This window comes from Dendropsophus ebraccatus, chromosome 10, assembly GCF_027789765.1.
Source record: "Dendropsophus ebraccatus isolate aDenEbr1 chromosome 10, aDenEbr1.pat, whole genome shotgun sequence".
NCBI classification, from domain to species: Eukaryota; Metazoa; Chordata; class Amphibia; order Anura; family Hylidae; genus Dendropsophus; species Dendropsophus ebraccatus.
In genome coordinates, this window is record NC_091463.1 from 7,281,204 (window position 1) to 7,543,679 (window position 262,476).

At 46.3% G+C, this 262,476-nt stretch overlaps 7 protein-coding genes and 1 long non-coding RNA gene across 19 annotated transcripts; 7 read left to right on the top strand and 1 right to left on the bottom strand.

Moving 5' to 3' along the window:
• Positions 1 to 17,105: 17,105 nt before the first annotated feature.
• Positions 17,106 to 30,626, top strand: GTF3C5 (general transcription factor IIIC subunit 5). The gene is made up of 11 exons (XM_069985997.1): positions 17,106 to 17,408; positions 20,110 to 20,335; positions 21,501 to 21,699; positions 23,330 to 23,525; positions 25,710 to 25,814; positions 26,180 to 26,294; positions 26,503 to 26,583; positions 27,729 to 27,826; positions 28,182 to 28,264; positions 29,980 to 30,122; positions 30,424 to 30,626. Exons 1-11 carry the CDS (start codon positions 17,121 to 17,123, stop codon positions 30,570 to 30,572), a joined length of 1,683 nt encoding a protein of 560 aa, XP_069842098.1. The 5' UTR covers positions 17,106 to 17,120; the 3' UTR covers positions 30,573 to 30,626.
• Positions 30,627 to 33,355: 2,729 nt separating this feature from the next.
• LOC138802794 (bile salt-activated lipase-like) lies at positions 33,356 to 72,364 on the top strand. Its single transcript, XM_069986460.1, has 11 exons — positions 33,356 to 33,439; positions 34,173 to 34,326; positions 35,612 to 35,734; positions 36,555 to 36,752; positions 37,076 to 37,206; positions 43,201 to 43,308; positions 43,393 to 43,510; positions 68,947 to 69,133; positions 69,277 to 69,480; positions 70,976 to 71,173; positions 72,070 to 72,364. Exons 1-11 carry the CDS (start codon positions 33,377 to 33,379, stop codon positions 72,242 to 72,244), a joined length of 1,659 nt encoding a protein of 552 aa, XP_069842561.1. The 5' UTR covers positions 33,356 to 33,376; the 3' UTR covers positions 72,245 to 72,364.
• Positions 72,365 to 73,731: 1,367 nt separating this feature from the next.
• Positions 73,732 to 83,579, top strand: LOC138802485 (bile salt-activated lipase-like). The gene is made up of 11 exons (XM_069985859.1): positions 73,732 to 73,808; positions 75,042 to 75,195; positions 75,452 to 75,574; positions 75,649 to 75,846; positions 76,154 to 76,284; positions 77,097 to 77,204; positions 77,667 to 77,784; positions 77,868 to 78,054; positions 79,456 to 79,659; positions 79,853 to 80,050; positions 83,396 to 83,579. The coding sequence occupies exons 1-11, from the start codon at positions 73,743 to 73,745 to the stop codon at positions 83,568 to 83,570; spliced, it is 1,662 nt and encodes a 553-aa protein (XP_069841960.1). The 5' UTR covers positions 73,732 to 73,742; the 3' UTR covers positions 83,571 to 83,579.
• Positions 83,580 to 83,657: 78 nt separating this feature from the next.
• RALGDS (ral guanine nucleotide dissociation stimulator) lies at positions 83,658 to 195,630 on the bottom strand. Of its 11 annotated transcripts, XM_069986027.1 has the most exons (23): positions 195,545 to 195,630; positions 193,634 to 193,741; positions 192,024 to 192,195; positions 176,979 to 177,141; positions 175,758 to 175,856; positions 173,032 to 173,558; positions 97,931 to 98,107; positions 95,873 to 96,066; positions 95,431 to 95,505; positions 94,542 to 94,735; positions 94,325 to 94,446; positions 93,746 to 93,961; positions 93,533 to 93,636; positions 93,122 to 93,206; positions 92,251 to 92,328; positions 91,894 to 91,980; positions 91,754 to 91,786; positions 91,528 to 91,649; positions 90,994 to 91,089; positions 90,518 to 90,782; positions 89,752 to 89,997; positions 89,237 to 89,351; positions 83,658 to 87,763 (listed from the first exon to the last, which is right to left on the bottom strand). In XM_069986027.1, exons 6-23 carry the CDS (start codon positions 173,050 to 173,052, stop codon positions 87,588 to 87,590), a joined length of 2,406 nt encoding a protein of 801 aa, XP_069842128.1. In that variant the 5' UTR covers positions 173,053 to 173,558; positions 175,758 to 175,856; positions 176,979 to 177,141; positions 192,024 to 192,195; positions 193,634 to 193,741; positions 195,545 to 195,630; the 3' UTR covers positions 83,658 to 87,587. The 11 variants fall into 11 exon arrangements, with proteins under 11 accessions (XP_069842128.1, XP_069842134.1, XP_069842130.1 ...); XM_069986033.1 differs by lacking the exon at positions 173,032 to 173,558; XM_069986029.1 differs by lacking the exons at positions 175,758 to 175,856; positions 176,979 to 177,141.
• On the top strand, positions 131,409 to 142,150 carry LOC138802575 (uncharacterized). Its single transcript, XR_011364781.1, has 3 exons — positions 131,409 to 131,485; positions 139,726 to 139,898; positions 142,097 to 142,150. It is a non-coding gene; the product is annotated as an uncharacterized lncRNA (long non-coding RNA).
• LOC138802573 (ficolin-2-like) lies at positions 189,741 to 195,234 on the top strand. The gene is made up of 6 exons (XM_069986035.1): positions 189,741 to 189,879; positions 191,850 to 191,885; positions 193,215 to 193,342; positions 193,652 to 193,778; positions 194,094 to 194,228; positions 194,753 to 195,234. Exons 1-6 carry the CDS (start codon positions 189,822 to 189,824, stop codon positions 195,004 to 195,006), a joined length of 738 nt encoding a protein of 245 aa, XP_069842136.1. The 5' UTR covers positions 189,741 to 189,821; the 3' UTR covers positions 195,007 to 195,234.
• Positions 195,631 to 199,822: 4,192 nt separating the features above from the next.
• RABL6 (RAB, member RAS oncogene family like 6) lies at positions 199,823 to 226,965 on the top strand. Its single transcript, XM_069986036.1, has 16 exons — positions 199,823 to 199,931; positions 202,563 to 202,931; positions 210,464 to 210,598; positions 212,419 to 212,466; positions 213,762 to 213,817; positions 214,416 to 214,507; positions 214,837 to 214,977; positions 215,881 to 215,986; positions 217,060 to 217,163; positions 220,171 to 220,511; positions 220,826 to 220,976; positions 221,935 to 222,132; positions 222,213 to 222,424; positions 222,890 to 223,054; positions 223,854 to 223,909; positions 225,412 to 226,965. The coding sequence occupies exons 2-16, from the start codon at positions 202,802 to 202,804 to the stop codon at positions 225,601 to 225,603; spliced, it is 2,127 nt and encodes a 708-aa protein (XP_069842137.1). The 5' UTR covers positions 199,823 to 199,931; positions 202,563 to 202,801; the 3' UTR covers positions 225,604 to 226,965.
• A 20,204-nt stretch (positions 226,966 to 247,169) lies between these two features.
• On the top strand, positions 247,170 to 257,927 carry AJM1 (apical junction component 1 homolog). 2 transcript variants are annotated; one of them, XM_069986529.1, is made up of 2 exons: positions 247,170 to 247,232; positions 253,986 to 257,927. In XM_069986529.1, the coding sequence occupies exon 2, from the start codon at positions 254,042 to 254,044 to the stop codon at positions 257,321 to 257,323; it is 3,282 nt and encodes a 1,093-aa protein (XP_069842630.1). In that variant the 5' UTR covers positions 247,170 to 247,232; positions 253,986 to 254,041; the 3' UTR covers positions 257,324 to 257,927. The 2 variants fall into 2 exon arrangements, with proteins under 2 accessions (XP_069842630.1, XP_069842631.1); XM_069986530.1 differs by lacking the exon at positions 247,170 to 247,232 and adding an exon at positions 249,169 to 249,220.
• Positions 257,928 to 262,476: the final 4,549 nt, after the last annotated feature.

Genomic DNA, 262,476 nt, shown 5'->3' on the forward strand with positions numbered 1-262,476 from the left:
TATGGTGGCAGAACAATAACCAATCAATTCTGCTAGCAGCATAATAGGAGAAATGTGATTGGTTGCTATGGGCTTTCCAGAGGTGGAACATCCAATCAGATCACTGCTTGCATAATGAAAGGAGAAATATGATTGGTTGCTATGGAAGACCATCCAATCAGATCACTGCTTGCATAATGAAAGGAGAAATATGATTGGTTGCTATGGAAGACCATCCAATCAGATGACTACTAGTAAAATAAAATGAGGAATTAGATTGGTGGCTTTTCTCAAAGAGAGTAACCAATCGAATGAAAGCAATCATTTCTGTAATTAAATTAGAAGGTTCCAGACCTACAATGCTCTGTGTATAATTATGGTCAATCAGAGGAGGCCGCAGCTTCTCCCCCTCCCCCTGTATTTGTGTATATGGCGTCCTCAGCATAATAAAAGTCAGATTAGTTTTTACCGTCCCTCAGATTTGCATTGTTCAGGCCTGGAGGATGAATGGGGCCATTTTACCCGGTCGCTCCAGTCTCGCTTACATTTGTTTAGCAGATCAGATTCTTCCTCTTACAAGACGGTCCTTACAATCACTCGTTCCTGTTAACTCCTGGTGAATCAGGGCGTAGTGCGAGATGGGAACTCTATGTCAGTGTATCAGTGTATGACTCCCATCACTGGTCAGAGGTCAGAGGGAAGCAATGTCCGCACACAAGGTACTGTCATAGGGAGCAGCCTGTCTGATGGAGTCACAGATTATAAATCATTGCAGGGATTAGTCCTTAGTCACATCAGGTTTCTGGACCATCTCACTGGTGGTATACATTCATATACATAGTCACTGGTGGTATACATTCATATACATAGTCACTGGTGGTATACATTCATATACATAGTCACTGGTGGTATACATTCATATACATAGTCACTGGTGGTATATATTCATATACATAGTCACTGGTGGTATACATTCATATACATAGTCACTGGTGGTATATATTCATATACATAGTCACTGGTATACAATGATATACATAGTCACTGGTGGTATACATTCATATACATAGTCACTGGTATACAATGATATACATAGTCACTGGTATACATTTATATACATAGTCCCTGGTATACCTCTGTATACATAGTCCCTGGTATATGTTTATATACATAGTCACTGGTATACATTTATATATACATAGTCACTGGTATACATTTATATATACATAGTCCCTGGTAAATGTTTATATACATAGTCAATGGTATACAATTATATACATAGTCACTGGTATACAATTATATACATAGTCAATGGTATACAATTATATACATAGTCACTGGTATACATTTATATATACATATTCACTGTTATACAATTATATACATAGTCACTGTTATACAATTATATACATAGTCACTGGTATACAATTATATACATAGTCACTGGTATACAATTATATACATAGTCACTGGTATACACTCACATACATAGTCACTGGTGGTATACATTGATATACATAGTCACTGGTATATGTTTTGTATCCATAGTCACCAGTAGACTACATTTGATGGTGGCACAGCAGGTACACTGCGGTATACGTAAAAAAAAGGTTTTGTCTGAGACCTAAAACCTCTCTTTAGCAGAGCTCTATGTCTGAAGCCTGTGTGACAGAGCACAGTCCCTATGGTCCTATGTTACATTAGACACCAATGGGGAGATTTATCATGCCTGTGCCTGGCGAATACTTGAAAGTACTGTAATCACAAGTTTTTGAACAGAGCGGCCTTTCTGCGCAAAAATCTGTGAAAAGTATTTGAAAGTATTCCCCAGGCATGGCCCCATGCGGCTAAGGGCGGACGGTCGGGTGTGTGTGTCTGTTAAGGTCGGAAGGAGGAGCGGACTCCTCCTCCGCCAAATTTACTACAATTTACACCTGCTTACGTAGATCCAGCGCAGCGCATGTGATCCCATACAATGCCTATGTGGCACCATAATATGAGCACATCCTTCCTTATAGCTTTGTAATATGGCACCACCTATTGGAACAAATAGAGTAAACATCCACAGTGCAGGGAGAAAAAAGATGTGAACCCTTTGGAATAACCTGGATGTTGGCATTGATTAGTAATATAATGTATTCTGATTGTTGTCCAATTAGTAATGAGTGGAGCAATGAGTGGAGTCATCACTGCTCCTCCCAAACCTCTAGATTTCTGAGACAACTCACCAGACGTCCAGTATATCCTTACACTGCACCAAGACAGTATATAGATCTGTGAAAGCTGGGTGACCACCAATATGACCGTATGTGGCTTGCTCAAGATAGAACGTACTTGTATGTATGTGGCCTCCTCCAGTGATTCCTTATAGAATTTGATCTGATTGTTCTCACAACATAACTAAACTAATAATAGGTAGATGGTTGTAATGTTTGTGTATAATACTGAGCACATGGAGTAAACATCCACAGTGCAGGGGGAAAAGGAAGTGAACCCTTTGGAATGACCTGAATCTCGGCATTGATTACTAATATAATGTATTCTGATTGTTGTCCAAGTCACAAGTATAGACAAACACAATGTAACTAAACTAATAACCCATAGGAAGCAGTACAGTTCGTGTATATAACTGAGCATGTTAAAGTGGATGTACCTCATTTACTAAGTGATTTTTTTTCAGCGCCGGCACGGAGATCGTGGTGACGCCGTCCATTTTTCATAAGGCCGCTAGATTTTCACGCATTGTGTTTGTCTATACTTGTGACTTGGACAACAATCAGAATACATTATATTAGTAATCAATGCCGAGATCCAGGTAATTCCAAAGGGTTCACTTCCTTTTCCCCCTGCACTGTGGATGTTTACTCCATGTGCTCAGTATTATACACGAACATTACAACCATCTACCTATTATTAGTTTAGTTATGTTGTGAGAACAATCAGATCACATTCTATAAGGAATCACTGGAGGAGGCCACATACATACAAGTACGTTCTATCTTGAGCAAGCCACATACGGCCATATTGGCTGTCACCCAGCTTTGACAGATCTATATATATTGTCTTGGTGCAGTGTAAGGATATACTGGACGTCTGGTGAGTTGTCTCAGAAATCTGGAGGTTTGGGAGGAGCAGTGATGACTCCACTCATTGCTGCTCTGTGATATCCTTATCTGTTCTCACCGCCTGCTAACTGCCAGCGGGTAAAGAAGGGGGATGTGCCATGACCGGAGGAGGCATCAACACATCGAGAAAGTCAAACCGACTGACTCCTCCGCATCAAATATAGAGATTTGGGATTGTAATGAAGAAAAAAAGCAGCACTGACATTATCACCCAGCTTTTCTGGGGTCCAGAATGACAAATCTCCCTATACATGACAGAAACCTTTATATATGTTACAGGAGGAAGAAGGGAAAGGGAGGACATGATAGAAATCTTTATATATGTTACAGGAGGAAGAAGGAAAAGGGGGGGAGGACATGATGGAAACCTTTATATATGTTACAGGAGGAAGAAGGGAAAGGGGGGACATGTTGGAAACCTTTATATATGTTACAGGAGGAAGAAGGGAAAGGGGGGACATGTTGGAAACCTTTATATATGTTACAGGAGGAAGAAGGGAAAGGGAGGACATGATGGAAACCTTTATATATGTTACAGGAGGAAGAAGGGAAATGGAGGACATGATGGAAACCTTTATATATGTTACAGGAGGAAGAAGGAAAAGGGGGGGAGGACATGATGGAAACCTTTATATATGTTACAGGAGGAAGAAGGGAAAGGGAGGACATGATGGAAACCTTTATATATGTTACAGGAGGAAGAAGGGAAAGGGAGGACATGATGGAAACCTTTATATATGTTACAGGAGGAAGAAGGAAAAGGGGGGGGGCATGATATAAACCTTTTTATATGTTACAGGAGGAAGAAGGAAAAGGGAGGACATGATGGAAACCTTTATATATGTTACAGGAGGAAGAAGGGAAAGGGAGGACATGATGGAAACCTTTATATATGTTACAGGAGGAAGAAGGGAAAGGGAGGACATGATGGAAACCTTTATATATGTTACAGGAGGAAGAAGGGAAAGGGGGGACATGATGGAAACCTTTATATATGTTACAGGAGGAAGAAGGGAAAGGGAGGACAAGATGGAAACCTTTATTTATGTTATAGGAGGAAGAAGGGAAAGAGAGGACATGATGGAAACCTTTATATATGTTACAGGAGGAAGAAGGGAAAGGTAGGACAGAATGGAAACCTTTATATATGTTACAGGAGGAAGAAGGGAAAGTGGGGACATGATGGAAACCTTTATAGATGTTACAGGAGGGAAGAAGGGAAAGGAAGGACATGATGGAAACCTTTATATATGTTACAGGAGGAAGAAGGGAAAGGGAGGACATGATGGAAACCTTTATACATTTTACAGGAGGAAGAAGGGAAAGGGAGGACATGATGGAAACCTTTATTTATGTTATAGGAGGAAGAAGGAAAAGGAGGACATGATGGAAACCTTTATATATGTTACAGGAGGAAGAAGGGAAAGGGGGACATGATGGAAACCTTTATATATGTTATAGGAGGAAGAAGGGAAAGTGGGGACATGATGGAAACCTTTATATATGTTACAGGAGGGAAGAAGGGAAAGGGAGGACATGATGGAAACCTTTATATATGTTACAGGAGGAAGAAGGGAAAGGGAGGACAAGATGAAAACCTTTATAGATGTTACAGGAGGAAGAAGGGAAAGAGAGGACATGATGGAAACCTTTATATATGTTACAGGAGGAAGAAGGGAAAGGTAGGACAGAATGGAAACCTTTATATATGTTACAGGAGGAAGAAGGGAAAGTGGGGACATGATGGAAACCTTTATATATGTTACAGGGGGAAGAAGGGAAAGGGAGGACATGATGGAAACCTTTATAGATGTTACAGGAAGAAGAAGGGAAAGGGAGGACATGATGGAAACCTTTATATATGTTACAGGAGGAAGGGAAAGGGGGGACATGATGGAAACCTTTATATATGTTACAGGAGGAAGAAGGGAAAGGGGGACATGATGGAAACCTTTATATATGTTACAGGAGGAAGAAGGGAAAGGGGGACATGATGGAAACCTTTATATATGTTACTGGAGGAAGAAGGGAAAGTGGGGACATGATGGAAACCTTTATTTATGTTACAGGAGGAAGAAGGAAAAGGAGGACATGATGGAAACCTTTATATATGTTACAGGAAGAAGAAGGGAAAGGGAGGACATGATGGAAACCTTTATATATGTTACAGGAGGGAAGAAGGGAAAGGGAGGACATGATGGAAACCTTTATATATGTTACAGGAGGAAGAAGGGAAAAGGAGGACAGGATGGAAACCTTTATATATGTTATAAGAGGAAGAAGGGAAAGGGAGGACATGATAGGAAACCTTTATATATGTTACAGGAGGAAGAAGGGAAAGGGAGGACATGATGGAAACCTTTATATATGTTACAGGAGGAAGAAGGGAAAGGGAGGACATGATGGAAACCTTTATTTATGTTATAGGAGGAAGAAGGAAAAGGAGGACATGATGGAAACCTTTATATATGTTACAGGAAGAAGAAGGGAAAGGGAGGACATGATGGAAACCTTTATATATGTTACAGGAGGGAAGAAGGGAAAGGGAGGACATGATGGAAACCTTTATATATGTTACAGGAGGAAGAAGGGAAAAGGAGGACAGGATGGAAACCTTTATATATGTTATAAGTGGAAGAAGGGAAAGGGAGGACATGATAGGAAACCTTTATATATGTTACAGGAGGAAGAAGGGAAAGGGAGGACATGATGGAAACCTTTATATATGTTACAGGAGGAAGAAGGGAAAGGGAGGACATGATGGAAACCTTTATATATGTTACAGGAGGAAGAAGGGAAAGGTAGGACAGAATGGAAACCTTTATATATGTTACAGGAGGAAGAAGGGAAAGTGGGGACATGATGGAAACCTTTATATATGTTACAGGGGGAAGAAGGGAAAGGGAGGACATGATGGAAACCTTTATAGATGTTACAGGAGGGAAGAAGGGAAAGGAAGGACATGATGGAAACCTTTATATATGTTACAGGAGGAAGAAGGGAAAGGGAGGACATGATGGAAACCTTTATATATTTTACAGGAGGAAGAAGGGAAAGGGAGGACATGATGGAAACCTTTATTTATGTTATAGGAGGAAGAAGGAAAAGGAGGACATGATGGAAACCTTTATATATGTTACAGGAAGAAGAAGGGAAAGGGAGGACATGATGGAAACCTTTATATATGTTACAGGAGGGAAGAAGGGAAAGGGAGGACATGATGGAAACCTTTATATATGTTACAGGAGGAAGAAGGGAAAAGGAGGACAGGATGGAAACCTTTATATATGTTATAAGAGGAAGAAGGGAAAGGGAGGACATGATAGGAAACCTTTATATATGTTACAGGAGGAAGAAGGGAAAGGGAGGACATGATGGAAACCTTTATATATGTTACAGGGGGAAGAAGGGAAAGGGGGGACATGATGGAAACCTTTATATATGTTACAGGAGGAAGAAGGGAAAGTGGGGACATGATGGAAACCTTTATTTATGTTACAGGAGGAAGAAGGGAAAGGGAGGACATGATGGAAACCTTTATATATGTTACAGGAGGGAAGAAGGGAAAGGGAGGACATGATGGAAACCTTTATATATGTTACAGGAGGAAGAAGGGAAAGTGGGGACATGATGGAAACCTTTATATATGTTACAGGAGGAAGAAGGGAAAGTGGGGACATGATGGAAACCTTTATATATGTTACAGGAGGAAGAAGGGAAAGGTAGGAAAGAATGGAAACCTTTATATATGTTACAGGAGGGAAGAAGGGAAAGGGGGGACATGATGGAAACCTTTATATATGTTACAGGAAGAAGAAGGGAAAGGGAGGACATGATGGAAACCTTTATATATGTTACAGGGGGAAGAAGGGAAAGGGAGGACATGATGGAAACCTTTATATATGTTACAGGAGGAAGAAGGGAAAGGGAGGACATGATGGAAACCTTTATATATGTTACAGGAGGAAGAAGGGAAAGTGGGGACATGATGGAAACCTTTATATATGTTACAGGAGGAAGAAGGGAAAGTGGGGACATGATGGAAACCTTTATATATGTTACAGGAGGAAGAAGGGAAAGTGGGGACATGATGGAAACCTTTATATATGTTTACAGGAGGAAGAAGGGAAAGTGGGGACATGATGGAAACCTTTATATATGTTACAGGAGGAAGAAGGGAAAGGGAGGACATGATGGAAACCTTTATATATGTTACAGGAGGAAGAAGGGAAAGTGGGGACATGATGGAAACCTTTATATATGTTTACAGGAGGAAGAAGGGAAAGTGGGGACATGATGAAAACCTTTATATATGTTACAGGAGGAAGAAGGGAAAGTGGGGACATGATGGAAACCTTTATATATGTTACAGGAGGAAGAAGGGAAAGTGGGGACATGATGGAAACCTTTATTTATGTTACAGGAGGAAGAAGGGAAAGGGAGGACATGATGGAAACCTTTATATATGTTACAGGAGGGAAGAAGGGAAAGGGAGGACATGATGGAAACCTTTATATATGTTACAGGAGGAAGAAGGGAAAGTGGGGACATGATGGAAACCTTTATTTATGTTACAGGAGGAAGAAGGGAAAGGGAGGACATGATGGAAACCTTTATATATGTTACAGGAGGGAAGAAGGGAAAGGGAGGACATGATGGAAACCTTTATATATGTTACAGGAGGAAGAAGGGAAAGTGGGGACATGATGGAAACCTTTATATATGTTACAGGAGGAAGAAGGGAAAGTGGGGACATGATGGAAACCTTTATATATGTTACAGGAGGAAGAAGGGAAAGGTAGGAAAGAATGGAAACCTTTATATATGTTACAGGAGGGAAGAAGGGAAAGGGGGGACATGATGGAAACCTTTATATATGTTACAGGAAGAAGAAGGGAAAGGGAGGACATGATGGAAACCTTTATATATGTTACAGGGGGAAGAAGGGAAAGGGAGGACATGATGGAAACCTTTATATATGTTACAGGAGGAAGAAGGGAAAGGGAGGACATGATGGAAACCTTTATATATGTTACAGGAGGAAGAAGGGAAAGTGGGGACATGATGGAAACCTTTATATATGTTACAGGAGGAAGAAGGGAAAGTGGGGACATGATGGAAACCTTTATATATGTTACAGGAGGAAGAAGGGAAAGTGGGGACATGATGGAAACCTTTATATATGTTTACAGGAGGAAGAAGGGAAAGTGGGGACATGATGGAAACCTTTATATATGTTACAGGAGGAAGAAGGGAAAGGGAGGACATGATGGAAACCTTTATATATGTTACAGGAGGAAGAAGGGAAAGTGGGGACATGATGGAAACCTTTATATATGTTTACAGGAGGAAGAAGGGAAAGTGGGGACATGATGAAAACCTTTATATATGTTACAGGAGGAAGAAGGGAAAGTGGGGACATGATGGAAACCTTTATATATGTTACAGGAGGAAGAAGGGAAAGTGGGGACATGATGGAAACCTTTATTTATGTTACAGGAGGAAGAAGGGAAAGGGAGGACATGATGGAAACCTTTATATATGTTACAGGAGGGAAGAAGGGAAAGGGAGGACATGATGGAAACCTTTATATATGTTACAGGAGGAAGAAGGGAAAGTGGGGACATGATGGAAACCTTTATATATGTTACAGGAGGAAGAAGGGAAAGTGGGGACATGATGGAAACCTTTATATATGTTACAGGAGGAAGAAGGGAAAGGTAGGAAAGAATGGAAACCTTTATATATGTTACAGGAGGGAAGAAGGGAAAGGGGGGACATGATGGAAACCTTTATATATGTTACAGGAAGAAGAAGGGAAAGGGAGGACATGATGGAAACCTTTATATATGTTACAGGAGGAAGAAGGGAAAGGGAGGACATGATGGAAACCTTTATATATGTTACAGGAGGAAGAAGGGAAAGTGGGGACATGATGGAAACCTTTATATATGTTACAGGAGGAAGAAGAGAAAGTGGGGACATGATGGAAACCTTTATATATGTTACAGGAGGAAGAAGGGAAAGTGGGGACATGATGGAAACCTTTATATATGTTTACAGGAGGAAGAAGGGAAAGTGGGGACATGATGGAAACCTTTATATATGTTACAGGAGGAAGAAGGGAAAGGGAGGACATGATGGAAACCTTTATATATGTTACAGGAGGAAGAAGGGAAAGTGGGGACATGATGGAAACCTTTATATATGTTACAGGAGGAAGAAGGGAAAGTGGGGACATGATGAAAACCTTTATATATGTTACAGGAGGAAGAAGGGAAAGTGGGGACATGATGGAAACCTTTATATATGTTTACAGGAGGAAGAAGGGAAAGTGGGGACATGATGGAAACCTTTATATATGTTACAGGAGGAAGAAGGGAAAAGGAGGACAGGATGGAAACCTTTATATATGTTATAAGAGGAAGAAGGGAAAGTGGGGACATGATGGAAACCTTTATATATGTTTACAGGAGGAAGAAGGGAAAGGGAGGACATGATGGAAACCTTTATATATGTTACAGGAGGAAGAAGGGAAAGGGAGGACATTATGGAAACCTTTATATATGTTAAAGGCTTAAATTAGGTTTAGGAGCGAAGAAACTAAACTCAAGAACATTGGGACAAAATCTGAGGTTATTAGGGAAAGATCAGAAGCACCGTGAGAAAATATTATTTTACTGAAAGAGTAGTAGAAGCTTGGAGGAAATGTCCAGCAGATGTGGTTGACAAATCTATAGTAAGTGCCTGGGATAAACATATATCTATAACATAGGAAATAATATAAGGATGACTAGATGGAGCAGGGGGTCTGCTGGTATGTACATATACGTACAGCTCGTATCTCCTGTATATAATTATATATGTACAGCTGGTATAACCTGGGTATATACTGTATATTATATATGTACAGCTGGTATAACCTGGGTATCTCCTGTATATAATTATATATGTACAGCTGGTATAACCTGTGCACATACTGTATATAATTATATATGTACAGCTGGTATAACCTGGGCATATACTGTATATAATTATATATGTACAGCTGGTATAACCTGGGCATATACTGTATATAATTATATATGTACAGCTGGTATAACCTAGGGATCTCCTGTATATAATGATATATGTACAGCTGGTATAACCTGGATATATACTGTATATAATTATAGATGTATAGCTGATATAACCTGGGTATATATACTGTATATAGTGATATACGTACAGCTGGTATAACCTGTGCATATACTGTATATAATTATATATGTACAGCTGGTATAACCTGGGCATATACTGTATATAATTATATATGTACAGCTGGTATAACCTGGGCATATACTGTATATAATTATATATGTACAGCTGGTATAACCTGGGCATATACTGTATATAATTATATATGTACAGCTGGTATAACCTGGGGATCTCCTGTATATAATTATATATGTACAGCTGGTATAACCTAGGGATCTCCTGTATATAATTATATATGTACAGCTGGTATAACCTGTGCATATACTGTATATAATTATATATGTACAGCTGGTATAACCTGGGCATATACTGTATATAATTATATATGTACAGCTGGTATAACCTGGGCATATACTGTATATAATTATACATGTACAGCCGGTATAACCTGGGCATCTCCTGTATATAAGCTGGTATAAGCTAGGGATGTGGCAGTAGGGATTGAGGCTGTGGTCTCAGCATTTATCAGTCAGTAACATGTGAGGAGTCTTGGAGGAGTCGGGGTATATGATGAATCGAGGGAAATAAAGAATCGCTGGACGCTGCAGATATTAACCATTTCCTGACTGCAAAAATAGGAAAGCTTAAAATATAAAACCACAGGGATGTGTGGAAATACGCAGTCAATCACTAGGTGTGTGTGGGGGGGGGGGGGACACAACATAGTATAGAGCAAAGCGGGAGATTCTGTATGTAGTGTATGTAGTTCTGTATGTAGTGTATGTAGCTATGTATGTATTGTATGTAGCTATGTATGTAGTGTATGTAGCTATGTATGTATTGTATGTATGTAGCTATGTATGTAGTGTATTGTAGTTCTGTATGTATTGTATGTAGTTCTGTCTAAGCCTACAGCAGTAAGCTGGATGCATCTTCACACAATTCATATAAATCTGGGTGACTAGTCCAGTGGCAGCCATATTGGTTGTCATCCATCTTTGAAGGTGGTCGCTATAACCATGAAAAGGTGAGCGGAGCAGAGCCTGAGCTGCTCTTACAGACCTAACTGATAGATGAAGAATACTGAATAGGGTCCTCCTCCGCCATGATGTCCTAATAGGAAACCCCTCTGCCATGATGTCCTAATAGGAGACCCCTTTGCCATGATGTCCTAATAGGAGACCCCTCTGCCATGATGTCCTAATAGGAGACCCCTCCGCCATGATGTCCTAATAGGAGACCCCTCCGCCATGATGTCCTAATAGGAGACCCCTCCGCCATGATGTCCTAATAGGAAACCCCTCCGCCATGATGTCCTAATAGGAAACCCCTCCATCATGGCGTCCTAATAGGAGACCCCTCTGCCATGATGTCCTAATAGGAGACCCCTCCGCCATGATGTCCTAATAGGAAACCCCTCCATCATGGCGTCCTAATAGGAAACCCCTCCGCCATGATGTCCTAATAGGAAACCCCTCCATCATGGCGTCCTAATAGGAAACCCCTCCATCATGGCGTCCTAATAGGAAACCCCTCCATCATGGCGTCCTAATAGGAAACCCCTCCATCACGGCGTCCTAATAGGAAACCCCTCCATCATGGCATCCTAATAGGAGACCCCTCCGCCATGATGTCCTAATAGGAGACCCCTCCGCCATGATGTCCTAATAGGAAACCCCTCCACCATGATGTCCTAATAGGAAACCCTTCCACCATGATGTCCTAATAGGAAACCCCTCCATCATGGCGTCCTAATAGGAAACCCCTCCATCATGGCGTCCTAATAGGAAACCCCTCCATCATGGCGTCCTAATAGGAAACCCCTCCATCATGGCGTCCTAATAGGAGACCCCTCCGCCATGATGTCCTAATAGGAAACCCCTCCATCATGATGTCCTAATAGGAAACCCCTCCACCATGATGTCCTAATAGGAAACCCCTCCACCATGATGTCCCAATAGGAGACTCCTCCACCATGATGTCCTAATAGGAGACCCCTCCATCATGGCGTCCTAATAGGAAACCCCTCCACCATGATGTCCTAATAGGAGACCCCTACACCATGATGTCCTAATAGGAGACCCCTCCATCATGGCGTCCTAATAGGAGACCCCTCCGCCATGATGTCCTAATAGGAGACCCCTCCGCCATGATGTCCTAATAGGAGACCCCTCCGCCATGATGTCCTAATAGGAGACCCCTCCGCCATGATGTCCTAATAGGAAACCCCTCCATCATGGCGTCCTAATAGGAGACCCCTCCGCCATGATGTCCTAATAGGAGACCCCTCCGCCATGATGTCCTAATAAGGGACATAGACATGAACCTATTTACAGAATAAGCCCCTCAGAGGTCTCGGTCCATAGGACATCCATTTTGGGGGTGCAGATACTAATCCCTTATGGCCATAGATTTTGCAGATGTCACTCCTGGCTGTGAGATTTCTCCAACCTTGTTTTTGCACTGAGAGCTGAGGCGGAGAAGTGCTGAGTAAGTGGGTGAGGGTGGGGTGTAGTCTCCTTATGGGATACTGTTAGGCATTGATAAAGAAAGCCGCTCGCCACCATCCAACACACGCTGAGCGCTTCTTCCTCCCCAGTACTTTGACATGTGTCAACAATTCTAAATGGTTCCTCAGCTTTTTTTAAGGGATTCCATCTTTACAGTCACTGTATTTCCAATCCTAGTATCAGAACAGAGTAAACACGCCGGTGACTAGTAAAGGCTTTCTTGCCTCCTTCTGACATTGTGTCATCATATAGCATAAGATGGCCAAAGTCACAGGCTATATATATGTTTTCCAGACGGGACTCAGGCTGTCTTCACCTTCCCCATGGATCAGAAAGACAGCGGGATCCAAATGCTGATGGTTGGGTTTGTATCGACCCAAGCCTCGCCCAGCGCGCTCATTACTACTGACCATCTCCTGCTGCCTCCATCTCTTTTCCGAATCTGCTCTTTTTTCACCCAACTCCACAAAACTGCTGGAACATGCTCTCATTATCTCCCGCTTGGACTACTGTAACATCCTCCTCTCTGGCCTCCATCTAACATCCTCGCTCCCCTTCTGTCTATCATTAACTCTGCTGCCCGACTGACTCACCTCTCCCCTCGCTCTGCCTCTCCCCTCTGCCGATCCCTTCACTGGCTTCCATTGCCCAATGAATTTACTTAACTGTTGACTATGACGTACAAGGCCATCCACAACCTGTCCCCTCCGTACATCTCTCACCTGAAATCAGGCTGCCGATATAACGCAACCTCTGATCCCCCAATGATCTCCACCTGTCCTCCCCCCTTGTTCGCACCTCACAAAACCACCTCCAATTGTTTCCCCATACTCTAAAACTCACTACCCTGACACAGCCGGCTCTCATCCACCATCAAGACCTTCAAAAGTAACCTGAAAACCCATCTCTTTATACTAGGCTATAACCCTAGGATAGTGACATAGGAGAAGGATTGGTAGGTAAGGATAGTGACATAGGAGAAGGTTTGGTGGGTAAGGATAGTGACACAGGAGAAGGGTTGGTAGGTAAGGATAGTGACATAGGAGAAGGGTTGGTAGGTAAGGATAGTGACATAGGAGAAGGTTTGGTAGGTAAGGATAGTGACATAGGAGAAGGGTTGGCAGGTAAGGATAGTGACACAGGAGAAGGGTTGGTAGGTAAGGATAGTGACACAGGAGAAGGGTTGGCAGGTAAGGATAGTGACACAGGAGAAGGGTTGGTAGGTAAGGATAGTGACACAGGAGAAGGGTTGGTAGGTAAGGATAGTGACATAGGAGTAGGGTTGGTAGGTAAGGATAGTGACATAGGAGAAGGTTTGGTAGGTAAGGATAGTGATATAGGAGAAGGTTTGGTAGGTAAGGATAGTGACATAGGAGAAGGGTTGGTAGGTAAGGATAGTGACATAGGAGAAGGGTTGGTAGGTAAGGATAGTGATATAGGAGAAGGTTTGGTAGGTAAGGATAGTGACATAGGAGAAGGTTTGGTAGGTAAGGATAGTGACATAGGAGAAGGTTTGGTAGGTAAGGATAGTGACATAGGAGAAGGTTTGTTAGGTAAGGATAGTGACATAGGAGAAGGTTTGGTAGGTAAGGATAGTGACATAGGAGAAGGGTTGGCAGGTAAGGATAGTGACATAGGAGAAGGTTTGGTAGGTAAGGATAGTGATATAGGAGAAGATTTGGTGGGTAAGGATAGTGATATAGGAGAAGGCTTGTTAGGTAAGGATAGTGACATAGGAGAAGGTTTGGTAGGTAAGGATAGTGACATAGGAGAAGATTTGGTAGGTAAGGATAGTGACATAGGAGAAGGTTTGGTAGGTAAGGATAGTGATATAGGAGAAGGGTTGGTAGGTATGGATAGTGACATAGGAGAAGGTTTGGTAGGTAAGGATAGTGATATAGGAGAAGGTTTGGTGGGAAAGGATAGTGATATAGGAGAAGGCTTGGTGGGTAAGGATAGTGATATAGGAGAAGGGTTGGTGGATAAGAATAGTTTTTTATACTCCATTTATACTCTGCTGCCTCAATCCCATGGTACGTCTGCCCCTAACCTTTAGTAGTCTCTAAGCTAGCAAAAATCTGCAATACACTGCAAAGTTAAGTTCATGAAGTGGAGGCAGCTGCAGAACTTCTTGTGGTGTACAGAGTATTCATGGCTTAGGCAATGGCGCCACCTCCTGGCTTTCTGCAGAAGTCATCAATAGCTGGAGAACAGAACTCTGGATTTGGATTGGCCCCTTCATTCTGATGATCATCACGGGTCCCAGAAGTCAGATTCCCTCTGATCAATCATCGGTGGTCTACACTAAGGGTGGGTCACCAAAGGTGTAGCCTCAGAGAGAGACATTTTAGAGAGGAGTGATTGCCTCTCAGCCAGGAATAGCCCTTAGTGTTAGTGGGAGTACTGATCGCTGGCACTTCGATCCTTGCCATTTAACCCTTTAAATGCAGTGGTAAATAGTGGGTTTAGTTATGTAATGCAATGTGACCGCAGGGTGCTGATTGATTAAAGGGGTAGTTCAGCAAAAATATTCTTTCAAATCAACTGGTGCCAGAAAGTGCCAGAGATTTGTAATTTACTTTTATTAGAAAATCTTCTGTCTTCTAGTACTTATCAGCTGCTGCAGATTTGTAATTTACTTCTATTAAAAAATTTCCAGTACTTATCAGCTGCTGTATGTCCTGCAGGAAGTGGTGTATTCTCTCTAGTCTGACACAGTGCGGCTCTCGGCTGCCACCTCTGTCCATGTCAGGAACTGTCCAGAGCAGCAGCAAATCCCCATAGAAAACCTCTCCTGCTCTGGCCAGTTCCTGACATGGACAGAGGTGGCGGCAGAGAGCAATCAGACTGGAGAGAATACACTGTTTCCTGCAGGACATACAGCTAATTTGGTGAACAACCCCTTTCACAAGGCAGCTAAAGCCCTGGTAAAGGCTCCTACACCATCTGTCTGCCATCTTAGTTCTCCTGATACATCCTGCTGAGGCCGGCGACTGGTTTCAGAGCAATACACTGCAATACAGAAGTAATCTAGATTATTGTAGGAGTGATCAAACAATTACTTGCTCAGTTCCCATGGGGGGGGGGGGGGGGGGAGGATGGACGAATCGGTCGGATATCTTAGCTATAACGCCCATATTGGCGGCTTCTGAGGCACATAGAATTTCCCAACTGTCCCTGGTTCCTGCATAGAATAGGGGTCCGTGCAGATTCTAAATGCCCACGGTGTCCTATGGATGACGTCCATCTTATCCATTTAATGTGGAACTGTGTGGAACTGGAAGGGTATTGGGCCTGATAAGGAGAGTCTATGGGATGGAAATTCCAGTGGAACCCTTGTGGTGTATTCTGGGGTTAGTGTGTGAGGCTGAACCCACCAGTATAGAATGGGCCATCTGCAGAATCCTACTCTATATCAAGGCCGCAAACTAATAGCCAGATATTGGCTTCAACCTACTGCGCCTACTATAGCAGAATTAATAGAATAAATGCTATTGTTTGCCTGGAAAAGGAGGGATACAAAAAGAGAAAAGCTATGAAAAAACTGGAGACCATTTGGGGCCCGTGGATTGACACTCCTGGGATACCCTTTAGATTTCTTCGGAGGACTCCTATGGAGGTTCTTCTCCCGCTGGTGAATCAACGTGCGAGCTCCGTACGGAGACAGAAGAGCGGAAACTTACTGGGGGATTGTACTCTGTAACTCTCTAGAGATGTCTGCTGCTGACCCACACACATGGACCTGGGCTCTCCGTCCGGGGAGCCCATAGTGGCAGTCGGCTGCCTCCTATTACACGTAACAACGGATCGTTGCTATTGTTGTCTCTGTTAAAAGAAAACGATCAGCCAACAATTGCACAAAGTGAATCGGCCGAATGCGGCCTTGTGTAACACATTTTGCGGACCTACGGACGTGAATGCCTGTCATGGATTGTTTCCCTGTCCGGCACGATGTAGCAACATCATGCGGGCAGTGGGGAAACGGTTTGAGTCTCCGCGGCACTGTAGTGACACAGCCTGATGCATAGGGAAAAACATGGCACAGGGATGGACATATATATATATATATATATATATATATATATATATATATATATATATCCATCCATCCCTGTGCCATGTTTTTCCCTATGCATCAGGCAGTATATGGTATACATCTGATTACACCCCCTTTAAATTGATGATCTAACTGGTTGCTATGGGTAACGCTTTATCAACCCACAGGCACAGTGGAGCAGTCACCCCTAGCAACCAGTCAGATTTTAGCTTTTTAAAAATAAAAATGTAAGCTGAAAACTGATAAGTTGCCATGGGCAACCTCCGAAGTGTATTATATATTGGTCTCTATGTCTCCTCTCATATTGGCCGGATGTATAGTAACGGGGAGGAACCATTGTGCTGCGGAACCTTATTGTGGCGTCGCCGAGCAGGGCGGCGGATAGAGAGTGACGGACCTGGCGGCGCAGACATGGAGGGCTCCGGTGTGGTGTCTCTTCCCCGGCAGCAGAAGCCCATGGTGTGCGTGGAGTACCCGGGACTTGTGCAGGACGTGGGGCGGATGCTGCGGACCCTGGGCGGGGAGGAAGGGGTGTCCCGGGTAAGAGCTCCGCCGCCGGTGTAACACACTATATGCTCCCCCAGTGGTTATATATACAGACAGGTGCAGCCATGCTTGTCCCACATCTCCCAGAATGCTCAGTCTAACGCACAAGGCATGCTGGCACTTGTGGTCCCACAACAAGAGCAGCATAGGCTAAGGAGCTGTTCACATTACACTTCTCTGTCTGGTGCCTGTATATAGGAGAATGGAGGCAGAGAGGGATTCCAGCCTATACTGTGGTGCACCCATAGGGCTCTATAGGCCAGGGGGCTGCGTGTAGTCTACTCACTCCTGTGTACAACTTATTGGTGGGATGTGTCATATATATATGTGTGTGTGTGTGTATATATATATATATATATATATGTGTATGTTACACTGGGGGGACACAGACCACATAGTAGACAATGTTTGGTCTAATACTTTAGGTACGCTACAGTCTATGCTGGAATACCTTGATGACTATACACCAGCACTGGTCAGCCAACATGTAATGTGAACAGACGCTTAGCCGTACAGTCCTGCCCGTCAGGAGCCCCAGATAGATCTCCTTACCTTACATTTATTAAAGGGGAACTCTGGAGACAAAAGTTGAATTTTTAATACATTGCTTTAGTAACGTTTTATAACTTTTTGTAAATAAATGTATTGTTTTTTTTCTATTTCCATATATACTAACGTAGAGTGTTATGCGGTTCCCTACACAAACCTTGGTGGCAGCAGAGGGGGCCGTGTCACTACTTACTGCCACCAGTCAGTGGAAGTGTGTATGAAAACAAAAAAAAACAATACTTTTTTCTATTAAAGCTTTATTACAAAGTAATGTAACTTTATTAAAGGAGAAGTCTGGCAAAATTTTTTCTTAAAGGGGTGCTCCAGCGTGGGGGCACTTTTTGGGGGGGACCGGGGAGGAGGTGGCTGAAATAAAAGACGTCCACTTACCTCCCCGGTTCCAGTGGCGGGTCCCACGTCACGGTGCCCGGTTCCCAGCCGCTTCCGGGTGTCTGACGCCGCTCGAGATGCTACGTCTCAGGGCTGCTCAGTCTCTCAGTGAAGGAGGAGGGATCCGTTTGAAGTTCACTCGGATTCCACCTCCTTCACTGAGTGGCTGAGCGGCCCTGAGACGTAGCGTCTTCGGCGGCGTCAGACACCCGGAAGCGGCTGGGAACCGGAGCGCCGTGATACGGGACCCGCCGCTGGAACCGGGGAGGTAAGTGGACGTCTTTTATTTCAGCCACCTCCTCCCCGGTCCCCCCAAAAAAGTGCCCCCACGCTGGAGCACCCCTTTAAAGTATTGTACCGCCCCCCAAAAGTTATACAAATCACCAATATACACTTATTACGGGAAATGCACATGACGTGCTTTTTTTTTTTCCTGCACTTATTACTGCATCAAGGTTTCACTTCCTGGATAACATGGTGATGTCACTTCCTGGATAACATGGTGATGTCACGACCCAACTCCCAGAGCTGTGCGGGCTTTGGCTCCTGGAGAGGATGATGGCAGGGGGACACTGAGGGACACTGGAGGGACACTGAACATCTGCCTCATCCTCTCCAGCAGTCACAGCCTGCACAGCTCTGGGAGTCGGGTCGTGACATCACCATGTTATCCAGGAAGTGACATCACCATGTTATCCAGGAAGTGAAACCTTAATGCAGTTGTAAGTGCAAGGAAAAAAGCACTTCATAAGCATTTCCCATAATAAGTGTATATTGGTGATTTGTATAACTTTTGGGGGGGCAATACAATACTTTAATAAAAAATTTTGCCGGACTTCTCCTTTAAACAATTTATTAGCAAACAAAAAAAAATTACTGGTCACTAAAGTGCCACGGCTTTTATCAGACTGCAGCTTTAGATATAAAGTGATGGACGCCATATGGAACCACATGTTAGTAAGGTACCAGTATACAGCATGTGAGGCTCAAGGAAAGCACGTCTGGTTAGCGATAAGAAGTGTGATGCTTAAAGGAAGGCAGATGAACTAGTAACTGAAATGCTGGACACAGCGGTGTATTACTTCCATCATTCTGTTTAGTTGTTCTCCTGATGTGCAGGGGGACGGGCTTTGTGCTGCACCTCTGACAGCTGATTGACAGCTGTCTGCATAGTCACTGTATGTACACACAGTATAGATCAGGAGCCATTGAGTAGAGGGAGCTGGTGCTCATGAATATCGATGACTGCTGAGCTTACACACATAATGGAGAGGACTATTGTGCAGTGCTCACTCAGACTCCTCATTATTCAGGAGGAGATCTCCAGATAAGCTGCACAGAACAATGTAAGTGATCCATCCGTCTGTTCAGCTTCTTGGTCAATAGTTTATGCCACCCATATATAGGGCAGAATAAACCTACTGACAAACACCAAGCGGATCAGAGTAATCGGTCATATAGGCTGTATCATTACAGGGAGACCTTATTATATATTCTATCCATAACAATACACTAGGGTGTCAGTGAACCCCAAAATCTCTCCTCCCCACATAAGGGCACGACACTGCACACTACAATACGTTTCTGGGTACATATACATACATACACGTGCCCACCAGGGCTACTCAATGTACAGACACCAAACCATGGAATATCATATAACCCTCTAGGCCTCTGATGCAATGGTCCAGGCATACAGCGCTTCACCTCCTATAAATGTTATAGGTTATAACGTCTTATGTTTGTCATCTGACAGGTGTACGCCGACCCCGCAAAGAGGCTCGAGCTGTATTTCCGGCCTAAGGATCCATACTGCCACCCGCTGTGTGCCAACCGCTTCCCCACCACCACCATGATCCTGCGGATAAAGAAGAAAACTCGCAAGAAAAAAACAACTGACCCTAGTACAGGAGAGCCGCCTCCAGAGGGGACAATTAGCATGGAGATCCTGGGAATAGTCGGCACAGTCTATAAGTTTCAAGGTTTGCAGGTTTTTATTTTGTATCTGTAGCGAGAACCAGGATCTGATAGTTCAGGCCATATGGGTCTCCAAACTGCGGCCCTCCAGCTGTTGCAATACTGCATTTCCCATCATGTCTGGACAGCCAAATCCAAAGCGGTCTTGCAACAGCTAGAGGGCTGCAGTTTGTAGTTCAGATAAGTGCTTTAAAGTGTCCTTAATATATCTGTGTGTGTGTGTGTGTGTGTGTGTATATATATATATATATATATATATATATATATTAGTGTGTGTATTTATATTTTTCATTGGTCAGTGTCTGAGTGGTCTGGCTCCCACCAATCACTAGATAAAGAATATGCACCTTACTCCCCATATCTCTGCTATTTTGTATTGCTGCACAAGATGAACTACATGTTTTATTTACTTTTATTATACTCCAGAGCTGCACTCACTATTCTGCTGGTGGGGTCACTGTGTACATACATTTCTGATCCTGAGTTACATCCTGTATTATACTCCAGAGCTGCACTCACTATTCTGCTGGTGAGGTCACTGTGTACATATATTTCTGATCCTGAGTTACATCCTGTATTATACTCCAGAGCTGCACTCACTATTCTGCTGGTGGGGTCACTGTGTACATACATTACTGATCCTGAGTGCCATCCTGTATTATACTCCAGAGCTGCACTCACTATTCTGCTGGTGGGGTCACTGTGTACATACATAACATTACTGATCCTGAGTTACATCCTGTATTATCCTCCAGAGCTGCACTTACTATTCTGCTGGTGAGGTCACTTTGTACATACATTTCTGATCCTGAGTTACATCCTGTATTATACTCCAGAGCTGCACTCACTATTCTGCTGGAGGGGTCACTGTGTACATAAATTACTGATCCTGAGTTACAACCTTTATTATACCTCAGAGCTGCACTCACTATTCTGCTGGTGGGGTCACTGTGTACATAAATTAATGATCCTGAGATAAATCCCTGTATTATACCCCAGAGCTGCACTCACTATTCTGCTTGTGTATTATTAAATATAGCACTTCCTAGTGTAACCTCTCTGCAGATACTGAACAAGCAGGGGATCCTGGGATACATCACATCTGCAGCTTCAGGATAGACTAAACAAATAATGACATCACTGATCCCTCGGATTTTTGGTTTCTTTCAGGAATGTCTGACTTCCAGTATTTGGCGTTCACCAAGGGCTCGGACGGGACTCAGACTTCTCTCTATGACAGAGTTTTACTGCAGAAACCAGAAAAGGAAGATTACTTCCACCAGGACATCAACCTGTACATCCCTCCACCCATCTTCTCCCGCCTGGACAACCCGGTGGACTATTATTATCGTCCTAACATCAATCACAGGTAGAACGTGGGACTCCTGAGGAGGGGAATGGGGCGCATTGGTTTTAATAATTTTGTGTAGCTTGTAGTCTGCAACCTGTTATCATACTACAACTCCTGTCATGCACTGAGGGAGTTTTATGGATGACACATTGGAGACTACTTATTTTCCGTGCTCCTTAAAGTGAACCAGTCTCTGTAATATCATAAAGGTACCTATACACTATAGCCTAAAGCTGATGGGACCCACCGACTGCCTAAAGTTTATGGGGGCCTCCTGCTTTCTCACGATGATGTCACAGAAAAGAAGGGTCATCAGTATTGTATTTGAGTCATGAACCATATGTTCTCAGAGAGATAAGCTGCCACCAGAGCTTCTTGACAGTGGCTTTCCCATCCTCCCTCCACTGATGAACATTTGTATTTGCTCATCTTTCATATGTATGGAGAGACTGGGAATGATGGCTGTCAGCCACCAGCTATTGAAAGTGTATGCCAGCACCCGAGTGGCCCTACAGTGATGTGATTGTATGATCCCTCTCACATGGTCAGTAACTCCTGGCTATGGGTTCTAGAGTGCAGGTCACATGGGTTTTTCAGAGCTGTTGACTGGCTGAGACAGATCACATGACGACATCACAGAACCAAACAGTGCCTTCTCTTCACCCTTGTTTCAGCTCCTTACTAGCCAGAGATTTGTAATTTACCTCTATTAAAAAAAATCTTCCAATGCTTATCAGCTGCTGTATGTCCTGCAGGAAGTGGCGTATTCTCTCCCATCTGACACAGTGTTGTCTGCTGCCACCTCTGTCCATGTCAGGAACTGTCCATAGAAGCAGCAAATCTCCATAGAAAACCTCTCCTGCTCTGGACAGTTCCTGACATGGACAGAGGTGGCAGCAGAGGGCACTAGTGTTAGAGTGGAGAGAATACACCACTTCCTGCAGGAGATACAGCAGCTGATGAGTACTGGAAGACTTAAGATTTTTTATTAGAAGGAATTTACAAATCTCTGGCACTTTGTGACACCAGTTGAATTGAAAGGATTTTTTTTTTGTGAACTACCCCTTTAAGAAAGCTGTAGTCGCCCGAATCAAGTGAATATGATCATGGTGTCCCTGTGCATAGAAACGCAGGGAACGGGATGCAGCAGTAAGTCATTCTCCAGCTCTGTGTCCATAGAGGCCAGGACTGTAAGTGATCGGATATAATCATCACAAGACTTATCAGTCATTCACCGGGGAGATTCTCCTTACAGATCATTGAAGGAATTTATGGGAAATAATGATTTCTCTGCTTCCTGTTTGCTATATAACGTTCAAGGTTATGTCCAGCAGGCGGATTGATTTGGCTCCGCTATTAATGGGATATATCAGTCAGCACAGCTGAGTCTTTCTCACCCATCTCAGCACGGCATTAATATGCCGCCTTATGCAAGCATTCTGTATTATTGCATGATCACAGCAGTGCCCTTCCCTGCAATACCCTCACTGCTCCCCAGGGGCAGGGTCATAGTTTACTTTACCTCTTGTGTATGGGGCACTTATAGAACCCCATTGCTTTCTCCCATATAAATTCCTGCATCTGCACAGCGCCATCTAGTGTTTCTATTCATCACTGCAGCATGTGATTTTTCTCTTTGTTTCTTCAGGGACGGTTATCAGCCTCCACATCTGTCCAGTGAGAATCTGATCGGGTTGAGCCGGGCCCGCAGGCCCCACAATGCCATATTCGTTTACTTTGAGGATGGAGAAGTGCCCAGTGAGCCTCACCCAGCTGCCATCAAGAAATGGAAGAAGCTGTGCACCAATTCTGTGGACAAGAAAGTAGAGCAGGATATGAAGAAGGTATGTGCCACACTGCTAATATATGCTTCTCTAGAATCGCCTTTGTAGAGTCCAGCAGCCTGCATGTATTACAGGCCACGGCACTCCTGATAAGGTCTGTCCTGTATAGACATTAGACCCATGACCACAGTCTAAAATTTATTGGTTAGTTTCAGTATAAATCCCTGTTAGATAGATTGTGATTGAAGTGACTTGGGTCATAGGGGTGAGACTAGCCAGGATAAGGATCTCAATGCCAACCATGTAGCAGTGTGGAGAGTATATGGAGAATAGTGTGATTGAGGAAAAATACCCAACGAGAGGGGATTCAGGTGGAAACTGCAGCTGAATAGAACACTGGTGTCTGACTAACATGTCTGAACCCACAACTCCCTGCTCTTGAGAACAGATGTGCCAGCAGATGACCAGCTCCATTGTGTGTAAGGAGAGGGGAGAGACTCCAGGGGCTAAAAAGCAGAAACCATCACTGAGCGAAGAGGAATCATGACCGGATCAGATGCATCCAGATCTCTGTGGACAAACATGGTCGGTCAGATGGATCCAGATCTCTGTGGACAAACATGGCCGGATCAGATGCATCCAGATCTCTGTGGAGAAACATGGCCGGTCAGATGGATCCAGATCTCTAAAGAGAAACGTGGCCGGTCAGATGGATCCAGATCTCTATAGAGAAACATGGTCGGTCAGATGGATCCAGATCTCTAAAGAGAAACATGGCCGGTCAGATGGATACAGATCTCTAAAGAGAAACGTGGCTGGTCAGATGGATACAGATCTCTATAGAGAAACATGGCCGGTCAGATGGATCCAGATATCTGTGGAGAAACATGGCCGGTCAGATGGATCCAGATCTCTAAAGAGAAACATGGCCGGTCAGATGGATCCAGATCTCTAAAGAGAAACATGGCCGGTCAGATGGATCCAGATCTCTATAGAGAAACATGGCCGGTCAGATGGATCCAGATCTCTATAGAGAAACATGGCCGGTCAGATGGATACAGATCTCTGTGGAGAAACATGGCCGGTCAGATGGATCCAGATCTCTGTGGAGAAACATGGTCGGTCAGATGGATCCAGATCTCTGTGGAGAAACATGGCCGGTCAGATGGATCCAGATCTCTGTGGAGAAACATGGTCGGTCAGATGGATCCAGATCTCTGTGGAGAAACATGGCCGGTCAGATGGATCCAGATCTCTGTGGAGAAACGTGGCTGGTCAGATGGATACAGATCTCTAAAGAGAAACGTGGCTGGTCAGATGGATACAGATCTCTATAGAGAAACATGGCCGGTCAGATGGATACAGATCTCTGTGATGAAACATGGCCGGTCAGATGGATCCAGATCCCTAGGGAGAAACGTGGCTGGTCAGATGGATACAGATCTCTAAAGAGAAACGTGGCTGGTCAGATGGATACAGATCTCTATAGAGAAACATGGCCGGTCAGATGGATACAGATCTCTGTGATGAAACATGACCTGTCAGATGGATACAGATCTCTGTGATGAAACATGGCCGGTCAGATGGATCCAGATCTCTGTAGGGAAACATGGCCGCTCAGATGGATCCAGAATTGTGTAGCGCCATGCTGATAAGGGTCACATGCTAATGAGTATGGCACAAGCAGCATGGATTGAGGTTCCCTTCTGAACAGGTGCGAACAGTTCCAGCTGATAGAGGAGATGTAATGGTGGGGGGAATGTTTTCTAATACCTGTGGATGGATGTGACAGTAGAGCTGATCTAAGCAATGCGGGAATCAAGATAATTTCTTCTTGGCAGCAGATAGACAGTCAGCAGGACAATGCCCCATCCACAAGGGTCATATAGTCATGGAGTGGCTCTAGGTACAGGACAGGAAGTTCTCTTCCTTCCCCAGCCTCACAGTCTCTAGATAAGGTAGAACGGGCTGTACAAAGCATGTCAGGACCTTCATCTAATGTGCATGGAGACCTGTAAGAAGTGATCCTGTCTAGATATTCCTGAAGTATGTCACCACTAGCTGGGATCTATGCTGCAGTGAATTGCTGCAATTCTTAATGCCAAAGGAGTGCCCAATGCACTACCAGATAGGGGCTGCGGGCATACTGCGTGTGTGAATTACCCAGATTGCTATAGCAGAACACTTGTCACCACCTATCTATCTGTATCTGAGTTTTCCAATATTATTATGTTCTTTCTTCAGCTTTTTAACCATCGCCCCATTTGGTCCCGGAATGCAATCAAAGCCAATATAAGCCTCCATCCTGACAAGCTCAAGCTGCTTCTGCCTTATTTTGCCTATTACATGGTGAGTGGTGGAAATATATCTGTATATAAGCTTTTTGCATAATGGTTTACAGGAAGGCGGTCAAACTTGTGGTCCTCCAGCTGCTGCAAAACTACAATTCCCATCATGCCTGGACAGCCAAAGCTTTAGCTCTCCAGATATAATGGGATTTGTAGCTTTGCAGCAGCTGGACGGCCGCCGTTTGAAATCCTTGGTTTGCAGAGATCTGGCAGCAGCTCTGGATGTGAGTTAAAATATACAAAATATATGCAAATCTGCTGATACACTCTCTGACCTGTCAGTATATAGCAGTCCTGGTCCTTGGGAACACAAATAATGGTTTGCACCTGCACCTGCCTTGTTTTTGTGTTTGTTCCTCATTGTAGTTGACTGGGCCGTGGAGAAGTCTTTGGGTGCGGTTTGGCTACGACCCCAGGAAAAATCCAGAAGCTAAAGTTTATCAAGTCCTTGATTTCCGGATCCGGTGCGGGATGAAGTACGGTAAGCGGCGGGGAAGGAGCACATTTTCTTATACACTCCAGTGAAGAAGTATTTACATTTCTCTCGTATCTGGAATATGAATTTACATTGTATATCCGGCTTGTTACATCAGTCTTAGATGTATTACTATTGACGGGACATAGGGCTGTATACGAGTGCATGGTGTCATACAGTGATAGCCTCTAACCACCTGATCTCTCTCGTACAGGGTACGCCCCTAATGAAATGCCAGTCAAAGCCAAGCGCAGCACTTACAACTACAGCTTGCCCATCACTTTGAAAAAGCCTGGTGAGTCATCTAGGTTAGTGCAATCATGGCCATTGGCGCAGTCAGACAAGTTGTCAAGCCACAACCCCAGTGCTTCTCAAGCTGTGGCTCCATATGTGTTACTCAGATTCCAGTATGGCCTATGGAGGACACATGACACTCTTAACTTTCTGTTTAGCTCATCTCATCCACCACCCATTATCTACAACGGCCTCTGTTTAACAGGTTCAACATATTGTAAAGATCATGATGTATCTGCTTAGTGGATGCATATGACATCAGTCACCAAAAGGTTAAAGGGGGTCCCGGTCTTCACCTATTTAATTTTTTTCTTTCAAATTAACTGGTGCCAGAAAGGTATATAGATATGTAATTTACTTATATTAAAAAAATCTCCTGTCTTTCAGTACTTAGCAACTGCTGTATGTCCTGCAGGAAGTGGTGTATTCTCTCCAGTCTGACACAGTGCTCTCTGCTGCCACCTCTGTCCATGTCAGGAACTGTCCAGAACAGCAACAAATCCCGATAGAAAACCTCTCCTGCTCTTGACAGTTCCTGACATGGACAGAGGTGGCAGCAGAGAGCACTGTGTCAGACTGGATAGAATACACCACTTCCTGCAGGACATACAGCAGCTGATAAGTACTGTAAGACTGGAGATTTTTTAATAAAAGTAAAATCTCCGGCACCAGTTAATTTAAAAGATTTTTTTTGTAAACTACTCCTTTTAATGTGATGTCTAGTGGATCCTTTTTTCCCCTCAGTATCTTATGTAGTCTGCTATGCTATTCCATCATTTATTTTTTGTGGTATACTAATGTATTGTGGTCAGGCGGAGGCCAGTAGGGCACTCTTGGTTTCCATCAGTCATACAGCTCTATGGAGCTCTTTTAGCATTTATGTCAGCATTGAGGGAACCAGGCATTGTCTATGCATTAGCTATTTGAGTCTGATCTGAAATCCTCCTGATATGTGATCAGACTCTCCAGCATACTGCTCTGTTTCCTTTACCATGCTTTACCCTGCAGCTTTGTCTGTACAGCAGGAGACCAGTCCACTGCTTGTCATACACAGGCATAACATGATATTCCCAGCATCAGTTCTTGTCTTGTCTTCCTTCTGATACTGCACAGATTGAATATGTGTCCACACCTATGGTTTTTCAGTGCCCCAGGCAATCAGTATGCAGGACCTGACCCATGGACTGGGAGCTCCCGGCTCTAAAGACGGTAAAAAGCTTCCATCTAACAAGTATCGGCTGAAGGTGAGCGCTGTCACCCGGGGTAATGCTGTGACTAGCTGGTCAGATTCTCTATTGACCATGTTTTCAAATCCTTTGTCTGGAAATGGTCAACAAATCATAGAAGATATGAAAATATTGTGACTTGTTAAATGCTGTGAACTAAAAATCTGTACATCTATGGGCTATCGCGTATCTCCTTCCATTGGTCCTATGAGAGAAGTCATCTCCAACCTGGGACTCTCCAACTGTTGGAAAAAGTACAACTCCCAGCATGCCCTGACAGCTACAGGTTGGGGATCACTGTATGACCCCTATAGTGCTATAATCTTTATAGTTATTAATATGAATCTAATTTTTCTATTCTGTCCCGTCACAGGAATCGGTTTACATTTTTCGGGAAGAGAACTTACCGCCATACCGCCAGATGTTTTACCAGTTGTGTGATTTGCACGTGGACAGGTATGTTTAAATGGATTGTCCAGGACTACAAAAACATGGCCGCCTCCTTTCTGTCTGCCCATAAGCATTAAAAATACGCATAGTGCAGCGCTGCAATCCAAACAATACACAGAGTAAAGTGACCTTCTTATGGTGGAAACTGCAGAGGATTTAACTCTTTACACAACCCCACATACATGTATGTCTGGGATTGCTGCACCTACCGCCGCCCCACATACATGTATGTCTGGGATCGCTGCACCTACCGCCGCCCCACATACATGTATGTCTGGGATCGCTGCACCTACCGCCGCCCCACATACATGTATGTCTGGGATCGCTGCACCTACCGCCGCCCCACATACATGTATATCTGGGATCGCTGCACCTAACGCCGCCCCACATACATGTATGTCTGGGATCGCTGCACCTACCGCCGCCCCACATACATGTATATCTGGGATCGCTGCACCTAACGCCGCCCCACATACATGTATGTCTGGGATCGCTGCACCTAACGCCGCCCCACATACATGTATATCTGGGATCGCTGCACCTAACGCCGCCCCACATACATGTATATCTGGGATCGCTGCACCTAACGCCGCCCCACATACATGTATGTCTGGGATCGCTGCACCTACCGCCGCCCCACATACATTTAAGAGAATGTGTCAAACTGTCAATGCTAGAAATATCTTAGTAGCAGTTTAACTACAGCCGGCAACTGGTGACAGGTCATGGAAACCAGCCAGGGACCTCTCACCACTAGCCTTGACCAAGGATTCGTCATTACAGACGGACAAGTCAGAGTGCTGGTTTTGAGCTCTGATCTCCTCTGTTGTGTGCGAGAGGAGCTGGGAGTAAAGATCAGCCCTGCAGGACAGCAAAGTAAAAAACACTATTAGAACACAAATTAACCTAATTCTACCCTGATCTTTACCCTATCCTGTCTTCTATTGTTGTACCTGATTGTCACTTCATCCCCTGTATCTGTACCTTATGCTCTGTCCTGTTACTGTACCTAATAGTCACCCCAGTTAGTGTACCTGATCTTCGCCCCGGTTGGATTTACTGATCATGGCCCCTGTTGCTGGACCCGGCCCGGCCCTCCTGTTGCTGGACCCGGCCCGGCCCTCCTGTTGCTGGACCCGGCCCGGCCCTCCTGTTGCTGGACCCGGCCCGGCCCTCCTGTTGCTGGACCCGGCCCGGCCCTCCTGTTGCTGGACCCGGCCCGGCCCTCCTGTTGCTGGACCCGGCCCGGCCCTCCTGTTGCTGGACCCGGCCCGGCCCTCCTGTTGCTGGACCCGGCCCGGCCCTCCTGTTGCTGGACCCGGCCCGGCCCTCCTGTTGCTGGACCCGCCCCGACCGTCGCCCGCTGTCTCTGCACCCGACCCTCGCCCGCTGTTGCTGTATGTGAAATTTGAAAATAATTGCTGCTACACTGCTGTAAATGTAAGCTGTTATCTCGCTTGTGCTGCATGGCTATCTGTTCTATAAGCAGAGAATTTCACACAAAAAATGCTAATCTTTCCATTTTTTTATGAAATTGTTAACCAACATTTACTACTAACATATATAAAATGTATTTGTTTTGTAAAGCTTAAGTTATATTGTTATAGTTATATTATATCAGTAGTTATTTGCGGGCGTCTACCCATGTCTAGCAGCACAGCAGTAACAGCTACAACCCATCATGGGCTCACAGGTACAGTGTTCTGAATATTATGCTGTAGTCTGCAGGAGATCATCAAGCGGAATGACGACGTCGAGAATGAATGTACGGAACGGGATGGCTGGTGTCTACCCAAAACCAGTGACCTACTGCGAGACTCCATGTCCCTTATGATCAAGCAGATTATCCGCTCCAAGAGACCAGGTGAGAGAACCAGTGTCCATTGTGCACCTGTGGGCTTCCAGTTGTTGCTGCACTCAGATGGATGACATCACCACATATCCTTATACTCAGATGGATGACATCACCACATATCCTTAAACTCAGATGGATGACATCACCACATATCCTTATACTCAGATGGATGACATCACCACATATCCTTATACTCAGATGGATGACATCACCACATATCCTTATACTCAGATGGATGACATCACCACATATCCTTATACTCAGATGGATGACATCACCACATATCCTTATACTCTTCTTTTTCTCTTAGCTCTGTTCACCGGCCCCTCCCTCCCCAGCGATAGCAAAGAGCCGATCACATATGAGTCCGGGGAGGAGGAGGAGGAAGATGAAGAGGAGTTTCATCCTTCTGAAGGAAGTGAGAATGAGATGGAGACAGAACTCCTGGACTATGTTTGAGACATCTTGTAGACTGAAGTAGCCCCTGCTGTAGACTTATGTATCTCAGGTATCATGGGGGGGGGGGGGGGGGGGGTATGAGCTGGTCTCCTATGGATGAGTGATGTGCGGACTGCAGGGAATGGACCTCACATCGCTTATATATTGTATCACTGGGTTATTACAGCAGCGTCTGCTCCTACCATAGAGGAGAGGCTGGATATCAGCTCCTCCCCATTATTGCCATGTGTATGTGTATATATACTGTATATATATTTGTACTATTTCTAAATCTTCTAGTAGAATAAATAAATTGTGTAAGAAAATGTCTGGCTTCAATTATTAAACCTGTGAAATGTATTCCTGACGCTGATTCTCCGGTCTCTTGTGCCTTCATCTCAGTAACATGGGATCTGGGTTCTGTTTGGTCTCCTCTAGTTTAGGCTGGGTCCTCAGTGTACTTCAGCAGCATGTTATTAGGTGCACAGTGCACCATAGAGCAAGACCCAGTATACACAGTAGTGTATATACTGGACCTCCTTCAGTTGTGGAGGACTGGATGTGGCATCTGGAATGACTTCCTGCACAACATACAGCAGCTGATAAGTACTGGAAAACTGGAGATTTTTAAATAGAAGTAAATTACAAATCTATATAATTTTCTAAAAACCAGTTGATCTAAAAGGAAAAGAATTTCACCGGAGTACTCCTTTTACATGCGTCGATTTGGCGTATCTAGCACAGCATTTTATCCCATTGGGATTATCATGGACGCCTATTGCTGCCCCAGACCCAGCGCCTGGACGGGAGCCGATCTGTGTCTGACGTTGTGCACGGATCACCCCCCGGCCTCAGGTATATGACTAGTAGTATTAGGTGCTGCAGTTCCTCAGGCTGGCAGCAGGTGGCGCCTGTCTGTTTTCAGTTATTCCCATTGATTGTGAACATGATCGCTCCCGGCTGTTCCTATAAATAAATGCCTATTTTTTCCCCCCATTGTAACTTGTCACTCGTCTGCTTTCAGGTTGTTTGTTAACAAGCGCTGGAAACGTCCCCGGGGAAGGTTTCTATTTCTGGATTTATTTCCATCTCATAAATTGTTTCCCAACATCCAGAAAAAGAAACGTTCCGGCTTAAAATAGAAGAACAATCGATCATCATCGTCTATTCAACACAGGATGGCGAGAGAACGGGAGACCTGGAGGGAGCGCACTAGAAGAAACGGCCATGTATAAACGTTCATAGTCCTGTGCCTTATAGGTGTAAAGCGGTATCACACATAATGGGCTTAGATACTCTGACTCCAAAAATAACACACGAGAGTTAGTTAGAACAGCTCAAAAATAGTGTTTTACATGATAGGCTGAGATACAGCAGCTTGGCAGTATCACACATGATAGGGTTGGATACAGCAGCTTGGCAGTATCACACATGATACAGCAGCTTGGCAGCATCACACATGACAGGATTAGATACAACAGCTTGGCAGTATCACACATGACAGGATTAGATACAACAGCTTGGCAGTATCACACATGACAGGATTAGATACAGCAGCTTGTCAGTATCACACATGACAGGATTAGATATAGCAGCTTGTCAGTATCACACATGATGGGATTAGATATAGCAGCTTGGCAGTATCACACATGACAGGATTAGATACAACAGCTTGGCAGTATCACACATGATAGGGTTGGATACAGCAGCTTGGTAGTATCACACATGACAGGATTAGATACAGCAGCTTGGCAGTATCACACATGATAGGGTTAGATATAGCAGCCTGGCAGTATCACACATGATAGGATTAGATACAGCAGCCCAGCAGTATCACACATGATAGGATTAAATACAGCAGCTCAACAAACAGTATTGCACACAATGGTAATGGCTTAGATACAGCAGCTCATCACACGTGGCAGGATTAGATACAGCAGCTCATCATACAGTATCAGACATAATGGGATCAGATACTGCAGCTCAGCAGACATTGTAGACAGTAGTACACATGATAGGGTTAGATACACCAGTTCAGTAGACAGTATCACACATGATGGGATTAGATACACCAGCCAGCAGACAGTATAACACATTAATAGACTTAGATACATCAGCTCAGCAGACAGTATCACAGATGATGGGATTAGATGCATCAGCTCAGCAGACTGTATCATGTCCTTCAGGTATAGATACACCAACTCAGCAGATTTTATCACATGACAGACTTAGATACTTTCTAAACTGCTAGTATAATACATGATAGGCTTAGATATGACAGCAGACCAGATGGTATCACTCGATAGGCTTAGATACACTGCTAGTCTACATGATAGGCTTAGATATGACAGCAGACCAGATGGTATCACCCGATAGGCTTAGATACACTGCTAGTCTACATGATAGGCTTAGATATGACAGCACAGCAGACGGTATCACCCGATAGGCTTAGATACACTGCTAGTCTACATGATAGGCTTAAATATGACAGCACAGCAGACGGTATCACCTGATAGGCTTAGATACCTCTGGGTGTATTATATAATTGTTTAGGACCTCTCTCTATATACCTGCCGTGTTGGGCGGAGTTCCTCTCTATCACTGTAATAACCTTACTGTTATCAGTGGAAAATGTAATGTCCCTGTAAGAAGTGATGTGGTGGAGCGGAGCGCCGTGCCCATCCAGATACCCGGGCACACATGCTTAGAGTCTCACACCTGCTTGGCAGCGGTACCAATGTCAGGGGGCAGGTGGGGTGAGGGGGCTTATATAAGGGTGCTCAGTGCTGGATGGGACCCGCTGCTGGGGAGATCCAGGACACAGGATGGCACGCTATATCGCTCTCTTGGCTTTTTCCAGCCTGTTAGTGGCTGCTCACGCCGCAACGGTAAGTCAGCTGTGCCACGCCACCTTCTATATACTTATATATACTTTGTGTTTTGTTTCCTTAAAGGGGTTTGTTAATCAAAAAATGTTTTTCTCTTAAATCAACTGGTCTTCCAGTACTTATCAGCTGCTGTATGTCCTGCAGGAAGTGGTGTATTCTCTCCAGTCTGATACAGTGCTCTCTGCTGCCACCTCTGTCCATGTAAGGAACTGTCCAGAGCAGCAGCAAATTCCCATAGAAAACCTCTCCGGCTCTGGACAGTTCCTGACATGGACAGAGGTGGCAGCAGAGAGCACTGTGTCAGACTAGAAAGAATACACCACTTCCTGTAGGACATACAGCAGCTGATAAGTACTGGAAGACTAGAGATTTTTAAAATATGTAAATTAAAATGCTCTGGAACCAGTTGATTTAAAAGAATTTTTTTGGCGAACAATCCCTTTAAGATCTAATTGTATGTCAGTGATTGGCCGAGAACCCTGACACAGCTGCAGAACTTGTTACAGTGTGTCAGAATTCTCTCATATCCGGATGTGTAAGAGAGATGTTCCGGGTCACTGGCAGCAAGCAGAGACCTGGAAAATGATGAGAAATGGCTGTTTCCATAGGGTAATACAGGATACCTGACCACTTGCTGCTCATTTTATTGGGAATAAGCTGCAGTACCAGACATGGCCATGAATAAGAGTGGCGCCTCAGATCCTCACCAGTCGTCTTTCTCTTCCTATTACAGCTGGGTGTGGTATACACAGAAGGGGGGTTTGTCGAAGGAACCAGTAAGAAAATTGGCATCATCTCTCCGGATTATATCGATATATTCAAGGGGATTCCATTCGGTGCCACCACTAAGGTTCTGGAAAAGCCTGAGAAGCATCCCGGCTGGTCTGGTAAGGAGGAGTCAGTGCAGAGACGGGGAACCTTCAGCCCTCCAGGTGTTACAAAACTACAACTCCCATCATGCACGGACAACTCTTAGCTCTCCAGGCATGATGGGAGTTGTAGTTTTGCAACAGCTTTAGAGCCAAGGTTCCCTACCCCTGAGTTAGTGTGTTAACATAATTGGGGGGATTTATAAAGACCCCCGCCATTGTACAGGCTTATACCTGCTTGAACCTGCACACAGGCATAAATTGTAGTAAATCTGGCGCAGGTGAAGACACGCCCCCTTTACACTATGCCCCGCCCACCTGGCAAACCGTTACAAAATATGGCGTATCTGTGCTCGGCCCTGGTTTTCATAGGTAAAGCATCAGTTTAGATTTACCCTGTTAGGGTATAAACCCACACACCGTATAAGCAGCGTATTTACTGCTGCGATACGCAGCAAACACGCAGCAAATACGCAGCAAATATGCAGCAGATTGGGTCTAAATAACTGAACACAGCATCAAATCTGTACCAACAAATCTGCTGCGTATTTGCTGCGTATTTGTTGCGTATCTGCTGTGTATACGGTGTGTGGGTTTGTACCCTTAGGGTGTAGATTTATACATACACTCCAGTCTCCTCCAGAGCTGCGCTCACAATTCTGCTGCTTGAAACTTTAAATCTTTCAAATCAACTGGTTTCAGAGAGTTATACAGATTTGTAATTTACTTCTAATAAAAAAAAAAATCTCCAGTCTTCCAGAAGGTACCAGCTGCTGTTTGTCCTGCAGGAAGTGGTGTATTCTCTCCAGTCTGACACAGGGCTCTCTGCTGCCACCTCTGTCCATGTCAGGAACTGTCCAGAGCAGCAGCAAATCCTCATAGAAAACCTCTCCTGCTCTGGACAGTTCCTGACATGGACAGAGGTGGCAGCAGAGAGCACTGTGTCAGACTGGAGAGAATACACAACTTCCTGCAGGACATACAGCAGCTGATAAGTACTGGAAGACCGGATATTTTTTTAAATAGAAGTAAATTAGAAGTCTTTATAACTTTCTGACACCAGATGATTTGAAAGAAAAAGATTTTCACTGGAGTGCCCCTTTAAGCCCCAGTGGTCGGGTCCCTACTGATCACACACTATGTTATTGGTGGGAAAGCAGCAGCTCTGGATGTGACTGGAGACCTGATATATGTAGCGCACCCTATCTATAGGATATAAATAAAATATGGAATACTATACTGTAATAAACATAATGCAATGTCACAGCCCTGGTGAGTTTTGCTTCTTTGTCTCCTTCCTCAGGAACCTTGAAGGCCACCGAGTACAAACCGCGCTGCATGCAGTCCAACCTGGTCCAGAACGATGTACGAGGGGAAATGGACTGTCTGTACCTCAATATATGGGTCCCTCAGTCCAAGAAAGCAGGTCAGTGCTATGGGATGGTCCCCCAGAGCAGCGCTCCACAACCTGACACTCTCCAGCTCTTGAAAAACTACAACTCCCAGCATACATTTTCTGCTACTGATTAGAGTCAGATACTAAAACTTAAACTTTTATTCTAATATTTTTCTATTTTCTGACTGTAATTTTTATTTTATTTCACTGTTTGTACATTGTTATGGGGGCAGCCATCTTTCCTGAGCTGCTGTTAACAGCATTTAGTGACATGCTTTACAGCAAGACTCATGGTCATAGAGGACAATAGACGGACTCTGTCCCCTTGAGATGAATGTGAGACATTACTGAGCGCACTCTGTGACCTGTGAAGAGGTCATTCCACAGGGAGCTGCTATTGTCTTCTCTACCCACAGGTGTCACATGACGCTGAAATGCTGTACAGATCACTTTACTGCAGCCTCCTCTTATCACCACAGACACAACAGCAAGTCTCAGTTTAATTTTAGCCCCAGTGGTGTGAATGAAAACTGCAAGATATCAGGATTATTTTATATAATAGAGAGAAAAATGGAAAATTAGGAAAAATGTCACCAAAAATTCTTTAAAAATATGTTTAACATAAAAACTTTATACAATAAATAATTTTCTGAAGACTTTGTCCCTTAAAGAGCCTATTACACAGACTGATTTATCTGACAGATTTCTAAAGCCAGGAACAGACAGGCTTTGGCTTCAAGAATCTGTCAGATATATCTGTCTGTGTTATAGGGCCTTTGGAGTCTGATCAGATTTATGAGTTCAGCTCTGGAGACCCCATCGTTGTCTCTTGTATTTCTTTTACATGTAGTGTCCACTAACTTACCCGTCATGGTCTGGATTTATGGCGGAGGGTTTTTACTTGGAGGAGGACAAGGAGCCAACTTCCTTGACAACTACCTGTATGATGGGGAGGAGCTGGCCCTGCGAGGCGGCGTCATCGTGGTGACCTTCAACTACCGTGTGGGACCCCTGGGATTCCTCAGCACGGGAGACGCCAACGCCCCCGGTAAGGACTCATATGAGGGGGCTCTCTGCTGTACACACAGTTCATACAGGACCCTTAACTATAAACTGATGAGACATTGTCCCTTAGTGATTGGCTGTAATCTGTAGGGAAACCGGCTACTAGGTGTTCTGTTTCCCTGCAGCGCCACCACAGGAGGAAAGAAGCATTACAGGGCATCTATTCACATCAATGGCTTGTCTGTACAGTACAGGACATGGCGGGTCCTCCAGAACCAGAGACGCTCTTTGTAGCTGATCTCCAGTGATTTTTCACACTTTTGTCAGTTTCATCTTCACATTTCTTTATATTTTCCCTGTAATCAGGAAACTACGGTCTGTGGGATCAGCATATGGCCATCGCATGGGTGAAGAGGAACATCGCTGCCTTTGGAGGAGACCCCAAAAACATCACCATCTTCGGAGAGTCGGCTGGAGCCGCCAGTGTCTCCCTGCAGGTATAGAGCTCATGCTTTCAGTAACTATGTACACTGTATATACTATATACCCAGGTTCCGTTACAGGTGGGAGTCCTGTGTGCGGCTATGACCTTCCTTCCTTCGGATATTGGATTGCTAGCTCAGGGACTTCCTCCACATTGGGCAGATCTAATATTCCCAATAAACACTTCTTGGGGTCAGTCGTTATAGATGCAGAGTATATAGTATATACTTTATGAATAATGTCCAATAGCTCTTTCCAAGACTCGTCCAGTTCCCTACACTCCCACATCATATGCATTATGTGTGCCTCTGGTTCTCTACATCATATGCATTATGTGTGCCTCTGGTTCTCTACATCATATGCAGTATGTGTGCCTCTGGTTCTCTACATCATATGCAGTATGTGTGCCTCTGGTTCTGTACATCATATGCAGTATGTGTGCCTCTGGTTCTGTACATCATATGCAGTATGTGTGCCTCTGGTTCTCTACATTATATGCATTATGTGTGCCTCTGGTTCTCTACATCATATGCAGTATGTGTGCCTCTGGTTCTCTACATTATATGCAGTATGTGTGCCTCTGGTTCTCTACATTATATGCAGTATGTGTGCCTCTGGTTCTCTACACCATATGCAGTATATGTGCCTCTGGTTATCTACACCATATGCAGTATATGTGCCTCTGGTTCTCCACACCATATGCATTATGTGTGCCTCTGGTTCTCTACATCATATGCAGTATATGTGACTCTGGTTATCTACACCATATGCAGTATGTGTGCCTCTGGTTCTCTACATTATATGCAGTATGTGTGCCTCTGGTTCTCTACATCATATGCAGTATGTGTGCCTCTGGTTCTCCACACCATATGCATTATGTGTGCCTCTGGTTCTCCACACCATATGCAGTATGTGTGCCTCTGGTTCTCCACACCATATGCATTATGTGTGCCTCTGGTTCTCTACACCATATGCAGTATATGTGCCTCTGGTTCTCTACATTATATGCAGTATGTGTGCCTCTGGTTCTCTACATTATATGCAGTATGTGTGCCTCTGGTTCTCTACACCATATGCAGTATATGTGCCTCTGGTTCTCTACATTATATGCAGTATGTGTGCCTCTGGTTCTCTACATTATATGCAGTATGTGTGCCTCTGGTTCTCTACACCATATGCAGTATATGTGCCTCTGGTTCTCTACATTATATGCAGTATGTGTGCCTCTGGTTCTCTACATTATATGCAGTATGTGTGCCTCTGGTTCTCTACATCATATGCAGTATGTGTGCCTCTGGTTCTCTACACCATATGCAGTATATGTGCCTCTGGTTCTCCACACCATATGCAGTATATGTGCCTCTGGTTCTCTACATTATATGCAGTATGTGTGCCTCTGGTTCTCTACATTATATGCAGTATGTGTGCCTCTGGTTCTCTACACCATATGCAGTATGTGTGCCTCTGGTTCTCTACATCATATGCAGTATGTGTGCCTCTGGGTCTCTACATTATATGCAGTATGTGTGCCTCTGGTTCTCTACATTATATGCATTATGTGTGCCTCTGGTTCTCTACATCATATGCAGTATGTGTGCCTCTGGTTCTCTACATCATATGCAGTATGTGTGCCTCTGGTTCTCTACATTATATGCATTATGTGTGCCTCTGGTTCTCTACACCATATGCAGTATATGTGCCTCTGGTTATCTACATTATATGCAGTATGTGTGCCTCTGGTTCTCTACATTATATGCAGTATGTGTGCCTCTGGTTCTCTACACCATATGCATTATATGTGCCTCTGGTTCTCTACATCATATGCAGTATGTGTGCCTCTGGTTCTCTACATCATATGCAGTATGTGTGCCTCTGGTTCTCTACATCATATGCATTATGTGTGCCTCTGGGTCTCTACATCATATGCAGTATGTGTGCCTCTGGTTCTCTACATCATATGCAGTATGTGTGCCTCTGGTTCTCTACACCATATGCAGTATGTGTGCCTCTGGTTCTCTACACCATATGCAGTATATGTGCCTCTGGTTCTCTACATTATATGCATTATGTGTGCCTCTGGTTCACTACACCATATGCATTATGTGTGCCTCTGGTTCTCCACACCATATGCAGTATGTGTGCCTCTGGTTCTCTACATCATATGCAGTATGTGTGCCTCTGGTTCTCTACATCATATGCAGTATGTGTGCCTCTGGTTCTGTACACCATATGCAGTATGTGTGCCTCTGGTTCTCTACATTATATGCAGTATGTGTGCCTCTGGTTCTCTACATCATATGCAGTATATGTGACTCTGGTTCTCTACATCATATGCAGTATGTGTGCCTCTGGTTCTCTACATCATATGCATTATGCGTGCCTCTGGTTCTCTACATCATATGCAGTATATGTGACTCTGGTTCTCTACATCATATGCAGTATGTGTGCCTCTGGTTCTCTACATCATATGCATTATGCGTGCCTCTGGTTCTCTACATCATATGCAGTATATGTGCCTCTGGTTCTCTACATCATATGCAGTATGTGTGCCTCTGGTTCTCTACATCATATGCAGTATGTGTGCCTCTGGTTCTCTACATCATATGCAGTATATGTGCCTCTGGTTCTCTACATCATATGCAGTATATGTGCCTCTGGTTCTCTACATCATATGCAGTATGTGTGCCTCTGGTTCTCTACATCATATGCAGTATGTGTGCCTCTGGTTCTCTACATCATATGCAGTATATGTGCCTCTGGTTCTGTACATCATATGCAGTATGCGTGCTTCTGGTTCTCTACATCATATGCAGTATATGTGACTCTGGTTCTCTACATCATATGCAGTATGTGTGCCTCTGGTTCTCTACATCATATGCAATATGTGTGCCTCTGGTTCTCTACATCATATACAGTATGTGTGCCTCTGGTTCTGTACATCATATGCAGTATGTGTGCCTCTGGTTCTCTACATCATATGCAGTATGTGTGCCTCTGGTTCTCTACATCATATGCAATATGTGTGCCTCTGGTTCTCTACATCATATGCAGTATATGTGCCTCTGGTTCTCTACATCATATGCATTATGTGTGCCTCTGGTTCTCTACATCATATGCAGTATGTGTGCCTCTGGTTCTCTACATCATATGCAGTATGTGTGCCTCTGGTTCTCTACATCATATGCAGTATGTGTGCCTCTGGTTCTCTACATCATATGCATTATGTGTGACTCTGGTTCTCTACACCATATGCAGTAAATATCGCTGAGATATCCATCCTTTAGTGGAAGCTAAATATATATATTTGATATAATCCTGCACTGAGTGGGACGGTATAACCACAGGTGTCGGCTTTATCTGTGACTGGTAAGCGAGGTGTGGCTGCAAAAGAAGCGCTGCAGCAACTCAGACTCAGTCTGGAGAGTCTAGAAAGTTTTGAACCCATTAAGATCAGTCAGTTCTAAGAGGTGTTTTTTCTATCCCAACCGAAAACCCCTATTAGGGATCTAGAGGGCAATTTATCATACCCAGCCTTCTAAGCAGCACCAGGAGCCTTCTGCCCCATCGCCCATGCCACCCCGTATCCTGACTGCCCCATCGCCCATGCCACCCCGTATCCTGACTGCCCCATCGTCCATGCCACCCCGTATCCTGACTGCCCCATCGCCCATGCCACCCCGTATCCTGACTGCCCCATCGCCCAATGCACCCCGTATCCTGACTGCCCCATCGCCCATGCCACCCCGTATCCTGACTGCCCCATCGCCCATGCCACCCCGTATCCTGACTGCCCCATCGCCCATGCCACCCCGTATCCTGACTGCCCCATCGCCCATGCCACCCCGTATCCTGACTGCCCCATTGCCCATGCCACCCCGTATCCTGACTGCCCCATCGCCCATGCCACTCCGTATCCTTACTGCCCCATCGCCCATGCCACCCCATATCGAGTGCCCCATCGCCCATGCCACCCCGTATCCTGACTGCCCCATCGCCCATGCCACCCCGTATCCTGACTGCCCCATCGCCCATGCCACCCCGTATCCTGACTGCCCCATTGCCCATGCCACCCCGTATCCTGACTGCCCCATTGCCCATGCCACCCCGTATCCTGACTGCCCCATCGCCCATGCCACCCCGTATCCTGACTGCCCCATCGCCCATGCTACCCCGTATCCTGACTGCCCCATCGCCCATGCCACCCCGTATCCTGACTGCCCCATCGCCCATGCCACCCCGTATCCTGACTGCCCCATCGCCCATGCCACCCCTTATCATGAGTGCCCCATCGCCCATGTCACCCCGTATCCTGACTGCCCCATTGCCCATGCCACCCCATATCCTGACTGCCCCATTGCCCATGCCACCCCATATCCTGACTCTCCCATCGCCCATGCCACCCCGTATCCTGAGTTCCCCATCGCCCATGCCACCCCATATCCTGACTGCCCCATCGCCCATGCCACCCCATATCCTGACTGCCCCATTGCCCATGCCACCCCATATCCTGACTCTCCCATCGCCCATGCCACCCCATATCCTGACTCTCCCATCGCCCATGCCACCCCATATCCTGACTGCCCCATCGCCCATGCCACCCCATATCCTGACTCTCCCATCGCCCATGCCACCCCATATCCTGACTCTCCCATCGCCCATGCCACCCCATATCCTGACTGCCCCATCGCCCATGCCACCCCATATCCTGACTGCCCCATTGCCCATGCCACCCCATATCCTGACTCTCCCATCGCCCATGCCACCCCGTATCCTGACTGCCCCATCGCCCATGCCACCCCGTATCCTGACTGCCCCATCGCCCATGCCACCCCGTATCCTGACTGCCCCATCGCCCATGCCACCCCGTATCCTGACTGCCCCATCGCCCATGCCACCCTGTATCCTGACTGCCCCATCGCCCATGCCACCCCGTATCCTGACTGCCCCATCGCCCATGCCACCCCGTATCCTGACTGCCCCATTGCCCATGCCACCCCGTATCCTGACTGCCCCATCACCCATGCCACCCCGTATCCTGACTGCCCCATCGCCCATGCCACCCCGTATCCTGACTGCCCCATCGCCCATGCCACCCCGTATCCTGACTGCCCCATCGCCCATGCCACCCCGTATTCTGACTGCCCCATCGCCCATGCCACCCCGTATCCTGACTGCCCCATTTCCCATGCCACCCCGTATCCTGACTGCCCCATTGCCCATGCCACCCCGTATCCTGACTGCCCCATCGCCCATGCCACCTCGTATCCTGACTGCCCCATTTCCCATGCCACCCCGTATCCTGACTGCCCCATTGCCCATGCCACCCCGTATCCTGACTGCCCCATCGCCCATGCCACCTCGTATCCTGACTGCCCCATTGCCCATGCCACCCCATATCCTGACTGCCCCATTGCCCATGCCACCCCATATCCTGACTCTCCCATCGCCCATGCCACCCCGTATCCTGAGTTCCCCATCACCCATGCCACCCCATATCCTGACTGCCCCATCGCCCATGCCACCCCATATCCTGACTGCCCCATTGCCCATGCCACCCCATATCCTGACTCTCCCATCGCCCATGCCACCCCATATCCTGACTCTCCCATCGCCCATGCCACCCTATATCCTGACTCTCCCATCGCCCATGCCACCCCATATCCTGACTCTCCCATCGCCCATGCCACCCCATATCCTGACTCTCCCATCGCCCATGCCACCCCATATCCTGACTGCCCCATTGCCCATGCCACCCCATATCCTGACTCTCCCATCGCCCATGCCACCCCATATCCTGACTCTTCCATCGCCCATGCCACCCCATATCCTGACTGCCCCATTGCCCATGCCACCCCATATCCTGACTCTCCCATCGCCCATGCCACCCCATATCCTGACTCTCCCATCACCACCTGAGATGAGACAGAAAGTAACGGCCACCTGTGTAGAAGTTATAAGAAGTCTGTGTAGTGGTCTCTAACGTCTCTCCTTCTCCCGCCTGTATACAGACACTGACTCCGTACAATGTTGGACTGATCAAGCGGGCGATCAGCCAGAGCGGGGTAGGACTCTGCCCCTGGGCTATACAGCGGGATCCTCTCATGTGGGCCAAGCAGGTAATGGAAACCAGGTGACTTCTCTGTACAATCCTCCGTATATTGTGGAGCCTGATCCATCCACTGATCCGTCCCCTGTTACAGCTGGCTGCCAGAGTGGGATGCCCTGTGGATGACACCGCGGCCCTGGCGGAGTGCCTGAAGCAGACCGATCCCAAGGCCATCACCGTGGCGTATACCCTGGAGCTGACCAACCTAGACTGTAAGAATAGAGACCGTTAGAGTATAGGGGGATTCATATCTGCAAGGTACACCATAAATATCTGTTATATCAGGGTCCCACCTCAAGATCCAGTGCCCCCCAGTGCATAGGGAGGTCAGAGGTCGCTGGGAAGTGGCCTGTTCTGTGCAGTAGTGTATATACAGCGCTCTGTTCTGTGCAGTAGTGTATATACAGCGGCCTGTTCTGTGCAGTAGTGTATATACAGCGGTCTGTTCTGTGCAGTAGTGTATATACAGCGCTCTGGTCTGTGCAGTAGTGTATATACAGTGTCCTGTTCTGTGCAGTAGTGTATATACAGCGCTCTGTTCTGTGCAGTAGTGTATATACAGTGTCCTGTTCTGTGCAGTAGTGTATATACAGTGTCCTGTTCTGTGCAGTAGTGTATATACAGTGTCCTGTTCTGTGCAGTAGTGTATATACAGCGCTCTGTTCTGTGCAGTGGTGTATATACAGCGTCCTGTTCTGTGCAGTAGTGTATATACAGCGCTCTGTTCTGTGCAGTAGTGTATATACAGTGTCCTGTTCTGTGCAGTAGTGTATATACAGCGCTCTGTTCTGTGCAGTAGTGTATATACAGAGTCCTGTTCTGTGCAGTAGTGTATATACAGCGGCCTGTTCTGTGCAGTAATGTATATACAGTGTCCTGTTCTGTGCAGTAGTGTATATACAGTGTCCTGTTCTGTGCAGTAGTGTATATACAGCGCTCTGTTCTGTGCAGTGGTGTATATACAGCGTCCTGTTCTTTGCAGTAGTGTATATACAGCGCTCTGTTCTGTGCAGTAGTGTATATACAGTGTCCTGTTCTGTGCAGTAGTGTATATACAGCGCTCTGTTCTGTGCAGTAGTGTATATACAGAGTCCTGTTCTGTGCAGTAGTGTATATACAGCGGCCTGTTCTGTGCAGTAATGTATATACAGCGCTCTGTTCTGTGCAGTAGTGTATATACAGCGCTCTGGTCTGTGCAGTAGTGTATATACAGTGTCCTGTTCTGTGCAGTAGTGTATATACAGCGCTCTGTTCTGTGCAGTAGTGTATATACAGTGTCCTGTTCTGTGCAGTAGTGTATATACAGCGCTCTGGTCTGTGCAGTAGTGTATATACAGTGTCCTGTTCTGTGCAGTAGTGTATATACAGCGCTCTGGTCTGTGCAGTAGTGTATATACAGTGTCCTGTTCTGTGCAGTAGTGTATATACAGCGCTCTTTTCTGTGCAGTAGTGTATATACAGCGCTCTGTTCTGTGCAGTAGTGTATATACAGCAGTCTGTTCTGTGCAGTAGTGTATATACAGCGCTCTGTTCTGTGCAGTAGTGTATATACAGCGCTCTGTTCTGTGCAGTAGTGTATATACAGCAGTCTGTTCTGTGCAGTAGTGTATATACAGTGTCCTGTTCTGTGCAGTAGTGTATATACAGCGCTCTGTTCTGTGCAGTAGTGTATATACAGCACTCTGTTCTGTGCAGTAGTGTATATACAGTGTCCTGTTCTGTGCAGTAGTGTATATACAGTGTCCTGTTCTGTGCAGTAGTGTATATACAGCGCTCTGTTCTGTGCAGTAGTGTATATACAGCGCTCTGTTCTGTGCAGTAGTGTATATACAGCGCTCTGTTCTGTGCAGTAGTGTATATACAGAGTCCTGTTCTGTGCAGTAGTGTATATACAGCGCTCTGTTCTGTGCAGTAGTGTATATACAGCGCTCTGTTCTGTGCAGTAGTGTATATACAGAGTCCTGTTCTGTGCAGTAGTGTATATACAGAGTCCTGTTCTGTGCAGTAGTGTATATACAGTGTCCTGTTCTGTGCAGTAGTGTATATACAGTGTCCTGTTCTGTGCAGTAGTGTATATACAGCGCTCTGTTCTGTGCAGTAGTGTATATACAGCGCTCTGTTCTGTGCAGTAGTGTATATACAGCGCTCTGTTCTGTGCAGTAGTGTATATACAGCGCTCTGGTCTGTGCAGTAGTGTATATACAGTGTCCTGTTTCTGTGCAGTAGTGTATATACAGCGCTCTGTTCTGTGCAGTAGTGTATATACAGCGCTCCTGTTCTGTGCAGTAGTGTATATACAGCGCTCTGTTCTGTGCAGTAGTGTATATACAGCGCTCTGTTCTGTGCAGTAGTGTATATACAGTGTGCTGTTCTGTGCAGTAGTGTATATACAGCGCTCTGTTCTGTGCAGTAGTGTATATACAGCGTCCTGTTCTGTGCAGTAGTGTATATACAGCGGCCTGTTCTGTGCAGTAGTGTATATACAGCGCTCTGTTCTGTGCAGTAGTGTATATACAGCGGCCTGTTCTGTGCAGTAGTGTATATACAGCGCTCTGTTCTGTGCAGTAGTGTATATACAGCGTCTCTGTTCTGTGCAGTAGTGTATATACAGGCTCTGTTCTGTGCAGTAGTGTATATACAGCGCTCTGTTCTGTGCAGTAGTGTATATACAGTGTCCTGTTCTGTGCAGTAGTGTATATACAGCGGCCTGTTCTGTGCAGTAGTGTATATACAGCGCTCTGTTCTGTGCAGTAGTGTATATACAGCGTCCTGTTCTGTGCAGTAGTGTATATACAGTGTCCTGTTCTGTGCAGTAGTGTATATACAGTGTCCTGTTCTGTGCAGTAGTGTATATACAGCGTCCTGTTCTGTGCAGTAATGTATATACAGTGTCCTGTTCTGTGCAGTAGTGTATATACAGTGTCCTGTTCTGTGCAGTAGTGTATATACAGTGTCCTGTTCTGTGCAGTAGTGTATATACAGTGTCCTGGTCTGTGCAGTAGTGTATATACAGTATCCTGTTCTGTGCAGTAGTGTATATACAGCGGCCTGTTCTGTGCAGTAGTGTATATACAGCGCTCTGTTCTGTGCAGTAGTGTATATACAGCGCTCTGTTCTGTGCAGTAGTGTATATACAGCGGTCTGTTCTGAGCAGTAGTGTATATACAGTGTCCTGTTCTGTGCAGTAGTGTATATACAGCGCTCTGTTCTGTGCAGTAGTGTATATACAGTGTCCTGTTCTGTGCAGTAGTGTATATACAGCGGCCTGTTCTGTGCAGTAGTGTATATACAGCGGCCTGTTCTGTGCAGTAGTGTATATACAGTGTCCTGTTCTGTGCAGTAATGTATATACAGCGCTCTGTTCTGTGCAGTAGTGTATATACAGTGTCCTGTTCTGTGCAGTAGTGTATATACAGCGCTCTGTTCTGTGCAGTAGTGTATATACAGTGTCCTGTTCTGTGCAGTAGTGTATATACAGTGTCCTGTTCTGTGCAGTAGTGTATATACAGCGCTCTGTTCTGTGCAGTAGTGTATATACAGCGCTCTGTTCTGTGCAGTAGTGTATATAAAGTGTCCTGTTCTGTGCAGTAGTGTATATACAGCGCTCTGTTCTGTGCAGTAGTGTATATACAGCGCTCTGTTCTGTGCAGTAGTGTATATACAGAGTCCTGTTCTGTGCAGTAGTGTATATACAGTGTCCTGTTCTGTGCAGTAGTGTATATACAGCGCTCTGTTCTGTGCAGTAGTGTATATACAGAGTCCTGTTCTGTGCAGTAGTGTATATACAGCTGCCTGTTCTGTGCAGTAGTGTATATACAGTGTCCTGTTCTGTGCAGTAGTGTATATACAGCGGCCTGTTCTGTGCAGTAGTGTATATACAGTGTCCTGTTCTGTGCAGTAGTGTATATACAGCGGCCTGTTCTGTGCAGTAGTGTATATACAGTGTCCTGTTCTGTGCAGTAGTGTATATACAGTGTCCTGTTCTGTGCAGTAGTGTATATACAGCGCTCTGTTCTGTGCAGTAGTGTATATACAGTGTCCTGTGCAGTAGTGTATATACAGCGCTCTGTTCTGTGCAGTAGTGTATATACAGCGCTCTGTTCTGTGCAGTAGTGTATATACAGCGCTCTGTTCTGTGCAGTAGTGTATATACAGCGCTCTGTTCTGTGCAGTAGTGTATATACAGTGTCCTGTTCTGTGCAGTAGTGTATATACAGTGTCCTGTTCTGTGCAGTAGTGTATATACAGCGCTCTGTTCTGTGCAGTAGTGTATATACAGCGCTCTGTTCTGTGCAGCAGTGTATATACAGTGGCCTGTTCTGTGCAGTAGTGTATATACAGCGCTCTGTTCTGTGCAGTAGTGTATATACAGCGCTCTGTTCTGTGCAGTAGTGTATATACAGCGCTCTGTTCTGTGCAGTAGTGTATATACAGCGGCCTGTTCTGTGCAGTAGTGTATATACAGTGTCCTGTCCTGTGCAGTAGTGTATATACAGCGCTCTGGTCTGTGCAGTAGTGTATATACAGTGCTCTGTTCTGTGCAGTAGTGTATATACAGTGCTCTGTTCTGTGCAGTAGTGTATATACAGTGTCCTGTTCTGTGCAGTAGTGTATATACAGTGTCCTGTTCTGTGCAGTAGTGTATATACAGTGTCCTGTCCTGTGCAGTAGTGTATATACAGCGCCCTGGTCTGTGCAGTAGTGTATATACAGCGCTCTGTTCTGTGCAGTAGTGTATATACAGCGGCCTGTTCTGTGCAGTAGTGTATATACAGTGTCCTGTCCTGTGCAGTAGTGTATATACAGCGCTCTGGTCTGTGCAGTAGTGTATATACAGAGTCCTGTTCTGTGCAGTAGTGTATATACAGTGTCCTGTCCTGTGCAGTAGTGTATATACAGCGCTCTGGTCTGTGCAGTAGTGTATATACAGCGCTCTGTTCTGTGCAGTAGTGTATATACAGTGTCCTGTCCTGTGCAGTAGTGTATATACAGCGCTCTGGTCTGTGCAGTAGTGTATATACAGAGTCCTGTTCTGTGCAGTAGTGTATATACAGTGTCCTGTTCTGTGCAGTAGTGTATATACAGCGCTCTGGTCTGTGCAGTAGTGTATATACAGCGCTCTGTTCTGTGCAGTAGTGTATATACAGCGCTCTGGTCTGTGCAGTAGTGTATATACAGCGCTCTGGTCTGTGCAGTAGTGTATATACAGCGCTCTGTTCTGTGCAGTAGTGTATATACAGCGCTCTGTTCTGTGCAGTAGTGTATATACAGCGGCCTGTTCTGTGCAGTAGTGTATATACAGCGGCCTGTTCTGTGCAGTAGTGTATATACAGCGCTCTGTTCTGTGCAGTAGTGTATATACAGCGCTTTGTTCTGTGCAGTAGTGTATATACAGCGCTCTGTTCTGTGCAGTAGTGTATATACAGTGTCCTGTTCTGTGCAGTAGTGTATATACAGCGCTCTGTTCTGTGCAGTAGTGTATATACAGCGCTCTGTTCTGTGCAGTAGTGTATATACAGCGCTCTGTTCTGTGCAGTAGTGTATATACAGCGGCCTGTTCTGTGCAGTAGTGTATATACAGCGGCCTGTTCTGTGCAGTAGTGTATATACAGCGGCCTGTTCTGTGCAGTAGTGTATATACAGCGGCCTGTTCTGTGCAGTAGTGTATATACAGCGGCCTGTTCTGTGCAGTAGTGTATATACAGCGCTCTGTTCTGTGCAGTAGTGTATATACAGCGCTCTGTTCTGTGCAGTAGTGTATATACAGCGCTCTGTTCTGTGCAGTAGTGTATATACAGCGCTCTGTTCTGTGCAGTAGTGTATATACAGTGTCCTGTTCTGTGCAGTAGTGTATATACAGCGCTCTGTTCTGTGCAGTAGTGTATATACAGTGTCCTGTTCTGTGCAGTAGTGTATATACAGCGGCCTGTTCTGTGCAGTAGTGTATATACAGCGCTCTGTTCTGTGCAGTAGTGTATATACAGCGCTCTGTTCTGTGCAGTAGTGTATATACAGCGCTCTGTTCTGTGCAGTAGTGTATATACAGCGCTCTGTTCTGTGCAGTAGTGTATATACAGTGTCCTGTTCTGTGCAGTAGTGTATATACAGCGCTCTGTTCTGTGCAGTAGTGTATATACAGCGCTCTGTTCTGTGCAGTAGTATATATACAGCGTCCTGTTCTGTGCAGTAGTGTATATACAGTGTCCTGTTCTGTGCAGTAGTGTATATACAGCGCTCTGTTCTGTGCAGTAGTGTATATACAGCGCTCTGGTCTGTGCAGTAGTGTATATACAGCGCTCTGTTCTGTGCAGTAGTGTATATACAGCGCTCTGTTCTGTGCAGTAGTGTATATACAGCGCTCTGTTCTGTGCAGTAGTATATATACAGCGCTCTGTTCTGTGCAGTAGTATATATACAGCGTCCTGTTCTGTGCAGTAGTGTATATACAGCGCTCTGTTCTGTGCAGTAGTGTATATACAGCGGCCTGTTCTGTGCAGTAGTGTATATACAGCGCTCTGTTCTGTGCAGTAGTGTATATACAGCGCTCTGTTCTGTGCAGTAGTGTATATACAGCGCTCTGTTCTGTGCAGTAGTGTATATACAGCGGCCTGTTCTGTGCAGTAGTGTATATACAGCGCTCTGTTCTGTGCAGTAGTGTATATACAGTGTCCTGTTCTGTGCAGTAGTGTATATACAGCGGCCTGTTCTGTGCAGTAGTGTATATACAGCGCTCTCTTCTGTGCAGTAGTGTATATACAGCGCTCTGTTCTGTGCAGTAGTGTATATACAGCGCTCTGTTCTGTGCAGTAGTGTATATACAGTGTCCTGTTCTGTGCAGTAGTGTATATACAGCGCTCTGTTCTGTGCAGTAGTGTATATACAGCGCTCTCTTCTGTGCAGTAGTGTATATACAGCGCTCTCTTCTGTGCAGTAGTGTATATACAGTGTCCTGTTCTGTGCAGTAGTGTATATACAGCGGCCTGTTCTGTGCAGTAGTGTATATACAGTGTCCTGTTCTGTGCAGTAGTGTATAAACAGTGTCCTGTTCTGTGCAGTAGTGTATATACAGCGGCCTGTTCTGTGCAGTAGTGTATATACAGCGCTCTGTTCTGTGCAGTAGTGTATATACAGCGCTCTGTTCTGTGCAGTAGTGTATATACAGCGCTCTGTTCTGTGCAGTAATGTATATACAGCGCTCTGTTCTGTGCAGTAGTGTATATACAGTGTCCTGTTCTGTGCAGTAGTGTATATACAGCGGCCTGTTCTGTGCAGTAGTGTATATACAGCGCTCTGTTCTGTGCAGTAGTGTATATACAGTGTCCTGTTCTGTGCAGTAGTGTATATACAGTGCTCTGTTCTGTGCAGTAATGTATATACAGCGCTCTGTTCTGTGCAGTAGTGTATATACAGTGTCCTGTTCTGTGCAGTAGTGTATATACAGTGTCCTGTTCTGTGCAGTAGTGTATATACAGTGTCCTGTTCTGTGCAGTAGTGTATATACAGCGGCCTGTTCTGTGCAGTAGTGTATATACAGCGCTCTGTTCTGTGCAGTAGTGTATATACAGTGTCCTGTTCTGTGCAGTAGTGTATATATAGTGTCCTGTTCTGTGCAGTAGTGTATATACAGCGGCCTGTTCTGTGCAGTAGTGTATATACAGCGCTCTGTTCTGTGCAGTAGTATATATACAGTGTCCTGTTCTGTGCAGTAGTGTATATACAGCGCTCTGTTCTGTGCAGTAGTGTATATACAGCGCTCTGTTCTGTGCAGTAGTGTATATACAGCGGCCTGTTCTGTGCAGTAGTGTATATACAGCGCTCTGTTCTGTGCAGTAGTGTATATACAGCGTCCTGTTCTGTGCAGTAGTGTATATACAGTGTCCTGTTCTGTGCAGTAATGTATATACAGTGTCCTGTTCTGTGCAGTAGTGTATATACAGCGTCCTGTTCTGTGCAGTAATGTATATACAGTGTCCTGTTCTGTGCAGTAGTGTATATACAGTGTCCTGTTCTGTGCAGTAGTGTATATACAGTGTCCTGTTCTGTGCAGTAGTGTATATACAGCGCTCTGTTCTGTGCAGTAGTGTATATACAGTGTCCTGTTCTGTGCAGTAGTGTATATACAGCGCTCTGTTCTGTGCAGTAGTGTATATACAGTGTCCTGTTCTGTGCAGTAGTGTATATACAGCGCTCTGTTCTGTGCAGTAGTGTATATACAGTGTCCTGTTCTGTGCAGTAGTGTATATACAGCGGCCTGTTCTGTGCAGTAGTGTATATACAGCGGCCTGTTCTGTGCAGTAGTGTATATACAGCTCTCTGTTCTGTGCAGTAGTGTATATACAGTGTCCTGTTCTGTGCAGTAGTGTATATACAGCGGCCTGTTCTGTGCAGTAGTGTATATACAGTGTCCTGTTCTGTGCAGTAGTGTATATACAGCGCTCTGTTCTGTGCAGTAGTGTATATACAGCGCTCTGTTCTGTGCAGTAGTGTATATACAGCGGCCTGTTCTGTGCAGTAGTGTATATACAGCGCTCTGTTCTGTGCAGTAGTGTATATACAGCGCTCTGTTCTGTGCAGTAGTGTATATACAGTGTCCTGTTCTGTGCAGTAGTGTATATACAGCGCTCTGTTCTGTGCAGTAGTGTATATACAGTGTCCTGTTCTGTGCAGTAGTGTATATACAGTGTCCTGTTCTGTGCAGTAGTGTATATACAGCGCTCTGTTCTGTGCAGTAGTGTATATACAGCGCTCTGTTCTGTGCAGTAGTGTATATACAGTGTCCTGTTCTGTGCAGTAGTGTATATACAGTGTCCTGTTCTGTGCAGTAGTGTATATAAAGTGTCCTGTTCTGTGCAGTAGTGTATATACAGCGCTCTGTTCTGTGCAGTAGTGTATATACAGCGCTCTGTTCTGTGCAGTAGTGTATATACAGTGTCCTGTTCTGTGCAGTAGTGTATATACAGCGCTCTGTTCTGTGCAGTAGTGTATATACAGCGGCCTGTCCTGTGCAGTAGTGTATATACAGTGTCCTGTTCTGTGCAGTAGTGTATATACAGAGTCCTGTTCTGTGCAGTAGTGTATATACAGCTGCCTGTTCTGTGCAGTAGTGTATATACAGTGTCCTGTTCTGTGCAGTAGTGTATATACAGTGTCCTGTTCTGTGCAGTAGTGTATATACAGCGGCCTGTTCTGTGCAGTAGTGTATATACAGTGTCCTGTTCTGTGCAGTAGTGTATATACAGCGGCCTGTTCTGTGCAGTAGTGTATATACAGTGTCCTTTTCTGTGCAGTAGTGTATATACAGTGTCCTGTTCTGTGCAGTAGTGTATATACAGCGCTCTGTTCTGTGCAGTAGTGTATATACAGTGTCCTGTGCAGTAGTGTATATACAGCGCTCTGTTCTGTGCAGTAGTGTATATACAGCGGTCTGTTCTGTGCAGTAGTGTATATACAGTGTCCTGTTCTGTGCAGTAGTGTATATACAGCGCTCTGTTCTGTGCAGTAGTGTATATACAGTGTCCTGTTCTGTGCAGTAGTGTATATACAGAGTCCTGTTCTGTGCAGTAGTGTATATACAGTGTCCTGTTCTGTGCAGTAGTGTATATACAGTGTCCTGTTCTGTGCAGTAGTGTATATACAGCGCTCTGTTCTGTGCAGTAGTGTATATACAGCGCTCTGTTCTGTGCAGTAGTGTATATACAGCGCTCTGTTCTGTGCAGTAGTGTATATACAGTGTCCTGTTCTGTGCAGTAGTGTATATACAGTGTCCTGTTCTGTGCAGTAGTGTATATACAGCGGCCTGTTCTGTGCAGTAGTGTATATACAGCGCTCTGTTCTGTGCAGTAGTGTATATACAGTGTCCTGTTCTGTGCAGTAGTGTATATACAGCGCTCTGTTCTGTGCAGTAGTGTATATACAGCGCTCTGTTCTGTGCAGTAGTGTATATACAGTGGCCTGTTCTGTGCAGTAGTGTATATACAGCGCTCTGTTCTGTGCAGTAGTGTATATACAGCGCTCTGTTCTGTGCAGTAGTGTATATACAGCGCTCTGTTCTGTGCAGTAGTGTATATACAGCGGCCTGTTCTGTGCAGTAGTGTATATACAGTGTCCTGTCCTGTGCAGTAGTGTATATACAGCGCTCTGGTCTGTGCAGTAGTGTATATACAGTGCTCTGTTCTGTGCAGTAGTGTATATACAGTGCTCTGTTCTGTGCAGTAGTGTATATACAGTGTCCTGTTCTGTGCAGTAGTGTATATACAGCGCTCTGTTCTGTGCAGTAGTGTATATACAGCGCTCTGTTCTGTGCAGTAGTGTATATACAGAGTCCTGTTCTGTGCAGTAGTGTATATACAGTGTCCTGTTCTGTGCAGTAGTGTATATACAGCGCTCTGTTCTGTGCAGTAGTGTATATACAGAGTCCTGTTCTGTGCAGTAGTGTATATACAGCTGCCTGTTCTGTGCAGTAGTGTATATACAGTGTCCTGTTCTGTGCAGTAGTGTATATACAGCGGCCTGTTCTGTGCAGTAGTGTATATACAGTGTCCTGTTCTGTGCAGTAGTGTATATACAGCGGCCTGTTCTGTGCAGTAGTGTATATACAGTGTCCTGTTCTGTGCAGTAGTGTATATACAGTGTCCTGTTCTGTGCAGTAGTGTATATACAGCGCTCTGTTCTGTGCAGTAGTGTATATACAGTGTCCTGTGCAGTAGTGTATATACAGCGCTCTGTTCTGTGCAGTAGTGTATATACAGCGCTCTGTTCTGTGCAGTAGTGTATATACAGCGGCCTGTTCTGTGCAGTAGTGTATATACAGCGCTCTGGTCTGTGCAGTAGTGTATATACAGTGTCCTGTTCTGTGCAGTAGTGTATATACAGCGCTCTGTTCTGTGCAGTAGTGTATATACAGCGCTCTGTTCTGTGCAGTAGTGTATATACAGCGCTCTGTTCTGTGCAGTAGTGTATATACAGCGGCCTGTTCTGTGCAGTAGTGTATATACAGCGCTCTGTTCTGTGCAGTAGTGTATATACAGTGTCCTGTTCTGTGCAGTAGTGTATATACAGTGTCCTGTTCTGTGCAGTAGTGTATATACAGCGCTCTGTTCTGTGCAGTAGTGTATATACAGCGCTCTGTTCTGTGCAGCAGTGTATATACAGTGGCCTGTTCTGTGCAGTAGTGTATATACAGCGCTCTGTTCTGTGCAGTAGTGTATATACAGCGCTCTGTTCTGTGCAGTAGTGTATATACAGCGCTCTGTTCTGTGCAGTAGTGTATATACAGCGGCCTGTTCTGTGCAGTAGTGTATATACAGTGTCCTGTCCTGTGCAGTAGTGTATATACAGCGCTCTGGTCTGTGCAGTAGTGTATATACAGTGCTCTGTTCTGTGCAGTAGTGTATATACAGTGCTCTGTTCTGTGCAGTAGTGTATATACAGTGTCCTGTTCTGTGCAGTAGTGTATATACAGTGTCCTGTTCTGTGCAGTAGTGTATATACAGTGTCCTGTCCTGTGCAGTAGTGTATATACAGCGCTCTGGTCTGTGCAGTAGTGTATATACAGCGCTCTGTTCTGTGCAGTAGTGTATATACAGCGGCCTGTTCTGTGCAGTAGTGTATATACAGTGTCCTGTCCTGTGCAGTAGTGTATATACAGCGCTCTGGTCTGTGCAGTAGTGTATATACAGAGTCCTGTTCTGTGCAGTAGTGTATATACAGTGTCCTGTCCTGTGCAGTAGTGTATATACAGCGCTCTGGTCTGTGCAGTAGTGTATATACAGTGTCCTGTTCTGTGCAGTAGTGTATATACAGCGGCCTGTTCTGTGCAGTAGTGTATATACAGTGTCCTGTTCTGTGCAGTAGTGTATATACAGTGTCCTGTTCTGTGCAGTAGTGTATATACAGCGCTCTGGTCTGTGCAGTAGTGTATATACAGCGCTCTGTTCTGTGCAGTAGTGTATATACAGCGGCCTGTTCTGTGCAGTAGTGTATATACAGTGTCCTGTCCTGTGCAGTAGTGTATATACAGCGCTCTGGTCTGTGCAGTAGTGTATATACAGAGTCCTGTTCTGTGCAGTAGTGTATATACAGTGTCCTGTCCTGTGCAGTAGTGTATATACAGCGCTCTGGTCTGTGCAGTAGTGTATATACAGCGCTCTGTTCTGTGCAGTAGTGTATATACAGTGTCCTGTCCTGTGCAGTAGTGTATATACAGCGCTCTGGTCTGTGCAGTAGTGTATATACAGAGTCCTGTTCTGTGCAGTAGTGTATATACAGTGTCCTGTTCTGTGCAGTAGTGTATATACAGCGCTCTGGTCTGTGCAGTAGTGTATATACAGTGTCCTGTTCTGTGCAGTAGTGTATATACAGTGTCCTGTTCTGTGCAGTAGTGTATATACAGTGTCCTGTTCTGTGCAGTAGTGTATATACAGCGCTCTGGTCTGTGCAGTAGTGTATATACAGCGCTCTGTTCTGTGCAGTAGTGTATATACAGCGCTCTGGTCTGTGCAGTAGTGTATATACAGCGCTCTGGTCTGTGCAGTAGTGTATATACAGCGCTCTGTTCTGTGCAGTAGTGTATATACAGCGCTCTGTTCTGTGCAGTAGTGTATATACAGCGGCCTGTTCTGTGCAGTAGTGTATATACAGCGGCCTGTTCTGTGCAGTAGTGTATATACAGCGCTCTGTTCTGTGCAGTAGTGTATATACAGCGCTCTGTTCTGTGCAGTAGTGTATATACAGCGCTCTGTTCTGTGCAGTAGTGTATATACAGTGTCCTGTTCTGTGCAGTAGTGTATATACAGCGCTCTGTTCTGTGCAGTAGTGTATATACAGTGTCCTGTTCTGTGCAGTAGTGTATATACAGTGTCCTGTTCTGTGCAGTAGTGTATATACAGCGCTCTGTTCTGTGCAGTAGTGTATATACAGCGCTCTGTTCTGTGCAGTAGTGTATATACAGCGCTCTGTTCTGTGCAGTAATGTATATACAGCGCTCTGTTCTGTGCAGTAGTGTATATACAGTGTCCTGTTCTGTGCAGTAGTGTATATACAGCTGTCTGTTCTGTGCAGTAGTGTATATATAGTGTCCTGTTCTGTGCAGTAGTGTATATACAGCGCTCTGTTCTGTGCAGTAGTGTATATACAGCGGCCTGTTCTGTGCAGTAGTGTATATGCAGCGCTCTGTTCTGTGCAGTAGTGTATATACAGTGCTCTGTTCTGTGCAGTAGTGTATATACAGCGGCCTGTTCTGTGCAGTAGTGTATATACAGCGCTCTGTTCTGTGCAGTAGTGTATATACAGTGTCCTGTTCTGTGCAGTAGTGTATATACAGTGTCCTGTTCTGTGCAGTAGTGTATATACAGTGTCCTGTTCTGTGCAGTAGTGTATATACAGTGTCCTGTTCTGTGCAGTAGTGTATATACAGCGCTCTGTTCTGTGCAGTAGTGTATATACAGTGTCCTGTTCTGTGCAGTAGTGTATATACAGCGCTCTGTTCTGTGCAGTAGTGTATATACAGCGCTCTGGTCTGTGCAGTAGTGTATATACAGCGGCCTGTTCTGTGCAGTAGTGTATATACAGCGGCCTGTTCTGTGCAGTAGTGTATATACAGCGGCCTGTTCTGTGCAGTAGTGTATATACAGCGCTCTGTTCTGTGCAGTAGTGTATATACAGCGCTCTGTTCTGTGCAGTAGTGTATATACAGCGCTCTGTTCTGTGCAGTAGTGTATATACAGTGTCCTGTTCTGTGCAGTAGTGTATATACAGTGTCCTGTTCTGTGCAGTAGTGTATATACAGTGTCCTGTTCTGTGCAGTAGTGTATATACAGTGTCCTGTTCTGTGCAGTAGTGTATATACAGCGCTCTGTTCTGTGCAGTAGTGTATATACAGCGCTCTGTTCTGTGCAGTAGTGTATATACAGCTGCCTGTTCTGTGCAGTAGTGTATATACAGCTGCCTGTTCTGTGCAGTAGTGTATATACAGTGTCCTGTTCTGTGCAGTAGTGTATATACAGCGGCCTGTTCTGTGCAGTAGTGTATATACAGCGCTCTGTTCTGTGCAGTAGTGTATATACAGCGCTCTGTTCTGTGCAGTAGTGTATATACAGCGCTCTGGTCTGTGCAGTAGTGTATATACAGTGTCCTGGTCTGTGCAGTAGTGTATATACAGCGCTCTTTTCTGTGCAGTAGTGTATATACAGCGCTCTGTTCTGTGCAGTAGTGTATATACAGCGCTCTGTTCTGTGCAGTAGTGTATATACAGCGCTCTGTTCTGTGCAGTAGTGTATATACAGTGTCCTGTTCTGTGCAGTAGTGTATATACAGTGTCCTGTTCTGTGCAGTAGTGTATATACAGCGCTCTGTTCTGTGCAGTAGTGTATATACAGTGTCCTGTCCTGTGCAGTAGTGTATATACAGCGCTCTGTTCTGTGCAGTAGTGTATATACAGTGTCCTGTTCTGTGCAGTAGTGTATATACAGCGCTCTGGTCTGTGCAGTAGTGTATATACAGTGTCCTGTTCTGTGCAGTAGTGTATATACAGCGCTCTGTTCTGTGCAGTAGTGTATATACAGCGCTCTGTTCTGTGCAGTAGTGTATATACAGCGGCCTGTTCTGTGCAGTAGTGTATATACAGCGGCCTGTTCTGTGCAGTAGTGTATATACAGCGGCCTGTTCTGTGCAGTAGTGTATATACAGCGGCCTGTTCTGTGCAGTAGTGTATATACAGCGGCCTGTTCTGTGCAGTAGTGTATATACAGCGCTCTGTTCTGTGCAGTAGTGTATATACAGCGCTCTGTTCTGTGCAGTAGTGTATATACAGCGCTCTGTTCTGTGCAGTAGTGTATATACAGCGCTCTGTTCTGTGCAGTAGTATATATACAGCGCTCTGTTCTGTGCAGTAGTATATATACAGCGTCCTGTTCTGTGCAGTAGTGTATATACAGTGTCCTGTTCTGTGCAGTAGTGTATATACAGCGCTCTGTTCTGTGCAGTAGTGTATATACAGCGCTCTGTTCTGTGCAGTAGTGTATATACAGCGCTCTGTTCTGTGCAGTAGTGTATATACAGCGCTCTGTTCTGTGCAGTAGTGTATATACAGCGCTCTGTTCTGTGCAGTAGTATATATACAGCGCTCTGTTCTGTGCAGTAGTATATATACAGCGTCCTGTTCTGTGCAGTAGTGTATATACAGCGCTCTGTTCTGTGCAGTAGTGTATATACAGCGGCCTGTTCTGTGCAGTAGTGTATATACAGCGCTCTGTTCTGTGCAGTAGTGTATATACAGCGCTCTGTTCTGTGCAGTAGTGTATATACAGCGCTCTGTTCTGTGCAGTAGTGTATATACAGCGGCCTGTTCTGTGCAGTAGTGTATATACAGCGCTCTGTTCTGTGCAGTAGTGTATATACAGTGTCCTGTTCTGTGCAGTAGTGTATATACAGCGGCCTGTTCTGTGCAGTAGTGTATATACAGCGCTCTCTTCTGTGCAGTAGTGTATATACAGCGCTCTGTTCTGTGCAGTAGTGTATATACAGCGCTCTGTTCTGTGCAGTAGTGTATATACAGTGTCCTGTTCTGTGCAGTAGTGTATATACAGCGCTCTGTTCTGTGCAGTAGTGTATATACAGCGCTCTCTTCTGTGCAGTAGTGTATATACAGCGCTCTCTTCTGTGCAGTAGTGTATATACAGTGTCCTGTTCTGTGCAGTAGTGTATATACAGCGGCCTGTTCTGTGCAGTAGTGTATATACAGTGTCCTGTTCTGTGCAGTAGTGTATAAACAGTGTCCTGTTCTGTGCAGTAGTGTATATACAGCGGCCTGTTCTGTGCAGTAGTGTATATACAGCGCTCTGTTCTGTGCAGTAGTGTATATACAGCGCTCTGTTCTGTGCAGTAGTGTATATACAGTGTCCTGTTCTGTGCAGTAGTGTATATACAGCGGCCTGTTCTGTGCAGTAGTGTATATACAGCGCTCTGTTCTGTGCAGTAGTGTATATACAGTGTCCTGTTCTGTGCAGTAGTGTATATACAGTGCTCTGTTCTGTGCAGTAATGTATATACAGCGCTCTGTTCTGTGCAGTAGTGTATATACAGTGTCCTGTTCTGTGCAGTAGTGTATATACAGCGGCCTGTTCTGTGCAGTAGTGTATATACAGCGCTCTGTTCTGTGCAGTAGTGTATATACAGCGCTCTGTTCTGTGCAGTAGTGTATATACAGTGTCCTGTTCTGTGCAGTAGTGTATATATAGTGTCCTGTTCTGTGCAGTAGTGTATATACAGTGCTCTGTTCTGTGCAGTAGTGTATATACAGCGCTCTGTTCTGTGCAGTAGTATATATACAGTGTCCTGTTCTGTGCAGTAGTGTATATACAGCGCTCTGTTCTGTGCAGTAGTGTATATACAGCGCTCTGTTCTGTGCAGTAGTGTATATACAGCGGCCTGTTCTGTGCAGTAGTGTATATACAGCGCTCTGTTCTGTGCAGTAGTGTATATACAGCGTCCTGTTCTGTGCAGTAGTGTATATACAGTGTCCTGTTCTGTGCAGTAGTGTATATACAGTGTCCTGTTCTGTGCAGTAGTGTATATACAGCGCTCTGTTCTGTGCAGTAGTGTATATACAGTGTCCTGTTCTGTGCAGTAGTGTATATACAGCGCTCTGTTCTGTGCAGTAGTGTATATACAGTGTCCTGTTCTGTGCAGTAGTGTATATACAGCGCTCTGTTCTGTGCAGTAGTGTATATACAGTGTCCTGTTCTGTGCAGTAGTGTATATACAGCGGCCTGTTCTGTGCAGTAGTGTATATACAGCGGCCTGTTCTGTGCAGTAGTGTATATACAGCGCTCTGTTCTGTGCAGTAGTGTATATACAGTGTCCTGTTCTGTGCAGTAGTGTATATACAGCGGCCTGTTCTGTGCAGTAGTGTATATACAGTGTCCTGTTCTGTGCAGTAGTGTATATACAGCGCTCTGTTCTGTGCAGTAGTGTATATACAGTGTCCTGTTCTGTGCAGTAGTGTATATACAGCGCTCTGTTCTGTGCAGTAGTGTATATACAGCGCTCTGTTCTGTGCAGTAGTGTATATACAGTGTCCTGTTCTGTGCAGTAGTGTATATACAGTGTCCTGTTCTGTGCAGTAGTGTATATACAGCGCTCTGTTCTGTGCAGTAGTGTATATACAGCGCTCTGTTCTGTGCAGTAGTGTATATACAGCGTCCTGTTCTGTGCAGTAGTGTATATACAGTGTCCTGTTCTGTGCAGTAGTGTATATAAAGTGTCCTGTTCTGTGCAGTAGTGTATATACAGCGCTCTGTTCTGTGCAGTAGTGTATATACAGCGCTCTGTTCTGTGCAGTAGTGTATATACAGTGTCCTGTTCTGTGCAGTAGTGTATATACAGCGCTCTGTTCTGTGCAGTAGTGTATATACAGCGGCCTGTCCTGTGCAGTAGTGTATATACAGTGTCCTGTTCTGTGCAGTAGTGTATATACAGAGTCCTGTTCTGTGCAGTAGTGTATATACAGCTGCCTGTTCTGTGCAGTAGTGTATATACAGTGTCCTGTTCTGTGCAGTAGTGTATATACAGTGTCCTGTTCTGTGCAGTAGTGTATATACAGCGGCCTGTTCTGTGCAGTAGTGTATATACAGTGTCCTGTTCTGTGCAGTAGTGTATATACAGCGGCCTGTTCTGTGCAGTAGTGTATATACAGTGTCCTGTTCTGTGCAGTAGTGTATATACAGTGTCCTGTTCTGTGCAGTAGTGTATATACAGCGCTCTGTTCTGTGCAGTAGTGTATATACAGTGTCCTGTGCAGTAGTGTATATACAGCGCTCTGTTCTGTGCAGTAGTGTATATACAGCGGTCTGTTCTGTGCAGTAGTGTATATACAGTGTCCTGTTCTGTGCAGTAGTGTATATACAGAGTCCTGTTCTGTGCAGTAGTGTATATACAGTGTCCTGTTCTGTGCAGTAGTGTATATACAGTGTCCTGTTCTGTGCAGTAGTGTATATACAGCGCTCTGTTCTGTGCAGTAGTGTATATACAGCGCTCTGTTCTGTGCAGTAGTGTATATACAGCGCTCTGTTCTGTGCAGTAGTGTATATACAGTGTCCTGTTCTGTGCAGTAGTGTATATACAGTGTCCTGTTCTGTGCAGTAGTGTATATACAGCGGCCTGTTCTGTGCAGTAGTGTATATACAGCGCTCTGGTCTGTGCAGTAGTGTATATACAGCGCTCTGTTCTGTGCAGTAGTGTATATACAGTGTCCTGTTCTGTGCAGTAGTGTATATACAGCGCTCTGTTCTGTGCAGTAGTGTATATACAGCGCTCTGTTCTGTGCAGTAGTGTATATACAGTGGCCTGTTCTGTGCAGTAGTGTATATACAGCGCTCTGTTCTGTGCAGTAGTGTATATACAGCGCTCTGTTCTGTGCAGTAGTGTATATACAGCGCTCTGTTCTGTGCAGTAGTGTATATACAGCGGCCTGTTCTGTGCAGTAGTGTATATACAGTGTCCTGTCCTGTGCAGTAGTGTATATACAGCGCTCTGGTCTGTGCAGTAGTGTATATACAGTGCTCTGTTCTGTGCAGTAGTGTATATACAGTGTCCTGTTCTGTGCAGTAGTGTATATACAGCGCTCTGTTCTGTGCAGTAGTGTATATACAGCGCTCTGTTCTGTGCAGTAGTGTATATACAGTGTCCTGTTCTGTGCAGTAGTGTATATACAGTGTCCTGTCCTGTGCAGTAGTGTATATACAGCGCTCTGTTCTGTGCAGTAGTGTATATACAGCGGCCTGTTCTGTGCAGTAGTGTATATACAGTGTCCTGTCCTGTGCAGTAGTGTATATACAGCGCTCTGGTCTGTGCAGTAGTGTATATACAGTGTCCTGTCCTGTGCAGTAGTGTATATACAGCGCTCTGGTCTGTGCAGTAGTGTATATACAGCGCTCTGTTCTGTGCAGTAGTGTATATACAGCGGCCTGTTCTGTGCAGTAGTGTATATACAGCGGCCTGTTCTGTGCAGTAGTGTATATACAGTGTCCTGTCCTGTGCAGTAGTGTATATACAGCGCTCTGGTCTGTGCAGTAGTGTATATACAGAGTCCTGTTCTGTGCAGTAGTGTATATACAGTGTCCTGTTCTGTGCAGTAGTGTATATACAGTGTCCTGTTCTGTGCAGTAGTGTATATACAGCGCTCTGGTCTGTGCAGTAGTGTATATACAGTGTCCTGTTCTGTGCAGTAGTGTATATACAGTGTCCTGTTCTGTGCATGTAGTGTATATACGTGTCCTGTTCTGTGCAGTAGTGTATATACAGCGCTCTGGTCTGTGGCAGTAGTGTAATACAGCGCTCTGTTCTTGCAGTAGTGTATATACAGTGTCCTGTTCTGTGCAGTAGTGTATTATACAGTGTCCTGTTCTGTGCAGTAGTGTATATACAGCGCTCTGTTCTGTGCAGTAGTGTATATACAGCGCTCTGTTCTGTGCAGTAGTATATATACAGCGTCCTGTTCTGTGCAGTAGTGTATATACAGCGGCCTGTTCTGTGCAGTAGTGTATATACAGTGTCCTGTTCTGTGCAGTAGTGTATATACAGTGTCCTGTTCTGTGCAGTAGTGTATATACAGTGTCCTGTTCTGTGCAGTAGTGTATATACAGCGCTCTGGTCTGTGCAGTAGTGTATATACAGCGCTCTGGTCTGTGCAGTAGTGTATATACAGTGTCCTGTTCTGTGCAGTAGTGTATATACAGCGCTCTGTTCTGTGCAGTAGTGTATATACAGTGTCCTGTTCTGTGCAGTAGTGTATATACAGCGGCCTGTTCTGTGCAGTAGTGTATATACAGCGCTCTGTTCTGTGCAGTAGTGTATATACAGTGTCCTGTTCTGTGCAGTAGTGTATATACAGTGTCCTGTTCTGTGCAGTAGTGTATATACAGTGTCCTGTTCTGTGCAGTAGTGTATATACAGCGCTCTGGTCTGTGCAGTAGTGTATATACAGCGCTCTGGTCTGTGCAGTAGTGTATATACAGCGGTCTGTTCTGTGCAGTAGTGTATATACAGCGGCCTGTTCTGTGCAGTAGTGTATATACAGCGGCCTGTTCTGTGCAGTAGTGTATATACAGCGCTCTGTTCTGTGCAGTAGTGTATATACAGCGCTCTGTTCTGTGCAGTAGTGTATATACAGCGCTCTGTTCTGTGCAGTAGTGTATATACAGTGTCCTGTTCTGTGCAGTAGTGTATATACAGCGCTCTGTTCTGTGCAGTAGTGTATATACAGTGTCCTGTTCTGTGCAGTAGTGTATATACAGTGTCCTGTTCTGTGCAGTAGTGTATATACAGCGCTCTGTTCTGTGCAGTAGTGTATATACAGCGCTCTGTTCTGTGCAGTAGTGTATATACAGCGCTCTGTTCTGTGCAGTAATGTATATACAGCGCTCTGTTCTGTGCAGTAGTGTATATACAGCGCTCTGTTCTGTGCAGTAGTGTATATACAGTGTCCTGTTCTGTGCAGTAGTGTATATACAGTGTCCTGTTCTGTGCAGTAGTGTATATACAGTGTCCTGTTCTGTGCAGTAGTGTATATACAGCGCTCTGTTCTGTGCAGTAGTGTATATACAGTGTCCTGTTCTGTGCAGTAGTGTATATACAGTGTCCTGTTCTGTGCAGTAGTGTATATACAGCGCTCTGTTCTGTGCAGTAGTGTATATACAGCGCTCTGTTCTGTGCAGTAATGTATATACAGCGCTCTGTTCTGTGCAGTAGTGTATATACAGTGTCCTGTTCTGTGCAGTAGTGTATATACAGCTGCCTGTTCTGTGCAGTAGTGTATATACAGCTGTCTGTTCTGTGCAGTAGTGTATATATAGTGTCCTGTTCTGTGCAGTAGTGTATATACAGCGCTCTGTTCTGTGCAGTAGTGTATATACAGTGTCCTGTTCTGTGCAGTAGTGTATATACAGCAGTCTGTTCTGTGCAGTAGTGTATATACAGTGTCCTGTTCTGTGCAGTAGTGTATATACAGCGTCCTGTTCTGTGCAGTAGTGTATATACAGCGCTCTGTTCTGTGCAGTAGTGTATATACAGCGGCCTGTTCTGTGCAGTAGTGTATATGCAGCGCTCTGTTCTGTGCAGTAGTGTATATACAGTGCTCTGTTCTGTGCAGTAGTGTATATACAGCGGCCTGTTCTGTGCAGTAGTGTATATACAGCGCTCTGTTCTGTGCAGTAGTGTATATACAGTGTCCTGTTCTGTGCAGTAGTGTATATACAGTGTCCTGTTCTGTGCAGTAGTGTATATACAGTGTCCTGTTCTGTGCAGTAGTGTATATACAGCGGCCTGTTCTGTGCAGTAGTGTATATACAGCGCTCTGTTCTGTGCAGTAGTGTATATACAGTGTCCTGTTCTGTGCAGTAGTGTATATACAGCGCTCTGTTCTGTGCAGTAGTGTATATACAGCGCTCTGGTCTGTGCAGTAGTGTATATACAGCGGCCTGTTCTGTGCAGTAGTGTATATACAGCGGCCTGTTCTGTGCAGTAGTGTATATACAGCGGCCTGTTCTGTGCAGTAGTGTATATACAGCGCTCTGTTCTGTGCAGTAGTGTATATACAGCGCTCTGTTCTGTGCAGTAGTGTATATACAGCGCTCTGTTCTGTGCAGTAGTGTATATACAGTGTCCTGTTCTGTGCAGTAGTGTATATACAGCGCTCTGTTCTGTGCAGTAGTGTATATACAGCGCTCTGTTCTGTGCAGTAGTGTATATACAGCGCTCTGTTCTGTGCAGTAGTGTATATACAGCGCTCTGTTCTGTGCAGTAGTATATATACAGCGCTCTGGTCTGTGCAGTAGTGTATATACAGCGCTCTGTTCTGTGCAGTAGTGTATATACAGCTGCCTGTTCTGTGCAGTAGTGTATATACAGCTGCCTGTTCTGTGCAGTAGTGTATATACAGTGTCCTGTTCTGTGCAGTAGTGTATATACAGCGGCCTGTTCTGTGCAGTAGTGTATATACAGCGCTCTGTTCTGTGCAGTAGTGTATATACAGCGCTCTGTTCTGTGCAGTAGTGTATATACAGTGTCCTGTTCTGTGCAGTAGTGTATATACAGTGTCCTGTTCTGTGCAGTAGTGTATATACAGCGCTCTGGTCTGTGCAGTAGTGTATATACAGTGTCCTGTCCTGTGCAGTAGTGTATATACAGCGCTCTGTTCTGTGCAGTAGTGTATATACAGTGTCCTGTTCTGTGCAGTAGTGTATATACAGTGTCCTGTTCTGTGCAGTAGTGTATATACAGCGCTCTGTTCTGTGCAGTAGTGTATATACAGTGTCCTGTCCTGTGCAGTAGTGTATATACAGCGCTCTGTTCTGTGCAGTAGTGTATATACAGTGTCCTGTTCTGTGCAGTAGTGTATATACAGCGCTCTGTTCTGTGCAGTAGTGTATATACAGCGCTCTGTTCTGTGCAGTAGTGTATATACAGCGCTCTGTTCTGTGCAGTAGTGTATATACAGCGCTCTGTTCTGTGCAGTAGTATATATACAGCGCTCTGTTCTGTGCAGTAGTATATATACAGCGTCCTGTTCTGTGCAGTAGTGTATATACAGCGCTCTGTTCTGTGCAGTAGTATATATACAGCGCTCTGTTCTGTGCAGTAGTATATATACAGCGCTCTGTTCTGTGCAGTAGTATATATACAGCGTCCTGTTCTGTGCAGTAGTGTATATACAGTGTCCTGTTCTGTGCAGTAGTGTATATACAGCGCTCTGTTCTGTGCAGTAGTGTATATACAGCGCTCTGTTCTGTGCAGAAGTGTATATACAGCGCTCTGTTCTGTGCAGTAGTGTATATACAGCGCTCTGTTCTGTGCAGTAGTGTATATACAGCGCTCTGTTCTGTGCAGTAGTATATATACAGCGCTCTGTTCTGTGCAGTAGTATATATACAGCGTCCTGTTCTGTGCAGTAGTGTATATACAGTGTCCTGTTCTGTGCAGTAGTGTATATACAGTGTCCTGTTCTGTGCAGTAGTGTATATACAGCGGCCTGTTCTGTGCAGTAGTGTATATACAGCTGCCTGTTCTGTGCAGTAGTGTATATACAGCGGCCTGTCCTGTGCAGTAGTGTATATACAGAGTCCTGTTCTGTGCAGTAGTGTATATACAGCGCTCTGGTCTGTGCAGTAGTGTATATACAGTGTCCTGTTCTGTGCAGTAGTGTATATACAGCGCTCTGTTCTGTGCAGTAGTGTATATACAGCGCTCTGTTCTGTGCAGTAGTGTATATACAGCGGCCTGTTCTGTGCAGTAGTGTATATACAGCGCTCTGTTCTGTGCAGTAGTGTATATACAGTGTCCTGTTCTGTGCAGTAGTGTATATACAGCGGCCTGTTCTGTGCAGTAGTGTATATACAGCGCTCTCTTCTGTGCAGTAGTGTATATACAGCGCTCTGTTCTGTGCAGTAGTGTATATACAGCGCTCTGTTCTGTGCAGTAGTGTATATACAGCGCTCTGTTCTGTGCAGTAGTGTATATACAGCGCTCTCTTCTGTGCAGTAGTGTATATACAGCGCTCTCTTCTGTGCAGTAGTGTATATACAGTGTCCTGTTCTGTGCAGTAGTGTATATACAGCGCTCTGTTCTGTGCAGTAGTGTATATACAGCGCTCTGTTCTGTGCAGTAGTGTATATACAGTGTCCTGTTCTGTGCAGTAGTGTATATACAGTGTCCTGTCCTGTGCAGTAGTGTATATACAGCGCTCTGTTCTGTGCAGTAGTGTATATACAGCGCTCTGTTCTGTGCAGTAGTGTATATACAGCGCTCTGTTCTGTGCAGTAGTGTATATACAGTGTCCTGTTCTGTGCAGTAGTGTATATACAGCGGCCTGTTCTGTGCAGTAGTGTATATACAGCGCTCTGTTCTGTGCAGTAGTGTATATACAGTGTCCTGTTCTGTGCAGTAGTGTATATACAGTGCTCTGTTCTGTGCAGTAGTGTATATACAGCGCTCTGTTCTGTGCAGTAGTGTATATACAGTGTCCTGTTCTGTGCAGTAGTGTATATACAGCGCTCTGTTCTGTGCAGTAGTGTATATACAGTGTCCTGTTCTGTGCAGTAGTGTATATTCAGCTGCCTGTTCTGTGCAGTAGTGTATATACAGTGTCCTGTTCTGTGCAGTAGTGTATATACAGTGTCCTGTCCTGTGCAGTAGTGTATATACAGCGCTCTGTTCTGTGCAGTAGTGTATATACAGCGCTCTGTTCTGTGCAGTAGTGTATATACAGCGCTCTGTTCTGTGCAGTAGTGTATATACAGTGTCCTGTTCTGTGCAGTAGTGTATATACAGCGGCCTGTTCTGTGCAGTAGTGTATATACAGCGCTCTGTTCTGTGCAGTAGTGTATATACAGTGTCCTGTTCTGTGCAGTAGTGTATATACAGTGCTCTGTTCTGTGCAGTAATGTATATACAGCGGCCTGTTCTGTGCAGTAGTGTATATACAGCGCTCTGTTCTGTGCAGTAGTGTATATACAGTGTCCTGTTCTGTGCAGTAGTGTATATACAGTGTCCTGTTCTGTGCAGTAGTGTATATACAGCGCTCTGTTCTGTGCAGTAGTGTATATACAGTGTCCTGTTCTGTGCAGTAGTGTATATACAGCGCTCTGTTCTGTGCAGTAGTGTATATACAGCGGCCTGTTCTGTGCAGTAGTGTATATACAGTGTCCTGTTCTGTGCAGTAGTATATATACAGCGCTCTGTTCTGTGCAGTAGTGTATATACAGCGCTCTGTTCTGTGCAGTAGTGTATATACAGTGTCCTGTTCTGTGCAGTAGTGTATATACAGTGTCCTGTTCTGTGCAGTAGTGTATATACAGCGCTCTGTTCTGTGCAGTAGTGTATATACAGCGGCCTGTTCTGTGCAGTAGTGTATATACAGTGTCCTGTTCTGTGCAGTAGTGTATATACAGCGCTCTGTTCTGTGCAGTAGTGTATATACAGCGGCCTGTTCTGTGCAGTAGTGTATATACAGTGTCCTGTTCTGTGCAGTAGTGTATATACATCCTGCAGATATACTGTACATGTTGTTGGCAGCTGTGGCTGTAGTGTCATGTTCTCTATATTAGACAGTGAGAAGATGCTGATACTCGGGGTACAGGATAGTGACACTTGGGGTGCAGGATAGTGACACTCGGGGTACAGAATAGTGACACTTGGGGTACAGGATAGTGACACTTGGGGGACAGGATAGTGACACTTGGGGTACAGGATAGTGACACTTGGGGTACAGGATAGTGACACTTGGGGTGCAGGATAGTGACACTAGGGGTACAGGATAGTGACACTTGGGGGACAGGATAGTGACACTTGGGGTGCAGGATAGTGACACTTGGGGTGCAGGATAGTGACACTTGGGGTGCAGGATAGTGACACTTGGGGGACAGGATAGTGACACTTGGGGTACAGGATAGTGACACTTGGGGTACAGGATAGTGACACTTGGGGTACAGGATAGTGACACTCTGGGTACAGGATAGTGACACTTGGGGTGCAGGATAGTGACACTTGGGGTACAGGATAGTGACACTTGGGGTGCAGGATAGTGACACTCGGGGTACAGAATAGTGACACTTGGGGTGCAGGATAGTGACCCCATGTTTCCTCTTCCTTCTTGCAGACCCCCTGGTTCACTACTTGGCCTTCTCCCCAGTCATTGATGGAGACTTCATTCCGGATGAGCCCAGGAACCTATTTGACAACGCTGCTAATGTGGACTATCTGGCCGGAATCAACAACATGGACGGACATCTATTTGCCGGCGTTGATGTACCGGATATTAACAGACCCCTCCAGAGGGTGACGGCGTGAGTGTCTGGGGGTCTGAAGGGAGAGAAATCACAGCCCCCCCTCTTTACATTAGTATAATGGATCCTTAGAAGAGCGGGTATATAGTATATACAGTGGTGTGTGAGTCAGTCATACCCAGCCGCCTCTCCTTCTCCTATAGGGATGAGGTCCACAAGCTGGTGCAGGGTATGACCGCTACTAAGGGAGCCTCTGCCCTGGACATCGCCTATAACCTGTATACAGAGAGCTGGGGGGCCGAGCCCGACCAGGAGATGGTGAAGAAGACCGTGATCGACATAGAGACTGACTACATCTTCCTGGTGCCCACCCAAGAGGCCCTGGCACTTCACTACCAGCATGCCAAGTACGTATCTACATCTATAATACTACAATATAATATATATACAGTATATACCCAGGTTATATCAGCTATACATCTATAATTATATACAGTATATACCCAGGTTATAGCAGCTGTACATATATAATTATATACAGTATATATACCCAGGTTATACCAGCTGTACATATATAATTATATACAGTATATGCCCAGGTTATACCAGCTGTACATATATAATTATATACAGTATATGCCCAGGTTATACCAGCTGTACATATATAATTATATACAGTATATACCCAGGTTATACCAGCTGCACATATATAATTATATACAGTATATACCCAGGTTATATCAGCTATACATCTATAATTGTATACAGTATATACCCAGGTTATACCAGCGGTACATATATAATTATATACAGTATATACCGAGGTTATACCAGCTGTACATATATAATTATATACAGTATATACCCAGGTTATACCAGCTGTACATATATAATTATATACAGTATATGCCCAGGTTATACCAGCTGTACATATATCATTATATACAGTATATACCCAGGTTATAGCAGCTGTACATATACAATTATATACAGTATATGCCCAGGTTATACCAGCTGTACATATATAATTATATACAGTATATACCCAGGTTATACCAGCTGTACATATATAATTATATACAGTATATGCCCAGGTTATACCAGCTGTACATATATAATTATATACAGTATATGCCCAGGTTATACCAGCTGTACATATATAATTATATACAGTATATACCCAGGTTATAGCAGCTGTACATATACAATTATATACAGTATATGCCCAGGTTATACCAGCTGTACATATATAATTATATACAGTATATACCCAGGTTATTCCAGCTGTACATATATAATTATATACAGTATATGCCTAGGTTATACCAGCTGTACATATATAATTATATACAGTATATGCCCAGGTTATAGCAGCTGTACATATACAATTATATACAGTATATGCCCAGGTTATACCAGCTGTACATATATAATTATATACAGTATATGCCCAGGTTATATCAGCTATACATCTATAATTATATACAGTATATACCCAGGTTATACCAGTTGTACATATATAATTATATACAGGAGATCCCCAGGTTATACCAGCTGTACATATATAATTATATACAGTATATACCCAGGTTATACCAGCTGTACATATATAATTATATACAGTATATACCCAGGTTATACCAGCTGTACATATATAATTATATACAGTATATACCCAGGTTATACCAGCTGTACATATATAATTATATACAGGACATCCCCAGGTTATACCAGCTGTACATATATAATTATATACAGGAGATCCCCAGGTTATACCAGCTGTACATATATAATTATATACAGTATATACCCAGGTTATACCAGAGTGATGTGTATCACTATATATAGGAATTAGTTTGGATATAATACTGTATCATACAATGTTTTTGTTTCTGTTCCTAGGAACGCCAAGACCTACAGCTACCTGTTCTCTCATCCCACCCGCATGCCTGTGTATCCCAGCTGGGTGGGCGCTGATCATGCAGATGACCTCCAGTACATGTTCGGGAAACCCTTCGTGAATAAGTTGGCCTACAGACCCAGAGACAGGGACGTCGCTGAGGCCATGATAGCATACTGGACCAACTTTGCTGCTACCGGGTAAGAGAATGAACAGTGTGTGAGACATTACATAATATGTGACTGATATCAGCCGCTCCTCTTATAACGCTCCAGTACTGATATAACCTCCTATTACATCATATGTGACTGATATCAGCCGCTCCTCTTATAACGCTCCAGTACTGATATAACCTCTTATTACATCATATGTGACTGATATCAGCCGCTCCTCTTATAACGCTCCAGCACTGGTATATCCTCCTATTACATCATATGTGACTGATATCAGCCGCTCCTCTTATAACGCTCCAGTACTGATATAACCTCCTATTCCATCATATGTGACTGATATCAGCCGCTCCTCTTATAACGCTCCAGCACTGGTATATCCTCCTATTACATCATATGTGACTGATATCAGCCGCTCCTCTTATAACGCTCCAGTACTGATATAACCTCCTATTCCATCATATGTGACTGATATCAGCCGCTCCTCTTATAACGCTCCAGTACTGATATAACCTCCTATTACATCATATGTGACTGATATCAGCCGCTCCTTATAACGCTCCAGTACTGATATAACCTCCTATTACATCATATGTGACTGATATCAGCCGCTCCTCTTATTACGCTCCAGCACTGATATAACCTCCAGACATTACATCATATGTGACTGATATCAGCCGCTTCTCTTATAATGCTCCAGTACTGATATTACCTCCTATTACATCATGTGTGACTGATATCAGCCGCTCCTTATAACGCTCCAGTACTGATATAACCTCCTATTACATCATGTGTGACTGATATCAGCCGCTCCTCTTATTACGCTCCAGCACTATTATATGCCCTATGGGATCACCTGCAGCCTTTAGGATTTCACCTTTAATCTTACAGGTTTTCACTCTTCTCTTTTGGCTTCTTCCGCACAGAGATCCAAACTCGGGGAACTCTAAGGTGCCGACCCCCTGGTTAGTCTACAACACTCATTATGGACAGTACCTGGAAATCACCCACAAGATCACATATAACTCCATGAAGCAGAGTCTGCGTTCTCCCTATGTCAACTTTTGGGTCACCACCTACCGCAATCTTCCCAGTGTATAAGCAGAGACCAGTGGTTGGGAGCATTACAGGGGCGGGGGTGTACTAGACCCCCCTCAGAGATGTCGCTGCTCCTGTGCTGTATATGGCTCCGATCCTGAATAAAATGCAGATTTCACTATCTTCCCAGGTGTTTTGTGTTTCCTCCTACATCATTGAATATTTAATATTGCAGTTCTTATATTGGCCACTGGGTGTCAGCACAACGGGTGACAGAGCTTCCCTCGCTTTTCAGCTGTGCTGCGATGTCAGTTTATATTGGATTTTTTTATATATTGTTATTACTAAGTTGGAGCTAAGACAAATCTCAGCCGATGATCGCTGCTTTGACTGATCGTTGTCTTTATTACACGGAGCGATAATCATCCCGATTCAGCAGATTATCGCTCCGTGTAATAGGACCCTAAGTGAGAAGAATTCCTCTAGGAATTCTGGGTAATTGCCTGTATAGCCAGCCTCCTGGTGCTGGTAATGAGGTGAACATTTCCAGTAATGTCCAATCAGATTTTAGCTTTCATTTACCAATTTGGAACCCTGAACTCTGATTGGTTGTTACAGAATACAATGCACTGGGGGTATCTAACTGATCATGTGATACATAGCCCCGCCCCAGGCCTTTGTTTTTATTCCATAATTACAAAACACGGAGATCAGATCAGATATATATATATATATATATATATACACACATACACACACACACACACACACACACATAACACCTATATATATATATATATATATACATATATATATATACACGTCAGTACCATGTGTTGTATCCCATGGGGGGGGGAGGGTGCAGCTGTGCAGGATATACAGCCGTGTAAAGCGACAAACAAACTGATCCAGCCAAATCTGAGGTGTCTGTGTATACGGACGCATCAATGTACCCAGTATACCACACGTCTGTCCCCTATAGGTGTGTATACAGTACGGGTCGTGTGTATACCTACATCTACACTGATAAAAGTGATGTCCAGGGCTGCCCCCCCTCATGCACAGGTCCTAAGTGGTATTGCAGCACTGTCCCTTTTACCTTAATTGAGGTGCAATACCAGATACAACCTATAGACAGATGTGGCGCTGTCACGCTCATCCGGTCCTGGATACCTGATGGCCGGTGCACAGGAACGCTGCTTTCTGCTGCAATATAGTTGGACAGCTATTAGCGGCCGCCATCTTGGCCCTATAATAGAAGGTGACGCCATATATCTGATAGCAGTGTAATAACGCAGCTGGAGCGGATCTGCCGCCTCTTATACCTGCAGATCAGGTGCGATGACCACCAGCCCCTCCTCCCATATAAAGATGTACATGAAGATGTTGGTGGTGTCACCCAGCAGGTAAGGAGTTAATGGCTGACCCTCAGCGGAGATAAGCGGTGTGTTAGCAGCTGCCCGCTCTCACGCTGTCAGGTGACCGGGGGAGCGATTACAGGTGCGCACCGCTGGGTATATATGCAGGTGGGCAGGGAATAGTCTCTGGGATTGATCCAGACATGGCTCCTTGGATAGCGGTTACCTTGGCGCTGGCCGGATTCCTGGCGGCTGCCCATGCGGCATCGGTAAGAGCAAGACTGGGGGGGTTGTACCTGCCAGTATGTAGTGGCGCCCCCTAATGCTGCCCCCCCCCTCCACACTATATAACTGGATGTGCCCCTCATTCGCATCCCTGATAGGGGAATAGGTCCCCCCACTCCTATAACATGCCCCCGACTTGCCTATAGCCTGCTCTATTCTATATCACCCACATAGGCTCCATGACAAGCCCCCCACTCTATACCTCCATAGGCTCTATGACAAGCCCCCCACTCTATACCTCCATAGGCTCTATGACAAGCCCCCCACTCTATAACTCCATAGGCTCTATGACAGGCCCCCCACTCTATAACTCCATAGGCTCTATGACAGGCCCCCCACTCTATAACTCCATAGGCTCTATGACAAGCCCCCCACTCTATACCCCCATAGGCTCTATGACAATCCCCCCACTCTATACCCCCATAGGCTCTATGACATGCTCCTCACTCTATACCCCCATAGGCTCTATGACAGGCTCCCACACTCTATACCCCCATAGGCTCTATGACATGCCCCCATTCTATACCCCCATAGATTTCATGACAGGCCCCCCACTCTATACCCCCATAGGCTCTGACATGCTCCCCAACTCTATACCTCCATAGGCTCCATGATAGGCCCCCCACTCTATATTTCCTGCTAGGCTCTATGACATACCCCCACTCTATACCTCCATAGGCTCTATGACATGCCCCCCACTCTATACCATCCCCTATAGGCTCTATGACATGCCCCCCACTCTATACCATCCCCTATAGGCTCTATGACATGCCCCCACTGTATAACCCCCATAGGCTCTATGACATACCCCCCATTCTATATCACCCCCCCATAGGCTTTATGACATACCCCCACTCTATAATTTACTATAGGCTCTATGACATGCTCCCACTCTATACCCCCATAGGCTCTATGACATACCCCCACTCTATACCCCCATAGGCTCTATGACATACCCCCACTCTATAATTCACCATAGGCTCTATGACATGGCCCCACTCTATATCACTCCCATAGGCTCTATGACATGCCTGCCACTCTATAATTTCCCATAGGCTCCATGACATGCCCCCCAACTCTATATTACCCCTATAGGCTCTATGGCATACTCCCCACTCTATAATACCCCATAGGCTCTATAACATGCCCTGGTGAATGACGGCTGGACACCCCCATGTTGCCCCCCACCGTATACATGTGACCCTTGTGTCTTACAGCTGGGGGTGGTCTACACAGAGGGAGGATTCGTAGAAGGAACCAGTAAGAAGATTGGGCTGATTTCTCCAAGTTACGTGGATATTTTTAAGGGAATTCCTTTCGCTGCTCCTCCCGGAATCCTCGAGAAGCCTGAGAGACATCTAGGATGGTCAGGTACATGGGCCGGAAAGAGCGCCGATCTGTCACTCATTGTATTGTATTAAAGGGGTTATCCAGGATTAGAAAAACAGCGCCCCCTGTCCTCAGGTTGGGTGGGGTATTACACCAGCTCCATTCACTTCAATAGATCTGAGCTGCAATACCCACATCCTACCTAAGGACAAGAGTGGCGCTGTTTCTGGAAGAAAAGCCTGAATAGCCCCTCTAAGCTTCTCCCTCTCCATGTTTCTCCCCTTCTTTCCTCCCCCAGGTACCCTGAAGGCCACCAAGTTCAAGCCCCGCTGTTTGCAGCTCACCCTGACCATGAAGGACACCCGCGGGGACCTTGACTGCTTGTACCTCAATGTCTGGGTCCCCCATCAGAGCAAATCAGGTGAGTGATGTGGGAGGGTGAGGGGTCTCTACTGCTCAGCGCCATCTCTTAACTTTCTACCCTCTTGTGTTTAGTCTCGACTAACCTGCCCGTCATGGTGTGGATCTACGGTGGCGCCTTCCTGCTTGGTGCGGCGGAAGGAGCCAACTTCTTGGACAACTACCTGTATGATGGAGAAGAGTTGGCGCTCCGCGGCAACGTCATTGTGGTGACCTTCAACTACCGTCTGGGACCCCTGGGATTCCTCAGCACTGGAGACGCCAACGCCCCTGGTAAGATATGTGAACAGCGCCCCCTAGCCCAGATATGATGTGGGGGGCCCAATAGCAGCCTAATGGTCTATTCCTAAAGGGTTCATCCAGGCTTAGAAAAACATGGCTGATTTCTTTCAGAAAAAGCGTCACTCCTGTCCTCAGCTGAATTGCAATATCACACACAACCTGAGGACAGGGTGGCGCTGTTTCTGCAAAAAAGTATCTGTGCTTTTTCTCGTCCATTAATTATGCCCATATTGATCTATAGAGAAATCCTATTCGTAGGTCAGGCTTGTAGAGATGATGTGAGTCCCCCCCTCTGCAGGTAACTACGGTCTGTGGGATCAGCATATGGCCATCGCATGGGTGAAGAGGAACATCGCTTACTTTGGAGGAAACCCCGAAAACATCACCATCTTTGGAGAGTCGGCCGGAGGTGCCAGCGTCTCCCTGCAGGTAACCAGCTCATCCCTCCATAATCCACATTTAGAGGAGTATTTCCATTTTACAAATCCATCTCTAGTAACAGAAGTTTAGGTAGCTAGTGCAAAGGAACAAAGGAAGAGGGGGTGGGGCCTAGATAGGGAGATAGAACACAGGAAGTGGGGGGGGCCTAGAAAGTGCAGCGATAGAACACAGGAAGTGGGGGTGGGGCCTAGATAGTGCAGCGATGGAACACAGGAAGTGGGGGTGGGGCCTAGATAGTGCAGCGATGGAACACAGGAAGTGGGGGTGGGGCCTAGATACTGCAGTGATAAAACACAGGAAGTGGGGGTGGGGCCTAGATAGTGCAGTGATGGAACAGGAAGTGTGGGTGGGGCCTAGATAGTGCAGTGATGGAACACAGGAAGTGGGGGTGGGGCCTAGATAGTGCAGTTATAAAGCACAGGAAGTGGGGGTGGGGCCTAGATAGTGCAGCGATGAAACAGGAAGTGGGGGTGGGGCCTAGATACTGCAGTGATAAAACACAGGAAGTGGGGGTGGGGCCTAGATAGTGCAGCGATAAAACAGGAAGTGTGGGTGGGGCCTAGATAGTGCAGTGATGGAACACAGGAAGTGGGGGTGGGGCCTAGATAGTGCAGTTATAAAACACAGGAAGTGGGGGTGGGGCCTAGATAGTGCAGCGATAGAACACAGGAAGTGTGAGACCCTGCAGGCCGTCCTTTGATCCAGGCCAGTGCCTTTCCTCCATACACGATACATGACATCTCCATAATCAGGAAGGTATCAGACTGCACTGTATTGTGGGTATTTTTCTTGTCTTGCAGACTTTGTCTCCTTACAATGTTGGTCTGATTAAGAGGGCGATCAGCCAGAGTGGTGTCGGCCTGTCCCCGTGGGCTATTCAGCGTGACCCTCTCTTCTGGACTAAAAAGGTAAAGCTATGTGATCCCATTGCACCTGTGTACGTCCTTCCTCACCTGTATCCCCATCTCATGAACTTCTAGGTATCTTCGAACTACAATAAAGCCTGAAGAGACGGGTGAGTGCCGCAATTCTATTATCTCCCGTCCCGGATTGCTAGCAGTGACTTGTGACCTTGTCATTGAGCACCGCTGGTGTCTCTGTATATTCTCCGGCTTCTATTGGGGACTTTGATATATAGCGTTCATAGTGCTGAATGTGAATAAGGTTGTGGCGGTCGCAGTCTTTTCTCCTCACTGTGAGTGCTATGTAAACCCATTGTTTGTCACAACTCTCATAGACACTCTGCAATACACTCTGGTGATATAAGTGGGTGTGGCTTAATAAAAGGGGGAGTGGCCAGTACATACAGCCTCCATTGCTGAGTGATGCCCCCACTGCAAAGGTATAGTAGCATATTCTGTGTATTACAGGTGGCTTCCAAAGTGGGCTGCCCTGTGGATGACACCGCCGCCCTCGCCAACTGCTTGAGAGTGACAGACCCTCGCGCCATCACCCTGGCCTACACGCTGGATCTGACCAACCTCCAATGTGAGATCTCATTATATGACATGATTCGACCAATCAGATGGAGCCCTGACTATAATCCCCTCCTTCCCTTCCCTGTACATTAGATCCTGTGCTGTATTACCTGGGCTTCTCTGCCGTCATTGATGGAGATTTCATCCCTGATGATCCCGTGAATCTCTACAACAATGCGGCCGATGTGGATTATCTAGCGGGTGTGAACAACATGGACGCACATATGTTTGCTGGAGTGGACCTGGCCGCCATCAACAAACCTCTGCAAAACATAGTCCCGTAGGTGTCTGAGATACATAAGGAGCAGTATTATAGTAGTTATATTCCTGTATATAGGGAGCAGTATTATAGTAGTTATATTCCTGTATATAGGGAGCAGTATTATAGTAGTTATATTCCTGTATATAGGAGCAGTATTATAGTAGTTATATTCCTGTATATAGGAGCTGTATTATAGTAGTTATATTCTTGTACATAGGGGGCAGTATTATAGTAGTTATATTCCTGTATATATGAGCAGTATTATAGTAGTTATATTCCTGTATATAGGGAGCAGTATTATAGTAGTTATATTCCTGTATATAGGGGGCAGTATTATAGTACTCTGGTGTTGATTTTTAATATAGGCCTAGCGGCATTAGTGTCAGCCATAGATGGGATGTGCAGCCGTTCCATTCTCTCCAGTTCGTGTTTCACAGTTCTCCCTCTCTGAACAGCTAGCACTCCTTTATAAGACCCACATGACCAAAATTAGCAGGATATGTCTGTGCTCACATGTCTGGACCCTATATCTTCCCCATTCTGTGAGAGCAGTAATGGTAAGTGTAATACCATATCCATACTTGTGTCGTTTGGGGGCAGCCTTCCCCGCCGGTGGTGCTGGCTGGGTTTTGGTGGGGCTTTTTGGGTCTGGTCCTGTGACATTGGGGTTGCAGGGCCGTTCCATGGCCTCCCTTCCCTGCATGTGCACGCTTTGCGGGGTTGGCGGTCGCTGACCGACACGGTGTGGAGTTAGCGTAGGGACCCGTGTGGACCAGAGGACCTGCGCGGTGGTACACGGGGCAATATGGCTTGATCAATTCATATACAGACACTCTGGTGTTGATTTTTAATATAGGCCTAGCGGCATTAGTGTCAGCCATAGATGGGATGTGCAGCGGTTCCATTCTCTCCAGTTCGTGTATTATAGTAGTTATATTCCTGTATATAGGAGCAGTATTATAGTAGTTATGTTCGGGAATAGAAACACATAGTAGCACTCACCCGTACTTCAGCTTAGCGACTTTATTGCATCCACAAGTTGCGCTGAGGGGAAGGGTTCAGGTGTGTTCCCGAAACGGCCGTCCCAGGACGCGAACACACCTGACCCCTTCCCTCCCCGCAACTTGTGGATGCAATAAAGTCGCTAAGCTGAAGTACGGGTGAGTGCTACTACGTGTTTCTATTCCCGAACTTTGGTAAATCTTGCCTCTGTAGTTTGCACCCCCACCCAGCAGCTGTATCCACATTTACTGTCTGGCTTAAGACCGTTCCACAGATCCATTCCACATAGTGTATATTTGGAGCGGTGCAGGTCTCTACATCTCACCACCCACAATTATAGTAGTTATATTCCTGTATATAGAAGCAGTATTGAACCAAGCAGTATGAAATGGTTAATAATAATTTATGTCCTGTCAGGGCTGAGGTGGAGAAGTTGTTGCAGGATCTCACTCTCCCTAAGGGCTCAGTAGGAAGCAATGTGGCTTATGAACTTTACACAGCAAACTGGGGACCCAATCCCAGCCAGGAGCTGATGAAGAGAACCGTCATTGATGTAGAAACTGATTTCATCTTCTTGGTCCCCACTCAGGAAGCTCTCGCTCTTCATTCTATGAATGCCAAGTAAGCTAACACTATTACTTTTATTGTTTAAGGCCATTATATTTTGTTGCCTGCAGTGCCATCTGGGTGACATATCATGTAAAACATTTCTATACCAGTCATAGAAAATATATATATATATATATATATATATATATATATCTTGCACTGTATACAATATTTCTATACCAGTATCTGTTTTGTGTGTTTGCAGAAGTGGGAAGACCTACAGCTACATATTCTCGCACCCATCCCGTATGCCAATCTACCCGAGCTGGGTGGGTGCTGACCATGCAGATGACCTGCAGTACGTCTTTGGGAAGCCATTCACCACTCCGTTGGCCTATAGATCCCAGGATAGAGACGTCTCATCCGCAATGATCGCTTACTGGACAAACTTTGCTGCCACTGGGTAAGTTCTTTTTTTCCCTACCTGATCTAAGTGGTCACTGACATGAGAAGCAGCTAGCACTACCCATCTGGTGTTCATGTTATAAGTCCAGCATTGACCCTGTACACTCAATTTCTATTGCTGCAGGGAGCATGACCACTATCCCCCCCCCCCCCCTCCCTATTGTAATTTGTCCAAAATAGTAGATGAGATGTAAGCTGTGGTGTCAATGGAGAAAAGTCAGGTGACTGTATACTGCACTAGTCCCCCATCCCTTGTATTGGAGTGTGGGGGTCATGCTCTGTTTAGCCTCGTCCTACAGTAATATTACCGAGATCCAATGCCTTATAACAAGTGTCAAACTCAGGCCCTCCAGCTAAAGCTTTGGCTCTCCAGGCATGATGGGAGTTGTAGTTTTGCAACAGCTGGAGGGCCTCTGTTTGATATCCCTGTATGTCTCTTATACCGTTGTTAGATGTAATTTACAGATGTGTACAATTTTCTATTTAAAAATCTGTAGTCTTTCAGTACTTTTCAGCTGTATGTCCTGCAGGAAGTGGTGTATTCTCCACAGTGTGACACAGTGCTCTCTGCTGCCACCTCTGTCCTATGTCAGGAACTGCCCAGAGTAGCAGCAAATCCCTATAGATTTACACCTCGGCCACGTCGATGTCTTCACCCACTGTACTGCGCATGCGCAGCATAGTAAAGCCGCTGCTGTACTACGCAGCGCAGTACAGCAGCGTCTTTCCCAGATGCACAGCGCGTGCGCAGCATAGTAATGTCGTCGGTGTGGCCAATGTGCAATGCCGGCCCCCCCCGGGTGATGTCAGCATGGGGCGCTTTCCAAGGGGTGTGATTACAGCGCCAGAGCCTGCCCAGGACCCTGACTAGATAACCAGCCACCCGCCCACCGTGACTACTTGGCTGGTAATTTACATAGAGCGCAGGAGGTTATTGAACTTACTTTGCGGTCTGTATGTACAGGGGATGCAGGCTACAGGGGGATCTGTATGTACAGGGGGGACGCAGGCTACAGGGGGATCTGTATGTACAGGGGGGACGCAGGCTACAGGGGGGATCTGTATGTACAGGGGACGCAGGCTACAGGGGGATCTGTATGTACAGGGGACGCAGGCTACAGGGGGGATCTGTATGTACAGGGGGGACGCAGGCTACAGGGGGATCTGTATGTACAGGGGGGACGCAGGCTACAGGGGGATCTGTATGTACAGGGGACGCAGGCTACAGGGGGATCTGTATGTACAGGGGGGACGCAGGCTACAGGGGGATCTGTATGTACAGGGGACGCAGGCTACAGGGGGATCTGTATGTACAGGGGACGCAGGCTACAGGGGGATCTGTATGTACAGGGGACGCAGGCTACAGGGGGATCTGTATGTACAGGGGACGCAGGCTACAGGGGGGATCTGTATGTACAGGGGACGCAGGCTACAGGGGGATCTGTATGTACAGGGGACGCAGGCTACAGGGGGATCTGTATGTACAGGGGGGACGCAGGCTACAGGGGGATCTGTATGTACAGGGGACGCAGGCTACAGGGGGATCTGTATGTACAGGGGGATCTGTATGTACAGGGGACGCAGGCTACAGGGGGATCTGTATGTACAGGGGACGCAGGCTACAGGGGGATCTGTATGTACAGGGGACGCAGGCTACAGGGGGATCTGTATGTACAGGGGACGCAGGCTACAGGGGGGATCTGTATGTACAGGGGACGCAGGCTACAGGGGGGATCTGTATGTACAGGGGACGCAGGCTACAGGGGGGATCTGTATGTACAGGGGACGCAGGCTACCGGGGGATCTGTATGTACAGGGGACGCAGGCTACAGGGGGATCTGTATGTACAGGGGACGCAGGCTACAGGGGGATCTGTATGTACAGGGGACGCAGGCTACAGGGGGATCTGTATGTACAGGGGGATCTGTATGTACAGGGGACGCAGGCTACAGGGGGATCTGTATGTACAGGGGACGCAGGCTACAGGGGGGATCTGTATGTACAGGGGACGCAGGCTACAGGGGGGATCTGTATGTACAGGGGACGCAGGCTACAGGGGGATCTGTATGTACAGGGGACGCAGGCTACAGGGGGATCTGTATGTACAGGGGACGCAGGCTACAGGGGGATCTGTATGTACAGGGGGATCTGTATGTACAGGGGACGCAGGCTACAGGGGGATCTGTATGTACAGGGGACGCAGGCTACAGGGGGGATCTGTATGTACAGGGGACGCAGGCTACAGGGGGGATCTGTATGTACAGGGGACGCAGGCTACAGGGGGATCTGTATGTACAGGGGACGCAGGCTACAGGGGGATCTGTATGTACAGGGGACGCAGGCTACAGGGGGATCTGTATGTACAGGGGGATCTGTATGTACAGGGGACGCAGGCTACAGGGGGATCTGTATGTACAGGGGACGCAGGCTACAGGGGGATCTGTATGTACAGGGGGATCTGTATGTACAGGGGACGCAGGCTACAGGGGGATCTGTATGTACAGGGGACGCAGGCTACAGGGGGGATCTGTATGTACAGGGGACGCAGGCTACAGGGGGATCTGTATGTACAGGGGACACAGGCTACAGGGGGATCTGTATGTACAGGGGACGCAGGCTACAGGGGGATCTGTATGTACAGGGGACACAGGCTACAGGGGGATCTGTATGTACAGGGGACGCAGGCTACAGGGGGATGTGTATGTACAGGGGACGCAGGCTACAGGGGGATGTGTATGTACAGGGGACGCAGGCTACAGGGGGGATCTGTATGTACAGGGGACACAGGCTACAGGGGGATCTGTATGTACAGGGGACGCAGGCTACAGGGGATGTGTATGTACAGGGGACGCAGGCTACAGGGGGGATCTGTATGTACAGGGGACACAGGCTACAGGGGACACAGGCTACAGGGGGATCTGTATGTACAGGGGACGCAGGCTACAGGGGGGATCTGTATGTACAGGGGACGCAGGCTACAGGGGGATCTGTATGTACAGGGGACGCAGGCTACAGGGGGATCTGTATGTACAGGGGACGCAGGCTACAGGGGGGATCTGTATGTACAGGGGACGCAGGCTACAGGGGGGATCTGTATGTACAGGGGACGCAGGCTACAGGGGGGATCTGTATGTACAGGGGACGCAGGCTACAGGGGGATCTGTATGTACAGGGGACGCAGGCTACAGGGGGATGTTTGGGAAGCGTGCTGGCTGATGTACCAGCACGTTTCCTTAGCTTTATGGCCAATTTTAGCGTGATTGGTTCCCTTTAAGCAATTTTAGGCTGTGAGCAAAATCTGGGATCCCTTTGTTTTCTTCACCTATTGTATCTGACCCCACAGGGACCCCAGCCAAGGACCATCCAAAGTGCCCACCTCCTGGCTCCCCTACAACACACAGTTCGGTCAGTACTTGGAGATAAACAATGACATCAGCTACAAGTCGGTGAAGCAGTCGCTGCGCACGCCCTACGTCCGCTTCTGGGCCGGCACCTACCGCAATATGCCCTACCTGTAAGCAGCGCACCCCACTATTAAAACCATCAATGTGAATGGTGTCCGGTGCCGGCGTTTTTATTGCAAGAGAAGACGCCACAAACAACGGTTTCTGGAGTGTCGGGAGTTTATTGCAAAGACTAGTTTACATTGCTTGTGTACACTGAGCACTTCAGAACAGTCTCCTTCATTAATCCGAGTTACAAAACACAAGACACACAGTCAGACAGGGTTACAGGTGTAAACGTTCGCACCTCGCCGGCGCACAGACACACGGACTCACACGCACACACACATAGGCCAAAAGAAAAAGAAGATTGCACTATAAAGAAGTCAAAGTTTAATGTCTCCACCGTCCCCTCAGGTTTGGCTGGAGGAGCGGTGGACGTGGAATTAGTGTGGATTTACCAGTCAATCCCAATGTGATCCCTACAGCGTTCACAGTACTGTTCTATCTACAGGAACGTATCACGAAAAATCCCTCCTGAAACTACAAGTCCCAGAATGCAAGTGGCAGGGCAGGCTTTAGGTTTAAGCTTCTAACCCCATTGACTGTACTGATTGGCACTTGTGAGAATCCTCGAAAGTCTGGCAGAGAAAAAGTAGTAGTATCCCGGACTGGAAGGGTTAAGGCGCAGTGAGAGCTGTGCATTCTGGGTATTGTAGTAGAGTCAGATAGGTGCGTCCCCCAGACCTGTTTTCCCCTCACCTTAAGGATCTGGGGATGTAGACCAAGGATGGGGAACCTTCCGCCCAAAAACTACAATTCCCATCATGCCTGGGAAGCCAAAGCTTTAGCATGATGGGATTGTAGTTTTACAACAGCTGGAGGGCCTAAGATTCCCTATCCCTGGTGTAGACAAAACGTAAGTAAAACAAACTGTCCCGTATTGTGTCTGCAGCTCCTCGGCAGAGCAATACGGCTGCTGTCAGGATTAGACAGCACAGGGGTTGCACAGTTCTGCATAGGAGCTGTATACACAATACGGGAGGTCACTTGCGGCATTGCAGATGCAGTATACAATGGTCGCAGTATATACCTAGTCATGTTCTGTGGTACAGATGATCAAAATCCGGCGGTGAAGACAACACGGTAGGAAAGTCGTCTGAGAAACAAAACAAGGGCGACTTCCTAAAATACTTTTGTTTCTGGCCACGATCCCGTACTTCTCACAGGACAATGTATCAATGTGGAGTCCAGGCGGGATACAACTGTAACAAACCCTCAGCTGTGAGAACCATTAGGACCATACAACGCTAACAATAAGTATAGTAGAAATGTTGGCTAGACAGAGATTTATTATGGTAAACCCCTTAAGGGTACAAACACACACGGCTTATACGCTGCGTATTTACTGCTGTGATATGCAGCAGATTAGATGTAAATAACTGAACACAGTATCAAATCTGCTGCATATCTGCTGTGTGTGTTTGTACCCTTAAGAAGATTCCAGTGCGATCATACACACACAGCAGAGCTGAGTTTGCCTTTTGATCAGGCCATCCAATATGGCCCCACACCTGTCTGTAAACAAGCACCGCCCTCTGATCAGTCATGTGACCTCTCACTACCATCAGCTACGCATCTACCATTATAGCAGAGGGGAAGGCTGATGATTTCCTGAGCAGCCCGATTGCTCATTCATCGGCTGACCGCCGGCCATATTACATAGAGCCCTTACATAGGACTGCAGGTAAAGGTATCAACAATGTATTGGCATAAACCAGGTCAGTGCTAAGTGACAAATTCAGCTATAACATTGACCTATAGGAATGAATAATGACAGTCGGTATGGTTCACATCTCCTCGCTGCCGGCCACAATGCAGGTTTATAAAACCCAACAACGCTGCGGCGCTCCGGCCATGTCTATAAGATCACAAACCCAGGCGGAAAATACAGAAAGGCATCGTCGTCAGTAAATCACTGCGGGGACAAGGGAGTCATAGCTCCGCCAATAGCGGGGGGCACTCGCCGCCGGCAGGACTCCATGATGGCTTTCAGTTCGGGAAGGTGATGGAATCCAATGGCAGCAAATCCCACGAGCTCCTCTCCTTGTCATTTGGTTATTTTACTACAGGCAGTAAACACGGCATTGAGCTGGTATAGAAAAAGCAGAAGCCAAACATTTTTGCCAGAAAACTGACTGCGGCCGCCATCTTGGACTCAAAGCCTCAGTCTGAAAAAAGAAAATAAACCCTAAAAAAAATGCAAAAAAATCTGACCTGACTGTGCAAATAGAGATAGCACTAAGGCGGCAGGGAATGTGTGCAGAAGAACCGGTCCGACAGGACGCTCCGGCACCAGAGCTTCAGCAAATCCTATTAGCCTAAGGTCATAAAGCAGGGCTAGGGAACCTCGGCTCTCCAGCTGTTGCTAAACTACAACCCCCATCATGCTAAAGCTTCGGCTGTCCATGCATGATGGGAGTTGTCGTTTTGCAACAGCTTGAGAGCCAAGGTTCCATATCCCAGTCAGAGACTGGAAAGAAACGGGAAGAGTCTCCCTGTAACCACCGGGGGCAGCGCTGGGTGCAAACTGAAAATCAGGTCTGATGACATCACTGCTGAAATGGCCCAATCAGCATCAGCCAAAACCTGGTTGTGATCTCTTATAAATCCTCTTAATGAAAGAACTAAAGGCCTTTACCTCTCAGTGCTGCCCAACCTGTGTCCTCACCTGCTGCAATGCCAAAGACTCATTGCATCATGGGGGTTGTAGTTTTGCAAGTTGAAAGCTGTCAGGGCATGAGGAGAGTTCTAGTTTTGCATGCCGAAAGCTGCCTAGCTTGAAAAGCTACAACCCCCCTCCCATCATGCCCTCAGGCTATTTGCCAGGGCATGATGGGAGTTGTAGTAGCAGCAATCTGAGAGTCACAGGTTGGGGATCACCGCTATACATGATATATACAAAAACGCAAAAAAACGCCAGAAGGATGAGAAGTAACGTAATATCGCTCCAGCGTCTATTTACAACCAATAAATATTCATATAGGAAAACCATAAAAAAGGATTTTTCTTTTTACACTAAAAAATAAAACTTTACACAAAGAAAAAAAAAAAAAAAAAAAAATCACCCTCCCCCGTTCTGACCAACTTCACAGCCGCTGCCGGGAACTAATAATGGGAGGAAATGGTTCATTTGGCCCCAATTTTTTTTTTCAATTTGACAGAAAAATAAAATATCAGGTGATTATTTACAGAAGGCGATGACTGTACAGGACCAGGGCGCCATCCCCGCAGGGTGGGAGGAGCCTCCGGATGAGCAGACTCCGCCCCCTGCTATAGGGGGGCAATGCTTCTGGGGGATCTTTGGTGCGGTTTGAGATGCTGGACTGGTCGATGGCGAGGAGAATGCGTTGAGCCTGGCTTTTAGTAGTGAACCCTGCAGTGGTGGCGAGGGGCCGGCACAGCCGCCTCCAGCTTTTTATGGGTTAAAAAAAGTTGTCTTTTTTTTTTCTTTTTACAAAGTGCTTTTTTTTTTTGTAGAAAACGCACAGAATCATGGTATCCACAGGAGTGTATTTACATTAAGGTCCCTTTAAGGGGAAAGATGGCTAGCGTCGGGCCGGTCTGCCGCTCATAGCCGTACGAATCTGCTCCGATTCTCATAACTGAGATACAGGTAATTCTGTCCCAACCCAAAACTGGGTCAACTCTGTGAAGTCCTAATCCTGCATTAATACTGGAACCCTGGGCATGGCACAGGCTGAGCTCACGCTCTCCTCATCTACTCAACCCCCTTCCCTTAAAGGCACCTGCGGCATGGAGGCGGATTCTGGGTCCTGATGGCGTCGGCGGGAGCTGCCCCTCAACATGTCGGTGTCCGTTCAGCCGAGACCAATCTCCTCTGAGGGATCCGCTCTTGGTTTTGCCATTGGTCACAGTTTAGTAAAGTCAGGAGAAAGGGCCGGAGAGGGGCGAAGTCGCCCAGGGTGTCATTCCATAGGACGTAATAGTCGTTTCCCCCCCCTGGAGAAAGTGCTATCCTTTCTATCCCTCCAGAGCTCTGGCCGGGGTACAGTGGGTAGACTTGGGGTATCAGAAGATGCCCTTTGCTATCTTGAGGCCTTTCTGCTTCATCCGGGGTAAGGTGGAGCTGGATCCGTGCTTTATCTTTACCCCTTTAGAAAAACCGCGTCTTTTCAGTATAAAGTCATAGTTGGCTCCTGAGTTCATAGCGTAAAAGACGTTGGCGTTATCCGGGATCTTCAGCTCTGAGGAAAGATGGGAAAACAATTGTTATTGTCACATGACCTATATACAGGACACTGGACATGGTTACTTTCCTAAGGCCAATACGGTTGGATGGAGCAGCAGCTTACAGGTACAGTGCTCGACTCTTATACAGGACGATAATGCTGAAGGTAGTGGCCGCACACACGTCCAACCACCGCTACAAACAAACTGGGGAGCCCCGTTCTCATGATTAGTGGGGTCCCAGCAACTGGACGCCCAATGATCAGACAAGACAAGAGTGGCCTTTATGGTGAAGCTCCATTAAAGGGGAACTCCAGCAAAAATCTTTTTCTTTTACGTCAACTGGTTACAGAAAGTTATATAGATTTGTAATTTACTTCTATTACAAAACTCTCCAGTCTTCCAGTACTTATCAGCTGCTGTATGCCCTACAGAAAGTGGTGTATTCTCTCCAGTCTGACACAGCGCTCTCTGCTCCAAGCAACAGGGGATGAAACAGGGGATTTAAGGTGTTCCCTTACTTAGACACACCACACCCGAGGCCAAAAATCGGTGCACACTGTGTAATTGTATTGACAGTGCTCTCTGCTGCCACCTCTGTCCATGTCAGGAACTGTCCAGAGCAGCAGCAGCAAATCCCCATGGAAAACCTCTCCTGTATGGAAAGAGGGGGCAGCAGAGAACACTGTCAGATTGGAGAGAATACAACACTTCCTGCAGGACATACAGCAGCTGATAAGTACTGGAAGACTGGAGAGTTTTAAATAGAAATAAGTTACAAATCTATATAACTTTTTGAAACCAGTTGATTTGTAAGAAAAAGATTTTCACTGGAGCACCCCCTTTAAAATAAACTCAATCTGCATCTGGTTGGGGATCACCGCTATACATCATACATATCGTATGCATATACATCTACACAAGAACGCACAAACGCCAGAAGGATGAGAAGTAACGTAATATCGCTCCAGCGTCTATTTACAACCCATAAATATTCATATAGGAAAACCATAAAATAAAGGATTTTTCTTTTTACACAAAAAAAAAAAATATAATAATAATTAATAATAATAATATTTCACCCTCCCCCGTTCTAACCAACTTCACAGCCGCTGCCGGGAACTAATAATGGGAGGAAATGGTTCATTTGGCCCCAATATCAGGTGATTACACTGACACACATATTTATATATATATATATATATACACACACACATATATAATATAATATATAATATAATATAATATAATATAATATATATATATATATATATATATATATATTATATCTCTATAAATAAACACACACATACACTTGTGTGAAATGTTACTCTATTATGCTTCTTGGGTAAAGGTGACAGGGGGATATATATATATATCTTTAAGAACCCGAAACCAGTCACGTCATTACTACATAATCCATAGAAAGCAGACAGACCGGTCTGTGACGTTTCCTGTTCTGTTAGCAAACGCTGCAGAAATTCCATTACCTCTCTCCTCTGAAATGATCTGAACCAGCTCGTAGTCCTCGGCCCGCTCCCCATCCAGGTTGTGTTTGGCCATGGCTTTGCGGATCACTACAGGAGTTTTGTCCTGACTTGTTACCTGCGGATAAATGAGAATGTGATGGTTAGAGGGCGCTGACATGATCCCAATAGAGGGAGCCTACAGATCTATACAAATGAGTTACAGATGTGTTGGCTTTTTATTCAGGAACAGCACCACATTCATCCATGGCCATGTCAGGTACTGCAGTCCCTATACAAGAGAATACTAAGAACTCAAGGGCACTGTGGTGCTGTTTCCCAGTATGCTTTGTGATTGGCCAGGTCAGATGTCTATGTGCTAGTGCATGGGTCTCCAAACTGCGGCCCTCCAGCTGTTGAAAAACTACATGTCCCATCATGGTTTCGCAACAGCTGGAGGTCCGCAGTTTGGAGACCCATGTGCTAGTGTAATGTCCCGCCCATGAGTGACCCCAGTAGGTAAAGTCATGGTAACTCACCAGGATGCTCTTGTACATGTTGCCGTTGTCCACATCTAGGCTGACCCTGATGATGCAGCAATCGTCTATCTGCTGGTTGTAGAGGGGCAGAGATAGAGATGAGTAACTGGAGATCCCGGAGACAGAGCGCTTGTGCGTCCGAGAGGCGGATACCGGTGTAGAGGAGACAGACGATGAGGAGGCACTGCTGGACCCTGATCCAATGCCCGATGTGTCCAAAGAGGAGAGCGATGTCGATTCCCAGAACTACAGACACAAAATGGGGCGTCAGGCGTTGGTGCGGAGGACAGCGGACATTTATAAATACACAGGTGATGACCGTATGTATTATAAGGGGATAACAGACGGTACATTATAGTCTTATAATGTACAGCTGGTATCATGTTATCCAGTATGGACATACAGACAAGACGCACAGAGATCTGTTATACAAACAGGAAACTAAACCCCTAAAAAGCTCATTGCATTTAAAGGAAAAGCGGGTGACAATCAATATGGCTGCCATTTTGGATGTCACCCTGCTTTTCTCATTCCTTGGAGCATGTGATATCGATGCATTACTGTTAAGGAGGCTGGGACAGCTGAATGACACTCCAATAAGTTATCAGCTCAAACTGGACCTGCCCTTTCAGTAGTCACATGTCCACTTCTTGCAGAAAGCGCCATTTCATTTTTCAGGGGTGTAGTTCCCACATTGACGGAATACAATACAATCATCTACTATAATCCTTTCCCACACAGCAAAACACAGAGAGCAGGGACTGACCCCCAGGGGAGCACAGCGTTCTGTGGCCTGTGCCGGTGGATCTTTGGGCTGTTCCTCTCGTACCTTCTTCTCCTGACAGTCCGGCGACTCAGGCACAAAGCTGATATTTATCTCCTCCACATCGGAGCTGCTGGAACCGGCTGACGTCACGCTGACGGAGTCTGTGGCGTCGTTCCCGCAGAGGTGGGGGCTGCATTTCAGCTGGTCGAAGGACTTGGAGTGGGAGCTGACACTGGGGCAGGGCTCGGAGCTGGGAGGCTGACGGCTGCGGGAGACAAACAGCCCAACATAAGTCGGTTAATGGAGACCTAGAGAGCACATCCATATCACAGGAATGGTGTAATGGCTGCCTATCATCTCTAGTGATATAACATGGGAGCTTGGCTCAGCTGGATGTGTAGCGTGGTAGAGGTCAGACACCATAGTATGGCTTATTGTCACATGACACTTGCTGACATGTCTCTTAGCTTACTTACTCGCTCCATCGTTTGATGATCCCAGTGTTTTTCTTGGCCTTTAAAGTGTTGCTCGCAGATTCAGATAAAGGTTCGATCTCACAGGACAAACTATAACTGAGGCACAAGAAACAAAACTGGTTAATATTCCTCATATGTCTGCATAGTGACATGCCACTGCATACCCAAGAGATGCCCAACATACCACTGCGTACCCAAGAGAGGCCAGCCATACCACCGTGTACCCAAGAGAGGCCAGCCATACCACCGTGTACCCAAGAGAGGCCAGCCATACCACCGTGTACCCAAGAGAGGCCAGCCATACCACCGTGTACCCAAGAGAGGCCAGCCATACCATCGTGTACCCAAGAGAGGCCAGCCATACCACAGTGTACCCAAAAGATGATGATGACATACCACCGCGTACCCAAAAGATGCTGAGATACTACTGTGTACCCAAATGGACACACGTAGTCACCAATATCAGGAGCATCAGTGTAACTTTCCTACAGTATCGCAGGTGCCAGATATTACCCCATATTCCTGTCCGCTCACCTCTCTGCCTCGGTCAGCCGCTCCACACTGTGAAACCACTCCACAAACGCCTCATCCGGGATAAAACTGTAGTTGTTGCAGGCCGACTGCAGAAGCTTTATTTGAGCGATGACCTCAAACTCCTTATAAAAGCACAAAAAAGGCACAAATGTAGCAAAGTACAATAAACCAGAGCAAATTCTAATAAAAAGGGAATCTACGCAAAAAGATCGTAAAAGCCGCTTACCTTCCGCCTCTTCTCAAAGTTGATGAGGCCTCCCTATAGGCAGATAAAATAAAGATTAACAGGGAAGCCATCATTATAGTGTGTGTATTATTACAGACTAATTACCCAATGACTGGGATATAATCGTCCAGGGCACTGACCTCTAAATAGTCCTTCATGGCCGTGTCCAGCATTACCAGGTCAGTAAGAAAAGTACCGAGGTAAGGAATGGTTCCTTGCATGACGCCCTGAAAAGTGCAATACTGCAAGTCAACACTAGAGGCCGCACATCCTTACCAACAACCCACATCAGTGATTCCCAACCTGTGGCCTTCAGCTGCTGCAAAACTACAACTCCCAGCATACCCTGACCAAGCTGGGGAGCCACAGGGCTGCCTGGGCTATATACAAATCTATCTATATCGCCTTCTATACCAGCCGCTAGACATTACCTCAATAGTATGGAATATACAGAACCTGTTCTGTGGAACATTCTGGAAGGTTGAGGGGTCACTTACCATTTCTCTTTGCTGTTGGTGCCTCTTCTGCGCCCTCTTCGGATTAATATCCAGCGTTGCAAATTTGGAAGTGCCCTCCTAAAAGAGGAAAGGTTAACGGGGGGTTATGGATGCCAGAGACGACAACAAGCCGCGCTCCTCACAAAACAAAGCCGGGTTCAATCACTCTGCATTCCTGATGGATTGGCGACATCTGGACAGGCGCCGCTAGCGGCCTAAGGCCATTGAATCATGCGGTGGGCCACACCTTCCCACGCATTGTTCATTTGACTGAACGCCAAATCGGCGAGATGCAATCTAAACTATGTGTGAACAATTGTTCTGTGGGTAAAACATAACAGGCACTCGGCAATAATGGTCAGATTCCTCGTGACAGAGTCCAGGTTTACTACGAGGCCTGGAAAAGGAGACATCATGTATAGCATTGCTGTGGCTGTAACACAGGGGTATAAGGAGCAGCTGCCTCAGAAATGATGGGCGGTCTGGGAATGTGGCAGATTTTCCGATGCCCGGTTAGCTGGCATTGATGTGGTTTCACTGTACTGTATTACTGGAAGCTGGATGGGTCTGGGCTGACGTCTGTGCTAGCGATAAGAGAAGGGAATCCCTCGACCTCCCACACATCTGTGATATTCACCAGCACACCCAGTCTGACACACTGATCTTGCACTTGGCCTGATGTGTTAGGGTGTGTACTGAGGGTTTCCCTAGATGATAACAGCAGCCTACAGACGTGCCTGGCACAGCCACATGACTCCTATCAGGGGTGCCCCACACATGTGATGTGTGCAGGAAAAAGACACCAAGTAAACAAAGGGTGGCCTGTCCCTTTAACTGAACATGTGACCAGGACCGGGCCCCGTCCTCTCACCTTAATCAGCAGCTCACGGCTTAGCGAGTGGTTGTTCTCATCTGAGAAGATTTCAGAGAGTTCTGTGAATGTCCTGAGGCTCTCCCTGAAATACACAAAATATTGTACATGAGCTGTCAGGGCATGCTGGGAGTTGTAAGTTTGCAATATCTGAACAGACACAGGTATATCCCTTGTGGCCCACTAGCTGTTGAAAAACTACAAAACTACATTTCCCATCATGCCTACAAAGCCAAAGCTTTAGCTATCCAGGCATGATGGGAATTGTAGTTTTGCAACAGCTGGAGGGCATTGAGCTTGACCATCCCCCCCCCCCCCGGTATAGAGCAGGGGTCCCGAACCTGTGTCTAACACATAACTAAGACTCCCAACCTGCAGTCTTGCATACACAGACCAGTTTAGCGTACTCACCTGGACACCTCATCCCAGGTTTTCTTTAGCCTGTGGATGGCGTTACACTGGAGAGCAGACAGAATGGCACGGAGAGATGAGAAGTTCTTCAGAATGCGACATTCCTATAAAGTAAAGGTAACAAGACTATTTAAAGGGCCCTAAGCAAAATGTCTCATAATAAGCAACTTATACGACTGGAGTGGGCTGCATACAATTCTACAGAACCCTTACCCTGGCCACGTCTATCCAGCGCTCCACCACCTTCGCCCTCTGCTGGGGCTTCAGTGACCGGTCGCTCAGGCACGTAGAGATGACGCAGTTGGTGACGCTATTGAACTGAGAGACTGTGGCCCGGATCGTAGGCGCCAGATGCTCTTTGCCTTTCTTATCCCTTTGTGACCAGATACAACCCAGGCAGTGATACGGCACTACTTTCTTAAAGAGGTCCTAGGACGGACAGAGAGAATTCAGCTATACGTATACCAGGATAGATATATACAACATCAAGGGATCAGGGAGTCCACAGTTAGTGCTCCTAATGGTGCTCCGGACCGATTATTACACTGCTAATGGTGCTCCGGACCGATTATTACACTGCTAACAGCACGGGACCAGCGCCGAGGATGAAGGTAAGAGACATCTTCCTCCTCAACGTCTCCTGTGCAATAGGGACATATGAGCAGGTAAGATTCATCTAACCTACTGATAGTTCCCCATTAAGCAGCCATACTGTACCCTATGTACAGTAGCCCTATGTATGCCCCTCAAAATGCATCAATACCCTTAAAAAGTGAACACTCAAGAACTTACAGCATCCATGACTGTAAACTGTTCTGCCACCATGTCCTGCCTGAACGACAGGAAGTCCGGCTTCCCTTCCAAGAGAGCGCCGTCCTCCACCAGGCGGAACGTGCAGCTTGTGTGGTCCACAACTATAAGACACAATAGGAAGGCGAGGTCAGCGCTGGGGCCTGCCTGCATACACCATGCCAGCCATTTCTTTTGTAGGTTCTAGATCATCGCTCACCATCCTGATCCAACTCGCTTATTTGCTGCCGCTGGAACTGGGATAACAGATTGCGAGCTCTACGCTCGAGGTCGGAGCCTGGGATGTTGTGCCGTACGTATGCGATGAGCTGCTTCAGACACATGTAATCCGGAGCTTGCCGGAAATCCTCTGAGTACTGATCCAGCCAGGCTCCCAGGATAGATGAGATGGTGCTGGAAAACAACAAACAATGGTTAACCCCTTGTTCACGCTATGCGGTTTTGCTGTACAATGTCAGCTCTGTGGGTTCAGACTCCTACACTAACATTTAGTATGGTCAGGATAGCGGGCATTGCTGGAGGTTTCATTTCACAGTGGATTGTGGCGCTATATATATCTAGAGGTCCCAGACGCGATTACGCGGTAAGCCTGTACGAGGAGGAGTTCTCAGGGCAACGTCTGCCCGGCCGCCTTCCTCTTCTACTCTTTGATCTTACAGATCAGGATTTTGTGGACTGGACAGAGAAGGGAATCGCTTTCATTTCCACTGCGGAAAGTCCCTGCACTTTGTGAAGTGATCTCCATGAAAAACACTGACATTTATTTAAAGGGACGGTAAACCAGAATAATATGGCTGATAGCAGGGGGAACAGAACATCTGCAGGTGTAATGTATATTAAAACAAGATGGAGCGCCATCCTGCAGAGCTACGGTGCAGTAAAAAGAAATTCTGTCAGCAAGTAAGGTGTGAAAGCTATCATGGCCTCCCCTGGTGCTGTAATCACAAGCGCCTGATGTTACTATGTGGTCATCTGAAGTATAAGTAAATGTGTCCAGATCTCCCCCCATGCAGAACATCTTGTGTTTCTGGGTGGAAGCCATTGGGCCTGGAGAGAATTATCAGCTGCAGATGCTCGCTCACACTTACTTCTTTAGCTCCAGCCGATCATCTATGGTGTTATGGGAGTGTTCGCCGTTGAGCTGAGGGTGAAGACGCCCAAACCTTAAAGGAGAAGAGACATTTTGGTGAGCTTATCACTATGTAGGAGGATGTCGCTGGTTTTCGATCCCTGCAGGTCTTCAGATCTGCTGCACAGTGACTATCGGGGGAAGAGGGTCCAGTGCAGTCTATAGGAGGTATACAGCCTTTGGACATAACTCCGACATCTGGACAAACCTTCCTAGCCACTGCGTATGGCAGGGGTAGGGAACCTCGGCTCTCCAGCTGTTGCAAAACTACAACTCCCATCATGCCTGGACAGCCAAAGCTGGCATGATGGGAGTTGTAGTTTTACAACAGCTGGAGAGCCAAGGTTCCCTACCCCTGGCTGGTGTATGGTGTCTGTACGAGCAGAAGACATGACACTTACTTGTTTAGCAGCAGGTCCAGGACCTGTTTGGTGGTAGCAAACGCCCGGTACGTGCACAGGAAGATGGTGACATAGGTGGAGTCGTTGCCTTTGAACGCGGAGACCAGGTATTCCACCAGCTTCTCCAGGGTCCCAGCCTTGATGGTGCGCACCTTGCATGTCTCGTACAGGCTCAGGGCCGTCTCATTCTCAAACTAGAATAGAGAGAGAGAGAGAAAAAAAAAAATCAATGTCCGCAAAAACAAAAATCGGAATCATCAGAATGGCGCAAGAACCGAACATCCCCGTTACAGGAGGTACACGAGGATGACAGGCAGGCATCAGCGGAAGAAGCGTTCATATACATAGGTGTCAGATTATCAATCCCAGTAGTGGTGCGGCCATACATTATGCAGTCACCCTTTAGCCAAAGTCTTTCTAGGTAATGGCAGATATTTTCTAGTTTTAAAGAGGTTATCCAGAGCTACAAAAATATGGCTGCTTTCTTCCAGAGACAGCAACACTCTTGTCTCAAGGTCAGGTTCAGATTTCAATTAAAGGGGTTATCCAGCGCTACAAAAATGTGGCCACTTTTCCCCCTCTCTTGTCTCCAGATTGGGTGGGGTTTGGGACTCAGTTTCATTGAAGTAAATGGAGCTTAACTGCAAACCACACCTGAACTGGAGACAAGAAGGTGGGGAAAAGTGGCCATGTTTTTGAAGCGCTGGATAAACCCTTTAAGCTCCATTCACTTCAATAGAACGGGGTTGCAAAACCTGCAACCACACCAGAGACAAGAGCCGTGCTGTCTCTAGAAGAAAGCAGACAAGTTTTTGTAGTGCTAGAGAACCCCTTTAAATGCATCATTTAAGGCACCATATTTGTACCCAATCAATCCCTAGATTGGTCATAGTTAGACATAGTATTATCCCCTATGCTGCAGCAACTCAGCCTAAAAGAGTTTCCTTACATCATCTCCACTTCTCTTACAGCAGGTATGGTGGGGCGATTGCGTTGATTTTGGGGTCCCCACCCTCCACACTATGGATGTTTGTAATTCATGTCCTTTTGTGGGTTCACTTTCCCAGCTTGCTTGTCACAGGAGCTTTATAGGGTGCTCTGCCCTTATGGGGTCCCCTCCTGGGGGTCTATGCTCACATCAGGTTCCTCACCCCCCCTGACTGACAGTGCCTGATGAAGAAACAGAGGCTGTCTCTAAGCTTCTGAATATGGAAACCATCGACCCCTGACCTTTGTGGGGCCCAGAGGGTTGGGGATAGGTTTATGGGGCCCCTCTTTTTTGCAGGGGGGGCTTGTAATCCTAGTGCACCTGGGTAAAAGAATCAGGATCTGTAGTCTTTACTATACAGAGAGCACTGCCCTTGAGTCCACCCAGCTGCCTCCTTTCTAGAATATTCTAATTTATGACAGGATACGATCAGCTATTCGCTTTCCTTCCTTAATGTCACAGTTTAAAGCGCTGAATGTGCAAATCACTGGAGTTATTCTGCTCCGATCCCCGGGGATGGAGAGGAATGTCAGGGCTGGAGATTTCGTCTATGATGAATGTTTGAGGGAACACTTACCCTTCCGTTCCTGGGTTCTATAAACTGAACTATTCCCCCCGGAGACTGGCTGGGTCACTATTCTCAATTGGCTGCATGTTACGGTACGATCTTGGCTGACCTCCACATGGCCGCCTGGCGTCCCCCGCCGCACCCAGTCCTTGACAGGGAGGCGGTCGGTCTGAAACACACAATCTGTCTAAACATGGAGGCAAGTGGCAGCCGGAGATTAAACAGCCTTGAGCTGTGCCTAGTACAAGGCATGGAGCCGAGACAGCCATATTGTTGGAGATACCTATAGGAAATGCACTGGCAGCCATATTGTGGAGTAGACTAGTCGAGGTCCAGCTGGAGGCCCCAGGCCTGGCACCTAGCCACTATATCAGTCATGTGTACATGCATGAACTGGTCTTAGACATGGGAACACATCATGCATTACCAAGTGCAGCACAGAGATGCCGGCCAACAGCATGCACGGCGTCTGTCTGTCCTAGACATCAGTTACCCTCCTCACCGTAGTATCTCGGGGTCCAACAAGTCCTCCTTCAGCAGTGCCCATAGGGGAAGGAACCCTGTTTGCCCCCAGCCATCGCTGTCCCTTGTTGGCAGTGTGATGGAGCTGCACCTTCCGCAGGGAAATGCTGTAGATAACGCCGTCATCCACCTCTTCTCCGATCTCCTGCGCGGAGCTCTGTGGAGACAAGACACGTAAGGGGTTAATGACCAGGATTCGGCATTTGGAAAAATCACACCTATCATGTACAAACATTGTATAAAGTCAAAGGTGCATCGTCCTGTATCATCTGTGGTGATCCAACGGCAAAACTACAACTCCCAGCATGCCCTAGCACCCTGTGGATTTCATAGCTTTGTAAAACTACAACTCCCAGCATGCCCTAGCACCCTGTGGATTTCATAGCTTTGTAAGACTACAACTCCCAGCATGCCCTAGCACCCTGTGGAGTCCTGCACCCATCTCCTCATACACCTTTGCATTGGACCCAGTGCTCTACGGCGCCCCCTATAGGTATGCATTATACGTATTAATATCGCCTCTTGCGCCAGAAAAGCGGCTACTTCAGCGGATTCTCTACTAATCCTCTCTGGCAATGTAATCGGATCCGGGGGCCTCGGTGACAATGACACCCACCACACAGCGTCGGCGGCAGCTGCCAACCAGCAGATGGCCAAGAAAAGGCGAATCAAATAATAAACAAAATACGATTAGTGAGTAAACCTGTTATAGGATTAGGCGTCCTTCTCTCCAACCATCGCAGCAAGGAAATTAATCATCGGCTTACATAGATACAGCCCCATCATATTCTACATCTCCCACAATGCATTTATGAAGAGGCTGCCCCCATCCCCTCCCAGAAGCCTATCGACTAGCACAGTGCTAAGTATATGACTGTATGGGAGTCTATAGGTCAATGAGAACAAAACACAGGAGTCGGCCGTATAACCGGCAGAGGTGATGTCATCACCAGGAAACAGTCGCTATATACACCTGAGTGACCTCCTGTAAACAAACAGCACTGACAGGAGGTGGACCGGCCAATCCCATCGCTTATAATCTGAGGGTTCTACAATGCTGGACAACCGCACTTCGTATATCGGGAAAGGGGAACTCCGACAGAAGGGATGTTTTCTTTCAGATCAGCTGATGTCAGAAAGTTATACAGATGTGTAATATACTATTTAAAAAATCTTAGTCTTCCAGTACTTATCAGCTGCTGTATGTCCTGCAGGAAGTGGTGTATTCTCTCCAATCTGACACAGTGCTCTCTGCTGCCACCTCTGTGCATGTCAGGAACTGTCCAGAGCAGCAGCAAATCCCCCATAGAAAACCTCTCCTGCTCTGGACAGTTCCTGACATGGACAGAGGTGGCAGCAGAGAGCACTGTGTCAGACTGAAGAGAATACACTACTTCCTGCGGGACATCCAGTACTTCAGCTGATAAGTACTGGAAGAATGGAGATTTTTTAAATAGAAGTAAATTACAAATCTGTATAACTTTCTGACACCAGTTAATTTGAAAAAAAAGGTAAAAGCCAGAGTGCCCCTTTAACCCTTTCAGCTGTGCCGAGAGTCTCGGAATGAAGTCACACGGAGCCGTCTCCTTCCTAATAAGAAAAATACCCAAAACGTCACGGTTTTCCTTCCTCATACTCAGAACCGGGAAACGAATGGCATCAGCTCCCCCGTGTGAGGTTATAGGAGGATGTATCACTGGATTGGATACAACAGCTCGGCTGTCAGCGTCACATGTGATAGGATTAGATACATTATAGCTTGGGAGACAGAATCATACGTGACTGGATTAGATACATCAGCGCAGCAGACAGTATCACATGACAGGATTAGATACATAGCTCAGGAGCTATAATCTCATAATATATACTTAGATACAGTAAAGAGTATCATGTTATAAGATTAGATACATGGATCATGATAGGATCTGACTGATTAACTCATGAGACCCTATTACACAATGTAAGCTTAGATACAACAGCTCGGCAGACCAGATCACACAGGATAGGCTTAGATACAACAGCTTGGCAGACCGCATCACACACACACACCAGGATTAGATACACAAGTACTCTTTACTGTACCTAAGCTTATATGATGTGATAAGGTCTTCTGAACTGTGTATCTAATCCAGTCATGTGCGATATGGTCTGTTGGGCTAGTGTATCTAAGCTTATAACGTGTAATACGGTCTCATGTGTGAATCCATCTGATCCTTTCAAGATCCATGTATCTAATCTTCTATCGCAATACTCTTTACTGTATCCAAGCATATATCACGTGATTATCACTTTATAAGATTAGATTCATGATAGCTCAGGAGACCGTATCACACATTATAAGCTTAGATACTCAAGCTCAGCAGACAGTAACACACCTAACAGGAATAGAAACTCAGCATAGATACACTAGCTCAGGAAACAGTATCGCACATAAAAGATTAGATACCTGTCGCCGCATACAGTATTATGCATTGTAGGATTAGATACAGCAGTTCAGCAGACCGTATCACCCAGGATAGGCTTAGATACCCCAGTGCAGCCAGTACCTCCATCATAATAAGGCGATGCTCATGGTGCAGCATACAGCAGTGTGTGTATAATTATATATATATATATATATATATATATATATATATATATATATATATACACACACACACACACATATATATATATATATATATATATATATTATATATATACACACACACACACACACACACACACATATATACACACACACAGCTGTGTACACAGGAGCTTGCACTCTAACCACACATGCACCACTGCAAAGTGTCCTGACTAATAGTGAAAGCTGGTGGGCTGACGAGTGAGCGAGAGCGGAGGCCGAGGGACCGCGTGTTATAGCACCTCAGAGAAGAGGAGCCGCAGCAGCAGAGGAGGAGGAGGTATGGAGGTGGCGCTCCTAACCACTGAGCCATTGTGACCTGTGAAGGTAAACCAGCAGCACAGTGTGGATTTACAGAGAGGGGGTCACACTGGGTCAATGTAATCCTGGAATACAGGAAGGAGCAAGCACCAACACTACAACTCCCAGCCAACAGTCGCCAGGCCATGCAGAACTACAACTCCCAGCCGAAAGCCATCAGAGCATGCAGAACTACAACTCCCAGCCGAAAGCAGTCAAGGCATGCAGAACTACAACTCCCAGCCAAAAGCCATCAGAGCATGCAGAACTACAACTCCCAGCCGAAAGCCATCAGAGCATGCAGAACTACAACTCCCAGCCGAAAGCCATCAGGGCATGCAGAACTACAACTCCCAGACGAAAGCAGTCAGGGCATGCAGAACTACAACTCCCAGCCAAAAGCTGTCAGGGCATGCTGGGAGTTGTAGTTTTGCTACAGGGTGGGATACATTGTTCTATACTAATAGCTGCCACCCAGCTTTCCCGTAGCCAGGCCGGTCACATGACTGCGGTCGCTGGTTTCGTGCGGTTCACTTATAGCACTTGCTTCCTCTTTCTTTTTCCTTCTTATTTTTAGACCAAGTTTTTAATGTGACTGGAAAATAAAAGATCTTCACAATAGAGGAAGAAACCAGAAGACGGAGGGGGATGGGGGGGGGCCATAGAAAGTGACCACAAAAGAGCGGGCGCTGACCGAGTCTATAAGGGGTGACGGGAAGCGCCCCCTACCGTCCACCATGACTCACGTCCTTGACGCAGGTAACTGGGGGGGGGGGGGGAAATGTGACTATAAATAACGTAACCCCCCTGAGGAAAAGCCATAGAAGTAACCAACAATGAAGTATCCTAGATTATTGGGTGGGAGGATGGCGACGGTATACAGAATGCTGCTCTTATAGGGGTAGTTCACAGAAAAAAATTCCATCAACAGGTCTCAAAAAGTTATTTAGATTTGTAATTTACTTCTATTTAAAACTCTACAGTCTTCCAGTACTTATCAGCTGCTGTGTGTCCTGCAGGAAGTGGCGTATTCCCTGTGCTTTCTGGCACCAGTTGATTTGAAAGAATTTGTTTTGGGGGGTGAACAATCCCTTTAAAAAGACACATGACATCCAGGACACGCGAATTATTGCCATCAGGAATCTGGGAAAGCTGTGTGGCTATAGCGGAGTCGCTCCGGTATATCAGCTGTATGGACTGTGTCAAGTCTAGTTTAGTATTGAAATGAGCTGCAATACCAGTTCTAACCTGTGTACAGTAATGGTGCTTTTTGTTTGGGGGGGGGGGGGGGGTTGGGGGCAGCCATGTTTTCCTATTTGTGGACAAGCCCTTTGAAAATTCCTCATTGGAAAAACCACAGAATTGCAGAAAACCGAAGCACCAAGTGTTCCATCTCCCTGCAGCGCCGCCACTGGGGAAATTAAGTATTGCATGCTGCCTGGGTTGTCCATATAACACTCTTTGCTCTTCATAGAGACGGCTCCTGCCCCTTTTAGTCTGATGGGGGCGCCATTGCCGGGAGCAGAAGAGCGTGCACACATCTGTTTCCGCAGTTTCGGCCAGCTATAATGAGCATTGAGGAGATTCCGCTCCTACCTACCTACTTCCTTTTCTTAGAAGAAAACAACAAAACAAAAGCAAGAAAATCACCAAGAGACAAAAAGTGAATGCCGAAAAGATCACATGACCTCCCCCTCCTCCCCAAGTGCTATTGTGGTAAAGTGACCCGGTGTTTAGTCACACAGTAACAATGGCAGGATACATAGTGACAAGACGTATCACAACACACAAGACGACGTGTAAGCCCTGCAGGAGCCCTGGATGGTAACCGGCCCCCGGGGGCCATGACGTGGAGAGAAAATAATGGAAAGAAAACAAAACTGAAAAAAAAAAAAAACTTATACAATGTTACATTTTTAACATTTTGTTCCAAGAATATAAAGTGCTGCAAATCGCTTTGTGGCCTTTGGTGGAGTGGGTAAGTCGCTGATCATTGGCGGCGGGGTCTTGTGACAGCCCCACGGAGGCGGCCAGGAGCTCATAAGCCCATAAACCTCTTAGCTCCAGCAGGAGACAGACTGTTCTGCTTTGGGAGGCAGAGAAGGCGCGGCATTGTTTCTTGGAAATTCTGTTACAGAAAAAACAAATCTTACTGCCCCCCCCGCCGAGCACAATGCAAGATGGCGGAGACCCCCCCCCCCTTTCCCGGCTCAATATAATCCAGGAGGGCTCAGCATTGACTCATACATAGGCTTATTGTTTCATAACATAATTGGGATACAATGGTTGCAAAACTACAACTCCCATCATGCCTGGACAGCCTTCGGCTGTCCAGGCATGATGAGAGTTGTAGTTTTGCAACTGGTGGGTTGGGCAGTCATAAAAGAGTCCATCAATACTGTAGTAAATCCCCAACAATGAACTATACAGCCACAATAAACCACAGTCTATAGTTACAGAACAACCTTTGAAGCGTTCACTTTCCAGCGCCGCAAAACACAAGACCATAGAAGAGGTCGCTGGTGGTGCTGTCCTCCAGCAACATGGCTGACCTCACGACCTACAGCATAATACAGGGGGGGAATCAAGCAAATGAGCCGAGATATTAGGTCTGGGAGACGACTGTAAAACCTAATGATCAGCAGATCTCTGCCCGCTAGGCTGCAATTAAACATGGCGGCCGCCACCGCCGTCGTGGCTGCGAAATATTATAAAGGTCACTAATCCAGGGCGCGAGGTTGTGCAATACATAAATCCCAGCCGATTAACATTTCCCTGCCATTTCCACACTTTATAGCCTGTAATTTACCGTTATGTAATAATGTGCAATCATCTGCGCTGCTTATAATAAACCAGAGGGGGGATAAATCTCTCCCCGGGCGCCGATTACGCCTTAAAGGGGCACTTCAGCATTTTTTTTTGTTTCAAATCAACTGGTTTCAGAAATACAGATTTGTATTTTATTTCTATTTAATAATCTCCAGTCTTCCAGTACTTATCAGCCGCTGTATGTCCTGCAGGAAGTGGTTTATTCTTTCCAATCTGACATAAAATAATAAATACTCAGACACAATACAAAAACAAAAATAGGGCTAAAAAAAAAATACAAAAAAAGTATACTGCATGTCACTAAAAACACAAACAAAAAAAGTATATGTAAAACAAAGTATATTACATAAATTAAAAATAAAAAATACATAAAACAAAAACCAAATACATAATTACACAAAACAAATAAAATATGTAAGATTGAAAAAAAATTATATATAAAAAAATATATAAAAATCACAAAAAGAACAAAAAAAAATTTAAACAATTAAAGATTTGCTAATTTTTTGCCTAAAATTCCACACAATCTATATAAAAAGGAGACATCAAGAACCAATATGGCCGCCAGTGATTCCATTTCCACCCTTGCTTTCCTAGTACTGGACTAGATTTGGGAAAGCTGGGTGACAATCCTTTCCGGGGGTGGCCATCTTGGTTGTCACCAGTCTTTCCCAATCTTAGGCTAAATCCATGGAGCGGGTATAATTTGTTTAGGAAATTTTTTTATAGGTTTTTATTCTCTGTGAGTCAATAGAGTGGGCAGGGGGGTGTAGGTGGGGGGGCCACTTCTCTCCATCTGATGGTAACAATAGCTGTGACCTCTTACGGATGCATGGCTGCCGGCTATAGGGCCAGGACCCTTCCATAACCAGCAGGAGGATATACCAGTATACGCTGTATACCCGCTCAGGATTACAGACCATTAAAATAGATGGGGCCAGAGCTGTGACTCCTCATTGATACATGGCTGCCGGCTATAGGGCCAGAACTCCTATTACCAGCAGGAGGATATAGGAGTATACGCTGTATACTTGCTCGGGATTACAGACCGTCACGATAGATGGGGCCAGAGCTGTAACTTCTCATGGATATATGGCCGCCGGCTATAGGGCCAGGACACTCTATTACCAGCAGGAGGATATAGGAGTATACGCTGTATACCCACTCAGGATTACAGGCCGTCACTGTAGATGGGGCCGGATGCGATTTGCATGGAGTCTATCCTGGATATGTAAATGAAGCGATGACCCCGGAACGTCTGCAACAATTTGCAAGTGAATTATAATCTTACTCCCTTGATAAAATCTTCGCCCTAAATCTCTCTGCCAAATCCTGGAAACGCAGCGTCCATGATGGTATGGGCGAGCTGTGTGCTCCACATGGTGGGATCATGTCAATATAGAGGATGGAGGGGGAGGGGGGAGCTGAGTGTGCAGGAATTCATCACTTCCCTATGGATCGAACACAATCCCAGGCTCCGCTGTATCCAGGTCACTTGACAATGCCCCTAAAACTGGTTACCATGACAACACTCACCCGTCAGCAGAGGAGGGGGGGTGTCCTATTTTACAGCCAGCTATATAAAAACAGACTCAACCTGAGAAGAACCCAGAACAAAATTACTAGAAAAAAAATATACAAAAGTTAAAAAAAAAGGGAATGAAATTTTTGTAATGGAATTTGCTATTTTTCCCCCTTCATTACATGAGCCGCCATCCAACTGAGCGTGACCTCAACTAAGCATGACCCCCCCCCCGATCACCGAGCCAATACAATGGGAAGTCACTGCTGAGAGACATATTGATTCTCCTGACATGATCTCTATAGACAGACGTCTACCGGGAAGGTCACGCTGGTCACTGTATAAGGCAAAAGGGTAAAGGGACAGAACTGTCCAAGCAAAGATGGCCGCCACATACAGACAAGGCGGCAGGGGGGGGCCGCCACATACAGACAAGGCCCGGGTGATGGCCGCCACATACAGACAAGGGGTAGGGGATGGCCGCCACATACAGACAAGGGGTAGGGGATGGCCGCCACATACAGACAAGGCCCGGGAGATGGCCGCCACATACAGACAAGGGGTAGGGGATGGCCGCCACATACAGACAAGGGGTAGGGGATGGCTGCCACATACAGACAAGGGGTAGGGGATGGCCGCCACATACAGACAAGGCCCGGGAGATGGCCGCCACATACAGACAAGGGGTAGGGGATGGCCGCCACATACAGACAAGGGGTAGGGGATGGCTGCCACATACAGACAAGGGGTAGGGGATGGCTGCCACATACAGACAAGGGGTAGGGGATGGCCGCCACATACAGACAAGGGGTAGGGGATGGCCGCCACATACAGACAAGGGGTAGGGGATGGCTGCCACATACAGACAAGGGGTAGGGGATGGCTGCCACATACAGACAAGGCCCGGGAGATGGCCGCCACATACAGACAAGGCCCGGGAGATGGCCGCTACATACAGTCAAGGGCCGGGAGATGGCCGCCACATACAGTCAAGAGCCGGGAGATGGCCGCCACATACAGACAAGGGGTAGGGGATGGCCGCCACATACAGACAAGGCCCGGGGGATGTCCGCCACATGCAGACAAGGCCCGGGGGGTGGCCGCCACATACAGACAAGGCCCGGGGGGTGGTCGCCACATACAGACAAGGCCCAGGGGATGTCCGCCACATACAGACAAGGCCCGGGGGATGTCCGCCACATACAGACAAGGCCCAGGGGATGTCCGCCACATGCAGACAAGGCCCGGGAGATGTCTGCCACATGCAGACAAGGCCTGGGGGATGGCCGCCACATGCAGACAAGGCCCGGGGGATGGGATGACCGCCACATACAGACAAGGCCCGGGAGATGGCCGCCACATACAGTCAAGGCCCGGGGGGTGGCCGCCACATACAGACAAGGCCCAGGGGATGTCCGCCACATGCAGACAAGGCCCGGGAGATGGCCGCCACATACAGACAAGGCCCAGGGGATGTCCACCACATGCAGACAAGGCCCGGGAGATGGCCGCCACATACAGACAAGGCCCGGGGGATGTCCGCCACATGCAGACAAGGCCCGGGGGATGGCTGCCACATACAGACAAGGCCCGGGGGATGGCTGCCACATACAGACAAGGCCCGGGGGATGGCTGCCACATACAGACAAGGCCCAGGGGATGTCCGCCACATGCAGACAAGGCCCGGGAGATGTCTGCCACATGCAGACAAGGCCTGGGGGATGGCACCACATGCAGACAAGGCCCGGGAGATGGCCGCCACATACAGACAAGGCCCGGGAGATGGCCGCCACATACAGACAAGGCCCGGGGGATGGCTGCCACATACAGACAAGGGGCGGAGAATGGCTGCCCTCTGTCACCCCCCATTCTGATAAACCTGAGAATATTCTTGCCTTTTCCCCCTCTTCTATGTTAATGACAAGAGATGAGAGGTAATAAGGGGAAGTAACATGGAGGTTGAGGGGTGGAAGAGTTTGGGGAATACCAGAGCGATCACTTCTGCAATCTGATGCTGAGATTTACCATGGAGGATAGGAAGGTGTCATGCAGCTGACCCAGTGACCTACATCCCATCCTATCAGACAGATACGGGCGTAATCCAATATGGCACCACCCTCTAACCTAAAGCCATAGCTAGACATCTGCCCATCTGGGGTCTGAAGAAGTTGGGGGACAGTCTTAAGGAGCCCTGGACATTAGGATGTAAGAATATGTCATGTATGTATTTCATTATCCTGGAAGTTTTTCATGATTATTTCAGTGCGTGGTCAGCCATTCCACATGTTTTCTGTTTGTTTTTATTCTCCCTTCACATGAAACCCTTCAGTGTGAATCAGAGGCAGATGTCTGTCTGTGGATTCTCCTGGCTTCTAGGGGGGAGGTTGGTGTAAAGCGCGCTGTCAGGACGCAGTCACAGAGGATGTAGGGTTGTTTTTCCAAAAAAATAAAAAATAAAATTACCCAATTTCCCGAAAACCTTTCATAGTGGTGAGCGGTGGGGGCTGGTGGCTGCGGCACGTCTCCTTGGCTGCAGGTGCACTAACAAGACAGAAGTGAAGTGATACTCTGGGGGAATTAAAAGGGTACTCTACCAAAAAAAATAAAAAATCCATTCATATCAACTGGTGTTATACAGTTATATAAGTTATACAGATTTATAATTTACTTCTAATAAAAAAAATCTCCAGCCTTTCAGTACTTATCAGCTGCTGTTTGTCCTGCAGGCAGTGGTGTATTCTCTCCAGTCTGACACATTGCTCTCTGCTGCCACCTCTGTCCATGTCAGGAACTGTCCAGAGCAGGAGAGGTTTTCTATGGGGATTTGCTGCTGCTCTGGACAGTTCCTGACATGGACAGAGGTGGCAGCAGAGAGCACTGTATAAGAATGGAAAGAATATGCCTCTTCCTACAGGGCATACAGCAGCTGATAAGTACAGGAAGACTGGAGATTTTTTTATAGAAACAAATTACAAATCAACACCAGTTGATTTGCTGGAGTTCCCCTTTAAATCTATAGTGTGAGGATCCTCGAAAAGAACAATCATACAGGGGGCAGAGCGTGACACAAACATTAAAAGAACACACAAGACATGGCCCGCCCCTTCAGGAGCTACATTTGACATAACTGGGATTTGCCTGGATTGTTCCTTTAAGGATCTCGCCATTCCTCGGTTATTGCCTCTCTGATTTCAGCCAAGTCATTAAATAAGCCACAAACAGTGTTAAGTGATTCTCTGCAGCGCTCGCTCTGCCACCAATTAACTGATGGTTGATGGTTTTTTCATAACTTTTTTCTGGTCCCTAAATGGCCGAGCGTGGGGGGGGGGGGGGATCTGCAGATGGCGAGAAGCTTTGCCAGGAAAAATAAACTATATTCCAGAAAGGGGGGGGGGGGGCGGGGAAAGAAGAAGAGGCGCTGATCTCGGGAATACAGGCCCCGTCCTGATTAACCCCGCGCTGCTACACTGCGCCGTCTTATAAGGGTTTAACTTTACTAAATGAAACATAGATGGCAAAGAATAGAAAGAGCTGGCAGTAAAGTAAACAGCGGAGAGATAAGAGGCCGCCATGATGGGTGAGAGGTCAATGAAGGTAAATATTAAACTACAGCAGATAGCAACCAGGGCGCTCACACGGTCCCCGAGGCCTCTCCGGCCCCAACTGCAGCACATCACCACATTCTGCTCTTATCGCTCTTTATTTTCTGTAAAATATATAGAATTATTTTTTTTTAATTATTATGTTTATGTTTTGAACACGAGTTGTGATTGCCGACTAAATAGTCTTCAAAGTGCACGTCAGGGGATGAGAGGTAGTAAGCCCCGCCCTCTGGAGTGCTCAGAGATAAGCCCCACCCCCTGGAGTACATAGGGATAAAACACGCCCATCTAGGCCTCATCTGGGGACATGGATGGAACTGTATTGATAATGACTGATAGATCTGATCGCTTACAGAGACCGCACCATAATACCATATTTGCACACCATCACAAAACATCCATCAGACATCATGTGACCTCCCCCCCCCCCCCACTATCTAACACAAATAACGTTATCACAGCCACACAAAGCAACATTGTCCCCCCCCCCCTTTCTGTGTACACACCGACAAAGGGACAGGGGGGTTTCAGGCCCTGGGGCCACAGTGAGCACAATCACATCTACAACACAATAGAAGATGACATCACCATGACCATGACATCATTGAGCTATGACTGATAAAAATGACTTTCTACATTTACTTTACTGCCTCCAGTACTATGGTATATAGAGAAATAAGAGCCCTTTAAGGAAATGTGAACTTTTGGTTGAAAAACAGTGAAATTTAATCATCAGCCATCACGGGTTCCTGCGACGTCCGAGAACATAATGTCATTTAGGAGAAAGACGTAAAAGCCTTAGAGCGGGGCAGCCTATCCCACTGGGGTAACGTGTGCGCATTGTGAGCGGGCCGGCTATGTCATGTATAGAATGTAGACTGACGTCAGCCGGCAGCACAGGTGACACCTAATACAAGCAGAGAGGTCACACCCCGTGTGCACAGAAGAACCCCACGCTACTGACAAGGGCTTAGTGCTGCGGCCATGGGCGGCGAGGAAGAGGAACGCTAAAAATAAGAGATGACATTACACTGCAGTGACTGATGTATCAGGGATCTATGATGTTATACTTGTGTATGGAGTCACCCTAACTAACCCCGGGGGGCAGAGGATTAGGCAATCCCTCACCAGGTCATTATCCAACATTGGTTCCATATGCTGCAAAAAAGAAACAGATATGGACCTCTCTGCGGTTACCATGCCGACTATAGGTTTACAGCGGGTGCAGTTTCGCAACAGCTGGAGAGGTTGGGGAACACAAGTTGTCCTCAGGCTGTGCAGGCAGACATGTTTTTTTGAAACGTTAAATAGAATCCCTTTAAATAGGGTTTAGGAATTGCTATATAAGTGATTTTCTTCTATGTATGGACCCCATTATATCCTAGAGATCCTGGCTGGTGAAGCTGATCAGATGTGCAGCAGCAACTCAGCCTCCCCTCCATCCCGGCGGCCTCCCTTCCCTCCCTGCATCCCATTGGCCTGCCCTCCATCTCCGGCGGCCATCCCCGGATCCCAGCGGCCTCCCCGCCATCCCCGGATCCCGGCGGCCTCCCCTTCATTCCCGTATCCCATTGGCCTGCCCTCCATCTCCGGCGGCCATCCCCGGATCCCGGCGGCCTCCCCGCCATCCCCGGATCCCGGCGGCCTCCCCGCCATCCCCGGATCCCGGCGGCCTCCCCGCCATCCCCGGATCCCGGCGGCCTCCCCGCCATCCCCGGATCCCGGCGGCCTCCCCGCCATCCCCGGATCCCGGCGGCCTCCCCGCCATCCCCGGATCCCGGCGGCCTCCCCGCCATTCCCGTATCCCGGAGAGAGAAGGGATGCAGAGGAATGCAGTGAGGCAGATAAAAAGGCGGCAGCATCTGCTAAGTATTAGCAGGGCCATGTGATGTGTAGGGGGTGGGGGGCGCAGGCTCTATCCCCTCCCTTTGAACTCTACCGAGTATAAACAAGAGCCCCTTCTGCTTACTCTAAAGTGTTAACCCCCTGATGTCCAGGGCCCCCACAGCCTGCAATGTACACACACAAGTATATATGTATTAGTATGTAGCTCTATACAGAATACATGCTGTATACATACACCGATATCAGACGTATCTGGATGCGTTATGGAGGCCATACCTCTCCCCCCCCCAGCAGCCGCCATGTTGTTTGCATTAGGATCACAGCTGTGTGACGCCTGTGGCTCAGGCTTTACTTGATCCCTTTAATGTGATATCGATTCGTGATGAGAGAAGCCATCATGGCTCCTCCGCTCACACATAGTAAAGCTGACAGCGCCCGCAGGTAACCCACAGACCTATAATCTCACCGGGTGCAACCTCCTTGTGTGTCTATAGACCAGAGGAGGCTGGAATCCACAATATTCTCCCAGAATGCTGTGCAGCCGGCTGAAGACTGTCACATGCTATACTGCAGGGAAGGGGAGCCCAACTACAACTCCCATCAGGCTTTGGCTGTCCAGGCATGATGGGAATTGTAGTTTTCCAACAGCTGGAGGGTCTGAATTTGACGCCCCTGATCTAGAACCATAGAGCAATAATCTAGAACATTGGATAGTGATATTCTAGAGCAAGGATGGGGAACCTTTAGTCCTCCAGCTGTTGCAAAACTACAATTGCCATCATGCCGGGACAGCCTTTGGGCCTAGAGGGTTCCCCATCCCTGTTCTGGAACACTGTAACCCAGTCTGTGGTTCTCCAACTACAACTCCCATCATGCCCTGAGCGGATTGCAGGAGTTGTAGCCATCCCGCTTCCTCATTGCCAGGATTCTCAGTGTGGCTGGTCACGTGAGCTTGGCAATTATTCACACTGACGCAGCCCTGTCAGCCCGATGGCATCTCCATCCACACAACAACAACAAGCAGCAGCAGCACAATGACAGGCGTGTAATTATACCCTGCATGTAATGGAGATGGAACAAAATCCCCTCAGGGAGCCACCTGAGGATGGTGGTGGTGGGGGGGCTGTGGCTTTCATCTCCCCCCAGGGGCCACCATCATTCTCACCTGGACATAGAATACAAGGGGGTTATCAGACACCAGCCATACAAGGGGTTAAATCCTGCTCCTCTATTGTTTTTGGGAGATCCGGAGGAAGGAACAGGGAGCGGAGGAGCACAACAACCCCCAGACTCTCGGGGGGGCTACGAGCAGTGTCAGAGGGCTGTTCTCTAGGAAAACCTGAGCCAATATGGCTGCCAAGTCCAGCTGTACAGGGGCATCTGCCCAGCTTTCCCATACTCCTGAATGGTATACCACCCTATAGCTTGTCCTGGATCCTATACTGACCAATGTCTAGCTGTATGTAAGGCTATGCTGCTCAGTATACCACCACACAGCTTTCCCATACTTCTGAATGGCTATAGCTTGTCCTGGCTCCTATAATGACCAATGTCTAGCTGTGTGTGTCACGCTATGCGGTTCAGTATATCACCACCCAGCTTTCCCATACTCCTGAATGGTATACCACCTTATAGCTTGTCCTGGATCCTATACTGACCAGTGTCTAGCTGTGTGTCAGGCTATGCTGCTCAGTATACCACCACACAGCTTTCCCATACTTCTGAATGGCTATAGCTTGTCCTGGCTCCTATAATGACCAATGTCTAGCTGTGTGTCAGGCTATGCTGCTCAGTATACCACCACCCAGCTTTCCCATACTCCTGAAGCAGGTATATCTTGTCCTTACTGCCACATAATAGAGTTACTGTTACAACATACCCAGTGACTAAGCTGTCTCTTTGAATAACCTGTATACAGACACTAAGTTTTGCCATATAGTGTCCAGGAAAGCTGGGTGACTGTCACAACAGACCTATAGGCTCCCGTATGGACCAACTAGGTAAAGGGGTATTCACTTTTCATATGTTGCTGCCCATGGTGGGACTAACAATTCCTTCCATACCCATTATCTATTCAGTCTCCTTCCCCCAGTTCTCAGCTGCTGCTTTCTGCTGAAGACACAAAAATGTGTGTGTGAGCTTTTCTCTCTGTCTCCTCCTCCCCCCTCCCTTCTGAGATGTAAACAAGTCCCTGGCTGGCTGTATCTGTAACATTGTAGCTTATTTGTAATACCTAGATGGTTACTCTGAGGTGCAGTTGCCGATGACCTCACTGGGGTTAACCCTCGTAGCATTACAAACAAGCTACAAAGTTGCAAATACAGCCTGCCAGGGACTTGCTTACATCAGCTGTCTCAGAAGTGAGGGGGGAGGAGGAGACAGAAAAAGCTCACACACAGATTTTTGTGTCTTCAGCAGAAAGCAGCAGCTGAGAACTGGGGGAAGGTGACTGAATAGATAATAACAAGTATGGAAGGAATTGTTAGTCTCACCATGGGCAGCAACATATCAAAAGTTACGTTTGAGTGGAATACTCCTTTACGTAACTCCCGTAACTCAGCAGATTTGCTGTTTAGGGGTCAGGAAAGCTGGGTGACAGTCACAATGTGCCCAGCTTTCCTAGAGACTAATATAACCCGAGATCTCATCTATCACCCATGCACCTGTACAGTGATCTCCATGATAATGCCCAGGTAAGCGGGATATATCCCATCACCCATGCACCTGTACAGCCAGTGATCTCCATGAGAATACCCAGATAACCCATCTATCACCTGTACAGTCAGTGATCTCCATGATAATGACCAGGTAACCGGGATATATCCCATCACCCATGCACCTGTACAGCCAGTGATCTCCATGATAATGACCAGGTAACCGGGATATATCCCATCACCCATGCACCTATACAGTGATCTCCATTAAATGCCCAGGTAACCGGGATATATCCCATCTATCATCCATGCACCTGTACACCTGTGTTACCTGGGGATTATCATGGAGATCAGTGTGCAGCATGATGGAGATGTAAAGGCCAGCGCCCTCCCCCCTTCCCTCCTCCTGGCAGCAGCCCCGCTCGGCTCCCTCCTCTCTTTGATCACCTAATCCTTTTCACAGTCCAAGTCCTTTGGATGCAAAAACTTTACCCAATAAACCAATGCATGTGAACTTGATGTGGTTTTTCCATCTACCGTAATCCACTGATGATTAAAATTCCATCTGCTACCGCAGGTTAACTCGCTCGCCTCTGGGCACCGGTGCCAAGACAAACCTTACCGGCTGTGGCGGGCACACACACACACCAGTTAAAGGGGTAGTTCAGAAAAAAAAAAAAAAAAATCTTTCAAATCAAATGGTGCTAGAAAGTGCCAGAGATTTGTAATTTACCTTTATTCAAAAATTTCCAGTACTTAGCTGCTGTATGTCCTGCAGGAAGTGGTGTATTCTCTCCAGTGTGACACAGTGCTCTCTGCTGCCACCTCTGTCCATGTCAGGAACTGTCCAGAGGTTTTCTATGGGGATTTGCTGCTGCTCTGGACAGTTCCTGACATGGACAGTGGTGGCAGCAGGGAGCACTCTGTCAGACTGGAGAGCATACACCATTTCCTGCAGGACATACAGCAGCTGAGAAGTACTGGAAGACTGGAGATTTTTTATAGAAATTACTAATCTCTGTCGCCAGTTGATTTGAAAGAAAAACAATTTTGGTGAACAATCCATTTAACCCTCTGCTGAACTGGTAAAGTAGTTTATGGCCTTCAGTAGTTTTTCCCCTAAAAGTACAACTCCCATCACGGCCTGACACTGTGTTTCCCCAACCTGTGACTCTTCAGTTGCTGCAAAACTACAGCCCCCAGCATGCCCGGACAGCCGCTGGCTGGGTGTTGTAGGTTGGTAAGAGCTGCTGAGCCATAGGCTGGACAACTAGTGACCATACAGAATAGACACAAAGTGAAGATAAAGCATCAAAGCCGAAACGTATAACCTCATACCACCAGGATTACATACATTAGCTGCCATTCTATACAAAAGTATATTTCCTGTCCCTGGCGCTCAATCACTGTATCATGGAAAGTTCCAGATGTTTCTATCAAACTTTTTTCTTTCATTCTTCACCTTTTTATGTCATCTCCGCTGGCAGTCAGTGAATGGAAACCATTTACCTCTGCAGGATGGAGCCCAGTCCTACTCACACAGCTGTGTTCTGCTGCAATGTATCAGGGTATGGTCAAGAAGAACCAACCATCCATGTGGACATAGTGATCGGTAATGGCACACATGGCTGGGTATGTATGGTGTTCCTCTATTGATCTATATGCACTGGGACAAGTAATAGGTCATGCACTGAGACATATACGCTTGATGTGGTGTAATGTGAATGAACCCTAAAACTGCTGTTTACCTGCAAAACCGCACAGGGGGGGTTGGGGGGGGGGGGGTCATTGACACAGAGGTCTACGGATATGAGCAATGGTTGCCAGTTACTGACAGCAAGCAGAGATCCTGACAACGATAGATGACATAATAAAGAAAAAAAAAAAAAAAAGTTTCAAAACTTTTCATTACACAGTAAAACTTTGGCCGCAGACTGGTACAATCACTGGCGATCAGTGGTGTGATAGTCGCTGTGTAAATCCTAAATAGCCTGGTCAATTCTGTTATTGAGGATCCCCCCCCCCCCCCATTGTGGGAACAGGTGTCAGAGAACAAGGGGAAGGGGCCTGGTGTTTGGCCAAGTAAACAGAATCTCTCACCTCCAAGGGGGGCAGATCAGGGTCCAGCTGGGTGAAACTGCTGAGGACTACAGGACTGCTGTCCCCGGCCACCTCCAGCTTCACCCCATCCCAGAGACTTCTCATCTTCCTGGAGCCATCGAACATCTTTTCTGGGGTGCCGGGTTTGTCATGGTGAGGCTCCAGCAACATTAGGAAAATCATAGGGACTGCTTGTCAGTTCAGCATCTCTATGGGGCAGCAGGGCAGATGAGGACCATGGCAGGGCTCAGGTGGGGGGGTCAGTGGAGTTGTGGCCCCTATCCTGGCAGCTGCTATCCCTGGGATCTCCTGTAACCTGTGCACTGTATATCCCTGGGATCTCCTGTATCTGTATACTGTATATCCCCTGGGTAGGCTCTGTAATATCCTCTGTGCTGTTACAATGATTCCCTTGGTCTGGAGGGAGTAGAGATCTGGCTGCAGTACATCTCCTCCTCCATGTACGACCCTCCAGAGTCCATGGATCCTCTGCTCATGGGGGAGATGGGATCCTGACACAGGAGCAGATCTGCTAGGGATCTTCTATGGATTACTCTGGATACAGTGGGTCCTGGAGATTGTATGAAGAACAATGTATTCCCTATAGGTCTCCCCCTGATACAGTGTCTCTTCTTTATACAGTGTCTCCTCTGCTGGTCCTGATACAATGTATCCTCTGGGTTATATGGAGGTCTCTCCTGCTGTATATGGAGGTCTCTCCTGCTGTATATGGAGGTCTCTCCTGCTGTATATGGAGGTCTCTCCTGCTGTATATGGAGGTCTCTCCTGCTGTATATGGAGGTCTCTCCTGCTGTATATGGAGGTCTCTCCTGCTGTATATGGAGGTCTCTCCTGCTGTATATGGAGGTCTCTCCTGCTGTATATGGAGGTCTCTTCTGCTGTATATGGAGGTCTCTCCTGCTGTATATGGAGGTCTCTTCTGCTGTATATGGAGGTCTCTCCTGCTGTATATGGAGGTCTCTCCTGCTGTATATGGAGGTCTCTTCTGCTGTATATGGAGGTCTCTCCTGCTGTATATGGAGGTCTCTCCTGCTGTATATGGAGGTCTCTCCTGCTGTATATGGAGGTCTCTCCTGCTGTATATGGAGGTCTCTTCTGCTGTATATGGAGGTCTCTCCTGCTGTATATGGAGGTCTCTTCTGCTGTATATAGAGGTCTCTCCTGCTGTATATGGAGGTCTCTCCTGCTGTATATGGAGGTCTCTTCTGCTGTATATAGAGGTCTCTCCTGCTGTATATGGAGGTCTCTCCTGCTGTATATGGAGGTCTCTCCTGCTGTATATGGAGGTCTCTCCTGCTGTATATGGAGGTCTCTTCTGCTGTATATGGAGGTCTCTTTATACAAGGTCTCCTCTGCGGTGTCTGGGTATGTATGGGGGTCTCCTCTCGGGGTTGTTCTCCTGTTGTTTCCGTGCCCTGTGACCCCCCGCAGAGCCGCAGCAGCCTCCGTCCTCCAGAGCTGCACTCTCTTCTCTGCTTGGGCTGCGGGATTTCCAGGGCTTTGCCTTTTGCCATTCACACTGGCAGCTCAGACCCCGCCCACACAGTGACGTAGCCGGCGTGTCGTCCCCTCCCACTATGCAAAGCAGGAGCCCGGCACAGAGAGCGAGAGAAAACCGGCGCTGGATCCGCTGGCCCCGGACCCCCGCAGAGATGGTGGAGCAGAGCCGGGACCCCCGCAGAGATGGTGGAGCAGAGCCGGGACCCCCGCAGAGATGGAGCAGAGCCGGGACCCCCGCACCGTGCAGAGATGGAGCAGAGCCGGGACCCCCGCAGAGATGGAGCAGAGCCGGGACCCCCGCAGAGATGGAGCAGAGCCGGGACCCCCGCAGAGATGGAGCAGAGCCGGGACCCCCGCACCGATGGAGCAGAGCCGGGACCCCCGCACCGATGGAGCAGAGCCGGGACCCCCGCAGAGATGGAGCAGAGCCGGGACCCCCGCAGAGATGGAGCAGAGCCGGGACCCCCGCAGAGATGGTGGAGCAGAGCCGGGACCCCCGCAGAGATGGAGCAGAGCCGGGACCCCCGCAGAGATGGTGGAGCAGAGCCGGGACCCCCGCACCGTGCAGAGATGGAGCAGAGCCGGACATCACATTATCACTTTTTTAAAGGAATTCTTCAGGCTTTCTGTCAGATACAGCACCACCCCTGTCCTCAGTTTGGGTTTTGCAGCTCAGTTCCATTGAAGTGAATGGCGCTGACTTGTAACACCACACACAAGCTGGGGAAAGGGGTGGCGCTGTTCTTCCACATTTTTACACCTCCATCGGGTACAGTGGAGACGCACAGACATGTAGTGACTTTTTAAAACTTTTACCCAAGCCACGCCCCTTTGTCAGACAAGTACAACATTTTTGCACAAAAAAAAAAAAAAAAAATGTACTGACAGCACTGCACCTCCAGCCACAAGACTCTCTCTCTCTCTCCCCCCCCCCCCGCCATACACATACTTATCTGGCCCCGGGGTCCGTTCTCCCAGCTCCCCAGTGCACAAGTAATGTCAACTGTGTGCCGGGGAGCCGGAGATTAAATGAACGGGGACTAGGCCGAGTGAGTATGTAATGGGGCTGGAGGTCCAAAGACCCTGGCAGGGCAGGAAGCCAATGTCAGAGCCCCGCAGCATTTATCTGCGCCGGGTCAGGTGAGTATGTTCATCAGAGCACTGTACAGGATGCATGGGGCCCCGTACAGTTTTTTGCTATGTGGCCCTTATCACACAGGATCCTATAGGGAGCAAGTCTACTCACCATTCAGTTTCCTTACCCCGTGACTCCAGAATGGATTCAGACAGTGGAATAAGGGAGCATCCTGACTGTAAGGGTTATAGGGTTATAGCAGTTGTCCCGGCCCCTAAGGATCCAGCAGATAAGGTGGGTACATGGAGGGGAAGCAGCCTGTCCATCAGTCTTCCAGAAGATGGAAGTAAGGGGGTCACATCAACAGGGAAGAGATGTGACAGTCCACCAGGAGGGGCGCCATAGTGATTCTATATGGAAGTACTCACTTCTACCCCAGGCCCATCAGGCCAGATATTGCAAAACTACAAATCCCAGCATGCAATGAGAGAAGAGCCCAGAACTTGGTACTCTATTTCCCCTTATCTGTAGGAGACAAGGGCAACTTTACTGTAAAAGTAGATGGCGACGGGAGCCCTGAGGAGGTAAGATGGTGCAGTCCATGTTGCCATGAAGCAGCAGTATGGGACCCCTTCTATGCTATACATTACATACAGACTGGAGAGAATACACCACTTCCTGCAGGACATACAGCAGCTGATAAGTACTGGGAGACTGGATATTACTGGATATTTTTTAAGTAGCAGTAATTTACAAATCTAAGTCTTCTAGGATGGGCGGCATCTCATTATACAGTCCCCGATTTCTTGAAGTATGGTGTGTAGAGTCGGCAGACCTCCGCACATGTTACCTATTACAGGAAGGCTTCTGCTTGCAGCAGATGTTATAGGATCTGAGCGGCGGTGGGAAGACGGATTATGAAGCGTCAACAAAAACGCTTTACTACAAAAATATTTACGGCTCAGACTGCAGAGTCACGAGCCGCAGCCAATAAAAATACGCCGGGAGATTTTGGGTTTTAAGTCCATTTCCGTGCTATTTCCGAGAAGTGCTGAGCTGTGGCCGTGCGGTGTTCTGCGGAGGAATGTGCTGCTGGACAAAACAGGAAGTTCACGGGAACCCAGCCTGGATAACAGCGGGGCCAGTGGATGGCGGCATGGCGTTCTGCTACACAGATGTACACACCGAGCACTCAGGATTCTCCATTAAGAGATCAAAAGATGTTAAGGGGCTGTTCACCCCCCCAAAAAATATGCAATTTACTTCTATATAAAAAAAAATCTCCAGTCTCCCAGTACTTATCAGCTGCTGCATGTCCTGCAGGAAGTGGTGTATTCTATCCAGTCTGACACAGTGCTCTCTGCTGCCACCTCTGTCCATGTCAGGAACTGTCCAGAGCAGCAGCAAATGCCCATAGAAAACCTCTCCTGCTCTGGACAGTTCCTGACATGGACAAAGGTGGCAGCAGAGAGCACTGTATCAGACTGGAGAGAATACACCACTTCCTGCATGACATACAGCAGCTGATAAGTACTGGAAAACTGGAGATTGTTAAATAGAAGTAAATTACAAATCTATATAATTTATGACACCAGATGGTTTGGTGGAAAAAAAAAAACACATTACTTGAGCTCCCCTTCAATACATTGCAGTCCTAGATGACCATATAGTTCTTTACTCTGCACTAGCAGATATGCCCTATGGACAAAAAGGTGGCACTAACCCCCCCCCCACATCCATCGATTTGTATAAAGAAAGCTATATGGAGCAACTAAAAGGTGTCGGCCACTTTGGACAAGAATACCTATTTGTTTAAAGTAACTCCGTACCCACAATCTGACACCCCCCCCCCCCCCCCCAAATCCCTTGTACCTTCGGATAGCTGCTTTTAATCCAAGATCTGTCCTGGGGTCCGTTCCGCAGGGGATGCAGTTATAGTGATAAAAACAACTTTTAATCCGGCAGCTCTGTGTCTAACGGCTGGGGCTTACATTTGTATATGCATTAGGCTGGCACCACCTGTCTGTACTTACTCCCCACCCTTCTCATTATTAGGAATACTCCAGGCAGATTGCTTCCTATTCCCCACCTGTGGCAGCCCGGCACATGGGCTGGATCGTTAATACACCTGTGCAAAGCTCAAACAGCAGTAAATGTTCCTGGATGATTCCTAATGATGAAGAGGGTGGGGAGGAAGGACGGAGGGGTGGTGCCAGCCTAATGCATATACAAATGTAAGCCCCAGCCGTTAGACACAGAGCTGCCGGATTAGCAGTTTTTTTATGACAATAACTGCATCCCCTGCCGAACGGACCCCAGGACAGATCTTGGATTAAAAGCAGCTATCCGAAGGTGCAAGTGGTTTGGGGGGCACAGATTGTGGGTACGGAGTCGCTTTAAAGTCTCCCTCCACAATAGCCAGATCAGAAGCAGCTGCTATTATATTATTATATTATAATATAAGTGCTTAGGTTCTCTGCAGCGCCACCTCAGGGGAAATGTAGCATTACACAGTGTTTATTCACAGACCCTTCGGGGTAGACACTCTTTATAGCCGCTCTTTACTCTGGCCATGAATAGGGTGTGACACAATGAGTTTAGTAAACTGGACATCCCCTTTAATTTGCCCAAACGATTGTTTAACGATTTTAAAGCATCGATTTGGTTTTTAAAAAGATCAGCGTTTAGAGACAGAGACAAATTGTTTCAAAAAATCGTTATTGCGATCGTTTTTAAGATTGCTTAAACCCATCTCACACATAGGGTGAATCGGAGGAAGACTGTTTACACGAAGCGATCTGAGAATTTTTAGCGCACAACCAATGAAGATTTGAGAACATGTTGAAAGATCACAATGAACGATTTCGCGCTCGTCACTTGATCGTTTGCTGTGTTTCCACGAGCAGATTATCACGCAAATGTGATCGTTACAGCAAAAATCGAGCGATAATCGATCTGTGTAAACACACCATAAGTCTGTGTGATTTGTGAAGCTGCAGGCCTGTATATAGGTCCAGCCCACCGCACAGCCCCCTATAGCTCAGGCTAATGCTCTGAAGGGAATTACAATGTGGCCCCTGATGTCTACGCTGATCGGCCATTACCTAGAAAAACTGATCAGATGTGAAGACCTCAGGCGGCTGAGAAAAAGGCGCCCTCCGTACATGGCAGCCAGTAAGGGCTATATTACACCCAAAACTTTAGAGCCGACCATAACATCATCATTAATCATTTGCTAATCTTTCGATCCCACACAGTAATTATTATTACTATATATATATATATATATATATATATATATATATATATATATATATATATATATAAATTTTAATAATACTTAATGCTGAATTTCCTCTTTCTTATAGTAATATATCTCCCCCAGTGGTGCCCATGCTGACTGTCTCCAGCAGGACGGGGTATGGGAGACTAGCAGGGTGTTTGTCAAACTTGTTCATGGCGGAGATCCCTACACTGGCCTACATACTCCACAGCACATACAGAGACCAGACACCACAACAACAACATTTACATAGGAAAGCCGGGCTCCTCTTCTTCCCGCCGGACCAGTCTTCTGTCTTATAGGCATAGAAAGAAGATGGAAGTGGCCAAACCACAGAGATCATGTAAATGGGGGCAGGAGACTGATTTCAGGAGTTTTTTTTTCTTACTCCGTCTACTCTATGTTATAGATTATGATTTACAAGGAATAGAGAATACACAGCTACTTTCTTACAAAAACAGCACCACCCCTGTCCTCAGGTTATGTGTGGCATTACAATTCATCTCAATTCTCTTCAATAGAACTGAGCTGCAATGCCACACACAACCTGAGGACAAGCGTGGCGCTGTTTCTGGAAGGCAGTTGTGTTTTTCTAAGACTTGAAAACCAGGTTATGGCTCATGATCTGGTGGCTGCATCTCACACATCACATAGGTTAGTATATTGGAATGAGAAGGACCACAAAAACACACACACACAAGGCACTCTAACAGGATCCCCAGGATGAGGCCTCTCAGCCCCTCACAATGGGAGACCCCCTACAGGGGACGCCCCGGGGCTCACACAATCAGGACCTCATTGACTCATCAGTTCACAATGTCACTTCATTAGTGCGACAGAAACCGATCACATAGAGGAGATGACTATTGTCCAGGATAACGCCATCACTTACCGCCCAGTCAGCTGGAGGCTTTGGGGAGGTCACTAATGGTGGGGAAATGACCCCATTATACAGAAAGGGATTTCTCATTGTGTAAAACCTCACTATTTACCTGAAACACTGCATTATATATTGTCATCTGTCCCTCTCCAGCTGGTGCAGAACTACAACTCCCAGCATGCCCTGACAGCCACAGACTAGAGCTGGAGGGCCAAAGGTTGGAGATTGTGGTTCTATATAATAACCCGATCTATAGATTCCTGATCATTCCGTGACACCACCATTAGGCTGTGGCCCCGGCCCCTTGAGAGTTCAGCGCAGTCATGTGATCTCTCCTGGAAGCCGCCCAGGCTTTATATAACAATGGCCGTCTATTGAACACAAGAGGAATAAGCAAATCCATTACAGTCGCTGAGGTCTTGATATCGATGACAATTGAGGCCATTATGTCACTGACAGAGAGGTGGAGAGGCAATCTGACTTCTGATGGTGTTACCATATACAGGGCCCGAGACCCCGGGAAAATGGATGTGGGGGGCTGGCATCCCATAGATCAGAAAGAGGGAAGTGGAGAGTACTACTAAACACATTATACAGCAAAAACTGTGCCTGCATGGTACCATACAGAGCTCATATAATACTGCCATATAGTGCATATATAGTACCATACAGAGCTCATTTAACACTGCCATACAGTGCATACACATCATAATACTGAGCTCATATAATACTGCCATACAGTTCATACATATAATACAGAGCTCATATTATTCTGCCATACAGTGAATAAATATCATTCAGAGCTCACATAATACTGCCATATAGTGCATATATAGTACCATACAGAGCTCATATAACACTGCCATACAGTGCATACATATAATACTGAGCTCATATTATTCTGCCATACAGTGAATAAATATCATTCAGAGCTCACATAATACTGCCATATAGTGCATATATAGTACCATACAGAGCTCATATAACACTGCCATACAGTGCATACATATCAATACTGAGCTCATATAATACTGCCACACACTGCATACATATCATAAAACTGAGCTCATATAATACTGCCATACAGAGCATACATATCATATAGAGCTCATATAATACGGTCATACAGCGCATGCAAATCATAACAGAGATCATATAGTACTGCCATACAGTTAATACATATAATACAGAGCTCATATTATTCTGCCATACAGTGCATACACATCATAATACAGAGCTCATATAGTACTGCTATACAGTGCATGCAAATCAGAATACAAAGCTCATATTATTCTGCCATACAGTGCATGCAAATCATAATACAGAGCTCATATAGTACTGCCATACAGTGCATGCAAATCATAATACAGAACTCATAGTACTGTCATACAGTTAATACATATAATACAGAGCTCATATTATTCTGCCATACAGTGCATGCAAATCATAATACAAAGCTCATATTATTCTGCCATACAGTGCATGCAAATCATAATACAGAGCTCATATAGTACTGCCATACAGTGCAGGCAAATCATAATACAGAGCTCATATTATTCTGCCATACAGTGCATGCAAATCATAATACAGAGCTCATATAGTACTGCCATACAGTGCATGCAAATCATAATACAGAGCTCATATTATTCTGCCATACAGTGCATGCAAATCATAATACAGAGCTCATATAGTACTGTCAAACAGTTAATACATATAATACAGAGCTCATATTATTCTGCCATACAGTGCACACATAATACAGAGTTAATACTGCCATACAGTGCATACACATCATAATACAGAGCTCACATAATACTGCCATACAGTTCATACATATAATACAGAGCTCATATTATTCTGCCATACAGTGAATAAATATCATTCAGAGTTCACATAATACTGCCATATAGTATTATACAGAGCTTATGATGTGTATGCACTGTATGGCACTATTATATAATACTGCCATACAGTGCACACATAATATCATACAGAGCTCATATAATACTGCCATACAGTACATAAACATAATACAGAGCTCACATAATACTTCCATACAGTGTATACATGAATAAATATGCCATACAGAGCCCAAATAATACCGCAGCTACAGTCATGGGGATTGGTCAAAAAGATGCCACCAGGGATTGATGACAACCCCCCCAGAGTTATACACCAGCCCCCCAGCCTATAAATCAGGAACCTGCCAGCTTTCCTAGAAGTAGATATATATGTCACACAGAGAGTAACGTCTCCAGGACCCCTAGCAATCATGGGAATGGGGGTCCCTTGCCCTCCTGTGTGATTGGGGTGGTGGTCGTCATGTGTTGTATGGGATTGGTGATGCCATTGTGGCCTCATGTCACACAGCTCTCCTCCTGTAAGGGCCATCAGAATGTCCCGGTACATGCAGCGTGGATTGGCACGTGTTCACACGGCTCATGTAAACATCAATGTGAATCACCACGACATGTAGTGTTAATGAGAGCGGCCGGGGGTAAAGTCACCGTCTCTCCACAGAAGCCAGGCCGACACCTGAGAGCTCGTACAGATCCTGCCAGGTGACTCATTGCATCAGAACGCAGAGAATTCACATGGATCTCCATCATCCCAATCACAATGGCTCAGTCCATGCTCCGCCACATGGTGCAACCCACAACCAACCAATCCCCTGCCTGGATGCTGATGGCCCCAGTCATGGCCTGAAGATCTGGTTGGATACTTGCATTCATGTATGATGAGCTCCTGCAGGTGTCGTGTTTCCTAGAAGGCTACAAGTCATTGTAATACAAAGAATCAGCCGCTCGTATATGGCAATAGATATAATCGGTGTATACTGTGACAGAAGGAATCCACCAGCACGGAGCTTATAGAATATGCCTGTAACCTCCAACATTGTGGTCAACTCCGCCCACCCTGAGCTGGGTCCTCCCCTTTCCCCGCCCTAGAGGAGCTGCAGGGTGGTCTGTATGCAGTAGCTGATAATAGGCCCTTTAAAAAACAAGAAAAAAATGGTACTAGATACAGCGCTGTCCCAAAAAGAATTCAAAATGTGCACCATGAGAAGCTTTACATATATAATTTATTATCACAGCACAGAGTTTATGCTTTTCAGGAGGTCAATAATTCTCCCTTCAATTGATATTGCACCGTTCTGATGAAGGGAGAATTATTGACCTCCTGAAACGCGTAAACTGATAATAAATTATATATGTAAAGTTTCTCATGGTGCACATTTAGATTCTTCTTGGGAGAGCGCTGTATCTAGTACAATTTTTTCTTATAGTTAGTGGGGTGGGGGGGCCCAGGTTTGGTGAACAGCCCGGGGCCTATGGTAAAGTTAATCTGCCCCTGTCTATATAGTGTATATAGGTATATGGGTATAGTGCCCCCCCCCCCAATATGGTCACTTGCCCTGTATGGGCTTTAAGGGGTTGTAATTTACTTCTAATAAAAAAAAATCTCCAGTCTTCTAATACTTATCAGCTGCTGTATGTCCTGCAGTATGTGCTGTATTCGCTCCAGTCTGACACAGTGCTCTCTGCTGCCACCTCTGTCCATGTCAGGAACTGTCCAGAGCAGGAGAGGTTTTCTCTGGGGATTTGCTGCTGCTCTGGACAGTTCCTGCCATGGACAGTGGTGGCAGCAGAGAGCACTGTGTCAGACTGGAGCGAATACACCACTTCCTGCAGGACATACAGCAGCTGATAAATACTAGAATACTAGAGAGTTTTTTTTTTAAAGGCGCCTATTGGAGATTAATCATTACTAGGTGAGCACCAGGTCAGATTTTTGTAATTTTTGCAAAAAAACAAAACAAAAAAAAAACAAAAAAAAACACCACCACCACCAACGACGACTGGCTGACGAGTTTGTGGGGGTCTTTGCTGACAGCCCATCTCTCAGTGTATATAGTGCCGACAGACCATCTCTCAGTGTATATAGTGTATCAATCAGTGCCCCTTCTACACTCTTGCGTATACCATACAGACGAGGCAGCAAGTTCCTATATGACTATTAATATATACACATCTGGTCCGGCCCGTATCCACAACACCATAAGATGGCATGTACCATTGGAGATGTGTTTAATATGACATTTGTGGTTGTAAGCTGCTGTAGAACTACAACTCCCATCATGCCCTGCCAGCCATGGTTTGCAGACAGCAGGGTGACATGACTCAGCATCTGTATGATCAGCGGCTGTCCATTATCTTCCAGGGGTGCCATATCTCGCCTCTTTCCTGGCAGGAGAAGCCCTCAGGCCGGGAATCTGATGCCAGAAATCTCTTCATATCAGAAAGTGTCTGAGTAATGAAAAGCTGCGCCGCTTCCAGGAACCGCCACGTATGTAATCCTCCCTGACAGGTGCCAATGAGTCATCTGCCCATCACAAAGGGTGACCGCCACGGGGGCAGAGACTGGAGGTATACTGGGGCCCCTCATGTCTGGGGGCCCGCAGCCTTCACTACAATGTGTGACAGCAGTGGGCAATGATATGGGGGGCTCCTACAAATAATGGGGGGCCCTGATGGTCACCAGATCTCCTATTCTTCCCCACTGAACTGCTGCAGATTTTGGGGAACGTGTGTTCCATTAAAAACCCCTCCCCATTTCATGGAGAACAAGAAGAACGCAAATAAGGAATATAGCCATAGCCTAGCTATAGAGTCCCAAACAGAGGGCGCTGATGGTACTTAGGATACTAATAGGCGGTGCAGAGAGGTGCCTCTCTCACCTAGGACCTGGTGCCTGCGGGGGCCCAAATGTCCCCCTGTCCCATAAGACACCAGTACTGTTAAATGGCGTACGGTGGGCTGGCAAGCTGGTGGGCAGGGGCCCCGGGAGATACTGGTCAGGGGCCACAGGCTTTATGTCACACAGTCTATATACTAGATGCTTGTCTAGCCACAACTATTGCTCCCTATGAACTCTGCAGAACTGAACATATTTCCTATAGATCTCTGCCCCCCCCCCTCCAGAAGCCATTGTTTTTGGTCCAGAAATCCCGTTTCCCCTGTTCCAGATCCCTCTGCATTTCTCTCCAGCCTCATCTGTCCCCATACAGACCCCCTGACACTCCACTTCCATACACCCCCTTTCTTCGACCTGAAGACCCCTCCTCTTCCATACAGACCCCCTGTCCCCCCTGCCATACACCAATCTGCCCCCCCCTTTCCATACATCCCCGTTCCTCCTCTTTCATACACCCCTCTGTTCCCCCTGCAGACCCCTCTGTCCCTCCCCTTCCATACACCCCTGTCCTCTTCCATACAAACCTGTTTCCCCACGCAGACCCCTTTCCCCCCCATCCATACACCCCTGTTCCCCCTGCAGACCCCTCTGTCCGCCCCCCCCCCTCCATACTCCCCTCTTCCCCCTGCAGACCCCTCTGTCCGCCCCCCCTCCATACACCCCTGTTCCCCCTGCAGACCCCTCTGTCCGCCCCCCCCCTCCATACTCCCCTCTTCCCCCTGCAGACCCCTCTGTCCGCCCCCCCCCCCTCCATACTCCCCTCTTCCCCCTGCAGACCCCTCTGTCCGCCCCCCCCCCCTCCATACTCCCCTCTTCCCCCTGCAGACCCCTCTGTCCGCCCCCCCCTCCATACACCCCTCTTCCCCCTGCAGACCCCTCTGTCCGTCCCCCCTCCATACACCCCTCTTCCCCCTGCAGACCCCTCTGTCCGTCCCCCCTCCATACACCCCTCTTCCCCCTGCAGACCCCTCTGTCCGTCCCCCCTCCATACACCCCTCTTCCACCTGCAGACCCCTCTGTCCGCCCCCCCTCCATACACCCGTTCCACCTGCAGACCCCTCTGTCCGCCCCCCCTCCATACACCCCTCTTCCCCCTGCAGACCCCTCTGTCCGTCCCCCCTCCATACACCCCTCTTCCCCCTGCAGACCCCTCTGTCCGTCCCCCCTCCATACACCCCTCTTCCCCCTGCAGACCCCTCTGTCCGCCCCCCCTCCATACACCCGTTCCACCTGCAGACCCCTCTGTCCGCCCCCCCTCCATACACCCGTTCCACCTGCAGACCCCTCTGTCCGCCCCCCCTCCATACACCCCTCTGCCCCCCCCCCCACTGTTCCCCCTGCAGACCCCTCTGTCCGCCCCCCCTCCATACACCCCTCTGTTCCCCCATCTGCCCCCCCCCATCCTCTTTTATACACCCCTCTGTTCCCCCTCCAGGACCCCAGCCAATCCTCTGTCATGGCCGCCGTCACTTCTCTATCCCCTTTAACACGATCTTTGCTATTTTTGCAGCACAAAGAGGAACTTGATCGGCAGAATTCTTCTCTTATGTAATTGTGGATTTTTACAAGAGTCTATTCCGGGAATTTAAGTGTTTGACAAGGGACCATAACTATAAAGAAGAGTGCGTACAGTCCGTACTTACCTGACCCGTGAAGAGGGAAAGTGTTCAGACTATATCAGGCGGACCCCTCACCTACATTCCTACTGGTATAAAGGAGCACTTTACCCCCAAAACAAATAGCCCCCCCCATAAACATGGCTCCACATCTGGCCGGAGAAGAATTCCGCTAATTCGTTCTCCTTCTGGGAACAACGTGACAGCTGGGAGTAGTAGTTGTGTAACCGCTGGAAAGCCATGGCTGCAATACAGCATTGCACAATGTTCCTTTCTAATGGATTCCATATGAAATAGACAAACTCTGGCTAGCTCAGTATGAGCCATACGGGGGTACAAGTGGCCCCATATTACAGATTCATGCAGTACAGGCCCATGTGTATGACTATGGAACCTCAGGGGGTCCAGGACACGATTGGGAGGAGGTCGAATCTCTGGGTTATTGTGTAGTTATTGTGTAGAGAGGGGCGGGGCCATGACGCCATTCATTCCTATAGGAGGAGTCATTAGAACAGATGATGCATTGGTGGGATTCCTGCACATTCCCGGCAGGTCAGTCATACAGGCAAGTACATAAAGGACAGCAGCCTCCAGGTGGAGGGAACACCTTGGTTTCGGCACTATGGAAGTTATTCCGACATCTATGATGACAGACAAAACATTTACCTCCATCTCTTCTATACTGAAATTACACAAGAACAAGAGCCGACGTGACTCATCCCCGCCACACACCACGGATAAAATTAGAGCCCATCAGGGCTGCCCTGGGTTTGTTATGTACCATCAGCCGCATATTGTGGTTTATTTCTGCCTAAAATAGGGAAACATCTGCAATATGATGTAAGAAAACATGTATGTTCTGTACAATGGCTATATATATATATTATACACAGCTTGAGAAAGACTCATGCTTGAGTCGAAACGTCGCATTACGTGTATGGGTGAATAAACTATTTCACATTTATTCACTATTGGAGTGCCGTCTTCCCATCGTTTGTTACTTATGAAGTGGAGTCGGGGGTCGACTGCTTGAGTGACGTGCACCCATTGGCTTGAAGCCGTTTTTTTGACTGAAAGTCTGCACAGTGCCGTTCTACTGCCGTTTTTTACTATATTATACACAGTATATACCCAGGTTATATGCTCCTCAATAGATATAGTCTAGTAGAGTGACACCTACAGGTAGCATAATGTTACTGCAGTGTTCCTTTAAGTGTTGCAGAGTGATGTATGGACTGGTTAATCACTATGGTCCTGAGTCCTGAGTGTGTATATAGATATATATTATACACACACACATTATAGCGGGGAAACGGGGGGATGGAGACCTCTGAGGGGTTTCTGGTAAGTGACTGGTACGCAGTGACCCTGAATAGATCAGAAGCTTCTGAGTAAATAAAACAATCTCGCCTATGTCTGGTGTGAGGGAATTCCCAGCAGCCCCCAGGAAGGAGACGCTTGGTAACACATCACCCACATGCCTGGGTTCTTAGCAGGGGCATCTTATAACTAGATGTGAGGGAGACCCCCAGCATATACTCAACACTGAAGAAGGAGGGGCAAGGACCAGTAGGCTCCATCCCAAAGCTTATAGTGGCAGGCCTGCACCATGACAGCTGTCTCTCAGAGAAGTGTTGCTGTGTCAGGTTGGACTGTGTCAGGAAATCTCATCCTGAAATTCCTTGCGATGAGGATATGTGAGCATACAGAATGCACAATGACCACAATACAGAGAGCAGGGGGTGGACTACGAAATATAACATTAGGGCCGTGTTCACACATTTGCTGTTTTGTTACGTTTTCTTGTTTACATAGAGACTAATGGTTGATGTGGGCTATGTGATTGTGTATATATATTGACTGCATAGGCTTCATCACCTGACCGGCATTACCACAGGTGTTTTCCTTGTCAAACAATGAATTGGAAACCTTTTGCAAAAATATAATCCCCATCATGTGTTGAAAGCCTCTGGCTGGGAATTGTAGTTTTGCCGCAGTTAAGAGATCGCAGGTTCCCCTTCCCTCGTTCATGACGAGAAAAACACCTCTGATAAAGCCTGGTAATGTCGATCACGTGATGAAGCCTGGTAATGTCGATCACGTGATGAAGCCTGGTAATGTCGACCACGTGATGAAGCCTGGTAATGTCGACCACGTGATGAAGCCTGGTAATGTCGACCACGTGATGAAGCCCGGTAATACTGATCACGTGATGAAGCCCGGTAATACTGATCACATGATGAAGCCCGGTAATACTGATCACATGATGAAGCCCGGTAATACTGATCACATGATGAAGCCCGGTAATGCTGATCACAGGATGAAGCCCGGTAATACTGATCACAGGATGAAGCCCGGTAATACTGATCACAGGATGAAGCCCGGTAATGCTGATCACAGGATGAAGCCCGGTAATACTGATCACAGGATGAAGCCCGGTAATACTGATCACATGATGAAGCCCGGTAATACTGATCACAGGATGAAGCCCGGTAATACTGATCACATGATGAAGCCCGGTAATACTGATCACATGATGAAGCCCGGTAATACTGATCACATGATGAAGCCCGGTAATACTGATCACAGGATGAAGCCCGGTAATACTGATCACAGGATGAAGCCCGGTAATACTGATCACATGATGAAGCCCGGTAATACTGATCACAGGATGAAGCCCGGTAATACTGATCACATGATGAAGCCCGGTAATACTGATCACAGGATGAAGCCCGGTAATACTGATCACAGGATGAAGCCCGGTAATACTGATCACATGATGAAGCCCGGTAATACTGATCACATGATGAAGCCCGGTAATGTCAATCACGTGATGAAGCCTGGTAATGTCAATCACGTGATGAAGCCTGGTAATGTCGATCACGTGATGAAGCCCGGTAATGCTGATCACAGGATGAAGCCTGGTAATGCTAATCACATGATGAAGCCTGGTAATGCTAATCACATGATGAAGCCTGGTAATGCTAATCACATGATGAAGCCTGGTAATGCTAATCACATGATGAAGCCTGGTAATGCTGATCACAGGATGAAGCCTGATGCTGATAACATAATAAAGCTCTGACAATTAAGGATGCCTTTAAACAGAGATTTATCTGACAGATTTTTTAAGCCAAAGCCAGGAATGGATTTGAGAAGAGGAGAAATCTCAGTCTTACCTGTATGACCGGTTCCTGTCTTTGGCTTCAAAAATCGGTCAGATAAATCTCTGTGTAAAGGCACCCCTAGACAGAACTTCAGAATTTACTTAGTCTCCACTTATATAATCAAATGCAACAAAACTGTGAATGTGTGAACACGACCTAATACGGAGATGATTGTTAGGGGGGGGGGTGGTCTTTGTGTGGAGGCCTGAACCCCTTAATCGGTCTAACCATCCACCAACCTATAATCACAACACCATAAAAGAGCCTCTTTACTGATCACTGACGATACCTCATCCCTCTAGGGAGGAATCAATACAATATTAAGGTCTCTGAGCCAGTGTCCCTATGACAACACCTCCTGTCCTGTGCTTTTTGCAGTCAAGTGTTCTCTTTAGAGGGCTGAGAGAGGCAGGAAAAACCCTTTAAATAATTTGACGGATGTCATTGGACATCTCTTTTGGCTTAGGGAGCAGCATGGTTTCCCTGCAGCCCTGAGCATCACATGTATGGGGTTGGCATGTTCTCTAGCTGGTGGGTTTCCTTCCCCCCCCCTCCAAAAAAAATTATAATCATTGGTTGGGGTATTCCACTCAAACATAACTTCAGATATGATATGCCCATGGTGAGACTAAATTCCTTGCACACTTATTACCTATTCAGTCTCCTTCCCCCAGTTCTCAGCTGCAGCTTTCTATTGAAAACACAAAAATCTGTGTGAGATTCTCTCTGTCTCCCCCTCCTTCCCCCTCCCTTTGAGACGGCTGATGTAAATAAGTCCCTGGCAGGCTGTATCTGCACCATTGTAGCTTCTTTGTAACGCTAGGAGGGTTATTCTGAGGTCAAGCTACTATGTGATAAATCCTCCCAGCATTACAGAGAAGCTACACTGTTGCAGATACAGCCAGCCGGGGAAAGGGGGATGAGACAGCAAAGTTCACACAGATTTTTGTGTTTTCAGCAGAAAGCAGCTGGGAACTGGGAGAAGGAGACTGAATAGATAACAACAAGTATGGAAGGAATTGTTAGTCTCACCATGGGCAGCAACATATCAGAAGTTATGTTTGAGTGGACTACCCCTTTAATACCAAATCCAGATTGTACACCACGACGTACAGGAATGCAGAATTAGCATTTGGAAATTGATGACTACACAGCGATCATAGAGATTATCCCAGATTTTCATCATAAAGTATATCCCCCCCACCCCATGCATGGGTCAAAAAGTGAGAAGTGGAGCGGGAAGCAGAACTTTGTCCCCCTCTCTTCCTCGGTTGTGAGGGACAGTGACAGAAGAGACAGACGCACAGGCCTTGCCTTCATGAGAAGCTGATGGTCCCCGTCCGGACCCCCGGCTTTTGCGCTCTTCTTGTCGCAGCTGCTGCTGGTCCAGAGCAGATCATCCCAGAAGCCCCTCAGATCCTGCACAGCTGCCTGTCAGTGACTGAGGCGAGGAGCTCACCCTTGGCACAGAGAGAGAGAGAGAGAGAGGTCTCCTCTCAGCTACACCCACGCAATAACAAGGAAAAAAAAACTGAGAAAGTTAACCCGCTCTTCTGGTGTTATGTGTATGGAACATTCCTTTAACATACTGACTGCTGCAACATCTATAGGTTGGTATGGGGACAGTGTCTTATATGGAGAGGCAAGCTTAGGCCTCTGCCCAGGGGAAGGGGGTCACAGATGCTTCTATAGGGTCTGTGGAGAAAGGGTTTCCTGGCTGCACGGCATGTTATACAGCACAATGGGGGGGGGGGGGGGGGGGTTGGCAAACTTGCGGCCCTCCAGATGCAGGCATGATGGGAATTGTAGTTTTGTAAATGCTAAAGGGCCACAATTTGACACCTGCGATCTACATGATCAGGACACACGTGTATGAAAGACCAGTTCCCCTTATCTAAGACCCTCCAACAAAGTCAAAACTACAACCCTCATCATGCCCCAAGGAAGCCTTTCAAGGCATGGTGGGAGTTGTAGTTTGGTAACTTTGTTCACTCCCCTGCTCACTGCACCATCATAGCCCGAGGGCGGGGGTGGTAGTACACGACTGTTCAGGTAGCGGACACCATGGTGATCAGACCAGAGTAATGCACAACACACACCTGTCACACTCTGCGTTTACCTGAGCTCTATGGCGCCACATAGTGTAAAGAATGTGAACACACGTCAGACAATCACGGCCCGAACCTTCACAAACTTGAAACGTTTTTGTCGGTTGTGAACATGGTGTCATGTTTACAGGAAAAAGTCACTAGATACATTGTAACATGCAGATCTTCAAAACCCACCATGCTTTACACTACAGGATGTATTTAATGCAAAAACAACAGTCTCTTCGTAAGCAAAATTATTTAAATGAGTACAGATTTATAAAATTACTTCTATTTAAAAATCTGCAATCTTCCAGTACTTATCAGCTGCTGTATGTCCTGCAAGAAGTGGTGTATTCTCTCCAGTGTGACACAGTGCTCCCTGCTGCCACCTCTGTCCATGTCAGGAACTGTCCAGAGCAGCAGCAAATCCCCATAGAAAACCTCTCCTGCTCTGGACAGTTCCTGACATAGACAGAGGTGGCAGCAGAGAGCACTGTGTCAGACTGCAGGATATACAGCAGCTGATAAGTATTGGAAGACTGGAGATTTTTAAATAGAAGTAAATTACAAATCTCTAGCACCAGTTGATCTGAAAGATTTCTGTGTGTTTTGCTGGAGTACCCCCTTAAATGTAGGGTTTGGGTCCCCTATGAAATAAGCGTTGCTGGGTCTAATGTTCTCGTTCTATGGAAATAGGAATGTGAGAGTTTCAATGAAGGGGAGAAAATGCGCCGGAGGGCGAGATACCAGCGCTAGATTCTGCTCCTGGGGACATTCCACCCGCGTCCTGTCGGAGCTGAACACCTGTCACAATGTGTCATTTATCACCCGCTGCACACTGTCCTCAGCCGTCAGGGCTCTAGATGTTATCCGCAATGATGACTGACAAGTGAGGCATATGTTCCTATAGAAACTAATATATATATATATATTATATATTATATATATTATCACACTGGGGGGAAAGTAGGGCAGGAGAACCTGTTGACTGGGCCGGTCAAACTAGAGGCCCTCCAGATGCTGCCAAACTACAATTCCAATCATGCCTAGTTAGGCATGATGGGAATTGTAGTTCTGCAACAGCTGGAAGGCTGCTATTTGATACCTGTGCAGTAAATGGCGTATATATCCTTATGGAACAGAACACCCGGCCATATGCACCAGTTCTATACTTAGTGACTATAAGGTCCTTGTACATAGTCACATGACCAGTAGCTATCCACCTCTCAGACCCCCAAGCAACATGACATCACAGAAGTGCTCGTGTCTTTTCTTCAATAGTTTCGGCACCTGCTCCAGTTTCATACAGACTTTATATTGTCACAGTTTTGCAAGAGCCTAAAATGACAAGTGACAGAGACTTCTCTGCCGCTCAGTGCTGAGTACACAATTGTTCACCAGGACAGTGAGTACAGGAGCTGTCATTGTGCTGGAATGGTTGTAGCGGATTCTGGCTTTTGCTGGCAGAGAGCGGGGGATGGGGGGGCACGGGACCGAACAATAGGGCCCTGTTTTGTGTTGGCCACAGGCTGGCACATGAGGAGTACACAGTCAGCTTATGACGTGACTATCACAGAGCCATGCTGCAAAACAGATAGAGAAAGAACCTAAAATCACTAACCCAGGGGAGAAGCCATGGTGGAAACAGATCAGCAAAAAGAATGCATGAAATATGGTCAAACAGAAAAAAAAAAAATTATATCTATCTATTATAATACTGCTCCTATATACAGGGATATAACTACTATAATACTGCTCCTATATACAGGAATATACTACTATAATACTGCTCCTTTATACAGGGATATAACTACTATAATACTGCTCCTTTATACAGGGATATAACTACTATAATACTGCTCCTATATACAGGGATATAACTACTATAATATTGCTCCCTATATACAGGAATATAACTACTATAATACTGCCCCCTATATACAAGAATATAACTACTATAATACTGCCTCCTATATACAGGAATATAACTACTATAATACTGCCCCTATATGCAGGAATATAACTACTATAATACTGCTCTTATATACAGGAATATAACTACTATAATACTGCTCTTATACACAGGAATATAACTACTATAATACTGCCCCTATATACAGGAATATAACTACTATAATACTGCTCCTATATACAGGAATATAACTACTATAATACTGCTCCTGTATACAGGAATATAACTACTATAATACTGCTCCTATATACAGGAATATAACTACTATAATACTGCTCCTGTATACAGGAATATAACTGCTCCTGTATACAGGAATATAACTACTATAATACTGTTCCCTATATACAAGAATATAACTACTATAATACTGCTCCTATATACAGGAATATAACTACTATAATACTGCTCCTATATACAGGAATATAACTACTATAATACTGCTCCTATATACAGGAATATACTACTATAATACTGCTCCTATATACAGGAATATACTACTATAATACTGCTCCTATATACAGGGATATAACTACTATAATACTGCTCCTATATACAGGAATATAACTGCTATAATACTGCTCCTATATACAAGGATATAACTACTATAATACTGCTCCTATATACAGGAATATAAATGCTATAATACTGCTCCTATATACAAGAATATAACTACTATAATACTGCTCCTATATACAGGAATATACTACTATAATACTGCTCCTATATACAGGGATATAACTACTATAATACTGCTCCTTTATACAGGGATATAACTACTATAATACTGCTCCCTATATACAGGAATATAACTACTATAATACTGCTCCTATATACAGGAATATAACTACTATAATACTGCTCCTATATACAGGAATATAACTACTATAATACTGCTCCTATATACAGATATATAACTACTATAATACTGCTCATATATACAGGGATATAACTACTATAATACTGCTCCTATATACAGATATATAACTACTATAATACTGCTCATATATACAAGAATATAACTACTATAATACTGCTCCTATATACAGGAATATAACTACTATAATACTGCTCCTTTATACAGGGATATAACTACTATAATACTGCCCCCTATATACACAAGAATATAACTACTTTATATACTATATACAGTTATTGTTTGCCACTTCTCCACATGTTATTCTCAGGTCATGAGTTTGGTAACATAACTGAGTTTATCCTAATAGGCTAGGTTATATGAGTGGGGACAAAGGGTCCGGCTGCCCCCACGTATAAGAGGTGGAGGCCTCGGCGGGGGCGGCACTGTCCTTGCAGGAAAATGTCAACAACAAGAGCATCAATGTCAAAACTCAGCAAATGTTTCTTGTTGTTCGGATACAATTGTAACAATGTCCCGGTCCTGAGATGTATAGGATCAGGGTGGGTGATCAGCCACTGGATGTAAACATGATGGTTTCCATTCTCACAGCAAGCAGAGATCTTAGAAAGGACAATGAAATTAATCATTTAGAAAGTCTTTTAGAAAGTTGCAGATGCTATTTTCTATTATTTAGTGGACTGGCCCTTTAAGCCAGAATCATTCACAACCATTGCCATGTGCAGATGTATGGAGTCGGATGACATCACCCCCTATAAGTAAGACCCCCGCCATGCTGCTGATAGGACTGGGTCATGCAGCCATGTGATGTGTCCTGACAAGAATGCCAATGCCTCAGTGCCGGGAAGACGGTGCCCCCGCAGCACATCGCAGATGTTTCTATGCAGAGCTGAATGGTGCAGACATGGCCTATTAATATACAGTGATGTGCTGCAGGAATCCCACACATTTAATCAGACACGTGACCATGTGCAGGAGGAGGTCTGGAGTCTGCGCCAGAAACACAGAGAACCACAGGATCAGCTATGCTGGACCAGAACCTGCCCAACCCCAAGAGATGAAGAAAATAAGTAAGACAAATGAAGTGTATTCTCTCCACTCTTCCGGTACCTATCAGCTGCTGTATGTCCTGCAGGAAGTGGTGTAATCTCTTCTGTCTGACACAGTGCGCTCTGCTGCCACCTCTGTCCATGTCAGGAACTGTCCAGAGCAGGAGAGGTTTTCTATGGGGATTTGCTGCTGCTCTGGACAGTTCCTGACATGGACAGAGGTGGCAGCAGAGAGCACTGTGTCACACTGGAGAGAATACACCACTTCCTGCAGGACATACAGCAGCTGATAGGTACTGGAAGACTGGAGATTTTTATATAGAGGCAAAATTACAAATCTATATACCTTGCCGACACCAGTTGATTTGAAAACTTTTTTTTTTACTCCTTTAAGATAATTCTTGAAAATTTTGCAATACAATATTAATGGTCTGAGGCATCCTGGGTGAGGTCTCCAGACGGCGGCTGCCCTGCCGGTGACATCTGCGACATTTCAGGAAGATCCACTGAGGCATTCCAGACCCACTCCATCACATACATAATAGATATCTGCCCTATATAGCAGAGCCTCCCCAGCTGCCGGTAACAAGAACCAGGCTGCAGGGACAAGACACGAGAGCCAGGGACATCCAGACGGAGGGGTTTCCAGTCTCCCTTACAGAACACGGGGCTGCGGGATGACACTACTCCTGGCATGGGCGGCACAGATACGTACGGCGCTGGGACACGACAGAACAAGGCCAGATATTCTGCAGAAAACCGATCTGTCAGTACAGGAGATCAGACTGCAGGTCTTTCCTGGAAAGGGATATGACGTGTGAATCCGGACTGTGAGCGGACACCTGCATTGTATATAACTCACGCCATATATACAGTCACTGCTGCAGAAGAGCTTACACTTTAAAAGGGTACTTGGCAAAAATCTCTTTCATATCAACTGCTTTCAGAAAGTTATATAGATTTGTAATTTACTTCTATTTAAAATGTCCAGTCTTCCAGTACTTATCAGCTGCTGTATGTCCTGCAGGAAGTGGTGTATTCTCTCCAGCCTGAGACAGCGCTCTCTGCCGCCACCTGTGTGCAAGTCAGGAACTGTCCAGAGCAGGAGAGGTTTTCTATGGGGATTTGCTGCTGCTCTGGACAGTTCCTGACATGGACAGCGGTGGCAGCAGAGAGCACTGTGTCAGACTGGAGAGAATACACCACTTCCTGCAGGACATACAGCAGCTGATAAGTACTTAAAAGACTGGACATTTTAAATAGATGTAAATTACAAATCTATATAAATTTTTTTGAAACTAGACTTGAAAAAGATTTTCGCCGGAGTGCCCCTTTAATTAAGCACTAGAGATGAGCGAACCTCGAGCATTTGGAACTTTCGGCATTTGATTAGCGGTGGCTGCTGAAGTTAGATAAAGCCCTAAGGCTATGTGGAAATCATGGATATAGTCATTGGCTATATCCATATTTTCCAGACAACCTTAGAGCTTTATCAATCATGGATATAGTCATTGGCTGTATCCATATTTTCCAGACAACCTTAGAGCTTTATCCAGGTTCAGCAGCCCCCGCTAATCAAATATGGAACGTTCGGGTTCGGATCGACTCGAACCCAAACCCGGTTCGCTCATCTTTATTAAGCACCTCGAGTCTGGATACCACAGAAATAGGAAGATATAGTCTAGACACATGGCTGGTTAGAGCAGATACCACTGAAGCGACGGCTGAGGCCACTCAGCCATTCTGACCGTAACAGAGGTCACATGACTGTGTTGAGCAGAGTTGGCGAACTGTTTGGGTCTGGCAACATTCCAAAACCGGATCATTTGGCATTTGACTCCCGGAGTCTGGAGAAGCCCCTTGGGACTGCATCCAACTTCTCCAGACATCGGGAGTCAAATGTTGAACGTTCGGCAACTTTGCTCAACACTAGTCATGACCAAAGATGACCAGACGACATGGAGGGATATTTACAGTGTCTTCTTATTCTCCTGTTTGGTTCTTTTATACAGGAACGAGGCACGGGACGTCGCCATAGAAAACGCTGACCCAGTATTCCTAGTAACAAAGCTGCTAGAAAGTGTCCAGAGTGATGAAAACTGCAGCGAATTTCAGCAAAACAAGGAACTGCCTGTGACCCCATGTAACCCCAGAGCGGCCCAGGATCCGGAGCTTATGCACCAAGGTTACCCGCACTCACTGCTTTCTGCTGCATTTGAGAAAATGCCGAATCCATCCCCCCCCCCCCCTCTAGAATATGCTTACTGCTAAAACAAATCTCAACCCGCTAAAGGCCCTATTCCACCAACAGATTATCTGCCAAATGCAATACAGGAGAGAAAAGAGTGCTGCACCTCACACCTATGGCTGATACTAGTGCCTCTCGGCTGCATAAAAAACATCAGAATTTTGTGTATGAATTGATCAAGCCACACTGCCCCATGTACCGCATGCAGGTATCTGATACACATGGGTCCCTACACTAAGTCCACACTGTGCCGGTCAGTGACCACCACCCCCGCAGGCGTGCACAGTGAGGGAAGGGAGGCCATGGAACGGCCCTGCGATCCCCATATCACAGGACCAGACCCAAAAACACCACACCAAAACCCGGCCAGCCCTGCCGGCAGAGAGTGTTGCCTCCAAACAGCACAAGTCTGGATAAGGTTTTGCGCTCACCATTGCTACTGCAGATAGAATGGGACAAACAGGAGGGATTAAAACCATGTGCACTCAGGTGTCTCCTGCTAATTGCGGTCATGTGGGTCTTCCAGGAGGAGTGCAAAACACGGAGAAAGAAAGGAAAATGCAATACAGGATCAGATACCGGCACGCGGTACATGGGTCAGTATGGCTTGATCAATTCATACACAAAATTCTGATGTTTTTTATGCAGCCGAGAGGCACGAGTGTCAGCCATAGGTGTGAGGTGCAGCGCTCTTTTCTCTCCTGTATTGCAGATTATCTCCCAAAGATTTGAAGCCAAACCCAGGAACAGACTATAAACAGAGATCAGGTCATAAAGGAAAGCCTGAGATTTCTCCTCTTTTCAAATCCAGTCCTGGTTTTGGCTTCAAATCTTTGGCAGATAATCTGTCGTCAGATCTGTTGGTGGAATAGGGCCTTTAGTCCTTGTTATCTGGTGTATCCAATGGTGGGCCTTTCACACATGCACTTAAGACACCTTAGGGGTCTGGTCTGCTTAATACAGTAGGTCTAGGGGGGTCTGGACCAAGGCCTAAGTTTAGGGGGGTCTGGACTAAAGTCTAAGGGTACTATTACACCAACCAACAAAACACAGTAATCACTGAAGTCAAGGAGAACAGCGAAAAAAAATTCCAATGAAGTACTCAATCAAGAGTCTCCACTGATGCCCCCAAAAATTTAAATATGCAAAACAAGAGTCCGTGGAGCCTCAGTTACGAGTCTCAAAACACGGGAATAGCCAGATATCTCGCTGTTCTCCTTGAGTTCAGTGATTACTGTGTTTTGTTGGTTGATTTGTCATTGCCCCAACTAGCCAGAATCCTACCCCACACTGACGAGGGGCAAATACCCCGAAACGGCTGTCTGTGGGTGGAGGCCTGCCTTTGCAAGCCCTTGTCATGATCGCAATACTCGCACCTTGAGTTAGACATTGACAAAAGGGGCCACCCTGTTGTTTCCCTGTTTATGTTCCAATACTCGCAATCAAGTGGGACTTAAGGGGTTATTTATCAGGCTGGTGTGGTGCTCTCCCCATCATGGAGGCACCCCGTTGGCAACAGGCTAGAGATATCTGGCTATCCCGTGTTTTGAGACTCGTAACTGAGGCTCCACGGACTCTTGTTTTACTATTACACCAAGCAATTTTTCGACGATTAACGATAAACGATCTTTAATGACCGCTAAGGCAAACGACCCGAAATCGTTCGCCCAATTACATGGAACGATGATCGTTATTTATGATCGTTCTTGTGGTCGTTTAGTCGTCGGTATTGCCTAAATTTCAGCTGCAAATTCTTATTCCACCGAACGATGTGCGAACCATCAAACGATAAAAATAGGTCCGGATCCTATTAAACGATCAATGATTTCTTGTTGGTCGTTTAATCGTTGCCTGCTATTCCATGAAACGATTATCGTTCAAATCCGAACGATTTTTCGAACGATAATTGCTCCGTGTAATACCAGCCTAAGTTTAGGGGTCCAACCTGAGGTCTGACCAAGTTTAGGGGGTCTGGTCTGAAGTCCAACAGAGTGTAGGGGTCAAATCTGAAGTCAGACAAAGTTTAGGGGGTCTGGTTTATAGGCAGTGCTGAAAGGAAAGCTGAGCTGTGATTGGTTGCTGTGGGCAGTTTGCACCAGTCTAAATTTTACACCCTTTGATAAATGTCCCCCTAGGCCTGCCAGCCTCACAAAGATCCAAGAAAAGAAAATGGTCATCTCCACAAGGCAGTAGAATAAAAAGTATGTATAATATATATCAATCATTAATCATTCAGATAACAAAGTCAAGAGTCCATTAAAAAAAAAAAAAAAAAAAAAACATTCAGTCTCATTTACCTGCAGGGGTAAAGAATATAAGAAACATGATGTTTACACGTATGCCAATGGTTAGAATACTAAACATCTAAAACACTTTCATTAGAGGTCTGGTCGGAGGACTAAGTTTAGTGGTCTCAGCTTTGAGTTAAAGGGTCTGGTCTGAGTCCCTAATAGGTTTAGGTTTTAGACTTCAATAATAAATCCTGAAAACATCACGGTATTTACAGGTAATAGACCCCTCTATCCCTGATCTATAGCCCGCCATCCTTTCCTGCCATCTCTGCACACGGACAGACACCAGCCAGCAAGGAGTTAACCAGGAATCTCATTTCTCCATTTAGAATCGCCAAGATCTGCAGAAAATGAGGTTTCACCAGTTCCGAAAACAAACTCAGAATGAAATCACGTTGTGTCCTCCGCAAAACCGCAGCCCACTGGATTACACAACAGCATGTTCACTGCTGAGCTAGTGCTGATACAACACAAGTAGCCCAGGGGCCCGGGGACCAGGCCGCGTGACTGCCAGGAACCTGAGGGCCATGAATGAACCAGCTCAGATAATTCACACGTTGCATTCACAAAAAGGACAAACAATAGTGATTTCTGGGAAGGAGAGGAGGCAGCGAGGAGGAGCAGGAGATTACCGGACTCATCACACATCACATACACAGTCCATAGGCTTCCAAAGTGGCTGCCAAAGTGGCCTGTGGAGATTTCTTAAAGGGGTAGTTCACAAAAAAAAAAAAAATCCCCATAGAAAACTTCTGCTCTGGACAGTTCCGGACATGGACAGAGGTGGCAGCAGAGAGCACTGTGTCAGACTGGAGAGAATACACCACTTTCTGCAGGACATACAGCAGCTGATAAGTAATTTTTTAAATAGAGGTAAATTACAAATCTCTGACACTTTCTGGCACCAGTTGATTTAAAAGAAAAAAAATTTTAGGTGAACAGCCCCTTTAACATCAACTTTGCTGCTACTGTAACTGCTGCAAAATAGTCACAGAAATTCCATATGGAAAATCCAGAGCAAATACGTCCCACGTGACGGTCCCCTATAGGAACTTCCTGGCGATGTCACCTGTATAAGCTTCCCCTCCGGTGACCTCCGCCCTCATCACTGTATAGTTGGAGCATGTGCTTTCCTCCAAGTCAGATCGGGGGATTTGTGGCCTAGAAATCAGAGAATTTGGTTCACGGATGTAAAACCGCTAAAGATTCCTCAGACTCCTTCACCCGAACTGTAATCACAGAGAATTAGACAATTAAGGCAGAAGCTGAAACCTCGAGGGGAACGGCAGGAATTACAGCACACAAGCCCATTGTATCAGGATCAGCGCACGCTTCTGTCCACTGCCTCCTCCATGATAGGGGCAACTGTAATGCTCCATACCGAGGAGGCCCCCCGACCGCCACACAGGCCAAGAGGAGGCCCCCCGACTGCCACACAGGCCAAGAGGAGGCCCCCCGACCGCCACACAGGCCAAGAGGAGGCCCCCCGACCGCCACACAGGCCAAGAGGAGGCCCCCGACTGCCACACAGGCCAAGAGGAGGCCCCCGACCGCCACACAGGCCAAGAGGAGGCCCCCGACTGCCACACAGGCCAAGAGGAGGCCCCCGACCGCCACACAGGGCAGAAGGTGAGAAACAAATGCCCCTTACCGAGGAGGACCCCGACCGTCACACAGGCCAAGAGGAGGCCCCTGGCCGCCACACAGGCCAAAGGGTGGTAAATGGAAATGCCCCATACCAAGGAGGACCCCAACTGCCACACAGGCCCAGAGAAGGGCCCCGATCGTCACACAGGCAAAGAGGAGGACCCAGACCACCACACAGGGCAGAAGGTGAGAAACTGAAATGCCCCATACCGAGGAGGACCCCGACCGTCACACAGGCACAGAGGGGGACCCCAATCACCACACAGGCCCAGAGGAGAGAACCTGGACAAAAATACTGGTCAGAGGGGGAGCCCGACCACCACACAGGCCAAAGAAATGCCCTACTGTAACCACCACACCAGCCCAGAGGAGAGGACCCCGACCAGAAATGAGGAAGGGGAAGCCCTTGGCTATTACTGAGGGAAAGGGAGGGCTCTAAAAGCCACACTGAGGAGGGGGGAGAACCTTAACCCCGGAGGCCTGAATGACCCCAAACACCTTTGAGGCAGGGAGTGGAAGGTGACTAACCACCACTGAACGGGGGTAACCTTCTATTAGTGGTCATAGTATGTGCATGTCTGTTGTAGCACCTCATGTAACCATGTCTGCATTAGATGTGCCATAAATCTAACAAATCATATTAATCCACAGAGTGGCAGCTTACCATGCTTGGCAGCGGGACATGGAGGCAGAAGGACTCCAAGATTTTGAGCAGGTAGTTGCGGTACAGGTTGTCTCTCCTCCAGGGCGCAGGCTTCTCATGAGGTCGCAGGTTCATACCTGGGTGCTGCTCCTAACCGGCTCTATTTCCTTCTACTACAGAATAAATACTCCGATTGTTAGGTCTGAACATTCCTCATCCTCCTGCTTCACAGCTATTTACTTACTGCTCGCACCGCCCACATAATGCCAGGTTAGCTGCTGGCACCACAAACCCAAATTGGAGCCCAAGTGACTCAGGTAACAAGGGAACGGGGTTTTCTCTGATTTAGGAAACTAAAAGGTTAATTATAAAAACCCCACAGGAGCAACATAAGTGTGAGGGATTTAGTTAAAAGGGTACTCCAGTTATTTTTTTCTTTCAGATCAACTGGTGTCAAAGTTATACAGATTTTGTATTTAAAAATCTCCAATCTTCCAGTACTTATCAGCTGCTGTATGTCCTACAGGAAGTGGTGTATTCTCTTCAGTCTGACACAGTGCTCTCTGCTGCCACCTCTGTCCATGTCAGGAACTGTCCAGAGCAGCAGCAAATCCCCTTAGAAAACATCTCCTGCTCTGGACAGTTCCTGACATGGACAGAGGTGGCAGCAAAGAGCACTGTGTCAGACTGGAGAGAATACACCACTTCCTGCAGGACATACAGCAGCTGATAAGTACAGGAAGAGAATACACCACTTCCTGCAGGACACACAGTGGCTGATCACTTACAGTTTTGTTGCAAAACTGAAATCCTCCAGACAGAATCAGGAGGAAAGTAATGGAGGAAGTGTGTGTGTATTGGGGGAGAGGGCTGCGGGTCACTGTACACTGTGGCTTCTATAACCTGTGGATGGGGTGATGGCGGCAGGTTCAGGCCTGTAACACATAGAGCTGGTCGACCACAACGCTGTGTCCTTATCAGACCCTGCACACCGCTAATAAGGAAATCCTTTCATGTAATATCCAGCATGGATGCCAAAGGGCGTCATTCACCAGCTGGGTGATAATGTGCTGATATTACATATCAGATAACCCGAGCCTCCCGACTGTACATCAACACTGGGTAAAGACCACCCAACTAGTATAATCCACAGCTGCATGACACAATATGGAAGGAGACCAAGCAGCGTCTTAATAAGACCACCAAGCCATTGTACCCAGCCATTCTCACCTGTACGGGAGATTACGGCCAACCAGTCTTCACTTATACATGTACAGTAATGCTTAAAGGGTACCTCCAGCGAAAATCCTTCAAATCAACTGGTGTCAGAAAGTTATATAGATTTGTAATTTACTTCTATTAAAAAATCTCAAGTCTTCCCATACCTGTTAGCTGCTGCATGTACTGCAGGAAAATGTAGTTTTATTTTTAGTCTGACACAGTGCTCTCTACTGACATCTCTGGCCGAGACAGGAACATTTCGCTGGAGTACCCCTTTAAAAGGTTGTGTCCAGCCAAGAATGCCATTATATATAGATATACTGTAGGACAAGTAACTGATCCAGAGTTACATCCGGTATAATACTCCAGAGCTGCACTCACTGTGTACATACATTACATTACTGATCCTGAGTTACATCCTGTATTATACCCCAGAGCTGCACTCACTATTCTGCTAATTGTCATTAGAAACATTCAGCCAGCTTGATATCAGGTACAACCCCTAATAACTTAAAGGGGTACTCCAGTGATTTTTTTTTTTCTTCTTTAAAATCAACTAGTGTCAAAAGAGTTATACAGATTTGTAATTTACTTTTATTAAATATTCTTTAGTCTTCCAGTACTTATCAGCTGCTCTATGTCCTGCAGGAAGTGGTGTATTCTCTCCAGTCTGACACAGCGCTCTCTGCTGCCACCTCTGTCCATGTCAGGAACTGTCCACAGCAGGAGAGGTTTTCTATAGGGATTTGCTGCTGCTCTGCACAGTTCCTGACATAGAGGTGGCAGCAGAGAGCACTGTGTCACACTGGAGAGAATACACCACTTCCTGCAGGACATGCAACAGATGATAAGTACTGGAAGACCTAAGATTTTGTAACAGAAGTCAATTATACATTTCTGGCATTTGATTTGAAAGTTTTTTTTGTTGGAGGACCCCTTTAAGGCCCTATTACATTAAACAGTTGTCCTTACTTGGCCGATTAACGACCGTTCAGGCTGCTAATCATTCAGTGTAATAGCGCATGTTGAAAAGCAATGATCAGCCAGCATGCACAATGTCAGCTGATTGTGGTTCTTCAAAGTGCTGAAAGACCACGATTATGTCCGTGTAATAGGAGTGATGGCAGCAGACCGCCGCTGGTCCACCTGAACCATGAAATGTTCGTCTGAGTGGTCCATCCTGCTCCTCCGCACGTGTAATAGCACAGGCAGCGAGCAGGGGACATGGGGGAAGCAAGCGCTGACCTGACAAGTATGCGCAGGCTTCCCCCAGTAAATCATACACTCCGACCTGCACATACAGAAGATGGTAGACTTCCTGAGAATCTTACTGTTTGCAAACAAAGCAAAAAGGAAAGTGTTGCTATGAGATGTTCAGCGGTGAATCATTGTGGATTTCAGGATGACACACGCCTGTCGTCTCAATGAAACTCAGCAGATGTGAAGCGTGAACGTCCTGAGAGTGCGGCTATGTGACGCTGATCCCAGGCTATGTGCACAATGCTCTGCATTCAACTGCCATGGGAAAGAGAGATGTCCTGCAGAACAGAAGGGCTCACCCTAATGAGCAATGCAAAAAATTATCTATCCTCAAAGTTTTTATGTTTATTAAGGCCCTGGTCACACTTAGCAGATTGTTCCTTGCATCTGTACCTGCAGTGGTTTCTGCAAACACATGTGGGAGCTGCACAGATATCTGCAGCACACCTGCCATGCCTGACTACATCCTTAGGGCCGTATTATACGGCCTGATGCCTTGTCTCATTAGTGAAGTCCTTGCCTTTTAGGGTAGCTTCACATGTAGCGTATTGCTGCGCGTTGGTGAGATTTTTACATGTGAGTTTTGATTTTCATGTGAAAATCAAAACTCACATGTAAAAATCGCACCAAACACGCAGCGATAAAAACGCAGCAATACGCTACGTGTGAAGCTACGCTAAAGGGATTATCCAGCGCTACAAAGACACGGCCACTTTTTTCCCAGAGACAGCCCCACTCTAGTCTCTCCAAATTGGGTGCAGGTTCTATAAGGGTGCATTTACACAGAAAGATTACCTGACAGATTATTTGCCAAAGATTTGAAGCCAAAGCCAGGAATGCATTTGAAAAGAGGAGAACTCTCAGGCTTTCCTTTATGACCTGTTCCCTGTTTATAGTCATTTTGGCTTTGGCTTCAAATCTTTGGCAGATAATCTGTGTAAACGGGCCCTAAAGGCCCTACTCCACGCAACGATTATCGGTCGTATTAGGCCGATAATTGTCCCGTGGAATAGAAGGCAATGATCAGCCGCCATCGTTCATGTCGGCTGATCGCTGCGTCGTTTGTCTTTCAAACACGTTGAAAGACAAACGACTCATACAGCAACGATCTGCTGCCGACGCTTTGTGGAACAGGAGCGGCGGCAGCAGACCGCTGCTGTATGCTTGATCACCCGGGCAGCCCCCCCCCCTCGCTGCTGCCGCTTGGAATAGCAGTGGCAGCGAATGGGGAACGAGGAGCAAACGAGCTCTGACAGCGCTTGCTTGCTCCTCAAGAGTCGGGCTGTGGAATAGTGGCTTAACACATTTCCATTGAAGTGAATGGACCTTAATTGCAAACCACACCTGACCTAGAGACAAGAGTGTTGCTGTCTCTGAAGGTGACCATGTTTTGTAGCGCTGGATAACACCTTTTCAGTAAAATAATAAATGGTCTACATACCTCTCCATGATTGGCTGAGCGGCATGTCATGGCAGAAACAGGCTCTGAAGTTCCAGCAGCGGCTGCGGCTTTGCAGCTTAGTTCTATTGAATTGAATGAAGCGAAACTGCAATACCGCAAACAACCTGGGTACAGGTGTGGCACTGTTTATGCAAGAAAGTAGCTGTGTTGATAAACCCCTTAAGGGATAAGTAATGGAGTTATAGACAAGTAATAGAGTTATAGACTGTACCACCAGGCCCAGGCCGAAGCACTGGAGGAAGGCCGACCCACCCTTAGTGGGAAGAAACTCCAGCCCCTCCATGACATGACTCCATTAGAATCAATGGAACCCTATAAAAAAGGGCGGGGGATTCCTCCCACTAAGGGTGGGTCGGCCTGCCTCCAGTGCTTCGGCCTGGTACAGTTGCTTTAAGTTTCCTGACCCTTAGGGTCCTATTCCACGGGCCGAGGAGGGCCCGATCAACGATGTCAACAAGCGCCGATCTGCTAGATCGCCGCTCGTTTACGGGGCCTATTCCACGGCCCGATGATCGTTGAGCGAGGGCTGCAGGGACATAGTTACGGCCTGTGATTGGCTGAGCGCTCCGTCAGCAGAAGCCCTGCAGGTAATGTATGATGCTGCTGCTTCTCAAATTGTCGGTCACCCGCCGCGCACCGCTATTGCACCGTAGCGATGCGCGGTGGGGGAACGATGATTTTAAGTCTGGCCCTAAATGAACGATCAGTCGATGACATGATCATCGGCTGATCGTTCTCTCTATTCCACCGAGCGGTAATAGACCGAATGGGGCCGATAATCGTTACTGTGGAATAGGGCCCTTAGGCCTTACTCTCAGGTTATCGAGCGTGAAGCTGCGCAATGGACCCGACACTCTCCTGCTGTCAAAGACAAGTTGCATGCAAGTTACAGTCGGGCACCATGTACAGTGAGGTCAATGCTGCAACGTGCAGCCAAATATTCCTCAGGTCTGGACTGATGCTTGTGGTCACATTCTCTCCCAATATGACAATTATTAGATGGGATGTTGCAACATTTATGGGACTGAAGTCACCGTGTGGCTTCATGTGTCTGCAAGGATCGTCTAGACAGCACACAACTGAAACAAACCCTCAGCTGTAAGCAAAATTAGGTCAGGAAAGGATCTGTAGTTCTGGGTGTAAATGCTGAGGTTTCTATTCACTGACAGCAGAGATCTAGAGGGAGGACTGATAGAATGACAATAGACGGTAAACACGCACACCGCTCCTCTATTCCAGGCGCTACAGTTATCTAGTAGCTTGTCTAACACCTGTCAGATCAGGTCATTAAACCTGGGGGCAGAATCTGCCCCCATTACACTCTGGGGATACACATCACCCCCAAAGGACACAATGTCAACAAACGATAAATCCAACAAATCCATCTCACAGGACGGGAGCCTGACCATTCTACATTGGGTGAATCATTGCTATTTCGCATCTGACGAGGACTACAACACCGCCGGGCATGGGGAAAGCCTCTTTCTCATATATATAGTATTGGGATTCACAACATAAAAAAGTACAAATCATACCATTATTGTATTTGTTAACAATAGTGTGACCCAGCCTAAGCTCATACACACCACCTATATGTCCTTATGCAATGTTGTTTTACAAGCATGGCTGCGATATTGAAAACCTCCAATAGTAGAGAATATGCCCCATGCTAGGTGCCCCCCAATACAAGACCTATTCCCCTTAATGGGTTGGAGATGTCTCCCCCCACCACATACATAACAGTGTTTGACCTAGTTTACCATCATCAATCACCCATAAGCAACGAGGTCAAGTCAACCCAAGAGATACGGGGGGTTTACTCACGTCGTGATCCAGCAGCAGGGGCATATCCAGCATGCACATCTTCACCGGCTGCAGCAAGGCTTTTTGGAGGGTGAATGTCGGCTTCTGCTCCATCGTCCCCTCAGGTCCCTCTTATTTTGGTCTCTTTAGGCTTCAGGCTCGGCCAAGCTCATCCGCTCAGTCATTGCCCCTTCCTCGGCCTGTATGGACGCCCCCCCTTTCCTTGTGCGTTGAGCAGTAACAGGTGACCCTCTTGTTTTGCAAGGATCATAGAGGTGTGAGTCTTCACGTAGATATTTCCCTTCTCCCTCCAAGACATGAAAAGCTGTGATTTCCCTCCACCCCACCCTGTGAGCATGCTACAACAAGCCAGGAGGATCCATCTCCAGGAGCTCATCTGTATTCTGCAGACATGGAACAGCCCCTCAGCCTGCAGCAATCACGATGCATGAGGCCATGCTGATCCCACTATATACAGAGAGCAATAATGCTGCATGCACAGCCAGCTGACTCACTCATCCCCCTATACACAGAGAACAATCCTGCTGCATGCACAGCCAGCTGACTCACTGATCCCCCTATACACAGAGAACAATCCTGCTGCATGCACAGCCAGCTGACTCACTCATCCCCCTATACACAGAGAACAATCCTGCTGCATGCACAGCCAGCTGACTCACTCATCCCCCTATACACAGAGAGCAATCCTGCTGCATGCACAGCCAGCTGACTCACTCATCCCCCTATACACTGAGAGCAATCCTGCTGCATGCACAGCCAGCTGACTCACTCATCCCCCTATACACTGAGAGCAATCCTGCTGCATGCACAGCCAGCTGACTCACTGATCCCCATGGCGGCCTGGGCTGCACTGCAGGTTTGTCTGATGGGTTGAGCTGTTTGACCAAAGGATGCCAGGTGCTGATTACTGATCCTGACCGGCGGGTGCCAGGTGCTGATAACTGGTACTGAAAGGCCGTTGTCAGGTGCTGATTACCGATCCTGAGCAGCTGGTGCCAGGGTAAAGGCCCACATGCGTGGCTGGGCCCTCATAATGGCAGATTGTGAGCACTTGTATCAGGTTTAGAAGAGATGCACTGTGGGGGGCGCTTGTCTCATCACACATGGATAGTGGCGCCCAACTCCACCCACCTGTGGTCATCATTGCTGGGGGGGATATTTTGTGTGAGTTTTGCATTATCATTTTAGTCAATGCACATTTTTGTCCCAAAAATTGTGCATACAATAACTGTGTCTCAGTGAACGGCCACACGGTAAGGCTATGTTCACACTGAAATTGTACAGGAAAGTTTTCTGCTTGAAGTTTTCCTCTTCTTCAGCTCTGGAGGGTGCGGAAAGCAGAAATTCAAGGCCCCAATGACGTCTATGGGATTTGTCTAGCGCAATCTGCCGAAAGAATAGACATGTCAATTCTTTGGACGGAAAGCTGATCCACAGCGGAATATTTTGTGCGTAAATTCCGCCTTGTGAATAACACAGTAAAAATCCCTTTGAACACAATGGGACATTGCTCTGTACATATTTTAGGCGGAATATACGTAAAATTAAGTGCAGATTTAGCTTGAAATTCCTGACTTATTCTTTAGTGTGAACATAGCCTGACATTCACAAAACACCTGCTCCAGTCCGATAAATGCACGGACCAGTGTCTCACAACCAGATAAACACTGAAGCAGAGTTGCTGGGACTCTCGGCTGTGGTCACCTCTGCCGCATCACATTATCCACACTCATTGATTCTAGAACAGGATCCAGAAAATAATAGAGCATATAGGGGGCAGCGGTGTTACTATGGCAACAAACCGGACGTCAGCTATCGCCCTGCAGGTAAAGGACAGAAGACAACACAATGACTGCAGCAAGATCACAGAAACTGGGAAAACAATTGGAGCCGTAAACTCTTTCCCTGGAGAGATTGTTATATAGTCTGATGTTTTAGCTGCCAGTAAGACTGGGGGAAGGGAAGTGACAACCGTGCTGAGCACATACTGAGCTCTTATAGGCAATTGTCAATCTAATTCAGCTGCTCACTAATTGTAAAACATGGAGGCCAGGGATCTTAATACTACAGGGCTGTGTAAGGTATAATAAGAAATGTTTCTAAGGGTACAAACACACACGGCTTATACGCTGCGTATTTACTGCTGCGATACGCAGCAGATTAGATCTAAATAACTGAACACAGCATCAAACCTGCTGCGTATCTGCTGCATATCTGCTGTGTGTGTTTGTACCCTAAGGGAGCAAAGATCAAGTACTATAATACTGTTCCTATATACAGGAATATAACTACTATAATACTGCTCCCTATATACAGGAATATACTATAATACTGCTCCTATATACAGGGATATAGCTACTATAATACTGCTCCTATATACAGGAATATAACTACTATAATACTGCCCCCTATATACAGGAATATAACTACTATAATACTGCTCCTATATACAGGAATATAACTACTATAATACAGCTCCTATATACCGGAATATACTACTATAATACTGCTCCTATATACAGGAATATAACTACTATAATACTGCTCCTATATACAGGAATATAACTACTATAATACTGCTCCTATATACAGGAATATAACTACTATAATACTGCTCCTATATACAGGGATATAACTACTATAATACTGCTCCTATATACAGGGATATAACTACTATAATACTGCTCCTATATACAGGAATATAACTACTATAATACTGCTCCTATATACAAGAATATAACTACTATAATACTGTTCCTATATACAGGAATATAACTCCTATAATACTGCTCCTATATACAGGAATATAACTCCTATAATACTGCCCCTATATACAGGAATATAACTACTATAATACTGCTCCTATATACAGGAATATAACTCCTATAATACTGCTCCTATATACAGGAATATAACCACTATAATACTGCTCCTATATACAGGAATATAACTACTATAATACTGCTCCTATATACAGGAATATAACTACTATAATACTGCTCCTATATACAGGGATATAACTACTATAATACTGCTCCTATATACAGGAATATAACTACTATAATACTGCTCCTATATACAGGAATATAACTACTATAATACTGCTCCTATATACAAGAATATAACTACTATAATACTGCCCTCTATATACAGGAATATAACTACTATAATACTGCCCCCTATATACAGGAATATAACTACTATAATACTGCTCCTATATACAGGAATATAACTACTATAATACTGCTCCTATATACAGGAATATAACTACTATAATACTGCTCCTATATACAGGAATATAACTACTATAATACTGCCCCCTATATACAGGAATATAACTACTATAATACTGCTCCTATATACAGGAATATAACTACTATAATACTGCTCCTATATACAGAGATATAACTACTATAATACTGCTCCTATATACAGAGATATAACTACTATAATACTGCTCCTATATACAGAGATATAACTACTATAATACTGCTCCTATATACAGGAATATAACTACTATAATACTGCTCCTATATACAAGAATATAACTACTATAATACTGCCCTCTATATACAGGAATATAACTACTATAATACTGCCCCCTATATACAGGAATATAACTACTATAATACTGCTCCTATATACAGGAATATAACTACTATAATACTGCTCCTATATACAGGAATATAACTACTATAATACTGCTCCTATATACAGGAATATAACTACTATAATACTGCCCCCTATATACAGGAATATAACTACTATAATACTGCTCCTATATACAGGAATATAACTACTATAATACTGCTCCTATATACAGAGATATAACTACTATAATACTGCTCCTATATACAGAGATATAACTACTATAATACTGCTCCTATATACAAGAATATAACTACTATAACACTGCTATGATGTCTCTTTGGTTGACAAGTTGTGGATTTGGGGTGTTGGTATGCCAGTATAGAGATATCTGTGAATATAGTAGAATAAGCCTCCTATAATAAGGAGGAGGCTTACGTACACATACAATGACTCCGGCTCACAATTCCCGAAATGACAGTAGCTGCTGTTCCTGTTACTCCTTATACACTGGTGTTGCCTGCTTGGTGTATAGTAGCCCTGTACCATCCCGGCAGCACATGTAATGAGGCCGGAGAACCAGCATTTTCAGGATTCCTGTGTGTCCACGTGTCCTGATGTGTCAGCCAATATCCACAGGGTGTGAGCCGCACATGGAAACACTCAGCCTGACAACAAAATAAACATCTCTAGCCATAAGAAAGTCACTGTGCTATCTATCTATCTATCTATCTATCTATCTATCTATCTATCTATCTATCTATCTATCTATCTATCTCCTATCTATCTATCTCCTATCTATCTATCTATCTATCTATCTATCTATCTCCTATCTATCTATCTATCTATCTATCTATCTATCTATCTATCTATCTATCTCCTATCTATCTCCTATCTATCTATCTATCTATCTATCTATCTATCTATCTATCTCCTATCTATCTATCTCCTATCTATCTATCTCCTATCTATCTATCTATCTATCTATCTATCTATCTATCTATCTATCTCCTATCTATCTATCTATCTCCTATCTATCTATCTCTTATCTATCTCCTATCTATCTCCTTTCTATCTCCTATATATCTCCTATCTATCTATCTCCTATCTATCTCCTATCTATCTATCTTCTATCTATCTTCTATCTATCTTCTATCTATCTCCTATCTATCTATCTATCTATCTATCTATCTATCTATCTATCTATCTATCTATCATCTGTCTGTCTGTCTATCTATCTATCTATCTATCTATCTATCTATCTATCTCCTATCTATCTATCTATCTATCTATCTATCGATCTATCTCCTATCTATCTCCTATCTATCTATCTCCTATATATCTCCTATCTGTCTGTCTGTCTGTCTGTCTGTCTGTCGGTCTGTCTGTCTGTCATCTATCTGTCTGTCTGACTGTCATCTATCTATCTATCACAGATTCTATTTCTGGAGGTATACAGAGACCACACAGATAACACATGCAGCGTACCATTTGCGGTATTGTATGTTGGTCACAGAGCTGAGTGCGTCACCCGCTCAGGCCTTGACATCAGGGGACGCGTGGAGATGGTGACAGTCTTGTTACCTTAAGGACATCTTTGGGTGGTGGATTCTCCACATACCACATAAGCCGCACGGTGTGACCTCATATATATGTATGGGATAGGCAACCACAAGGCACATAGTGATCATTGCAGAGGACACACAGATATTACAGGTGCAGTGGTCGCATGACGACTTCCCGGGCCGCATTATATGCAGGTTATGAACCACTCCTAGCCCCTTATTTAGGATTATTGACCCAGAACAGCAAGATTTCTCTCTGCATAATTCTATTTTACAGGGTTTCTATATCTTACTGTTCAAAGAATAGATTTCTAGTTTTTAGGTCTTGCTGTCTTTTTTTATATCTTACTTTTTATCTACTTAGGGTACTATTACACTGAACGATAATCGGCCGAATTGGCCCGATTCGGCCGATTATCGTTCCGTGTAATAAATGCAACGATCAGCCGATGACAACGATCATCGGCTGATCGTTGATATAGGTTAGAACCTATTTTTGTCGGGCACCAACCTATTACACGGCCCAATAATCGTTTAACAAGAGCTGCAAGGACATCGTTACCGATGTCCTTGCAGCTCTTGCTAAATTGGCATACATTACCCATCCACGTTCCAGGGCTGCTCCTGCTGTCCGCTTCACCCAGGGTCCCGCGCGCGCTCTAGCTTCACAGCGGCCTGTCAGCTGATAGGCCTCTTAGCCAATCACAGGCCGCGGCGGTCCCGGCCTGTGATTGGCTGAGCGGCCTATCAGCTGACAGGCCGCTGTGAAGCTAGAGCGATCGCGGGACCCGGGGAGAAGACCGCAGGAGCAGCCCTGGAACGTGGATGGGTAATGTATGCCAGTTTAGCAAGAGCTGCAAGGACATCGGTAACGATGTCCTTGCAGCTCTTGTTAAACGATTATTGGGCCGTGTAATAGGCCCAGTAAACGAGCAACGATCGGCGCTTGTTTACAGGTATTATCGGGCCCTGCTCGGCCCGTGTAATACCACCCTTACTGTCATCACTGTTATAAAGTAGGTAAAGAATTCTGTCCCATAAAGGTGGAGAATGATATTGTCCTTATTCAAAGAGACAAAAATATAACTACTATATGTCTAACAATAAAACCATTATACACAGCACCTTCTGAACAAGATCCTAACTACTATAAGGTTACAAACCCACTTGCCGGATCTGCAGCGAGTCTCCTTGCTGTGTTTTTGCAGGGAGACTCGCTGCAGATCCCAGCTTTATATTTTCATTAGCAGAGAAACTCGCAGCAGGGATGTACATCCCTGCTGCAATTTTGTCTGCAGCCCTCCCCATTAACCCCCTAGCCGCCGGACATTATACATTACCGGGGTCCCCGTTCCTGCTTGCTTCGGGGCTCCCAGTGTCTTCACGGGCCGCCTGGCCAATCAGTGCGCTGCGGCGGGGCAGCACACTGATAGGCCGGGCGGAACGTGCCGGGAGCCGCCGAAGCAAGCAGGAGCGGGGACCTGGTAATGTATATCCTGCCCGCCCCCCCTGCAGCCCCGATCGCCCCCGGCCGCATGATCGCCCCCCCGCACCCCCGGGTCGCATGATCGCCCCCCGCAGCCCCCGGCCGTACGTTCGCCCCCCGCAGCCCCCGGCCGCACAATCACGATCGTGCGGCCGGGGGGTGCGGGGGGCGATCGTGCGGCCGGGGGGTGCGGGGGGCGATCGGGGCTGCAGGGGGCGATCGTACGGCCGGGGGTGCGGGGGGGGGCGATCATGCGGCCGGGGGCGATCGGTGCTGCAGGGGGGGCGGGCAGGATATACATTACCAGGTCCCCGCTCCTGCTTGCTGTCCTGCCACAGCGCACTGATTGGCCGGGCGGGCCGTGAAGACACCGGGAGCCCCGAAGCAACCAGGAACGGGGACCCCGTAATGTATAATGTCCGGCGGCTAGGGGGTTAATGGGGAGGGCTGAATATACAAGAATACAAGAATATAACTACTATAATACTGCTCCCTATATACAGAAATATAACTACTATAATACTGCTCCTATATACAGGAATATAACTACTATAATACTGCTCCTATATACAGGAATATAACTACTATAATACTGCTCCTATATACAGGAATATAACTACTATAATACTGCTCCTATATACAGGAATATAACTACTATAATACTGCTCCTATATACAGGAATATAACTACTATAATACTGCTCCTATATACAGGAATATAACTACTATAATACTGCTCCTATATAGAGGAATATACCTACTATAATACTGCACCTATATACAAGAATATAACTACTATAATACTGCTCCCTATATACAGAAATATAACTACTATAATACTGCTCCTATATACAGGAATATAACTACTATAATACTGCTCCTATATACAGGAATATAACTACTATAATACTGCTCCTATATACAGAAATATAACTACTATAATACTGCTCCTATATACAGGAATATAACTACTATAATACTGCTCCTATATACAGGGATATAACTACTATAATATATGCAATGGAGAGAAAGGAATCCGCACTCACCGGTCAGCAGAGAAAGGGGTTTATTGATCCATACACTGGAGGCTGGAGCTGGGAGGGGAAAGGTGTTACGCAGGTGTGCTCTTAGCAGCTATACAGGGATATAACTACTATAATACTGCTCCTCTTATGAAGAATATAACTACTATAATACTGCTCCTATATACAAGGATATAACTACATGAGGTACATGAGGCAATATGGTTTGGCCAAATTATATACTAACTTCTGATGTTGGTTTTAAATGTAGCTGAATAAGCTTTCGTGTCAGCCATGGGTGCGATGTGCAGCCATTTCTGTCTTTTTGGCTTGTGCATATTTTATGTATTCTGTCCCTTTTCTCATTGTGGCTAGCACTCGTGCTGTGTAAGACCCATGTGATCCAAATTAGCAGGAAGCACCTGTGTACATAAGGGGAGGATCTCCTAGTATTCTCCCATTCTACCTGCAGAGGAATGGAGAGAGGTAAGAGCTTGTTCACACTTGTGTTGCTTGGCGTCCACTTTTTCCGCCGGTGGCGCCTGCGGGGTCCGGGGGGCCCTTTTGGGTCTGGTCCTGTGACAATGGGGTTGCAGGGCCATTCCGTGGCCCCCCTTCTCTGCTTGCGCACGTTTTGCGGGGATTGTGGTCGCTGACCGGCACAGTGATGTTTTTTGGTTAGGGACTCATGTGTATCAGAAGACCTGCACGTGGTACATGAGGCAATATGGTTTGGCCAAATTATATACTAACTTCTGATGTTGGTTTTAAATGTAGCTGAATAAGCTTTCGTGTCAGCCATGGGTGCGATGTGCAGCCATTTCTGTCTTTTTGGCTTGTGCTATAACTACTATAATACTGCTCTTGTGTCTCTTTATCTGGGATCTGAGCTGTAGATGTGGTGACTGCTTCTATATAATATGTTGTGTAAGAGATGATTTCCTGTACACAGTATATAGGATTCTTCTCTCTTATCACATCTGTCACAATACGTCGGATTCTGCGGTATTTTCTGAATTGTTATCAGTTTATGTTTTTCAAGGACAAAAAAGCAGGAAGAGGAGAGAAGTGATAAGTCCCGACCTGAGCACCTCTCAGGAAGCCCTGGTATCCGTTCTATAACACAAGGGAAAGAGATGGCGACAGACAGACAGCACATACACACCCCATGTCAGGACACATAGCAAATATCTCAACCACTGACATCAGCAGAACAGACGGCGACCCTGAACTTATCCCTCTGAGGATGTGAAAGTGATAGAGTGGTAGAAACAATGGCCATGGAGCAGGAAGGACCAGGGCCGGAAAATGTATTATTATTTTTTTTTCAAAACAACTAGTGTCAGAAAGTTCTATAGATTTGTTATTTACTTCTGTTAAAAAAAATCTCCAGTCTTCCAGTACTTATCAGCTGCCATATGTCCTGCAGGAAGAGATCTATTCTCTCCAGTCTGACATAATTCTCTCTGCTGCCACCGCTGTCCATGGCAGGAACTGTCCAGAGCAGCAGCAAATCCCCATAGAAAACCTCTCTTGCTCTGGACAGTTCCTGACATGGACAGAGGTGGCAGCAGAGAGCACTGTGTCAGACTGGAGAGAATACACCACTACCTGCAGGACATACAGCAGCTGATAAGTACTGCAAGACTGGAGATTATTAATCAGAACAAATTTATAAATCTGTACAACTTTTTGACACCAGTTGATTTAAAAAAACTGTTTTTCTCTGGAGTTCCCCTTTAATGTTCAATTTCTTTTTAGTTTGTTTGTACAAAAACTTACAAATCAGAAAGAGGTAAGAATCTTATCAAACATGGCGTCCAGCATAATCACCATGGTACAGCAGATTGTATCATAAATGCTATGCTTAGATACAGTGGATAGTATTACACATGATAGCCTCAGATACACAAGCTGGGAAAACAGTATTGCACTTGATAAGATTAGATACAGCAAGTCAGCAGCCTGTATCAAACATAGTAGGCCTGAATAACCCAGGGGGGGAATCAGTACTATACTTGATAAGCTTAGATACAGTATCTCAGCATATGGTATGGTAGGCCTAAATAATCCAGGGGGTGATAAGTACTATAGTTGACAAGCTTAGATACAGCATCTCAGTATACTGTAAGCTTAGATACAGCACCTCAGCATACTGTATGGTAGGCCTAAATAACGCGTGTGTATGTGTGTGTGTGTGTGTGGGGGGAGGATATCAGTATTATACTTGATAAGCTTAGATACAGCATCTCAGCATACTGTATGGTAGGCCTAAATAACGTGTGTGTGTGTGTGGGGGGGGGGGGATATCAGTATTGATAAGCTTAGATACAGCATCTCAGCATACTGTATGGTAGGCCTAAATAACACAGTGGGCAAACAGTATTGTACTTGATATGATTAGCTCCGGAAGCTCAGCAAACAGTATCACACATGAGTGGCTTAGATACACTCACTTAGCAGCACAATATAAGACTATATAAATTCACAGTAGTTTCCACAATTACCGCAGGTCACCGTAACAGAATGCAGCGGTTTCTATATGACGTGATGTTTAGATACACTGTATAACTAGACTTATCGATACACCAGCTTATTTGACAGTATCACACATGATAAGCTTAGATACACAGGCCATGTATACAGTATCACCCATAATGTGCTATGACTTGAGGTGGAGTTCCCTTTAAAATGTATATTCTACCCCTGATCTAAATGTATCCGAGCATCTCCAGGACCTCTGGTTCCTACAGCTATATGTGTGCTACGTGCCCGCACCGGGCGGCACTATAAGACGTCAGGATCAGTTATGATGGCGGAATCTGTTTTTATACTCGCTAAGGAAATGTGTGAGCGGTGATTATTCCTTTACATAAGAAAACTCTATCTGTCCATAAACTACTGTCATTGTCTGCAGAAAGAGTTCATCTCCACATCCCTCCTCCCCCCTCACACACTTGGCTCTGCCCTATTCTCTATACTTCCTGCCTGACAATAACAGGAAGGTCCCATCCAGAGGGATTATATAGGGGGTGTGTGTGTGTGTGTGTGTGTGGGGGGGGGGGGGGTGTTCCTGAACATACAACCCGGCCAAGGCGTAACGTGAGTTGGGCTGTTTTTCGCTCTCTTGCAGATGATCTAGTGACTGTGATGGAAGAGTCTATTGTTGACATCCGCAGGGAGAGGAGGAATCTCTTATCAGGGTTACATTGTGTCACACCACAGCTTGCTGGATTTATGACCTCATATATTTGTACTTATTGTTGCAGATAGTTTAACCATTTTCTCAGCAGGAGATATAAAGTTCTGCAGACTATACCAGGAGACTTCTTAGAGGGGAACTTCTTTTTTGCAGTGATTAAAGGGGTACTCGTGTGAAAAAGACAATGGGGGACATTTATGAAGTCCGGGGTTTTTCACGCTGGGCTTACAAATGTCCCCGAAGCCCGCACTGCCTCTACATAAATTCCGATCGCACAGAGCCCGTCCGTGCAAAGATTTTGAAACCTACGCCAACTCAGAGCTGGCGTAGGTTTCAGTATCATTTTTACACTGGAAAAATGATAAATGCGGCACGCGCAGATGCCACACCCCCTCTGCCTGTTACTGCACCCCCCTCTCCGCCCCACTGACGAAGGTGGCGCAGATGCGAACAAAATATTCGCAAAAATACCCTCTGCAAATATTTTGACGCCAATCTGCCCCATCTGCGCCAAAAAAAAGGCATATTTGCCTTTTCATACATGTACCCCAATGTTTTTATATCAACTGGTTTTAGAAAGTTATACAGGGTAGTAAATTACTTCTATTTAAAAATCTCCAGTCTTCCAGTACTTATTAGCTACTGTATGTCCTGCATGAAGTGGTGTACGCTCTACAGTCTGACACAGTGCTCTCTGCTGCCACCTCTGTCCATGTCAGGAACTGTCCAGAGCAGGAGAGGATTTCTATGGGGATTTGCTGCTGCTCTGGACAGTTCCAGACATGGACAGAGGTGGCAGCAGAGAGCACTGTGTCAGACTGGAGAGAATACACCACTTCCTGCAGGACATACAGCAGCTGATAAGTACAAGAAGACTGGAGAGAATGCACCACTTCATGCAGGACATATAGTAGCTGATCAGTACTGGAAGACTGGAGAGAATACACCACTTCCTGTAGGACATACAGTAGCTGATAAGTACTGGAAGACTGGAGAGAATACACCACTTCCTGCAGAACATATGTAATGTCCCAGAACCAATATGCCATTCCTGTTTAGCTTGTGTAGTCCGTCACTGCAGGAAAAGCCATAGGATATGGTCTCTGAGGACTGGGAGGTGTATTCTGCTCTCCTGCCACTAGATGTCCCACTGTATTTCTTTCTCCCACCAGGCACAGCTGTAGGAAAAACTATTAAAGGGGTACTCCGGGCCAGGGTAATTCATGATGCAGCTGGAGTCTCTTTGTCCGAGCTGTGCCGCCCCCCTCTTTAGACCCAGCAATGTGTCAGAAGAGGACGCTTACAGGAGGCATCGGGCCATCTAATACGACCCTAAGTTATGTCTATTCAAGTAATCAGAGACTCTCTCAAGATGGCCCTGAACTCAGTAAACCTGCTAAGTGCTGCGCTGTAACTGTTCTCAAGTATTCTACAGTGTCCCCGCTAAAAGCAGTGAGTCAAGGGTTCCAAAGTATTCCAAGTAGAACAAGGGATCGCAGCCTGCCAACTCTCAAGCCATCTATACTGCTCCTCGCTAACAGATGAACTGTACTTTGTTGTCACTGCACCTTTAAGAAACATTTAAAGTTCCAGCTTGTTTAAGTTATCCTGGACCCTGTGGTTCCTCTGCACTAAACCTGCACCTACACTGTTCTTTAATGGGCATGTGTTAGGATCTAGGGAGGACATAACCCACTCCGAGAACTTCCTGCAGGACATACAGCAGCTGATAAGTACTGGAAGATTGGAGATTTTTAATAGAAGTAAATAATGGTGCGTTTACACAGGCAGATTTATCTGACAGATTTTTGAAGCCAAAGACAGGAACAGACCATAAACAGGGAACGGGTCATAAAGGAAAGACTGAGCTTTCTCCTTTTTTCCAATCCATTCCTGGCTTTGGCTTCCAAAATCTGTCAGATAAATCTGCCTGTGTAAACGCACCATTACAGATCTCTGTAACTTTCTGGCACCAGTTAATTTGAAAGAATTTTTTGTGAACAACCCCTTTAAGGGGTCCTCACCACAGATGCCCACCCTATACACGCTTTGTGTTGCCAATAGGAACCGGACATCTTACAATAATAGCTGTAATAGCGGCATGCCCCATTATATTCAGCCTTGTCAGAACAGCGGCCCCCTCCCTCCCCTCAGTCAGACCCCCGCTGATGGATCCTGCAGCAGTCATGGTGACATCTGACCTAGTTTCTATGGAATGAGACAGATTCTGCAGCGCTCTGGTAATCTGAAGCCCTGAAACAAGAGAGGAGTTAAAAATTTACTCATTTTCACCCCTTATAGTGTCTGCTGTCTACATCCGCCATGATCTGCCTTCTTATTATCCTGTGCCCATAGAGCTGACAATCTAATCTCACCACCATACGCCATAGGGGTCTACCCCTTCTCCTGCCCCAGTATGGTGAATGGCATAACACCCCTGACAATGGAAGGAATTAGGGCATGTAAAGAGTCCCCTGAGGAGCCAATTCAGGCTGCAAGCTTATGCCACATGTACAGCAGTAGTGTAAGATACATATATATATATATATAGAGAGAGAGAGAGAGAGAGAGAGAGAGAGATTCCCTGACAACCACAGACTTCAGGGTTAGTAGACATGCAAGTTATTAGAATCTCGTGACTAGTAGAATCTGCACATATAGTGTAATACATATAACATAATGGGTGTCTATGGCTGAGCAGCTGCATGCCGGCCTTACATCACACAGCACATTGTCCAGCATCAGATGGAGGGGTGTAAAGCCGCCACCACTGGACTCTGGAGCGGAGAAGACATATGTTGTTATGGTTGACACTCCTATATCTGGTGTATAATAGATGGGTCTGGGTCTGTTGATGGAAGGGTCTGGGACTGGTGATGTATGGTCTCTGTTTGGTGATGGAGGGGTCTGGGTCTGGTGATGGACGGGTCTGGGTTTTATGATGGAAGGGTCTGGTGATGGAGGGGTCTGGTGATGGAGGGGTCTGGGTCTGGTGATGGACGGGTCTGGGTTTTACGATGGAAGGGTCTGATGATGGACGGGTCTGGTGATGGATGAGTCTGGGTCCGGTGACGGACGGGTCTGGGGATGGAGGGGTCTGGGTCTGGTGATGGACGGGTCTGGGTTTTATGATGGAAGGGTCTGGGTCTGGTGATGGACGGGTCTGGGTCTGGTGATGGAGGGGTCTGGGTCTGGTGATGGACGGGTCTGGGTCTGGTGATGGAGGGGTCTGGGTCTGGTGATGGACGGGTCTGGGTCTGGTGATGGAGGGGTCTGGGTCTGGTGATGGACGGGTCTGGTGATGGAGGGGTCTGGGTCTGGTGATGGACGGGTCTGGGTCTGGTGATGGAGGGGTCTGGGTCTGGTGATGGACGGGTCTGGTGATGGAGGGGTCTGGGTCTGGTGATGGAAGGGTCTGGGTCTGGTAATGGACGGGTCTGAGTTTGGTGATGGAAGGGTCTGGGTCTGGTGATGGAAGGGTCTGGGGATGGACGGGTCTGGTGATAGAAGGGTCTGGTGATGGATGAGTCTGGTGATAGAAGGGTCTGGTGATGGATGAGTCTGGGTTTGGTGATGGAAGGGTCTGGTGATGGATGGGTCTGGTGATGGATGAGTCTGGGTTTGGTGATGGAAGGGTCTGGTGATGGATGGGTCTGGTTTTGGTGATGGAGGGGTCTGGGTCTAGTGATGGAGGGGTCTGGGTTTGGTGTTGCCAGGAGAATGTTCCCTGCCTGACTGCACTGTGCCCGCTGTAATGTATGGTGGAGGAGGGTAATACTATGGGGGGCTCCTCAGGGGTCAGCCTCTGCCTCTTAGCTCCAGTGAAGGAAAAACTTAATGCTTCAGCACCAGGACACTGTGGACAATTGTGGCCTCCATCTTTGTGGGACCAGTTTGGGTTCGGCCTTTTCTGTTCCCCATGACTACTACAAAGTGAGATTCATAAAGACATGGTGGAACGGGACCAGACCCCAACCCCATTCATGTAAACTGTGAGTCCGGCCTCTCCCCAACATTACTATCTGACCTCACTAATGTTTTCTGAATAATACAAACTTCCCCAAAATCCTGCAGAAAATCTCCCCAGAAGATGGAAGGGGGAGCGACGCCATATTGATGTCTATGAGTGTACTAAAAATCCTGGAAGTACAATGCAGAGGGGCTGATACTTCTGTCTATTACCTGCACGTGCCGCCCAACTCCCAGTGCTCCTGACTGACAGCCGGCGCTGCTATCCTGTTTTTTTTACAAGATGCAATTGCACTAATGTTACATTTCTATCCCTTTAAAGGGGTTATCCAGCGCTACGAAAACACGGCCACTTTTCCCCCTCTATTGTCTCCAGTTCAGATGTGGTTTGCAATTAAGCTCAATTTACTTCAATGGAACAAAGTTTGAAACCCCACCCAATCTGGACACAAGAGAGGAGGAAAAGTGGTCATGTTTTTGTAGCGCTGGATAACCCCTTAATGTTTTTTCTAGGCCAAAGTCATTAGGCCCTGTTGTACTACAAGTCTCAGCATGTCTATATGGTTTATTTAAGCCCCCAGCATCATATATAAGCGGTATATAAGGATATAACAGTGGGCGTCCTTCTCCCAGAATCCACCAGGATAAATTCAGCAGATTATTCCTCCGCCACCGGCCCAGCACCCCGCAGGAATGAGTGGGCGCCTCTTGTTATTTCTATCAGTTATAATTTTAGCACCGAAAACTCCTTGACGCGTCTAACAATGTAAACTTTTGCAACTTCTGGAGACAGATTAGTCACAAAGCAAAACAACGATTAGCAGATTCCAGATTCTATAAAAAGATTTATGAAAAATTATGAAGAGTCCCAAGAATCCATTGATGGTTGTAGTTGTGTAAGAGCTAGAGGGCTGCAGTGTGACACCTGTGCTATAGGAGCAGCCATAACAGATGTATCCAAGATACCAACCTCAGATTCACTGTAAATTTCATGTATTACCTGCTTTGACAGTTATTATATTATATAGTGTATATTATATATTATATAGAGCCTCCCGTTCCATTAGATATGATGGGAACATGGGCATTGCCTGACAGAACCCATCATAAGCCAAAGGTCAGGCAGGATCTGTGTCCATTGTGTGATGGCACTGCATATGGATATGGCATTGCTGTCACGGTTCAAGAGTCTTATAATGATATATCTTAGTGTATAATACAACATAGAACAATCTCTACATTCATTAGACTGCAGTGCCACCCTGTGGACAGATTAGCATACCATTTTACAGATGTGTGCCCTAGCGTATGCCATGGAAAAGGTGTGCAAAAAAATCAGCACCTTTTCCATGGTGTGAGGCCCACTCGTCTCATGGGCGGGCATGGGGGGCGTAGCAAGGCGGGGACGAGGCGTGGCATAAATCATGGCAAAAATCTACACCTGCTCTAGGGCCAGTGTAGATTTCTGGGCCCACTGTGTGATAGGCACAGGTCCCACCGGATTCACTAAGATGATTGCGTCTGGTGAGTGGTGGCTTTACAAATCCTCATAGATGTGATGTGTCTTCTTACAGATCCTCATAGATGTGATGTGTCTTCTTACAGATCCTCATAGATGTGCTGTGTCTTCTTACAGATCCTTATAGATGGAATGTGTCTTCTTACAGATCCTCATAGATGTGATGTGTCTTCTTACAGATCCTCATAGATGTGATGTGTCTTCTTACAGATCCTCATAGATGTGATGTGTCTTCTTACAGATCCTCATAGATGTGATGTGTCTTCTTACAGATCCTCATAGATGTGATGTGTCTTCTTACAGATCCTCATAGATGTGATGTGTCTCCTTATAGATCCTCATAGATGTGATGTGTCTTCTTACAGATCCTTATAGATGTAATGTGTCTTCTTACAGATCATCATAGATGTGATGTCTTCTTACAGATCCTTATAGATGGAATGTCTTCTTACAGATCCTCATAGATGTGATGTGTCTTCTTACAGATCCTCATAGATGTGATGTGTCTTCTTACAGATCCTCATAGATGTGATGTGTCTTCTTACAGATCCTTATAGATGTGATGTCTTCTTATAGATCCTCATAGATGTGCTGTGTCTTCTTACAGATCCTCATAGATGTGATGTGTCTTCTTACAGATCATCATAGATGGAATGTGTCTTCTTACAGATCCTCATAGATGTGATGTGTCTTCTTACAGATCATCATAGATGGAATGTGTCTTCTTACAGATCCTCATAGATGTAATGTGTCTTCTTACAGATCCTCATAGATGTGATGTGTCTTCTTACAGATCATCATAGATGTGATGTGTCTTCTTACAGATCATCATAGATGTGATGTCTTCTTACAGATCATCATAGATGTGATGTCTTCTTACAGATCCTCATAGATGTAATGTGTCTTCTTACAGATCCTCATAGATGGGATGTGTCTTCTTACAGATCCTCATAGATGTAATGTGTCTTCTTACAGATCCTCATAGATGTGATGTGTCTTCTTACAGATCCTCATAGATGTAATGTGTCTTCTTACAGATCCTCATAGATGTAATGTGTCTTCTTACAGATCCTCATAGATGTGATGTGTCTTCTTACAGATCATCATAGATGTAATGTGTCTTCTTACAGATCCTCATAGATGTAATGTGTCTTCTTACAGATCCTCATAGATGTAATGTGTCTTCTTACAGATCCTCATAGATGTAATGTGTCTTCTTACAGATCCTCATAGATGTAATGTGTCTTCTTACAGATCCTCATAGATGTAATGTGTCTTCTTACAGATCCATATAGATGTGATGTGTCTTCTTACAGATGTGATGTCTTCTTCTTACGACCTGTTTACTTCCTATTTGGTACTTTTCAGGAATTCCACACATATGCTTTTCATAATGCCCCTGAGTCACGCTACAATTATCACACCGGCAGGTGCCATTAAGCTTGTTACTAGCGGAACATCAACCCAAGACGCTGTCTCCAGCATCTACATGAGCTGAGCTCATCCTTAATTAACGGAAGGAAGACGATTCGCTCCTAATTGGCATCTGCTACAAGTTACAATCATAGGCTCCATCTACCAAAGACTCTGCTGCCCTCTACTGGAGAAACCCAGGCTTTGCAAGTGGCACAAAAGACAATCAGAAAATTGTTTTATACCCAACAAGGGGGTGGAGGGTCATGTCTTAGAAGCTTGAAGGCCTCTTGCACTGTCTCCTTAAAAAAAGGGACAGAGAACCTGTGGCCCTCCAAATGTTGCAAAACTACAATTCCCATCATGCCTGGACAGCCAAAATGTTAGCTTTGGCTGTCCACACATAATGGGAATTGTAGTTTTGCAACAGCTGGAGGTCTGAAGGTTCTCTATACCTGCTATAATATATATATGCTCACAGAAGACACTATAGACTGGATACATTGTAACAAACCCTCAGCAAGCAGTTTTCTGACACAGCGTCCGGAGAGATGAAATACTGAGTAGAGAATGGCAACACAAGAACGTTCAATGACATTATTGTAATCCAGGAGGTGCATAAATGATATCACTACAAGTATCTAAGGAAGTCTGATGACATCATAATAAGCAGGACAGCAGTCAGGTGCCATAATTATACACAGGACAGCAGTCAGGTGACATCATTACACACAGGACAGCAGTCTGATGACATCGTTATACAAAGGACAGCAGTCTGATGACATCATTATACACAGGACAGCAGTCTGATGACATCATAACAAGCAGTTTGATGCCATCATTTTAAGAAGGGAAAGTCCTGTGGAATATGATGCTGCAATATACAAATGATTATAATTGTTACTCAGCAGGAAAGCAGCTTCGATGACATCACTATATACAAGGAAGCAGTTCTGAATATGTCACTATATACAAGGAAGCATTTCTGAATATGTCACTATATACAGGGAATCAGTTGTGATGATGTCACTATATACAGGAAATAAGCTGATGATGTCACTATATATATAGGGAAGCAGTTCTGATTATGTCACCATATACAGGGAAGCAGTTGTGATGATGTCACTACATATAGGGAATAAGCTGATGATGTCACTATATATATATATATAGGGAAGCAGTTGTGATGATGTCATTATATATACAAGGAAGCAGTTCTGATGATGTCACAACATACAGAGAATAAGCTGATGATGTAACTATATACAAGGAAGCAGTTGTGATGATGTCACTACATATAGGGAATAAGCTGATGATGTCACTATATATATATAGGGAAGCAGTTGTGATGATGTCACTATATATATACAAGGAAGCAGTTCTGATGATGTCACAACATACAGAGAATAAGCTGATGATGTCACTATATATATACAAGGAAGCAGTTCTGATGATGTCACAACATACAGGTCACAACATACAGAGAATAAGCTGATGATGTAACTATATACAAGGAAGCAGTTATGATGATGTCACTATATACAGGGAAGCAGTTCTGATGGTGTCACTATATACAGGGAAGCAGTTCTGATGGTGTCACTATATACAGGGAAGCAGTTCTGATGGTGTCACTATATACAGGGAAAAAACAAAGGGCGACAGCGCTCCATGGCGAGGATCAGAAGGGCAGGGTGAAAAAGGGATAGGGGTGCACGGCAACCCTCACCTGATGTGGTTGTGCAAAGGGAGGCACAACACTCTGTAGCGTATATATCAAGGACCGCAGCCACTCCCGATATCCAACAGGAAACAATGATGCAAACAACCTCCAACTCCAGACTACACGGATTATGGGGCGCAGGTCCAACTTGAGATCGAGGCACAGTGAGTAATAAAAATATATTTTATTGTGGAGACGCAACGCGTTTCGGAACCGCACCGGTTCCTTTCTCAAGAGTCATTGAGTTCTGATGGTGTCACTATATACAGGGAAGCAGTTATGATGATGTCACTATATACAGGGAAGCAGTTATGATGATGTCACTATATACTGGGAAGCAGTTCTGATGGTGTCACTATATACAGGGAAACAGTTCTGATGGTGTCACTATATACAGAGCAGTTCTGATGACGTCACTATATACAGGCAGGCAGTTATGAAGTCACTATATACAGGGAAGTAGTTATGATGATGTCACTATATATACAGGGAAGCTGTTATGATGATGTCACTATATACAGAGAATAAGCTGATGATGTCACTATATATACAGGGAAGCAGTTCTGTTGATGTCACTACAAGCATGGAAGTCATTCTGTTGATGTCATTGTAAGCAGGGAAATCTGTCTGATGAAATCATCACATTGGTTTCTCCTCCCTAGTGGGCTCCACTATTTGACTTTCCCCATACAATCGGGCTATACTGTCCAGCTGGCCATCATTTATTCACAAGCTGAGCCAAGTCTATGCAGCCAGACCCGGCGTGAGCCGAAAGAAGATTAGACCTGTGCAGACAGTTCATTTACATTCTGCCAATAAAGCTACAACCTGGCAGAGAACGGCCAGAGCTCAACGGCGGGGACATCATCCAGGCCAATGGCTCCAGACAAGCTACATCTCCATGTGACTACACACGGCATTTACAGCAATGGATAATCCAGCCGGTATCGTGTGCTCAGCCAAGAAATGCCTCCTACTAAAAAATATATGGAGATTATAAGACACCAAGTGTTACATCATCAAAGCCGGACTGGTTCTCTACAGACCAAGCTGGGCGGTTTTATCTCTGATCATTTGCATTATATATATATCTCATAATATGGTACTACTGCCTTATATATTACATGCAAATTACAAAGCACAGATGCATTTTGTCCCCATATGGATGGAGAAGGCCTTGGCCTAAGTCAGGGGCGGGGAACATTTGGCCCTCTAGCTGTCCCATCATGCCTGGACAGCCGAGCTTTGCAACAGTTGAAGGGCTGAAGGTTCCCCAAGTCCCCAACCTAAATAGAGGAGTGTAAGAAAATCGCCAATAATAAAAATGAGATCAAATGATGACATCATAACTCACCATTTATACACATTGCAATATCTTTCCGCTCTGTATTACGAGGCCCATATGGGATGACTAATTGCCAAGATGGCGTCTTTTTGCCACTAGCTGTTCAGAAGCTTGGAGCGTACTGTGGATGGGTGCTGGCCAAGACAAATTCTAAAGCGTGATTATAGCGCCAATGAACAAGAATTATAACAACCATGTGTGGTATTTACACGGAAAAGAGCGCTCGCTGTCGGCCACATTATCCCAATAATTGGAGTAACAGTAAAAGACATTGCTCAAGGGTCTGAGAGGAACTGCAACAACAAGGCCGAATCACTGGTTAATGTACCGGAGCACGGATGGAATCCTGGAAATCTGGAAGATTAAGAAAAAACATGGCTGCTTTCCTTCAGAAATAGCGCCCGGTGTGCGTGGGCTGTGTCAGGCATAGCAGGGTGGAGTAGCAATGACTTGTAGTACCATAAACATCCTGTTAGCCAGGGTGGCACTATTTGTGGAATAAAACAGCCATATTTTTCTCATTCTGGACAACCCCTTTAAATACTAGACAATCTTTAGATGTGAAGATCAGATTCCCTTTTAAATAAACAAAGTGTCCCAATTTAAAGAAAACATCACACGTTCAGTAGTTTTTCAGGACCGTATGGCCCTAGTGATATGTCCGTGAACATAGGGACAACAGAATTAAATGGCCCGTTCACATGTCCGTATGTGTGTACTGGGCCTCGATCCATGCCGCAAAAAAACAAACACAAAAAAAGCACAAGTCCTAGTATGGATGTGTGAATGAGGCCTATATGATGATTGCAATCTTCATCCCCAATCTGCAAAAAAACTCATCTGTATTGAGTCTATAATCCATATTTTTATAGTTAATAGTTAAAAGGGAAGTCAGATGGGGGAGGGGGGTGTCAAAATCAAAAAATCATTGCGGGCAGGGGGTGGGGGAAAATCAAAAAGAAGAAATACTCACCTGTCCCGCTGCCCATGCAGCACCACGTCCCGTTCCTGAACCCCGCTGGCTGTCTTCTGAGCTCCTCACTTCCGACGTCACAACCCCGCTGACTGATGCCTCGCTCAGCCAGTCAGTGACTGGGGCGGGAAACCGCAGCAGTCACTGACTGGCTGAGCGGGCTAAATCCCACCCATCTTTGACGTCGAGCCTGGGTCGTGACATACCTGGAACCCAGGAGAAGATCATAGCTGGCGGGGTACAGGAGCTCTGTGATGCTGTGCAGCGCAGGCTCCAGGAGCGGTAACTATATTGCCTTACTTATAAGTTAAAATTATGCATCTGTAAGAATTACAGACACTCCTATAGGCTTCTATGGGATGATCTGTGCTGCAATTATGGTCCGTACTAGACTTGTCAGTAATTTTTGCAGATCTGTAAATATACGGACAGTGTGAAATCTATGGACCCTAAATCTGTCAGTAATTACGGATCCGCAATTCCAGACAAAACTACAGAGTGTGTGAATGTAGCCTTAGATCAAGTGCTGGATGCCTTTTTGCTGTCTGGCAGGGGAGGAAACAGCAGCGATACTTGTGTATGATGGTGACAAAACTAAGGAGATCCCGCATGACCCCCCCCCCCCAAAAAAAGCGGCAAAGTTAAAAAAAAAAAGTGAATATTTCACTCTAAGGTCCCCTTTAAGGGTGAACATTACACACCAGTGATGACATCACCAGCCACTGTTTATAAAAATACATTACGCATTACAATGCATTCCCTGCTTACAGCTATAAATCCTATCAGATGAGGAAGTAACCACCATTCCCATATCCAAACTTCCTGTCCACAAGGCCTGCAACTAGGTGTCCCTAAAAGCAAACAATATAATTCCTGGCTGATCCATACATTGATCCATACATTGTGTACAGTGCATCTTACCTGTATATCAAGCATCATCATTATATATGGTCCTTCATCCTCTCTCTGTAGTCACAAAATCCTTAAGATCTGAGGTGGTTAGAGGGCTCCTAGACGCTAGTTGCCCCCCACCTCAGGGAGGTCACGGTCCACAGATGACTGGCACCGATTACTGTCCTGTCAACCAATGACCCATGTTGTGTCGGAGAGTCAATCAATCCTATAAGCATTGGAAGCCTTCACATGTATCCGAGCGGAGCAGGTGTCAGTGGTGACCCTAGTCTCGGAGCCTCAACAGGAACCATGTCATCAATCAACCAATGGTGGCGAAAGCAAAAGAGAAAAAGAAGAATCGTGCAGGAGACTGCAGAGATTTAAAGGGACAGACGTTTGCATCCTGAATCCAGCAGCGATGCCCAGGAATAGGACAGGTTGTTACCTTTAATAGGCCAATGATATTAAAGGATTATAGGGGAAAACATCAGGGGGTCCTCATCATCGTCTTCAATCTGTTCACGAAATCCATTGTGCTTCTTTCCTTCAGTGATCTGGAAGAGAAGAGGTTAGTGGTGTGAGGCTGCTGTCCTTGTCTCACCTTAGGGAGTGAGGAGGGGTCTCCATGGAAGGGGCTAGTAACTGGCAATCAATGTTTCCTATTGAGGACGAATGACCTGTGTGATCTTATTAGGGTGTCGGGCTCCTGTAGCTTCCTTCTTGACAGAAGAGAAGGAGGAGGAGAAGGAGGTGCTGAGCAGGCACAGGGTCTTCTTGAAGATGTCCTGGTCTTGCTTGTGACAGACAAGGACAGATAAGGAATGCAGGTCCCCTGCTCATATGGAGACACATTGCTCTGTAGCTACAAAGGCCATGGAAGCAGGGAGGAGAGGAGAGAAAGAGAGAGAGAGAGAAGGGAGGAGGGAAGAGAGGGAGAGAGAGAGAGCGTCTTCTAGCAACCAATGACTGGAGAACAACCACACACTGCAAACGCTGAGAGAGGAGGCAGCTGATTCTATGGTCAAATATTCAGATTTATGTCTCTGGAAACAGAGCGATGATTCCGGACGGAAGCACAGAAGCGGGGAAAAAAGGAGCAAATACAGGTTTATAGACGAGCAGCACCCAGTACCAGCTGGTGTGACAGTATGGGAAGGGCAGGCACAAGGGAGTGCCCCATTTAATTGCCTGTATTAAATGTCCCCCCTCCCCGCCACCTCCTGCTTCTTCAATAAACCAGCCATTTATGGTATTAACCCCCTCCCCTCACATAAAGCACAGGAGGGGGGGTCCCGTCCAACATCCCCAGAGAGCCAGGCTATAGTCTCCTTCACTAACACTATTGGGAATGGATGAGGCTGTGGCCTCTCTCATCTGGGCTGTACACTCCTCACTAGGTACTGGTGACACCAATGAGGTATGAGGGTCCATAACCATTGTACAGGTGGATAAAACTCCCTGATGCCAGCTTATGTGCCCCATATCTCTACATGTGGATGAACAGATCCCTGCTTCCTCAATCTGCATAAAAATTATTATTTTAATAAACGTGATCATCTCAAACCTGAAAATAATGAACATGGAAAATGATATATAACCCAGAGTCAGAGCAAAGGACGGATCTCCTCCTAAAATACAAGACACCAGCCCCAGGGGTAAGTGACAGTCTGTCAGGGGCTCGGATTACCCCACCTTCTGCCCCCGGCCCAGAGGAGCAAAACACAGAAACCTTAGAGTGACCATATGTGTCTGCAGAGCCACCACACTGCTGTGTATTACTGACCACACTCTACCTCAATTTCTGTATATTCCTGTATATAGCAGCAGTATTATGGTAGTTATATCCCTGTATATAGGGGCAGTATTATAGTAGTTATATCCCTGTATATAGGAGCAGTATTATAGTAGTTATATTCCTGTATATAGGGGCAGTATTATAGTAGTTATATTCCTGTATATAGGAGCAGTATTATAGTAGTTATATCCCTGTATATAGGAGCAGTATTATAGTAGTATATTCTTGTATATAGGAGCAGTATTATAGTAGTTATATTCCTGTATATAGGAGCAGTATTATAGTAGTTATATCCCTGTATATAGGAGCAGTATTATAGTAGTATATTCTTGTATACAGGAGCAGTATTATAGTAGTTATATTCCTGTATATAGGAGGCAGTATTATAGTAGTTATATCCCTGTATATAGGAGCAGTATTATAGTAGTATATTCTTGTATACAGGAGCAGTATTATAGTAGTTATATTCCTGTATATAGGAGGCAGTATTATAGTAGTTATATTCCTGTATATAGGGGCAGTATTATAGTAGTTATATCCCTGTATATAGGAGCAGTATTATAGTAGTTATATTCCTGTATATAGGAGCAGTATTATAGTAGTTATATTCCTGTATATAGGAGCAGTATTATAGAAGTTATATTCTTGTATATAGGAGCAGTATTATAGTAGTTATATTCCTGTATATAGGAGCAGTATTTATAGTAGGTATATTCCTGTATATAGGAGCAGTATTATAGTAGTTATATTCCTGTATATAGGAGCAGTATTATAGTAGTTATATTCCTGTATATAGGAGCAGTATTATAGAAGTTATATTCTTGTATATAGGAGCAGTATTATAGTAGTTATAGTCTTGTATATAGGAGCAGTATTATAGGCGTTATATTCTGAATACATAAAAATTCAATACATTCAGCATCACTGTACAATGATGGGTGACAGAAACATAATATACTTTCTGCATTGAGATGTTGAAGGACTTTCCTGGTATCCATGGGTAACAGATGGAATAGACAGAGAGAACCTGCCCTTGCACGGATATGTGAGTCTATTCCTAAGAGGGTAGGAAAGAAAAAAATGCATGAATATTACATAACTTGTTAGTACAGGCTGCTAAATATAGTGAGTCAGACTAATGCTCTTAGATTAGGGAGCCCTAATAGTTCACCCATTTGGGAGCTAAAGCTTTGGCTGTCCAGGCATGATGGGAACTGTAGTTTTGCAACAGCTGGAGTGCTGAAGGTCCTCCATCCCTGCTATAAGAGCTCTGTAATAAGCAATGCACCTGTATGAGGAACACCAAGAGGGACAATTTTGAGGGGGACAGTGTGCGCACATAGTGAAACCTACACCAGCTCAGAGCCGAGGTAGGTTTCTGTAACATATTTCTGCTGGAAAAATGTTAAATTTTAAAACGCTAAGCCCCCTACCCCTGTTCTGCCCCTCCCTGTGCCTCTGGCGCAACTGGCATAGTGGGGCCTGATTTGAAAACATTCATACAAGCATGAGTGCCAGAAAATGGCTGCTGTGTACCCGTAAGTCATGAAGGATCTCAAGTCCATTCACTGACAGCAAATAGAGGCTAACAAGCCATCTTGATCTGGTCCTTCTCACCCAGGAGCACAGCAGTGTCAGAGCTCTTTATCTTGGGCTGAGCTTTATAACTGTGTCACTTGGACATGTATTATATATGTATTCGGTCTATGGATGTAAATAAGTATGTTCTCACAGTTCTTTGGCAACAATAAGAGCTTTGGCAATGGGTCCTATATATATATATATATATATATATATATATATATTTGTATCATTTATAAGGTGTGATACAGGTTGTGGGGAATGTGTGGTCCAAGGACGTAACCTGGATCTGGGGTCCTTCTTTAAAAATACTAAGTCCCAGCGTAGTCACAGTTTATTCTATATATAGTTTACCATACCCATGTATCTATCTTCTATATTCTATCTATCTATATCCAATCTATATCTTATCTATCTCTCACTTATAGCGATAGATATTTCACTTTTATAAAATGAGCATTGTACAATCCTGTCCCCACTTGTTAGCCCCCTGAGCTTTACGGGCGGCCAGGCTGCTCGTTTCCGTGTGATGTTACGAGATGTGACATCCCCTCGGCAGGGAGTCCTGTAATGGGAGACATGGAGGGAGCCCGGTCACCTGATAACTGGCATGGACTGATTAAAACGCTGAATAAAAATTCTGGAAAGCCGCCGCTGCTGGTACGTCGGCGCTCTGGGCTGCGGTTCCCATGGCGACAGCTGGATTAACTGTGGATGTCTGTATTCCTTCCTGGGAGCTATTGTGAGGTCTGGGCAGAGTCCTGGAGGAGAGGGGATGGGGTGGAGATTAGTATTCATACGACAGACGCAAATACCTTTTAATTCCTGATTACCTCGCCGGTGGTTGTGGCTATAATGATTAGAGTTATTTGATGCATTTACGGCCGACCCTGATTAATAAACGCAGCGCACCGGGTCAGTGGTGAAAGGGTTAAACTGCACTGAAGGCTGTGGGATATTGCTGCAATATATTGGGAAGTGGAGGCTATAGATATGTATAGAGCAGCAATGGTGATCCGCTGTAATGTGATCCACTAGATGACAGCAAGATCTATTTCTGAACACACTGAGCCCGGGAGCCCAGCAATGATGGATCCCCGGCCTATAGCCGCAAGCAGGTCACCATCAGAGCAAGACAGCATCCATATACCATATCACTATACTTATACACTGTATATACCACTATACATATACACTATATATACCACTATACATATCCTTATATATACCACTATACATATACACTATATATACCACTATACATATACACTACATATACCACTATACATATAGACTATATATACCACTATACATATACAGTATAGCCGAGCAATGATGGATCCCCGGCCTATAGCCACAAGCAGGTCACCATCAGAGCAAGACAGCATCCATATACCATATCACTATACATATACACTATATATACCACTATACATATCCTTATATATATCACTATACATATACACTATATATACCACTATACATATACACTATATATACCACTATACATATCCTTATATATACCACTATACATATAGACTATATATACCACTATACATATACAGTATAGCCGAGCAATGATGGATCCCCGGCCTATAGCCACAAGCAGGTCACCATCAGAGCAATACAGCATCCATATACCATATCACTGTACTTATACACTGTATATATCACTATACATATCCTTATATATATCACTATACATATACACTATATATACCACTATACATATACACTATATATACCACTATACATATCCTTATATATACCACTATACATATACACTATATATACCACTATACATATCACTATATATACCACTATACATATACACTGAATATACCACTATACATATACACTATATATACCACTATACATATCACTATATATACCACTATACATATCACTATATATACCACTATACATATACACTATATATATACCACTATACATATACACTATATATACCACTATACATATACAGTATAGCCGAGCAATGATAGATCCCTGGCCTATAGCCGCAAGCAGGTCACCATCAGAGCAAGACAGCATCCATATACCATATCACTATACATATACACTATATATACCACTATACATATCACTATACATATATACTATATATACCACTATACAAATACACTATATATACCACTATATATATACACTATATATACCACTATATATATATATATATATATATATATATATGTATGTATATATATATATATATATATATACATACATACATACAGTATAGCCGAGCAATAATGGATCCCCGGCCTATAGCCACAAGCAGGTCACCATCAGAGCAAGACAGCAACACATCACTATATATACCGCTATATATACACACTATACATACCATAGTATATACACACTATACACATCCCAATATACATATCCCTATATACACCACCATACACACCACTGTACAGCCCACTATACATACACATACCATACATAAGCTTAGATACACAAGCTCAAAAGACAGTATTACACATAAGCCTAAATATACTATTTCAGCAAACAGTACCTCCCATAAGCTTAGATACACTAGCTCCACAGACAGTATCACACATAAGCTTAGATACACTAGCTCCACAGACAGTATCACACATAAGCTTAGATACACTAGCTCCACAGACAGTATCACACATAAGCTTAGATACACTAGCTCCACAGACAGTATCACACATAAGCTTAGATACACTAGCTCCACAGACAGTATCACACATAAGCTTAGATACACTAGCTCCACAGACAGCATGACACATGACGGAGCTTCAGCTAGTTTCCTGTCACTTCTGGTTATAGTGATAATATTAGCGTCGCCCAACACACAATACGCTGAGGCTTCCCTTCAGAGGACGGATATAGATGCAGACTATTTACATACATGGTTCATTCCTATAAGGAAACACTGAGCTGACACAATGGCTGCCGTAACACACAATGTTACCGCTACAATGGTGTCCTCACCATATACAGCGTGTTCTGAAGCTATAAAACTCAGATTGCGCTTTACATTACATGTCTGCAGATCTTAAACACAGACAAGGCACTACCCCAAAAAAGAACTTTATAGATCATGAAAAAATATCACTAAAATTTGAAGCCTAGAGTGCTCAACCCAAATTGACATGAAGGAAGGAATACAAGGTGAAGACCACAAGAAAAGGCACGTCAAATACATGGGTGGGACTTCTGAAGAAATGAGAGAAATCAATATAAACAGTGAAAATATACTTTATTGGTACAAAAAGTAGCAAGTGGGACAAACAGGATAAAATCAATTAAAATACACAAACCAAACCAAAACACAGTGCCGTGTACAGTAGGCGCGGCACAAGGACACACCGATCTAGGAGTAAAATGGACCCCCACTGGTGCTGATGTTACGATTCGAGATAAACAAAAGTAAAAAGATAAAACATGATAAAAAAAAAAGCCGAGGCTAAATGAATAAATATCACCAAGTATGAGGATCCATGTCGGCGTCCACAAAACCCCACGTGTTCCGTCCCCCAGACAGGACTTTCTTAAAGGTCCTCCCGTTCTTGCAAAACTACAATTCCAATCATGATGGCTGTCCAGGCATGATGGGAATGGTAGTTTTTAATAGCTGGTGGGTGGCAGGTGTATTATACAGCGGTGCCTTGGATTACGAGCATAATTCGTTCCAGGACGGCGCTTGTAATCCAAATCCACTCTTAAACCAAAGCAAATTTTTTTTCATAAGAAATCACTGAAATGCAGACAATTGGTTCCACACCCCAAAAATAATGGTTTTATAATCTGAATAACATGTAAAACAAACATTTATAAACAGCAGAATCTGTGATATTATAAGTTACTGTACAGTATAGCAATCAGCATGTGGTGTATAATGTATAGTAACTGTATAACCCTGATAAAACAGCAGCAGCTGGATATGTGATATATAAGTTACTGTACAGTATAGCAGCATGTGGTGTATAATGTATAGTAACTGTATAACCCTGATAACACAGCAGCTGGATATGGGATATATGTTACTGTACAGTATAGCAATCAGCATGTGGTATATAATGTATAGTAACTGTATAACCCTGATAGCACAGCAGCTGGATATGTGATATATAAGTTACTGTACAGTATAGCAGCATGTGATGTATAATGTATAGTAACTGTATAACCCTGATAACACGGCAGCTGGATATGTGATATATAAGTTACTGTACAGTATAGCAATCAGCATGTGGTGTATAATGTATAGTAACTGTATAACCCTGATAACACAGCAGCTGGATATGGGATATATGTTACTGTACAGTATAGCAATCAGCATGTGGTATATAATGTATAGTAACTGTATAACCCTGATAGCACAGCAGCTGGATATGTGATATATAAGTTACTGTACAGTATAGCAGCATGTGATGTATAATGTATAGTAACTGTATAACCCTGATAGCACAGCAGCTGGATATGTGATATATAAGTTACTGTACAGTATAGCAGCATGTGATGTATAATGTATAGTAACTGTATAACCCTGATAACACAGCAGCTGGATATGTGATATATAAGTTACTGTACAGTATAGCAGCATGTGGTGTATAATGTATAGTAACTGTATAACCCTGATAACACAGCAGCAGCTGGATATGTGATATATAAGTTACTGTACAGTATAGCAGCATGTGGTGTATAATGTATAGTAACTGTATAACCCTGATAACACAGCAGCAGCTAGATATGTGATATATAAGTTACTGTACAGTATAGCAATCAGCATGTGGTGTATAATGTATAGTAACTGTATAACCCTGATAACACTGCAGCTGGATATGTGATATATAAGTTACTGTACAATATAGCAATCAGCATGTGGTGTATAATGTATAGTAACTGTATAACCCTGATAACACAGCAGCTGGATATGTGATATATGTTACTGTACAGTATAGCAATCAGCATGTGGTATATAATGTATAGTAACTGTATAACCCTGATAACACAGCAGCTGGATATGTGATATATAAGTTACTGTACAATATAGCAATCAGCATGTGGTGTATAATGTATAGTAACTGTATAACCCTGAAACCTGAGGATGAAACCGCAGATCCCCATAATGCAGTAGCGTAGTACAACAGGCTAGAATAGAGAAGCAGGGCTGCTGTCAGAGGTCTGTGTGGTCACATGACAGCAATGGGGAAGGGGGGGGGTTAGCATGGACCAATCAGGATTGACAGAGACTGCAGGGAGCATGAAGGAATGAGCAGGACAGATGTGGGCACATACATGCAGCACTCTCTGTCCGGGGAGAGAGGGGTTACAGCTATGAAGAGATTACCTCCACAGTCCTGTCCCCTGATGTAAGCCCCAGCCTGAAGTGGATCTGCTATGATTTGGAAGGTGAGGGAGACTTCCTGGGTCAGAGTACAGGGCTGTAGAGCCCGCTATGCAGACCATGCCCCTCCTCCACTCGCCTTCCCACCCAGTACAGTGAGCTCTTAAACCAAAACAATGCTCTTAAACCAAGGCGCCACTGTATATCATTTCACACAACTAAGGATCTGGTACATTAAGTTAACCATTGTCGCTCTGGGAGTATTACAATGTCATTTATAAATACCATTTAGATCAGGGATGTTGTCAAACTACAAATTCCATTATGCCTGGACAGTCAAAGCTAAAGCATGATGGGAATCGTAGTTTGGCAACAGTTGGAAGGCTGAAGGTTCCTCATCCCTGACTTATAGCAGGGACATTGTCACAGTGAGCTCTGCTGCCCTCTAGTGTTCAATACAACTTCCTCAGGACACGCAAAGAGCAACAGGTGTGTCACCCACACAGCAAGCCCAAAGTGTATTCAACATGGGGCGAACATCACAGTGTTACTAGAAACCCTCCCTTGCCGATAATCATGTAAAAGGGACAATGATCAGGAAATGAGCGGGAAAACGTCCCATTCTCCGCTGATTGCATCTTTTCTACTTTAAAGGAGACCTGTCACCCCCCGTGCCGGGATGACAGGCTCCCGACCCCCCGTTACAGCCCCCTATAATCACGTGATCCTGCCGGGTCCCGCTTCCTGATCCGGTCGGGTCACGGAGATATGAGCGCCCGAAGTCCGGGGCGCGCACTCACAGGAGAGCCCAACGCTCATAGAGAATGAATGGGGAGTCCGATGCTCCCTCATTCTCTATGGGCATCGGACTCTCCTGTGAGCGCGCACGCCGGGTTCGGGCGCTCATATCTCCGTGACCTGACCGGATCAGGAAGCGGGACCTGGCGGGATCAGGTGAGTATAAGGGGCTGTAACGGGGGGTCGGGAGCCTGTCCCCCCGACACGGGGGGTGACAGGTCCTCTTTAAGGGTGCGTTCACACCTATAGGATCAGCAGCAGATCTGCAGCAGATCCGCAGCACATTTGATGGTGCAGATTTCATGCTGTGTTCAGTTATTTAAATATGCTGCAAAACCGGTAAGGGTGAACGTACCCTAAAATCTATCAATATCGCCTACACGTCTCCCTATGTATACAGCAGCTGTGCGGCCAATAGCAAAAAGAAACTGACAGAACAGATATGCTTATATTTGGTTGTAGGATATGCTTATATTTGGTTGTAGAATATGCTTATATCTGGTTGTAGGATTTGGTTGTAGGCTATGCTTATATCTGGTTGTAGGATATGCTTATATTTGGTTGTGGTCTGCATAGCGGGGTCTACAGACCTGACCCAGGAAGTCTCCCTCACCTTCCAAATCATAGCAGATCCACTTCAGGCTGGGGCTTACATCAGGGGACAGGACTGTGGAGGTAATCTCTCCATAGCTGTAACCCCTCTCTCCCCGGATAGAGAGTGCTGCTATACTGTGCCCACACATACCCTGCTCATTTCTTCATGCTCCCTGCAGTCTCTGTCCGCTCTTGTGTTTCCCATCCTCTCCATTCCACTCAGCTCTACCCACTGCTGCTATAATGTGCCTGCACTCACACTCAGCTCTACCCACTGCTGTATAGAAAAGTTTCTGTCACTGTCCTCCTGCACAGCTCTGTGATTCTAACTTCCTGGTATCTACAAGCTGCTGCTGTGTTATCAGGGTTATGCAGTTACTATACATTATACACCACATGATTGCTAAATTTACAGTAACATATATATTACATTCAGCTCTTTTTAATTATTATTTTTGGATTTCAATTATTGCTTATGGGAAAATTTGCTTTGGTTTAAGGCCATGTTGCCACTGCATAAGTTTCATAATAATCACGGCCGTACTACGGTACTTGCAAAGTGGTACCTTCTGAGGAATCCCAGCCGGAGTGTATACACATAGTATACACTCCGGCCGGGATCCATAGTAGCGCCACAAGAAACTGACATATCAGTTTTCTGCGACCGCTATTCATTCAACAGTGGCCGCAGAAAACCCTGTCAGTTCAGCGGGGAATTCGTATGCAGGCATGCACGGATGCGCCCACATGCGAATTTAGAGGCAGTAAAGATCATCCAGCCAGTACTGCAGAACGGAAAGGCTGGTGTCTTACAAAGTGGGAACACAGCCTAAGAGTGGATTTGGATTGCAAGCATGGTCCAGAACAAACTATGCTTGTAATCCAAGGCACCACTGTATTTGGTTGTGGGATATGCTTATATTTGGTTGAGGGATATGCTTATATCCATAGTTCTAGATGCCAACAACATCAGAAGTAATACTATGCTCTGTCACCTGTGGTTTTTCTCAGCTCCTGACCATGGTTGTTGGGCCATGAACTCGCTCTCAGGGTGTTTCCCCTGCTCAGGGTCTTCTATATATATATATTCAAGGTTCATGTTTACTCTGTGTCCGTAACCCCTTACACGCACCTTTGCTTTCTCTTCAGTTGTTGGCAGTAAACAGGTAAGAGCAGGTGGGGGGCGCGGGGAGTTGCAGGGGGGTGGCTGCCCGGGTGATTGTTAGATCGTCCAAGCAGCTCATAGAAGATAGTGGCGGTCTGCTGCCTCTGCTCCTATTATACAGAGAGAAGGTCGTAACGGTCGGTATAGTCCAAATAATGGCTTTGTGTAATAGGGCTTTTAGACGAATCTAACCTTCTGATATCTCCCTATTGCAGGAGACGTCAAAGAGGAAGGTCTGTCTCTTACCTTCCTACTTGACCCATCCCTCATACTACTGTCACCTCTTTGCTATCTAGGATTCCAGAGTGTCGGCCATATCTTCCTTCTTCTCTTCCCGCTTTCTAAAACTCAACATGGACAAAACAGAACTTATCATTTTTCCCCCATCCCGCTTTACCCTGCCGTCTAATCTGTCAATCACTATCAATGGCTGTACTCTGTCCCCTGTCCCCCAAGTCCACTGCCTTGGGGTCACCTTTGATTCTGCCCTGTCTTTTAAACCACATATTCAGGCCCTGATAGGTTATTGAAGTGTATTACAAAGTTATATAACTTTGTAATGTGTTTCAATTACTGGGGAAAAGATTTTCGCTTGAGTATCCCTTTAATAATACCTTCTGGTTTTCACAAAGAAAAATGTTCTCCCTCCCTCGATGCATGCCTTACCCTAACATACTCCCAACAGGTGGATTCCGACAAAATGAGATGGCCCATTCCTTCACTAACCCATCTTGTAATACATCAGATACCTCATAATTCCTGCCTGACATAACCTAGGAAGCAAACCCACCTTATACACTTCCCAGAGGGTGGAAGTCTACCATAATGGACCCGTTTCCAGCAGCCTCTTCAATTTGGCTATCCTTTTATACAGTGAAAAATCAGCATAATAAAATAGAAACAGTGAAATGTAAACACAAGACGCATATCTGCTGCCACCACTGGGTATTTGTGGAATTGCACTCTATGTAGACTCCAGTGTCAGTGCCCGGTGGATTGACCCTTATATCTGTGTGTAATATAAAGCCCCAGCAGGTCAGTGTATATTACAATGTCACTGTGGATCACATATACCTGGCATGTATAATACCATACAGTAAGGGTCTGTGGGATGTAAAACGACAGCTCCAATCCCTGATCAATACAGATAAATACCTTGATAGCTAAAGTGCATGCAGCATCCACTCCAGATCTGTGGTGTTAAGTGGTAAATACACACCATCTAGTGCTATGTATAGTCCCAGTCCTATATACACCATCTAGTGCTATGTATAGTCCCAGTCCTATATACACCATCTAGTGCTATGTATAGTCCCAGTCCTATATACACCATCTAGTGCTATGTATAGTCCCAGTCCTATATACACCATCTAGTGCTATGTATAGTCCCAGTCCTATATACACCATCTAGTGCTATGTATAGTCCCAGTCCTATATACACCATTTAGTGCAATGTATGGTCCCAATCCTATATACACCATCTAGTCCTATGTATGGTCCCAGTCCTATATACACCATCTAGTGCTATGTATGGTCCCAGTCCTATATACACCATCTAGTGCTATGTATGGTCCCAGTTCTATATACACCATCTAGTGCTATGTATGGTCCCAGTCCTATATACACATCTAGTGCTATGTATGGTCCCAGTCCTATATACACTATCTAGTGCTATGTATAGTCCCAGTCCTATATACACACCATCTAGTGCTATGTATGGTCCCAGTCCTATATACACCATCTAGTGCTATGTATGGTCCCAGTCCTATATACACCATCTAGTGCTATGTATGGTCCCAGTTCTATATACACCATCTGGTGCTATGTATGGTCCCAGTCCTATATAAACATTTAGTGCTATGTATGGCTCCAGTTCTCCAGACACCATCTAGTGCTATGTAAGGTTCCAGTTCTATATACACCATCTAGTGCTATGTATGGTCCCAGTCCTATATACACCATCTAGTGCTATGTATGGCTCAAGTTCTACATACATCATCTAGTGCTATGTATGGTTCCAGTTCTTCATACACCATCTAGTGCTATTTATGGTCCCAGTTCTATATACAGCATCTAGTGCTATGTATGGCTCCACCAGTCCCTGGTGATCATGAGTTATAAATAATCCAACCCTTGTGGTCAGGGGCATAGAAGATACTAGTCAGTGTGAAGTCTCTGGTGGACAGCAGTATAAACCGATATGGGCCCCACTCTTGGTTATTACAGTCACTCTCCACATTGCACCTTTGATGCCATTGTCAGTACTCTTGCTTGCCATGTAGGCGACCATAGGCTGACACATATGTGCGTGACATGTCAGCTGCTGCCTTCCCCTCATTGCTGTAGTTGTAGGTGTTCCCCGGTGATACCCATCCATCACTTCCCTGCCGCTGATACACAGTTCGGACACAGCTATTCTCTATCAGCTTGTGTCAGATAAGACTCCCACCTGGTGTTTGTAGAGCGCGTGGCCGACTTGTAAAGAAATCCCCGGAGATAAGGTCAAGAAATGATTCCAGAAAGGCTGTATTCACACACCCGTAGTGCAGTCCGCGACCGTGGCCCGCACTACAAATGTGCATCCATAGCTTACCCTAGCAATCTGTGCCGCAAAAGACGGTCCACATTACATGTCCGTTTTTTGCGGCACAGATCGCGGCCCCATATACGCGCACAGATGCGTGAACGGGGCCATTAAATAACTGGGCCATTGCAGACAGAACAACGGATGTGAGAATTAGAGCAAAGAGTTAAATATCCCTGAAATGTTTGAAATCACATGATCAGCACACAGAACTGCAGACACCATCATGTCATGGTAAAGGGGGTTTTATACTGATAACTGATTCTCAGGATAGACCATCAGTGTCTGAGCCACAGGATGTTGATAGGGAACATGTGGCCCTCCAGCTGTTTTAAAATTCCCATCATGTCTGGACAACCAAAGCTTTGGCTTTTGCTGTGACACAAGAAGGATACAGGGATTGACAGTAAATTTAAAGAGTACCTGTCATTAAAAATAACTTTTGAAATGGCATCAGGCATGTCAAAAGGTATTGGTTACAGAGGGTCTCAGTGAATCTGGAGATGCTGCTGGGGAGAGAATGCGTTGGCTGTGTCACTGAATACATTATAATCTACTGTATTCACAGAGGAAAATCCCATAACAGATGACATGACTAGGGATAATATAAATCCTCCCATAAATCTCACCTGCCTAACACAACAAGAAGTGGGGAGATGCCTTAAAAACATTAAAATACATAAGTCATTAGGCCCAGAAGGTATCCAGCCTAGAGTTTTGCAAGAATTGAGTACTGTGTTAGACAGATCGTTATTCCTAATATTTAAAGATTCTGTAACAACAGGGATTGTTCCACAGGACTGGCGCATAGCTAATGTGGTACCAATATTCAAGAAGGGGTCAAAGAGTGACCCTGGAAACTACAGGCCCGTAAGTCTAACATCTATAGTAGGTAAAGTATTTGAGGGGTTTGTAAGAGATGCTATACTGGAGTATCTTAATGAAAATAATCTTATGAAGCAGCACCAGCATGGATTTATGAGGGATCGATCCTGTCAGACTAATCTGATCAGCTTCTATGAAGAGGTGAGTTATAGACTGGCAACCAACAAAAAAAAAACCAAACTAATCAAGAAAGAAGTTATAACCACAACTATATGACCAAAATTGAAATTCTTTTATTAATTCATAAATCCCCAAATCATCCCATAAAAACAACATAAACACAAAGGACACTTAAAAATAAGGTGCAGGGGACCATACCATAATACAAACAAAATCATAAATCATTACTGACATTGGGGGAGCAATACATAAATACATAAATAGGATTCCAAAACCAATCAAAGTACAATGTGCATGAAAATCTGTCTATAAAAGATGCTGAGTGCAATGTAGCAAAAGCCAAGGGCTAACTTGCCCACAAAACAATTTAAGTCACAGCCTCAGACCAGATCATGCACCGGAATCCTCTTCCCCAATACGACACAACCCCTGCACCTCACCCTCAAACGCGTTTCGTAGACCTTTCACCACTCCCTGAGAAAGGTCTACGAAACGCATAAGTGGTTGTGTGATAGAAAACAGAGGATGGTCTTTGATGAAACATATTCAGATTGGGTTTTAATTACTAGTGGGGTACCACAGGGGTCAGTATTGGATCCACTTTTTAATATTTTTATTAGGCTGAGTTCACACTGCGTTTTCAGCATACGTTTAACGGATCCAGTTTTTTTAACTGACAAAAAAAAGTGTCAGCAACGTTTTTGTGTCCGTCAAAAAAACAGATCCGTTTTGATCCGTTTTTTTTTTTAATAATGGAAGTCATTGGAAAAACTGATCAAAACGGAAGCACACAAATGCATCCGTTTTTTGCAAAAAACGGATTGCAAAAACGGATTGCAAAAACATAGTGTGAACCCAGCCTTAATGACCTTGTAGAGGGGCTACAGAGCAGAATCTCCATTTTTGCAGATGATACTAAACTGCGTAGAGTAATCAGCACAGAGGAGGATGATAATATATTACAGAGGGATTTGGAGAAGCTAGAGGCTTTGGCAGTGAAATGGCAAATGAAGTTTAATGTGGATAAATGTAAGGTTATGCATTTGGGCCGTAGAAATAATAAATACAGTTATGTGCTAAATAATAAAACACTGGGTAAAACTACTTCCGAAAAGGACCTGGGGGAATTGGTGGACAGTAAACTCAACTTTAGTGATCAGTGCCAGGCAGCAGCTGCCAAGGCTAATAAAATAATGGGATGCATCAAAAGAGGTATAGATGCTAAAGATGAGAACATAGTTTTGCCTCTTTATAAATCTTTTAAAATAGCAGCAAATATTTGCCATTATATGGCGGCCATCCACTCAATTTCAACATTGTGTGAACAGAGCCTTTCTGTGTTTTCAATCCACTCCTGGTTTTGGTTGCAATATGAGGACCACAATACTGACTGAAATATACGTAGTGTGAACCCAGCCTGACTGTGGATTTGTTTTTCCTCATAGTCCAGATGATGTTAAATAATATTATCCAGCTTTATCTAGCATATATCTATTATCCAGCTCTGTGGAAGGAGCCAGGAAGATAAATGAGGTTTTTATGGATGTGTGAGTCACAGCACCTATACCTATAGAACAAGGGTGGAGCCATGTACATGAATGGGGCACATAGTTTCTTGTACCAGGTGGAGCCAGTTCTATGGATCCCTTTAAAGTTGCAGTTTTATCATTTCCCATATTTACTGGCTTTACATTCTAGGTTACTATTTTAACCCTTATCTCCATTAGAGGCCGATAGGACTGTCTGTAGTGACATATTTCATGACTCCACCTCAGCGGTCATCGTTCTAGCCCTCAATCTGTGCAAAGTTTATTCTTTGTCTCCCTGACTGTGACTCTGTTACCATCCATGGTCCAGCAGAAATGTTAGATAACGCCCAGGGTGGAGTTTACAAATTTGTTATAAAAAGTCGCTCCGTCCGCAATGAGACCAGTGAGCGCAGTAATCGACAGGAACCATGTGGAGCGTGCTGCTGACCCTGGCGCTGGTCTCACTGGCCCATGCTGATTTATTTGGTAATATGCCTCTACTTCACTATTCTACAATATTTTCACTATGAGTTGAAATGTTTGTTCTTAGGTGATGTACATGTACAGATACTCCACCATGAGTTGAAATGTTTGTTCCTAGGTGATATACATGTACAGATACCTCACTATGAGCTGAAATGTTTGTTCCTATGTGATGTACATGTACAGATACTCCACCATGAGCTGAAATGTTTGTTCTTAGGTGATGTACATGTACAGATACCTCACTATGAGCTGAAACGTTAGCTCCTATGTGATGTACATGTACAGATACCTCACTATGAGCTGAAACGTTTGTTCCTATGTGATGTACATGTACAGATACCTCACTATGAGCTGAAACGTTAGCTCCTATGTGATGTACATGTACAGATACCTCACTATGAGCTGAAACGTTTGTTCCTGTGATGTACATGTACAGATACCTCACTATGAGCTGAAATGTTTGTTCTTAGGTGATGTACATGTACAGATACCTCACTATGAGCTGAAACGTTTGTTCCTATGTGATGTACATGTACAGATACTACACCATGAGCTGAAACGTTTGCTCCTATGTGATGTACATGTACAGATACCTCACTATGAGCTGAAATGTTTGTTCTTAGGTGATGTACATGTACAGATACCTCACTATGAGCTGAAACGTTTGTTCCTATGTGATGTACATGTACAGATACCTCACCATGAGCTGAAACGTTTGTTCCTATGTGATGTACATGTACAGATACCTCACTATCGGCTGAAACGTTTGTTCCTGTGATGTACATGTACAGATACCTCACTATGAGCTGAAATGTTTGTTCTTAGGTGATGTACATGTACAGATACCTCACTATGAGCTGAAACGTTAGCTCCTATGTGATGTACATGTACAGATACCTCACTATGAGCTGAAATGTTTGTTCCTATGTGATGTACATGTACAGATACTACACCATGAGCTGAAACGTTTGTTCCTATGTGATGTACATGTACAGATACCTCACTATGAGCTGAAATGTTTGTTCCTATGTAATGTACATGTACAGATACCTCACTATGAGCTGAAACGTTTGTTCCTATGTGATGTACATGTACAGATACCTCACTATGAGCTGAAACGTTTGTTCCTATGTGATGTACATGTACAGATACTACACCATGAGCTGAAATGTTTGTTCTTAGGTGATGTACATGTACAGATACCTCACTATGAGCTGAAATGTTTGTTCTTAGATGATGTACATGTACAGATACCTCACTATGAGCTGAAATGTTTGTTCTTAGATGATGTACATGTTCAGATACCTCACTATGAGCTGAAACGTTTGTTCCTATGTGATGTACATGTACACATACCTCACTATGAGCTGAAATGTTTGTTCCTATGTGATGTACATGTACAGATACTACACCATGAGCTGAAATGTTTGTTCTTAGGTGATGTACATGTACAGATACCTCACTATGAGCTGAAACGTTTGTTCCTATGTGATGTACATGTACACATACCTCACTATGAGCTGAAATGTTTGTTCCTATGTGATGTACATGTACAGATACTACACCATGAGCTGAAATGTTTGTTCCTAGGTAATGTACATGTACAGATACCTCACTATGAGCTGAAACGTTTGTTCCTATGTGATGTACATGTACAGATACCTCACTATGAGCTGAAACGTTAGCTCCTATGTGATGTACATGTACAGATACCCTGCTTCTATGTGATGTTTCACCTAGGAACTTTTATATATTAATGAGCTCTCGTAAAAAAAAAAAAATAATGCTGAGCTCTAATTGGTTGCTGTAAAGGCAACAAAGACAACCAAAGGCAACCTGACTAAGACAGCACCATAAATCTCCCCAAAGTCTATTAGAAAGTTATAATCCATTACATTACATACATTTTGGTCATATGATCTTTGCTAAGTCTGTGTAACTAATATACCATCCGTTCCTTCGTATTACAGGTGGAAGATGCTGCGACACCCCAATAGAGTACTATGGTAAGTCATAATGCTTTTCTATGTGCTATGCATTTTATGCTAGGCCTATAAAAATCTATACATTCATTGTGTAATAAAACCATCAGCAACCTTGTGTACCTTGTGTTTTATACCTGACCATTGTGTTTTATCCCTCACCTTATCATGTATGCCTGCTGTCAGTGAACAGAAACAGTCTATACTGCAGCTCACAAACTTCTTTCTAATAATGCCAGACTGACACAGGACCACGGCTTGCTACAGTGTATAAGGGCTGGTAATGTGTTCTGTATCTGGGTCAATGGAGACAATGGTGACGTAATACAGACCACTGCGTAAAGGAAAAAAACACAAGTACGTTAGAAGGCTGAAGAATACTTAGCAATTACATGGACAGTGTTTTCTTTTATGAAACTAGATTCACACAGCTAAACGTAGAGTGGAGGCAAACTATCCAAGCTATACATTCTAGGATATGCAATCATAACATCAATAGAATGTATTCTGCTAAACAGCCACAAGATGGCACAAACTTTATGTACATAAACCAAAAAGCACTTATACAACTATTACACCAAGGGCAATGTCTATTAGGTGACAAGATTCCCTACACAGGGGTAAGCAACCTTGTCCCTCAAGCTGTTGCAGAACTACAACTCCCATTATGCCTGGACAGAAAAAGATTTAGCTTTGGCTGTCCAGGCATGATGGGAGTTGTAGTTTTGGAACAGCTGGAGAGCCATGGTTCCCTACCCCTCACCTACCTGTTTTCTAGCCCGCTTAAAACGCAGAAATCATTTTTATACAGTGTGTGTCATGTGCAAATCAGTGACATCAGGAAGGGGACCTGCTCGCATGTAGTTCCTGCACTTTACCTGTATTCATGCCCTAATGGCCCTCTGTGGATCAATCATTGCCACATCTCTAAAGCCCTTATACATTGTCTTTAATGTAATACTCTTGAGGAGGTCATACACCTCCAATAACTGACAGCCAAACTATAGTTTTGGCCATGAGTTATCTATCCTGTTATTCCCCAGTCCCCCCATACATAGGAGTATTTACCACGGTTGCACAATGCTGTTTTTTCTATGGGAAGCGGAGCCAGAGAGGTCTGACTGTTGCTTATCTCTCTCATTCTTTTTTGCTGTAAAAATATTTTTTTTCAGTCATTTTTTACAAAAGAAAAAAAAAAGCCTACAAACGCAATCAGAGACCACAAGGCACCAAGAGGAGAAGGATGTGTCTACATTTGTTGCAGACACTGGATCAAAAGGGCCCTTATAGGACACAAGAACAGAGACTGTGCTGATAGGACAAACCCTTTAACTTTAGATTTTCTTCTACAAGGTGCCAGGGACTGCAAAGAACTGCTGGACAGAGGAGCCCATTTTAGTGACTGGTACACCATCTACCCTGAAGATGAAAAACCAATGAGAGTCTATTGTGACATGCACACTGATGGAGGCGGATGGATCGTAAGTCTGTGGCTGGGTTTCTGCAGAGTTCCTGTGGTCACTATGTTGAAAATAGGAGGGGGTGTAACTATATTTCTATGTGTCGCCCTGTATGTGTATATTATGTCTCACCCTGAAAAAGCTGTCATGGAAGATAACATTGGCCCCTGCAAGTACAGCCCCCAAGATCAGCTCCTCCGGGCCATAATATACTATACGTGTGGGAGCTGTAATATTCCCTCGCTCCACCATTCTAGCAGTCTGTCAATAATAAAATGAACCTCCATGATCTTAAGTGAAATTCATACTGACCTTCCTTCCCATGTGCAGGTGTTTCAGAGGCGTTGGGACGGATCTGTGGATTTCACCCGTAACTGGAAGTCTTACAAAGAGGGATTTGGAAGTCGCCATGAATTTTGGCTGGGGAATGAAAAGATACATAAATTAACTAAATCTGGTAATTGAATATTATAACCCTTCCCACATCATGAGGTATACTCTGCTCTTTCCACTATGTATCTTTCTGTGGCCTCACCAGATCAGTACACTCCTCTCCTGAAATACTCTGCGCTGCTGGCGAGGTCTGTTCCTTCCACTATGTACCTCTCTGTGACCTCCCAAGATCAGCACACTCTTCTTCTAAAATACTCTGTGCTGTTGGAAAGGTCTTTTCCTTGAGCTTACAAGATCAGCACACTCCTCTCCTCAAATACTCTGTGCTGCTGTGACCAATTACTACATTGCACTGACCCCCATGCTTTGTATCCCACAGGTAAATGGGAGCTGCGTATTGATCTCCATGATTCTGCATCTGTGAAGTATCATGCAAAATATTCCTCCTTTAAGATTCAGGCTGAATGTGAGAAGTACAAACTAGAGCTGGGACCCTTCATTGGAGGAAATGCAGGTAAAGAGAGGTTGGAGAAGTTGGGAGAAATAATGGGCAACACAAGTTCCCCGGCAATTACTGGTGGCTACCACAGAGCAGGGGGAGGTCCTCAGGTACTCACATGTGCCTCCAAGTAAATGCGAGCGAGAAATTGGTGGTGGGGCTTTATATAAGCAGGCAAACAAGTATCTCCCCCACTGTGTACATACATTACATTACTGATCCTGCGTTACATCCTGTATTATACTCCAGAGCTGCACTCATTGTTCTGCTGGTGGGGCCACTGTGTACATACATTACATTACTGATCCTGCGTTACATCCTGTATTATACTCCAGAGCTGCACTCACTATTCTGCTGGTGGAGTCACTGTGTACATACATTACTTTACTGATCCTTAGTAAGAACATGGAGTACAGCTTGGAGTGTTGGTCACGATCTTGCAAGGCGGGGGGCTGTTTGTTTTTCCTATACATTACTGTACAGCAGACAGAATTGGGCATTCTGAAGGTTCCTCATACGCTGTGTGCTTTGTCTTTTAGGGGACTCTCTTGTTCAGCATAATAAGATGAAGTTCACCACATTTGATGAGGACAATGACGAACACGCGACCGCTAACTGTGGGGGTCTCTTCAAGGGTGGCTGGTGGTTTAAGTCCTGCCTCAGCGCCCACATGAACGGCCTGTATTTTAGGGGTGAACACAAGGAATCCAATGTTGGCATCAACTGGTTCACCGCAAAGGGCGACCACTACTCTTTTGAGCATTCAGAAATGAAGTTCAGGCTGGTGTTGTGATGACTACGTACTGCAATTCGGGGCTTTTAAGGTGCTGGAAAACTACAACTCCCAGCAGCCCCTGACAGCCTGCAAAAAATTGCTCCAGAATAAACCTGTATAGAGCTCATCACTGCCTGAATTCTATGATTTATGTAAGCCTTCATCACCGCATCCCTGGACTGCTCTCACTGTCTGCAATGTATAATAAATAATCACAATCCTCAATAAAACAAGTATTTCTTCATATTTTATGTGCATTTTATGTATTTATGAACATTTTGAGAGGCTGCTCCCCCTGCTCAGTAGTCAGCACGTGTCACTGTCTATGCGGTAGTAATAAGGCAGGACAAGGCACTGACCTCCAGCGTCAATACAGTGGGAGAGCCTCACTCATCACTTCAGCCAGCAGGGAGGGGTAGACAGATAGGGGTGACAAAATCTGGGGGGCACCCACTGAGGACATTTCTAATAAGGACATAGAGTAATGTGTGGCCAACATAGGTGCCATACCTGACACAGGTCCATGACATCACAGTGTGCCCAAAGTGTTACTCACCGCCCATACTAAGGAAAAACCGGAACGAGGAATCAAATGTGGTGCAAAGAAAAAGTGGTGGAGCCGCCCACGGAAACCAATTTTCTGCAAAATAAGAGATTGGTTACCACAACTGTATAACTTATGTAATGCACTGATTTTGCTTCATCTGCCCATAGTATTGTGTCCTCCCCCTGGAGGACATTTCCCGTAATAAGTGTATATTGGTAATTTGTATAACAATACTTTATTAAAAATTTTCGCCGGACTTCTTTAAGCATCTCCCAGCACAGATTCAGTGAGCTCAAGTCTGTCTCAAAGAAGTCACCTATTGGAAAAGCTATTCTGTATTGCAAGAGACTATCAGTAAAACCACTTTATTTATTCTACTGGGACTCAGTGATCATTGCTCTTTTGGTCATAACTCCACTTAGGACCAACGTGATAAGAGCCCAAGGGACCCATCACAGCCCAGCAGGTCACTGACCATTGGGGAACAATATAGACAGCCATAATCTAAAAGCAGGTGTAACATCCACCTGTGTGCCGGGTTAGCACTGGGGTCACGACTATACCACCACTGGCTAAGCTATATTCCAACCACCAACATAACATCATCCCGGGGGTTGGGCACCACACCTGTGTTGTGTTCTCGCCCCAGGGCCCAGACCCCATAGCCCTGTGATGTGCCCCCCCGGACACCATACCCGTGATGTGTTCCCCCCCCCCCCCCAGACCTCACAGCCCTGTGATGTGTCCCCCCCCCTGGACACCATACCCCTGTGATGTATTTCCCCCTCCCGGACCCCACAGCCCTGTGATGTGTCCCCCCGGACCCCATAGCCCTATGATGTCCCCCCCCCCCAGACCCCTGTGATGTGTCCCCCCCCCACAGACCCCATAGCCCTGTGATGTGTCCCCCCCCCCCAGACCCCATAGCCCTGTGATGTGTCCCCCCCCCCCCAGACCCCATAGCCCTGTGATGTGTCCCCCCCCCCCAGACCCCATAGCCCTGTGATGTGTCCCCCCGGACCCCATACCCCTGTGATGTGTTCCCCCCCCCCCGACCCCACAGCCCTGTGATGTGTCCCCTCGGACCCCATATTGATGTGATGCTCCCGAGGTCACAGCAGCAGATCCTGTAAGGTGATCAGTGCGGCCTCCATGGATGGGACTTCACCCTGCAGAACCCACAGATGATCGATTGTACTGAGATCTGGGGAATCTGGAGGACCAGTCACCAACCTCTCTTTCTCATATTTCTCTTTCCAGAACAATATCTGCAGTGCGGCCCCCGGGGGCATTATCCCCAGACATGAAGGGGATGACATTGACATGGTGTGTATAATGATTAGGTAGGTGGTCGGTGTCACAGTAACATCCACATGACGCCAGGACACACGGTCTCCAGCAGAACATTGCCCATCACACTGCCCCCGCCATCTTGTCTTCTCCCCATGCTGGCGCCATCTCCCCCCTAGGTAAGTGACGCATCCTGGCCGCCACATGATGCCATCACACTGCCCCGCCATCTTGTCTTCTCCCCATGCTGGCGCCATCTCCCCAGGTAAGTGATGCACCGACCGCCACATGATGCCATCACACTGCCCGCCATCTTGTCTTCTCCCCATCCTGGCGCCATCTCCTCCCCAGGTAAGTGATGCACCGACCGTCACATGATGCCATCACACTGCCCCGCCATCTTGTCTTCTCCCCATCCTGGCGCCATCTCCTCCCCGGGTAAGTGATGCACCGACCACCACATGATGCCATCACACTGCCCCGCCATCTTGTTTTCTCCCCATCCTGGCGCCATCTCCTCCCCAGGTAAGTGACGCACCGACCGCCACATGATGCCATCACACTTCCCCACCATCTTGTCTTCTCCCCATGCTGGTGCCATCTCCTCCCCAGGTAAGTGACGCACCGGCCGTCACATGAAGAAGAACGTGACCCATCACACCAGACGTCGTCTTCCATCACTCCATGCCAACCATTGTATACAGGGGTCACAGTATATACTCCCACACATCATTACAATTGTGTATATACATATATACACACACATTTATATATATACACTCACCGGACACTTTATTAGGTACACCTGTCCAACTGCACATTACCACTTAATTTCTAATCAGCCAATCACATGGCGGCAACTCAGTGCATTTAGGCATGTAGACATGGTCAAGACAATCTCCTGCAGTTCAAACCGAGCATCAGTATGGGGAAGGAAGGTGATTTGAGTGCCTTTGAACGTGGCATGGTTGTTGGTGCCAGAAGGGCTGGTCTGAGTATTTCAGAAACTGCTGATCTACAGGGATTTTCACGCACAACCATCTCTAGGGTTTACAGAGAATGGTCCGAAAAAGAAAAAACATCCAGTGAGCGGCGGTTCTGTGGGCGGAAATGCCTTGTTGATGCCAGAGGTCAGAGGAGAATGAGCAGACTGGTTCGAGCTGATAGAAAGGCAACAGTGACTCAAATAGCCAACTGTTACAGCCAAGGTAGGCAGAAGAGCATCTCTGAACGCACAGTACGGCCAACTTTGAGGCAGATGGGCTACAGCAGCAGAAGACCACACCGGGGGCCACTCCGCTCAGCTAAGAACAGGAAACTGAGGCTACAATTTGCACAAGCTCATCGAAATTGGACAGTAGAAGATTGGAAGAACGTTGCCTGGTCTGATGAGTCTCGATTTCTGCTGCGACATTCGGATGGTAGGGTCAGAATTTGGCATCAACAACATGAAAGCATGGATCCATCCTGCCTTGTATCAACGGTTCAGGCTGGTGGTGGTGGTGTCATGGTGTGGGGAATATTTTCTTGGCACTCTTTGGGCCCCTTGGTACCAATTGAGCATCGTTGCAACGCCACAGCCTACCTGAGTATTGTTGCTGGCCATGTCCATCCCTTTATGACCACAATGGACCCAACATCTGATGGCTACTTTCAGCAGGATAATGGAAGGCCACCGTGCTATTGAACGGTGGACACATGAGAACAGGGGCCCCAATAGGTGATGTTATTTTGGACTAGGTTTGCTTTCCCTGTCTCTCTTTATTTACAGGTGATGGTTGTAAGGATCCGAGTCTATTGGCTGCGGGAGTGATGACGTCACCACTATGTCTTAGTAATGCTGTATCCAGGCAGATTAGATCACCATGGTGACAGCCGGGCAGCGCTGATTGGACGCAGCACTGAGCGGGAAGGAGCCTGTATATAAATCAGCGCTCTGTGACAAGAGGCTCAGTTAATTACCTCACCAGTAACAGCGCCCCGCCCCCCCGGCCCTCAAGTTATCCCCATTAAAAAAAAAAAATCGTCACTGTTTTATTAGTGGATGTGGTCACAGAAGTAATCTCTGTGGACTGGGTTTTATTTTGGTCTTGAAGTTATTATATTTATGAATATTTATTAATAAATAATATTTAATGGTTGGTTTTAATAAAGTAAGCCATAATAAAACACCGTGGCCTGTTTCACCAAAGCAATTTGTCGCGTTTTATTTGGTATGATGTTTATATTAAGTATATATGTTAAGTGGGCCTTCTGGTTTCATGCTCCATGTCATAAAGCTAGAATCATCTCAGACTGGTTTCTTGAACATGACAATGAGGTCACTGTACTCCAATGGCCTCCACAGTCACCAGATCTCAATCCAATAGAGCATCTTTGGGATGTGGTGGAACGGGAGATTGGCATCATGGATGTGCAGCCGACAAATCTGCGGCAACTGTGTGATGTCATCATGTCAATATGGACCAAAATCTCTGAGGAAGCTTCCAGCACCTTGTTGTATCTATGCCACCAAGAATTGAGGCAGTTCTGAAGGCAAAAGGGGGTCCAACCCGTTACTAGCATGGTGTACCTAATAAAGTGGCCGGTGAGTGTGTATATATATATACACACACACACACACACACACACACACACACACACAGTATAAGGGTGTGTTCACACGTACAGGATCCACAGCAGATTTCATCTAAATAACTGAACACAGCATCAAATCTGCTGCAGATCTTGTAAGTGTGAACGCACCCTTATAGAATTTTCACATTCCCTCACATACATACGGCCAGAAGATGTCAGTGACTGGGTCTATGAGGAATACCTCCCCTCATGTGTCCTGACCCCCGGACACCTCACTGTGACTGGCTCTCTGGTTATTCTGGGGTCACATAGGATTCTCCTCACATTTCTACCTCACAGCCGAGCTTTTCCCGCGCTGACGAGACACGTACTCTGCGCATGCGCCCTCCTCAGCGGCAGCTTCGCCTTGTGAGTGTTCTGATCCCACCGGGCGCCGTAGCAGCTGCGGAGGCTCCGCCTGATTGATGCTCCCGGGAGGAGGAAGGAGTATGGCGGCGCTGCAGGTCCGGCAGGGAGCGGAAGGGAAAGAGTAAGGCAGCGCTCCCCGGGACAGGCTGGGGGCAGGGTGTACGGGGTGACCCGGGCAGAGGATGCAGGGGTACGGGTGATGTGTGCGGAGACTGAACATCTAACATCTGCCCGAGGGAGGGAGACCCCACAGCTGTCACATCCCACACAGCTCCCCCGCCCCCACATACACGTCCTCACCCCCCCGCCCCCCACATATATGTCCTCACCTCCCCGCCCCCCACATACATGTCCTCACCTCCCCGCCCCCCACATACATGTCCTCACCCCCCCGCCCCCCACATATATGTCCTCACCTCCCCGCCCCCCACATATATGTCCTCACCCCCACCCCCCACATATATGTCCTCACCCCCCGCCCCCCACATACATGTCCTCACCTCCCCCCCGCCCCCCCACATACACGTCCTCACCCCCCCGCCCCCCACATATATGTCCTCACCCCCCACATACACGTCCTCACCCCCCCGCCCCCCACATATATGTCCTCACCCCCCTGCCCCCCCACATATATGTCCTCACCCCCCCCCCCCGCCCCCCCACATACATGTCCTCACCCCCCGCCCCCCACATATATGTCCTCACCCCCCCCGCCCCCCCACATACATGTCCTCACCCCCCCGCCCCCCACATATATGTCCTCACCCCCCGCCCCCCACATATATGTCCTCACCCCCCCCGCCCCCCACATATATGTCCTCACCCCCCCCCGCCCCCCACATATATGTCCTCACCCCCCCCCCGCCCCCCACATACATGTCCTCACCCCCCCGCCCCCCACATATATGTCCTCACCCCCCCCCCCGCCCCCCACATACACGTCCTCACCCCCGCCCCCCACATATATGTCCTCACCCCCCCCGCCCCTCACATACATGTCCTCACCCCCCCCCCCCACATACACGTCCTCACCCCCGCCCCCCCACATATATGTCCTCACCTCCCCGCCCCCCCACATACACGTCCTCACCCCCCGCCCCCCACATACATGTCCTCACCCCCGCCCCCCCACATATATGTCCTCACCTCCCCGCCCCCCCACATACACGTTCTCACCCCCCCGCCCCCCACATATATGTCCTCACCCCCCCGCCCCCCCACATATATGTCCTCACCCCCCCGCCCCCCACATATATGTCCTCACCCCCCGCCCCCCCACATACATGTCCTCACCCCCCGCCCCCCACATATATGTCCTCACCCCCCCGCCCCCCACATATATGTCCTCACCCCCCCCCGCCCCCCCACATATATGTCCTCACCCCCCCCCGCCCCCCCACATATATGTCCTCACCCCCCGCCCCCCCACATATATGTCCTCACCCCCCCGCCCCCCACATATATGTCCTCACCCCCCGCCCCCCCACATATATGTCCTCACCCCCCCGCCCCCCACATACATGTCCTCACCCCCGCCCCCCCACATATATGTCCTCACCCCCCGCCCCCCCACATACACGTCCTCACCCCCCCGCCCCCCACATATATGTCCTCACCCCCCCCGCCCCCCACATATATGTCCTCACCCCCCGCCCCCCCACATATATGTCCTCACCCCCCGCCCCCCCACATATATGTCCTCACCTCCCCGCCCCCCACATATATGTCCTCACCTCCCCACCCCCCCACATACATGTCCTCACCCCCCGCCCCCCCACATATATGTCCTCACCTCCCCGCCACCCCACATATATGTCCTCACCCCCCCACATATATGTCCTCACCCCCCGCCCCCCACATATATGTCCTCACCTCCCCGCCCCCCACATATATGTCCTCACCCCCCGCCCCCCACATACATGTCCTCACCCCCCGCCCCCCACATATATGTCCTCACCCCCCCACATACATGTCCTCACCCCCCCCCCACATACATGTCCTCACCCCCCCCCCACATACATGTCCTCACCCCCCCCCCACATACATGTCCTCACCCCCCCCCCCCACATACATGTCCTCACCCCCCCACATACATGTCCTCACCCCCCCCCACATACATGTCCTCACCCCCCCCCACATACATGTCCTCACCCCCCCCACATACATGTCCTCACCCCCCCCACATACATGTCCTCACCTCCCCGCCCCCCCCCCCACATACATGTCCTCACCCCCACATACATGTCCTCACCCCCCGACCCCCACATACATGTCCTCACCCCCACATACATGTCCTCACCTCCCATGTACGTGTCCTCACCTCCCATGTACGTGTCCTCGCCCCCCCCACGTACATGTCCTCAGCCCCCCACGTACATGTCCTCAGCCCCCCACGTACGTGTCCTCGCCCCCCACGTACGTGTCCTCGCCCCCCACGTACGTGTCCTCGCCCCCCACGTACGTGTCCTCGCCCCCCACGTACGTGTCCTCGCCCCCCACGTACGTGTCCTCGCCCCCCACGTACGTGTCCTCGCCCCCCACGTACGTGTCCTCGCCCCCCACGTACGTGTCCTCGCCCCCCACGTACGTGTCCTCGCCCCCCACGTACGTGTCCTCGCCCCCCACGTACATGTCCTCGCCCCTCGCGCCCTCCTCTCCATACATGTATGGGTGGCCATAGTTCTGGTGATGGATATAGGCAGCCATATTCTGTGGCCTTTCTTGCTGATGGTCTCTCTTCTCTCCCATGTAGGACCCGTGAGCCGGGTGTTGGCTGTGGACGCCTCCTGTCTTCTCATCAGTTTTAGGTTTTAGTGTTTGTGTTTCCTGGAGGCCTGGACATGTGAGAGAAGCATGGCGTCCTGCGGCTGGTGATGTCACATATCCCTCCGCTCTCCTCGCTGTTATTTATCCAGACTATCTCCTAGAACGGTACTGGACTGGTGAAGGGTTCTTACTGAGATCAGACGGCGCCCCATCCCCGACCTCAAGATGTTTTCAGCTCTGAAGAAACTGGTGGGGTCCGATGTGACCACTCTGCGAGACAAGAATATTCCTGCCGGCCTGCAGTCCATGAACCAGGCCCTGCAGAGAAGGTTCGCCAAGGGAGTGCAATATAATAGTAAGTAAGGGGGAACCCCACCCAAAGTGTCATCTACATACATGTTACATATTCTCCTGTATCCATGTCCTCATACATCGCCCTATGTCCTATATACATGTTACATATTCTCCTGTATCCATGTCCTCATACATTGCCCCATGTCCTATATACATGTTACATATTCTCCTGTATCCATGTCCTCATACATCACGCCATGTCCTACATATATCGCCCCATGTCCTATATACATGTTACATATTCTCCTGTATCCATGTCCTCATACATCACGCCATGTCCTACATATATATCGCCCCATGTCCTATATACATGTTACATATTCTCCATGTCCTTATACATCACCCAATGGACTACATACTTGTCCTACATACATGTCGTCATACATCACCCCATGTCTTACAAACATGTCCTCCTACATCACCCCATGTCCTCATAGGTGAACACATCTTACATACATCTTCTCATGTGTCACCACTTCTTACATACATGTCTTCATACGTCACCCCCCTCTACTATATACACGTCCTCATGCTACACCTCATCTACATACATGTCCTCAAACATCACCGCATCTCTCATTTACTTTACCCCATCTCATATATACTGTATATGTATGTTCCTCTGAGCTATGATCAGAGTAATCATACATAAAACACAGCTATGATCGGCCATCATACACAACGCACAGCTGGGATCGGCCATCATACACAACGCACAGCTGGGATCTGCCATCATACACAACGCACAGCTGGGATCTGCCATCATACACAACGCACAGCTGGGATCGGCCATCATACACAACGCACAGCTGGGATCGGCCATCATACACAACGCACAGCTGGGATCGGCCATCATACACAACGCACAGCTGGGATCGGCCATCATACACAACGCACAGCTGGGACCGGCCATCATACACAACGCACAGCTGGGACCCGCCATCATACATAAAACACAGCTATGATCGGCCATCATACACAACGCACAGCTGGGATCTGCCATCATACACAACGCACAGCTGGGATCTGCCATCATACACAACGCACAGCTGGGACCGGCCATCATACACAACGCACAGCTGGGACCGGCCATCATACACAACGCACAGCTGGGACCGGCCATCATACACAACGCACAGCTGGGATCGGCCATCATACACAACGCACAGCTGGGATCGGCCATCATACACAACGCACAGCTGGGACCGGCCATCATACACAACGCACAGCTGGGATCGGCCATCATACACAACGCACAGCTGGGACCGGCCATTATACACAACGCACAGCTGGGACCGGCCATCATACACAACGCACAGCTGGGACCGGCCATCATACACAACGCACAGCTGGGACCGGCCATCATACACAACGCACAGCTGGGACCGGCCATCATACACAACGCACAGCTGGGACCGGCCATCATACACAACGCACAGCTGGGACCGGCCATCAAGCATATAATATACAGCTATGTGTCAGGCAGGTTGTCTCTTTCTATGTGTGATGGTGTAGTTTGCTGGGACTTGGGCTATATACGTGGCTGATACAGAGATGCAGGCTGCACAGATAATACACATGGAACAATACAGCGCTGGAAGTAAGAATGTGGAGTATGTAGCCTGTGAGGGATCGGCCGTCACGTCCTCATGATCTGCATGTGATGGCAGCCACAGCACAGAGGCCTTTTCTTTAGGATATGTGATACACAGAAACCTGGAAAGAGGCTTCAAGAGGGATCAGATGTCTAATACTGTGATTCCTGTATAGCATTGATCAGGGGGCAGTGCATTATGGGAGCTACATGTGACAGCACTCCAAGTGGCATCCAGCAGAGTTGTGATTGCAGCTCCAGAAGGACCTGATAATACTGGAGAGTGGGGCAGGATAAATGATTATGTGCAGGAAAAGCCGCTGGTTCAGCATCATGTAGAGCTCCAAAAAGTAGAGGAAGCTTGTCTGCACCGATCCTCGCCCTCGGGAGCAAATATAGATAATGTACACAGAGCAAGATTAGGAAAAATCCGGCCTACCCCTCCAAGCGTGAAATGTCATGCACTGCTGGAGACACCCATGGTAGAACAAACAGAGCTCAAGTGACTGACCAACCCCAGTGAGCTCCAACCTACCCCGCTCCAGCTGTTGTAGGACTATAAATCCCAGCATGCCCTGACAGATCCCATGCACATTACAGCAGTGATTCCCAACCCTTATCATGCCCCTACACAACCCTATACATACTATGCAGTGTTTCCCAGCATGTGACTTTCCGGTGGTTACAAGACTACAACTCCCAGCATACTCTGACAGCTGAAGAATTATAGATGATTCTTTAGTGAAGCCTTCCATAACCTTAGGTCCTTTGTTGCAAGTAACTTGTAGGATGAATCTAGGATTTGTAGCTTTGCAACAACTAGAAAGCCACAGGTTAAAGGGGTACTCCGGAGACATTTTTTATGTCCTTCTGGAAGTGGTGTATATTCTCTCCAGTCTGACACAGTGCTCTCTGCTGCCACCTCTGTCCATGTCAGGAACTGTCCAGAGCAGGACAACCTGAGGACAGGGCTGTTTTTGCAAGAAAGAAGCTGTGCTTTCCTAGTCTTGGAAAACCCTTTTAATAAGGTAGCATTTACAAGATGGGCAATAGATATAGACACCCGAAGCGGATTTATGGCATGTTTTGGAATTGCCCCTGTATTAGCTCCTTCTAGAATGAAGTGATTGGTCTCTTAGCCCAGGTCCTTCAACTTCCTTTAAAGGGGTTCTCCGGCGGGGGGCTTTTTTCCAATCTGGCCGGGGAGGAGGTAGCCAAGGGCAACGATGTCTACTCACCTCCCTGGTTCCAGCGGCGGGTCCCGTAGCGTCGCGCTCCGGTCTCCACTGCCCGGCCGCTTCCTGGTCTCTGACACTGGTTCCAGACGTGATGTTTCAAGTCCGCTCAGCCAGTCAGTGACGGAAGCGGGATCCCACCTCCGTCACTGACTGACTTGAAACATCACGTCTCAAGCCCGCGTCAGAGACCAGGAAGCGGCCCCTTTAAGACTTGAGCCTAAGGTTTGTGTTTTAGTGACAGTGGGCCCACCATCAGATCACGTTTCTCCTTGCATTATGCCGCATGGATGAATCTAACCTGCTGAGAGCCATCTATAGCAGCTGGGATGCTGAGGAGGAAGATATGTCTCTTACCTTTGCCGCTCCCGCCTGATTATCGGCCGTTAATCATTCCGTGTAATAGGGTCTTAACAGCGCAGGAGCGGCGCAGAGGAGGAAAGTTAGGAGACATACCTTCCTCCTCAGCGTCCCTGGCGCTATAGGGGGTTATCAGTAGGTTAGGTTTGTCTAATCTGCTGATATTTCCCTTTTAAGGGTGCCTTCACAACTACCGGATCCGCAGCAGATCCGTTGCGGATCCAGTCTCATTCATTTCTATAGAGCACCTACTCGCAGCAGGATTGACATCCCGCTTTGAGTATGTCCTTTAACCCCCTGTTGCCCGCAACCAGACGGCTGCATGTCAGGCTCCCGACTCCGGTCCCGCTCAGCCAATCAGTGGTGCTGAGTGGCTGAGCGTTACCTATGGGAGCCGGGAGCCTGACATGCAGCCGTGTCACCAGAGCAGGTAAGGTATGATCTCGGCTGCGGGCAACAGGGGGTTAAAGCACATACTCAAAGCGGGATGTCAATCCCGCTGCGAGTATGTGCTGTATAGAAATGAGTGGCTCTAGATCTGCAGCGTGAAATCCGCTGTGGATCCGGCAGGTGTGAAGGCACCCTAGTAGAATGGAAATTACTAGTTTATTCCACCCTGTCCCTTGTAAATCTGGTGTATAAACATAGAGGTTGCCCAGCAAAGTTGAAAGAGGTTTGGAGCCGGTGGTGCCAATCCACCCTTACTAAGTACTCCGCTAACAGGTATACGGTATTATCTGCTGCCCTGGCTGCTGTGTGAGCGTGTATGTGTTCTATGGTCCCTGTTGGTTCTCCTAATCTTTCTCTTTGTGGTATACCCCTCCCCCACATTGTGATGAATCTGTGATGGCTCCGGGTGCAGGACTCATTTCATATGCTCATGTGTGTTCTTCTATCTCCCTACATGTGATTAGGTATTGTTGCTGTTTTATGTTCTGTTCATCGCTCCTATTATCTCATTCTTCTCTGGTCATTTATGCATACTGCTGTTAGACCTTTGTGCCGTGACAATATGTTGACCATATACAGACCTCTATTGTACAACTTTGTAAGTGATGTCAACTTCACTTTTAATAAAACAAGCTAAAAATAGATAACTTCTTCATGTAGGAGGTAAAGATAAGGTACTCACCCATCCATAACGCTTATTCACTTTATTGAATCAACATCACAGGAACACAGGACGCGGTCAAGTGAGTGAATGGGCGACAGCCTGTTTCGCGTGCTGACGTGCATGCTTCCTCTCGAAGGGCCAAGAGGAAACGCGCACATCAGCACGCGGAGGGCCGAGAGGAAACGTGCACATTAGCATGCGGAGGGCCGAGAGGAAGCGTGCACATTAGCATGCGGAGGGCCGAGAGGAAGCGTGCACATCAGCATGCGAAACAGGCTGTCACCCATTCACTCAACAGCGTCCTGTGTTCCTGTGATGTTGATTCAATAAAGTGAATAAGCATTATGGATGGGTGAGTGCCTCATTTTTACCTCCTACATGAAGATGTTCCAGTTCTGCTTGTTTTCCGATGAATGTGCACCACCACAACCGAAGGGTGGACTAGCCGCAGTTCACACTGTAGCATCTGACTGTGATCAGTAGTGCCGAGGTGAGATTTCTTGTTGGAGATAAAAACAAAAGGGAGACCTCGGAGACAAGATAAATTGCTTAGTTCCCTGATGTGTTACTGCTGCTTGTATAGACAGCCATGTTCATGTACCTGGACGGAGTTCTAGTCTGATCACTACTGCTGGGAAATACCATGTTGAGGTAACTGCATGTCGTGCAATTCCTTCATGTAATTTCAGTTGCTTATAGATGAAGCTATAGCCACATTTAGTGATCATTGCCCACACAATTTTCCCAGTAATATTGCAGTTTACAGACATAATCGTGTGGTCATTGGATATTGCCTGGGTGTATAGTTCCACCTGCATGCAGCACCAGGGCTGTGGAGTCGGTAAGCCGCAGCTCCGACTCAAACACAGACTCCGACTCCTGAATTTTATCAGGACCGACTCCCGACTCCTGCTCCTTGATAAATGGCCGGTCATATACCAGGGGAGTTATTTATCACACTGGCTCAGCAGATTCTCCCTAATGTCCTACATGATCGTGGGGCAACTTCTGAGGGAATAAGGAAACATATAAAGCAGCTTCTCCTGTGTGTGCAGTGGCTGCAGCCAGTCTCCAGCCTTCATGTCCTGAACAACTCAGAACTAGACTAGACGGAGCAGGTGGTCTTTTCCTGCTGACAATCTTCTATGTTTCTGACTAAATATTCACCATACACACAGAAACACTGCTAACACTGCCAGATACCTGTGATATAGAGGTCAGCCATAGTGATATACAGGGGGTCACACATAGTGGTATAGAGGGTCACTGTGGGGGCACGCAATAGCGCGCACACACACACACACACACACACACACAGCCTGCTGCAGCCATAGCATACACACACACAGCCTGCTGCAGCCATAGCATACACACACACAGCCTGCTGCAGCCATAGCATACACACACACAGCCTGCTGCAGCCATAGCATACACACACACAGCCTGCTGCAGCTATAGCACACACACACAGCCTGCTGCAGCTATAGCACACGCACACACACAGCCTGCTGCAGCTATAGCACACGCACACACACACACACACACACACACAGCCTGCTATAGCACACACGCACACACAGCCTGCTGCAGCTATAGCACACACACACACACACACACAGCCTGCTGCAGCTATAGCACACACACAGTCTGCTGCAGCTATAGCACACACAGTCTGCTGCAGCCATAGCACACACACAGTCTGCTGCAGCCATAGCACACACACAGTCTGCTGCAGCCATAGCACACACACAGCCTGCTGCAGCCATAGCATACACACACACAGCCTGCTGCAGCCATAGCATACACACACACACAGCCTGCTGCAGCCATAGCATACACACACACAGCCTGCTGCAGCCATAGCATACACACACACAGCCTGCTGCAGCTATAGCACACACACACAGCCTGCTGCAGCCATAGCATACACACACACAGCCTGCTGCAGCTATAGCACACACACACAGCCTGCTGCAGCTATAGCACACACACAGTCTGCTGCAGCTATAGCACACACACAGTCTGCTGCAGCCATAGCACACACACACAGCCTGCTGCAGCCATAGCACGCGCACACACAGCCTGCTGCAGCCTTAGCACACACCACACATACACACACACACAGCCTGCTGCGGCCATAGTGTGCACACAAACAGCCTGCTGTAGTCATAGCACACACACAGCTTGCTGCAGCCATAGCACACACACAGCCTACTGCAGCCATAGCACACCACACACATACACACAGCTGCAGCCATTGAACACTGAAGAAAAACACACAATCTTCTCCCAGAGAGAAAACACCACACTGAGGACAGAGGTTACTGCTACACTACTTATGTCTTCTTCTCCTCCTCCTCCTCCTCCTCTATATTACACAGGATATCTTCATATTACACTGCTGCTCATATACAGTCATCCAGCATCCAGGAAGAGAACAGCACAGATCTCCCCCCACACAATGGACTCTTCCAGCTCAGAAACAAACTGCCAAATAGTGACCGACAACCTCTCCCCGACCACCCTTATGTAATAGGGCCAGTGTCCTAGTACTGATATATTCCCCGACCACCCTTATGTAATAGGGCCAGTGTCCTATTAGAATGTTGCTCATAATGTATATTCATGAGCAAAACTTGTAAAATTCATATAAAAATTTTCTAAAGCTGGAGTCGGTACATTTTTTTCCGACTCCAGCCAAGGCTAGCTCCAGCTCCGACTCCACAGCCCTGTGCAGCACTGTCAGAACTCTGCCTTATACCTTTAGTACATGGATCACTTCTATAGCAGTTGTGAGCAGTCCTAAGGCTATAGCAGACAAACTTCAGTCCCTGTAGCCCATTGTCCCATAATTTATACAGACTCCTGAGAAGCTGTCAGGACACAGGTCTGTGCTGCAGCTTAGATCCCAGAGCATTGCCTGGACCCGTACATGGTGACAGCCCTGCAGCTGTTTGAGCAGGTCCAGGTTAGGACTTGTACACCATCAGCGTTTTCATTTACTGAAGTGAACACAGATCTTAGGCTACGTTCACACTTGGCGGGAAGTGGCGGAATTCCGCCAGCCTCCCTGTCTTAATGTCAGTCTATGGGAGGCTCGGGCGGCTCCTCTCTCCACGCCGAAGAATTAACATGTTGCTACGTGTGTACGTAGCCTTAGAATGAAAAATTGAGAGGCAATGTATATTAGAACGTTGCAGGAAACCGATGAAACCTTCCTTGTTTTCCAGTGAAAATTGTCATCAGGGGAGACAGAAATACAGGGAAGACCACACTCTGGCATCGGCTGCAGGGGAAGAAGTTTATGGAAGAATATATCCCCACTCAGGAGATCCAGGTCACCAGCATACACTGGAACTACAAGAGTAAGAGGTCCCCTGTCTACCCTTACTGTACACTCTGACACTGTATACAGATGTCTCTTCCCATATCTACTGCAAAATATCTCCTATATACAAGAATATAACTACTATAATACTGCTCCCTATATACAGGAATATACTACTATAATACTGCTCCTATATACAAGAATATAACTACTATAATACTGCTCCTATATACAGGAATATACTACTATAATACTGCTCCTATATACAGGAATATAACTAATATAATACTGCTCCCTATATACAGGAATATAACTACTATAATACTGTCCCTATATACAAGAATATAACTACTATAATACTGCTCCCTATATACAGGAATATAACTACTATAATACTACTCCCTATATACAGGAATATACTACTATAATACTGCTCCTATATACAGGAATATAACTACTATAATACTGCTCCTATATACAAGAATATAACTACTATAATACTGCCCCCTATATACAGGAATATAACTACTATAATACTGCCCCTATATACAAGAATATAACTACTATAATACTGCTCCTATATACAGGAATATACTACTATAATACTGCTCCTATATACAAGAATATAACTACTATAATACTGCCCCTACATACAGGAGTATAACTACTATACTACTGCTCCTATATACAGTAATATAACTACTATAATACTGCTCCTATATACAAGAATATAACTACTATAATACTGCTCCTATATACAGGAATATAACTACTATACTACTGCTCCTATATACAGTAATATAACTACTATAATACTGCTCCCTATATACAGGAATATAACTACTATAATACTGCTCCCTATATACAAGAATATAACTACTATAATACTGCTCCTATATACAGGAATATAACTACTATAATACTGCTCCCATATACAGGAATATAACTAATATAATACTGCTCCCTATATACAGGAATATAACTACTATAATACTGCTCCTATATACAAGAATATAACTACTATAATACTGCTCCTATATACAAGAATATAACTACTATAATACTGCTCCCTATATAAAGGAATATACAACTATAATACTGCTCCTATATACAGGAATATACTACTATAATACTGCTCCTATATACAGGAATATAACTAATATAATACTGCTCCCTATATACAGGAATATAACTACTATAATACTGCCTCTATATACAGGAATATAACTACTATAATACTGCTCCTATATACAGGAATATAACTACTATAATACTGCTCCCTATATACAGGAATATAACTACTATAATACTACTCCTATATACAGGAATATAACTACTATAATACTGCTCCTATATACAAGAATATACCTACTATAATACTGCTCCTATATACAAGAATATAACTACTATAATACTGCTCCTATATACAGGAATATAACTACTATAATACTGCCTCCTATATACAGGGATATAACTACTATAATACTGCTCCTATATACAGGAATATACTACTATAATACTGCTCCTATATACAGGAATATAACTACTATAATACTGCTCCTATATACAAGAATATAACTACTATAATACTGCCCCCTATATACAGGAATATAACTACTATAATACAGCCCCTATATACAGGAATATAACTACTATAATATTGCCCCTATATACAGGAATATAACTACTATAATACTGCTCCTATATACAGGGATATAACTACTATAATACTGTCTCCTATATACAGGAATATAACTACTATAATACTGCTCCTATATACAGGAATATAACTGCCCGTATGTATAGTAATAGTAGTATTATAGGCTGTAGTATAATAGAGTGTATTTTATGTTGCAGCCACTGATGACATAGTGAAGGTAGAAGTCTGGGATGTGGTGGATAAGGGTAAGTTACACTGCTGCTTGTGCTTTATGCTTTATGGCCTGTGTATATATCTGCGTCCTTTATTATATTCACCAATTAGGCTCCTATCTATTCATACACCAGTGTACAGATCTTTATACTGCAGATTATATAGTTAAAACCAATTACTGACAAAAATACAAAATATTAGCTCAGTTTGCATATAGCACCAACAACGCTGTTTACTATCACACTCTATCCTGAGGGGGGGGGGGGGGGCAGCATTACATGCACTGACCTGCAAGTATTAACAAGCAGGGGCGCAGTATGGAGAAAAATGCAGTTCACAAGGGTTATACAGGATTAGAAAAATCACAGCTAAAGCAGAAACGGCGCCACCCGTGTCCTCAGGTGTTGTGTGTGGTATTACAATTTACCTTTATTCACTTCAATGGAACTGAGCAATAAAACTGCACCTAACCTGAGAACAAGAGGGGTGCTGTTTCTGAAAGAAAATAATTCTGTTTGAATAGCCCCTTTGAAAGGACTCAGACCACATGAATTCCAGTAAAGTCTGCCTCTAAGGCTCGGTTCACACTGTGTTTTGGCACAAAGGATGCATCTGTGTGTGTCCATCTTGATCCTTTTTTCCATTGAATTTCATTATAAAAGAAAAAGTACATAAACAGATTCATGTTTTGTTTTTGCGTGCACACAAATGTGGTCGACCAGGTTTTTGTGTACGCTTAAAAAAAGCTGGAAGTCAATGGAAAAACGGATCAAGATGGATACACACAAATACATCCATTTTTTCATCTCCTTTACAGACTGCAAATACTTAGTGTGAGCCCGGCCTTAGTCACTGATGATTATACATAGCTGTGTACAGCACCCAGAAATCTAGAAGTTTCTAGGTATCCAGCAGGACAAGTACTATACATATGGCACCATTTCCTAGGCCATTGTTTCCCTGGTACATTGTTTCCCTGTAGATTGTCAGGGCATGCTGGGAGTTGTAGTCTTGCAAAAGCTGAAGAGCCGCAGGTGGGAGTACACTACAGTAAGATATTTGAGAACTGAGTAAACCACTGGGGGCGCTGTTCTACTAGATCAGGGATGGGAAACCTTTGGCCCTCCAGCTGTTGCAGAACTACAATTGTCAGGATGTGTATGTATGTGCTGTTGCTGGAAGGTTCCCCCATGCCTGGCCTAGAGCATTGCTGCTTGCTAATGATACAACCTGCTTTTAATGCCTACATGATAGCAAAGCCAATACAGCAATGTTAAAGGGGTTTCCCAGGCTTAGAAAAACATGGCTGCTTATCTATTTATTACAGGTAAAGGTAAGAAGAGAGGCGAGAGCTCCCTGAAACTGGAAAATGAGCCCCAGGAGGTAAGAAAACACTTTGACTTAAAAATGTGACTCTACATGTTACTGGTATTTTGCATATTCACAAATTTAAAGGGGTTGTTCACCTTTTTTTTTTTTTTTTTTTCTTTCAAATCAACTGGTGCCAGAGATTTTGTGTTCCAGTACTTATCAGCTGCTGTATGTCCTGCATGAAGTGGTGTATTCTCTCCAGTCTGACACAGTGCTCTCTGCTGCCACCTCTGTCCAGAGCAGCAACAAATCCCCATAAAAACCTCTCCTGCTCTGGACAGTTCCTGACATGGACAGAGGTGGCAGCAGAGAGCACTGTCAGACTGGAGAGAATACACCACTTCCTACAGGACATACAGCAGCTGATAAGTACTGGAAGACTGGAGACTCTTCAATAATAGTCCCATACAGAGCTGCAATCGCTGTATTACTAGTCTATGACCGGTGCATAAAGCATTGTGGGTGTTCAGCGTGGAGCACAGTGACTTTCCCTGCTATGACCGGTTCATAGAGCATTGTGGGGTTTTACTGCGGAGCACAGTCACTGTCCCTTCTATGTGAATGAGAAGGGTAGAACACGACCCAGTAACGATAATTCTATGTTGTGCAGACGGACTCTGATCTGGCCCTGGACGCGGAGTTCCTGGACGTCTACAAGAACTGCAATGGAGTCATTATGATGTTTGACATCACTAAGCAATGGTGAGCGCCTCCTCCTCTGGTCTGTGAGCGGCTTCTGCTGCCCTCAGGTTATTCCTATTGTTTCTGAGTAGATCTGGCAGCAGTAAGAGCAGGTCTCGCCCCAGTGCACGTTAGTTACACTCCATAGCCACACTATCGTATGATGTAGTATTTGTGTAGCTGACTTACCCATAGAGTAGGGGGCTGAGGTGACTGGATCGGCCGTATGTGCAGAATGCGTCCTCGCTGTCATCCATCACTGCCGGGTACTGAGAAGAATGAGGATAATGGGGGAGCCAGGGGGGATTCTCCACTTTATAGCTGACACTTTGGTTTCTTTTGGTCTTCAGGACTTTTAACTACATCATGCGAGAGCTGCCTAAGGTCCCCAGCCATGTCCCGGTGTGTGTGCTCGGAAATCATCGGGATATGGGGGAGCACAGGGTCATCCTGCCCGATGATGTGCGAGACTTTATACAGAGCCTGAACCGGTGAGTGAGGAGACCTCATCATGCGTGTAATAATGTGTCCTCTACATATACTGCACATGTGGGAGAGTGGTCACTTGCTACTGACCCGTCATAAGTATTGATTGGTGGGCATCTAGGTGCTTAGACCCCTACTGACCACTAAAATGAACAATCAGCCGACAGGCACAGTCTTCAAAGATCACCGATGTAATATGTGGTAGCAGATCACCGCTGACTTCACTGGGCCGCCCGAATGCTGTAAGGATTGTTGGGGCGGCCGCTTCCCGCTCGCTGTCTGTGCATGTAATAGCGCAGGCAACTAGCGGGGAACCAGCAGAAAGTGAGCGCTGAGCTGACAGGTAAATATATTCCGTCAATTACTTCAGCAGATAAAGAATAAATAGAGCAGCGGCACTCACCCAGTCTTCTTCTACACATATTGTTCATGCCGATCAGCACACAGGTGAGGGAGGATAAAAGGCTTTTTGCACTCGTGTTTGTCCTCCCTCACCTGTGTGCTGATCGGCACGAACAATATGTGTAGAAGAAGACTGGGTGAGTGCCGCTGCTCTATTTATTCTTTATCTGCTGAAGAATTGTGCTGGACTACCTCTTTACTTGCAGAGCACGGCCGTGTGTTTCTATATTGGAGCTCCATCTTCCATAGAGTGTATGTCTGGATATTCCGTTACTGTATAGTGTATATAAGGTGGTGCCGGTCTCTACATCTCTTGTGTATGGATATTCCGTAAAATCTCTACAGGTGTAATAGGGCCTATAGGTGTCAGGTGGATTGTTGAGTTGAAGCAAATGGACTACGGGGTGGATTATCATTTTTTGTGCATGTTGTGTATTGCATGAAATATCTCTTGTATCCACGTGCTGTAGATTCTCACTCGATTACATCTCTGCTTCCCCCACCAGGCGCCCCGGCTCCTCTTACATCCGTTACGCTGAGTCTTCCATGAGGAACAGCTTTGGGCTGAAATACTTGCACAAATTTTTTAACATCCCTTTTCTGCAGCTTCAGGTGAGACCCTAACTCACAATCCACATACCGCACGTTACACTAAGGGCGGCAATACACATCGCATCAATGTCAGCTGATCCTAATCCTTTTATTGTATGAATTCCTACACGCTCAGCTGAAGCCAATGTACATGTGTATTGGGGAGGATCAGGAATGACAGCTATCGGCTAAATGTTGGTGACCTTAAAGGGGTACTCCAGCTATTTTCTATTTTTTTAAATCAACTGGTTTCAGAAAGTTCTTGATTTGTAAATTTATTCACCAGTCTTCCAGTACTTATCAGCTGCTGTATGTCCTGCAGGAAGTAGTGTAATCACAGTGCTCTCTGCTGCCACCTCTGTCCATGTCAGGAACTGTCCAGAGCAGCAGCAAATCCCCATAGAAAACCTCTCCTGCTCTGGACAGTTCCTGACATGGACAGAGGTGGCAGCAGAGAGCACTGTATCACACTTACACCACTTCCTGCATGACATAAAGCAGCTGATAAGTACTGGTAAACTGGAGATTTTGAAATAGAAGTAAATTACAATTCTCTGGCACTTTCTGGCAACAGTTGATTTGGAAGATTTTTTTTTTTGTTGAACTACCCCTTTAATGCTTCACTCCACTTAATATACAGACTGCCAGGACCCCACCATGTTGTGCGGCAGCCATCAGTAGGATAGACAGTCTACCTTTCCCTCATAGGCCTCTATAGCAGAGCTTTCCTATGTACATGTCCGCCCTTACACCTGAGCCCATGGGAGCAGCTGAAGTTACAGCGTGATCTCGGCCCGTGTCTGGAGTTACCGTCCCCATCATTGCTCTAGTAATGGTAACTAAGAGTGTAAAGTTAGCCTGCGGGCAAACGATACCTGCTCAGCCTTACTTATTTATTCCTGTATAGAATCTGACACTATTAACCCTTTGGGTCCTGAAAGGTGTCACCACACTAAAGAGACCCACCCCTTCCAGTAATATAGGGTTAAAGGTCTCGCCTTTTATGTTGTGTGTTAATAGTGAGAGATCAGAAGCCGTCTAAGCTCCGCTCACATCAGCGCATGACATTTAGCTTCTTTCTTTTTGTCCCAAAGCGAGAAACCTTGTTACGGCAACTGGAGACAAACCAGCTAGACATCGATGCCACCCTGGAGGAGCTCTCCGTCCAGCAAGAGACCGAGGACCAGAACTATGAAATGTAGGTCACTGCTTATTGCACGGGCGTCACGTTAAGAGGGGGCAGGGGTTCGCTTGAAGAGGTCGTCTACTTTATTCATATGATCCCCCCCTGCTACTAGGTCAGATGGTATCGCCTGGGGAACTGGATACAGAGTGTTAATTTTCATGCAAGAGGGGAATTACACAGCCGTTTAAATCAATGAGAATCCATGTAATTTATGGATGCAGAAAGTCCTCCGGAGCAGCAGCTCCTTATGCTGGAGATGTGCGTGATTTACATCTGCAGTCCTGGCACTCCGGCTGTGTAAGAACCCTACAGGCAGCCTAATGTGGCTGATAACAGAGAGCAATAGGCACTACTAGTATGTAAGGACCCTACAGGCAGCCTAATGTGGCTGATAACAGAGAGCAATAGGCACTACTAGTATGTAAGGACCCTACAGGCAGCCTAATGTGGCTGATAACAGAGAGCAATAGGCACTACTAGTATGTAAGGACCCTACAGGCAGCCTAATGTGGCTGATAACAGAGAGCAATAGGCACTACTAGTATGTAAGGACTCTACAGGCAGCCTAATGTGGCTGATAACAGAGAACAATAGGCACTACTAGTATGTAAGGACCCTACAGGTAGTGTAATGTGGCTGATAACAGAGAACAATAGGCACTACTAGTATGTAAGGACCCTACAGGCAGCCTAATGTGGCTGATAACAGAGAGCAATAGGCACTACTAGTATGTAAGGACCCTACAGGCAGCCTAATGTGGCTGATAACAGAGAGCAATAGGCACTACTAGTATGTAAGGACTCTACAGGCAGCCTAATGTGGCTGATAACAGAGAGCAATAGGCCCTACTAGTATGTAAGGACCCTACAGGCAGCCTAATGTGGCTGATAACAGAGAACAATAGGCACTACTAGTATGTAAGGACCCTACAGGTAGTGTAATGTGGCTGATAACAGAGAACAATAGGCACTACTAGTATGTAAGGACCCTACAGGCAGCCTAATGTGGCTGATAACAGAGAACAATAGGCACTACTAGTATGTAAGGACCCTACAGGTAGTGTAATGTGGCTGATAACAGAGAGCAGTAGGCACTACTAATATGTAGGAAGCCTACAGGCTATTGTTAACAGAGAACAATAAAGGGTCAGGACTTTTATGTGAACTGTATTTTTATGTTATTTGTATAAGGTACCATCGCTTTAACCCTATCAGGACCAAAGGTCATTGATGTCTGGGTGACAGTAAAGCAGCGATCTCCTCCTCGCCTTTTAAGAGCCATAATGCTTTGTTTTTGTTTTTGTTTTGTTTTTCCATTTACAGGGCTAGTTGTGATATATAGGTTTTATTGGTACCATATTGGTTTAAAAGAAATTTTTTAAATGCTTTTTATTTTTTGCAGGAAGTCTTGTATTCTCTCCAGTCTGACACAGTGCTCTCTGCTGCCACCTCTGTCCATGTCAGGAACTGTCCAGAGCAGCAGCAAATCCCCATAGAAAATCTCTCCTGCTCTGGACAGTTCCTGACATGGACAGAGGTGGCAGCAGAGAGCACTGTGTCAGACTGGAGTCACTGTGTCACTTCCTGCAGCACATACAGCAGCTGATACGTACTGGAAGACTGGAGTTTTTTAATAGACATAAAATAAAAATTTCTGGTACTTTCTGGCACCAGTTGGTTTGAAAGAAAAAAATTCTTTAGTGAACTACCCCTTTAAACCTTGTGACCTCTATAGATTACAGCATATAAGGCAAGTATTTGTGCTTTTTAAATGTTTGGATACTCTGGAGGAGTGTGGCCTGCTGTGTTTTTGCGGCCTCCATCTTCTCTGTGTGTTATTTATACCCTGTAGCTTTGCTGCTGGTCCTTGCTCTTGCTGTGTACAGTAGTCAGTGCTGATCCCCCATGTTATCGTGGCCTCCATCTTGTCTGGCTCGGTTATTTATACCCTGTAGCTTTGCTGCTGGTCCTTTCTCTTGCAGTGTACAGTAGGCAGTGCTGATCCCCCATGTTATCCTGGTCTCCATCTTCTCTGTGTGTTATTTATACCCTGTAGCTTTGCTGCTGGTCCTTGCTCTTGCAGTGTACAGTAGGCAGTGCTGATCCCCCATGTTATCGTGGCCTCCATCTTGTCTGGCTCGGTTATTTATACCCTGTAGCTTTGCTGCTGGTCCTTGCTCATGCCGTGTACAGTAGGCAGTGCTGATCCCCCATGTTATCGTGGCCTCCATCTTCTCTGTGTGTTATTTATACCCTGTAGCTTTGCTGCTGGTCCTTGCTCTTGCTGTGTACAGTAGTCAGTGCTGATCCCCCATGTTATCCTGGTCTCCATCTTGTCTGGCTTAGTTATTTATACCCTGTAGCTTTGCTGCTGGTCCTTGCTCTTGCCGTGTACAGTAGTCAGTGCTGATCCCCCATGTTATCCTGGTCTCCATCTTCTCTGTGTGTTATTTATACCCTGTAGCTTTGCTGCTTGTCCTTGCTCATGCCGTGTACAGTAGTCAGTGCTGATCCCCCATGTTATCCTGGTCTCCATCTTCTCTGTGTGTTACTTATACCCTGTAGCTTTGCTGCTGGTCCTTGCTCTTGCCGTGTACAGTAGGCAGTGCTGATCCCCCATGTTATCCTGGCCTCCATCTTGTCTGGCTCGGTTATTTATACCCTGTAGCTTTGCTGCTGGTCCTTGCTCATGCCGTTTACAGTAGGCAGTGCTGATCCCCCATGTTATCGTGGCCTCCATCTTGTCTGGCTCTGTTATTTATACCCTGTAGCTTTGCTGCTGGTCCTTGCTCATGCCGTGTACAGTAGGCAGTGCTGATCCCCCATGTTTTGCAGAGTTGGCACCTCCCGCCATGTACCGCCTCATCCTCCCACTCACCCTGGGCTCAGTAACAGGATGACATTCTCTTTCTGTGCATGTTGCCGTATTCCTCTGCGACTTATGACGTCTCTCGTATCTGCACAATCTGTCATTGAGATGTTTGTCTCGTTTTGCTAATATTTCCCGTATGTTCTTGCAGATTCCTGGAAATGTTAGAGAATAATAAACGTCTGGCTTCTCCAGTCGCGACCAACGGGCAAAGCCCATCTTCTGGTTCTCAGTCCCCGGTGGTCCCTATAAACTCTGGGTCTCCTGACAGCTCCGGTCCCGGCACTCCCCTTCAGATCCCGACGATAGTACCTGCATCCCCTCCCTTGGCTGCATCTCCGCCACCTCCTGTCCCGGATATCCCTGAAGTCTTGGGCCCTTCTCCCTCTACGGTGTCATCTCCTCCATTATCTCAGCAACCTCAGCAGAAACGCGGCTTCATGTCCCGGCTCTTTGGTTCTTCCACTCCAGAAAGCCCTCCAGCCAAACCAGGTGCGTCCCCTGAGGCCTACATGTGTCCACTGCTGGGTCTCCTAAGGCCAGGTTTATTTTTGCAGCCACATTACTGTAGTGTCATCATGCATTGCATCTTGCCAGGTAGGCCATATAGCTGAACCATCTTATGTTTCAGCCTGTTGGATTTTTACTTCCCCATGGTTCAGTGCCTCAGGTCTGGTAACCACTTCTCACCCCTAGATAATAGCTAATAACATACCATCGTATTTACAGGTATATTATACACGTGACTTGCTTTTACAGTGAATACAGATTCAATTCTTGTGTGACCCTGTGTTGTCTGTCAGTAGAGACCCCGTCACACGCAGAGCATCCTGGGAGGGTGCAAAGCGTAGAAGACTTTATACCTGAAGACAGCTTAGACCGCAGCTTCCTGGAGGATGGCTCCACTCAGAAAGATCTAGGGAGGGCATCGCCAAGAGATAGGCGGGACAGCGACAGGTAGGAGCCTGATTTATGGAGGATGGGAGGGGCATCGGGGAGGTGGCTTAAGCGTACAAATTGGGCCGCATGTTTAAAATAAAATTTGCATCCTGAAGTGTTCATGGCACTTGTCAATTGACATGTCAAAAGTTTTGATCAGTGAGGGTCTAAAACGGGGAAGTCAAACTCAGGCCCCCCAGCTGTTGGAAAACTATAATTCCCATCATGCCTGGACAGCCGAAGCTAAAGCTAACAATTGGAGGGCCTGTGAGTTTGACACCTGTGATCTAGAAGGAGCATGTATAAAGTTATTGTTTTGTTTGTTTTTCAACTGACAGTGGCCGTACACAGTAAAGGGGAACTATCAGCAGGTTACATTAATCTAACCTGCTGATATGTCCCTATTGCACATGGGGCGCCGAGGAGGATGGTATGTCTCTTACCTTCCTTCTCAGCGCCGTTCCCATGCTGTTAGCCTAGAGCATTGGGAGCACTGCCCCGTCCCTATTGCTCGAGTCGGCCCGCTCCTTCTTATGATAATCAATGGAGCGGATGGGCTTGCTTGCACAGTGGGGACAGGCAGTGCTACTAACAGTGCCCCGGACCAATGATTACACTGCTAACAGCATGGGAATGGTGCTGTGGAGGAAGGTAAGAGACATACCATCCTCCTCGGTGTCCCGTGTGCAGCAGGTTAGATTCATCTAACCTGCTGACAGTTCCCCTTTAAAGTCAGATGAACCCAGTGATTTTGATAAGATCCCCTCACCATGCTCTGGCATGTTGGATTACAATATGCCATGTCTCTTTGTTTTTGGGGAGAAAAGCCACCACCAGACTTGTCAGTCAGCAGGTTTCTCTCCTCTGCATGCATTTATAAGGGGGGAAATCGGGACCCATAGCTGTCGGATAAACACGTGTGGCGGGCTTCATTCACTTGACCCTGGGGTTTCCTTCTCACACTCTTTGGTTGCAGTGATGGGGATGGACCCGGGACAAACCCCATGGTCGCCGGCTTCCAGGATGACTTGGATCCCGATGACAAGATAGCCACGAAATCTCATCTAGCTGTCATCCCCAGTAAGAACATTATCCTGTCCAGTGATGATGAGGATACCGCTGCCCCTGTACAGATAACCAGGGATGAAGACATTGAAGCCGAGTTGTTCTCATGGTGAGCTATGTTGCAGGATCTATATACCACATTTATTCCACTCCTGTCCCGTAATGATGAGTTATGTTCTCATTCCGCAGGAAACAGACTCAACCCTCAGTCCCCCAGAAGCAGGACGCAGCGCCCCCACCAAGTCAGCCCTCCAGCAAAGCCAAAAAGAATAAGGCAAAGGTCCCGGAGGACTCCGACAGTGACCAGGAGGGGCCCATAGCTACGCAGATGCTTTCCTTTGTCATGGATGACCCGGACTTTGACAGTGAAGACTCGGCCCCGGTGTCGAAGACAAAGGCAAGTTCTAAAATGTTGTTGTACTTGAATTGGCTATTACTTGTAGATTTTATGTGATTTGTATACCTCACATAGAGTAATGTAATTTTAAAGAGATTATCCAGGATTGGAGAAAGCACAGCTACTTTCTTGCAAAAGCAGCGCCACCCCTGTCCTCAGGTTGTGTGTGGTATTACAGTTCAGCTCCATACACAGACTAAGGACAAGAAGGGCGATGTTTCTGAAAGGAAGTGTCCATGCTTATCTGCAGCCTCATGGTGTGTTTACACGGACAGATCATCTGACAGATCATTGAAGCCAAAGCCAGGAATGGATTTGTAAAGAGGAGAAATCTCAGTCTTTCCTTTATGACATGATCTCTATTTATAGTCTGTTCCTGGCTTTGGCTTCAATAATCTGTCAGATAAACCTGTCTGTGTAGATGCACCATTGGACTTGCCATGACCTAAACTTCTCATCTTACAGGGAGATTTCCCAGTGCTGAACAACATGTCTGAAAGCTCCAGTGAGGAGACCGTCTCATCTCTGCCTACACAACCAGTAAAGCCCGTCGTGCCTGCCTTCAAGATGAGGCAAGACGCTGATCTTTTCGGCTTAGGATTAGAGGAAAAAGTAACCAAGGAGAGCGAAGAAGGTGATTGAAGAGGCTTCAACTCGTACATATTCTTCTAGTAAATGGTTAAGGGGCTTAGCCAGGCTTAGAAAAAACATCGCTGCTTTCTTTCAGAAACCGCTTCACCCTTGTCTTCGGTTTGGGTGTGGGTTTTGTAGCCTAGTTCCATTGAAGTCAATTGTAATACGCCACACAACCTGAGCGCAGGGGTGGCGCTTATTTTTCAAGAACGTAGCTGTACGTTTTCTGATCAAAAGTGACCTCTTTAAAAGACACTCATCACCTCTTTGTCCACCAGGACCCCAACTAATAATGAGGGTACACAGAGCGCCCCCTGGTTTAATGCAGGAATGGTCATACATGCACATTGCTGCTTCACTCAGTGCTGTGAACTGGTGATGATAGTGGGGTACAGCACTCAGACCCATGGAGTTGCATGGACCAGTAACGTGCATGTTTGTTGCTGCTCCATTGGCATGGGATTAATGCCCCCCCCCCCCCCATTTTTGCGATCATTAAGGGTCCAAATGCTGCTGATCAGACACTCATCACCTGTCCTGCAGGTAGGGCTCTTTACTTTGAGCAATCTCTGTGGGCTGAAATTGTCCCTTAAGGGGGTACTTCGGCAGCGCCACCGCAGGGAAAATTAAGCATTACACATTGACATCAACGTGTCCTCCAGGGAGAGGGGCTCTCTTTGTAGCTGCCCTCCTGTCCTGTCCAAGAGACTATAACCCTTATCTATTAACTCTAAATATGATGCATGAAATTGGTTTTGTAAGCTGTGCGGCCTCTATAATGGACGCTTCTTTATTTCTAGAAAAAGAAAGTAAAACTTCCAAGGAAAAAAAGAAGAAGAAAAAGAAATCTAAAGAGGTAGCCTATCCGCAGCTGACAAGAGTAATGTATTGTCTTCCCACTATGAGCCACTGGGCCGCCTGTTCTCTCGCATGGGCTCGGGGTGTTGTGCTCGTGGTGTTGGATTCAGGTCAGACAGCTCTGTTTTGACTGAGGTTTTGCTGGCGTTACTCCAGCCCGAGACTCTGCCAGTCCGCATTGTACGCGGCGTTCACTGTTCTTCTATATAACTTGGCAGCCACATGTTTGCAGAGCTGTGGTCGCATTGTTATAGCATATGGGTAGGTTGTGCATAGATACCAATCTGATATAATGCACTGATGTATATGGCACTCTGACCTTCAGATCATTTTATAAGGTTACAGTGATGTGTGAGAGAGGCTAAAAAAAGTCCGTACTCCATAAATCCCAAATTGAGGAGGACACTGAAGTACCTGGACCCCGTGGGCAGATCAGAGACTTCAGTGACGCTGTTTTATTAGTTCTTGCAAAAATACACAAACACATGAATACTTTGGTCCGTACAATGTTCATATTGATGGGGTGGTAAGCCGCTGCTAGACTCCTCTATCATCTCTGCCTGGGGCTTCTCTCCCTAAGAACATTGGGATTGGGAATTTAATATTCAATGTGCCCAATCCTTCTATTACTAACATCTGTTGCAGAGAGCCCAAAGAGCCAGTCCTGCCGAAATCAGTGAGATTGGCCAACTTTTCCCTGATGTGTATAGGGATCTTAACAGGCAGTGGCCCTTTGTAGCCTTAGAAGCGATACTAAGCTGAGACACTGGCAATTAAAGTAAGCTTGGGGCGTTGTGACCCCCACTGAACGCAGGGGTTCAGCTGGTAAATGACTGGGGAAGAGGCTTAAAGTGAATGTATGGCCTTTCTTTTACTGATTAGAGACAAACATGTTTTTTTTTTTTTTGCTTAAAATCTTTAAAATATCTAAAATGTTTTAAATATGACAAATTTTTTTTATTGAATTTTTTGGACAATATTAAGGGGGCTTTACAACACACCTCATGGACATAGACGACAATAGACAGGACTCCTTGGGATGAATGTGAGACATTACTGAGCACTCTGTGACCTGTAAAGAGATCATTCCACAGGGAGCTGCTATTGTCTCCTCTGTCAGCTGGTGTCACATGTCTCCTCTGTCAGCTGGTGTCACATGACGCTGCAATGCTGTACAGATCACTTTACAGCAGCCTCCTCATCACCACAAACACAACAGGAAGTCTCAGCTTAGTTTTAGCCCCAGTGTTGAGAATGAGAACCGCAAGATATCAGGATTATAAAATACAGATAGAAAAATGGAAAATTAGAAAAAATGTCACCAAAAATTCTTTAAAAAAAAAAAACAAAAACCGTTTAACATAAAAAAACCTTGTAGGGGTTTTACCAGTTGAAACTTAGTTGTACCCTATCTACAGGATACAGGACAAATGAGAGATTGCAGCTCCCCGCGGAGCCAGTGCCCGACCTAATGTCTGCCGCTCCTTCCTTTCTTCACAGGCTCCAGAGGAAGATAAATCAACCAAGAAAAAGTCTAAACACAAGAAAAGCAAAGAGAAGGAGGAAGGCAAAGAGGAGAAGAAGAAAAAGCCTAAGAAAAGCAAGGAGAAAGAATTTGATGAACTGGAGGCTTTCCTGGGAGGTGGCGGACCCAGCAAGCCGAGCTCAGGAGGGGAGTACGAGGAGCTATAGGTGGTCCGGACTCTTCCTTGGATCGAGCTCTCTGCCTCCCTCACCACGTTCTCCACCTCGAGCAAGCACAACCTTGTTCTTCAGCATGGTGGTGCTCCATAGCCGGAGCATGAAAGCCTCTCAGTGGAGAGAGGTGCCAGTTGTCCATCTCTGCTCCCATCTTCTTCTTTCCTGGATCTTGACCATTGCTCTTTAGAAGCGGGAACACTACAGAATTGGGAGGAAGACCGAGAAAGCATTCGTCTTGTCCCCTCCCCGGATTCATTCCGGTCATCCCTGACCTCAATTGTACTATACAAACCCAATACAAAGAAACACTTATCACTCTGCACTAAACCATAGGCTGCTGGATTTGCCCACTCACTTCCAGAAATCCCTGCAGTCGCCTCACTAGTGAACAGACCAGTCTCTCTGCTGAGAGATGTAACCAGCATGTCCGCAGCAACACCCCACTATTAGACCTATAGTCCTGTTCAGTATTCATTGACATTGCCTGGCGGGTCACTCCCGAGACATTGTCCACCTGAGTTCTTTGCCCTCTTTTTAATCTCTACCTATCTATGCCCCCAGATTGTGTGGATTGTTTTTAACCTGAGGTAAGTGCAGCCGGGTATATAAGTGGGGGTCGCCTCACCATGGTGGGTCAGCCTGGACACCAATACAATCCAGGTACTCCCCAGTTGAATTCTCTTGTCAAGGTGGAGGCAGAGAATTATTGGTTTTAAAAAAGATATGGGTGATAAGTTTGCATTTTCTTTGTGTTGTTTGTAGTGCGGTTGTTCAGTATTTTTTTTTTTTGTCCACCTATACGTCTTCTCCACTATCCCTCGGCCCACCGTGTTTGATGTGTTCAGGTACTTTCTAACAATGGCGACCAAATCAAACGGTATGAAGTCGATTCATTCCAGCGCCCCCTATTCCCGTCTAATGCCTCCTGGCTTGGACCTGTGCCCCCCCCCCCCCCCCCCCCCTTGCGAAGTTCCTTTTGCTGAGCCGAAACTCCGGGTCTTGTCACCTTTGATGGAGCTTTTATATCAGGGTTAGGGAACCTTCAGCCCTCCAGCTGTTGCACAACTACAACTCCCATCATGCCTGGACAGCCTTCGGCCTTGTAGCTTTACGACAGCTGAAGGACTGAAGGTTCCCCATCTCCCTGCTTTATATGCTGTTAATCCCCCATCATGCACAGGAGTCCTCATGCTCTTCCAGTTATAAAGCCCGACTCCTGACCGGGTCTGAAAGGTTCGATGCAACTGTACAAATCTGTAAGGAAGCAACGTCCTACATTTGCACAGATATGTCTGCGTATTACTTGTTGAACTTTGGGGGGAAAATGCACATTAAAAAAAAGAGGAAAAGTTACATTGCTGTCCCTGATTTCTTTACATGTGGGAATAAATAGAGACTCAGTAGTGTAAGCTTGGGGTGCAGCATATACAGACTGTCCTCATCTAGTCGCGGTTGGAGCTGCTTTGTTTCAGAACCGCAGCAGTTCCCCGTGGCCTAGAGACCCCACCAGGTGATGAAATGCTCTGCAGGATGTGGACAGGATGACTGCTCACCTGTCTCCCCACACATTAGATCCTGACCTGCTCTGTACAGCCCGTTCTATCTCATCCAGAGACGTCTATAGGAAGAAGATCTGGAGAATGTGAGGTTGAAGAAGAATGGAAAACTTCCTCTCCTGTTCCTGGACCAATCCATGACTATATGACCCTTGTGGATGGTGCACTGCCATGCTGGCTGTCTCCTTAGGGGAAACCGCCACCATGAGGGAGGAACATTGCTTAGATCAGGAGTGTCCAACTTGTGCTCCCCAGCTGCTACGAAACAACCCATCATGCCTGGAGAGCTTTAGCTTTGGCTGTCCAGGCATGATGGGGATTTTAGTTTGGCAACAGCCGGGGGTGGGGGCACGTTTGACACCTGTGGCTTAGATAATCCTTACTGTCCAAACATCCATCCCCAGCCAGTGCTGGTCGTGTGCTGTGATATCAGTGCTCAGGACCGCTGAGTTGTGGGGCAGACATGTTAATCAGTCACCAGCGTTGTATTGAGCTGCAGTTTTCTCTGTCGACAGGATCTCCTCCCCTCGCTGGATGGTTCTTTATACTCTCCACATTATTACATGAGACAGCCTTACAGCAACCCCTGGATTCATCCTGTTTCTGATCTCCTGAAAACATCACCGGATTTTATGCTCCACCCTGGGGTCATGGGTCTAATATCCATACAGGGAAGATACAGTTATGACTCTATTAAAGGGGTTGTTCACCTTACAATTTTTTCTTTCAAATCAACCTGTGCCAAAGATTTGTAATTTACTTCTATTTAAAAATCTCCATTCTTCCAGTACTTATCAGCTGCTGGATGTCCTACAGGAAGTGGTGTATTCTCTCCAGTGTGACACAGTGCTCTCTGCTGCCACCTCTGTCCATATTAGGAACTGTCCAGAGCAGCAGCAAATCCCCATAGAAAACCTCTCCTGCTCTGGACAGTTCCTGACATGGACAGAGGTGGCAGCAGAGAGCACTGTGTCAAGCTGGAGAGAATACACCACTTCCTGTAGGACATACAGCAGCTGATAAGTACTGGAAAACTGAAGAGAATAGGAGTAAATTACAAATCTCTGGCACTAGCTGATTTGAAAGAAAAAAAAGGTTGGTGAACAACCCTTCTAATAGTGGGGAGGTTTGGCGTATATCAGTATACATCTCAATAGTCATGTTTCTAAGGTTTATATCATATAAGTGGTTCCCTATGACATTGATCTCCGGGTATAATCTATAAGTAATAATCGTCAGTGCCTAATGCCCCTATTCCACGAGTCGTTTGGAGGAGCAAACGAGCGCTATTAGCGCTTGTTTTCTCCTCGTTCCCCGCTCGCTGACGCCGCTATTCAACGCGGCTGCAGCGAGCGGGAGGGGGCGGCGGGGAGCTGCGGGGGGGGCTGCCCGGGGGATCGCTTATCGTCCGGGCAGCCCATAGGATATAGCAGCGTCTGCTGCCGATGCTCCTATTCAACGGAGCGACGGCAGCAGATCGCTGCTATATCAGTCGCTTGTTTTTCAACATGTTGAAAAAAAAGCGACTGCAACGATCAGCCGACATGAACGATGTCGGCTGATCGTTGCACTCTATTCCACGGGACGAATATTGTTCGTATCGGCCGAATACGAACGATATTGCTCCTCTAAACGACCCGTGGAATAGGGCCATTAGGATTACCTGTGGCTTCTAGCCGCTTACGGAATTCAACTTTCCCTGTTTGGTTTCCTACTACAACACTGATCTCTCTACACTGCTGCCCCCTGCTGGCCAGTGTCTGTGTACTGCAGGGATAAGGAACCTTCAGCTCTCCAGCTGTTGCAAAACTACAATTCCCATTATGTCTGGCATGATGGGAATTGTAGTTTTGCAACAGCTGAAGGTTCCTTATCCCTGTTCTAATCCTATTGTGCGGTGATGAGTGGCTTCTGCTGCGCCGGATCCTTGTCAGTCAGTGTTTGCACTGTCTGTGTGTCTATGACCTGGCCTAGCTGTAGATACCTATGGCCTCAGATAGACGCTGGGCACTAGCCTTATGACAGTTTCTCCACCCTCCATGGTCAGCCGTATGGTTAGGCACTTGGCGGACAGCATTAGTGTAGTACCTCTGGGTTTAGCGCTCTTGCATTGGTCTGCATTGTGCTGGGGCGGTTCTGACCCTGGACTTGGAAGCATTGATTGATGGCGGAGGCCGGGGCTGCATTTCCTGTCTGCGGTGCAGTTTATAATCTCCATAAAAGCTTTATTTATAAGCCCCGGGCTGTCACTGCCCAGACGTTCCTGGAATCCAGCGATCGCCTCTGGAAAGCCCAGTCATATCGGAGGAGTAATAGTATTGATAGATTCCATTATAGAGCAGATAAGTGCTCATCCTGCCGCAGCCCGAGAACCCCGCAGCAGCCATACAGAGTGCAGCTCTGATCCCGGCCAGCCATACTGTGACCCCCACGTTATTACAGCATCACATCATCGCTCCAGGGCAGGAGCACCTGTATATACTGTATATAGCTGTGACCAAACAAGACCAAGCCTTCAGATTATATCCTGCACCATTGTCCACACACACCTTACTGATCCTGAGTTACATCCTTCAGAATACTCCAGAGCTGCACTCACTATTCTGCTGGTGGGGTCACTGTACATACATTACTGATCCTGTATTATACTCCAGAGCTGCACTCACTATTCTGCTGGTGGGGTCACTGTGTACATACATTACATTACTGATCCTGAGTTACATCCTGTATTATACTCCATAGCTGCGCTCACTATTCTGCTGGTGGGGTCACTGTGTACATACATTACATTACTGATCCTGAGTTACCTCCTGTATTATACCCCAGAGCTGCACTCACTATTCTGCTGGTGGGGTCACTGTGTACATACATTACATTACTGATCCTGAGTTACCTCCTGTATTATACCCCAGAGCTGCACTCACTATTCTGCTGGTGGGGTCACTGTGTACATACATTACTGATCCTGAGTTACATCCTGTATTATACTCCAGAGCTGCGCTCACTATTCTGCTGGTGGGGTCACTGTGTATATACATTACTGATCCTGAGTTACATCCTGTATTATACTCCAGAGCTGCACTCACTATTCTGCTGGTGGGGTCACTGTGTACATACATTACTGATCCTGAGTTACATCCTGTATTTCTTTTATTAAAATTTTAAACATAACAATAAATAAATACAGAAATAACACACCATATACCATATCTGACCAGAACAAGACAATAAATAGAAAAATGAAACCATAACATAAAGCACCGGTCCATCCCCGCACTCATTCTTCCACACATACAACCCATATACCTATATACAATATATACACCCATATACCTATATACAATATATACACAATATAAACTATTTAGCTAAACATATTAATAAACTATATACACTACTATATACAAACCTATATATACACTACTATATACTATACACCTATAAACACACCTATATACACCACTATATATACACCTATATAACTAACTAATTGTGAACCCCCTGGCCCAGTTGCATTGTGCACAACCTAATATACCACCGACATAACTCTACTCAACCCAACACCAACTAAACAAGTCATCACTACACAAATAAACTAAAACTAAACAAGACACAATGCAAAATAATAACCTACAACTAAACAATACATATGATATTTTTAAATTTTTTTTTTTTTTTTTTTTTTTTTTTTTTTTTTTTTTGGCCCTGAACTGGTCCCGCATCCCATGCCCCCAGTACATGATCACGGACGTCCATGAACCAGCCCAGGATTTTATATATATGTAAAAGTCCCAACAAAGTCCCACAGAAGCCCCCTCCCCCCTTTTACCCACCACCCAACCTATCACTAAACCCGAACCCCAGGTGCAAACAAAACATATATAATATATACAGTATATACAATTTATACAAACATACAAAGATAATCACAAAGACAATCACAATACACAAACTTTTGAAAAAAATATATAACATACTAAACCCAACAATAATGAGACTTCTCAGCCCCACACACAGCCCGAAAGCCCAAGTTCAGCGCCTGCAAGCCGTATACTCCAGTATCTCTACAGCACAAAACAAAAGACTACGGTGCCAGCATCAGCCCACCACCAGGAGAGGAGACGCAGGCTAAGGAACCTTATAGGCAAAGCCCCTCCAAAGACAAGAGGCCCTACCAGCCCCCAGCCTCTCGTACTCCAGAGAGCGCACCTTCACCAGGTCACCGAGTGTGCCCCTAACCACCTCATCCACAGGGAGGATTTTACGCTGCGTCGACACTAAACACCGTGCACTCCACGTGTGGTACCTGACCACTATGCTGACTAGGAATAAAGTGCTCCGGTCCCAGCCACCAAGGTTTCTGAATGCTCCATAGGCCCATTCCGCATAGGAGAGGCGGACCAACCTGGGCCACCCGATGGAAGCGCCCACCCTGTTGTAAACCTCTGTATTAAAGGGACAATGAAGCAGAAAATGCTCCATGCTTTCCAGCATGCCTCCACACTCCTCCCGGGGACATCCCCGATCCTCAGAGCTCCTGCACTTCAGATTGTCCCTCACATACAGTTTCCCATGGAAGCAGCGCCAAGCCAAGTCCCAAAACTTCAAGGGGATCCTGATGGAATTCAATAGGCCCAACCCAACCTCCAGATCCCGACTTGGGCAATCCTTGAGCGCCAGCGGTTTTTGGAAATGGGACGACAGGACCCTATTGTCAAGGAATTTCCTCGACAGAGTCCTAATCTCCCACATCCCCAAACCCCACCGACGAATGACCTTCAGAACCAGGGTAGCATAAGCCGGAAGATGCCCGTGTGGTGTGCGGAGATCCTTCACTTGCCCTCCTGTCTCCCATTCCTGGAAGAAAGGCTGAAACCATCCCCTACAGGAGAATACCCACGGAGGAGCCCTCTCTTTCCAGAGGTTTGCAATGTTGGTCTTAAGAAAGGTATTCACCAGGAACACCACGGGGTTGACCATACACAACCCCCCTTGTCTCCTCGTACGGTAAGTAACCTCCCTCTTGACTAGGTTCAGTCTATTCCCCCATAACAGTTGGAAGAACACACTGTAGACCCGAGTCCAGAGAGGTTCTGGCAAAATGCAAACACTGCCCAGATATAACAGCAAAGGGAGCAGGAATGTTTTGATCAGGTTAACCCTTTCCCTGAGGGTCAAAGACCAACCCTTCCACTGATCCACCCTCTGAGCGGCGATCTTAAGCCTGCTGTCCCAGTTTTGTTTGGGGTAATCCCCTTGGCCGAATTCGATGCCGAGAACTTTTGCAAACTCCTGGGGCTCTGGAAGGGTGTCCGGGAGATCAAATCCAGGATCTCCACCTCCCAGCCAGAGACTCTCACACTTATCCTGGTTGATCTTGGACCCAGATGCCTCTGAGTAGCGCTCCACCTCTGACATCACACACCGCACCTCCTCTTGCGAGGAGACGAATATGGTGACATCATCGGCGTACGCTACCACCCTCAGAGTGGAATCCGGCACCGCAGGGTCCATTCTCACCCCTGCCAACGGTCCACAATCAATCCTCCTAAGGAAAGGATCAATTGCAAACACGTACAACAGTGGGCTCAAAGGGCAACCCTGACGGACACCAGACCCAACCTCAAAAGAGCGGCCAATCCAACCATTCACAAGCGGGAAACTCTCTGCCCCTGTATACAAGGTCTTAAGCCAATCAACAAAAACCCCCGGCAGGCCATATCTCAGAAGGACAGACCAGAGGTACTCGTGGTTAACCCGATCAAACGCTTTTGCCTGATCCAAGGACAGCAAGTACCCCTTCCAATGACCCGCCCTACCCTGCTCCACAGCCTCCCGGACACCGAGCACAGCACTAAAGGTACTGCGGCCTGGAACAGAGCAATGCTGAGCCCCCGAAAGGATCTGGGGTGCAAACTTCACCAGCCGATTAAACAGCACTTTTGCCAGAATCTTTCTGTCCGCATTGAGAAGCGCTATGGGACGCCAATTCTCAATGCGGGACGGGTCTTTACCCTTTGACAAGATGATCAAGGCTGACCTCCTCATTGACCTCGGCAGAGTGCCCGAGGAGAGACACTCATTGAATACCTCAGTCAAGAGGGGAACCAAAGTGTCCTTAAAGGTCTTATAGAACTCAGATGTTAAGCCATCTGGACCGGGTGACTTCTTGAGGGCAAGACCATCAATAGCCACCCTGACTTCCTCTTCTTGGATCATCTCTGTCAAAACGTCAAGAGAGGGGTCTACCCCTGGTTCAGGGACGGTTTCAGTCAAGAAAGCTGAGGCCTTATCCCGATCTAGATCTTTCCTCCCCAAGAGGTGCGAGTAAAAGGATCTGACGACCTCCAGGATCCCCGATCTGGACCTTTTCAGGGATCCTGTACTATCAATCAGTCCTGAGACGATTTTACTATTCACTGACATCTTGCAGTTTCTGTAAGGGTCGGGCGAGCGGTACTTCCCGTAATCCCTCTCAAAAACCAAAGATGCGTGTCTATCATACTGGCACCTCAGTAGCAAGGCTTTCACTCTGGAGATATCATCACGACTACCTCCAGTCGAGACAAGACGTTCAAGTTTCTTCCTCAGGCCCTGGTACAGGCGATACCTGTCCAGACTCCTGAGGCTCGAGAGCTGGCGGAAGAATCCCGCAACCCTTTTTTTGAACATCTCCCACCACTCTGACTTACTGCTACAAAGGCCCAGCAATGGTACCTGGCTCTGAAGAAAATCCTCAAAGGACTGTCTTATTTCCGCTTCTTCCAAGAGAGACGAATTGAGCTTCCAGTAGCCTCTACCCATCCGGGGGGTCTCTGTAACATTCAGAGAAAACAAAATTAAACAGTGGTCGGAGAACTCCACCTCAACAACGGACACCGCTGAAGAGACGGCTTCCTCCTTTAAATAAAACCTGTCTATCCTGGACCTACAACTACCCCTATGATAGGTGAATCCCGCGTGGCCTGGTGTATGCCGTATGTGAACATCCACCAGGCGAGCCTCACTAGCTATACTATTCAGGGCGACGCCATCATAAGTCAGCTTGTCTCTGGAACCTCCCCTATCCTGGGGCCTCGTGACAGCATTGAAGTCCCCTCCAAAGACCACCTGCCGACTTGTAAAAAGATAGGGCTTGATCCTCATAAAGAGACACTTCCGATCCCACTTGGACTGTGGACCATAGATGTTAATAAGGCGAAGTTCTTGTCCCTTCATGAGGACATCTAGAATCAGGCACCTCCCCATTTCTAACTCAATAACCCGTCGGCATTCTACCGGTGCGGCAAAAAGTACCGCCACCCCGCTATACGGCTCGGCCGCAAGAGACCAGTAGGAGGGCCCATTCCTCCATTCCCTTCTGGCTTTAAATATAGATGACATGTCTGTTAGCCTGGTCTCCTGCAAAAAGAAAATGTCAGCATTAATGTGGGCAAAATAATCATAGGCCGCAAATCTAGCCGTATCTGACTTAATGCTGGCTACATTAATGGAAGCCAGCGTCAACGGAGAGGGTGCCGCCATCATGGGTGATTGAGTTAGACAGCTTTCTTTTTCCCACTATCCTTTCCATCCTGCCCGCCACCTTCCTCATCTGACGATGGTTTACCTCTCTTTAGTGAAACGGATGTATCCATGTCCCCTTTATTTACATTTTCCTCGTCCCCCGACTCTGGGCAGATCCTCCCCCCAAAGGAAATACGTTCCCCAGGGAGAGAGGATTCGACGTCCCCTGCAGGCCCCTCCGTCACCGCGACAACCAGAACCTCACCCTGCGCCTCCTGCACCTCTGAGGAGGAAACATCTTGGAGGGTTTGGAACCGGTTTGAGAGACCAATCAGAGGGAGGATGGTTGTACCTTCCTTTGGCATCTGGGGGGTGGGAGAAGATCTTACATCTCCCCTTTTCTTATTCTTTTTAGTACCCCGCTTGTGCTCCACCCATCTCCCACTATCCTCATCCGCGCTCTCACCATGGGAGGACAGTGGAGAGATGGCACCTTCTTCTTTCCGAATCCTCCAAATCTCCTCATCCAGATCACTGTCCCTCAGAGCCTCAGCAGTAAGATTGGCCTCAGGGATGAGATCAGAGGTCACCACAGTTGCGCAAGGCTCCTGAGACTCCCCCATCTCCCTCTCCCTTTGGCGCTTATCCCGACGTCTCAGTTGGGCTGGCGTCTTTTGCTTACTTTTCTTCCCTGGCTCTTTTACTCCTTCACCTCCCCCAGCTGCCCCCCCAGTAGATTCCTCCTCACGACCTTTCTCCACCGGGGTAACAACTGCATTGGCAAAGGAACGAGGGCAGCGACTGAATGGGTGACCTAAGTCACCACACTGGTGACACCTAATCTCCACACAGGATGCAGCGAGATGGCCTATTTCCCCACACAATGAGCACTTCATCACTGTGCACCTAGCACTGAAATGTGTGGGGTCACCGCACCTGTGACAGAGCTTAGGCTGACCCTGGTAGAAGACCTGGATTCGATCCCTTCCTAGGAAGGTGGCAGATGGTATGTGGGTAACGGTGTTTCCTGAATATCTAAGTTTGACCATAAAGGTCCAAGCCCCTGACCAGATGCCATATTCGTCCCTGTTCTTTTTTGGGACTTCCACCACCTCTCCATACCGGCCAAGCCACGTCATGATGTCAATACAAGAGAGTGATTCATTACGGGTTAAAACGGTCACTCTCTTGATGTTATTTTGGCGAGACACCGCCTGAATGGCAAAGTCTCGCCAGCCGGGCTCATCCTTTATCAGCTCATAGTTCGACCAAAAAAGCTCAAGCCCCTCCGGCCGAACAAAGCTGATATCGAATTCAGGGGTACCAAAGGGATGTATCAAGGCAAAGATGTCGGCTGCCTTGAAGCTCATCCTCAGCAGGAGCTCAACAACTTTAGATCTTGGGGGACATGTATCACTGCCTCTCCACCTCAGACGGACCACATTCCTTCGGACACCACCCGGCCCGGCTGTTGGGAGAGACCACACAGTTTCCCTACCCCTTTCCTCTCGGAAGGCTGCAAGGCCATACCTCTCTATCAAGAAAGACAGATCAACCTCCCTACCCGCTACATTGATTGTTCTCTCCCCTCTCTTTAAGGCCTGCAGGACACGTCGATGCAAGTCACCATCCCCAGGGCCCGAGGACGAGGAAAGCACCCCACTTCCCCCAGCGGCAACATTTGCATAGCTGCGTACCGCTGCTGCAGCCGCTGGGGGTGCAACTGGACCAGGCCCTATGCTCCCACCACTAGTCTGTGCCCCTTCACCACCCTCCTCCACATAATCCATACCCACACCAATACCACCTGTCACACTGCCCCGACCACCCTCCAAAGCCCCAGACAGATTCCTCCCCACATTCACTCCTGCTTTCCCCCCCACATTAATTCCCCCATTCACACTGGGTGGACCGGTGTGTTCTGGGACAGAAAGAGATTTTGTACCATCAGCGTCATTGGGTACCAGGACCGGAGCCACCTCCACAGGACAGGCCACTGGTCCCTTTAGAAAGGACCGAACAGCCTGCCTGGACTGTTTAGAGGCAGCCCCTGCCCTATTTCTGCTGGTACCCTCTGCCTCATCAGTACTAGAGTCCTCCGCATGATCTGGTCCAGCAGCACCAATACAAAATAAAGGCTTAAGTCCAGTCTTTCTTTTGGGAGGTGAAGGCATCCTAGCCCCGGCAGCATCCCGACGACGACACCGCTGCCCCAAAGGAACAGCAGCGCCAAGAGCCACCGGAGCTCCCGCAGCTGACACCGGCACACACCCGCTCCCCCCTCCCGTCAGGGAGCGAGCTGATGCACCAGTGCCTTTAACGTTACTGCCCACCGCTGGGCCACCTCTCCTGCCACTGCCCGCCACTGGGCCAATATCACTGTCCGACCTTACGGCCGGTTCCTCACCTGCTCCACCTCTGCTACTGCAAACAGAGATGGAGCTTACCGCCATACTAGACTCCATACTCTCCCCATTCTCCTGCACTGAGTCCACAACAGAACTCAGGCTGGGCTGAGATATGGGGTTCACACAGTGAGCTGACCCTGAGGCCAGTCCGGGGGGCACAGGGAGGGGGGAATAAACAAATGTTACCTGCTCCTGAAGCTTGGTGGTCTTTACCTTAGTCTTTCTCCCAGGCGCCTCCTCTGGTAACTCATCTCCGAATACGAAGTCCTGGAGGCGCCCTGGTGACTCCAGGAGCTGGATCTGGGCCATCAGCGCCCCTCCCTGGTAACTGGTGTTGCTTTCATCCCCCGAACCGCGGCTAGATGACAATGCTGCTTGCCCTGCAGGGAGCCCACTGTATGGGGTCTGTTGTTGGGGACCCCCGGGTGGATTCGGCTCAACATCACGTACCTCCGCAGCGTCTCCTTCCTCCTCCACCCGGCTCTCTGGCTGGAGCCCTCTCAGCCTTCTCTGCCTTTCTCTCTCTGTTTGAGCAAAACGATCATCATTCTGAAGTTTCTCTTTAAACGGCCCGCTATTCTCCAAAATAAAAGTTCTCTTTTTCACAATCTTTTTGATGTCAACTTTCAGACATTTCATTTTCGCTGTTAGCTCAGCCTTTTGCTGCTTAGCAGCAGTGTCCATCAATGCTTTTACAGCACATACCTCCTCCTGGAGCTTGTACAGCTGGTTTCTGGCTTCCTCATACCCACAGAGGCTTGCAGCAATCCGTAGGCCATAGGTCTGCCCCGTCTCTTGGGACCGCTGCACCCCCCAATCTTCCTCCACACCTTCATGGGCAGACAGCCTTGCTCCAGGAGGAGTGTCACTGCACAGATTTTCCTGGCTGGTTTCCACAGTTGTTCCAGAACTTCTGGCACTTGTAGTTCCACAACTTGCTGTAGCCTTGCGGCTACCCTTTGTTACCTCAGGTTCAGGGGCGGCTGGAGAAGCATCGCTGCACCTCCTAGTAGAACGCCTCAGCCCTGGGACCTCTGATGGTATTCCCTCTGTTGGTCGCTGGATTCCTCTGCCCCCCACGGACCTGGTTCGGGGGGCAGGAGTTGGGACTCTCCTTGGCTCGCTCATGCCTGAAAACCTGCTCCCTCCCTGGGGAGGAGAGAGCAGGCCCAGGGGCAGATCTTGCTTGCCTGGAGCTCAGGAGCAGCAGCCTCGCACAGCCTCACACAGCAGGACCACACCCAAAACTAATTGGATCACCACTCCAGAGCTGCACTCACTATTCTGCTGGTGGGGTCACTGTGTACATACATTACTGATCCTGAGTTACATCCTGTATTATACTCCAGAGCTGCGCTCACTATTCTGCTCTCTCACCCTCGGGGTGCACAGGCGCTCGGGCAGCAGGATTCTCCATATAATAAATAGAATGGAGATAGCGTTTTCTGTATTTGTGCGGTGGCCGAAGGAAACCCGTTGCTATGGAAACCCCGGATTCTCCCGCCGCCTGGGAACACCCCTCCTGCCGCAGCAGCCTCTATATTTAGTATTAGTGGAGGATACTCTATATACTATACAGATCATAGGGAGCATAACAAGGGGCCCCTAGTACATCGGGGATTGTGGGTAATCCATTGGGGTCCCAGCAGTCAGACCCACACAGATCGATGGCTGGAATACCCCTTTAAATATACAGAACATTGCTCTGTTTCAGTGTCCCTATGACAACACTTACTGCTGTGTGTGCTGGAGATCAAGTCTTATCATAGAGTTAATCTCAGTATCCACATCTATGCTATCCAGGCCCTTGGAATGTAGATAATGATTTGGATTTAGATGATGTCCCTATGACAACACTGATAGAACCGGTCCAGTCTTAACGTCAGTTTTACGGGTCTCAGTCCATTTACCTCGAGATTTAAATAAATATTTTTGTTATTTAAGATGCGTTAGATGATTTGGATACACAAAGTGTCCCTATGACAACTCTGACTTATCAGGCCCAGTGGTATCATATAATTACATAAGGAATCAAGTCTCTGACCAATTTAACATCAGCCTAAGAACTCCCGGTACTCAGGCTGCTTTGGAGGTTGATGCTAATGGTAATTCACGTAATGTCCCTATGACAACTCTGACTGAACAGGTCCAGGTCAATATAAGGACCTGATTCCCTGTGTGTACCTCAGTATCTGCATCGAAATTCTCTCTATTCCAGAAGATTTGGATGAAGTTGATATGGAATGACAATGTCCCTATGACAACTCTGACTGAATAGATCAAAGTCAACACAAGAATCAGAGTCCCTGTCCACCTCAGTATCTGCATCAGATTTTCTCCTTATCCAGATGCATGGTTTGGAACAACATAATGTCCCTATGACAACTCTGATTGAACAAGTCTCAATGTTACGAGGGATTGCCTCTGGGCTGCCATTGTGGGTAATCACCCAGCTCTGTGTGGGCCGGAATCATTAATCTGCCTGGTTGTGCAGAGATCTGTGGATCGGCCATTCAGGGCTGTGGGAAAGCTGGGTGCCCCTTATCCTACTGATTAATGATGCTGAGAGCCGCCGCCTGTTTACCGCTGTTTGTCGCACGTGGTCGCACGTACAAGCCCAGACATGATGGTTGCCTGGGATTGGCGTAAACACAACCATCCACCCAACCTAATGTGCTGCTAGACGGCAACAGAGTATCACACAGGGAAGGATTAGATACAGCAGCTCACACAGGATTAGATACAGCAGCTCAGCAGTATCATACATGATAGAATTATATACATCAGACAGTATCACACATCATAGTATTAGATACAACAGCTCTGCAGACAGAATCACACAGGATTAGATACAACAGCTCTGCAGACTGTATCACACAATATAGTATTAGATACAACAGCTCAGCAGACAGTATCACACAATATAGGATTAGATACAATAGCTCAGCAGACAGTATCACACATGACAGGATTAGATACAATAGCTCAGCAGACAGTATCACACATGACAGGATTAGATACAATAGCTCAGCAGACAGTATCACACATGACAGGATTAGATACAATAGCTCAGCAGACAGTATCACACATGACAGGATTAGATACAATAGCTCAGCAGACAGTATCACACATGACAGGATTAGATACAATAGCTCAGCAGACAGTATCACACATGACCGGATTAGATACAATAGCTCAGCAGACAGTATCACACGTGACAGGATTAGATACAATAGCTCAGCAGCCAGTATCACACAATATAGGATTAGATACAGCTCTGCAGACCGTATCACACAATATAGGATTAGATACAACAGTTCAGCAGCCAGTATCACACGTGACAGGATTAGATACAACAGCTCAGCAGACAGTATCACACATGACAGGATTAGATACAATAGCTCAGCAGACAGTATCACACATGACAGGATTAGATACAACAGCTCAGCAGACAGTATCACACATGATAGGATGAGATACAACAGCTCAGCAGCCAGTATCACACATGACAGGATTAGATACAACAGCTCAGCAGCCAGTATCACACGTGACAGGATTAGATACAACAGCTCAGCAGCCAGTATCACACGTGACAGGATTAGATACAACAGCTCAGCAGCCAGTATCACACGTGACAGGATTAGATACAACAGCTCAGCAGCCAGTATCACACGTGACAGGATTAGACTACAACTCCCATCAGGAGGGCCGCAGATTGGGGTTGTCTTTATGGTACAGGCCCTATAGCTGCTGTAACCCCCCGTTACTATAGGAATAGAGCAGGAATGGGGAACCTGCCGCCCTCCAGCTGTTTCAGAACTACAACTCCCATCATGCCTGGACAGCCAAAGCTAAGGCTGCCATGTGTTTGGATTAGATAAACAGTAGCACACATACTAGGCTTAGATACACCAGCATGGTCAGTTGTTGGCTGACATGTGGCAGAGTTAGTTCTGTAACCCACATGCGGTTGTGCCTCCATGTAGGATCAGGCCTGTCACTGGATGGTCACACACACGGCCTCAGACATGACCGGATAATAGGAGCTGCCTGACAGGAAAACAACATGGAGAGATGATGAAGGATTGGCGCAATAACCTGGGTGATCTGTACATGTGATACACCGTATCCAAGGGGTCAGGGACATGTGATACACCGTATCCAAGGGGTCAGGGACATGTGATACACCATATCCAAGGGGTCAGGGACATGTGATACACCATACCCAGGGGGTCACATACAAGTGATACACCGTATCCAAGGGGTCAGGGACATGTGATACACCGTATCCAGGGGTCAGGGACATGTGATACACCATATTCAAGGGGTCAGGGACATGTGATACACCATATCCAGGGGGTCAGGGACATGTGATACACCGTATCCAGGGGGTCAGGGACATGTGATACACCGTATCCAGGGGGTCAGGGACATGTGATACACCATATCCAAGGGGTCAGGGACATGTGATACACCATATCCAAGGGGGTCAGGGACATGTGATACACCATATCCAGGGGGTCAGGGACATGTGATACACCGTACCCAGGGGGTCAGGGACATGTGATACACCGTACCCAGGGGGTCAGGGACATGTGATACACCGTCTCCAAGGGGTCAGGGACATGTGATACACCGTCTCCAAGGGGTCACATACAAGTGATTCATCTATCTATGTACACAGGACACGGGGAGCGCCATCTATCTATGTACACAGGGCACGGGGGGCGCCATCTATCTATGCACACAGGGCACGGGGCATGTCATCTATCTATGTACACAGGGCACGGGGGGCGCCATCTATCTATGCACACAGGGCACAGGGCATGCCATCTATCTATGTACACAGGGCACGGGGGGCGCCATCTATCTATGCACACAGGGCACAGGGCATGTCATCTATCTATTTACACAGGGCACGGGGCATGTCATCTATCTATGTACACAGGGCACGGGGGGCGCCATCTATCTATGCACACAGGGCACAGGGCATGTCATCTATCTATTTACACAGGGCACGGGGCATGTCATCTATCTATGAACACAGGGCACGGGGCATGCCATCTATCTATCCATACAGGGCACAGGAGATGCCATCTATCTATGCACACAGGGCACTATCTATCTATGCACACAGGGCACTATCCATACACACAGGGCACAATCTATCTATGCACACAGGGCACTATCCATACACACAGGGCACAATCTATCTATGCACACAGGGCACTATCCATACACACAGGGCACCATCTATCCATACACACAGGGCACTATCTATCCATACACACAGGGCACTATCTATGTACACAGGGCACTATCCATACACACAGGGCACTATCCATACACACAGTGCACTATCTATCTATGCACACAGGGCACTATCCATACACACAGGGCACCATCTATCCATACACACACGGCACTATCTATGCACACAGGGCACTATCCATACAAACAGGGCACTATCTATCTATGCACACAGGGCACTATCCATACACACAGGGCACTATCTATGTACACAGGGCACTATCCATACACACAGGGCACTATCTATGTACACAGGGCACTATCCATACACACAGGGCACTATCCATACACACAGTGCACTATCTATCTATGCACACAGGGCACTATCCATACACACAGGGCACCATCTATCCATACACACACGGCACTATCTATGCACATAGGGCACTATCTATCTATGCACACAGGGCACTATCCATACAAACAGGGCACTATCTATCTATGCACACAAGGCACTATCCATACACACAGGGCACTATCTATCTATGCACACGGCACTATCCATACACACAGGGCACTATCTATCTATGCACACAGGGCACTATCCATACACACAGGGCACTATCTATGTACACAGGGCACTATCCATACACACAGGGCACTATCTATCTATGCACACAGGGCACTATCCATACACACAGGGCACTACCTATGTACACAGGGCACTATCCATACACACAGGGCACTATCTATCTATGCACACAGGGCACCATCTATCCATACACACAGGGCACCATCTATCTATGCACACAGGGCACTATCTATCCATACACACAGGGCACTATCTATCTATGTACACAGGGCACGGGGCATGTCATTTATCTATGTACACAGGGCACAGGGGGCGCCATCTATCTATGTACAATCTATCTATGTACACAGGGCACGGGGCATGTCATCTATCTATTTACACAGGGCACGGGGCATGTCATCTATCTATGAACACAGGGCACGGGGCATGCCATCTATCTATCCATACAGGGCACAGGAGATGCCATCTATCTATGCACACAGGGCACTATCTATCTATGCACACAGGGCACTATCCATACACACAGGGCACAATCTATCTATGCACACAGGGCACTATCCATACACACAGGGCACCATCTATCTATGCACACAGGGCACTATCCATACACACAGGGCACCATCTATCTATGCACACAGGGCGCTATCCATACACACAGGGCACTATCCATACACACAGGGCACCATCTATCTATGCACACAGGGCACTATCCATACACACAGGGCACCATCTATCTATGCACACAGGGCACTATCCATACACACAGGGCACCATCTATCTATGCACACAGGGCGCTATCCATACACACAGGGCACTATCCATACACACAGGGCACTATCTATCTATGCACACAGGGCACTATCCATACACACAGGGCACCATCTATCTATGCACACAGGGCACTATCCATACACACAGGGCACCATCTATCTATGCACACAGGGCGCTATCCATACACACAGGGCACTATCCATACACACAGGGCACTATCTATCTATGCACACAGGGCGCTATCCATACACACAGGGCACTATCCATACACACAGGGCACTATCTATCTATGCACACAGGGCACTATCCATACACACAGGGCACCATCTATCTATGCACACAGGGCACTATCCATACACACAGGGCACTATCTATGTACACAGGGCACTATCCATACACAAAGGGCACAGGCACTATCTATGTACACAGGGCACTATCCATACACACAGGGCACTATCCATACACACAGTGCACTATCTATCTATGCACACAGGGCACCATCTATCTATGCACACAGGGCACTATCCATACACACAGGGCACCATCTATCCATACACACAGGGAACTATCTATGCACACAGGGCACTATCTATCTATGCACACATGGCACTATCCATACACACAGGGCACCATCTATCTATGCACACAGGGCACTATCCATACACACAGGGCACTATCTATGTACACAGGGCACTATCCATACACACAGGGCACCATCTATCCATACACACAGGGCACTATCCATACACACAGGGCACCATCTATCTATGCACATAGGGCACCATCTATCTACAGTATGCACACAGGGCACTATCTATGCACACAGGGCACCATCTATCTATGCACACAGGGCACTATCTATCTATGCACACAGGGCACCATCTATCTATGCACACAGGGCACTATCTATCTATGCACACAGGGCACTATCTATCTATGCACACAGGGCACTATCTATCCATACACACAGGGCACTATCTATCCATACACACAGGGCACTATCCCTACACACAGGTCACCATCCATCCATACACACAGGGCACCATCTATCTATGCACATAGGGCACCATCTATCTACAGTATGCACACAGGGCACTATCCATACATACAGGGCACTATCTATCCATACACACAGGACACTATCTATCCATACACACAGGGCACTATCTATCCATACACACAGGGCACCATCTATCCATACACACAGGGCACCATCTATCCATACACACAGGGCACCATCTATCCATACACACAGGGCACCATCTATCCATACACACAGGGCACTATCCCTACACACAGGTCACCATCCATCTATGCACACAGGGCACTATCCATACACACAGGGCACCATCTATCTACAGTATGCACACAGGGCACTATCCATACACATAGGGCACCATCTATCCATACACACAGGGCACTATCTGTCCATACACATAGGGCACCATCTATCCATACACACAGGGCACTATCTGTCCATACACACAGGGCACTATCTATCCATACACACACACACACACACACAGGGCACCATCTATCCATACACACAGGGCACCATCTATCCATACACACAGGGCACCATCTATCCATACACACAGGGCACTATCTATGCACACAGGACACCATCTATGCACACAGGGCACTATCTATGCACACAGGACACTATCTATGCACACAGGGCACCATCTATCTATGCACACAGGGCACTATCTATGCACACAGGACACTATCTATGCACACAGGGCACTATCTATGCACACAGGGCACCATCTATCTATGCACACAGGGCACTATCTATGCACACAGGGCACTATCTATCTATGCACACAGGGCACTATCTATGCACACAGGGCACCATCTATGCACACAGGGCACTATCTATGCACACAGGGCACCATCTATCTATGCACACAGGGCACTATCTATGCACACAGGACACTATCTATGCACACAGGGCACTATCTATGCACACAGGGCACCATCTATCTATGCACACAGGGCACTATCTATGCACACAGGGCACTATCTATGCACACAGGGCACCATCTATCTATGCACACAGGGCACTATCTATGCACACAGGGCACTATCTATGCACACAGGGCACCATCTATCTATGCACACAGGGCACTATCTATGCACACAGGGCACCATCTATCTATGCACACAGGGCACTATCTATGCACACAGGGCACTATCTATGCACACAGGGCACCATCTATCTATGCACACAGGGCACTATCTATGCACACAGGGCACTATCTATGCACACAGGGCACCATCTATCTATGCACACAGGGCACTATCTATGCACACAGGGCACTATCTATCTATGCACACAGGGCACTATCTATGCACACAGGGCACCATCTATGCACACAGGGCACTATCTATGCACACAGGGCACCATCTATCTATGCACACAGGGCACTATCTATGCACACAGGACACTATCTATGCACACAGGGCACTATCTATGCACACAGGGCACCATCTATCTATGCACACAGGGCACTATCCATACACACAGGGCACTATCTATGCACACAGGGCACTATCTATGCAAACAGGGCACTATCTATGCACACAGGGCACCATCTATCTATGCACACAGGGCACTATCTATGCACACATGACACTATCTATGCACACAGGGCACCATCTATCTATGCACACAGGGCACTATCCATACACACAGGGCACTATCTATGCACACAGGGCACCATTTATCTATGCACACAGGGCACTATCTATCCATACACACAGGGCACTATCTATGCACACAGGGCACCATCTATCTATGCACACAGGGCACTATCTATCCATACACACAGGGCACTATCTATGCACACAGGGCACCATCTATCTATGCACACAGGGCACTATCTATGCACACAGGGCACTATCTATGCACACAGGGCACCATCTATCTATGCACACAGGGCACTATCTATGCACACAGGGCACTATCTATGCACACAGGGCACCATCTATCTATGCACACAGGGCACTATCTATGCACACAGGGCACAGGCTGGGGCATCCTGTAATCCGGTTATCTCAGGATACTCTCGGGGTCATACCTCTTGTCCTAATGGAAATCATTATCTCCACATAGGCATGAAGGATGAGTTACTCCTCCTGCCATGCTCTGCTCCTGGGTTAACCCCTTGTGTGCCTGCTCCCTGCTGCCTCATGTACATTGCAGGCAGGATCCCCCCTTGGCCAGTGATGCTGTGAGGTTGCCTGATGGTTAATGGTCCCTCAGGATGTGCTGCCCTGCCCCCACCCTCATAAATCCCTTAGTGCCTTCTCTATGGCATCCGCCGCACTGGCTCTTTAAGTGCAGTCTGCTGAGCGGCCACCAGAGGCGCTGGTGAGGCTCAAAGTGCAGCTCGAATCTTCCAAGGAGACACCAGAGATTAACAGGTACCTGGGGGGCTCGTGCAGCACAGGAGGCAGCATGGAAGGCTGGGAAGACCCGCAGTGCAAGCCTGGGCAAAGGGGGGCACCACACAGATGGCTGTGGAGGCTGAGGTAAGGGGGAGGGGGGAGCCTTGTGTCTGCATCCATCCTGCATCACCCAGAGATGCCAGGCTAATGCCTCCTCCTGCATCCAGGGGATGCCAGCCTCCAGCACACAGGACCAGATGCCAGGCAATGCCATAGGGTGAGAGCTGGGCATCCATCCTGCATCACATAGCAGAGAGCAGCTGGATGCAGCATCTAGGGGGGTGACAGCACCAGGGGGAGCAGCTGGATGCATGGTATGGGGGAAGACATTGGACTGCACAGGGTATGTAGCATCCTCCATGCACCCTACATCATCCAGAGGGCACTGATGCCAGGCTACTGAGCAATGTCACATCTCACATGCATCCTCTAGGGGGTACAGTGACCTGAACCCAGGCTGTATAGGGGGCTGGCACAGCATCCTTCATGCAGAGGGCACAGATGCCAGCCTATTGGCACCCAGGCTCCATGGAATCACTGCCTCCTTCATTCCTGGGTACCACACACCATCCCTCCCGCTGTGCCCAGGGGAGGAGGGGGCAGCTGACATGGGATTAACTCCGCCGAATGATCTGCCGTAATAAGGAGCTTGTTACTGCTGCAGATCAGGGGCTGGGGATCTGTCAGATCTCATGAGGGAGACGCTGGGATCTGTTTGCCATCCTGAGGTGTGTGTGTGTGCAGCCATATTTAATGACATCATCCGTCTGCATGTCATTTACTGCGAATAGCACTGGTGGATGGGATGCAGTCTGTATTCTGTGCTGTGTGCAGGTGCTGATGTGCAGCGGGGGGTTCAGGATCAGCTACATCCCCCATTCAGATACATTACAGCTGCATGTTATATAATGGAAGGACTATGGGGAGTGGACACTGTATATAGCTGGATATGGCTACCTCTATTCTGTCCCTTAATGACTTTATATGGCGACCAGATAGCGGTCATGTACGACATAGTTTGAAGATGTTGGGAGTGGTAGTCTTAGTGTCTCTTCATCATGGCGGGTTTCGTTGCACGGATGTCCGTCATATTAGTCATAATGTCGCATGATTTTAAGGCTCTGGGATGGTGGTGCAGCAGATCGCAGCAAGTCCCAAGCTGGTGGCGGCTGCACGTGACTTACTTTAAAGTGGTTGTTCACCAAAAAAAAAATGATAATTTTTTTTTCAAATCGACTAGTGACAAACAAGTGCCAAAGATTTATAATTTACTTCAATGTTTCCTAGAACTTATCAGCTGCTGTATGTCCTGCAGGAAGTGGTGTTTTCTTTCTAGTCTGTAGAGCAGAAGAGGTTTTCTATGGGAATTTGCTACTGATTTACTACAATTCCTCACATGCACCTACAGGACATACAGCAGCTTATAAGTACTGGAAGATTTTTGTAATAGAAGTTACAAATCTCTGGTACTTTCTGGCACCAGTGAACAATCCCTCTAAGGTTAATGCGGGTTGGGATTTGTGGCGACTTTCATGTTGCATTAGGTCGGAGGTTGCAATGTGATCACATTGACTATGAATCAATGTTATATCACAGTCGTTGTGTAGCCTGAGTCTTACACCATCAGTTCAAGCAGTGTCCCCCAGTCCATTACATTACAGCTATCCCATCATGGCTGCAGGCTGTCCCGGGATGATGGGAGCCGTAGTATTATATCACACGGAGAGTCATGTATTTAAGGATCATCGTTACTAGTGGTATCCTCCATTATATAGACGGGGGCACATATAGGAAGTGGGGCTGCTGTCTATAGCAACCAACCACATTCATGTTTTCACCTGTGCCATACAGCTAGGAGAATGAAAGTATTAATCTGATTGGTTGCCTCAGTATAGACAGCCAATGGGATCACTCCTCTGCCTTATTAACCCAAATTACAGAAAAGAAAAGTGCAATCTGATTGGTTGCTATGGGCAACACTGTTTACCTTATGTGAGGCCTAGTATGTCTATAAAATGGAGTAAGGACTATGGAAATATTGCTCTATGTATATAGGAGAGGGTTGCTCTGAGGTAATATTCCTCAGCAGCATGGGCTAAGGCAGGGATGGGGAAGCCAAAGTAAAGCTAAAGCTCTGGCTGTCCTGGCATCATGGGAACTGTAGTTGTATCAGCTGGAGGGCGGAAGGTTCCCCATCCCTGAACTAAAGTAATTATAGTGTTTAAACTCCTGTTCTGGTGAAACTACAACTCCCAGAAAACCATGCAAAACATGCTGGGAGTTGTAGTTACACCATTGCTGAAAGGGCACAGGCTGAGACCTCAGCCCTCCAGTTGTTGCAAAACTACAATTCCCATCATGCCTGGACAGCTGAAGCTTTGGCAGTCCAGGCATGATTGAAATTGTAGTTTTGCTTCAGCTGGAGGGCCGAAGGTTCCCCATCTCTGCTGTAGACCACTGAGATATAAAATGGCCCCGTAATATACCTCAAGGTTATATATAACAAGGCGATCTCCCCAGAACGTACAGGCGTTACGTGATGTGAACGGAGCCGTAGAGAGCGGACGACCTGCGATGAGAATATCAGACGCATTTTGCTTTTCTCAGCAGAATTTTAGCCAAATGAATTCGGGCTGTCAGTGAGGGGAGGCATCGGATAATCCCCCGGCCTTTCCCTCTGTGTATCTGCCTTCATCTAATAATTATGGACATGGCCGACGCTGATCCTAAGAGCTTGTTAGGCCGGTTACATGTGAGGGATAATGCAACATCCTGTTCTGATGTCTAATCATAAATCTCTACTACCAGGAAACACATCCGCATCCGGCGCCAATCAGCACATTCATCCCTAATGCCCGTATCGCCAGCACTGGCTGGCAGACATAGATAATAAGCTCCCAGGCCCGTCCCTGTTGGTATTATTAATCAATAGTAAATTTAAAGGGGAATTCCAGACAGTGCTGCTGGTCACCATCGTGGTTATTTTCATATCACCATTTTGTACAGGGCCAAATAAAGCACAGGTGACCCCATAATATTGTGTCCCACCACAGCGCCCCCCATGTGAGTCATTGACAGATGCCCCATTACAGTGTGCCAACTACAGATGCCCCATTAATAGTATACCAATTTAAGACTCCTATTACAGTGTGCCAAGCACAGAAACCCCATTACAGTGTGCCAGACACAGATGCTTCAATACAGTGTGCCAGACACAGATGCCCCATTACAGTGTGCCAGGCACAGATATCCATTACAGTGTGCCAGGCACAGATGCCCCATTACAGTGTGCCAAGCACAGATACCCCATGACAGTGTGCCAGGCTCAGATACCCCATTACAGTGTGCCAAGTGCAAAGCACAGATACCCCATTACAGTGTGCCAGGTACAGATACCCCATTACAGTGTGCCAAACACAGATACCCCATTACAGTGTGCCAGGCACAGATATCCATGACAGTGTGCCAGGCTCAGATACCCCATTACAGTGTGCCAAGTGCAAAGCACAGATACCCCATTACAGTGTGCCAGGTACAGATACCCCATTACAGTGTGCCAAACACAGATACCCCATTACAGTGTGGCAGGTACAGATACCCCATTACAGTGTGCCAGGTACAGATACCCCATTACAGTGGACCAGACACAGATACCCATTACAGTGGGCCAGACACAGATACCCCATGACAGTGTGCCAGGCACAGATATCCATTACAGTGTGCCAGGCACAGATACCCCATTACAGTGTGCCAAGTGCAAAGCACAGATACCCCATTACAGTTTGCCAGGTACAGATACCCATTACAGTGGGCCAGACACAGATACCTCATTAAGAACGTGTTCATATTGGCGCCAGTGGTTCTGTTAGAGCCCTCCATTGCAGATTCTGTCAAACAGTTCTGGACATGATGGTGCGGCACACTGGGCTGTGTTGTCTGGTAACATGATGTCACTGAGGCCGGGCACTCTTTACATCAAGCATGCCAGTCATCCAGATGCCCCATTATTTATGTTGTTTTGCTCATATAATGTAGCAGAACAACAGAAAAAACAATGCAGGCTTGACCCCGGCCTAACAGTGTGAAAAACACACATGCCCTGTTACCAATGTGCCAACAACAGATGCCCCATCCATGGTGTGTCGACAACAAATGCCCTGTTAATGGTATGCCAACAACATATGTCTTTTAACAGAGTGCCAACAACAGATGCCCCATTAGCAGTATGTCAACAACACATGCCCCATTAAAGGTATGCTAACAACAGATGCCCCTGTAACCAGTGTGCCAACTATAGTATGCCAACAACATATGCTCAATAAACAGCATGCCAACAACGGTTTCCCTATTAAGAGTGTGCCAACAACCCACAGCCCATTAATAGTGTGCCAACAACAGATACCCCATTAATAGTGTGTCAACAACCCACACCCCATTAATGGTGGGTCAACAACCCATACCCCATTAATAGTGTGCCAACAAACCATACCCTATTAATAGTGTGCCAACAACTCATAACCCATTAATAGTGTGCCAACAACTCATACCCTATTAATAGTGTGCCAACAACCCATACCCTATTAATAGTATGCCAACAACCCATACCCCATTAATAGTGTGCCAACAACCCATACCCTATTAATAGTGTGCCAACAACTCATAACCCATTAATAGTGTGCCAACAACAGATACCCCATTAATAGTGTGCCAACAACCCATACCCCATTAAAAGTGTGCCAACCACAGATACCCTATTAATAGTGTTCCAACAACAGATACCCCATTTATAGTGTGCCAACAACCTATACCCCATTTATAATGTGACAACAACCCATAACCCATTAATAATGTGCCAACAACAGATACCCCATTAATAGTGTGCCAACAACCCATACCCCATTAATAGTGTGCCAACAACAGATACTCCATTAATAGTGTGCCAACAACCCATACCCCATTAATAGTGTGCCAACAACAGATACCCCATTAATAGTGTGCCAACAATGGATACCCCATTAATAGTGTGCCAACAACCCATACCCCATTAATAGTGTGCCAACAACCATACCCCATTAATAGTGTGCTAACAACAGATACCCCATTAATAGTGTGCCAACAACCCATACCCCATTACAGTGTGCCAACAACCCATACCCCATTAATAGTATGCCAACAACAGATACCCCATTAATACTGTGCCAACAACAGATACCCCATTAATAGTGTGCCAACAACCCATACCCCATTAAAAGTGTGCCAACCACAGATACCCTATTAATAGTTTTCCAACAACAGATACCCCATTAATAGTGTGCCAACAACCTATACCTCATTAATAATGTGACAACAACCCATAACCCATTAATAATGTGCCAACAACCCATACCCCATTAATAGTGTGCCAACAACCCATACCCCATTAATAGTGTGCCAACAACCCATACCCCATTAATAGTATGCCAACAACAGATACCCCATTAATAGTGTGCCAACAACGGATACCCCATTAATAGTATGCCAACAACAGATACCCCATTAATAGTGTGCCAACAACGGATACCCCATTAATAGTGTGCCAACAACCCATACCCTATTAATAGTGTGCCAACAACCCATACCCAATTAATAGTGTGCCAACAACAGATACCCCATTACAGTGTGCCAACAACCCATACCCCATTAATAGTATGCCAACAACAGATACCTCATTAATAGTGTGCCAACAACAGATACCCCATTAATAGTGTGCCAACAACAGATACCCCATTAATACTGTGCCAACAACCTATACCTCATTAATAATGTGACAACAACCCATAACCCATTAATAATGTGCCAACAACCCATACCCCATAAATACTGTGCCAACAACACATACCCCATTAATACTGTGCCAACAACCGATACCCCATAAATACTGTGCCAACAACACATACCCCATTAATACTGTGCCAACAACCCATACCCCATAAATACTGTGCCAACAACACATACCCCATTAATACTGTGCCAACAACCCATACCCCATTAATAGTGTGCCAACAACCCATACCACATTAATAGTGTGCCAATTACTGATATCCCTGGAGTATATAGTTCTGGGCAGCTGTCACACATAATATGGGCACATTTCACAGATGTCCGTACTGCCCAAAGTTGTACTGAATCAGATTGGATCACTGTAGAACCCAATGGTTAGGTTTACTAGTTCCCCAGGAGGTTCTGGTATCACAGGAGGAACAGATCTGAGAGCTCATCCTTAGTTAGATCATGGTAGATCATTTTTGCAGGTCTGGTCTCTGCTTTACCCAGACATGGGAAAATTCCACTTTGTTCTTTACTCTAAAGGGCAGAGAATCGATCTCGGGTTTTGTGGAATCACAGACACATTTTTTGTTGTGTGTTATGGTTACGAGGCAGGATCTGTGGGAGGGGCGGGTGATATTATCTAGAAGGTGACACAGCTGTCACATCCCCCTCGAAATTTACAGAGGGTCACAGATAGCTAGACAAAACCTAGGTAACAAGAAGACGCCTTCTGGCTGAGGACCAGAGCTGATGGTGTGCCGACTCCTGATGCCAGCATCTTGCTTTACAAACGTCACCCCCGTCACTTAGAGGGCAGCCACGGTTTTCGGCAATGTGCCATCGATGGACAGTACAGTGTTCTTACAATAGGCTGCTTAGTGTTTGGTAACACCGGTGTCATGGCTTCCACCTAGTAATGACATTTATGCAGAATCTGGTCGTTTATAATGTTACCTGTACAAACAGAATGAAATATCTCAGTTTATAACATGTGTATGACAGAGCTGACATTTGTTTTTCCACCCGCAGATCACATTGTTGAGATGAGGTGAAGACGCGTCACTACACGGCCACGCTACTTTAAGATGACACGAACCGACCCGCCTGACATACTCTTGTCTACAGTTTATCAAGACGTAAAGGTGACGCTGAACCCTGATTCTCCGATCCCTTGCTCCACTACAGAATGTGACAGCTTCATGTCTAGCCACAGAGAGGTCAGTCAACCACAATTCAACAAGAGGCACTGCCGCAGCTTCGACTTCCTCGAATCCTTTGACGACCAGGTTAGCCACCCACCAGTCATGGAAAACCCTCAGCGAGGAGGTCACAGGCGTGCTGGAACCCCAGAACCATCGTCCCAGCCTGTGGGGAGGAGGTCTTCTACCAGGACTGAGGCTCAATACACTTCCCAAGGGGTGGACACTGCCAGGGAACCATCCAAAGAACAAAAAAGGCGACCAAGGTCCAAGAGTGCACCTCGGGTCAAAACCACCTTCACATCCGTCCCCATACAGATGTCTTCTTCACAGTCTCCTCCTCCGACCTCGAGAAGAGGTAGAGAGGTTACCAGGACTTCTCGAGAGCCTCAGAAAGCTGTAGCTTCTCCAAAAAGGGAGGTGACCTATGCGCCTACAAAGGTATTAATGAACGAGGTGCACCCCATAAAATTACAGCCACAGCGCAACAGTGCCAGTCGTATCTCCCCCTTGTGTGTCAACAACAATTGCATGGAGGACCCCCATACTGGGAAGCCAATCTCTAGCCCCCATGTGCGCTGTCGGGTTGACATAAAGCCTGATGATGCGATAATTCAGCATGCTGCCCACACCTCCTCTAAACCCTGTCAGACTTGGAGTGATACCCAACACTGCTCAAGGCAGCCAGGTACCCCAAGGAGCTTAGCTGTGCCAAATGCTAGACTTATGTCTGTGTCTCGCACGCCCACACCCAGTGACTCCTACAGTGTTGATCCAAGGATAACTCATTTTGCTTGCACCCCAGGGGGAGAGATGTATGCGACAGACGTGCGAGGTATTCCTTACCAAAGTGTTGCTTCACCAAGGGACTTCACACAGTACACCGCCAGAGACTGCGGACAGTACATCAGCCCAACCATGCCTACTGCATTCTACTACACTGATGAAGATGCCAACTTTAGCCAAACCGTACCGGTCAAAAGTAGGGGATATTATCCCCGTCCATATCCCGATCCTAGTGCTCCTGCACACACATACTACACCGAAGAGAACCCCACTATGGCCCCAAGGACTTATTACATTGAGGACCCTAGATCTTATCCTATTCAGGAGGCACCAATAAGGACGTTTTATGGTGAGGATGCCCGTTATTACCCTCCTCGTAGTGTCCCTACCAAAAGCCTTTATGCCGATGACCCAAGATCCTACCCGATTCAGAGCACATCATCAAAGCTCTACTTTACAGAGGATTTTGCAAAGTATTCAGAGAGAGAGGCTTTATCCCGGACGTATCCCTATCCCAGGGGCACCCAGCCCTTACAGTTCAGTGAGTGGTATTACCCAGATCAGAGCCCCATACCTTACCAAACCATACAGATGCCTACTTTTCCCACGCACACTACTGGGCGGGAGGCAATGCTTTCTTCTTGGCATGCTTCATACAGCATGAACCAGCAACGACTTGGGACTGACTCTAGAAATTATTCTCGGTCTTGGGACAATATTTTGAACACTAGTGGACGCAAGGAGGACCCGCTATCACGAGGGCGCAGCTATGAAAACCTGTTGTGCCGCGAGCGACGTGCCTTATCTCCGGATGACAGGCGACAACCTGTCGTTGTCAATCTCTCTTGTTCTCCCAAGCGCTATGCCGCCCTCTCGCTTTCAGAGAATTCTATTGTAGAGAAGGTCCATACAGATGGGGGCGGTGGGAGGTACGCAATGGGACGTTCGTGGTTTGTCACCCCAGAAATTACCATAACAGACAATGATTTAAGAGCAAATGGAGTGGGAAGGAGTGAGCGCCGTTCAGCTAGCTGGGACGTGATAGATTCTGGAGTGTCACCACCCTCTTACCCAGCACATGCCTCCTATCCTACCAAAGATAAGTTACCAAGCAGGTCCTCAAGGCACCGTAGCTTGGAGCAGCTTGATGAACTCATTGCGGATCTGGTAATAGATTATAAACCGCCAACAAGTCGCCGACCCAGTGAGGCAGATGCCCTGGCTGATCAATTGAGGAAGTTAATAAAGGAAGACATGATAGGGATACCGAGAAAAGCTGAGTCATATGGCCCCATGGCTCACCTATTACAAAACAGACCTCTCAAGGAACAGCCAACTCCTTCATTCCCCGAGTTACAAAGAGGTCAAAGGAGGGGGCCGTTCCCTGAGGTGCCCGTGACTAGTCCCCATAAACCCTTAGAGGACTGTTCCCCAGACCTCAGTGCTGATGAAGATGATCTCCTGACCTGTTCCAATGCCAAGTGCAGACGCACAGAGACAATGTTCAACGCCTGCCTGTACTTCAAGTCCTGCCATAGTTGCTACACGTACTACTGTTCCCGTAACTGTAGACGGGAAGATTGGGACATACACAAGGAGAGCTGTATCTATGGAAGAATGGGCAGCGTCTGCCGCCACGTACTCAAATTTTGCAGAGAGAACACGGAGGTGCACAAAGCCTTCTCCAGAATCGCCAAGGTGGGGTATTTATCCCGGGGGAGAGGGGTGCTTTTCCTGGGTTTCCCTAACCCAGGTTCTGCGGATAACTTCCTGCAGCTAGGTCTAGAAGGCCTCCTCATGTCTCCCACTTACTTGTCTCTGAGGGAGCTCGAGAGCTACTCGGACAACCTTGGAGAACACGCCAAGGAGCTTCAGATAGCCGGCAACCAGTACGACCCTGAGGAATGTTTCTTGTTGAATGTAACTGTGGCAGTGGGACAAAGTGGCCCTGATCGACTCTCAGCCAGAGCCCACCACATCCCCACTGTCCGCAAGTATGCCAAAATAGCCTTAGCCTCTTCCAGCCCGGAGAGAAAGATCACAAAAAAGGAAAAAGATATGGAGACCCTTATTCTTACTCCTCCGCCAGGCACAGCTGACCTGGATAAAGATGGAGAAGAAGGGAGGAAGGCCAGGGAGGTTTGTTTTATACATATCCAGAGGGAGCTACGGATCAGGGGGGTCTTCCTTCGACATGAGTACCCCAAGATCTACCAGCAACTTTGCGAATTTGTGGAGAACAATAAGAGGTTCACCCCCACCACAATATACCCAATCGATCGGAGGACTGGTAAACAATTCATGTGCATGATCATGGCAGCTTCAGAGCCTAGGACTCTTGACTGGGTGGCCAGTCCCAACCTTTTGGATGATATCATGTGACAAAAACACAACCTAGACTAAAAAAAAAAAACACCTTCAGACACCTTGTTTTGTAGTCTATGTATTCTTTTGTATCAGGAGTCATCCCACAATACCGCCTTTCGGGCAGGAGATGGATACAAGGATTTCTTACGCTGCACCAAGAGGATCAATCAGAGACAGAGGGGAGCCATAACCCTATGGCTCAGTGGCTGTTGTGGAACTACGACTCCCAGGTTGTCGGGGAACGATGGGATTTATAGTTTCACATCAGCTAAAGAGCCACAGGTTGCAGATCCGTGCCCGAGAGCTTACAGTAGGCGTGCAGTGTAATGGGAGCAGAGGAATCTCTTATGTACCAAAGGCCGAAATTCTCGAGGAGCGATGGCTTTTTCTATAGAATTACTATATAGTTTATTTTATAGTAAGACGATAGCGTAGATTGCTATTTATTATTATTATTATTATATATATTGGCTGTTTCCACCCTGATGCCTGGTGCTCATATGAAAGCAATGAGTTACTTTTTACGAATTTATCAAGCAGAATTGTGGGTTTTGGTAAATGACATTTCTATGTATATGATAAATATGATACCTTACACTGACGCTGCTCGCCTACACCATGGGGGTCACTTAATGTTTAGTTGATAATGTTCTCAGATCACTCACTTGGCAGTGTGTGTGTGGGGGGGGGGGGACAGCCATTTTGTGGACTGAAACAATAGAGGTAAGACTATGTTTGCATAGTTTCCTGGTGCATTTTGAGGTGTAACATTTCTTTTTTCCCCCTTCAAATGAATTTTATAACAAAAAATGGGCATTAGGCTATGTTTACACACTGTCCAAATGTCGCCCATTTTTATTAGATGGCTGTTACTTGATGGCAAACAATGTCCGTTATTTTAAAACAATGGTCATTTAGATAATAACGACCGTTATTTGCTGTTAAATGACGGCCATCATTTGGATGGTGTGTGATAGCCTAAAACTGCTCCAAAAAGCAAACATAAAGGGGTTCAAATTCAAGACTGATGCATTGTGTGAACAGAGCCTAAAAATGCGTCCAGTTCACTAGGGATCAGCTTTGTATGAAGCAGAGGCAATATTTGTGGAAGTGTTGGTTCAGTCCACAAAATGGCTGCCCAAAGTGTGTGATGGTGACAAGCTGGGCCTCAATGAAGGCTGATCGATTTCCGTGGGCAACAACATTATTACGTAAACTCTAGATTTCATGTTTGCACACTGTATAACCAGTGTTGAGCGACAGTGGAGAATCACTTTAACAGGGACTATAGGAGACATGTTCATGGTGGTGACCTAACATGATCACCTGAGCAATTCAGTCACAACAGATAGAGGGCAGTATAGGGGTATATTCCAGCTAAATCAATACAATACCTTCTGCCCCAGAAACTTGTTTGTCCACCTCTATACACTGCAAATAGAATATTAACGTAACAAAATGGTCACCCTTTCCCCCTCCCCCATGCAGAATTGATGGTGAGTTTTTAAATATTGGGTAGAAGCATCTGGAACATTCCTTTAAGGCAGGGATGGGGACGCTTTGGCTGTCTGGGCATGATGGGAATGGTAGTTTTGCAACAGCTGGAGGGCCGAAGGTTTCCCATCCCTGCTTTAAGGCGGACCACTGCCTTAAAGGAAAAGCCAAAATAAGAAAGATGTATATGGCGGACATTCTGGGTAACATATAGGGCCGGTGGTAAGCTGTGATCTTACAATGTACAATATATGACCGCTGGGCGTTGCATAATTCTCAATCGTTGCGAGCAATTCCTGTAGCACAACGTATAGGGAGGATCCTTAGGTCTTTCCAGTACAGGTGTAGACAATCCTTAGCTTTTCAGAACTTTACACTGTATACATATCATCTATTTATGAGAAAAAATACATATATCTATATATTTATTGAGTAGACCGATGGTCCGTATCCAGTCAGGTGAGACTACAGTTCCCACTATGCCCTGACAGAACTAGGCATGCTGGGAGTTAAAATGTCTCTGTCGGATGCTGACCAGCTTCCAAGTTGTAAAAGCACCTCCGTTTGTTAAAACCAAGGCAGCCATTTTGTTTTTGGACCAGTCAAATCTGGACTGAGGTAAAATCAGTGTATTGGGGAGGTGGCATTTTAACGCTAAGGGCTACGTGCCAGTGATGGGGTGCTGTAGACCCGCTCTTCTGACTCTCCAATCAGCACAAAAAAAGGCTGCCTCCATCCTACACAGGTGAAGTGCACTTTAATTCCAATCTCTTTATATAAGATGGATATGACATGTGACCCTTACTCACTGCTGCTAATTCGAGGCATATATATATATATATATATATATATACAGAGAGAGAGAGAGAGAGAGGTGACATTACAGCTTTCAGTTTTCCAGGAAAAAATGGAAGTTTATGTGGTTTATTGGTTGTCGTTGGAAATGCTGCCATTTTTTTCCCATTCAGCTTTTCTTCTGTTTACATCCCTGGAATCTTCCTGTAAGTCAAGTATGGGGAATCTATGGCCCTCTGGCTGTTGAAAAACTGCAATTCCCATCATGCTTTTGGCTTTGGCTGTCCATGCATGATGGGAGTTGTAGTTTTGCAACAGCCGGGGAGCCAAAGGTTCACTATGCGTGTTGTAAGTCATTACGCACCAGAATAATTTCTGTTTCATGCGGTAACTGCGCCCCATTCCTCTACTTTATTTGCTTATCACCCATTGTGCTGAGCGCCATGTTTATGGTTTGATGACATCACTGTAAATCCTGAGTTAGATTCACACGTTGTTCTCCAGTCACAGCCAAAGCGAGAATACAGCAATCCTGCTGGTCACGACTTAAAAAAGCGTCTGCAGCCACATAGGTCTGTCATGTGACCTCCCAGAATGCACTGCTCTGGATTAGCCGCCAGCAGAATTGGCTTTGCAGCTCTAGATGTGACTAGAGTATAAACAGTTATTACTGTGGCTTCTTTATGAAAAGTGCCGCCATTTTGCACATTTCTATTGGTCCTATGGCATTTTTTGTGGTCACCCTAATTCCTGATGGCACGTGGTATTGCTGCCTTTGATGGGTAGATGCCCCCTCCACATTTTTCCACCCAGTACATTGTATCGTATCCCTTTATCTGATAATTTTAATACTACAGTATGCTAAAGGGCAATTGGCAATGCAAATGTTGCCACATAAGTGGTAGCGTACATTGGGTAGAGTTTGCCTATAGTTTTTTACAGCGTCTGAGATGGAATACAGCGCACCAGTAACAGAGCGATGCTCCCGCGGGTCATATTACTACACTGCGGCAAAATTAATTTCAGAATAGGGGGAGAAAAATGGTGTTGATGTTAATGGGCGTCCACAAACTGAACCTGAAGCAATATCTAATAGACAATGGTGTCTTGCACAATCACTATAGTGGCCGCCTCTGTGGGGGAGGGGGGCAGGTGGGTGTCATCTCTGTGGTGCCTTCTGGTAACGGATCGGTCAGGTTGACGTTCAACAACGTTTGATGATAACGCCAGTTAATAGTCACAAATGTCTGGAGATTGGTCTGTATTATTATTGGCGCAACGCGGATTCTCCAAGAAATGGAGGGATGAAAGCCAAGCCTTAAAACTGAACCTTTGGCCCTCCAGCTGTTGTATAACTACAATTCCCATCATGCATTAGCTTTAGCTGTCCAGGCATGATGGGAATTGCAGCTTTGCAACAGCTGGAGGGCCGAAGATTCCCCATTCCCAGGGACAATTCTACCATTGGAAAGTTTTAGTGCAGATGGGAGCCAGGCTAGTGGACATTATTGTTTATGATGCTAGTTGACAGTGACTGGAATTGAGTTACATCACAGATTTTTTTTCTATAGATTCACCTTATTCTTGGGGGGGGGGGGTGTTGCTACAAGGAGCACTATGTGGCTTCTGTCTCCCAACTATGACACAATATAAAAGCTGTTTAGCTGCCATTTGTCACCCTCGGATCTCTCCATTCACGTATACGTTGTTTTGGCAATACATGATAATGGCTACGAAGGACATCAATGTTACCCCTCTAAGAATGGCTGCCGCCACTGTATGTGGATGGTGGTGACTATCACTTTCATTTTGGATTTCCTGCCTCATTCACCTACTAGGGACGTTCCTGTACCTTCCATATTGGTGTGTTTTCTGTTTCTTCTCATTCCCCATTGCACTTACCGTATACAAGTAAACCCCACATACGTGTGCATGAAAGTTTAGTAGAGAATATACTAAAGGGCCGGGGATGATTGGGGGGCTCGGTCACAGAAGTGGGGGCTGCTCTCGTCTCAGGTCAGTGGTTAGATAGCATGCAAAGCTCTGTATTTCTGATATTTTTCAGCAAGCGTTAAACAGAAGCACTTGTGTTTCTTCATATTTTGTTGTAGAAAGAAAATTATTTGACAGAAAAGAAATTGGAAATCAAAGTTTTAATGGATTATAATAAAATATAAACTTGAATGTATGAGGGGTTGTTGTCTTCATTTCCCATGGAGATCTGGATTTCCCACCTCCCATAGTGCCGCCATTACTGTGCCAACCATAGTGTGAGCCCAGGTGCATTAGGATGCAATCACACCATAAGGGTACCTTCACATGTACCGTATTGCTGCGTTTTTAACGCTGCGTTTTTATCGCTGCGTTTTTGGTGCGATTTTTACATGCGCGTTTTGATTTTCACATGATTTTCATGTAAAAATCAAAACTCGCATGTAAAAAATGCAGCGATACGGTACGTGTGGAGCTACCATAAGTGTGCAGGTGGGTAGAATGGACCCTTATTCATTTCTGTGGGCCATACTCAGATAGTAACTACACATGGCTCATTCTCTGCACATATTCAACTCAAAATCATCCATATAACACAAGGTCTCCAGCAGAACATTGCCCATCAGACTGCCCCCGCCATCTTGTCTTCCCCCCTTATCCTGGTGCCATCTGCTTCTCAGGTAAGTGGCGCACATGCTCCTGACCATCCACATGATGGAGAACGTGACCCATCAGCAGATGTCTTCTTTCATTGCTCCATGCACCAAGTCTGCTGGCCGTTGTACACGCAATCGGGGGCAGACATGGGTCACATGGGCTCTGACTGGTCTGCAGGGTAGTCTGGGGTTGTATTTGTATAGTGGATATGCATTAGATTTGAGTTTTCT

Coding starts and splice junctions, on each gene's coding strand:
- GTF3C5 (XM_069985997.1), top strand. CDS start 17,121: ATGGGCAACCTCCGAAGTGTATTATATATTGGTCTCTATGTCTCCTCT. Junction 23,526..25,709: donor TAGAGCAGGATATGAAGAAG/GTATGTGCCACA, acceptor TTCTTTCTTCAG/CTTTTTAACCATCGCCCCAT. Junction 26,584..27,728: donor CATCACTTTGAAAAAGCCTG/GTGAGTCATCTA, acceptor ATGGTTTTTCAG/TGCCCCAGGCAATCAGTATG.
- LOC138802794 (XM_069986460.1), top strand. CDS start 33,377: ATGGCACGCTATATCGCTCTCTTGGCTTTTTCCAGCCTGTTAGTGGCT. Junction 34,327..35,611: donor GAAGCATCCCGGCTGGTCTG/GTAAGGAGGAGT, acceptor CTCCTTCCTCAG/GAACCTTGAAGGCCACCGAG. Junction 37,207..43,200: donor CCGCCAGTGTCTCCCTGCAG/GTATAGAGCTCA, acceptor GCCTGTATACAG/ACACTGACTCCGTACAATGT.
- LOC138802485 (XM_069985859.1), top strand. CDS start 73,743: ATGGCTCCTTGGATAGCGGTTACCTTGGCGCTGGCCGGATTCCTGGCG. Junction 77,205..77,666: donor CTCTCTTCTGGACTAAAAAG/GTAAAGCTATGT, acceptor TGTGTATTACAG/GTGGCTTCCAAAGTGGGCTG. Junction 77,785..77,867: donor GGATCTGACCAACCTCCAAT/GTGAGATCTCAT, acceptor CCTGTACATTAG/ATCCTGTGCTGTATTACCTG.
- RALGDS (XM_069986023.1), bottom strand. CDS start 115,614: ATGATTTTCCTAATGTTGCTGGAGCCTCACCATGACAAACCCGGCACC. Junction 91,650..91,753: donor ACTTTGAGAAGAGGCGGAAG/GTAAGCGGCTTT, acceptor TGCTTTTATAAG/GAGTTTGAGGTCATCGCTCA. Junction 91,090..91,527: donor CGGCTGACCGAGGCAGAGAG/GTGAGCGGACAG, acceptor CTTGTGCCTCAG/TTATAGTTTGTCCTGTGAGA.
- LOC138802573 (XM_069986035.1), top strand. CDS start 189,822: ATGTGGAGCGTGCTGCTGACCCTGGCGCTGGTCTCACTGGCCCATGCT. Junction 193,343..193,651: donor CTGATGGAGGCGGATGGATC/GTAAGTCTGTGG, acceptor TCCCATGTGCAG/GTGTTTCAGAGGCGTTGGGA. Junction 193,779..194,093: donor ACATAAATTAACTAAATCTG/GTAATTGAATAT, acceptor TGTATCCCACAG/GTAAATGGGAGCTGCGTATT.
- RABL6 (XM_069986036.1), top strand. CDS start 202,802: ATGTTTTCAGCTCTGAAGAAACTGGTGGGGTCCGATGTGACCACTCTG. Junction 214,508..214,836: donor TTTGACATCACTAAGCAATG/GTGAGCGCCTCC, acceptor TTTGGTCTTCAG/GACTTTTAACTACATCATGC. Junction 223,055..223,853: donor AACCAAGGAGAGCGAAGAAG/GTGATTGAAGAG, acceptor CTTTATTTCTAG/AAAAAGAAAGTAAAACTTCC.
- AJM1 (XM_069986529.1), top strand. CDS start 254,042: ATGACACGAACCGACCCGCCTGACATACTCTTGTCTACAGTTTATCAA.